The sequence below is a fragment of the Leucoraja erinacea genome, chromosome 11 (assembly GCF_028641065.1).
Source record: "Leucoraja erinacea ecotype New England chromosome 11, Leri_hhj_1, whole genome shotgun sequence".
NCBI classification, from domain to species: Eukaryota; Metazoa; Chordata; class Chondrichthyes; order Rajiformes; family Rajidae; genus Leucoraja; species Leucoraja erinaceus.
This window is the reverse complement of record NC_073387.1, coordinates 32,933,751-33,160,616: the sequence shown is the minus strand read 5'-3', so window position 1 is coordinate 33,160,616 and position 226,866 is coordinate 32,933,751. Positions and strand designations below refer to the sequence as shown.

General features: G+C 41.3%; 1 protein-coding gene across 2 annotated transcripts; it reads left to right on the top strand.

Moving 5' to 3' along the window:
• Positions 1-10,577: 10,577 nt before the first annotated feature.
• Positions 10,578-176,033, top strand: LOC129701660 (actin filament-associated protein 1-like 1). 2 transcript variants are annotated; one of them, XM_055642995.1, is made up of 20 exons: positions 10,578-11,177; positions 85,063-85,191; positions 88,819-88,902; positions 97,140-97,234; positions 99,845-99,956; positions 104,089-104,187; positions 108,289-108,500; positions 111,426-111,605; positions 115,587-115,670; positions 118,718-118,811; positions 123,216-123,365; positions 138,718-138,929; positions 140,779-140,924; positions 142,020-142,101; positions 153,729-153,840; positions 157,522-157,686; positions 160,539-160,592; positions 167,094-167,281; positions 173,134-173,247; positions 173,945-176,032. In XM_055642995.1, the coding sequence occupies exons 1-20, from the start codon at positions 11,162-11,164 to the stop codon at positions 173,969-173,971; spliced, it is 2,355 nt and encodes a 784-aa protein (XP_055498970.1). In that variant the 5' UTR covers positions 10,578-11,161; the 3' UTR covers positions 173,972-176,032. The 2 variants fall into 2 exon arrangements, with proteins under 2 accessions (XP_055498970.1, XP_055498969.1); XM_055642994.1 differs by lacking the exon at positions 10,578-11,177 and adding an exon at positions 72,589-73,262 and having other exon boundaries at positions 173,945-176,033.
• The last annotated feature ends 50,833 nt before the right edge of the window (positions 176,034-226,866 follow it).

Here is a 226,866-nt window from a genome sequence, read left to right as displayed (position 1 = left end):
AATAGAAAGCAAAAAAACAAGCTTAACACATAGCTGAGCAAAATGTTGAACTGAAACCTTTTCTATTTACTTGCCATTGATTTAATTACTAAACTGGTCATAAAAATATTTGTTTAGAATGCAATGTGCATAAAACTCAAATCAATCAACTTAATAATGACAGCATGTTTGCAAAATTCAATTGTTTAAGTGGAAGATGTATTTTTGTTGTTTTTACTTTAATCGGTGATTTATTTATTGATCAACTTAAATGGAGAATTGCTAAATTCTCCAATTTAAATGGAGCATTTGTGGTAAAAATGATTAGGCACAATGCTAATATGTGACGGGTAATAAGTAGTTACAAAATGAATGGTACCAAGAGGCAGCAGTAGAAGAATGGTTTTCATAACAAATGCAACAAAATAATTAACATCTTAGTTAACTTAGGAGCTCAATAACAGATTTTTAAATGTATCAGTCCAAAAGATAAATACAGGAAGAACTCTAAAGAAGTGCAGAGAAAGGAAAAGATATTAATGAAGTACAAAACAACTGTAATATTTTAATCAAACTGGTACTTTGAATAGGCCAGATAATTTATATATTTAGGACGAGTTCAAGGTTAGCCCGTACTAAAGAAGATGAGAGACCATAGTATTAGAGGGAAGATGCTAGCATGAATATCAGGTTAGCTGAATGGCAGAAGGCAAAGAGTGGGAATGAAGGGGGCTTTTTCTGGTTACCTGCCAGCGACTAGTGGTGTTCCGTTGGGGTCTGCATTGAGATTGATACTCTTCACATTGTATATCAATGATTTGGATGATGGAATTGAAGTCTTTGTGGCCAAGTTTGCAGATGTGATAAAGATTGATGGAGGGACGGGTAGCATGGAGAAATCAGGGACTCTGCAGAGGACTTGGACAGGATGGGGGAGTGGGCAGAGAAGTGGCCAATGAAATGCAGTGTAGCAAAGTGCGGGTTGTGCACTTTGGTAGTAGGAATAAAGGTGTAGACTATTTTCTAAATGGAGAGAGGATTCTGAAATTAGAGATGCAAAGGAATTTGAGAATGATGGTGCAAGATTCCCAAAATGTTAATTTGCAAGTTGAATCGGTAGTCAGGAAGTCAAATGCAATGTTAACATTTAATTTGAGAGCTCCAGAATATTTTTTTTAAATGGATGTAATGCTAAGGCTTTATAAAGCACTGGTCAGACCGCATTTGGAGATCTTGAGCGGTTTTGTGCCCCCTATCTGAAGAGGGATATGCTGGCATTGGAGGGGGTCCAGAGGAGGTTTACAAGAATGATCCCGGGGATGTTTGGGTAAATGTGTGTGAAAAGCGTTTGATTGCACTGGTGGGTTTGCTGTTCTGAAGTTCTCTTGTGCGTTTGTCCCCCTCCACATTCTGTCTATTAATGCATAGGGCCATGTTCAGTTGAAAGATCATACATTTAGGAAAAATATTGTCTTTTGTGTCCCTTATTTTGCCTTGTCTTATGGACATTGAGGTCACGTTAAGTTTACTTCAAAAGTTCTTTTTAAATGGAGCAATTACAGACTCCATTTCATTTCTGGAAATAATGGCTCTCGAAAGCCTTGAGGCCATGGTGGAGCAAATCCTCTGGGATGTCCATCAGCCACAGCTGAGGAAGAGCGTGGCAGCTACCATGATCGGAGAAACAAGAACATGCTGAGGAACATGGGTCACATTAGGACAGCACAGTGGCGCAGCGGTAGAGTTCCTGCCTCACATCGCCAGAGACCCAGGTTCAATTCCGACCACAGGTGCTATCTAAACAGAATTTGTACATTGTCCCTGTGGCCGTGTGGATTTTATTCAGGTGCTACGATTTCCTCCAACATTCCAAAGTCATATGGGTTCATAGGTTAATTGGCTTCGGTAAAATTGTCCCTATTGTGTTGGTGTGTGAGGGATCGCTGGCCAGAATACTCGGAGCGCCAAAGAGCCTGTTTCCAAGCTATATCTCTAAAGTTTCCAGTTATGTGGAGTGTCATTCAGCAGGGGTGAAAAACATTGTATCTGAAGGCAGCAAAGACACGCATAACAATTTAACTGACTAAAGACTTGTTTGGAAGTGCCAATTAAGTAGGATTTGAGACACGGCTCGATGCAGCAAATGATGCATTACAACTTAACTTGACCGGGCATATGAGGAAGAAGCAGAATCAACAGCTAAACGTCTAGGAGGAGCACAGAATGCCTGTCGGGAATTGAACAGAATGGATTCAACCTTGCCAATGACAAAATAACATAAAGTGCTCGATACCTTAGCCCAACTCCTTTTTAATACAGCACAGTACTACCAAAAATAAGCAACAGAATGAATAGACATTCCTCTCAGGTTCCAGAAAGTGGCTGGCTCATTTACCTGCATACCATTAGTCACTGAGTTTGAAAAATTACAGTGTCTGAGACATGTTGATTCAAAGGACATGATATCACCATTATTATCTAGGAGCAAAAAAATGTAAAACAATCCTCATGATAACATCATTGGGAAAGGTGGTTATTTGGCTACTAAAATTAAATCCACTGAACAACATCATGTCTGTAGCATGCAATCCAGCAGAACCTGTTCATTATTGTAAGGCTCCCTGGTTTTTTTCACCATTATTCCCTGGGATAAGAAATTTAATCTCCTTTCAGATGAAATGAAAGCATGCCCTCGAAAGAATGCTGGCCATTAGTATCAGGAACCCATAAACCTGGTGTTATTTGTACAGATGACATAATGGGGTGGATATTTTTTCCATGGTGTAATTGAGTGCTTGATGGATGAGCTCAACATCGAGACACAGAGGCGACATGTTGATTCTATAATGATGATATTATGTCTTTTGAATCAATATTTTCTTAATCAGGCTTCGTTACCATTGGGTGACCAGAGCAAGATGAGCAAGACAGGAACACTCAATGAGGGGGCAGGAAATCCAATCACTTCTCCATACAACTGATCCAGAAATATACAATTAAGGGGGTGGATAGGATCAACTCAACGCCGCAAGATGTTGAAGGCTCGCTTTCTTCCCACTTATAAATCAGCGATATAGATTACTTGACAGCATTTCTGGATTGCCTTCAGCAGTTCCTCCAGGAACAACTGTTTAGATGCCACTATGTCCTGTGGATAATGAATAGACAGTGTGCAGATATACTTCAACCCTAGTTTCCCACAGCTAATTTGATAGATCTCTTATCTCGGGCACATGCAATGATGCCCCTTTCAACTGTTTTCTCAGAATAACAGGATGCCCGCTCCCCAATCCTTCACTCAGCACAACAGCAACGCCAAACCAATATAGACAATAGACAATAGGTGCAGGAGTAGGCCATTCGGCCCTTAGAGCTAACACCGCAATTCATTGTGATCATGCCTTACATCCACATTCAGTGCCCCGATCCTGCCTTCTCACCGTATCCCCTGACTCCGCTATCTTTAAGAGCTCTATCTAACTCTCTCTTGAAAGCATCCAGAGAATTGGCCTCCACTGCCTTCCGAGGCAGAGAATTCCACAGAATCACAACTCTCTGGGTGACAATTCTGCTAACAATTAGACAAGAATAGACTGATTTTTGTTTTTCTGGAGTTAGAACTGGTATTTTATTTGCAGGACATAAAAACATGGATTTGAAAAGTTAATAGGGTGACGGTAGGCAGGAATGGAGACTTGGTGCAAATGCCTGGATCTGGCCTTCTATGGTTCCTTTGGGAATAACTGGTTGGATCTCCAATAGATGTCAGTAGTCAATGTCGATCTTGGCCATCATTCAATCTATGCTGCCACTCCTCAAAATACAGCAGACTCTCTGTGGCGACCTAATTGGTGAGTTTGAGGAGTTTAGGAGAGTTTGAAAAAATGTCATGTTGAAGACCTCCTTCAACCTCCTTCGACTATGTTGAAGACTAACTTCGACTAGCTTTGGGAAAATTGGACACCGATTAGTGGAGAATGAAGACGACCTCCTTCGATCTCCTTCAACCTCCCTTCGACTATGTTGAAGACTATCTACGAATCTTCTTTGGGCTGCAGACAAGGTAATAAGCTCCAGAAATGTTGATAACATACCAACTTGATTACAATTATTGATATTGCTGTTCATAGCGAACTCGGCATCCACAGCCAGGCTCTCAACATGAGTCATCAACGCTCTCTGAAGAAGCCTGCTCTTGCTACCTGTATGCAAAGCTTTAACCTTACAGCCTGTTTGAAATTAAAACACCACAGAGGACTGGCATAAGATAATTGAGTCATGACTGCCACCAGCATACTAAGTTCAGAATTGCAAGAAGCACTTTAATGTGAAGGGAGTGGAAATTATTTTTATTTAGAAAAACTCCAAGTGATAAAGCCGTCAAAGCATATTGAACTCTGGAGAAACCTGCTGAACTTGAGGCACCATGCCATCTTGTCATAAATAAACCTGTTCATAGAGAGCCTAGTCCGCCTACTGTGGAGAGTCATGATGATCTTTCAGATATGACTGCAGAGGAATGGCTGGTATCATCTCCAGAAAGCCTTGGCTATCTGAATAACACTCATAAACAGTGACCATAATCATACACAAAGGAAAGTGGAATTGTATAATATGATATGATATCATTATTAATCATTACATTTTCCATTTTCAATATTTTGGGGGAAATCTTATTTATTTAGTAAAACTAAAGAATTCTATTAAAACCATATTGACAGAATTAACAAAATTTCAAAGGCAGAAAGTAACGGTAGCCTTGCGGTGTTGCTGTCATTTACTGGTACTATGAATTTAAAATCAACCAAATGACATATTGAAAATATTTTCTTAACACATTATAGATTATAGGCATGCAAAAGTTCATAGCTTGTTTGTGCTGTACAATCGGATTGACATGTTCCCTACTTTTGGAGAATTAAGCTTTTGAAAATACCTTCCATGAAAAACTTCCAATATTTTCACAAACTGTTCTCTGGGATTGCAGACTTTGTGTAGGGATTGACAAACACATATAGTGCTAAAGTCTTAATCTGTAGGTCGAGACAGTACCTGGAGTCACATTTGATGTGTTCTGTTGCTTCTGATGTTGGACCACTCTATTCACTGAATGTACAAATAGCTCTCCATTTCCCTGCTGCCTGGATAATCAGGGTCAAACTATTCCACTGTATGTGTCCACAGACTGTAGGTGGTGCCCCGAGTTTCAAATACTGAGAGGCAAGTTTCAAAACCCTCCCGAAGTTTTCATATGGTATGCACTGTTTACAAGATGAACAGCTCTCAGTCGCATGGACAGAGGATTGTGTTGGAAGTACAATACTCAGTATTATACAATATTTAGGCTGGAGGTCTGTGACCAGTGGAATACTGAGTATTGTACTTCCAACCCAATCCTCTGTCTTCTATCACCTAGTCAGTTCTAAATCCCACAACCAAGTCATTATTAATCCATGCGTTTTAATCTTCTGGATAAGTCTGGGGGACTTTATCAAATTCTCTTCTAAATGGGAGTAAATCCTATCTCAAATAATCTTCTCCAAAAAGTCCTTAAACTTGTACATTGCATTCTACAGTAATCTGTAGAAGACAGCAACAGAATCACTTGTATTGTTCAATGCTTTCAGCATTAACTATGGATTAACAAAATCAGTTTGTATCTAATTACCTGCACTGAAAAAAACATCTTCAAATGGTTTTGAACGGTGATGCCCTCCATGCCTAAGCAGATTGTCAAGATGCAACATCATGACCCAACCAAGAAGAAAGACTGATGAGTAACAAACAATTTTGGGGTGGCACAGTGGCACAGCGGTAGAGTTGCTACCTTACAGCACCAGAGACCAAGGTTCGATCCTGACTACAGTTGCTGCCTGTATAGAGTTTGTATGTTCTCCCTGTGACCGCGTGGGTTTGCTCTGGATTCTTCCCACATTCCAAAGATGTGCAGGTTTGTAGGTTAATTGACTTCTGTAAATTGGCACTATTGTGCAAAATAAAACTAACGTACTGGTGGTTGATGTGATGGGCCGATGGGCCTGTTTCCAGGCTGTATCTCTAAAACTAGAAACTAAATTTGGCCAACACCATGCTATTTTACAGAGGCAAGGGACATTTCTTATGTGGGAACTAAAAATCTGAGATGATACGTGACCAAGAGGAGACCTCTTCACTGAGCAAAGGCCACTGAAAAAAACGATTGCCATGTATAGATTGGAGGCGATGAAAGATTTCTTCTACAAAACTAATTTAAAATTATATTGAATGATGATGGAATGCAAAACAGAGCTGACAAGAAAATCTGGTTTCCTTTTGTCAATTTCATGCAGTTTATTTTTCAATAAAAACATATTGGAAACTGACATTTTTGTAAAGCCTCAAACGTATCCGCACTTGCATGAAAAGAAAAAAAAGAACATACACATTTCACACCTGTTCCAGCCGCAAAGTGAGTAATCATGGAAAGTCACGGACACAAAATCATGGTATCTGCGCAACAATCAGTAGAACTGTGCCTGACAGCCAAGGATTAATTTAGTTTAGAGATACAGCACGGAAACAGGCCGTGCCGCACAGTGATCCCCGCACATTAACACTATCCTACACAACTAGGGACAATTTACATTTATACCAAGCCAATTAACCTAAAAATGTGTATGTCTTTGGAGTGTGGGAGGAAACCGAAGATCTCGGAGAAAACCCATGCAGTCACGGGGAGAACGTACAAACTCCATACAGACAGTACCCGTAGTCGGAATCGAACCCGGGTCTCCAGTGCTGCAAGTGCTGTAAGGCAATAACTCTACCGTTGCACCACCATGCTGCCCTTGATAGAGACTATCTTATAGTTCTTGCATATGCTCTCCAGAGGACTCATGACAATGTTTAACATTCGATTAAGGATGTTGGCTTTGTAGTTTGAACCAGTGTTTAATTATCCATCCCTTAATGACACGAGAACGCAGAGATGAGTTGCCTTGGTGAACAACTGAAGTCCTTGAGGAGTGGGTATACGCACCGTGCTGTTAGGGAGACAGTTCCAGGATTTTAAACCAGCGACAGTAAAGGAATGGTGATATGTTTCCAAGTCAGGAGGTGTGTGGCTTGGAGAACTTCCAGGTAACGGTGTTCTTATGTTTTTGTTGCCTTTGTCCTAGTTGGTAAAAGTCATAGGTTTAGAAGGTGCTGTTGAATGAGTCTTGGTGAGTGCATCCTATAGATGGTATAAAGTGCTGCTATTATTTGGCAGTGGTGCATTGGGGGAATGGGTGTGGATGGGATGACTATCAAGGTGACTGCCAAGTCCTATATGGTGTTGAGCTTCTTTAATGTTGTTGAAGCAGCACTAGTCCTGGCTTAGAGACCAACACTGAAACACAGCACCAACAAAGTGTGTAATACCGCAGTGATCGGGGGATGCCGAAGGTCTACTTCAGGACTGCCTTGAGTTGGTGAACTGCAACATATTCAAGGTCACATCATCCAGCTTTAATGATTATACCTCAGTCATTACCAGTTACATCAAGAAATGTATTGAAGGCCGTGATCAGATAAAGACAGTTAAGGGCCTGTCCCACTTACGTGATTTCTTCGGCGACTTGCCGGCACCCGTCATAGTCGCAGCAGGTTGCCGAAAATGTTCAACATGTTGAAAATCCAGTGGCGACCAGAAAAATGTATGACTCTTTGGGCGACTACTCACCACCAAACAGGCATCACCCAGCGGTAAGGATCCATCCGAACCAAAAACATTAGATGAACAGGAACATTCACTCTCTGACAATGTCCAGATCCAAGGTTTTCAAGAGGAAATATCCTGCATACAAGAAAGCCAAGTATAATCTCTGCAATGCCACCATGGATGCCAAAAGAGAATTACAAAACAAGCGTGTGTTTCAATTCTATCGTGGTTTCCAGGTAACTGTGGCTGGGCCTGAACACCATCAAAGGTGAAAATCAGAGGCATTCTTTGGCAAAGATGTAGCTATGAGATGGGCCTTTTAAGCCTGTTTTGAACAGACAAACAAAAATTCTACCTGAGTGCAACCTCCTATGGCTGGCTCTGTCCAATACATATTGGTGGCAGAAATTTGATCTGCTTTCATGAGGGTAAATTCGCAGAAAATGACAGACCCAGATGGAATCACTAGACGAGGATCTGGAAACATGTGCCAATTAACTGACTACAATCTTCACTGATATCTTCAGCCTCTTCACTTCAATAGTCTACAATTGTCCATCTGCTTCAAGTCCCAAAGAAATATAAAATGCTCTTTCTCAATGACCTCCGCCCAGTAGTTCTAACATGAACCATAATTAAGTGTTTTGAAAGAATGGTAATGGCCCAAGTTTTTGTCAGTCTTCCAAACAAACTAGACCATTTGCAATAAGCATACAGGGAAAATACAGAGAACACCTTCTCTCTTGCACTACATTCTGCCCTGGATCACCTTGACCATAAAAAACGCCTTTGTCAGGATTTTATTCATTGAATGCAGCTCGGCCTTTGACACCGTACCACAGAATAAGTTCATCCCTAAGTTCATAGACCTTGGTCTTGGTGCCTCCATCTACAACTGGCTTCTGGGCTTGCTGACTGCCAGTTAGAAATGGTCATAACATTTCCTCCACCATGACCCTCAACACTGTTGCCCTCAGGGCTGTGTCATCCCTTGCTCTACTCCCTGTAGTCCCATGACTGTGTGGCCAAGTACATTGCTAACACAATATTTAACTTTGCCAATGATACCACTGTTGTCACCAGATCTACAACAACAATGAGACAAAGTACAGGAAAGAGATTGAGAATCATGCATCATGGTGTCAGGATAACAACCTAGCCCTTAACGTCAGCAAGACAAAATAGTTGGTTGTTGATCTAAGGAAGCTAGAGAGCGAACACAACCATCAATAGAGGTGCTGTGAAGATGGTCAACAGCTTCAAGTTTCAGTTTAGTTTATTGTCACATGTACCGAGGTCAGTGAAAAACTGATAATATTACAAAAGTGCTAATGTATAGTGATACTTGTACTGAACTATATCCAAAAATGAATTTCACTGTATCTTGTTACATGGGACAAAAAAAGTACCATTGCCAGTTCAATTTATGTGCAATGGGAATCCCCAGGAAAATGATAATGGGGAATTCAGCAACGGTAATGCCATTGAATGTCAGGTGTAAAAGTTGGATTTTGTCTTTGTCTGCCACTTTTGTGGTACACCTGTTGCGTGCTACCCATCAACGCATGCCCGGATAGTGTCTATGTCCTGCTTCATTTGGATGTGATCTGCTTCATTACTGTTGAACATGTGCAATCATCAGCAAACATCCCTGCTCCTGACTTGTTGATTAAAACAAGGTCATCGATGAAGCAACTAAAGATGGTTGGGCCTGAGCCACTACCCTGAGCAATGCCTTTGGAGATGTCCTGACATCTTTGGAGATGTCCTATGCATCTCCAATACATTTTTTACACATTTAAGAATTTCTAAATTGATGTATTTTCTGCAATGCTTACTGACTATCAGAGACATTTGTATTATAGAAGTCAATGCATTCCTGACATTTGGTCATCTGAATTGCACTAACTTTAAATTAATTTCTTGATATTCTATGTTATTATATTTCTTTGTGGTGAATTATGGCTATTTTTTTAGTCCTTCACTGAAACAAAAAAAATCCCCAAATTCATCTGAAAACATGGCTTTTTTTTTGCTTTTTACACAGATAATATTGTTGGCAATATATTTAGTTTAATATGTAGGGCTTTCCACTTAAAGCTTTTTAAATGAGACAATTATATGAAGACCACTGTGATTTTTGTTGACACTGAACAAGGAAGGTTGACAGTGATTTGACAGATTAATCGAGAGGAGAGTAACCCAGAGGTGTCATTTATTGTTATCCCTTAAACTTTACATAAATTGCAGGATGAAGATCAGAAAAAAAATGCAAAAGAGCTGTGAACTTTTAATTAATGACAGCAATTTGCAATAATCATTGAGTGAATCCTTGGTGAATTCTTCTCCACGGAAACCGGCTTAAACTGCATACACATCCTATGCTTGATAAAAATCATTTTATATCTGCTAATCATGGTTTGTGGCTGTAGTTGGGAATCAGCTGCTGTCTTTCCTCAGCATTAACCATTGTTCTTCAGATAGAACCTGGGCACTGAGCTGTAATAACCTTCAGGGAATTACACAACTATCCCACCCAGTCTCAGGAAGCCTAAAGGCAAGGCACCAGCACAGTCCTATCCAACACCTGGGACATCCTCGTGCTCTCAACGGCAGGGGAAACCGACTCCTAGAAATCTTTGCAGACAGTCCACCTCATCCAAATGTTTCTCCAGTTCATTAAAAACAGTCCCTGCAGTGTTCATATGTACTGACCCCATCATAATCTCCCTCTGCATGTTGCAACTTTATTTTTTAAGGCAGAGGTTGATAGATTTTGATTAGTACAGATGTCAGGGGTTATGAGGAAAAGGCAGGAGAATTTGGTTAGGAGAGATAGATGTCATGATTTAATGGCAGATTAGACTTGATGGGCTGAATGGCCTAATTCAGCTCCTATCACTTATGACCTTGTGATCTCCACTGCTCCTCTGGCTCCCCAATCTGGGCCACAAGTCCTGAACAAACAGTTTCAGTGTATGAAGCAGTGAGCAGTCCAATAACACTTGCTGTTCAGTCCTCCCCAAAAATTACAATAAATCCTTAATTGCAGAAACTACAATTTCTGCAAATTCATAATTTAGTTAGGGTCTTAGTTATTAATAATGTTGTTCCAATTTAATAGAGATACCCAATGTTGCTCCATTTGTATGCAGATTTTTTTTAAAATAAAACGTCATAAATTTATCAAACAATGATAATAAATGAAGGGTGAATACACCTCCAAAGTGATTTGAATAATAAAATCCGAAAAATTCCAAATCTTAATCATGAACAGTAGTTGTCGGTAACTGTCTGTGTTCTTGGTAGAGGGCGCTAGGACCCTGAACTGGTGTTCCCTCCGACTGTGGCACTTGGGAGACCATAGGAACTTCAGGATGTTCACTGTCCTGGAGTCTGAGCAAGCGGGTGTCCCGACAGGACAGGATCAGAGTTGTTCTTTGTCATGTCCTTGTAGCTCTGCCGACTCCGCGCTCTCTCATTCGTTACCCCTCGCCAACCATGGAAAAAAACAGTGGTAAGTTCAACTTTTCAATACTCCTGTGTTTTGAAGCAGTTGTAAATATGTGATTTCATTCAGAGCACATGTGCGGCAGCTTGTAAATCACTATGTGCTTCAGTTTAGTGTCTTCAAATCAGAAGTTGCACTGATTTCGTGAAATAGAATTCATCCTCTTGTATAGTTCTCCAAATAACTAGACTGTGTGCACCTGGACGATTTGCGTGTGGGGAAATGTTTATCCTCAGCTGGCGGGTTTGCTGTTTTATAAATGTCATTACCGTTCTTATCAAAGGTCTGCTATAGGATCTTTGGTTCTTATTGCACCTTCGAAAATACACCGCGGAAATAGATTGATTCCAGAAGCCGACGCCGTGTATAACACCTGGGTTTTTCTCACCTTCTTTCTCTGGTTATCTCACTCCGTACTTTAATGTTTGCTGTAAAGCAATTGTTTCCAAAACAGTCCCCCTTCTGGCCTTTCGGTAAAGGAAGCTGTTTGTTTGTCTCTTTTCCTGATTCCTGCAAAGTCTAATAGAAATAACACGGGAAGCCTATTAAATGGCCAGAAAATACACGTGTTACTTTAAATGACAAACTGTGACAATTTTTATACAATTTTATTTATTTAGCAAAGAAACACTGCACTGTGTGCCTCCCATGTGCTACGATGTTTGATTAGTTCACGAAACAAAAGACCTCTCTCCCTTAACGTTGTCAGGAAACATCAGCAATAAAGTCATTCGGGGTCGATCTGTTGAACTGACACACTGAGATCTCATCACAGTGACAAATACTTAAACCCAGATTGCAAGCACTCGTGGGATATGACTGCGGTCGTGGTGCTGCTGATGAACTGACCCTGTTAGCCGCTAGCTGCGTGTAATGAGTGGGCTCATCTCCCAGTTACTGACCTGACCGACCCACTCCCAGGTGCGCCGCAGCACAACTCCTGCCAACTGGATCCGCTCCCATTTGCAGGGTGTTGCTCACCCACCCACCCAGCTGTTTATGTTCAACGTTACCGTGGCATGAGGCATCGACGCATTCTCATGAAATTAAATCATACCGTTTTTTGTGTTTTTTTTCTATCTGTAAATGTTTTAACTAGCCAAATAAAAAATCCTCAGTAGAATTTCAGAGAACAAATCAAACAATCGTAGTCATGTTTTGTGTTAATTCATTGCCGACGAGGCCAGCATTTATTGCCAATCCCAAATTGCTCTTGAACTCAACCTCCCTGTACACTATTAAAGAGTGCACTTTGTTAGAGGGTCTGAAGTCGCATATATGGAACAGACCCTTCGGCCCACAATATAGTTGCTGAACATGACGCCAAATTGAGCTAATCTCATTTACCTGTATGTAATCCCTATTCCTCCATATCCGTATGCCAATCTAAAAGCCTCCTAAACTATTGTTTCTGCCATCACCACCACACCCGGCACCATGTTTCAGGCACCCAGTAGTCCCTAGGTAAAAATAAACATGTCTTTTAAACTTTGCCTCGTAGCTTAAAGCTCTGTACTCTTTGACATTTCCACACTGGTAAAAGGTTCTGACTATCTACCCCATCTAAGCCTCTCATAACTTTCCAGGTTTCCACTCAATCTCTGACACTCCAGAGAAAACAGTCTCAATTTCTCCAACTTCCTCTTCTAACTAATACCCCTAATCCAGGCAGCATATTAATAAACCTATTCTGGCATATTAATAAACCTGTTCTGTGCTCTCTCCAAATCCCCCACACCCTGTAATGTGACACCAAGAAATGCACAAAATACTCCAAATGAGACAAATCCTATAAAGCTGCAACAATTTATTGAGTTTTATAGTCAAGGCCCCAACCAACAAAAGTAAGCATACCATACTCTCTCTTTCTTTACCATCCTATCTAGTTGCCTTGCAACTTTCAGAGAGCTATGGACTTGGACCCCGAGATCCCTCTGTACATCTATGCTGTTAATGGTCTTTGTCATTAACTGTATACTCTCCCCTTGCATTCAACCTCCCAAAGTGCAACGTTTCACACTTGCTCAAATTAAATTCCACCCTCCCTTTCTCTGCATTTTTCTGCAGTTAATCTATACCCTGCTGCACCTTTGCCTACCTGGCTGTCTGCAACTCCACTGATTTTGGTGACTCCTGCAAACCAAGCATTCTGTATTTATATCAATGTATAGGAAGGAACTGCAGATGCTGGTTTACACCAAGGATAGACACAAAACGCTGGAGTAACTCGGCAGGACTAGCAGCATCTCAGGAGAGAAGGAATGGGAGATGTTTCGGGTCAACTGAGAGTCAGGGGAGTGGGCATCTATAGATATGGATGGAGTAAGGTGTGAAAAACAGATCAAAGCAGATGATAAGGAAATGTAGAATGGTTCATTGTTAGCTGTAGGGGAAAGTACCTGGGGGGGGGGGGGGGGGTGGTTTGGGTGGGAAGGGATGAGTTATCCGTGGAGTTGCAGAGGGATCGGTCTCTGAGGCAAAAGGAAAGAGGTTAAGATGGGAAGCTGAGGCTAGTGGTGGGATCCCGTTAGAGGTGGCGAAAATGTTGGAGGATTATGTGCTGCATGCGACGGCTGATAGGGTGAAAGATGAGGACTATGGGGACTCTGTCGCTGTTACGATTGGGGGGAGGGGGAGCAAGAGAAAAGTGGCGATCACACTGAATTAGTTGTGTTAAATTAGGTTGGGAAAGACATCTGGCAAAAATAGATCCTATAATGCCTTCTGTTGAGGCTTAGCTTCAACTAACAAAGCACAATGAATGATGGGGAATTTGGCCAAGGAAAATTTGTAATTCATTGTGTTGAATTTCCATTCTGAACCTGAACCTTCTGAATTTTGTAGTCGGCAGGGCAGTACTCTGCATATCGCCAACTTGGACAATTTTACATTTTTATCAAGCCAATTAATCAAGCCTATTAACCTACAAACCTGTACATCTTTGGAGTGTGGGAGGAAACCGAAGATCTCGGAGAGAACCCATGCAGATAACAGGGAGAACGTACAAACTACATACAGACAGCACCCGTAGTCGGGATCGAACCCGGGTCTCTGGCACTGCATTTTGCTGTAAGGCAGCAACTCTACCACTGTGCCACCGTGACTGCCCTTGTGCTGGAGTAAAGCCCCCCCACCCCTTGAAATTTGCCCTTGCAAATACTCACCTAACAGTCAAACTTTGTGTTTGGTGCAGGGGAAAGCAAAAATGCAAACCTCTAAAGTTTAAATCAAGAAATAAAAAGGATTGATGATTTAGCCTTGAAAGAAGGCACATGAAAGTGGTCCCTGTAAAAGGAAAAAAGATTGGGATAGACGTATTAATTTAGAGCAAACAACAAACTCCTGGAGGAACCCAGTAGGTCAGGCAGCATCTGTGGAGGGGAATGGACAGATGATTTTGTCAGGGAAGCATCCTTCTTCTGATTCATGTCAAGAAGGATATCATATGCCCTTTCTCCTCCACAGAGGCTGTCAGATCTGTTGAGTTCCTTCAGCAGTGTTTTTTGCTCAAGATTCTAAAATATCCACGTTCATTTAAATGGCTATTTTAAACCAAGTTACAACTGAAAGGCAAATTTGAGACTATTGTTAAAAAACATATTGACATGTTTATTCCTTGCAAAAGTCTTCTGTACAGGGCACCTATGATTAAAGTATGTTGAAACTTTGAACTTGAATATTATGCTGGATATTATACATGATTATAAAAGGTGTGGGCTGGAAGTTTTCTGAGGAGCAATGCTGGCTCTGGTTTGTTCTGTACCTTTTCATACCTCTATTTTCCCTCTCCCCTGACTCTCAACCTGAAGAAGGGTCTCGACCCAAAATGTCAGTTGTTCCTTTTCTCCAGAGATGCTGCTTGACCAATTGAGTAACTAAAGCATTTTGTATCTATTTTCAGTGTAAACAAGGATCTGCAGCTCCTTCCTACATGTAATGGATTATCCGCTCATTTTGCAAGAATAATTGCACTGCAGCTCATCCTTGTTACTTTTGGCCTATTATTCGATATTTCTAGCTACCAGTTGATCTAATGAAGTGGTGAAATATGCTGTCCTTTTCTTTCGGTATAACGTCAAAGAGCATGAATCAATAGTGTAGGTGAGCATGTCGACAATTATGCTCGCTGTATACCTGACACGGATTAGAGCGAGCCTGGGTAATGAGTTTACTTGACAGCTTTGTCTGAAGTCTTTGAGCAGGAAGCAGTATAATTGGCTGGCTATGCCTCTCTGATGGACACTCCAGCAGCCAAGAGTCTCAGATTCCTCGTTTACATTGCGTTTGATGAGTAATTCAAGTGTCAGGTGTTGGAGTCTTACAGCTGGCAAGTTGCATCTGGAGTTGTCTCTCCTTGAGTGTGAAGATGATGGGGATGAGTGAGATGAGGTGGGTGAAAAGGAATTGGGGAGGGGGGGGTTGCAATTCCTCCTGTAATTTAGGCAGGAAATCTGGAGCAACAACAAAAACAGCTGTTCACATCTCTTCTCCAGGGATCCCGTAGACCTACTGCCGTGCATTCAACACGAGATTAATGCAATTGCTTCAGAGATTCTAAACATTTATCTTTATGCTTTAACATGAGAGATACAACTGCTTTAAATTTGATAAATGTTAATTGAGAAAGTCAATGGCATCCATTATTTAGTGACAGAATGATGCAGCACAGACTGGCCCTTTGGCCCACTAAGACTACCCTGATTGCCAGACACCCATTTATACTAAACCTATGCTAATCGCACTTTTATTCCTTTCACATTCAATAGACAATAGGTGCAGGAGGAAGCCATTCGGCCCTTCGAGCCAGCACTGCCATTCAATGTGATCGTGGCTGATCATCCCCAATCAGTACCCCATTCCTGCCTTCACCCCATATCCCTTGACTCCGCTATCTTTAAGAACCCTATCTAGCTCTCTCGTGAAAGAATCCAGAGAACCAGCCTCACCCACCCTCTGAGGCAGAGAATTCCACAGACTAACAACTCTCTGTGAGTAAAAGTGTTTCCTCATTGCCGTTCTAAATAGCTTGCCCTTTATTCTTAAACTGTGGTCCCTGGTTCTGGACACCCCCAGCATCGGGAACATGTTTCCTGCCTATAGCGTGTCCAAACCCTTAACAATCTTATACATTTCAATAAGATCCCCTCTCATCCTTCTAAACTCCAGAGTGTACAAGCCCAACCGCTCCATTCTCTCAGCATATGACAGTCCTGCCATCCCGGGAATTAACCTTGTAAACCTACGCTGCACTCCCTCAATAGCAAGAATGTCCTTCCTCAAATTAGGGGACCAAAACTGCACACAATACTCCAGGTGTGGTCTCACCAGGGACCTGTACAACTGCAGAAGGACCTCTTTGCTCCTATACTCGACTCCTCTTGTTATAAAGGCCAATCGCTTTCTTTCACATGCCTGCTGTACCTGCATGCTTACTTTCATAGACTGATGAACAAGGACCCTCAGATTCCATTGTACTTCCCCTTTTCCCAATTTGACGCCATTTAGATAATAATCTGCCTTCCTGTTTTTGATACCAAAGTGGATAACCTCACATTTATCCACATTAAACTTCATGTGCCAAGCATCTGCCCCCCCCCCCCCCACCCCCCCAACCTGTCCAAGTCACCCTGTATTCTAATAGCATCCTCCTCACAGTTCACACTGCCACCCAGCTTTGTGTCATCTGCAAATTTGCTAATGTTACTTTGACTCTCTTCATTCAAATCATTGATGTATATTGTAAATAGCTGCGGTCCCAGAACTGAGCCTTGCGGTACCCCACTGCCTGCCATTCTGTAAGGGACACGTTAATCCCTACTCTTTGTTTCCTGTCTGCCAACCAATTTTCTATCCATGTCAACACTCTACCCCCAATACCATGTGCCCTAAATTTGCCCACTATAATCTCCTATGTCGGACCTTATCAAATGCTTTCTGAAAGTCCAGGTACACTATATCCACTGGCTCTCCATTGTCCATTTTCCTAGTTACATCCTCAAAAAATTCCAGAAGATTTAGTCAAGCACGATTTCGTAAATCCATGCTGACTCAGACCAATCCTGTTACTGCTATCCAAATATGCCACTATTTCATCTTTTATAATTGACTCCATCTTCCCCATCACTGATGTCAGGCTAACTGGTCTATAATTCCCTGTTTTCTCTCTCCCGCCTTTCTTAAAAAGTGGGATAACATTACCCTCCAATCCACAGGAACTGATACTGAATCTATAGAACATTGGCAAATTATCACCAATGTGTCCACGATTTCTAAAGCCACTTCCTTAAAACTGGGATGCAGACTATCAGGCCCTGGGAATTTATCAGCCTTCAGTCCCATCGGTCTACCCAGCACCATTTCCTGCCTGATGTGGATTTCCTTCAGTTCCTCCGTCACCCCAGATTCTCTGGCCACTAGTATATCGGGAAGATTATTTATGTTCTCCTTCGTGAAGACGGATCCAAAGTACCTGTTCAACTCATCTGCTATTTCTTTGATCCCCACAATAAATTCACCTTTTTCAGTCTTTAAAGATCCAACTTTGGTCTTGACTATTTTTTTCCTCTTCACATACCAAAAGAAGGTTTTACTGTCCTCCTTTATATTCTTGGCTAGCTTACATTCGTACTTCATCTTTTCTCCCTGTATTGCCTTTTTAGTTATCTTCTGTTGGTCTTTAAACATTACCCAATCCTCTTGTTTCCCGTTCATCTTTGCTATGTTGTAATTCTTCTCTTTTATTTTTATACTGTCACTGATGTCCCTTGTCAGTCATGGTCACCCCTTATTCCCCTTGGAATCTTTCCTCCTCTTTGGAATGAACTGATCCTGCACATTCTGTATTATTCCCAGGAATACCTGCCATTGTTGTTCCACTGTCATCCATGCTAGGTATCTTTCACACCAACAGCACATGGGGCAGCACAGTGGCGCAGCGTTAGCATCGTTGCCTCGCAGTGCCAGAGATCCCGGCTTGATCCTGGCTACCCGTGCTGTTTGTGCAGAATTTGTATCATCTCCGTGTGAGTGGGTTTTCTCCAGGTGCTCCGGTTTCCTCCTACTTTCCAAATACCTACAGATTTGTAGATTAATTGGTTTCTGTAAATTGCACCCTGGTGTGTAGGACGCAAAGGTGAGATAACATTGAGGTAGTGTACGGGCAATCAAAGGTCGGCATGGACACGGTAGGCCAAAGAGCCTGTTTCCACGCAGTATCTCTAAAATGAAAATAACTCCTCCAGATTGCACCTACATCTACACGCTAAGGGCAATTAACAGTGGCCAATAAATCTACCAACCCACACAACCTTAGGTTGTGTAAGGAAATTAAAGAATCTGGAGGAAACCGATTTGATCACAAGGAGAATGTGCAAATTCCAAACAGACAGCACCAGAGGTCTGGATTGAAGCTGGGTCAGTGGAACTGTGAAGCAGTGGCCCAGACAGCTGCACTACTGTGCCATAATTTAATCTATTAATAGTAGGAGAAAAAATGCAGTGAATGATTTGCATTGTTTGAAAACCAGTCACCAGTGGTGTCCTGTAAGAATCAGTATTGGAATCATTCTCTATTATTATTATTATTATTATTATTATTATTAATGATAGGCCCAGCAATGTGTAGAGGAAATTGGGCTTATGACGAGCAAATAGTTTAATTTGGAAAATGCCATGTTATGTTCAGGGTGAAGTGCCAAAGAGGTGGAGAAAGGTACTTCAGTAATGCTGTGAACACACAGAGAAGTGCATGATGCGTCCATTCAACATGTTATAATAACGAATCACCTGTTTTGTCCTCATACAAAAGGTGGGTCAGGCCCCACTTGTAATGTACTTGTGTGTTTTGGCTACTTGCAGAATGGCTGAGGTTGAGCCATTGGGAAAGAAACAGAGGTTGGCCACCTGTACAAAATATTTTATATATCAACATAGGTTAAAAGTGGTTGTACACATGAGAGGTCCAGCCTTAGGGATAAGCACACTTGTGGACAGCGCTCCTTGGGAACAACAAAAATAGTGTGAGATTATGGATGAACATATTCACCTACAACATGAAAATTTGTTCTATGACTAGCATGTCCGTGTGTATCAATAGGGTCAATTAGATCGAGGTTTGTGGGATGATAAAGTGAAATAAATTATATTCAAATTGAAAAGGATCCAATTGATTAGATTAGCAGGGAGTCAGATTGATTAGTAGGACTGAATGTTACAATCCCTACGATTGTAACATTCAGTCCAGATCACTATTATAAGTTGTATTGGGCCATCTTAGAACTGAGAAAACTAAGGCACAGGAACAGCACCTTCGGCAACAATGTCTATGCTGAACATAATGCCACGATAAACTAATCTCATCTGCTAAGACCCGATCCGTACTCCTCCATTCCCAGCATATCCTAGTGCCTATCTATAAGCCTCTCAAACTCCACTATCATATTTGCTTCCACCACCTGATTTTGCAATGCATTTTGGGGGTCCACCATCCTCTGTGTTAAAAAAACGTTAATTGCGCATCTCCTTTTAAACTTTGCCCCTCTCACCTTACAAGCTCGCTCATGCTTAATGCAAGTGGGCAGGAATACCAGGGGGCCCATGGATCAGATATAAGCCACAGTATGCATTCCTGCAGTACTTTGCTTGACCCACACCATCTATTTACCCCCAGCACAATTACTCGTGTCAGATGTTCAGGTAACAGTAGCCAGGAAGGGAATTTGAGGCTAGGGATTTCTCTGGCTTGGGGTTCACTTGTACTTAGTTTAGGGTGCGTAACCCTGCAAAAGTGGAATCTAGCCCTGTCTGTTCACTTGCAAATGTGAAGGAAAAATAAGGAACTGCTGCAGACTCAGCCCCTTTAACAAGATGAAATGGTAGTACACCAATCCAAGGGCTATCTGGCCCTTGCATCAGCGGCAGTAGTTTAGTTTTGTTTAGAGTTACAGCTTGGAAACAGGCCCTTTGGCCCACTGACGTCTGCACCAACCAGCGATCCCCGCACATTTAGAGGATCAGTTAGAAATTGGCAAGTTTGATGTCATAGTAATTACAGGGACATGACTGCAAGAGGACCAGGGCTGGGAAATGAATATTTAGGGGTATACATCCTATCAAAAAGACAGACATGTGGGCAGAGGGTAGCTCTGTTGGTAAGGAATGAAATTCAGTCCCTTGCGAGGGGTGACATAGAATCCGAAGATGAAGTCAGTATGGATAGAACTGAGGAATTGTAGGGGTGAAAAGACCCTAATAGGAGATATCTACAGGCCCCCAAACAATGGCCTAGATATAGGGTGCAGGTTGAATCAAGAGATAAAATTGGCATGTAGCAAAGGTAATGTTATTGGTGGTTATGGGAGATTTCAACATGCAGGTTGACTGGGAAAATCAGGTGGGTACTGGACCCAAAGAAAGGGAGTTTGTGGAGTGCCTCCGAGATGGACTATAAGAGCAGCTTGCACTGGTGCCTACCAGGGAGTTCTGGATTTAGTGTTATGTAATGAACCGGATATGATAATGGAACTCAAGATAAAGGAGCCATTTACGGTAGTGACCATAATATGATAAGTTTTAATGTACAATTTGAGGGGGAGAAGGGAAAATTGGAAGTGTCAATATTGCCGTTGAGCAGAGGGGACTATGGAGTAGTGAGGGAGGAGCTGGCCAAAGTTGACTGGAAAGAGACCCTAGCAGGGATGACAGTGGAACAACAATGGCAGGTATTTCTGTTAATAATACAGAAGGCGCATGATCAGGAAGAAAGTTTCTAAGGAGAATAAGAGGCGACTGTGGCGCTGACAAGGGAAGTCAAGGACAGTAAAAAATAAAAGAGAAGAAGTATAATATAACACAGATGAGCGGGAAGCCAGAGGATTGGGCAACTTTTCAAGAGCAACAGAAGATAACTAAAAAGGCAATACGGGGAGAAAAGAAGAGGTACGAAGTCCTAGCCAAGAATATAAAGTAAAAGCTTCTTTAGGTATGTGAAGAAGCAAAATAAGTTAAGACAAATTTGGGTCCCTTGAAGACAGAAACAGGTGGATTTATTATGGGGAACAAGGAAATGACAGATGAGTTGAACAGGTACTTTGGATCTGTTTTCGCTAAGAAAGGCACAAACAATCTCCCAGATGTACTGGTGGCCAGATGACCTAGGGTGATGAAGGAACTGAAGGAAATTCACATGGCAGAAAATGATGTTGGGTAGACTGATGGGACTGAAGGCTGATAAATCCTCAGGGCCTGCATCGCAGGGTACTTAACAAGGTGGCTCTCTAGTGATCATTTTCCAATGTTCTATAGATTCAGGTTCAGTCCCTGTGGATTGGAGGGTAGCTAATGTTATCCCGCTGTTTAAGAAAGGAGGGAGAGAGAAAACAGGGAATTATAGACCAGTTAGCCAGACATCGGTGGTGGGGAAGATAGAGTCAATTATAAAAGATGAAATAGCGACACATTTGGATAGCAGTAACAGGATTGGTCCGAGTCAGCATGGATTTATGAAGGGGAAATCATGCTTGACTGATCTTCTAGAATTTTTTGAGGATGTGGACAAGAGAGAGCCAGTGGATGTAGTGTACCTGTACTTTCAGAAAGCCTTTGATAAGGTCCCACATAGGAGATAAGTGGGCAAAATTAGAGCACATGGTATTTGAGGTAGGGTACTGACATGGATAGATTTTTTTATTTGGCAATGACAGCGACAAGGGATTGAGCAAAGAGGTGATTCCAAAATACTGGATGTTGAGAGAGCAATGCTGATTTTTTTTTTGAAAAGTTTTGCAAGCAAATCTAATCCAAAATGTGGCTGTGATTAGCCGATTCAATTCCCAGAGAATGATGGACATCTAGAACAAACTGCTATCTTGTGTGGTGGTTCCCTATTCACTGACAATCTGGACATGTTTCTAGATGGAGCAGGCTTTGCCTTCTACAAAAAAGTGGAAATTTGGGGGTCAGAGATATTTCCCAGTTAAGTTTAGTTATTTTTAAATGTTAATTTAGTTTATTATGCCAGACTTCCCAATGCACCATCTCCCCTTCTAAGTCAACGACATTGTCTTTTTAACCTCTCCTGGGAGATCATAAAGTTTTTAGTGGGCACAAATATATTGTGTTACCTGAGATAGCTCCTCTATACCCAAAGTATAATGGTAATGTGGAACAGACTGGTTCAGCCAAGAAGAATTTGTGTTCATCAATGCTGTAAAATTATATATTATAACAGAGAATAGAATATTGCGATGTTTAGTTAGTTTATCGTAACATGTACTGGTTAACATGGAAAAGCTTTTTTATTGCGTGCTATCCAGTCAGCGGATAGACTACACAATTATAATCAAGCTGGCCACAGTGTACAGATACAAGGGAATAACTTTTAGTTTATTTTAGCAAGATAAAGTCCAGTAAAGTCTGATTAAGGATAGTCCAAGGGTCTCTATGGAGGTAGTTGGTAGGTCAGGACCACTCACTGGTTGGTGATGGGATGGTTCAGTTAAAGCTGGGAAGAAACTGTTCCTGAATCTGGAGGTATGCATTTTCACACTTCTGTACATCTTGTCTGATGGGGGAGGGGAGAAGAGGGAGAGTCCAGGGTGAGACTCATCCTTGATTATGCAGGTGGCCTTACCAAGGCAGCGGGAAGCGCAGATGGAGTAAATGGAAGGGAGGTTGGTTTGTAATGGTCTGTGCTGTTTCCACAATTCTCTGCAATTTCTTGTGGGCTTGTTCCTAAACCGTGCTGCGATGCATCTGATGGAAATGCTTACGTAAAGATATCTTTTGGCTCAAATCTCAGATGTATTTTGGTTAAAAAACATATTTTCAACCAGCTTCACGAAGAAAGGACCATCGTGTGAAATGATCTAGTAGACAGTGACTAAAGATTTATCTGTAATAGTGAGTGAAGATCTGGTTATAAGTATGGTCACGCAAATGTCCCTGGATGAAATCCATAAAAGAGAATGGAGACAAATATGGAATTATTACATGGGTACTCCAAGTTGTTATGCATGGGTTTATGAATGAGCTGATTGATCTTGAATGGGAAAAAAATGCAACGTGAAGGAATACAGTTTGTATAATTCTTATCTGTGTCTGCTGTTGCCCAAAATAATGAATAACCAATCCCAGAAAAAGTAGAAATATTTAATGCTTCTACACCATCGGTAGAGAGGGAAAAGAAGCTTGCAAATTAATGACTTTTGAACAGTTGTGATTGAAAATATTTGACGTAAAATGTTGTCAGTTTCTCCCTCTGTATGACGTGAATATTTCTTCCATTTCCACTTAATTAAACATTAGATTTCCATCAACTGCTGCATTTTCATTTGAAAACTAATTGCACGGACCCTGATAAAATGTTTATTAATTTACAGGATGAAAGAGTTGCTGCCAAGGCTAATGTTTATTACTCAGTCCGAGTTGTCCTTGAGAACATACTGGCCACCTTCAGTGTGTCCACCTTCTTGATCTTAATGGTAAAGATAAGAAACTCCAGTGAAGATGAAGGATGGCACGATATTTCCAAACGACCTTAACATTTGAATTTGGGAGCAATTTTCAGGCATTGGCATTTCCTAACAAGTGTTCTCCTTTGGATCAGATGTTAGCGGTCTTGGATTTGAGAGATGCCTTTGAGGAAGTCATTGCAATGCATTTTGTACACAGTATAGCCATGCTGCACTGTTTCCGGTAGAAGTAAACATTTGGTGTGGTAAATTAGGTGCTAAATTAGATTTGTAAATCAAATGATCTGTTTGGTTCCGGATAGTGTTAAACCTATTGAAAGTTGGGGCTGCAGCTTGTCACGAGAGTTACAAGAACGGTATTCCATTATTGTTGACATGTGCTGTCTTGTAGATAGTAAAAATGTTCTGAGGATTTGAGAGGCAAGTCACTCACTTCAAGATAACATGCTCTTCCAACATCATAGTTACATGACTGGTCCTGTCATTTCCAGTCATAATAACCTCTGAGGCACAGAAGAAAGGGGACTTGGTGTTGGCAGTGTTATGAGATACTGGTCAGATATTCTTTTATCAGAAAATGATTATTTCCAGGCACTCGTAAGGCATGAATAGACTTTCTAAGGCACAAAGACCTGAAAGTTAATTTGCTTCTGCTGCCTAAACTGCTGAGTATTTCCAGCATTTAGATGGTCATTTGTGAATTATAGCCAGCACAAGTGGTCTAGTTTGGTAAGTGTATATTATGTACGTGACCTGATGGTGCAAGTTATATCCAGTACGGCCTTGCATCACACCATTTCAGCAGGAAGCAATCGAGACAGTAGCAGACAGGAATGAGTGTTTCTATTCTGAGGCCTTCATTTATAGCATAAGAATTTGGAGTGCATGCAAAAAATCTTGGTACAACACAATTATCATACCCTAATGCAACAAAAGGAGGAATTGAAATGCAACTGATTGTGAGTTTGGAAAATATGGATTTGCTTTAGCTTAGGTTTATCAATTAATCAAGAAATTTAGATGAGTAATGTTTGCAGAAAATATAAATGAAGAACAAACAAGAAGCACTTTGACCTAAGGAGTACAAAGCTGCATTGTTTGCACAGATAACGACCCAAAACCCCAAATGTATTGTGGATTCAGACAAAGAATTCAAGCAAACTAACTTGCATGGAGCAGATTTCTTCAATTTTACTTTCATTAATAATTGCTATTTGATAACTTTGCCCTCCTGTACTGGAAGCAAAAAAATGTCAAAGTGAATGAAGCTGAGGGATGATCTGATAGAGTATTTAAAATTCTAAGAGACAGATAGGGTAGTTAGAATCTTTCATCCCCATAGTAGCAATATTAAAAACAAGGAGCATTGGGGTTACGATGAGAAAAAGTTTTTTTTTAAAAAGGATTTGAGGTGCTTACGTTTTTCTTTACAGAATGGTTGATATTTGGAATGATTGCTAGATGGAGTAGTGGAGTGGAGTTCGATGCAATCACAATGTTTGAAAGGCATTTAGATATGCACTTAAATAGCTAATGCTTTGGTAGAAACAAATCTACTGTGATCAGAAAGGTCATCATGGATGCAGTATTTCTGTGCTGTTCATCTTTATGACTACATGCAAAAAAAGACTACTTGTCTCAATTGATGTTAAAACATGATTAATTAAATTCTTGATGGTTTTTGCATGTTTGTCAAAGAATCTGGATGAAACTATTGAGGACAAAAGAAACCCAAATGAATAGAGCAGATTTTGAAGTTGAGAAGGGTTTTATTGAGCTGGAATGGATCACATGGAATTTTCTGATTATTTCTTGATGCTACCTTATTTCCACAGGAACAAGGCTGGATTATTGCCAATGTGTATAGAATGGTGATTTTTTTCCCACTCATTTTGTACACTATGGATTCACAAATGCATTAATTGTCTTATGTGTAGTGCTTATCCTGGCTAATCACTTAATTTAAAATGTTAAGTGTTATACCATGTGGTTTGTTTACACTCGACTTGGGGGTTGTGTTTGCAGGTGACGCTGAGTTAGTTAGGAGGGATGGCAACAATGCAAATGGAAATGGGGGAAGTTGCAGAGGAACATGAGCAGATTAAATGTGTGGGAAAAATCTGTGGAAGTTGCAGTTCAACAAAGGCAGGTATGAGGTCACCCATTTCCCACCTAAACTGGAGTATTTTCTAAATAATGAGAGGCCAGGGGTGTGAAGGAGTAAAGAGGTTTTGGAACTCCAACAGTATAAATCACTAAAAAGCCAATGAATTTGTACCGTAAGCATCAAAAGGCTATTCTTGTTTGTTTATTATACAAATGAAGACTAGCTTTTATCTCACAGTGTTGACGTGTAATGAGAAAAAAGTTATGCTTTAGTTATCTCTAGCCTTGTTCAAACTCTAATTGAATTCTATGTTCAGTGTTGGGTATCAGATCTTGAATGGGGTGTTGGGTGTTAAAGGTGGGGGGGAGGGGAGGGGGGCGGAGTTATATTAGTCAAGATGCAGAACAGATTGACCATCTTGGAGTTGTGTGGTCAATATCAAGTATTCCTCTAAATAAAGCCGAATAAGAGGTGATCTAATGAAAATTACTGAATATGAAAATTATTATTATGATTGACTTGGAGTGGCTATTTCCCCTGAGCAGATAATCAGAGTACTCATCTTCAAGTACTGTATAAGCTTGCTGGGCGTTGTAATTAGAAAAGAGCCCTGTGTAAATTAAGATGGAAATTTTTGTTTGTTTGTGTTAGTTTAGTTTAGGGATACAGCATGGAAAAAAGGTCCTTCATGGCCAATGAGTCTCGCCCACCATTGATCACCTGTTCACACTAGTTCTATGTTATCCCACTTTCACATCCACTCTCTATACACTTGGGCCAATTTATGTGGCCAAATAACCTACAAACCCACAAATCTTTGGGATGTGGAAGGAGACCGGAGCACCCAAGGGAAGCCCATGCAGTCACAAGGAGAACATACACAAGGAGTTTCACACAAACAGCACCCAAGTTCAGGGTCAAACTCGTGGTCTCTTGTGCTGTGAGGCATCAACCCGTTCAGCTGTGCCACTGCCCTCCCCTATAATGCTCTTATCCAAAAGGCTGAGGCTATGAGATATCAAGGCTAAAATAGATTATTGTTAGGGGAGGGCATTAAGCTGGAATATAGAGCAAAACTGGAAAACTGGATGTGAGTTTCAAATCAGCCATGGTTTCACTGGAAAGCAGACCTGGCCTTTGGGGGTGCTTGGCTTGTATCCTTCCTGTTTGTTGTCTTTGCAGTCATTGGCCTATGTGGAATATATTACCTCATCTGAGTCAGGCCATTCAGGCTCGAAGGGCTGAATGGCCTACTCCTGCACCTATTGTCTATTGTCATCTGCAGATGGTTCTTGCTGAAGCACTTTTCAGAACTTTAGTCATTAATTTCTTCCTCTTGTTTTATCTGTGAGCATTCTTGGGATAATACCACTTTAAGCATGATGTGCACAAGGACATGAAACATTCTTTAAAGTGGATCATCGGACGTGGGTGTGACCACAATACTGAATTGTTTCCTTTGCTATGACCTAAAGCACTGCAACTTCCCCGGGATTTTGTACTGAACCATCCGTGCTCTACGATTGACATCAGCTCAGTTCCTTCCTCCCAATGCACATTTGCGTAAATTTCCCCTTCTCAAAGTCTGGTTGAAGGTCAGGCCTTGCGATTGTTTTGTTATAATAAGTACTTCCCATCCTGCACACCTAGAAACAGCATAGTCACAATTACTACAGCACGATAAGAATTTGGCTTTAGGCAGAGTAATAATGGCTTCCTCACACCATCTTATCCTTCAAGGACACAATGTGTGAGTGACAAAGGAGAAAATAAGTGACTTGTCTAACATAATATGATAGGTGACGTTTTGGGTCGAGACCCTTCATCAGAGCCTTATAAATGGATTAAACAATTTAATTTGAAGAAGGGTCTCAACCCAAAACATCACCCATTCCTTCTCTCCAGAGATGTTGCCTGTCACGTTGAGTTACTCCAGCTTTTTGTGTCTATCTTCGGTTTAAACCAGCACCTACAGTTTCTCCCTACACATTATATGATAGGTGCCACTCTCTGTTTTGATTTTAGGAAACCAAGTACATATGAGTTGATGCCACATGGATGCCAAGGTTACCTAACTTACTCTGGTGTTTCTTCATCACCACATTATAAGCATTCTGGCAATACCATGATTTAAAAATATATTATTTTCCAGTTAATAATTTGTGGTTTCTTTAGGACTGGAATTGGGTGATAAAATAAATGCCTTCTCACAGTGGTATAAAGAACCACAAGCTCAAGGTTCAGACCAATTTCAGCCAGTGAATATTATGCAGCAATGAATATTTAATACATTTATTATGAGCAGGATTAAGGGATTTCATTAAACAATTTAGTCTTAATGTCATGATGTGAATCTGCATAATGTGGAAATTTTACACACTGCTGTTGCAATGCTGCATCATGCACGTCATAACATGGGCAGACAATAAATTCTCGCAAGCGTAACCTTTATCATTCCTGGCAGGATATTTCACAGTAGGAGAAAAGAAGAGTAAATATTGAATGAGTAAGACACAATTTATACTGGAAAACTATCAAATTGTGATAGTTTGTAGTTGGCTGTTGAAGAAAAAGACACATGTCACTTGCAAGGAAAACCAGAGCCATCAGTGGTTATTGTAACAAATATTGTATTTGTTCATATACTTTGGGAAACAAGCCTTAAAACAAACAGGAAGTAAGAACTGCAGTGGAAATTATATATGTATTCAAGAATTGTTTAAAACAAATTGTTTAAAGATACAGCAAGGAAACGGGCGCCAAGATATACCGAGTCCTTGCCGACCAGCGATCACCCCCGTACACTAACACTATCCTACATACTAGGGATAATTTACAATTTTTACCAAAGCTAATGAACCTACAAACCTCTGTCTCTGGTGCTGTAAGGCAGCAACTCTACCGCTACACCACCACCACCACCGTACTTCTACAGTTTTGTGCCGTAGACATTTTTTTAATATTTCGGGTACTGCCTGTATGGAATTTGTACTTTCTCCCTGTGACCTCGTGGTGCTCTGGTTTCCTCCAACACTCCAAAAACGTGCAGGTTTGTAGGTTAATTGGCTTTGGCAAAAATTGTAAATTGCCCGTAGTGTGTAGGACAGTGCTAGTGTACGGAGTGATCGCTGGCAGTGAATTTATGGAATTCCCTGCCACAGAGGGCAGTGGAGGCCAAGTCACTGGATGGATTTAAGAGAGAGTTAGATAGAGCTCTAGGGGCTAGTGGAGTCAAGGGATATGGGGAGAAGGCAGGCATGGGTTAGTGATAGGGGACGATCAGCCATGATCACAATGAATGGCTCGAAGGGCCGAATGGCCTTCTCCTGCACCTATTTTCTATGTCTATGTTTCTATGGTCAGCTTGGACTCAATGGGTCAAAGGGTCTGTTTCCACACTGTACCTCTAAAGTCTAACATCTAAAATAAATATGTGTGTTGTGACGGCAATGTTTTAAACAATGACCTTTAAAAGGAGAGACCAAGTTAGCTGATAACTCTCACAGGTGGTCCAGATTCCATTTGTATGAACAAAAAACAATTGCATAAAATTGCTTAAAATTGCATATTACAAGGATTTTTATTTGAGAGGGTTTAAGGATGCTGTTTGTCTGAAAGTTATTTTCTTTTTCTCCCTGATGGATCAGAAAGGTTATATGATTTATTCTCTTGCATAATGAAGGTTTTGGAAGGAAATGTGTATTTGATCTGAATTTCCGGACTATCCAAGCACAAATTTGAACTCAAAGAGCAACTCGCCTCTTTAACCCATCTCCCTTTGTTCCACTTAGTTCCTCTACAAGCTGATTGTCAAGTAACACTGTTGACCAAACGTTGGAAGAGTGATACTTTTGTTTTTGCAAATGAACTCCCAAAAGGGAACTAAATTTCCAAAAAAAAATCTCAGGAGGAGTTAAGATATTTCATAAGAAACGTCCAAAATTCTCTTTCTGAAAACATATTTGAATGATGGTGGTCCTGGCCCTGTTTTCTGAAGTCTGTAATTCTAATCAATTCAATAGGGTTTCTGGAACATCTTCTTCCTTGGAGAAATTTATGTAGCAGAGAAAAATATAGTAGCAGAGATACATGTATTGATATTACTTACAAATGGATTCTAACTTCAAAGACAAGGATATACATGTCTATGGGCCAAGAAATTGGCATTTGTACCGTTTACCAAAAGAAAAAAAAATTATTTCTATTATAGCGGATGGAGTTCTGAGTCATATGGATTGTATAATGAAATTATAATTATACTTGTGGGATCCGTTAAGTGATTTCCTATCATTTACGATCAAATAGCTGGATGATGTAGTCAACTTTGTAGTCAAAACTTTAAAATTACCTCACACCAAGCTTTCTATCCTAATTTGCTTTGTTTTAACCATCTCAAGCCCCACAGCCTGTTTCAAGGGTAATTGAAGGGTAATTTTTATCAAGGTTCATGACCACCATGGCTCCTTTTATAAATAAGCAGATATGCAACCACATTCACCTCAAAGCAAAACAAAGCCCCAGTTAAACTTTGGAAACTATTGAAGTAATTGCTAAAGTAGACAAATTCAATGTTCATTCTGGAATATTTCTATTACTGGAATTAAACCCAAACTATTGATTATGCACAGGTAACGTATGTATCACTAGTTGTCAGAGAGGAGACTCTTTGTAAACATTATGGAAATTCTCCAGTATAAGCCAAGTACTGTAAACCCTCATTATAACAGACCATGATGGGGGGGGGGGGGAGAATGATATCCATTATTACTGATTATCCACTACAACCGAGTAAGGTATTATCATTGTATGTAGTTGAAACAAAGAACTGCAGATGATGGTTAATTCACAAAATTTGGAGTGACTCGGCTGGTCAGGCAAGCATCTCTGGAGAACATGGATAGGTGATGTTGGGACCCTTCTTCGGGCTGAATCGGTCTGATCGGTTACTCCAGCACTTTGTGCATTTCACCATAAAACTACGTGCTGATGCCACTGATCTGCACCAGCAAACCCTTCTTCACCGGTCGACACATCTGTCGTTGCATCTCACGTTGTAACCCCCAACAGGACGCATTTGCTCAGGCCGCCGCAACTGACAGGATGCGCACATACTCGTGGAGTATGTCGGCAACTCCCGGGTTGGAGGAGAAGGGGAAAGCATCAGCAGAAGGGGGGAAATGGGCCGAGTGGACAGAGTGATAGGAGAAAGAGGAGGTTGCAGTGTAGGAAATAGTGGGGGCGTGGGCAAAGTGACGGGAAAAGAAGAAGGAGGAGGAGGAGGCAGCGGAAGGTGGGAGAAGCAGAATGGACAAAGCAATAGTCAACAGAAGAGGTGGCAGCTGGTGAGAGGAGAGGGAGCCCCACCGTGAACAAGCATGTCCTGTTGGTGGCAACAGCATGAAGAAAGCACTGTCCCCAGGGGCTACAACATGAGCCGCATCAATTGCTATGCCAACCTGACCATGCGGTGGGTGAAGAAGGGCTCGCTGATGCACCTTGCGAGCCAGGGGTGGCGTCAGAGGCAGGGGCTGGGTAGATAGTGTGAGCCGGGGTGACGTCGGTGGGTCTGAGCGCTATAACTGAAATCCATTATAAAATGGTGCGTTAAAACAAGGTTTACTCAATTTTGGTATTGATGCTTATTGTTCCAAGTAGAAATATGAATTGGCTTTGCCAAAATTCCATATATTTTTGGAAAGTTAAATGATCAGCCTTTTATGTGTACAAAAACATACAATATATATCAATTTAGCTGTTTTTGCCATTTATCATTGTTATCGGTCTATCATTACTATGTACACTGTTTATGTTATGAGCTTCATGCAAACTGAGAAATTCATTGCACCCTGGCATATATGACAGTAAACTGACCTGATCTGAGCTAATCCTCGTTTACATCTCTGTTCATTATCTGCATGTTTCTTTTCATTGTGCAACGCCTGTTATGTCATTCATTATTTCATTCATCCACAGCAATACTAAAAACCATTAATAATGTGTCTATCTTGCTTATTGTTTTGAAGCCTTTGACTACATTATAGTTTTGCTATGAATAACTCCAATACTTGTTTTGTGAATCCTGCTTATTGCATTAGACATTTATATCTGATATCTGAACATGGATGTTGTTGGTTGACCTGGGATAGAATGCCTAGCTAACAATGGGTGGCACAGTGGCGTAGTGATGGAGCTACTGCCTTGTAGGTGCTTATCTGTATGGATTTTGTACCTTTTCTCCGTGACCTTCATGGGTTTTCTCCGAGACCTTCGGTTTCCTCCCACACTCCAAAGACGTACATGTTTGTAGGTTAATTGGCTTGGTATAAAATGTTAAATGTAAAATTGTCCCTAGTGTGTGTAGGGTAGTGTTAATGTGCGGGTATCGCTGGTCGGAACGGACTTGTTGGGCCGAAGGGGCCTGTTTCCATGCAGTATCTCAAAACTAAACTAAACTAAATATCACACTATTATATCAATTAGATTTTATTGTTTCCCCCTGATTTGGTCTTGTTGTAACTGCACTATTACTTTCATGAAACTATCTAACCCCCTTCAGACAAAATTTGTCTTGCTTTACTCAAATGTATTCCTGTGCTCTTCAGCCTTGACTTTCCTCCTAAGGCTTATAAATTTACCCTTTATTGATTTTCCTCTTCACTCTGCAGCTTGAATCCCTGTGGTATGATAACATTGCAAAGGGAAGTTTTTATATATATTTACTAATAATTTTGATTGGACTTTGGGGAGGAATGATGAAAATCACCAATGCTCCTGCTTTTCCCCAGCACTGTGCTTCATCATGAGCCACTGAAAGACATGACACTTTCATTTTCCAATCATGGCTCTTTGAGGAAGAATCTCCAGTTAGTACTGAATCACATACATTTTTGTACTATGGCCTCATGCTCTGGGAACTGGGATGTGATGCTCAAGTTCATTTTATTTATAACTGTGAGCAACCATCAAAGTAAAGTAGGATTTTCAAGTAGGCCACAGGGGGATTCCAATGTAGAACTCAAGAATGAAAGAATGATACTTTAATCCATTGCAACAACTGGCCCCTCCACTATTTGAGGCTGTAGGAAATTCTCATTCATCATGACATAGTCTTTCTTTGTGACATCCCTCCCTATGTGTACTATATATTTAGTGAGAAATGATAACCAGATGATTAGGGGAGACATTTTGCTAGTTCTTATGCCATATTTCATGGTTTCTGAAGAAACCTACAATGGAAATTGGTAGAGGTTTTTGCAGACAGTGTGGACTCAAACCGTAACAACTTTGTATTGGGGAAACCTGTGCTAAATTACAATCCCTGATAGTTCCAGTCCAAAATTTGTGGCGATCAGTTTAAAATGAGTTTATGTAACCTTAAAACAGGTGGTAAATATTAATGAAAGGTGCTACATAAAATAAATTGCTTTCTTTTAAGTTTTCTTCCCCTTTATCTAGGTGAGGTGCAGACAGGCTAAAAATAATTTATTTTTATGCTGACTTGTAAAGTGAATTTCAGTTGAAATGATTTTAAGAAGTTTGTGAATATATTTAAGACAGGTCAACATATTTTCCAAATCATATGTAAGATAGAGTAATTATTTACTGTAGACTGAAGCAGAAATGTTAAAGAGATACCAAAAGGCAAAATCACATTTACAGAAATAATTTGTCATTACATTTGTTCTTGCTTATTGCAATTCTTTAAATAATCAAAATACATTAACAGATGACAGTTCTATGATTTATTTAGTTAATTGAGTTTTCATTGTTGAGTAAATAGGTTTAATTAAGGCTTATGGAATAGGTGGTATACTCACTAAATTGAATGTGATTTGGCTTTACTTAAAAAGTGAAGAGAAGGTTATAAATCGGTGCCTCAAAGAAAATGCTTATCTCTGATATTAATTTGTTTCTTCCATCTGGAACAACTCCTGCAGACTTGTAACCTTCTAACCATTGAGAAAGGCTTTCAAAAGACTATGTGAATGCTATTGAAAGTGCTAATAAAACTGATCACAGTGCATAGATGTGGTACCATGTATCTATACATTGTAAATGTCTCGATTGTAATCATGTATTGTCTTTCTGCTGACTAGTTAGCACGGAATAAAAGCTTTTCACTGTACCTCGGTACACGTGACAATAAACTAAACTGAACTGAAACTGTCTGTGGTTCACCAGATGCAAGTCCATCACTGGGCAAACTTTTATGTATGTGGCAACTCGATGGTGAAGTTCCAAGTGGCAAAGTTCATCTTTTTTATAAGAACAGAATGTTTCTGCCAGAGATGCTGCCTTCATTGTTATACCTTTTCTTAAAGAAAGACGCGGAAATGATACTAAAACCAGCAGTGTCTGCCTTACAGTGGCATTACAATTGCATCTGGGCCTTTTTGCAGTGAAATACACATTGAAATTGCATCGCACAACACCCCTCAGTTCTCAAAAGAAGACAGTTACTACTGTGTGTACAGTTTCAACTTGTATGTGTGCAATCTGCAAACACAAGCTGACTATTGTTTTACAACCACCAGTCTGAATAAATGAAGGACAGCCATAAATTTTGAGAAGGAATGTGCAGTGATCTATTATCTTTGTTCTATGAAATGGTTCACTAATGATGTCATATAGCTAAACTGGTCATTTTAGAATACTGAAGTGGATATTTGTGGAAAGTATTTCTTGGAAGACTAAGGAGGTCTTTGTTTTTTTCCACCCTTCTCAAACTTGAACAAAATTGTAAAGTCAAAATCAAAGAAACCTTGTACAAGCTGGTCAGTTGATTGCTAATGAATGATTTCACATCCTCAATCCGTCTTTACTGTCGGACAGTTAATATTGCTGGTCCAATCGAATCCATATTCGTTGTAGAGGGAATATTTTTTATTCCTGATCCAGCCTGTAAATTATCAATACTGGAGCTTGGTTAGTAAATAATAAAATGCTCCATTAGTGAAGCCCATAGAAAGCTGTAAAAAGAATGTATTTTAAATATTGTTACTGTACCTGCATCAATCGCTACCTCTGGCAGCTCGTTTCATATACCTACCATGCCCTGAGTGCACAAAAGGCTGTGGAGGCCAAGTTAATGGATATTTTTAAGGCAGAGATAGATAGATTCTTGATTAGAATTGGTATAAAAGGTTATAGGGGAAAAAGCAAGAAAATGTGGTTGAGGGGGAAAGATAGATCAGCCATGGTAGAATGGTGGAGTAGACTTGATAATGCCGAATGGCCAAAATCTGCTCCTATCAGAAATTTTGCTCCGATACATGAACTTTGAGTGGTAAAGTTCCTACTAAATCTTTCCCCCACTCTTTTTAAAATAGCCCCTCACCATAGTACATCCCTATTCACAGCATATCATAACAATAGCATTGACTTTCGTCTATGTAGTACTTTATCATTACTACGCCATTCCAAGCTGAATCACTTGAGTATTATCAAACAAAAATTATTCTGAGCCCATTAGGAGATACGCGGGGCCATGAAAAGCTTAATGAAACGGAGAGCATTTTTGGTAGAAATTGGGATTTAAAAAAAATAAAGCATAGAGTTTTATGGAGGAATTCTAGAAACTGTTTAGATGAATATGAAGCAATGAAACCTGAGAATGAACAAGAGGCATGAAAGAGACAATGAACATTAGGAAAGTCAAAAATCTTGGAAAATTGCTTTATATTCTCACTGATTACTGTAAATTCTTCTTAGGCCTTATTCTCTCCCATAACAATATGATGAAAGTAGATTTTATCTTTTTACCAGCATTTGGCATATCTGATTTACGTCAGAATTAAATGATCATCAATTATTTTACAGAAGTGCCATAAGAAGTGTTTTTTTAAATTACTTGGTGATACATATATTCTATTTTTAATATTTTCACTAAATGGCAATATCCACTTGCTCAGGTGTTGTTCTATGAGTGCCTTCCAGGTAACTTTGCAGCACCCTTGCATTCATGTATTTGTATGGTGAAATGGTATAAAGCATTGGGAGGCACTGTGGCACAGCGGTAGAGTTGCTGCCTTACTGCGCCAAAGATCTGGGTTCTCCCTGTGACCTCAAGGGTTTTCTCAGAGTGCTCCGGATTCCTCACACACTCCAAAGACGTACCAGTTTATAGGTTAATTGGCTTTGGTAAAATTGTAAATTGTCCCTAGTGTATCGGATAGTGCTAGTGTACGGGGGTGATCGCTGGTCGGCATGGACTCAGTAGGCCGAAAGGCCTGTTTCCACACTATATCTCTAAAGTCATTAATTCCCTATGGATGCAAATCAGAAAATACTCCCAATGAAATACAAGTGAGGAAAGACTGGTCCGTGACCTCGAGATAAATTTCTGTGGGTATGTGTTAACAACATTTGTCTGAAAGCAGCTCTGGAGGAGCTGTGCAGCCCCAGCAATGCAATTAGATTTGGTTATAAACCTCATGACCTTGAAATCAAACCCCAGCCTAACATCAAAGTTTAAATTCCCTTGGGCGGAAAGACAAATCTACATCAAAGTAATTAAATCACTGAGCAGGTGAATCTCAGTTTAGCCTCTAGTTTCATTAGTAATACTACTAATCCCTTGGGTCATAGCATGACGATGCTATTTCATAGTAGCATGGTTCAAATAAAACTAGGTCTTTTTTTCTGACTCGGGAGTTTTCTGAGCCCATTAAAACATCCAATTTCATGTTATTGTGGTAACTCGACACTCTTGCTGCCAAAGAACAGTGTGTCGACATTAAGATTCTCTGTGGGTGAATGTGCAGGCAGATGCCTGTCTGGAAGTTTACAAAGTGGCGTCCCAGGCTGTACCTGCTTCACGCATCATAGTTATTGCCAGAATCTCAGAGGTTTCCTTCTGGAGATACAAAACATTTGGTCTACAATTTGAAACCATTGTAGTGGCACCTGCTAGCGCACGCAGATATCGAACCCAGCATTCGGAAGTCGCGGTCTCATGACTCGGCTGGTTTCGCACGGTTTTTCCCTTGCGTGCGTTAGTTCAGCGCTGACCACCGTTGTGGGCTGACGTGGCTGAAAAGCCTGTATGCTGGTTATTGAAATTTCAAATAAAGACCTGTTGAAAACTCCAGTCGTCGTTTCTCTGACCACTAAACCGTATTTAACTGTATTTTCCAAAATAATAATAGGGACGTATTTGTATGCTTTCAGTTTTCTTTCTGACAGAAAAAAACTAATGTGTTCCCACTGTCTATATTACTTTCATTTTTGTTTCCAAATCCTTCCACCTCTCAATTATGTACAAATATCATTAATGCAGATAATGCTTGGAGATATCAATCTGTTGAGCAGGTTATCACTTTCTGATGTTGTTTCAGAATTGCAGAATCTGCATTTTCTAACTTTTCAATCTGCTGACATTGTTTACAACTACAATGTCCATTCTTCTCTGCTGTTATCAGTCTTTTATATGGATTTTGTATACGGAGGATATATCCCCAATGTTACAAGCTACCTCATTGTAGCACTCTCACTTTTTTTATCTGTGTTTTCTCTGTAGCTGAAACACTAAATTCTTCCCTCTTATTTTCTCTTTTGCACTCACTGATGTACTCGTATATGATATAATCTACATGGATAGCATGCAAAACAATGTTTTTCCCTGTACATGTGATAATAATAAATTAATACCAATACATGGTGTTGCTTATTATATCCTGAGTCCCTTGTACTTTTTTATTAATGTGGTTCTTTTTCGGGTATGAGTGTGGACCGAGGAGACAGTCTATTTAAATCTAAATGCATTACTATCAATTAAATCTCAATAAAAGTCTACATAAATGCAGTTTCTAACAATGGTGACATTTTGGTGATCAAGAATTGGAATGTTGATTACTACTACAGTCAATCTCAAGAGATTCCAGTCCATTGAAATTGCCCGAACATTGACTCAAAAAGCTGGAGTAACCCAGCGGGTCAGGCAGCATCTCTGGCGAGAAGGAATGGGTGACGTTTTGGGTCGAGACCCTTCTTCAGATGAAATTCCCCATCTACTTGGATTGAATTGGATTGATGGTGGCCGATTGGGAAAGGGGGAGATGCAGCAAGACCTGGGTGTCATGGTACACCAGTCATTGAAGGTAGGCATGCAGGTGCAGCAGGCAGTAAAGAAAGCGAATGGTATGTTGGCTTTCATAGCAAAAGGATTTGAGTATATGAGCAGGGAGGTTCTACTGCAGTTGTACAGGGTCTTGGTGAGACCACACCTGGAGTATTGCGTACAGTTTTGGTCTCCAAATCTAAGGAAGGACATTATTGCCATAGAGGGAGTGCAGAGAAGGTTCACCAGACTGATTCCTGGGATGTCAGGACTGTCTTATGAAGAAAGACTGGATAGACTTGGTTTATACTCTCTAGAATTTAGGAGATTGAGAGGGGATCTTATAGAAACTTACAAAATTCTTAAGGGGTTGGACAGGCTAGATGCAGGAAGATTGTTCCCGATGTTGGGGAAGTCCAGGACAAGGGGTCACAGCTTAAGGATAAGGGGGAAATCCTTTAAAACCGAGATGAGAAGAACTTTTTTCACACAGAGAGTGGTGAATCTCTGGAACTCTCTGCCACAGAGGGTAGTTGAGGCCAGTTCATTGGCTATATTTAAGAGGGAGTTAGATGTGGCCCTTGTGGCTAAGGGGATCAGGGGGTATGGAGAGAAGGCAGGTACGGGATACTGAGTTGGATGATCAGCCATGATCATATTGAATGGCGGTGCAGGCTCGAAGGGCCGAATGGCCTACTCCTGCACCTAATTTCTATGTTTCTATGATTCTGCAATCTTCTTGGGCGGTGCAGCGGTAGAGTGGCTGCCTTACAGCGACAGAAACTTGGGTTCGATCCTGACTATGGGTGCTCTCTGTAGAAAGTTTGAATGTTCTCCCTGTGATCGTGTGGAATTTCTTCGGGTGCTCTAGTTTCCTCCCACATTCTAAAGACGTACAGGTTTGTAGATTAATTGGCTTTTGTAAATTGCCCCATGTGTGTTGGATAGTGCTGGTGTACTGGGTGATTCCTGGTCAGCACGGACTCGGTGGGCTGAACGGCCAGTTTTCACGCTACTAAAATCGAAAGTCTAAAAGAGCTGTAAATCACATGATGTTCAATAATGGCTTTGCTTCGTAGGGCATCCCATTTCCTCTATTTAATAGAATACATTCTAGCAAATAGGCTGCTGGTTGTGCATGGAACTGTGATCATGATCAACTTTTGGATTTGTGACAACCTTACACACACGTGGATACCCTGAAGTTTTACACAGGTAATTGCTGCTGGACTTGCAGTAGTACAAACTCCCCCTGTAGTTTCCCAGATGTCGATCTGGAAAATCTGCTTGTTGAACCTGCGCCAGACTGCAAAGGAAAGAGTTTTCAGATAACTTGACAGTATTTAACTGGTTGAGTATCTGCTTTCCTCTACATTATTATTTTTTTTAATTTAATGCTAATTGTTTTCCAATGCTTTAAGATTATTCATGAGATGTAAATAGACTATTTAATATTGAGTAGGCTATGAATGTTTATGAATTCTGATAAAGTCAAAGACGTTGCACAAACCATTGAGCTATTTGGCAGCTTCTGCTCAACTTGGGCGTGTGGCTTCATCAGATGTCAAAATATTTCTTGGGAGTTCCAGAGCTGAGTGGGCCATTGTCAATATAAACAGAGACGACTTTGTATGCGGGATTTGGTACAGGTAGCAGCATGCTTGGTAAACATACGTGGCAATTTCAAATAGTGTGAGCTATTTGAAACTCTGAAGGAATTACAGGCTAAAGGCTTGGAACATGGGCCCATCAGTGGAAAGAGGGTAGTTATAGAGAGAATGGATCCCATTAGAGACCAAAGGGGTGATTTCTGTGTGAGTAATTTATGAGCCAAGCGATGTGGGTGAATACTTCTCATCTGTATTCACCGAGGAAAAGGAAAGGGAAGATAGTATGTTCAGGGAGCAGTGCATGGATAACCTGGGACAGGTCGGTATTAAGAAGGAGGCAATGTCAGAAATTCTGGAATATCTCAAGAGCTCGGTATCATCTATCCCAGGATGTCATGGAAAGCAAGGAAGGAGATAGCTGGAACTTTATGGAGATTTTTACATCTTTGTTAGCCAAAGGAGAGGTTTCAGAAGACTGGATAGACTCGGTTTGTACTCGCTAGAATTTAGAAGATTGAGGGGGGATCTTATAGAAACTTACAAAATTCTTAAGGGGTTGGACAGGCTAGATGCAGGAAGATTGTTCCCGATGTTGGGGAAGTCCAGAACAAGGGGTCACAGTTTAAGGATAATTGTATTGGGGTATTCAAAATCTTTTAGGACCGAAAAATGAGGTATCATAAAAAAAATCACAAAAATATCACAAAAAAAAACGTTTAATCACACAGAAATTGAATTTTTGGTGACTCTCTGGAATTCTCTCCCGCAGAAGGTAGTTGAGGCCAGTTCATTGGCTAGTCTATTTAAGAGGGAGAGTAGATGTGGCCCTTGTGGCTCTAAAGGGATCCAGGGGGTATGGAGAGAAGGCAGGTAGGCATCGCCAGCCCCGGATGTTAGCGCTGTCCCGCCGCTGCGAGCTCCGGTTGGATGATCTGTGGGGGGAGGGAACCATGATCATATTGTCCTCACCAGGAAGCGGCTGAAGGCGGTGCTAAGGGGGCTTTTCAAAGGGCACGAATGGACTCTCTGGAATTCTCTCCCCTGCATTGGCTATATTTCTAGATGTGGCTTCAGGGGGTATGGAGAGAACAGGTGGAGGATGATCAGCCATGATAGCTAATGCTCGAAGGGCCGAATGGCCTACTTCCTATTTTTATTTCTATATTTCTATGACTGGATAGACGTTGCAGAAATGATAAGCCAGGTAACCACAGATAGACACAAAATTCTGGAGTAACTCAACGGGATAGGAAGCATCTCTGGAGAAAAGGAATGAGTAACGTTTACCCATTCCTTCTCTCCAGAGATGTAGCCTGTCCCATTGTTACACCAGCATTTTGTGTCTATCCTCAATTTAAACCAGCATCTGCAGTTCCTTCCTACACAGCCAGGTAACCACAGCCTGGTGAGCCTTGTGTCAGTACTAGGGAAATTATTGGAGAAAATATTTTGTAGTTTGATTGTTTTTTTGAGGTAACTAAGAAAATGAAAGGCAGGACTGGAGACCGTGTCTATCTGGATGAGTAAGGTGTATACATGGATGAGTAAGATGTAGGATCCTGCATGGTAGGCTATTCCAGAGTTAAGGCACAAGGGATTCCAGGTGAGCTGGCTTTTTGGATCTAAGATTGGATTGGTGGTAATAGGTAAGGGGAAATCATGCAGGGATGTTATTTTGACTGCATTTCTATGACCAGTGGTGTACTTCATGGATTGGCATTGAGATGGAAGTAGTGCTTTAAAATTTTTAAAGGAGCAGTAGATATAATTTAAACACAAAGAACACTAATTGAGCACTCAATACAATGAAGTACATTTAAATTTATATATATTAGTAATAGGTGGTCACGAGACGCCTTAAACCTAATCTGTCATGCAGTAAGGTTATTTTACTGATAAACAAGGGGGTGTAAAGTTACTGAGGTAGACAGGAATGCAGAGTTAACATTACGATTGGATCATCCATAATCTTATTGAACAGCAGAGAAGGCTCAACAGCCTGAGTGCTCTGCACCTAAAATCAGTGAGTTAATTTAAATGTACTTAATTTTTTTGAGTGCTTTTTGTGATTTCTTGGTGTTTTGCTAACTCTTATTTTAAGTAGCTTTTAATGTTAAATCATTATTAAATCTTGTGAATATCTTTGACATTAACAAACATTCAAGCTCTATGACTGCTGATTCAGCCAGGAGGCATACTTTCAGTGAATATCAGAGCATTTCTATACGACAAGGCCCCGTACAAACAAGTTGGAGCTGATTCCTTGCAGATATCTGATCCGGCCACCTACTCAGGTTTACAGAAAGTTGACTGACTGATCACTTCTTGTGCCAAACAACTTTGCAGAAACCTCAAGCCAACTTCTGATCGCCAGTGCCTATTTATCAAGCAGCACAATGAAATCAGGACCTGTTAATCCAATTGATTGAATACAAGTACAGGAAATTCAATGTTTCAATATTCTCATATTTGTTAAAATTCAAAGAGCTATACACAAAGCAGCAGAATAAGCATATATTTTTTAAAAAAATGTCTGGCTGAAATCAGTTTTCCATTTCTCATTATTTATGTCTTTATTGTGTTGAATTGCTGGATATTTCCTCTGGCAGGAAGATCAACAAATCACACCCACTCCGCTCCTTCTCTCCCACCCCACCCCACATGCTTTTGTATCTCAATGCAATTCACTGTATGAAGTCCCATAATCCAGCATTGAAAGCCCTGGGAACTAAAACCACTTAGAGGGAAATGAATTTGCTTTTGCATAGGGTACTTTGCAACCTCAGTACATCCCTACGAGATAAGCATCTGGTGAAACTGTAGTCAGACTAGGGACCAGTTACTGAACAAACAGATATATTTTACGCCTGTTGTAATATTTTTTGGATTAGTTTTGGTCGTCAGGTATTGATTTATATTACTTCTCACATGAATGATATAATCACGTCAATCATTAACAATCCATAATTATATTTCCCACAATTGCTTAACAACTAAAATTTGATCAACACATAGCATGTACTGTATTCTTGCTTGTGAAGATGATCTGTTTTTATTACACAGTAAATGGCCAAAATCAATTCGCTCTCCTGTTGAGAACACTGTTGAAAACAAAGGAATTATTTCCACAGATGCCTTTGTCTTTGCATGATTACAATCCTTTGTGCGCTTTCAATTGTGTATTTGTTTGTTCTTGTGCACTATTTGTATTTTGCAAAAGAAATGTGGTCTTCTGTATTTCATAGAGCATAGAATAGTACAGCACAGGAACAGACCCTTCAGCCCACAATGCCTCTGCTCAACATGATGGCAAGATAAACTAATCTCATCTAACTGCACACAAACCATAAGTCCCCCATTCGCTGCATATCCACATGCCTAATTAAAAGCTTCTTAAACGCCACGGTTGTATATGCCTCCACCACTGCCCTGGCAGTGTGTTCCAGGCAACCACTGCCCTTTGTGTGAGGTGAAAAAACAGAGCCCTACACATCAGTTGGTTGATTGGGCTTGGATTACTTTAAAGACCTGGTGAAATGAAATAAACAAGCTAATTAATGAACCTGCCGCCTAAGACATTGCTACAATCTGCCAATGTTATATAATATTCCCATGGAATTTCTCATTATACTTCATTTTCCATCATCTTAATTTATAATGATTAAAAAATGCAAGACATCTATGCACTGAAAATAAGTATAAAAAACAATTATTTCTGAGACAGGCCCTTTAATTCTACACCAGCCACCAAGCACCCATCTATACTAATCCCACACTATTCAAGTTTTATTCTCATCACATTCCTATCGCATTCCCCTTCTATTCTACTGCTCACATACACATGAGGCAATTCACAGTGATAATTAAGCTACCAGCCTTTGTTTAATTTGAGAAATTGGAGTGTTTAGTTCAATTTAGTTTAGAGATACATTGCAGAAACAAGCCCATCAGCCCATTGAGTCCGTATTGACCAGCAATCCCCACACATTACCACTATCCTACAAACACTAGGGACAATTTACAATTTTACCAAAGCCAATTAACCGAAAAACCTGGATGTCTTTGGAGTGTGGGTGGAAACCGGAACACCCAGCGAATATCGACACAGATCACAGAGAGAATGTACAAACTCCGTACATTCGCATGCCACCTATGCTAAATGTAACAGATTACTGAGGCATTGTGATATCCGGGTTCCATTAAATTTATCTGCCTGACAAAATAGAATATCTTGATGCTCTGCATGAATAGAAGTGGTTTTTAATTACATCAAGGTCAGATGAAGTAGTGGATTTGCATGGGAGCATAGAAGTTCTAAGAATGGTCTACAAAGTTAACTCGCCATTTAGATGTAGAAAAATAAGTTGAATACAATGAGACTTGAAAGTTTTATTAACAAATGAAAAATCTGAAATTCCAGGAGATTTTGAAACATTCAACAGAACATTCCCAAATATGAAAACAAAATGGTCAAACTGAAGCCCCAGGCCTCTTTGAGAACAGAGGTACTTATTTGACTAATATTTTGATACAACTCCAACCTGCCTATCCCCAATGGAGCCAGTGTGGGTGTTGATCATGTGTGTGAATCACTGTTATAGCTGCCATATCTACACACTTGAAAAGAGAATCGACATTTGAGTGGGTGGGACCACACAGCTGCAGACTGCTCAGCCCACCTACATTTGCAGTTGCTTCCTCCATCCCCAAGTTACTCCAGCTTGGATTATTTCATTTTAATCACCTTTTTTTTCCAAATGGGAGTTTGCTGGTGGGTGTCTGACAATATTAACAATCCTGCTGTTAATTATACCAATTAAGATACAACTCCCTTGAGCGTTTGCCTTGTACAGATGAATGAGATATACAGAGTTAAACTTCAAGGATGCAATTTTGCAGTGTATGAGCGTTCAATGGATTATTTAAAATTGAGCAACAGAATTTAATTTTCCAACTCCTGTAGCATTGATTGACAATTGCCATGTTATTGTTTTTTTAGTCTAATAAACATCAGCACTCTTAACAGAAGAACTGATTTAAAATTGGAGCTGAATTTTACTCTAGGTGTATATTGATCAGATTCTTTACTTCCTGTGAACTTTCAGATATTGAATTCAGACCTTCTGCACATACCACTCGTACATAGTACATAGCACGTCCACTGGACAAAGACAGTGATGACAACATTGATCCCAGGTACCCCATTCACCTGCAGATACAATGGCACAGGCCTCTTGATATGAAACGGGACTCAACTAGAGAATTTGGGTTCATGTTTGCTTTATCTAAGGAGCCTTAACTATCTGAACCAACGTCACAAAATGCAAGGAGTACAGTACATTCTCCTCCACAGGGATTATACCTTTTTAACTGTTGTTAGAGATCAAACCTTTATCCTTCCTTCCTTACTGTGAAAGTCCTATCCCCATTCCTTAGTGCATAGGTGTCACAGTAGCACAGCGGTAGATTTGCTGCTTTACAGCGCCAGAGACTCGGGTTTGAATCCGACTACGGGTGTTGTCTGTACCAAGTTTATACGTTCTCCCCGTAACTTGTATGGGTTTCCTCCGGGTGCTCTGGCTTCCTCCCACACTCCAAAGACGTACAAATTTGTAGGTTAATTGGCTTCGGTAAAATTGTAAATTGTCCCTAGTGTGTGTGTAGGATAGTGTTAGTGCGTGGGGATCGCTGGTCGGCGGGGCCTCAGTGGGTCAAAGGGCCTGTTTCCACTCTGTACCTCTAAACTAAACTAGTTTAGAAACAAGGATAAGTATTAGATAATTCATTTAACTACAGTGTTTTCTTTAAGGACTACTGATTTGCCCACAATATACTTATGAACCATACTTATGATTGTCAGTGTGCAGGAACAGAGGGAAATGGCAATGAGCAGATCATTGTAGGGAATGCTGTTGTATTGTAGTTAGTGCATTGCCACTACTCTTGTACAAAGGCATCATTCCGGCCCAAAAGCAGGTTAAAAACATGGACCTTTGTTTCTGTTTATGGACAAGTGGTACATGTTGAAGATTCTCACTTGCAGATGTTGCATTGATTTTGTCGTATTAAACAGATTCCTTCCTATATTAATTTTAGCTTTAATAAATGTGTCTTAGCAATCATGTTATCAGCGGCAATATGAAGCATTGCATTGTGCCTTATTCTTCAAACACTGATTGTATTATTTTCACTTCCATTTCAAATTATGAATGTTGAAATCAACCCTCAGTTTAAACTGATTAATGGCATTTAGATGGATGAAATGGCTTCATGGCATAATAGTGCCCTGCAGATATGATATCGAATAAAATTTCATTTCTTGGAGACTCCAATTCACTTTGAGTCATCTGAATTATTTAATAGTTGCCGTTTGTTGGAAGCAGAGCACAAATTGCGGTGGATCTGTGGAGGCGACAGAGTTCTTTGTGAAATAAGTCAATAGAAGAGAGTTAGACTGCAAACTCATTGAAAACAGCATTGTTGAATTCAGCATCTAGATAGATGTGAAACTTATTTTTGAATTTGTTAATACATTGAAAATACAGGGGCACAACCTTTTATCCGAAAGCCTTGGGACCAGACACTTCTCGGATTTCGGAATTTTTCGGATTTCCGAATGGAAGATTTTTAGCGTAGATTAGGTAGGTAGCGCGGGCGGCTTGAAAAGTCTGGAGCGGCTGCCTCCTCCCCGGAGATCGGGGAATCATTGCTTAAATGTTAGTCAGTTAGTTTGGAGGGACTTTATGTGGTGGGGGGGGGGTGAAGGGGGAAACTTTAATTCTTAGTCCCTCGGAGAGGCGGGGAGCGGGCAATGCCTTACTGGGTCGCCATGCAGTAAGCTCCGGAGTGCTGTGGCCACCGACTCCCAACATTGCGGAGCTGGGGCTGTGGGCGTCCGGCCGCGGGCGGCGCTGGTTGGAGCTCCGACCCCAGCAACACTACCCCTGGCTGCGCGGCACTCCAAATCCAGCGCCGCCCGCGGCCGGACGCCCACAGCCCCAGCTCCGCGATGTTGGGAGTCGGCAGCGTCGCAGCGCTGGGATACCAGCGGGGAGCGGGCAATGCCTTACTGGGTCGCTGTGCGGTAAGCTCCGGAGCGCTGTGGCCGCCGACACACAACGTAGTACAGACCTGGGTTGACCGTGGGTCGTTTCGGGTCAAGTTTGGCGCCAAACGCGAGCTTTGGTGTGCAGACGAAATCCTGGGAAAAAATGTCCGGTTTTTGGAGCTTTTGGGTTTCCGGAACTCCGGATAAAAGATTGCGCACCTGTACAGACTTTTTTTTTAAATCCCTTTTTTTGTGCTACTAAAACACTGAAAGTCTTGTAAAATCTCACAAAATTCCCTTGTTTTCATGTGCAATGTTTCACTGAAACATTATCAGTTTCGGCATTTTGGAGAAAGCCTACAATTTCTGTTCCAGTAGGCTAACGTAGATTAAATCTTCGTTCCTTGGGTATGGAACTTGGGTGGAATCGCTAGGACAGCAGCAAACTGCAGCATGGACAGAGGTCAGAAACAGCAGCCTGGAATGATCCCGAGGCCAGGAAGCTGTGATCGACCCAGACCCCGGATTCATGAGAGAACCTGAGGCTGTATTTAAAATGCAAGGAGATTGGAGTTGTAAATAAAGACAAAGAATGCATTGGTCCCTTTAAATAGGACACTTTCGGAGAAAAAACCCAGTTGTTCTGTGATTAAATACAAACTTTCTTTGTGGGAAAGGAGGTTAAAGATCACGTAACTAGTAAATGTTGCATGTTGGACGTGTTGATATTATTTGTTGGGGTTTTACACTGGGGGAGGGGGCGGGGGGGTATTGGGGGAAAGGGAAATAAGACACTGAGAATCAAAATCCCACCAAATGGGGCTCTTGTTAAGATAACTAGAAATCAGTGAAAAATTGCTCCATTCTAGGTTAACCAATTTTCGACACTACAGCCCCTTTTATTTTAGGTATTGTGTGAACGAATTGCTAAGTTTCTTGTTTAGTTTAGTTTATTGTTACGTGTACTGAGGTACAGTGAAAAGCTTTTGTTGCATGCCAACCAGTCAGCAGAAAGAAAATACATGATTACAAAACATTATTACAAAATAAAACAGTCCACTGTGGTTTCTTCCCTTCTGATTCCTATTCCTTCCAACGTCTGATTATACTTTCTCATCAGCCCTCCCTTTTCTGGTTATATATATATATCACCCTTCAGCCGCTGTCTCAATTCCTCCCTTTACACCCACCGGCCCCATCTGCGCATTAAACCCCATCTCACTTGGTTCCATTCATCTGCCCCTGCCTCGCCCTTCCCTCTCACCCTTCACCCTTTACATTGGCTATCTTCCCTTTACACTCTCAGTCCAGATGCAAGTTCTGGACCTGAAACTTTGACCATCCTTGTGTCTCCACAGATGCTGCTTGGCCAACAAAGTTAATGAAGGAATAGTAGAATTAGACCAATATGGCCCATCAAGTCTAATCTGCCATTCAATCATGGCTGTTCTATCTCTCCTTCCTAACCCCATATTCCTCAAATAAACTTTTTTTTCTCTAGGTTTTAAGAATCTACAGTTTCTTATGTCTCCATTCTCAAGTATATATTTGATTTCCAAAGTATTTTTTCTATTTTATTTTCCTTTGTTAGCATTGAGTAACTTTTCATAACATTGTTAAGCTGCCAACTATAGTTATTTGAATGGACTTTTTTAATTGTTTGCTTAAATGTATTTAATTTTTTTTAATTTCTGAATTTGATTTTAAGCATTTTTTTATTTTTTAGTAATTTGTTGCTTAAATTGTTGCTTAAATTGATGCTGCTCAGCTAGTGCCAGTGAAGATAGCCCAATCTGGTCCCATTTCCTTGTGTTTCCTTAGAATATTCATTGCTTTCTGCTCACAATTCTTTTATGGTACCATTTTCCAACAAGAAAACAGTGGTATAATTTACACCGTGACAATGAGTGGAACAATTTCAAGTCCAAACATTTCATAAGACATTATGGTATGCTTGCTTTCATAAGCCGGGCATTGAGTGTAAGAGTCAGGAAGTTATGATGCAGCTTTATACGACTTTGGTTAGACTGCATTTGGAGTATTGTAGTCAGTGCTGGTCGCCCATTATAGGAAGGATCTGAAGGCTTTGGAAAGAGTACAGAGGAGGTTTGCCAGGATGACACCTGGATTTGGGGGTATGAGCTTCAGGGATGTTGGGCAGACTTTAATAGTTTTCTCTGGACTGCCAGAGGGTGTGGAGAGACCTGATGGAGGAACATAAAATAATGAGAGGTGTAGATGGGGTAGACAATCAAAACACTTATCTCAGAATGGAAATATTAAATAGCATGTTGGTGAGAGGGGCAAAGTTGAAAGGAGTTGCGCAGGACTAGTCTTTTTGCGCAGATGTTGGCGAGTGCCTGGAAAAAACTGCAGGGGGTAGAGGTTGAGGCAGACACAACAGTGGTAAAGGAGACTTTGGGACCTGTTTTTTGTGCTGTACTTTTATACGTTTAATGTTCGAAGTCAGCAATGTCTATGTTCTTGGAGTCCTTTACTATTTCGTACTACTATGAAGAAAATTTAGGGGGAAAAAATGACATCATGTCTAAGTGCAATCACAGCAGTGATAATGAAAGCTTTATAAAGAATGATGCATTCTGAAATGAATGTTAATTAAGTATTTCCCAGCAAAATTGTTACATGTTCATATGGCAAGTACTTTTGAAGCCATTTACATTGCAGTGGTTTATACGTTACTATTAAGTATCCCGCATAGGCTATTAAATCAACAGGTTGGAACATAGAAGCAGCAAATATTGTTCCTTAACCACTGTGATGATTGTTACTTATTTTAAGGGTTTCATTGATTACTTGTAAACAGTAAAAACTAGTCAGCAATTTTCATTTGATTCTATAGAACAATCACTAACTGTGTGAAAACTTTGGATCAAGCACTACTGAGATGCTTTATTTCTACTGGGAATGAGTAAGGGAGTTATGTGAATAACTTGGAGATGCAAAGAACTGCATATGCTGGAATCTTGAGCAATACACAAACTGTTTGAATGACTCACCAAAGCAGACACATCTCTGGAGGGAATGAATAAGCAACGTTTCGGAGTGGGACCCTTCCTCGAACTCTTGGACTGTTCAACATATCCAACATTAAGGAAGGCATAGCTGGGGCATCCATGCACGTGCTCCTGGCTGTGCCTTTTTTTAGAGATGCAGCGGGGAAACAGGCCCTTCTGCCCCCGTGTCTGCGTCGACCATTGATCACCCATACACTACATCTATTTTATCCCAGTTTCTCATCCTACACACGAGGTGCATTTTTCAGAAGCCAATTAACCTACAAACCTGCACGTCTTTCGAATGTGGAAGAAAACCGTAGTGCCTGGAGAAAACCCAGGCGGTCACAAGGAAAATGTACAAATTCCATACAGCATCATTAGTCAGGATGGAACCTGGGTCTCTTGCGCTAAAAGGCTGCAACTCTACCGCTGTACCACTGTGCCACCAAGTGAGAACTAGCTGAGGCTGAAAACAAGTTCTGCCAGGCAAAGGAGGATATTAGTTGAGGAGTCTCTGTTCAAGGAAGACCCTGAGGATCCTGAGACCTTCCTGGTACATCAATACCAACGCTTAAAATGTGGATTGCAAGTATGTTGGACACCGCTCATCTTGAGGAAATGCGATTCCTCCTAATGGATAAATCAGACCAATTCATAACGAGTTGGTCTCCATTCGTCGTTTTTTTGGAATCATATGGTGCAACACAATTGTAAAAAATAACTGTTTCAGGACTGGACGAGGGTTGGTCAAGATTATAAATAATGATCTCCTTTTCTTTTATTTTATTTTATTTTCACTATTTTCTCTCTCAACTTTCTTCATTTACTCATTTTCTTTCTTCACACACTATATATTTCACATCTTTCTATCCTTTACTATCTAACTTCTTTTTCTTATTCTCATCTTTTTTCAATGTAACAAAAAAAAAAGGAAGTTGTACATAAAATGTATTATGAAAATATATATTAGGCACTTTGGTGCCATATGACTGTACTTCTAATAAAATAAAATATTTTTTTAAAAAAAGAACTAGCTGAGGCTGAAAACAAGTTCTGCCAGTCAAAGGAGGGTATTAGTTGAGGAGTGTCTGTTCAAGGAAGACCCTGAGGGTCCTGAGACCTTCCTGGTGGGGAATGGAAATGTAAAGGGATTGGATATCCATGGTAAAGATGAGGGTATGGGGGCTTACGAATTTATGTTATTGAAGTGTTAAAGAGTGTGTGAGGTGTCGGTCGGAAGGGACTGAATAAGGGGCAACAAGCTAGAATTGAGGTATTTGGAGATGAATTTGTGGGGTATGAGCAGGCAGAAACTATGGCTCTGCCTTGGGGATTTTGGGAAAGAGATATAATTCGACAGTGCGGGGCTGGGGAACTATAAGTTTGAAGGCTGTAGAGGGGAGATTACAAGAGGCAATGAGTTGGCAACAGTCTGGGAGATGGTTGACTAGTGGTTGTCATGCGGTCATAGTCTAGGGGTAAGTACGAGGAGGTTATGGCTGGCTTCAGCGCAGTAGAGATCAGTATGGCAGAATACAACGGCATCTCTCTTGTCAGCGGGTTTGATAACAATATTGGGATTGTCATAGAGTGTTGCGTGTTCAGAAGATTGGAGTCGGTAAGGGTAGTGGAGATGTCAGGATGGTTGATGTCGTCCCAACAGTTGGAAATAAAAATGTCCAGAAAGGATAGAAGGATGGCTGGGAAGAATATTGGAGACTGGAGAAGTGGTCGTCACTGAATAGTGAGGTCCCCTAGCCAGAGAAATAGGCACAAAGGTGGAGGCAACAAAGAAGAGCTTGACATCATGGCGGGCTCAGAACTAGTTGAAGACTGGGCATAGGGGTACAAAGGTCAGGTCTCTGCTGTGGACAGACCATTCAGCATTGGAGAAGGGTACCAACTTGAAATGTCATTGAACCATTCCCTCTAAAGATGCTGGCTGACCCACTAAGTTACTCCTGCACTTTAGGTGTTTAGCTTGGTTTTGTTTAGTATTCAATGGCTGGTGCTCATTTCCTTGCTCCTATTTTGCCTCGTGACTTGGAATACATAAATTCTAATTTTTATTTATATTCTTGCACTGGTGTGCACAGCTTAAAGTTGTAGGACAACTTGGTCTATTTGATCTTATTTGATTGTGCACACCAGTTTGATTGCAGGGCGGACCACGTGAAGGTTGCAATCTCCCACCCCATTTTTATCTTTAAATATTCAAAGAGTAAAACAATGGAGCATGTAGACCTTGGAAACATAGTAACATCCATTTATTTAGTTTTACTATGAAATATTCTGCTTATATTGAATGCTAGTGAAAAATATATCCTTACATTACCACTTTAAACCTTTATTATTAAGGAATGTTTAAAGTTAAGAGGTTTAACCACTCCATCCATATATGATGGATACCATATACTGTCAAATAAGCTACATTGACCTTCCATTGATTGAAATCAAAGTTGTTTACAGATCAGTGAAATTCCTGAGCCAAAATTAATAGCACAGGTTCATTGTAATTTACATTTGGTGTGGTTTTATTTTCTTGGCTAGCATCTCAATTGGATATTTTCCAAGAAGTGTTTAAAAGAGTTGATGATGTGCATCGGTAAAATCCAGCAGACCAACTAAATGTAGTAATGGCGTTTCTGGATCATCATCTCCACATTAAACTGGCTGATTATTCAACCATGCCTGTAAATACTGCATTGTATGAATAGAGTAAGAAATTCTGACCTAAAATGATGATGGGTAATAATTGCCAGTTTTGACTGTAGACCGAATGAGTGAGCTGCCTAATGTTGAAGAATTAAATATTGAGCACAGAAGGTTCGAGATTTCAGGAGAATTCTGTCATAGTTTATGACTATTTACTTACCTGGAAGTGTAATCATAATACTTAGAATTCATTAGCTGAACAATGTTTCTCCTGCCCTCCGTTCTAAATATGTTGCATTGAATTTTGGTTCATGTTGCTTGTTCTTGAATGGACAATAATATAAACCTTCCGATTTCATATTTTTCATATTTTATTCAAATTAAATGGACAACTCCTCCTGAAGTTGACCTGTGCCTGTAAAGTTGTGGTAATTGGTTGGCTTGTGGAGAGCCATTGAACATTTTGTTTGATGGCCAATTACCAACGTCATGCATACAGTGGAAACCAGACCCAGAGTTTGGAGGAGTATTTCGACATGGGAGGGACCAAGCTATCAGTGGCAATTCTGGGGAGAGTGGGTGAGGGGGTATCTGGCAAAAGGCCTGGGGTTGTTTGAGTGTTCGAGTGTGGATATGAGTTTGATGAGAGATGGACTCACTCCACAATCAGGTAAGTTACCTTTATGATTGAAGAAGGAGTTGAGCTATATCTGTGGTTTATTCCTTAAGCAACACCCCTGTACAGTGCCCCTTTAAAAGCTACTTATGCATTAAAGGTCTTTATGCTTCACACTTTTACTTGCCAAGCAATCTCCACAACACCCTCTAAAAGGATTCATACATTTGCCATTTATGGGATTTAAAAAAAACTTCAGCATATAAACATCAAACTCCTGGTTAACTCTGTGATTTACCATTCCACTTCATGATCTACTCCTATTATTGTTGGCATGACATGTTAGATTTAAGAGCTATTGCCTTATTTGGCCGGGTCTCCATGATGCCATACCATTTAAATAAAGTACATGTCTAGAATATTTGTATCAGTGAAGAATAATTGATGTGGATCTGTTGGAGTTTATTTAGGTTTTATCAAAATTGATCAGGTGATTTGGTACAGTTGAAGAAGCAGCCAGTCACATAAAAGATGTTACTGAAAGTCCAAGAGTAATATGGAAAACATTGTACTTCATAAAGAGATGGATTCTCATGTGTGAAGTCTCCTGTAAAAGGATATAAACTGGATGAATGTTGTAATGGTTGCACCTTTATAAATGCTTACTCACAAAGTAGTTCTGTCACTGCCTCTTGCAAATAACCTCCCAGCCAACAAGGGCTATGGTGCCCTCAGCATAGGGACTACACTAAAGTCCCCCATAATTAACATCTGTGAAATAACTTATCTCCCAAGAAGAATGGGAACAATTTGATGAGAATGATCAGGAAATCCAGAAGCAAAATCATCACAAATATAAAGTATTCCTGGATTGGACCTCCGATACAATGCACTGAATATAATCCCAAATTAAACTGATGTCCTCTGCTTGCATGTGGTATGTATCCCACCATTCCCTGCATTTTCATAAACCTACCTCAAAACCTCCTAAACTCCACAATCTCACCTGCTTTCACCACCACCCCAGGTGACATACTCCAAACACCTATCATTCTCTGCACTGTACACGATAATCCAAATGCAGCCTAACCAAAGCCTTATTGAACTACAGCCTGACTTCCTGACTCTTGTACTCAATGCCTCGACTGATGAAGGTAAACACATCATGTTCCTTCTTTACCACTCCAAATGCGTGTGCTGCTACTTTCAGGGAGCTATAGACCTGGACCTCAAAATCCTCTGCACCTTAATTGTATTGAGAGAATTGCCATTAAATGGACACCTTCCCCTTACATTTGACCTTCCAACTGCAACACCTCACAATTGTTCAGATTATACTCCATCTACTTTCCCCCACCCATATCTGTAACTGATATAATCTTTGTTGACCTTCCTCACCGTATTTAACTCAATTTATTTGTTTTGTTTCATCTGTAAACTTACTAACCAACCCATCTACAACTTTGTCCAAGTCATTTATATTTATCATACACAACAGGGGTCCCACCACCAATCCTTGCAAAACCTCCATCCAGAATAACACCCACCCACCAGTACCCTCCATCTTCTATGAGTAATCCAGTTCTCAGCCCAATCCGCCAATTCACTGGAAATCCATTCACCTTAATCGTCTGGATCAGCCTTAATGGGAATACTGTTCGATTCACCTCAACCCCATTGAGGACATTGGACCTTGTCTATAGAACTGATGCGCTACAATGCACAATACTACATATTGTACCCTGCACCCTTTGCTTTGTCTATTGTACTGACGTTTAAACAGATCGTATGGTATATCTGATCATCTGCAAAACAAAGCTTTCCATGTAGACAACATCCACTCCCCTACCCTCATCGATCATCTTTGGTACTTCTTCAAAAAAATTGATTACGTTTTTAGGACATGATATGGCCCAAGCAAAGCCATGCCAACTGTCCCCAATTAACTTTTGCCTTCCAAATGTATATCCTATCTTTAAGAAACCTCCCCAATAGCTTCCCTACAATTGACATGGAGCTCACCAGCCTATAATTTCCTGGATTATCTTTATTTCTCTTAAACTAATGAACAGCATTGGCTACTCTCCAGTCCTCCAGGTCCATGTGTGTGACAAGAGAGGATGCTAAGACCCCTGCAGCCTCTTCTCTTGCCTCTCAAGAACTTTGATAACTAATAATAAATATGTAAGAAGAATTCTAAATAATCGATCTTAATCACCCATTTCTGTGGGAATAGCATCTCCACTTGGCTCAGAAAAGTTTTGATTCACAGAATTTTTTATGGAATAAAAAAGAAAGTGGAAGAAGCTTGTGCCTTCCTCCATAAAATGCAAAGGTGGAAAATAATAGAATTCAAAACTATCATAGCAATTCCAGTTGTTTTCTCAAGCAAGCAAAACACTTTAATTTTGATGCAATTTGTTATCTTATTTTTGGCACAGGAAGGGTATTGCTGAAATTGATGCACACCAACTGGAAGAGGTGTATTGTGCTTTGACATTTTGCTGTATATTGGGATTACACTTTCGGAACTTGTTGACCAGCAGAAAGCTGAACTAAGGGGAACAGATATTTGTAAAATTCCAGTTGTTGATTTCATTTAAGGCTTCAAAGTCAAAAAGTTCCTTCTTTGTTTATGCATGTGGAAAAAAATGAGGCTTGTACAGCATAGAAACTGGCCTTTTGAAGCCATCCATTGTGCCTATCTATACTAATCCCACTTGTCTGCATTAATTCCATAAACATTTAGATCTCATCCATTGAAGTCCTGTCCAGATGCCTGTTAAATAATGTTACTGGTCCTGCCTTCACCACGTCCTCTGGTAACTAATTCCACATACCAACTATTCTTTTTGCATGAAAAAATTACCCCTTGTATCCATTTTAAACTTTCTCCCTCTCACTTTAAACCTATACCTTCTAGTTTTAGACAACTCCAGCCTGCTCCAGGAAACCAGACCTAGTTTATTCAATCTCTCCTCATAACCTGAGCCTGGCAACATCTTTGTGAATATTTTATGATGGTGAATGGTATTAAATGGCATTAAAGCTGGAACAACGTTCAGAGGCTGAGTACGTTGTGGGAAAAGATACATTCATTTGAAATGATTTCTAAAAGTAAAATGTCAAGCAAAAGCTCTTGTTCCTTTTTAGTGAATATTAATATTAAGATATATATTGGAATTGCTTTATACATTATTTTCTTTTGGTTTATGCAATGGCTGAGATGTAATATTATTAATCGGGTCAAAGACTCGAGACATCATAAAGATTCTTATCCTATCACCACAATATCAGTCCACTATTTAAGCATACTAGTTGAAGTACAGGTTTTTTTGAAGAGAAAGCTGATCATGCCTCTTAAATATTGGTCACTATCCCAATTTGGCCCATTGAAAGATGTATTTCTTTCTCCTGAAATGTTTTTCTTCTTCCCATTTTGTTTCTTGAAAGTATTAGTCCTTTGCTTTTGTGCATTTTTTCCAGTAACCAAGATGTCACTCTTTTTGCATGTGAAGTATTGTCAGCAGATTATTCATGTGGAGATAGACAGCATTATCTGACTCCATTGTTCACATAGAGATCAAGAGAAGGAATTTCACTTGGTTGTAAATTCATTAACCAAGTACCCATATACTTAAGGGCCTGTCCCACGATGCGAGTTCACCCAAAAGCTCTCCCGAGTTTAAAAAAAATCAAACTCGTGCTAAGTACGTAGAATGTACGTCGGAGCTCGTGGATGTCTCGTAGCGGCTCGTAATGCTAATGGCAGGTACTCGGGGAAACTCGTGACGTTTTTTCAACAGTGTTAAAAATTTCTAAGAGTAAAACATTCCCGTGATGAGGTACCACGAGTTTGATTTTTTTTTTAACTCGGGAGGGCTCTTGGGTGAACGCGCATCGTGGGATGGGCCCTTTAACTTCATTTGAGACTAGGGAGTAAGCCTGGAATATTCCCATTCAATGCTACTGTGTGAAAGGAAGCAAAAAGCTGTCCAACATCTGTTTCTGATCACTTTCCAACCACAGCTACTAATAACATGGATATTTATATATGGGTGCCTGAGTGCTTATAGAGAATGGGTCATAGTTACCGACAATACCAGGTGGAGTTAAATAGTCTCACAATACTTGCTTCCAATTTTGCATGAAAAAATGAATACATTGAGCAGATAAAGGTTGCCTTGTACACAGGGTTCAAATCCCAGAGCATTAAACACATTTAGAGGAGGAAGGTAGTCTATTGGTGGAAGTGTGTTAATTTTAAACACACGTTTAAAACACAACAGTTCCCCCACTGTCATTCCAACTGGCTCGGATGCAAGGAGTGTCGAGGACTCTGCCCATTGAACCCACACCTGTCACAGGTTCAGGAATTACAGTCTTTACAATGAAGAAGAATGGTTGCAAGTGAAATATGAAAGTTATTGGTATATATCTTATGATGGTCATAGATGATTTGGGGCATAGGCCCTATTTCTATGCTGTAGAACCTGATGACTATGATAAGAGTTTGGATTTTTTTAAATATGCTTTTTTGATTTAATTGTTAATTTAAACACTTGTTTTTTGTTTTTAAGTCACAAAGTGCTGAGTAACTCAACGGGTGAGTTACCCATATCTGGACAATATAGAATATCTGAAGAAAGGTCACAATCCGAAACGTTGCCTATCCATATTCTCCAGAGATGTCATCTGACCCGCTGAATTATTCCAGCACTTTGCCTTTTTTTTCTTACCCAGCATCTGCAGTTCCTTGTGCCTAATTGAGGGGTTTTTAAGTGTTGTCTAATGGGTCGCGATTTGTAATTTTATTATTTAAATTTTCAATCATCATTTAAAATTCATTGTAAGTTTAATTGTAATTGTTTTGTATATTTTCAAGTGTCTGTGACCGTAAAGGAAGTTCACAACATTGAAGCTCCTTGACAGCTTGGCGGTGCCGTGATGTGGTTTGGGGTCATGGTTTTTCCAGCTGTCAAAGCGTTCTGTGGGACTGATTGCCAGCGAGGGCCTGCATTGACCTCGCTGATCAAGCCACAGCCAGATTGTTTGAGTCAAATATATGCCAAGACAAAGTAGCAGGTTAAGCAGGAAATCGAATGGTGAATATGGACAGTGAACAGCAATGTGGATGTTTAAGACTTAACGAAGAAAAGGCAAAACTTAGATTTCAGACATTTTATTCGGAGACTTTAATTCAGTAATCTGATGTTTAATTATGTTCATTCAAATTGATTCAAATTTATTTAGCTGGAACAACAGATAGCGAGAAAGCCCCTGACTAGGCCGTTAGTTGATGCACTTTTTTTTTCTCTGCAGCCAAGCTATTTACATATTTGTGACACTAATGGGTAGGGTGAAATTTCCTATAGGGGGGTTGCACGTAAGGTCACTGAGTCATAGGGCTTGACGCATGGAGCCGCTAAATCCATCTGGAGGACATCCGTCACTTCCGGTATATGTTATTAATGCTAAAAACGCGTACTTTCCTACCTGTTAAAAACCGCCAAAATGTTGAAGTTTTGCGCTGAAATAAATTGTGGGAGTCGGGGTAAGTGTGCAAGACATGTACCCAACTTTAGAATTCCAAACGTGAAGCGAAATGAAGGTGTAGAGAAGCGAGAACTGAAGGGGCTACAGCAGCTAAAGTGCTTGGTAAACATTGGCCGTGCAGATATCGGAATTGAAAATATGGGGAATTATCGCGTTTGCTCACTGCATTTCATCAAGCAAGGCATTATTTGTGTGTTTTCTTGATTCCTTTGGTATCTAAAAATTCTCAGAAGTGATAAATCTGGCTGTAAATTTTTCTTCAGATCCGTTTTCATTTTGTATGTAAAAACCCACTTGGGAACCATGGGCGATTTAAAAAAATTATAGCCAGATTTATCACTTTTGAAACTTTTTAGATGCCAAAAGAATCAAGAAAAAACACCTTAGTTGATGAAATGCAGTGATCAAACGGCCAATGTTCGCCAAGCACTCTCTGTTGTTGTCCCTTCAGCTCTCGCTTCCATTTACCATAATTTCTCCTCACTTTTGGAATTCTGAAGTAGGCTAAATGTCTCACACGCTTATCCCGATTTCCATAATTATTTACAGCGCAAAAATTGACAATTTCAGCGGGTTTTAACGGGCCCGCTACACTGGAAACAATGGTAAGTGCCTACCTGCAGTACATCACGTGTAGTCCATTTGGAGTAGCGTAGCAACAGTACGGGTCATGGGTCGTGACCCAACTGCCGTGAAACCTCCCTATTGAAAATCCCCAGCGAAAAACAAAAAATAATGTCAGCAGGTTTGGTTGATATTTATGCCAAAATAAGAGACTATTCAATACTTGGATTCAAATGTATATATCAGATACAATTAGAAGCAAGAGCAGGTTATCCGACCCTTTGATTTTGTTCGACTGTTCGTAAAGATTATGACTGACCTATCACCACACCATTTTACTCCACTAACCCCATATTGCTAATATCACTAGTATCTATCTCTGTTTTGAATGAACACTGAGCATCCATAGCCCTCCAGGCTGAAGAATTCCAAAGACTCCCCATCCTCTTAGTATTGGCTGCTGATAAATATCAGAGGATGAAGTATTTTATCAAATGCATAGCAGTTGTATAGAGCTCAAAGTCACACGGGTTGAAACACAAGCATCTTTATTGTTCAGGTCATCAACTACACAGCCGGTCATCACACGTTCACACTGCTACTCAGACTGGCAGGCAGTGGGCAGGATCTTACACTATGAATGTTACAATTAGGCAGGGTTATAATTACTAAGCATTCTAATTGGCTAACAAGCTATAGTCAATGCTACAGCAGTAATGGATGGCATAGACCATCCTTGGAGATGGAGAGGAAATCTGAGCTACTTCATCTTCCAGGACAAGGGGTCACAGCTTAAGGATAAGGGGGAAATCCTTTAAAACCGAGATGAGAAGAACTTTTTCACACAGAGAGTGGTGAATCTCTGGAACTCTCTGCCACAGAGGGTAGTCAAGGCCAGTTCATTGGCTATATTTAAGAGGGAGTTAGATGTGGCCCTTGTGGCTAAAGGGATCAGGGGGTATGGAGAGCAGGCAGGTACAGGATACTGAGTTGGATGATCAGCCATGATCATATTGAATGGCGGTGCAGGCTCGAAGGGCCGAATGGCCTACTCCTGCACCTTGTTTCTATGTTTCATCGAGCATCATTGAAAGCGAGTTGGTAGATTAATTTAATATTAAATTCCATTCCACAAACTAAGAGTTTTAAAATCCACAAACAAAAATAAGCTCTGAACAGGAGCCTTCTGTTTCTTAAAATTTATGGTCTTTTCCCATCACTGTTGGTGCAAAGTAGGATCCTCAGAAAGATAGAGAGCACTGCTAACTATAATCTATATTGCATCTACCTCCAGCACAGTGCAAGAATAATCATTCACTTTGATTAGCTTTGGAATATTTTGCAGGCCCCCACAGTGACATCCAGTTGGCTTGAATAATTTTCCAAAAGGAAGTCTTCCTTCCTATGCTACGTCAATGGTTACTGCAAATGTTGTAAAGGGATTAGAAAATGAGTACAGGAAAATTAATATTCTGCAATGACCGATATAAATAGATGTGGATTTATAAGGTTCTGTGCTTGGTAATAGTTCTCACAATGTTATGGTTTAAAAGAAATTTATATGATCTTTCTCACTTCAAGATAAACTGGGAGCAATTGTTCGGCACGGACTTGTAGGGCCGAGATGGCCTGTTTCCGTGCTGTAATTGTTATATGGTTATATGGTTATAATTAAACTTCAATAGATAGATTGTAATTTATTCTGTTATCATGACATTGATATCCTTTTGAAGGAGCATGGCTAATAAGATGTCATTGTTTATAAAGACACATTCATAGTACTTTCTGGACCTATTCAAAAAAAAGAACCAGTCTGTTTTCAAATGAGTGGGTAGCTTGCAAAGTCAATTGTTAATAATAATCCATCTCACTCACAGAGAACAATTCGCTTCCTTCATTGAACACAAAGATCTTGAATGGTTCACCCAGGTAAAACCAGCCTCTGGCAGTTTGAGTACTTTTTTACATATTTTGGGGGAGGGCAGTGAATGATTAACTGCCAAGTTAAACATGGTATTTAAAAAAAAAACTTTCATTTTGTTGCATTAATTGAACCGTGAGAAATTGTTAAGATAATCAACAGTGTAGAACTTAGGCTTGATTAGCACTGTTAAATACAACCTTGGCTAAGTTAGTGTTGTGAAAGATCTGCTTTCCTGTGTACAAATCAACTTTCAGAATTTAAAACTCTTAATTCCCTAAAAGTGCAGGTTTTGTCTACAAAGCACACTTGTACTTTAACTGTGTGTGGGGAAGGGGCATTGAAGGGGAGTGGGCAAAAGGAGGCATAACAGCAAGCATGAAACCCTCAGTAACCTTTGACAATGTTTATTCCATGAATGGAACAGAGTAAAGAGAAAGATAGACACAAAAATGTGGAGTAACTCAGCAGGTCAGACAGCATCTCTGGAGAAAAGGAAAAGGTGATGTTTCGGGGCGAGACCCTTCTTCAGACAGGTAGCTCATAATTCTTGTGAGTTGGCTTAGAATAAATACCTACAGTATTTGTTGGTAGATATTTTACACACAAATAGCCTAGAAATTTACCTAGGCTATTTGTAGGTAAAATAATCCAATACAGGACAATATGTTAATAATATAATACATGAGTCCATTAAACTATTGAAATATTAGTTCTTTCTCTAATTAAAACTTTGAGCTTACCCATATTTATCCCACACAATGAATAGAGAAGGTCCTGATGGGGTCAGGTGATAGGGATCCTCAATTTATTTTATAACGGGTTTAGCTCCAGTGGTTCTGAAATATATCCTGAATTTGCTTCCTATATTTTGCCTTCAGGGGACAAGCAGAAAGCAGGGGAGTATAGACTCCATCACTCAATTGAAATTGTAATGTTATCTAATATACTTTCCACAAACTCATCCTGACACAACACTTTAGCTGAGTGCCAGTGAAAAATTTGGGTATGTCAGATCCTGTCAAATCTTCCCACTCTTCCAAAACCAAGACCCAGTCCCAAACACAATGCCCCAGTTTGCTCAAAGAATTTTCCACAAGGAGATTATATCAATTTTCTTGTGCAAAAGGAGAAACTGCATATGCTGGTTTACACTAGAGATAGACACCTAATGCTGGAGTATCTTAGTGGGTCGGGCAAGATCTCTGGAGGAAAAGAATGGGTGACGTTTCGCATCTGATGAAGGGTCCTGATCTGAAACATCACCTATTCCTTTTCTCCAGAGATGCTATCTAACTCACTGAGTTACTCCAGCAATTTGTGTCTATCAATTTTCTTCTTTGGTATTGTCCATCATTCATTCTCTGTCCATTCTACTGTGAAATATGTCTATTCACCAAATTCGTAGATAAACATGAAAGAAAACATTTCCAGGGTGTGGGTATGTCGGTCAAATCAGAGACTCTTTTCAAAGAATCAGCAGCAGATGGCCTCCTAAAGAGACAGGTTCTGTTTTCTCTCTAGCCAAATCCTGATAGGGTTCAATTCGATTGTCACAAACCTCCAATTCCCAATCACAGCCTACCCCAGATTAGACCCCACTATCAGCTCTTCACTAAAAGGAACTTTACCAGTGATTATTCATGAAAATCCCTCCTCTGCCATGCCAGTGCTCATTCATGCTGCTTCAGTCAAAAATTTCCATGTGTTTTTATTCATGTATGTTATTTTCCACACTCGATTGTTTATGTAATCAAATCACTTAATGAACTTGGAGATATAACTATATTTGAACATTGTGAAATCTTCTTAAAAGTTTTCTCCTCATTTGAACCCAATTTAGAAGCAATACCATGCTCTCCATATCCTTTGAGTTATACTAGCTTATTGTAGAATTCATCTTTATTAATCTGCAGCCAGCTCAAAAAAAAATTAATAAAAAGGTTTGCTATGAATGAGCCTTGATGTTTCAGATCAAGGCCAAGACCCTGGGATACAGTTCCTTTAAAATGGCTATTTAGGTGCTGTGCTGCCAAATGACTGTGAGTACAGCATGAAAAGGAAACAGAAGGCAGTAAAGATATAACAACACCCAAGGTTTACAGGAAAAGCCATCTGTGAGCTGTATCCTGACTAGCAATGCAATGTTAAACATTTTGAAACTGTCGACAAATCCTATCCATTCACAGAATAGGGGAGAGTGCAGACTATATTATGTGATTTTTATTTAACTTCTGAAGCACTGGTTGCATTTTGATTTTAACTAAGCAGATACATTGAAATAATAAACATTGTAAGTAAACCTTGCTAGAAATGTATTTGAATTATTTAACGTTCTCAATTTGCTGTGAATTTGTATTTGGGACATACATTTCACTTTGACCTCATGCTGTTTGTGAAGGGAAATAAATCTCTGATGCAAGACATGCAACTTAATAATTCAGTAAAATATGACAATTACCCCCTTCTTCTTCCAAAGAATGAAATTAAAATATTAGAATATCCCAAACTAAAGAAGTTTCCCATAACATTTAACTCTCCCAATCCTTTATTAAATCTAAGGATTAGTATTTGGCCAAGAATTTCCATTGTTATAGAATAGACATACAGAGCAACAATACATCATACAATATTGTGGGCCATTTTGGGCACCATATCTGTGGAAGGATATGCTGGCTCTGGAGAGGGTCCAGAGGAGGTTTACAAAAATGACCCCAAGAATGAGGTTAACCGATGATGAGCGTTTGTCGGCACTGGGCCTGGACTAGCTGGATTTTAGAAGAATGAGGGGGAACCTCATTGAAACATACAGAATAGTGAAAGGCTTGAATAGAGTAGAGAGGATGTTTCCACTAGTGGGAGAGTCTAGGACTAGAGGTCATAGCCTCAGAATTAAGGACGTTCTTTTAGGAAGGAGATGAGAATATTTTTTTTTACTCAGAGGGTGGTGAATCTGTGAATTATTTGCCACAGAAGGCTGTGGAGGCCGTCAGTGGATATTTTTAAGGCAGAGCAAGAAAGATTCTTGATTAGTACAGGTGTCAGAGGTTATGGGGAGAAGGTAGGAGAATGGGGTTAGGAGGGAGAGGTAGATCAGCCATGATTGAATGGCGGAGTAGACATGATGGGCCGAATGGCCTAATTTTAGTCCTATTCCTTCTGACGTTATGATCACTTCAGGTAAAAAAAATACCCAAAACAGTCTTTTGAAGCTTCTCTAATAAGATGCTTTTCTCCACTTTACCAAGCTACTGAAACGTCCTGACTCATGATACTTGGCACCATAGTCCCTTAATTCACAAGTTGACAAGTGATGGATAGGAAAAGTTTACAGGGATATGGACCAAACACAGACAGGTGGTACTAGTGCAGAAGCTCATTCCACAATTGAGAACTGGATGACCCAGACCAGTGCTATTTTTGTCCCACATCCATGTATATGCTCTTTTGAAATGGGAGGATAGTAATTGGATTCAAGAATTCTGGTTGTTTTTTGTATCCATTAGTTCAAGGCTATGGTAAATTGTAGCACCATAACATGCGGTGTCTAAGAGAGTGACTTTGGTGTATTATTCCTTCATCACTGCCTGCATCTCTTATCTTATTTGATGCAACCTCCTCCTCTGCCACTTTTCGCCATTTTCTCTGGTTAGTGGGACCCCCATAGGTCTATCCTTGGCAAAAACCTCACAACCCCACCATGAACAACATTGGCCCAATTATACTGTCCAACTCAATACAGAATTCACAACCCTGGTCACACTCTTTCCACTCCTGAGCAGAGTTGCCAACCCTACTTTTTTCCTTATAAAGAGTACTTTCTCTACTTCGAAATATAGTCATTGTAATAAAATCCTTTATCCAGCTCATGTTCTTGTCATAATAACATTAACTGGAGGGGAATAAACACATATTTTTCCACAGCACACACTTCAACAATGGATCAGTGCACATTTATCCTCTTCAGTATAGATTTGTCTGAACATTTACTTACAGGGCACTGTTTCTTTTTGTAAGTTCTGTGATCAAATGTTAACAAACATAAATTGTGAACTACAATTGGGTTTGTGAACTACACTGATTTGTGAAGCCCATGATTTTTTGTTTTAAATTTCTTTCTGCATCTGATGCATAAAACACGCAGAGCCTTGAATATGTGCAACAACATACAATCTGCTTTTGGATGTCACTTCAAACTTTCATTCACATTGAAGAGTCCAATGATCTCCAGGCTTCCAATTCCACCTCTAACCTGTGATTCACCCCACCAACCTCACTCAGATCACTCAACCGTGTCAGAAGTAACTGCAGGCTGCTATATTTCTACCCCAGTATGTTTGGAAGCTTGCATATTAATTAAAATAACCTTTCATGCATGAACATTGCAAACTATTTTGAGATGGGATCTTGGAGCCTAAAATGTCACACGTTGGTTTTTCAAAATTCTAGCACATGGATTGTTAATGAATTACTTTTATGAAGGATTTATTCATTATCAGATTCAAGTAATTGCTTTGTGATGAATATACAGGTCCACCACCGATTTTTTGGCAATTGATGGAATCCTGCGTCTCCTTTAATCCAGACAAAATTACGAGAGTGCACTTGAAATCATTCCTGGAAGTCCCCCCCGAAAATGTGGCGCCTGGCTTGGCAAGGCGGCCGATCTCAACCATATTGGGACCTCCGTGGCTGGACAATCAGCGAGTCAAATTTGCTCCCTGCAGCCGGGACTCTGGCCTAGCCGGAGTCAGCAGATCCGTTCCCATTGTCGACTTCCAAGGCTGACTTTGGGGGCCGGTATCTCGGCCCCCCACTGGCCTAGGCTTACCGTTCCAGTACCGTTCAACCCCTCTCAGAGGTCGTGATCTCTGTTGTTCCATCAAATCAGATAATCCATGAAGGCTGTGAAACAAAAGGATGCCAGAAATTCGGTGGTGAACTATGCTTGAATAAACTCCACTTCTCGCCCTAGACTTTTTCCATCATCGTTTCTTCCTCACTTCTGTTTGCTATACCTTGTATTTTGTTACTAAAATAGAAACTATTAATTGAGAATCTGCAATCAACGATTGTTTACCTTAGAAGCTTATGCCATAGTATTACCTATCTGTAATGATAAGACTATAACATGTCCTTGTACATGTAAGAAGCTGATGTGGTCTTATCTTGGGTCGCATCTATTAACGGAGATGTTGCTGGGAAAAGGAGATGCTGGGAAGCTTTGTTTAAAGAAGTGCCATGATTGCTGACAATTGTCCTTGACTATACTTGCAACAAATGGGTAACGTACGTACTGACTAGACTTTGGGCCACTCTATTCCTGACGTCCTTTGGCAGAAGCGTACAAACTGTTCAGCATCATAATCATCTGCAGATCTCTTCAGCACCCAATTCAGTCATTCCACTTTTATAATTGATCGTGAAGGTTTAATTTAACATTTAACCAAATTGACTTAATTGGGCTAAGTGACAAGATTGGAAAGCATAGAGAATTCAACCAGTCTTACAGAGCATCACTTTGCTCAGTATTCTGTTAACCACCAAGGACGTTGGACGAAGTATCTTAAATTCTTTAATTTTGTCATGAGCTTTTTACGCTGGCTTTGAAAGGGAGAACATTGATGTACCTTCTCGGGCCCTCGTGCTCCCCGGCAACAGTCACCGAGGCCGAAGGCAGAAGGTCTATTGAATGGTGTCAGAACAACAGTTTTCCTCTCAAAGTCATATATTCTCTGAATATTTCTTGTCTTTATGGTTCTGTAAGCTGCAGCAAGTAGAAATTTCATTGTTCTGCTGACAAATGCTTCCATTTCATTTTGATAGATCTGGGAGCCACATCTCTCTTCGCTGCAACCTCATCTATTTGGTAAAGGATTTGAATATAGTTGATGTCAGTAATTAGAAGGCAGCCAGGCAGATTGCAGGAGCTACCAGTAAGGGGGTTTAGAAACAGGTGGGAAGTATCATGCTGTTGTATTGTCCTTCTTGAAACCTGTCAGATGTGGGTTACACTGCATCAAATCCTTAATGACCTGAAATTCAGCCTAAAGGGTGATGCACGATAAAATATGTTCTGTTTTTTAATTAGAGTTAAAATAAAATGGACTTAATATAATTTCCAGAATACTGTAATCACGTTTAAGATTTACCACGTAATTAATTCAACAAAACAATTAAGGAGTGACAGCCATTAAGGAGGCACAGCCAACAATGGGACTCCACCCTTGTCGACTCAACCCTTCCTGAGGTCATTTGTTGCCGGTCCTGTTTTGTTCTGGACTTCTCTGATTTTCAGTCTGAAGAAGGGTTCTGACCTAAAACATCTCTTTTCCTTTTCTCCAGAGATTCTGCCTGACCTGCTGGGTTACTCAGCATTTTGCGATTATCTTCAGTATAACCCCGCATCTGCAGTTCCTTCCTATATATAACTAAAGGAGTGAGTTTGCTGAAGCAGATTTCACCCCTGGTATATTGTTGATGATTGCTTAATAGTTAGCACATGTTCTATTATCTACCCTGCAGGGAAATAAACTGTCCTTGGGTGTGAAGGGGAGGACACCAAGGCAAATGTGTTTATCTTCAAAGCAGATTTAAGATGACATTAAACAGGGCGCAGTTCTTTCCAGCAAAGCTGAGTGCTTAGTAACTGAAAATCTGCTGAAGCCAGTCCAGGTAGTTCTTTCTTTGGATGGATTACATAAACACCGTATGAAGATGAAGCATTAGGGAGAAATTAAGAACAGTATTTGTGCCGCTTAAACTAAAACTTACAATTATAATTCATAAACCTAATTTATCTTGATGTCAATGTCAACAAATAATCAGAACTTCAGAAAAATGACCTTCTAAAGAACAACATGATTGCTCTTGGAGTAAGATTTGTTTACAATTACTTTATAATTGTCAATGAACGTTATACTGAAGCTGTAATCAGAAATATATTGAGGTGATCTATGATTTTTTTTTAAAAGGAACAATAATGTGTTTTATGGAGGTGTGTAATTGCTCAGTGTTGGCCTGTTCAGTAGAACTATCATCAGTGGTACTTTGAAAAGCCCCATGGTTTTTTCAATGGCCACTTGAATAAAAGGGTGGAATTAGTTAGCGATAAAACCTAAATAGAGTGCAACTGCAGAGTTTTGTGATGCAAGTTAAACATATAGTCAATCATGGGAAATTAATGTTTAGTGTACTGCACAAGTTAGAAATGGATACCAAGTAAATAGAGGAAAACAATGCAATAGGTTAGAAAGGCCACACACTTAATCACTCACTGTCAATCCAACTGTTAACACTGAACCAGTGTACGATTTAATTCTCAAAGACCTTGGAATTGGAAGAATGGGTCCCAAGAAGGCAGGCCCGCATAAAGGCGGCAATACTTCTAGGGTGGTTCTTGGGAACTGAAAAGTATCAGAAGTCTGGAGGTGTCAAAACCACAGGGTAAGTTTGAAATAAAAAGGTTATTTCTGATCCACACCGTTGGCACAGAAGTACTTGCATTTTCATGAATGTATCACTTGAAGCTCAATATTTGCCCTGCATGCCAATAATTGCTTTCCTTCTCATCTTATTCAATTAAAAATTTTATTCAACATTAAAATTCCACAGACAATTCATTCTCAGAGAATGTTCAAGTATATTTAATAGAGGCTCTTTGAAGTGCAGATGAAGATAGTTTCAGCTGTGATGTTTCTGTAAGATTATCTACACTGATGATGTGACTGACATAGAAGATAGAACAGTGCAGCATAGGAACGGGCCCTTCGACCCACGATGTCTGTGCTGTTCATGATGGTAAATCAAACTTAGACCTGTATGTGGTCGATATCCTATCATTCCCTCCATTTTCAAATGCCTATCAAAAAAACTCTTAAATGCCATTGTCTTATTTCCTTCTTCCCCTTGCAGCTCTTTCCAAGCACATATTACAGTCTGCATAAAAATAAACTTGGCCTGCACATCTATTTTAAACTTTCCCAGTCTCACCCTAAAGCTATGCTCTCTAATATTTGACATTTCCACCCATGGAAAATGATTCTGACAGACTACACACCATCTATGCCTTGCATAATTTTATAAACTTCCATGCATGGCCCTCTCGGCCTCTGACACTCCAGAAAATGATCCAAGCGTGTCCAACGTCTCCTTATACCTAGCACCTTCTAATCCAGACAGCATCCTGGTAAACCCCTTCTACACCATCTCCCAAGCCTCCGCATCCTTCCTGTAATGGGATAACCAGAATTTCACTCAATACTCCAAATGTGGCTTAACTAAAGTTTTATAAAACTGCAACACGATTTTATGATTCTTACGCCCAATGCCCCGATCAGTGAAGGCAAGCAAACCTTCATTACCATGCTATCTACTCGTGTTATAACTTTCAGGGAGCTCTGAATTTGGAGCCCAAAATATCTCTGTAAATCATTGCTGTTAAGGGTCCTGCCATTAACTATATACCCTTGCCTTGTATTCTATCTCAAAAAGGAACACACACTTGCACAAATTAATATCCACAAGTCATTTTTCTGCCCCTATCTGTAACTGATATATATTCCTCTGTATTTTTTGACAGGCTTCTGTCAAACTTATTAACCAGCTCATTTACATGTTTGGTCAAGTCGTATAATAGTAGAGGTCCTAGCATTGATCTCTGCAGAGCACCACATGGCCATAGTCCTCCCGCCAGAATAACACCCTTCCCCCTCTACTCTCTGTCTTCTATGGGTAAAACAGCTTGGATTGGATCTTCTGGATTAGCCTACTATGAGGGACCTTGTCAAGTGCCTTATTAAGGTCCACGGGGGAAAAAGATTCATTCCCCTACCCTCATCAATCACCTTCTGCTAGCCAGTCAGTGGAAAGACAATACATGATTACAAACAAGCCATCTACAGTGTACAGATACATGATGAAGGGCATAATGTGAATAACGTTTAGTGCAAGTTAAAGTGCAGTAAAGTCCGATCAAAAATAGTCTGAGGGTCACCAAAGAGGTAGATAGTAGCTCAGGGCTGCTCTCTAGTTGTTGGTAGGATGGTTCAGTTGCCTAATGATCTGGGAAGAAACTGTCCCTGAATCTGGAGTTGTGTGTTTACACACTTCTATACCATATGCCGGGTGGAAGAGGGAGTGGCCAGGGTGCGACTCGTCCTTGATTTTGATGGTGGCCTTGCCGAAGCAGTGTGAGCTGTAAATCAATGGAAGGGAGGTCGGTTTGTGTGATGGTCTCCGCAATTTCTTGTAGTCTTGGATGGAGCTGTTCCTAAGCCATGCATATATTTTCTATAATATATCTATAATGCATCCTGACAAACTCTCTCATCATTAAGATTTCCATACCCTGCCATTATAATTCCACCTATTTACTGGAACATGCCAGTCCTAAACACTGATCAGCTGACCTTTAAACAACTCCCACAGGTCAGATGTGGACTTACCCAATTATAGTTACTCCCTATTTACTCTCCCTAGTTCCTGCCTAATCATGTTGTAATTTGCCCTCCCCCAATTTAGTACCTACTCCCAAGTCCAAACATATCCTGACTGCAGTCTCAATCTGATATGCTGACTGTCCATTTCCCTCCACAGATGCTGCTTGACTCACTGAGTTCCCAGCTGCTCTCTGTATATATATGTGGTGTTTGTGGTATGTGGCGTTTACAGAGTACTGTGTTTACATGCCTGTTGCGCTACTGCAAGTATGTATTTATTGTATAGATTTTGAGACACACAACAATTAAACACTCTTGACTGTTGACTTGACTCATTGAAACTGAACCACGCAGTGCACAAAGATTACTGATTCAAATTTGTGAAGTTGAAATGATCGAAGGAAAATGATCTGAAGTATTGAGAGAATGTAGGAATGCAAACCTGCACTGCTAGCCTCCCCTCCTGCAATCTCCTGCTGTCAGAAGGTGTGTGTTCTCAGGAAGGGAGCAGTCTAAAGCAGACTGATGTTTTCCATGTGCCAGGTCCACCTCGTTTCTTCCTGCCGCTGCTCCTTCAAGGCCAGAGACTCTTAATTCTCACTACTAAAGTTGTAACTTATAACATATAAAAAGAGGATCAGTAGAAGGCCAGATTTCCCCTTTGAGTCTAGTCTGCTGTTCATGTGATCATAGCAGGTCCTCTTTCTGCTCATACCCCTTGATGACTACTGTCTTTAAAAGTCTACGTATCCACATCTTAAATATATCCTGTGATTTAGCCTTCCTATCTTTCTGTGGTAGAGTGTTCCCCAAGTTCAATGTGCTCTGAGTGAAGAAAATTCTCTTGATCTCCCCCCTTGAACACCTTGCCCTGTATTATGAGAGAATGATCCTTCATTCTAGACCCCTGGAGCCTGAGGAACTGTCCTCCCTGCATCCAGCCTTGACAGAATTGTGTACAGAAACCTGGTCCTAGGCTTTTGGTTTTATTGCAGACACAACATTTGCTCTAATGTCTATGAAATTGGTCCCTGGTGTGACTGGATCAGCGTGTTTGATTATTTAGATTAAAGAGTGGATAGAGAGCATTAAAATAATCCCACAGTCACCGTGTTCCGAAACTACCAAGTAGATAAACATAGAGCATAGAACAATATAATACAGGAACAGACCCTTCTGCCCACAATTTCTATACCAAACATAAATCCAAGACCAAACCTTATCTGCCTGCACATAATCATATCCCACCATTCTCTGCATTAGCCGTGTGCTTTTCCAAAAGTCTGTTAAATGCCACTGTCTTGTCTGCCTCCACCACCTCCCCGGCAACGTGTTCCACGTACTCACCAACCGCTATGTAAAAATATTTGTTCCACACCTCCTTTAAACTTTGCCCCTCTCACTTTAAAGCTACGACCTCTAGTATTTGATATTTCAATTCTGGGAAATTAGGGTTTGACTGTCTATCCAATCTCTGCCTCTCATAATTTTATCTACTTCTAGTAGGTCTTCCAGCCTCTGGTGTTCCGGAGAAAACAATCCAAGTCTGTCTAAATATCCCCTCATGCAGGCATCATTCTGGTAAACCTCCTCTGCATCCTTTCGAAAGCCTCCAAATCCTTCCTGTAATGGGATGATCAGATTTACATGCAATGCCCCAATTTACGGCCTAACCAAAATCCTGCAAAGCCGCAGTGTGATTTCCTACTCAATGGGCTGACCAACAAAGGCAAGTATACCATATGCCTTCTTTACCACAAGCAACTGTGTTACTTAAATAATAAAATTCACCAACTGCAAAATAAGCGGTGGTGCTGCTACCTAACACATCCATTCCAATAAGAGTCGCTGGTTAGCTGACAAGACCAGAAACATTGAATGATTTTTTTACCCCCTCCTGCTGGCAGGACTGTGGAGGGTAATAACTCTGCTATTGCTCCATAAATGAACACGATGGTTGAAAATATTCAGCAGGTTTGATGGAAATTGTGAAGTCAGAAACCAAGAGTTAGTGCCCAAGAGTGTGTGTGTGTGCACATGTGTGTAAATAGATCCCCCTCCAAAATCCTACGACACTGGGTTATAGTCCAGGAATAGATGTCTTAAGTGGTTATTGGGGCTGGGTGGGGGTTGTAAAAGTGGTAATGTGGCGATTGGGAGGTCAGAAACAGGGAGGAGAGGTACTGGATTTTGGCAGAGAGCAGCTATTGGAACTTTTTCAAGAAGCTGCGTGTCTCTTTTATTACAATTTGTATTTTTATTTCAGAGAATATCATGTTCCTAGTCAGTGCTAAACCAGCTGATCTAAGTTGGAGCGATGAGTAAGTTATTGCAGAGCCTTGGGATGGGAGGAACCAACTCACTTTGTCTTTTAAAAACAAATATAAATCCCATCTGAATGTTCGAGGGAAAAATTGAAAAAAGGTGGGGGGAAAAATAACGCCCGGCACAAACCTCCTCTCAGTTTTGTCCTCTGAACATTCATTGTATTGGTATCAACACTAACAGGCAGTTCGTTTTGATAGAGTTAAGTGCCCCACAACAAGCAGAGTGGCTAGTTTCATGCTGGAGTCCATTAAGGAGGCATTTTGACAGAAAGCCACAGAATGTAATGTTCAACTACTTTAGAAATTCATCCATCCGTAATTGCATATTCTTCAGTATCAGTAAATGGTAGGAATCAAGTAGGATTGTATATTAATAGCAATCAAATGCTCTGGTGCCAGTGAAGAGGAGTAACCCTTGTGATTAGCTGAGGTTGTGGTAACAATCATAAAACAGAGGAGGGCTGAAGCAGTGAAACCAATGCAGCAGGTTACTGGTGGAATATTTGTGGAAGGGCACATCCCTGAGGGAGGGATCAAGGAGAGCTGCTCAAAGACTAACTGCAGAAATCATTAGACCATTGCAACTGCTGGGCTCAGGCTGAAGAGGAAAATTCAGCCATTGGATATAAAACATTTGCTGCAACTGTTTGGTAGATTTGGAGTTAAAGATGTTGTCTGATCCGTACAAAGTTGCTGAAAGTGGTAAGTTCTAAGAACTATTATCAGTTATTAATTTAAACCACTCGTTTTGCAGAGTGTAAATAAAGTTGATAACTTTTTAAAAAGCAAAATAGATATAGAAAAAAACTTAAATCTGGGGTTTGCCAGAATTTACCTTGCATTGCATTTTGTGTAAATGGAAATGACAAAGTTGGAATAATATTTAGATGTGGCTTATCATAATGATATACTTTAAAAACAGTAAAGTAATAGTTATCCTACCATGCACTATATTTATAGAGTAAGCTTCCAAGTCACGAAGTCTCCGAATTTCAGCAGTTAACAAGTTCATGCATTGCTATCAATATATTAAGGGTATCTGCTGACTTATTAGAAGTTAAGGCAGTCTGAAATAAATTCATTTTAATCCAAAATTGTATTTACAAAGAACGTGGCTTGAATCTGACATTGGTGATCTAACACCAGAATGAAAAGGATTGAAACCACCTGTAGAAAGGGGAATAATTCCACCTTGCTTCAAAGTTCAGTTTGGTTTTGAAGCCTGATTTATATTTTGTGAGTTGGGTATTTCCTTTTTGTTTTTTTTTGCTGCTAGCACATGCAATTGAGGCGTACTTCAATGTGGCTTAAAAGACTGCAGAATTTTACATGCAAGCAACTTAACTCAAACATAACGTGCCACAGTATCCTCCATCAGGTACAGCTGTTGGATCGGTCCTGTTGCTCATTTCCTACCATGATATCTTGCCACCCATTTAGAGAGCTTCACATGCGAGCTTCCTGCAGCTGCACTTACAAGGAGCTTATCCTCAAATTGCAGACCGATCAAAACAAAATAATTGTCTTAGCTCCCTTTGCAATTTTGAAGCAGTCTTATTAGTTTATCCTCACTGTTATCTGACCTGGGCTTTTTGTTGCTTTTAATTACTCTAGTATAGACTGCATTAAACATTTTTAATCTTGCCCAATTTCAAATTCTTTAGATCGCCGATTAGAATTCTGATGGGTGAATGTGTTGAAACTTGAAAATTACAAAATTAGATTTTTATTTTGTGAGCTTGCTCTGAACCCAATAATTTACTCCAATATTTTATGTTCATGTGCTGTAATGATGGTCACAATAACATTCTGCAGGTGTGTGACTATTTTAGTTTTTTTCATCCTATCCTAACAGTGTAAAATAAAGTAATCCTCAAACCCATTTGGAGGATGGAGTCAAAAGAGCTTTTCTGTAAGAAAAAAGCAAATTACTTACATTTATACAGAATTTGTTGGGTAGAAGCTCAACTAAATTTGTTGTGTAGATGCTCAACTAATGTTTTAAAGGATAGGAGCTTTATCTAGGTTTACAACAGGATTGCTCCCATCAGTCAATTTCTGAATGGCAACACAAGTTAAAAAAAACTCCTCAACAGATTTTAACACTCATTCTAACTTGCTATCAAATAGAACACCCAAGCTGTGCAATGTTACTCCACATAAATAGAAAAAACTGAAATTTTGCTTGAAGCATTTTCAAAACTTGGGAATAAATCCATTATCCTTTAAAAAATACCAGCCCCCGGAAGCATTTATCTTAATAATAAACATTTGAGTGTGCCAGTTCACACTCGCTGTTTAACTGTATATTGTAGGTATGTTACAAAACTTACTTTCAGCGGTGCTGCAATTCTGTCGCTGGCCGTGTGCGCGACTTTGGCACCTTTGAGAAGGGGGGCGGGATTACAATACGTTTTCTCCTATCTGTCCAAGATATATTTTCTCGGGCTGCTACCTAATGATGAAAATTCCGACTGTCGTTCTCGGAATATATATTTTTAAACCGCGGGACAATTTCAGCGCTGGAGTAAAATAAAAATCGACTTCTAATGCCGTCAACACCGATAATGGTACGGATCTCACGTACGGGACAAAGCCAGGTAAGTCGTATATTTTACATATAAACTTGCTTCTTAGGATGCCTTTAATCAAAATTTCACGTTGCGAAAATGTGATTTGGGCCCCATACGAACCGGCAGTGTTTTTCCTGCCGATATGAGGTTCAAATTCACCGCAAATGCAACGTTCCAATCGATCGCGTTCCACAAAAACCCACTCCCAAGATGATTAAAATGGCCATTCATTTACGGGAATTAAACACTAAATTCCTTCCTTTTGACCTATAAATTCATGACAATGAGATTTAAAAATCATGTTATATTGTGAATTCTTATGTGAATGTTATTTGGACACTTAGGCTATTAAAAAATGTTAACCTTGTCTTAAGAAATGGATAGATGTTTAGATCTAGTAATTGAATTTTGTAATTAGCTACAATTAGGTAACTAACTAATTATATGCTTTAATTTCAGGTCATCCAAGTAAGATTGTTTCATATTTGTTTCAGAATGCTTCAAACTATAATAACTGAAATTTCATTCAGTTCTCTTAATTTTTAAGAAAGTTATGGGCTTGTGTTACAGTTTTATTGTGGTTGTCTGTTCTTAATTATTGTACTGCTGTCTGGTGGAATAGTTCCTCCCTTCCCTTTTTCCCCCTGCATTAACTGAGGCTAAAACATTCCATCTTTGTGCTGTCTCTTTCCAATCTGCAGCAGCTGGAATTAGCAAGTTGGTGTCCCTCAACTTTATTTTTCACACTTAAACATTTTTCTAACTTTCTTCTTTGATCCTCTGCATTTTCTTTCAGCTCTGTAAGAGCAGGGATTTTTTGCAAATGCCATTTGTTTTCTGTTCTTTCCACTCATCAAGTTCTATGGGATGTTTACACACTGGATCGATAGGTCCCAGAAGTACTGACGTCCAACAACACCTCCGTGTGAGATGTTCATCAGAGATTATCCTGTTATAAATGGGGGGGGCAGGCAATGTACCACCGGTGTACTACCAACAACTCCTCACGTATTTGACGGAGGAGACTAGTCCGGTGAATGTCAAAGTGGCAATATCCACTTTATTAGCACGCAGCCAAATCTTTTCACTGTACCTCGGTACACGTGAGAATACACTAAACTGAACTGAACTGATGAAATCATTTTGTTTTTTTTTGTTTATTTAGTTATGTAAAAGTGTGTTTTTTGTGTGTTTTTTGGTGTTTTTTTGGTGTTTTTATGTGGGGGAAGAGGGCACGGTGCGGGGGATACCGTCCTTCAGCCGCTTCCTGGTGAGGACGCGACTATTATTCGAGTCGCGTCCTCTCCCCCCCCCCCCCCCCCCCCCCACAGCGGGAACCTACCTGGATTGGCGCGGCCTTTCCTGACGGGATCGACCGGAGCTCCAGCAGCGGCGGGACAGCGCTGGAACATCGCGGGGCTGGTGATGCCTTACCGGGGGTCGCCGTTTGGAGCCCGGAGTGCTGGACCTGCTGCACCAACATCACGGAGCTGCGGTTTGCAGAGCTCCCAACGCGGGCGGCGCTGACTAATCAACGCGGGGTCCTGTGACTCTGCCCGGCTCGACCTGCGGACTCGGCAAGCTTTTCCAGCAGCGTTCTTTCCACTCATCAGGTCCGGGAGGCTGATGAGGAGGAGGCTGCTCACCGTCGGGGTTCGGCGTCGGCGTTCCACCAGCCCGGCGTGAGGGCCTGAACATCGGGCCACCCGGGGCGGCGACTGCGGGTGCTTGGAAGGCCCCGTCCACGGATGAACACGGAGGGGAGGCTGGCTGGACTATGGTGCCGTCCTCACCTGGGTGCCATTTATGTTATGTTGTGTCGTGGACTTCTGTATTTGTGCTTTTTTTTAATTTTAATTCAATTTCAATTTTATTTTTAATATGTTTTATTATTTATTTATTATTTATTTTTATAATTTATTTGTGATTTTTTTTTTTTAATGATACTGCCTGTAGGAAAATTCATTTTGTTGTCTCAAATTGAGACAATGACAATAAATTGAATACAATACAATACAATACAATACAATACAATACAATACGAAAGATGAGTGTTTTGATTGTTATATTTTGTTTATAAAAATAGAGGAAGAGGGGGAAAAAACAATGGCATGTCCAATTACCATGTCCCCCTACCATTGTCCATCCTTCAGCCACCGACAGAGAGCACAAATGATCTGCCTCAGCATTATCTATCTTTCAACCACGGAAAGCACTTGTTGTGGGGGTGGGCCTGCATTTGTACACTGGGATGGTGGTGGTCACAGCTCCCATTAGGGCTGTAAAATAGATGGTCATTCAGGGGAGGTGGTGGAAAGCATAGATGTCATTAAGCCTGACACCAATGTACGGCTAGGGGTTGAACGGAGACTTTAGATGAGGAGGTAGGGACTGAATGTGAGTGTATGTGATACATGGTAAAGGTGTAATGGGTCTGCATTTTTGGATACGCAGGTAGAGGGGAAGAGAGCAATCAGGGGCTTGACATATGTGGTTGGGGAAGTCATTGGGGTCTGTGGCGTTTGTCGATCAGCAGATTATGAAAGCAGAGCAGGGTAGATCACGATCGTAATTGAGCTTGAGGAGGGAGCTGTAAGGATAATGGATTTTAAAAAGAACCTGCTTAAAGGGGAACCTTAGATAGACTCTAAAATGCTGGAGTAGCTCTGCTGGACAGGCAGCATCTCTGGAGAGAAGGAATGTGTGATGTCTCAGGTCAGAATCTTAAGCAAAACACAAAGTGTTGAAGAACTCAGTGGATCAGACAACATGGGTGGATGGAATGGACAGATAACATTTCAGGGCAGGAACTTTCTTCAAACCTAGGAACGTGTACTATTGCCTTGGACCAATTCTCTACACAAACTTCATATGGGGATAAACTTCGTCAGAGGCACAAAAGTAACACTTGCCAAACAATGTCTGGTCAAATTTCTACAGCATCATCAAGATCACAAGTAGTAAGAGTTGTGATTTTTTTTTAAAGAAAATAAGTTTTCAATTGCATCACCCCACAAAAAACAGCTATGTGCAATTGAATTGTTGGGCAACAGCACTTTTCTAACTGAGATATCTTCCAAAATGTTTCTGAATAAAGAAACGTTGACTGATGCAGTGCAAAACAAAATGCAGCATGTTAGTCTTAAGCTATCCACAGCCTCAAACATTTGGTGTTCAGCTCTCGGGAAGAAAGTAGCAGTGCCCGGCACAGCCACCTGGGTTGCCTTGAGTTAAGGCAGTGTATCTTTTAAATGTCAGCACTGATTACTGAAAATCTCTGATAAGTCATGACAGCCAAGATAAAGAAAGAAGCTTGTTAACTTAAATTGCCTTAAATCCACTGTGACCTAATTCCTTCAACAGGTTTGAATTCCAGTGTAACAAGTAACCTATTACCCTACTCCCATGAATCATCCAACACTCTTCTTTGGATTGACTTTTGCTGCTTTAAATTCATGAGCTCAATTTGTACTCAAATAATGTAAGCCATAAAGTACCCAGTTTGTAATTACAGTTTATGGTTAATAGCCTATTTCTAAATCAATGTAATCCAAAGCATGCTTGACATGTGGCTGTGTCACAACCTTAGTTGTCAGCAGCTAAGAATCTATTGAGTACTTACAGCACATGTCAACAGAAGCCTTTATACGTGCACATGCTCAAGAACTAATGTAAAGCAAAAAGGACCAAATCTTGAAGGAATTCTAATACTGCAAAGAAAAATCTTGTGAATTGGAAGTTGGAACCATCCATTTTGCCTCTCACGTCTGCTCCGCTATACAGATAACAGTACAGAACTGCATCAGCAGTTCCTTCTTGAACCCACTGTACAGATAATTGGCTTCAGGGCCGTTTTCCTGCTCTAACCCTATGTCCCTTTATTTCTTTAATGTCCAAAAGTCCGTTGATTTTTGTCTCAGATATATTTAGCAACTGTTGAATTCCAAGCACTCACTGACCCACTGGGTGAAGAAATGTAATCTAATTTCAGCCCTGAATAGCCAACCCTTTATTTTTAGACCGACCCATGGATACATGAGCCTCAGACAGGGACAGTGCCATCCCTGCTTTCGCTTTATCAAGCTTTGCAAGAACATTGCATATTTTAATGAACTCGACTATCATTTTCCTATGTTCAAAAGACCTGCTAAATTTCTTCTCATAGAGTAAACCCTCCCAACCCAGGAAGCAATTTGGTGAACCATTGTCGCATTTCCTCTTTTGCAAGTACAGTATATTCTTTTTTTCTGTAGGAAGAACTGACCTGTGCACAGTATTCCAGGTGTGGTTTCACAAGGCCCTACATAATTTCTGTATTGCATGATGAGAGTAACATTATAATTTCCTTCATAAAAATAGCATTGTTTTGATTTCTTAGCCATTGTAATCTACAATGTCTTCCTGATAATTTTCCATTTGATCGTGACAACGTAAATGAACTTTCCATTCATTATGTAGAAGTAATAATATCAAAATATCGATGGAACCTTCTAAATAAAGGGAATTTAATGAGAACAAGAAGTTGCAATAAAAGGAAACTGGGCTTAGTTTTCAATATCCTAGATAAGAATATGTGGGCACATTAAAATATTATCTGTTCCACTTAGCCACAATGTGATAGATTCAAATCTGATTAGGACAAATTAGTAAAAAGTGCTCATAGAAACATAGAAAATAGGTGCACGAGTAGGTGATTCGGCTCTTTGAACCAGCAGCACCACCATTCAATATGATCGTGGCTGATCATCCCAAATCACTTCCTGCTTTTTCCCTATATCCATTAACTCCCTTAGCCCTAAGAACTATATATAACTCCCTCTTGAATGTTAAGATACTGCAGCTATCTGAAATGGTTCTTCAGTTTTTGTTCTTAGCGTCTTGCATGCTAATCAGATGTTGTGTAACAAATATTCTGGACAGTTTAGAAAAGAGTTGTGTGTATCTTTGTATGCAAGTGTGTGTGTGTGTGTGTTTTTTAAACTTTTAGCCAGTCGGTTGTCAATGGAGATGGTGGAATCAACAAATTTTGAGATGGTTTGAAGTTCAGTGTGATTAAAACCATGTTTGTCTTCGCATTGTTATAGCTTGAGTGTTTCTATTTCAACACCGTTTATTTACCAGAAACCAGCAGCTCATGAATGTAGCAACACTTACAATTAAACCTGTTACTGTCCTTATCCTTGTTATTTGGTTTTCTGGTCAGTAGGCCCCAGGAATTTAGTATGGGTTCTTATAGTTTAAATTCCTAAATAAAACTAATGATATGTTGTGTGATATTGGTGCTAATGAGTTTAATTGTGATTTGCTTTGTGTAATTCAGTGAGTTTTGTGCTGTTCCAGTTCAGAGGAAGCTGTGGTTATAAAGAATGTGATTGCTTTCTGTGGGAGCAGTGTTATTTATTGACAAAGAAAATATCCCCTGTTGATAGTTTTGATTTATTTATCTTAAGTTTGCTTTGGTCTCTGATCTAGCCATGAGGTATGATAAGCCCACGAGGGAGAGGGGGAGAGGGGGAGGGGAGAAGGAAAGGGACACCGTGTTTTTGGGAGCTGGAAGTTGTGTGCGTTTGAACACTGCAATAAAAATGTCATTGAAACATTTAATCATTTGCTGAGTCGCAAAATCTAGACAAACTGGTAGCCGCTAACTTTAGACATTATTACATAAACCCCACCATCAAAAAATGTGACGAATCATTTGTGGCAGGCACCAAAAAAAAGGTCAATTTTAATCCAATGAACATTGGATTAAAATGGCAAACAGGAAAGCATTGCTTGGTTTATTGTGATAATGTCAGTGTTGGTACTAATGTTAGACCAGTTTAATAGTGGATGTTAAACTTAAGGCTAAGCAACTGTATAACCAAAGAAATCAGATTAAAACAGTCCTGTCTCATTACTTTGAGGTCAAGAATCACAAGAGTTAAATTGATCAAATGCACTGGAACCGAAGCAATGGTCCAGCGGGCATGAACATTGAATTCTCCCAATTTTGCTAGCCCTTGCTGTCTTCTCCCCTTCCTTAACCCTCGAGCTGTCTCCTCCCACCCCCCCCCCCCCCCCCCGCCCTCCTCCTCCTCCTCCTCCCTTTTTCCCCCCTTCTCCCCCCCCCCCCCCCCCCCCCCCCACCCCTATCAGTCTGAGGAAGGGTTTTTGGTCCGAAACGTCACCTATTTCCTTTGCTCCATAGATGCTGCTGCACCCGCTGAGTTTCTCCAGCATTTTTGTGTACCTTTAAGTTCTTACTTACTGCAGCTTTACTGGCTCATTAAAGCAATAATGTAACAAACAAATGTAACAATAAATTAAAAAATTAACAGGAGAAGGTAAACCCATCTCTAAGAGTGGTAATATGCACATGCAAAATTCATTTAGACCATCTTTGGATGGATGAGCCAAGTGGATGTACATTGTCTGCTTTGATCTGTCATTTTCACACCTTACCCATCCATATCTCTAGTCACCCTCTCCCCTGGCTCTCAGTCTGAAGAAAGCTTGGTATCTGACAGGAAATGGCTTTCCTCCTGATTTTCTAAACTTTGATACTGTTTACAATATTTATTTTGGATTGTGATGAAATGTCCCCCATTTGGTTGAACAGATGCAGCTTCAACAAACTAATCACAGAACAATACAATCTGCTTTATCAGTCCCTCAATCATTCACTTCTAACCAGGTTTTCATTGGGAAATATACTACAAACCCAATAGTCGGTCAAAAATCCAGGAATTCTGTACCTTATAGTATTTTGGAAGCATTTACACGAAAACCAGAAGTGGTTTGTGGCCACAATTTCTAGGGCCATTAAAATGTAAAAACATAAGACATAGGAGGAAGAGTCGGCCTTAACTCAAACTTAAGATAGGCACAAAAAGCTGGAGTAACAACAGAACAGGTAGCATCTCTGAAGAGAAGGAATGGGTGATGTTTCAGAAGGGTCAAGACCCAAAACGTCACCTGTTCCTTATCTCCAGAGATGCTGCCTGTCCCGCTGAGTTACTCCATCTTTTTGTATCTATCTTCAGTTTAAACCAGCATCTGCAGTTCCTTCTTACACCTTACCTCAAACTTGCTCTGTTCGTTCATGGCTGGTTTGATTACTGGGCTCAACTTCACTTTTTTTGCTGAACTTGTTGTAATGTCCCCATGTTCTAAATGGATTCAAATAATCTGTCATATCATTTTGTATATATCTTTAATTCTTCAAAATGAGTTGAGAGTTCAATGTTAAATTTGTCCTCCCAAATTTGTTGTGTGTTGAGAGTTCATTTATTGCAAATGTTATTCTATTCCTTTTGTAATAGTCACAAATCTGTCATTGAGTTAGTGGTAGAAGTAATTAAAGGTTATGAAGTACGAGTACTGCACAAGAAGCTTATCAGTGCAGCATTTAAGTAGTTATTCCTTCAGTGAATGTGCATCAATTAATTAAATACAGTAAACTCTTGTTTTAATGGATCTCTTTATAACAGATTTTGGTTACAGTGCATCGAATCTGTTATGGACCGAGTTCATTGTGAAACGGAATGACCACTAGGATGATGGAGCGAATTATGTTTTTGAATCATTTTAGCTTAGTTTAGTTTAGAGATATCGCATGGAAACATCGAGTCCATGCCAACCAGTGATCTCCTGTACATTAGTCCTGCACATTAGGCACAACTCGGAGTGTATCGGATAGAACCAATACATAGGGGCAACCCAAGGAAACCCATGCTGCTACAGGGGGTATCCAAGGTCAGGATCAAATTCTGGTCTCTGGCACTGTAAGATAGCAACACCAACACACCACACGCATTGTGCCATCCCAAGATATTTTGTGTTTTTACTGTTTATCGTGTAGTGTATGTTTATTGGCTGTTTTTACAATAATAATGTATATATTAACCCCCTTATTTGGTTACAGCGGACAATCAGTAATAGCAGACACCATCTCCTCCTGTGTGGTCCATTATAGTGAAGTTTTACTGTAGTTTAAAAAAAAACCTCAATGTTCTTCTGTTGATTTCTTCAAACCATGTGTGGACTGTTATCTCCTGATCAGTTCATCCCTCTTTGTTATTTCAACTGCTTCTTCAGGGACAACATCAACATGTTTTTTACTCCACTTTAAAAATTATTTCATAAATTCATAAGTGATAGGAGCAAATTAGGCCATTCGGCCCATCAAATCTATTCCACCATTCAATCATGGCTGATCTATCTTTCCCTCTTAACCCCATTCTCCTGCCTTCTCCCCATAACCCCTGACACCCGTACTAATCAAGAATCTATCTATCTCTGCCTTTAAAATATCCATTGACTTGGCTTCCACAGCCTGCTGTCGCATAGAATTTTACAGATTCACCACCCTCATGTCCTTCCTAAAGGAACGCCCTTTAATTCTGAGGCTATGACCTGTTGTCCTAGACTCACCCACAAGTGGAAACATCCTCTCCACATCCACTCTGTCCTTTGGCAATTCTCAGTTCCAGGATCTCCTGTCTCTTTTCCTTTCCCCAAGATTTAAATCTATCATAGTCTCTGGTGCACCTTTCATAGAAAATTAGAAACATAAAAAATAGATGCAGGAGTTTGACCATTTGGCCCTTCAAGCCAGCACCGCCATTTAATATGATCATAGCTGATCATCCAAAATCAGTATCCCGTTCCTGCCTTTTCCCCATATCCCTTGATTCCCTGAGCCCTAAGAGCTAGATCGGGTAGCACCACCAGCAGTCGCTACCTTGCCAACAGTCTTTTTGTCCTTTCTTCATTTTTTTAATGTTTAGTATGCTTTAAATATATGTTTTAGTGTACCTTGGTTTGTTTTATGTGGGGGTTGGGGGAAACTGTTTTTCAATCTCTTACTTCGACGGAGATGCAATTTTTTCCATATCATATCTCCGACCCCACTGCGACCTAACATTGTGGAGTTGGCGGCCTTTCCTGGAGACCGACCTGGCACTCCAAGCTGCGGGACTCTGCAGGACTTTAACATTGCGGAGCTTGCGATCCCTTTGCCGGGGATCGAAGCTCCAACCGCGGTGCCTGTGGACTTTAACATCGTGAAGCCCATGGTCTCTGGTAAGAAGAGGCCGATTCGGGAGCTCCATGCCATGGAGAGAGTTTCAATCGCCCCAACGCGGGAGTTTCGATCACCCCGATGGGGGCTTCGATCCCCTGAATGTGAGAGAACAAAGAGGAAGAAGATTGATTTTTATTGTCTTCCATCACAGTGAGGAATGTGGAATCCAGTGTAGGGGATGTGTATGTTAACTTTTATGTGGTTGTGTTTCTTGGTGCTTTTCACTCAGTCTGGCTGAGTGGTAACTCAAATTTCATTGTACCTTACCTGGTACATGTGACAATATACTGACCTTGAAACCTCAAAACCTTAACTCTTTCTTGAAAAATCCAGTGTATTGGCCTCCACTGTCTTCTGGGGCAGAGAATTCCACAGATTCAGAACTCTCTGGGTGAAAAAGTTTATACTCATCTCAGTCCTAAATGGCCTACCCCTTATTCTTAAACTGTGACCCCTGGTTCTGGACTCGCCTAATATGGGGAACATTTTTCCTGCATCTATCCTGTCCAATCCCTTAAGAATTTTATGTTTCTATAAGATCCACAAAACGCTGGAGTAACTCAGTGGGACAGGCAGCATTTCTGGAGAGAAGGAATGGGTGACGTTTCGGGTCAAAACCTTTCTTCAGACCCTTCTTCTCAACCTGAAACATCACCAATTTCTTCTCTCAAGAGATGCTGCCTGTCCCACTGAGTTACTCCAGCATTTTGTGTCCACCTTCGATTTAAACCAGCATCTGTAGTTCTTTCCTACATAAATCTTATTGGTTTAGTCTCAGTTGTAACGCTCGCTGCAGTTGTTTAGGCGTGGTCATACAATGTCTGCTATGGGATAATTGAACATATTGCTTTTTTTTCTTTAGTGGTGGAGCAGCTGATCCCAGAACTGAATCTCTTACTGAAGCTACTGGACCACGAATATCTGAGTGCCACCACCAGAGAAAAGACAATGACAGTGAGCAACATGCTACAACGGCTCCAGCCAGCCTCTGGTCAGTAACATAAACAAAGAGCCTTTACTCCCACTCCTATTCACTGAATCCCAACCAATCACAGAATATTCACAAACTTAGTAGCTCCAACCTGATCTACATCGGTGAGACTAACAGAATCATCGTTTCGCCGAAGTCTGTTTTGTGAAATATTGACTGACCTGCCTATGGCTATTTCCCCCTCCCATTCCCAATCCAGCCTCTCTGTCCTGGGTCTCTCCATGCCAGAGTGAGCAACACCGGAGGTTGGAGGAACAGCACCTCGTATTCCGTTTGGGGAGTCTGCATCCGGCGGGCATGAACATTGAATTCTCCCAATTTTGTTAGCCCTTGATGTCTCCTCCCCTTCCTTAGCCCTCGAGCTGTCTCCTCCCATCCCCCAGCCCTCGGGCTCCTCCTCCTCCCTTTTTCCTTCCTACTCCCCGCCACCCCCTCAGTCTGAAGAAGGGTTTTGGCCCGAAATGTTACCTATCTCCATCGCTCCATAGATGCTGCTGCACCCGCTGAGTTTCTCCAGTATTTTTGTGTACCCTCTCAACTTACCATTTTGTTTCCTCCTCTCCCTGGTAAATAGCAGATGGGGTGGGGGGGGACATGATCTACAACTAACCACAGTCACCATCCATGTCCCTGCATCATTGGCTAACTACAAGCAGGCTTGATGGGAGATTGGTGAAAATCTCAGCTTCTTTATATATGGAGATTTTACAAGATAAAACTCTTAATTCATATTGTTAAACTACTTCAGATGCATTGATCTTGTAAAAGGTGTAATACTAGTATAGTTAGGGATGCTTTACTGAGGTTGGGAATGAGGGATGCTTGTGGTACAAGGAAGTTCTGATACAACAGCAACTAGTCTCCTGCAATTCTACCCCCAAACTCCAAATCCTCAGATGGGAATTGAACCTTCAAGGGGGAATGCCTCACTTCTTTAGAAGCATTACAAGGGAAATTAGATCCCCTACCCAGAGCACAGACATGATTGATCATAATTAGGACATCTATTTACTCTGGGCTGGGACTCCATTACTTGTCTTCTTTTGCATGTGGCTGACCCACCACTGCCCACCAAACCACACTCCTTCTCAATTGTCGTTAGCCTGCAAGCCCTACCTGGTTCTCCACTGGCCAAGTTTGTACCATCAGTCTCCATGCCATCACCACAGTCTCTAGTCCGCGAAAGGACACAAAATGCTGGAATAGCTCAGCAGGTCAGGCAGCATCTCTGGAGAACATGGATCAGTGGTATTTCAGGTCAGGATGCTGAATACGTAAAGTTATGTATCCATGTTCTCCAGAGATGCTGCTTGACCTGCCGAGTTATTCCAGCACTTTGTGCGAATCTAAGGAAGAGTCTTGACCCAAAACGTCACCTATCCCATGTTCTCCAGACACTAGTCCTCATTTGGAAGAGCCACATCTCCCCAGATCTATAAAACTGAATGGCTCTTCCATAGGTAAGAATCTCACCACCAGCACTCCACCCTTGCTCCGAACACCATATTTTCCTTTGGTCAGCTACTACGCATGAAGGAAAAATGATGGCATCTTCTACAGCCCTGGACTCTAGAGTCACTGCTATAGTTTGCAATGGAAGACCCACAAATAAGATGGTGCACTTCGTGAGTGATGGTGCCACCACTTAAAATATTTGGCCCAGATATTTTCAGACATAATGTGCATGAAAGAGCTGCGAAGGCTGGTTTACACTGAATGTAGACCCTACTTTGAAGATTCTCAAGGTATGCCTACTTTAAAGAAGTTCTCCACCTCCTCCACGATAGGAGTCCTGCAACACCATCTCTTGCTGCTCCCCCTTTGTGATTCCTCCTGCTCCCTGGCTCTGTCATCCTTGATTTGTTCTTTTCATACCTATCATTCTTTTGTTTTTTGTACCGCCTCATATCTCCAGTTTCCCTCTCCCTTGACTCTCAATCTATAGAAGGATCTCAACCCAACCTATTCCTTTTCTGCAGAGATGCTGCCTGACCCAGAGTTACTCTGGCATTTTGTGTCTATTTTCAGGCATATCCCTTTTACAAAAGGGAATGCTATTTAAATGTGAATATCTTTAATTTATATTTATCTATTTGTTGCCAAACCTGTTAACAAGTTCTGTGGTCAATCAAGATTGCCTGATGGTAAGTAACAATGATAAGGTCACTCAGCAATGCTACTAATTCTGGCCTTACCTATTCCCACACGATAAAACATAGCAATCAGCAATTTTCCTTCCATCATATGCAGATAGGCAAAAAGTGCAAACAGTTGCTTCAATTCTTTAAAGTGATTAGAGTAGATTCTTGCTGCCTAACAATTTCCAGTAACGGAGCCAAATGGTTTAGTGGCTTTGAAGTTTCACAGCCCAGCTGTGATTTGATAACATGGGTGCTCCTTTAGGGCTATTGGGAATCCTGACAGTGTGCTGCATTTAACTCGTCACTCTGTGAAGTGTTTTGGGGTATGTTTCATCACTCTGGTGTTTTGCAATAAACGCATTGGCACGTGGAATTTAATAACACACAACAAAAAGCACATAAAAATTCCACAGTGGTTCGACTTAACTGTAAAGTGAGCAGAGTAGTTCTTTTTGATTTTAGCTTGTCAATCTGCGTAGTTATTTGCAAAGAACAGTTTGATCTTCGTGGCAATACAGTAATGCATGTCACTTTGCATATAAGCAACTGGTCTTCTCTTGCGTTTGAGGCAGCAGAGGTTATGTTAATGCCCAATGTGCTGTTGTTGAGGGTCTACCCCTCCACCAGGGGGGCGGAGGACAGCGCGATCGAAAATGACGTGCTGCGCTGTTTGCTGGTCTGCTCCACACTTGCAGGCTGCTGTTGAACGCAGCCCCCAGCGATGCATGTTGCCATTGAACCGGCCGACCCCTGTACAGAGCCGGTTAAGAGCAACCCAGCAATGGTGATAAATTCATTACGGTTAGGAACCATATAGGAACATCAAATGTGATTTAATTTTTGCATGTTGCTATAAGTACACTAAAAATGTCACAATGCAACATTAAATCTGAGATCGCAACAATTTCTGACTTCCAAATCCTCATAAGGAGGAATTTTCAAAGCATTGGGTTTTTAAAAGTTACAAGAAACAAAAGTTACATTTTCCATTAACTATAACACACCTGAGCCTGGTGTTGCTTGTCACTGGCTAGAACCTGGATTCCATGGAGTTTCTGTTGATGCTAATTTAATCAAAAGCAGTAAAAACATTGAAGAGATATTAGTTATTGAAGAGCTGCTATTTCACAGAGGAAAAGTCATATGGGCTGAGAGTAAAAGGGGTGAAGATTAAGAAAAAATATACAAGTAGGAACACAACATTGAATCACAACTTAAATGCTTCAATCCTTTTCTGTCCTGATGTTTCACCAGTTTTAATTATTTTCACTAGGAATTTAGGGCATTTTACGTGGCAGATGCTTCAATGACAAATGTCTCTCTAAAAGAGGAAGTGTGGTGATTATTCTTAAACAGTATTGTTTTAACTCTGAGACTATCACAGTTCAACCCATTCTTAATCAGTGCAAAAGCACAAGTGTTTGAGAGTAAAGTATCCAAATGTGCGCACCTTTTGTTATAATTTGATTTTGCTTTGTCTCTACAGTTTCTGAGAAGAGCTACCTGTACATGAATACTTCAGACTGTCGGAATGGCACAAGTTTTGTGGAATCCTTGTTTGAGGAGTTTGGTACGTAATGAAATAATTTTGCTTTAATGTTAAACCAATATAATTTAAAGGGTAGTTGTAATTTTTTTGGAACCACGAGGGCCCAGATATTTTCAATAGCAGCACACCTGCCAGTACTCACTGTAATTGTAAAATTGACATTAACATGCGCGGTGAAAAGTGTTAGGAAGGAAGATGTTGCTAATAAATATCCTGTGGGTGTAGCGTTGATTTACTGCAACTTTTGAAGAACCTCACATTAATTTACACTGCTTATTACAACTGTTAACATATTGAAAATGTTAAATATTGATGAATGGGGTATAATTGTGTTCCTAGAATCCTCAAGCCCCAGAATGAGGCAATTTGTCCAGTGTGTACCTGCTAATCCTTGTACAGTAATCTATACAGTCCCATTGCCTGCTCTCCCTGTACACCTACAAATTATTTTCCTGCAGGTGGCTAACCTGGCTTGTATACAGGGGTACAATGTAGTTGCTGCTGAACTGCTGCTTTGGCCCTTAAAAATGCAATGATTTGTGTATTTTGGGCACTTTATTGATGATCTTTAATGTGCTGTTCTTCTAAAGCCAAAACAAAGATGCCAGAGCTGGACACTGCAACTAAAAATTAAAATGCTGGGGGGACTCAGTGTGCCAAGCAGCAACTGTGGAGGCAAAAAGGTTTTAGTCGACATTTTTGGTCAAGACCCTACATTAAAACTGCGAGGAAAGATTGCCAGCGTCTAATAGTATAGGAAGGTAAACATACAGATTGGAAGGTGTGAATGGAACCAAATGGGGAGGGGATGATGGGCAGATGGAGTCAAGTGGGCGAAAAAGATGGGAAGGGTGAACAAAGGGAGAAGAAAATTAAGTGGACCAATGAATGTATGTGGGTTACCTGAATTAGAAAACTCAGTGTTAGTACCACTGAGTTCTGTGCCACCCAAGTGAAATTCTTCCAATTTCCACTTGGCTTCTCCATAACAATGGGGAAAGCCGGGGACAGACAGGTCAGTGCGGGAGTGGGAAATAGAGTTAAAATGATAAACAACTGGCGGCTATTGTGGACAGAGCGCAGATATTCTACAGAAGGCCCCCTGGTCTATGCTTGGTTTGGACCAATGTAGAGGAGGCCACATTGTGAGCATTAAAAGACCAGGTCAGAAGACATGCAGGTGAACCTCTGCCTCACTTGAAAGAGCGAGTTATGACACCACTGAATGTGCTTGACTTTAATCAGTATAAAGTCATACAGCACAGAAACAGGCCTTTCAGCCCAGCTTGTCCATGCTGCCCCATCTGCACAAGACCCACCTGTCCATGTTTGGCCCATACGCCTCTAAAACTTTTGTTATCCAAATTCCTTTTACATGTTGTTATAGCGCCTGCATCAACTACTTCCTCTGACGGCTCATTCCATATGCCCACCATGTCCGTATGAAAAAGGTGCCTCTCTGATTTCTATTAAACCTTTCCCCTTTCACCTTTAAACTATGTCCTCTGGTTCTTGATTCCTCTGGGTAAAAGACTGTGCATCTACGCTTTATATTTCCCTCATGATCTTATACATCTCTATACGATCACCTATGATTCTCCTACGCTCCAAGCAATGCAGTCCTAACATGTCCAACCTCTCCTGATAGCTCAGGCCCTCAAGTCCTGATAACATCCTTGTGAATCTTCTCTGCATTCTTTCCAGCTTAACAACATTGTTCCTACAGTATTTCAGCACACTGGTTCTGAAATAAGCAACCATCTAAGCATGAGATGGAAAAAGGTCACATCTACTACCAAGTATGCTTTGATTATCTGGAAGGCAATTAATGGACTAAGGAACATAGAACATAAAAATATTACAGCCCAGGACCAGGCACATTGCCCCTCTCACCTGAGAGCAATACCCTCTAGTATTTGACATTTCCATCCTGAGAAAAAGGTGCTGACTGTCCATCCTACTAATGCCTCTCATCATTTTATAAACTTCTATCAGGTCTCCCCACAGCTTCTGACAGTCCAGAGAAAATGATTCAAGTTTGTCCATTGCCAGACTGAGGTCACACACAAACTGGTGAAATAGCACTTCACTTTCCTCTTGGGCTTATAACCCAACGATATGAACATTAAATTCTCAAATGACACTCCCCCAACCCTCCATCCCTCCCTCCCTTTCCCCTATCCCTCCCCCACCATGGGGTGCACACATATCCCCTATATCTCTAAGCACCCCAGTCACCCTGCCATTTTTCCTCGCCTCCGTATGCTCATCTCCCATCCCTGAGTCCCATTTTTCTCTTTTAGCCACCATGTTCTCCTCCCCCCCCCCCCCCCCCAATCCTCTTTCACCCACATCCCTCGTTTTCGTCCTCATCCTCTTTCCTAACCTAACACCTTGTTAACCCATTTCACCTCTAACTTTACCACTTACTCCACTCATTCTTCTAATCCCCATCCTCCACATTCTTTCTGAAATGGGTGATGAGAACAGTAATAACCAAGGAATCCATTACCTAGCAAATATAATTCCTAATAAACAGCTGAATGAATGTAACTCGAGGCAAAATTCTAACCCAACCTCATTTTAGCAGTGCATTGAATATAAAATCCATGATGGCCATCATAATTGATGAAAAACAAAAGCAGGTTCCCAGTGATTTGCTCAGAGAGACAATCTCAGATCACTGTGACAACAGAGTTAAATCTTTTTGTCTACTGTTTATTTAATGGTGGAATTGTCCATTGCAGAGCAGACTCAATGGGCTGAATTGCCGAACTCTGCTCCTGTAACTTGTGGTCTTCTGATTATTTACATTTCAGAAAAATAGCTTTTTGGTATTGAATAGCCATTAACTTTGTTGAAACAAGTGCGTGTTTCAATACCCTGCTTTGCTTGCAATGTATTGCAGCCCTGAAGACTATAAAGAGACCTCTGAGTATCATTCATTGCTTTATAGGTTTTAGTTGACATTGTACATGTTTGCAGTTATTTCAAATTGAACGTATATTTTCCATTTGTGTCCCATTAAGAATACTTCAGCTAATGTGGACTAGGGGGAATGATAAGATCTTATGTGAACAAATTTCATTTATCAACTGGAAAAACGTAAGACAAATTCTATTTAACTCGAGGCATTGACTGAAAGACATTAACACTGTGAAAACAATCTCAGAACAGCTCCCGTCTTGAAATGGGGGGGAAAAATGGTTGATAACTAGAGACTCCAGTAAAAATATAAATATAATTGAGGACATCTTAGAATTGGAGATTCCACAGATTACTAAGAAAATAAGGTTCATACAAAACAAAATAGATTGCAGCTCATGATAATGAAATCAGAACAAAAAGGGCAGATTATGAATTAGTATGCTATAATGATATTTTTTAAACTCCTCGACAGATTGCAATCTAGACATTAAATGTTTACTGCTAGCCGAGCCTCAAAATCTTGCTATCATTCATTAACAAACTATTCACTTTCTGGTCACTGTTGTTAATCCCTGAAAAGCCAAATTTGAAACAGATTTATGAATTGTGATGCAGGATTAACCAGCAGCTATTGGTTCCAATATGGTTAGCGTGCTAATTAATACAATGTAGATTGTAACCAGCACTAAATGCACTGTTAACTCATTGTACGCTTCAGCATGCTGCAGATGTTTCCTTGTTAATGGCTTGAACCACATACATCTGGTTTGCTCTGCATAAAGGAAAGATCGGAAGGCTGGGATAGGTTCTGCAGTTCACTCTAACACTCACTCTGATATGACAAAGGGCATAAAGACATAACGCTATTAGAGATTAAGGTCCACAATATTCCATTCTGAGGTAGAACATTTTATATCAGTGATGTAGGGAGTGAGTATGTCATTTATCCAGAATAGTTTCTGGGAACTACAAGTAAGATTCCTCTTTATCACTCATTATTCCCTTTATCCTTTATCTGTGCACTGTAGATGGCTTGCTTACATAGAAACATAGAAAAATAGATGCAGGAGTAGGTCATTCAGCCCTTCGTGCCAGCACTGTCATTCAATACGATCATGGCTTTTTCGCCATGTCCCTTGATTCCTTTAGCCCCAAATCACTTATCTTTGACTGGATAGCACTCAAACAAAAGCTTTTCACAGTACCTCGATACACATGACAATAATAAACTAAACTAAACGATTCACTAATGGGATGCTCACCTTACTGACAATCCCAGCATTTAATGTCCATCGGTACTTCCCTCTGAATCAGAAGGATCAACCACACTGATAGATCTGGCACCAAGTGGAATGGGGATGGAAGGATCTAGGAAGGATGGCTGGTTTACTTCTCTGAAGGAACCTAATGAGGTTTTCCAGCAATCCTTAATCTGTACAGTTGTCATTACTGAGATTTGATTCTGTAACTTCCAGATTTATCTATCTACTTGAAATTTCCCAGAGGCGGTGCTGGGGAATTCAAGTTCCTGCCTCAGAATCAATGAGCCACAAATCTGAATGCAAGTCAAATAGCTCGACCATTACATACCATGAACACAGCTTCACAAAGCAAATGACAAGTGGCAGGGAATGCAGTAAACTTTGCTTGCTCTTCCTTCTTGACCTAGCAGCAGTCTTTGACATGGTAACCCATTCATACTCTCCAATGCCTTTCCATCATAGTCTTGTTGAGAAGGACTACATTCCATTGTTATCTGTAGATCTGAAGATGGGGAGGTACCAGCAATAATTTATCTTCTCAATCCTGCTTCTCAAGTATGCACATGGAGTCACTCTTATCTCCCGTCCTATTTCTCGGTCACATCAACCATGACATATCAGGTTGCAGATGTACGCTATTTGCATTCAGCTCTATCTCACAACACCTCACTTGCCCCTTCTGCTTTACCTGATCTTTACATAGCATAATCAACACCCAGTATTGGATGAACAGTGAATTCACCAACTAAATATTGAGAAGCCCAATGCCATTGGGTCCATAACATCTGTTCCCAAGCACCTGATACCCTGTCCCAGACTTTCTCCAAGGCTGAAACAGCTTGTTCCAATCTTTTCTATCATGTTTGGTCTTGAACAAGACATTCTGACCACAAATCCACACCCAGCTGGGCTGCTGATGTCAATTGCTATAATAATCCCCAATCCTACTCCAGCCTGCTGCTCTTGTCATTTTCCTTGCCATTGTTGGCCTTATGCTTAACTAGCCCAATGCCAGTTCAACTAGTCCAATGTGTAATCTTTCTTAAATAAGATTATCTAAAATGGTGCGGTTCTTGTGCTCTCTCACACAAAGTTCTGCATGCCAATCTTGTGTTTGCTGACTTCCTTTGGTTTCTGGTCTGCTCGCATGTTGATTGTAAAATTCTTATTGAGTTCAGATGTCTCCACACCCTCACCCCTCATTTGCACTGTAACATCACAGGCTGTAAAATAAAAGCCTTGAGATACTCAGGCTTTTTTCAGTTCTGGCCCTTTGTATGACTTTCCTAAGCACATTGAGCAACAGAAATGTTTCACTTCATCAACATCGCACTATTTGTGGAAATTATCCTGCTGCACATCTTTTGCAGGAGCCTAATGATGAAGGCCAAGGAAATGTGATGCTACAAGACTCCAGCAGAATGCCAGATAAATCTGCATCAGTTTAAAACTACTGCAATGTTCCTTAACCATGCCAGCAGCATAAATCTCACTGGTCAGAAAAACAATGACATAAATTTGATATTTGATAGGCTAAAAAAGAAAGAGAAATGGCAGTGTAAAATTATCCATGGGAGAAGCAAACATTTGTTCTTTTCTTGACCTTTAATCCAGAACTAAATTAATTTAAAGAAAAATGTTACAGTAGCACACAGTTGGTTTAAATCTACCTGTCAGAATTTTCTTTCCAACTCTGTTTACTTTAAAGAAGTTCAAGTTTCCACAGTAGGGATCAATTTCAGGATTTCGTGCTTTGCCTCCGATGTCTGCTCTTTGTCCTTAGCTTCCTTGAACTTCACATGAAGTGAACATCACTTCAAAGAAGCTGGTTTGTGCTAGCGCTGATTACTGTAATGCCAGTACTATTGTCTCGGCCACGTTCAAACATCTGGCTTCTGGGAGTCCATGTGATGAGGATTGTTGGGAGTGTTGTCATTTCAAATATCATTATTCATTAGTTCATATTATTAATGAGACTTTTGCATGTAACTCACAACATTGTCCATGTTGAGCTGGAAAGTAGGCATGTTCAGTGGACTACTCGGAGCTCATGAAAGAAGATGTTATTCAAGGTGAAGTATTTGCAATAGGTATTTTAATGGCTTCAAATTCCTTGGGAATATTCTTTAAAAAAATGCTATCTAGTTTTGAGCATAGACTGAAATGTCTCCAGAAACCAATTTAAAAGTGATTGGAGGTTTAGTGTGTATGTGTGTGTGTGTGTGTGTGTGTCTGCCATATCCCTTTATTCCTCTAAGATCCAGAAATATATATCAACCTCATTTTTTAATGCAGTGACTAAGAATTCACAGCTATTTGGAATAGGGAATTTCAAATATTCAATACCATTGAGCGGTGATTTCGCTGCATTTCAAAACTAAATGGTCTATCCATTATTTAAGATGGTGATCCTCTAGGACTGCTCAGTCAGGAAAACACTCTTCACATATCTACCCTGTCGAGCCCTTGACAGGGCAGAATAATTGAGCTTGGCTAAGTGAGGTCACAGATCAGTCTTCAAAACTGTAAAGAATAACAGAGTCTGCTCAATCTCTCCTCATACGATAGAACATCCAGAACGTAGAGCAAGTGAAGAGCTCTTCGACCCACAATGTCTATGCTGAGCGTGATGCTAAGTTAAACTAAACCTTTCTGCTGCATATGATCCATATCCATCCTTTCCCTGCAAATCCATGTGCCTATCTAAAAGTCTCTGAAACACCATTATTATGTTTGCTTCCACCATCACCCCTGACAGAACATTAGAGACAACTGCCACGCTCTGTGTAAAAGATAATACTTGACCTGCACATCTCCTGTGAAGTTTGCTCTTCTCATCTTAAAAGCTATACCCTCTAGCATTTTACTTTTCTGCCCCGGCAAAAAAATGTCCCGACAGCCTACCCTATCAATGTCTCGCAATTGTGTACATTTATATCAAGTCTGCCCTCAGCCTCCGGCGCTCAAATGAACATAGCATCCAAGGAACCATTCTGGTGAGTCTTCATTGCACTCCTTTAATAATAAATGTTTTTTTGGGGGGAAGGAGACAGCAGGTGTTGGCTTGCTAAGCGCCTGTATAATGGTAGTATATTCAGCTTTATTCCTTGGTATTACAATACTGCACCCATTGTTATGCACAGTAAGAGACCAGGGTCAATATCTTGATTGGGCTTCTTCATACAATCATTACGGCCGATCATTAAGACAATATCGGGTCACTGTTCCAGAAACACATTTCACCTTCTTGATGAGAATATTAAATTACAGTACTCCAAGGAAACCAGTCTTTCACCTACTCTCTTGCATCATGGAGTCCAGTCAACAAACTGCATAGACGAATCTCCCAGATATCTGTACCAAAATTACCGTGATTAATGCCATGGTTTGGCCTGTGTCGATCTTTCCCTCTGGTGTACTATTAAGACAAACTGCACATTACTCCGAGTAATATCCCATAGATAGTGCACGGGACCACATACAGAGAAGAAAATGTAGGCAAGGAAGTCATAAAGTACTACAGAAAAGGATGCTTGTCACCATCAGTGAATGAGTGTTCCAAGGGGAACAGAAAATTCAAAAATATTGGAGGAAGTGAAATTTATTACAACTTTTCAGCAGCACCAATGCTGGGGAATCATCAGCCCGGCTAATTTTTGGCAATTGCCTCCTATGGTAACACGTGCTTTTATCAAGTATATTCAAATAACACTGCTAAATAAAATAATTTCATACAAGGACATAGGTTTCAGATGAGTGGGATTAGATTTCATAGGAGTCTGATGGTAATATTTTTGCATAAAGGTTGGCGGGTGTATGCTAATGAGCTGCCAGAGGATGGATTTAAGGCAGGTATTATCGTAACGTTTAAGATACATTTATCCATCCTAACCTATGGATAGGATAGGTTTAGAGGGATATGGGCCAAATGCAGGTAGGTAGAACTAATGTAGATGGGTCATGTTAGTCAGTGGGTGTTGAGCCAAAGGGCCCGTTTCCATGCTCTATGGCACTATATATAGTGTAATTTAAAATATTGATGTATGAATCTTGTTCTTATGATTGTAGATTGTGAACTACATGACCTTAAGGACATGCAGGAGGAGTGCAAGGAAGTGAATCGTATCGAGTTGCCACTACCAGAAACACCCCGTTCCAAATCAGTGAGTCATGGGCACCCGAGCATTTCATTTCTTTTGCAGAAATCCTTCTTGCACTGTCCCTCGGTATTGGGGATGATTTAAGGGGCTGTCCCACTGCGGAAACCTAATTGACGAGTTTAGGAGAGTTTGCCCTCGACTCATACTCGCAGCATGGTCGACACGAGGTCCTAGGAGGTCTTTGTAACTCTCCTTCATGCTTGACCATAGTCCCAGTGTACTCGAAGCCTCAGCTAGGTCGCTGCGTATTTTTCAACCTTCTGAAAAATGCCCGCGAGTTAAAAAAGGTCGCCATGGAAAAAATCGATATTTTTTACTTGTAAATTTAGTCAAGGTCGAGCATAATAGGTCGGCATGTTATTCGTAGGTAACCGAGGGTAGTCGAAGGTAGTCGTAGACAGTCTTAAACATAGTCGAAGGAGATCCAAGGAGGTCATCTTCACTCTCCACTATCCGGTGTCCAATTTTCCTGAAGCTAGTCGAAGCTGGACTTCAAGGTAGTCGAAGCTAGTCTTCTACATAGTCGAAGGAGGTCTTCAAAGTCTCCTAAACTCTTCTAAACTCGCCAATTAGGTCGCCGCAGTGGGACAGCCCCTTTACACTCCAGTTTTATGGGTACAGATAAGGCAAACATGGGAACCACAGACTCATTTCCACAGTTGGGGCAGAGGATGACTGAGATGACAAGCAAAGGGGGTATTTATTTGTGAGATGTTGTGCTCCCTTCGTAAACTGTGCATATACTATTATTTTAATGATGTCATATCATACCAGTTAATATTTCCAGTTCAACTATGGGAATTTAAGTTTTATCAACGATGTTTTTTGTTCGTTAAAATGTGTAAAATATCTGCTGATAATAGTTCCTTTCTTTAAGCAGCAAAAAGTTAGGCACCAGATGGTTGAATGTTGAAGAACTTACAATCTGATTTGACCCCCCCGCTACCAGTTAGCTCTCTTTCCTAACAATCCTGTCAACCACAAAACACACCCTTAAACAGCTGAGAACTCAAAAATAAATGTAAATCTGTAAAACAGTACTGACTATTTGTCCAATGGGTGATGTAATAAGATGAATAACTTTTGTGTTACATGTTATTTATTTGGTTTAGCTTTAGGTTTATTATTATCACGTGTAGCGAGGTACAATGAAAATGTGTGTTGCTTGCCATCTAAGTAGAGCAGCTAATACAATACATAAATGTAACCCCACGTCAAACTCAAGTACAATAGGTAGAGCAAAGGGGAAGATTAAAAGCGCAGAATATGGTTCTCGGCATTGTAGCACATCAGTTTCATAGACAGTCTATTGCCCACAATGGGGTGGAGGTGAATTGGGCAGCACCCTAGCTTATGGAAGGACTCTTTAGAAGCCTGATAACAGAGGGGAAGATGCTGTTCCTGAGTCTGGTTGTGTGTGCTTTCAAACTTCTGTACCTTCTGCCTGACAGGTGCAAGAAGAAGGAATGATCAGAGTGGGACAAGTCTATGATTATGTTGACTGATTTATTGAGGAAGTATGAAGTGTAGATAGAGTCAATGGTAGGAGGTTTAATACATGTGATGGACTGGGCTACATCTACAACTGCAATTTCCTGCAGTCTTGGGTAGAGCTATACCCAAAACAAGTTGCAATGCAATCTGACAGTATGCTTTCTTTGGTGCATCTGTAGTTTGCAAGAATCATTGGAGACATGCAGAATTTCCTCAATCTCCAAAGGAAGTAGAGGTGTTGGCATGCCTTCTTAGCACTCGCATTAATGCGGTTGGTCCACGACAGATTGTTGGTAATATTAATGCCAAGCAACTTGAAGCTCTCAATCATTTTGACTTCTGCACCATTGATAGGGACATGTACTCCACCATGCTTCTTGAAGTCGACAACTTTCTTCTACATCCTGCTGACATCGAGAGAAAGTTTATTGACTTGATACCATGTTACAACATTTTCTTCTTCCTGCTTCTCATCATTGTTTCTGATCTGGCCTACCACAGTGGCATCAAATGCAAACTTGTAAATGGCCTTATATGGGTGAGTGCATAGGGATTAAAGGACTGAGAACATATCCATGTGTTGAGAATTATTGTGGATAAAATGTTGTCACCTTTCCTCACTGATTATGGTCTGTGGTTTAGAAAGTTGATGATCCAATTGCAGAGGGATTGCTGATTCCTAGGTCCAGGATGAGTTGTCGATGAGTTTGGATGGGACTTGGTGAATGACATGGGCTAGGTTTGACCAAGGATCAATGGGCTTTTGGACATGTTAAATCAAAGCCCCATCTACCACCTTAGATACAAAATGCCCCACCTTTGAATTTCTTAGTGCCTTGGACAATCTTTATTCTTCAACTGACATAATTGTAACAAACAAGATGAAAAAAAACCTGCCATTGGTCAAAATGTGTATGAAGAGTCTTTAATCTGTATCATTATCTCTATTTCACCTTCCAGTTAAGCTAGCCAATCTGCTGAGTGTTTCCAGCAATTTCTGTTCTGTTTCATTTCAACAATTAAACTGGTTTTTATCTCATTTTTGCTTTTGGGAACTTGGTGTATTGAAATTCAATTATTGAAATCCTAATGTCTAATGCAAGTTTCTTTCATATTCAGGGAGTACCTGATACACCACCCCCTCTCCCCACAACACCCCCTCCTGAGGGGTATTACGAAGAAGCTGTACCTTTGAGCCCAGGAAAAGCCCCAGAGTACATTACCTCTCGCAGTACGTATCTTGGCTTTGTGAGGAGAACATGTTTTACCATTTAAAATTTGAGTAATTAAGCTATTTGCTGTTTTACTAGGTAACTTAGATGGTAAGCTAGTGATAGAAGTCTGATGAACCAGACAGGGTGGGATTAAAATTGCAAGATATATATAAAATTGTAAACCTGTTTTTATTTTCTTGGATTTTATATTTGCTTGATAATGCAGTCACACTGATACATGGGCAGGTTTGAGATAAGCACATTCCACACAGTGGTCTAATATTTTGTGATTTATTACCCATGCCACAATCAGTGTATATAACCAAAAACCAAACAATTGCAGGTGCTGGAAATCAGAAAGAAAAACAAATGGTGGAAATAGTAAGTTAGCCAGGCAGCATCTGAAAGTAACAGAGCAAAGTGTACAGTTTTGGTCTCCTAATTTGAGGTAGGACATCCTTGTGATTGAGGCAGAGCAGCGTAGGTTCACAAGATTGATCCCTGGGATGGCGGGACTGTCATATGAGGAAAGATTGAAAAGACTAGGCTTGTATTCACTGGAGTTTAGAAGGATGAGGGGTTATCTTATAGAAACATACAAAATTATAAAAGGACTGGACAAGCTAGATGCAGGAAAAATGTTCCCAATGTTGGGCGAGTCCAGAACCAGGGACCACAGTCTTAGAATAAAGGGGAGGTCATTTAAGACTGAGGTGAGAAAAAACATTTTCACTCAGCGAGTTGGGAATTTATGGAATTCCCTGCCACAGAGGGCTGTGGAGGCCAAGTCACTGGATGGATTTAAGAGAGAGTTAGATAGAGCTCTAGGGGCTAGTGGAATCAAGGGATTTGGGGAGAAGACAGGCACGGGTTATTGATAGGGGACGATCAGCCATAATCACAATGAATGGCGGTGCTGGCTCAAAGGGCCGAATGGCCTCCTCCTGCACCTATTTTCTATGTTTTCTAAATGATTCAAGTGAATGATCCTTCATCATAAGTCCTAAATCTAAGGGGAATGATTCAAACAAATGTACATAACCAAAAGTCACGAGGAGTGAATTTACCTTTAAAATTAATCAATATTAACTGGTCTTAAGATCACCCAATCTGTTCTGTAGTCTGGCCAGATGTTATTTTGTAAAGTCAGTTTTGAATTTGCCCCACTTCAGTTGTATATTGTATTATTTATTTTTTGATGAAATAGCTTGTAATGTCCTATATCAACTTCATTGATATCATATCATGTCATATTTTGTTTTGAACAAAAGTAGGCCATGCAGCCCATTAAATCAATGCCAGCTTATCAAAAACATCCCCCCCCCCCCCCCCCCCAACTTCCATGGAACTTATTTGCTATGACTCCTGATTCTTCTATCGCACCTCAGCACCTTGGATGCTTAACAGTAGATATTTAACCCAAACACCCACTAACCCATTGGGATGTGAGAGGAAACAGGAATACCTTGGATAAAGCCAGGTATTCACGGAGAATGTGCAGCCTCTTCACAGGCAGCACCAGACATAGGTAGCTGAAGTTGAGCAGCACCAGCTGCTGTGCCACAAGCAGTGAAAATGGACTGTGTCAGATTAATCTAAAAATCCAATTTTAAGGTTCAGATTTTTTGTAGAATGAGCATTGTAGTCCCTGCGTTTGTGCTACTACCCACAAAGAGAAGATCTTAAAAACCTACAAGTTTATGGATTGCAGTGCCTTTTGATTGGTGTGATTTCACACATGTGCAACTGCTACACTGCCATGAAGCTGATGATTTCAAGATTCCAGTGGAGAAAATGTGAGTTAATTGTAGAGCTCAGTAATATGATCAGGCTACCTTGATTTATTCTTACCGCTGCATCAAATCTGACTATGGAAAATTGAGTCTGGCTCCACTTTGCTGTCACTTTCTGAAATTTGACAGAATCTCTCTGCACAGCTGGTAAACCACTAACCAGTGATATGGGTGTCTGCTCAAAATGGCCATTTGACCAGTGGAAAATGAACACATTGAAAAAAAAAACGGTGTATTGATATAGCCTGCAAAGAAGTTTATTCCAGAAAGCTTTAATATGATATTTGAGGTATTTGGGCCAATTAATTGAATAATTTTAAAGGTGATGGCTTAAAAATGTATGTCCTTCAACATATTGTTAAATGATACAGCTTATTTTAACCAGTTTTCCATTATGTTAAAGAGTAAATATAATACTGCGTCAAGCTGTTTTGGAAAATAACTATCTGCATCATAGTATTTGTTAAGGACAGTTAACTATATAATGACACCCTTCCCATATATGTTGAGGCTTAGTGTTTTGTTGTTTCTTGACAATATTGGACTGAACAGCAAACTCAGGCTCGAATTAAGAGATATTGAATTTAGATAATTTATGTGCCCTTCATCTCAAATACCATATCTTCAAGCTTGCTAGCTTAATGACTAAGAACATACCTGGCTGGATACACTTGTTATAAAGAAACCAGAGCAAATGAGTGACTAGGTCATGGTTTAATTTATTTATTATTGTGATCACGGTTTATGTTTGAAATGCTTCATCTGTTTTTTTTTAAAGGAATGGGTCTGGAAATATCACAAAAGCAGCATGGTATTGTGTTATTTGACTGAGTTCAAGTCAGAGAACAAAGCATTAGAATTTTAATTCATGTAGCTCATAGACAGTAGGATTAGAAATTGCAGCCTCTTACCTTGCTTTAGAAATGCCTTGCTTATTCTCAACAGAATTATCTTGCTATGTCGGCATAAACATCTATTCCATCTGCAAATTCTCACATCTTTCTAATACTATTATTTTGGGGAACTGCTTATACTGTGTTTGTTTAATCAATAGGAATCCAAGAAATATTTACATTATTTTACAAATATTATGCAGGTAACATTAAATCTTAAAAGGGATGATGTGCAGGAACCAAATGAGATCCAAGATGAGAGTTTAATAGCAAGTTACTATGGTAACACTAACACATGCTGTTTTTAGACATTGTACGACATAGTGTTTGCAGTGGCAAAATGTGCCCAGCTGGAAAAGGGAATATTTAACTTAGATTTGTTTAAAAAGGTATAACAAGTCATTCAGAAATACAGTGGGTACACTGAGCTTCATAGCATAGAATTCTTCACAAAAAGTGAGTGTTGTGAATTAACCTTGTTTAAGACAAGAGATTTGCTTTGTTCCATTGTTTGCTAAGCAGATTTTTGCAGAATAAATCTATTGTGAATTTACACACACACAAGATTCCCTGTAATTTTTGTTTCTCAATACCTCATAACTCATAGTTCTTTAGGAGCTACATTTAGATGAGGCAACTGTTAGATAGCCATATCAAACTGAACATTTACTGTATGAGAGAAACATAAATTAGGATTATCAATGGCACCTGCATTTAAGGCATAATGTTCATTAAGGTATATATTGCCTAGAAATATTAACAGAGGAATTGGCCTGATAACTTAAATTGTTTCTGTGACTGAGCCACAACAGCTTGATGAAAATTTGATCGTCAGTCTGTGCTAATTAGTTAATCTCACATGAAGAAAAACAACTGGTCTCTAGTTAAGAAAGGGAGACAACTGAATCCTGCTCTTGATTATTAACCAGTGATTTAGTAATTATAAGCATGTGAATGTAGATACCAGTCCAGGATATGAATTAGCTCTCCAGTGATTTCCTCTCACCCTCAATGGTATAGAATAGCCTGTCAAGAAGAAGCAATCTAATGCAGGATGGCTGTTTGCCACGTAAGGGAATATGACTCGTACCTGCAGAAGTGCACTCCAGCAAAACGTCTGCTTCATCTGAGGAGGCGGTGGGAGAAAATGAGGACTGATGAAGAAATTATGAATTCATACCTTTGTAAACATTATTTGAACCACCATTCAGAAATAATGATAGTAGGCAGATTTTAAACCAATTGAATTTGGAATGGGAATTGAAAATTGCAGTTTGTGGGAATTTGCTATGCACAATTGTTCCTAACATTGCAAGAAAAGTTATAGTTATTACAAAATGGCTTATTCTCTTTCATTCATTTAAGCCACTGTCATTTTGGATATCGCAAGCAGTGTGTTAAGTTCACCAAAAAAAATGTAAAATCCTTTTTTCTAATTTGGTGTGCTTTCATTTTATTTCTAGACAGTTCCAGTCCACCAAATTCTATAGAGGATGGCTACTATGAAGATGCTGACAGTAATTACCCCATCACCAGGATTATGGGAGAACTCAAGCATTCATGTAATTAAATACTAATTCCTTCTTTAGAGGAAACCAAATAAAACTGCAGATGCTGTAATCTGAAACAAAAACAGAAAGAGTGGAAATGTGGAAAGGGAAATCAGTTAACGCTTCAGGTCAGGGACCCTTCCTTTTCTCTGCAAACGTTGATGACTGGTTGAGCTCTTCAAACATTTTTCTTTTCCCCATTCATTATTATTCAATTGCATGTTAAAGCCCCAGTATAAGTAATACTGTGTGTCAGGCTTTTTACTTTTCTGCTTTTTTATGACTCATTTCTTCTGTTTTAGAAGGAATGGAGGTTGACTTAGTGGCCTGAATGGCCTAATTCTGCTCTTATGACATGAATCGGGTGGGCCGAAAGGCCTGCTTCCTCGCTATAGCTCTTTAAAAATATGTTTTTAAACAAAAAATCTCAGCCAGACTGACCAATTTAGATTTTGGATAGTTCAGGAGAGTATTGAAAGAGGCACAGGGACTGATAAGGAACCTGTGGAGGAGGTTTGAGTTCAATCCCAACCCCAGAAAAAAAAGTGTATGGAGCTCCTGGTCATGACTGTTCCGTTAACTGGCCATGAGATCCAGTAGCAGGATAGGGCATCTCCTGGGAAGAAAGTTGCTTAATTGGCTGGAGAAAGATCTCTGCCCTCCTAACCATTAACTGTGCTGTAGAGAGGCATAATTCTTCTTGAAGCAGTACTTACATATTTGAATTGTTGGATTTCTGAAGACAGACTGGGCCTGCATAGGCAAAGGTTTAGGTTTTAGTCTCTTTTCCAAGTTTGGTGGTGTTAAGAACCTGCTGCTTTTTTCAAGATAACAATGGAATTTTGTATCTGATTATTTGAAAGTATTTCTATATTTATGAAGGCCATCTACCAGCACACTGAATTTATTCAGAAAACTGTTTGAGCTAATTGTTTTGTGTCGTGTTTAATAATCATTAACTGGAGATGAGTTCTGTGAGTTTAGAAGCTTTTTCTAAATAATATTTACTTTAATTTTTATTTAATTGATAAAATAATAGCTCTAAAGTAATTTCAGGATTCACCTTACTGCAATCAGAGAGTCAAAATATATCTCCCAGGACCTTCATTTCTTCTAATGTCAAACAAATTTCCAATTATTCTTAATTATTTTATAAAATCAAAGAAGCAATATTTTACTGCATGAAAATGATTCATGCCCATATGTCAAATAGTAAGTTTATAAAATCATGTAAAAAAAGTACATTATGTAGGAGGTTTATTGCTCTTGGTCATGGTAACTACTCTCAACCATGCAAATAATCTGCTTTCAATCCCGGATTCAAGTAGCATTCAACTTTAGGAGCCATCACCAGCTTTCCCAGCCCTCTATTAGGTTAATAAACATCTCCTTTAATTATAGCTGAGTACAGATCCTTTCTGAGCTGCGGACTCAACTTATAGAGTGCTTGTACATATAAACGAGTGGCAGCATTAACAGCCGCTCTTGCATGCCTGCTCATTCTCCTGACACAGCAGTTTCTGTGAACCTCTCCCAGGCACTGTTTTTGTTCATTTCTGACTTACGAACAGTTCGAGTTATGAACAGTCCTCAGAAACAGAACCCTGATGTAACCTGGTGACTTCCTGTATTCAACAGGTAAATCCAAAAGTTCACCAAGGTATCAGCATTGTCTGCATAATCGGATAATCTATTGATAATAGAATGGAGAAGTCCGCAGCAGAGGCAATCAATGAAAAGGCCGCATAGCTTCCATCCAAATTCACATCACACTTGCCACCTCTTTCTTCACGCAAATGATTTAGCAACACGTTAGAATATAATTTATTTTCCCCTCAGGTACTTAGCCAACTCCCTTTTGAAAATGCTGACACTGTTTTTATCTCCTTCAGATGGTCTGCCCCTGCAGCTAAAATCCCTTGCCTCTTGAACTACTTCCAGTAAACCTGTTCTGCATTCTCGTCACATCTTTCTAAAAGTGTGTTATCCAGACTTGGATGAATCGCTCTAGAAGCACCTAAACATTTTTTACATTGATAGATTATCAGAGTGGGTGGCATTGGAGCATAGTAAAATGTATTTGGAAATGCTATTCAGTGTTAATATTTATCAAATTAAATATTTTGAACTAACTAATTTTTTTCAAAATAAGTAGATATTTCTAGAGTCATAGAGCACGAAAACAGGTCCATCAACCCAATTTGCCAAGATGCCTCATCTACACTGGACCCACATGCTCACATATGACCTATATCCCTCTAGATCTTTCCTATCCATGTACCTGCCCAAATGTCTTTTAAATGTTGTTAAAGTACATGCCTTAATTACCTCCTCTGGCAGCTCTTTCCATAATGTCACCCCTCGGCCTCCTGCATTCCAAGGAATAAGTCCTACTCTGCTTAACATCTCCATACAGTTTAGGCCCTCACGTCCTGGCAACATTCTCCTAAATCTTCACCTCATTCTTTCCTGAAAATATGCACCACAATATCACCATCTGAAATAAAAATAAATGTGGCATGAACTCTGTGGACAGTTTTGTTTCTTTAGAAACGGCATTTCGTTTGGACCTCAAGGGGTTCAAATGACAATTAAATTGACTCTCTTGATTCAATCCCGTTCTGTCCAGGACATCTATTGTTGCAGTTCGTGGCATACAAGCACACAACGGGGCATTCTATACCAGCAAGAATTTGTTTCACATTCTTGCTCATTTTTTCCGCCCTCTTCTATAAGCTCTATTCTGAGATATACTTCTTCTTGTGTATTCCCAGTATATTGCCGCTGTATTTACTTTAGCAGTTGAGCTTGATGCTATCAGCAAATGCCATTCCCAGACATACATCTCTATTCAGTTGTAGCCTTGACAATTCAAAGCCACCTTTTCGAGTGCCAAAAAGATCCCTCTCAAAATTTTTATTGACTGATATTATTTAGTCTAGTTTAGAGATACAGTGTGGGAACAGGCCCTTCGGCCCAGCAATGAATTCAAGAGAGAGTTAGATATAGCTCTTAGGGCTAACGGAATCAAAGGATGTGGGGAGAAAGCAGGAATGGGGTACTTTTGCATGATCAGCCAATATCATATTGAATGGCAGTGCTGGCTTGAAGGGCCAAATAGCCTAATCCTGCACCTATTTTCTACGTTTCTATGATTCCGCGCCGACCAGCATTCACCCCGTACATCAACACTATCCTACGCACTAGGGACAATTTGTCATTTTACCAAAGCCAATTAAGTTTTAAAATCTGTATGTCTTTGGAGTGTGGGAGGAAACGGGAGCACCTGGAGAAAACCCATGCATGTCATGGGGAGAACGTGCAAACTCAGTGCACACGGCACCCATGATGTGGATCAAACCCAGGTCTCTGGTGCTATAAGGCAACAACTCTACTGCTGTGCCACTGTGCCAACATAATATTGTTAGAGCATATTTAATTTGTTTAAGCAAAGAGAATAAACAAAGTTACAAAGGCAACTAAATGTAATTAGTGTAAGAATATCTCTCAATTCAGATTGAAGCAAGATTGATATTCTATTTGATGGTAATAGAACAGAATGAATACAGAATATATTGTGGTGACCCACAGTACAGTGCATTATCGGTCGGTTTAGATGGCTTATTCTGGTAAATCAATAAGAGTCCCAATTATAAGAGAAGAGAAAAATAGAACATTGGAACAGCAGTGACATAGACTGCTCCTTCCTCTAAATCAGTTTTTATTAGTTTCTTTAGCCTTGACTGCTCCTGTTTTCCTTGTGGTTGTTGATAAGTTATCAATGTTTATCAATCATTCTCTCTTGGTCTCCAGCCTATCAAATACCTTTTGTTTGGTTCTCTCTGCCCCAATGCCTTTCTGTGTCACTTCAAACTTATTTCAAATCTAACTCTTCCCAGTACTTCAGAAGAGTTATCCTCCAGAAGTTGTCAACTGTTTCTCCACAAGTGGTGCCTGACCTGCTGGATATTTGAAAGGAACAGGATATATATTGTGGTTAATAAAAATGCAGAATGTGATCTGAACATGAACTACTACCTGTCACATCAGAATTACTGAGCTCCCAATAGCCAATATAGTTTCATTGATAAATGTACCAATCACTTCACACAGACAATGACTCAGATGTAATGAGCAGTTCATATGAATCTTACGATGATGAGGAGGAAGACGGGAAAGGTCAACAGTTGACTCACCAGTGGCCATCAGAGGAAGCTTCCATGGACTTGGTGAAAGATTGCAGGATCTGTGCCTTCCTGCTGAAGAAGAAGCGTTTTGGGCAGTGGGCCAAGCAGCTCTGTGTCATTAAGGAAAACCGACTACTGGTAAGCTGATTGTCAAGTTTACGTTTGGGAGGCCTTAAAATGGAAGCCTATTTTTATGTTAACAACTGAACTGCTAGGCCTTAATTAAATGTTGCTTTAAAAAGTTATTACAGCCAAATTCCTTTACCGGGGGGGGGGGGGGGGGGGGGGGGGGGGGGGGGGGGGGGTGGTAGAGGAGAGGTGGGAGGAGGAGAGAGAGAGAGAAACATCTAAATGTGGTTTGTAGTCTCAATGCCTCAGGCATAGGCTTTTAACATCAGAAACATTAGTAAAGGTTTTATAGTCCATGTTTGCCTTTAAATTCCATTTTCCAATAAGACATTTTTTTTAAAGTGCATTAATTAACAAGTTTTGAACAAGTATCAAGGATCACATAACTGTAAAATCATGCATTTCCTGAACATATGATTTTATTTGGGGTAGTGATCTAGCAGTCAATTAGGGTCAAGTTGGAATCATGAAACAGCCCACAATTGGACCTGTCATCAGTGCCACAGGATAACGACATGGTTGCACTCAGGAGGTAACGGCACAAGCATTATATGCCGATGGTGCTGAATACTGTCCCCACATTATACACTAATCCAGGCCTTGAGATTTTACATTAAACTCAAGTTCTTTTAACAAGATTGCCTAAATCCACTTTCAGCAAGCCAACATATTATGAAAATGAGAAACACCTCTTTACTAATAACATTAATTAATGAGATAATAAGAAGCAGCAAGCAACTCATGACTTCAAAAGAGTAGTTTTGTGAACATAATTTTATTTGTGAATAGCTTTATAAATAACTAGACCAAGTGCAGACCTGTTGGGTCTGCTCCCCCAATGGTGTGATTCCCCCAACCCAATATTCCACCATGCACCCGTCTCCTCCAACGGAACTGAACCCGTTCCCAAATGTAAGATTCCAGCACTCCCCTGCCTCCCTCAGCAGTGGATTGAAAAATTCCAATTGCACCTGCCCTGCCTACTGCAGCAGTTCCAATTGCAATACCAATTGGCCCTCCCCCTCCTGTTGAAGCACTTGCTGTGCTATCCCATTGAGGTGAAAAGTTCAGAGTGTTCCTGTCTTGCAACTTTGTTTTGAAGTGTGTTGGAAGCTGATAGGAAGGAGTGTATCGGGCATTGTGACATCACACGATGGAACGAATCAAAAGGCAGAAAGGCAGCCGGACGCCGGACGGCAGGCGGCAGCCACACAGTTTTAATATATAACTAGACCAAGTGCAGACCCGTTGGGTCAGCTCCCCCAATGGTGTGATTCCCCCAACCCAATATTCCACCATGCACCCGTCTCCTCCAATGGAACTGAAACCGTTGCCAAATGTAAGTTTCCAGCACTCCCCTGCCTCCCTCAATTGCACCTCCCCTGCCTGCTGCAGCAGTGAAAAGTTCAGTGTTCCTGTCTTGCAACTTTGTTTCGAAGTGTGTTGGAAGCTGACAGGAAGGAGCAGCTAATCAAAAGGAAGAAAGGCAGCTGGCAGCCGGACGGCAGGCGGCAGCCACAGACTTTTATATATATACTAGACCAAGTGCAGACCCGTTGGGTCAGCTCCCCCAATGGTGTGATTCCCCCAACCCAATATTCCACCAAGCACCCGTCTCCTCCAATGGAACTGAGCCCGTTCCCAAATGTAAGTTTCCAGCACTCCCCTGCCTCCCTCAATGGCACCTCCCCTGCCTGCTGCAGCAGTGAAAAGTTCAGTGTTCCTGTCTTGCAACTTTGTTTCGAAGTGTGTTGGAAGCTGATAGGAAGGAGCAGCCATCAACGAATCAAAAGGCAGGAAGGGATCCGTACTGCAGGCGGACGTCGGATGGATTTGAGTTTTATATATTAATAGATAGATAGATGACAATGTTTAGCAGAATTATTTTGGTTTGCAATATCAATTGCAACTATACAACAGGTTTTGAGGCACAGGCCAGGACTGGATTTTTGAGTATCCCAGTTAACAGACTTTTAATGACCTGTGTCAATACCATTTGCTCATTCAAAACCATTCTACCATCACTAAATCAATAGAGATATAAAATAAACACTTGTTTATTGGCCAGGATTGTGTAATGCTCCAAGGCAAATTTATGTCTAACCTCATCGGGTAGTGACACTATAAGCAATAAGACAAAGGAAACTAATGAGAAAACAAAGTTAACATCATACATATTATGTCAAAGAAGTTTACTTTGTTTTAGGTTAAAAGTAGAGACAACAAGAATTAACATTTAATTCTAATTGGAAACCTAAGGGAAGTTGAATTTTCAGTCCGCAATTTTCACTGGTGTATACTCCATTCTAACAGTGCAATATCATTTATATTTGTGAACCATGCCTTATTTAGACTGCAGTTTGACTTCAGTTAAAAATAAATGGCAAAGTCAGGATTATTTGTTATTTGTTCTGTTCTGCTCACAGTTATAAGCTTCTGTAAGTTTAAGTTCATTGTGATTAAACCAAACAGCAAAACACCAGTTTCCTTTTGAATACATCTACAAAGTAATATTACTTCTGTCCCAAGCATTGTTAATTACAAGACTTTAAATATTCAGACTAATCTTAAAATCACATTGATAGTCACACAGGGCACTATATGTTTGAAATAAATAGTTTTGCTACAAATTCAGTCCAGAGGATATAAATTGGGCTATGAAGATAATATGCTGCAGGAAATTCTGTTCAATGAAAGTGGCTTGATGGGAAACTTCCTACAGCTTTTTCCAGACATCCTGTTGGGAAAACAGATGGAATGCAAGGATATGTTAGGTATACTTGATAATTATCACTGTATTACATAACCATCAAGCTACACTGTTAAGGCATATTCTTCATTAACAGTTAATGTACTACATGTGTTGAGAAAAGGTATTGCCTTTGTATTGGATTTCTCTAAAGAAAAAACGAATGTACATTTCCCTTTTCTTAGTGTTACAAAAGCTCCAAAGACCATCAGCCTCACATGGAGCTGTCACTGAACATGTGCAATGTTATTTATGTGCCTAAAGACGGTCGACGCAAAAAGCATGAATTAAGATTCTCCCAGCCGGGAACTGAAGCGCTAGTACTAGCTGTACAAAGCAAAGAACAAGCAGAGGAATGGTTTAAGGTAATGCCAACAACTTATATCACACTCAGTACAAATCACTTCTACCAAATCTTTGGCTGCACAGGGTGCTCTCACATAGTCTATTAATTTTAAATTGTAGTAATATTAACGTGATGTGCAGGGATTTCTACATCAGGTTTGCTTCCAACTGTGAACGTTTGGGATGTTTAAGAGCTGCATATGTTTGGTTTGGAAATTAATAACTGAAATAGTTTCTTGCTCTGAAGACAGCGATTGAAGCATTTTTTTCTTTATCTCCTTTACTACCTAATGACCACAGACTAAAAGAACCCTCAATGGACAACAGCGTCTCTTGCACTACTGTTGTTTCAGCTCATTTCTAAAGTTCAAAATGCCAATTTAGTCAGATGATCATTTTTGAGCACAAAATGAAGCTGAGTACAGTAATAGTCAGTCCCATGGATAAATAAAATGTATAACACTTTATTGAGCATTAATTACTGCACCAACATATTTTGAGCAGTCGCATGATATTCTGCCGTCAGCTAATTTTACAGTGAAATTAACTCTAACCTTTTAAAATAAATGTATTTGTAGCTTTTTAAAAGAGATGAAGGGAGATTAACCAAAAGGTTAAGTGTGCATCCATTCACAGCAGCAACAGAAAGCTCACCTGATGCAAAGGAGTAGTTTTAGCTTAGTTTAGAGATACAGCACGGAAACCGGCCCTTTGGCCCACTGAGTCCGCACCAACCAACGATCCCCGCACATTAGCACTATCCTACACACTAGGAACAATTTACGCATACACCACTCCAATTAACCTACATACCTGTACGACTTTGGTGTATGGGAGGAAACCGAAGATCTTGGAGAAAACCCACAGGGAGAACGTACATACTCCATACAGACAGCACCCGAGGTCAGGATCAAACCCGGGTCCCTGGCGCTGTAAGCGCTGTAAGGCATCAACTCTACTGCTGTGCCACCGTGCCACATATGGTTATTATATTCTATTGCCCCTAACCCATGACATATTTGCCCCTTAAAATTTCTGGGTCATTTAGATATATAGAAAAGTCTAGAACAAAAGAGACAACTGTATTTAATATTTGGAAAAGATGCCACGAGGTTTAATTCTTTTATATTACAATTTTAAGATGTCACCATTAAAAGGTGTGATCATTGATTGTCTACTTGGAATGTTTAAATACTGTAACATAGTAGATGAAAACCTAAATGTGAATTTATACAGGTTAAATGGGTCAAGATAAAATATCAGCTTTCACAGTTTTTCATTAGGAAATTAGGACATCTTTCACCAAAACATAAAGCAATGGACAACCATTGAGATAGGTTTGATGTACAGACACTGTTCTGATGTGAGTATATAAAAATCCTTTTTACACAGTTCACTCTCAAAAACAACAGTGTGATTATGGGCAAACAATCAGTTTCAAAAATGTTGATTGCAGAATCATTGACCTGGCAATTATTGGCAATTATTTCTGGCAATACCTGGCAATTATTTCTGTTCTCTTTGTCAAAATAGTGCCCATCCATCTGTACTACCCAAACACCAATCAGTCCAACCGCTCTACATCTTCTTTGAAAGGTGTCTTTGTGCCTCTGTTAGTGTAGCATTCTTTCAGATACACACTGTGGTGACAGTCTCTTTGTTACACAAAATAACAAGAGATTGCTTGTGCCATCCAAGTCCACAACTTACAAACTAAGTTACTGCAGTTTTGCCAACATGAGCAAAGGATTGATTTTATGAGCCTGTCACTGCAGTATTTAACGTTGAATATCAATTGTTTCTTTATTGTCACGTGTAGCAGGTACAGTGAAATACATTTTTTGCATGCAGCTCAGCAAGACTATCCCTGCACATAAGCACAATCCCCCAGTCAGTACAGCCCATTGAGTCCATATTCAATGTATGAATATAAAAATATATATTCCTTTTACTTGAATTACATTGAATTTAATCAATTTCACTGAAGGTTCTTCTTTGACAATAAAATATTGTTACTAATGGCCTGAAAAACGACTGAAAAGAATTATAACTATTATATTTGCATGCCTGTTATGTGTGCGCTTTTATATTCTGACTAAATCTGTTGGTATTTCCATGGGATGTTTAAATTAGAAGCTTTTGTCATGGAGATTTGGTTTCTGTTCGTCTGAACCATCGCTTGGGGAAATTGAGAAAGAAAATAAACACCCTTTCTGGAGTGAATCATGTTTTTATTGGTGCGGATCATAACTGATTATTTTTGTCTGATACCTGATCTCTTTGAAATTTCCACTCTGGTTTTCCTCTGATTGTTCACAGCTTCTCTGAGGGAATCAGAGTAATGGGCTGTTTTATTTAGGAAAAGCTTACCTCCCAGTTGGCTTTTCAGATGGTGTGATCGCCGCAGCAGGACTGTGTGCTGCTGTGAAAACCTTCTACGATTTCCTTCCATTGTTTCACACATGGATTTCTGGATTAAATCTTTTTGTGACATGAATGAAGCGGAACGTTAGATACAGACGTAACCTCAGACAACACAGAGGCCCTGGGTTCCAAAAAAAGTGAAAGCCCAACTTGGGGAACTCTTATATAGACATGTAACTTATGGACAAACATCATTACAACAATTCAAATCTGCTCAAGTTTAAACTCACCATATTGATGTTCCAACCCCTTTCCCACATTCAAAAGGATCATCATTCTTTGCTGGTCAGGCAGCTTCTCTGGAGAATGTGGATAGATGAGGGTCCCGACACGCAACATCACCTATCCACGTTCTACAGAGATGTTGCCTGACCGGCTGAGTTACTCCAGCACTTTGTGCCTTTTTCTGTATGCGAGCATCTGCACTTCCTTGTTTATCTCTGTCATCATTCTTTGCTGTCCCTACTCCTGATTATTATTACATACAACTATTATCACTAAAACTATTATCTCACTCCATGGTCTTTGCTCGTTTCTCAACTGCATCGTTCATTGCACTAGTCAGATAATGTGTTTTTTATTCCATATTGTTCCTCCTCTGTGACATCAGGCCATATGCAGTCCTAATATTGGGTGGGCGGCGCGACTCGCGTCGCAGCGGCCTCTGCAGTCCGTCTGTCGTTTTTTTTATTTTTTGGCTCGTTTGTATGTAGTTTTTATTTTTTTTTAAACTGGGTATGTGTGTGGGGGGGCGGGGGTGTGAGGGGGGGGGGGGGTGGGGAAACTTTTAAAATCTTTGTCCTGCACGGAGAACCCGACCTTTTCTCTGTCGGGTCTCCGTTGTTGTTGTGGCCGAGCACCGTGGAGCGGCCTCCAACCGGAACGACCTGGGGCTCCAGTCGCGGAGCTGCGGACTTACCCACCATCGTGGAGCTGGCCGAGTTCGGAGTGGGAGGAGCGGTGGTGGTGCGCTGCTGCGGCCCGACCCCAGAGATTCAGTGGCTTACCGCAGGTCTGGTAGACAGTAACACCAGGAGCCCGCGGGTCCCTGCTGGTAGACCGCTTTTCGGGGTTTCCGCAACGGCGACTTCTCCCGCCCGAGTTGCGGGGTTGAGGATGACCTGGAGCGGGGGCTTACATCATCGCCCGGCGCGGCTTTATAATTGCCGCGGGATTATTTACCATCGCCCGCCGGGGGCTTTGACTCTGACATCGGGAGGAGAACGAGGAGTGCAGGGGAGAGATAAGGCTTTGCCTTCCATCTCAGTGAGGAGGAGATTCACTGTGATGGATGTTCATGTAAATTGTTTTGTGTCTTGGTTCTTCTTGTTTGTATGACTGCAGAAACCAAATTTTGTTTGAACCTCTGGGTTCAAATGACAACAAATAAATTGTATTGTAATATAAACTACAGAAGAGGTTTTTTTTCCCTGTATTTTCCATTTGGTGTTAGTGCTTGTGAAATCCTCTACTCTTTCAACAGTAGTTACCGGTAAAGATTTATTGGGCTCAACAGCCGAGATGTGAAATGGGCTGCCTATATGCTGATGCTCATGTGTTGCATTTTATTCACTTAGGTAATTAGGGAGGTATGCGTCCACTGCAATGGAATTGATGGATCAACGTCACCACTTTTTCTACCAAAGTTAGAACTGGAAAAGGTAAACTTTAAGATGCCTTTACTTTTGAACAAATAAATATTAGGCTTAAATATACAAATAACCCGATGTTCAAACCACTTCTTTTCATAAACATGTTAAAAGGAGAGTGTGAATACAATGTTATTTTAGTTAACCATCCTTTCTCCCTCCACACGTGGCTGACCCTTCTGTTTCTGTTTTTTTTTTTTGTTTTTTTTCAACATCGCTGACTGCCTTTTGTTAAATTATTGTCACCATGCCCACTTTGGCCAGCACCCTATCACAGACATTCCCTCTGCTCTCTGCAACTTAAACACTTTTTTTCTAATAATTCCACCAGATTTTGGGTCCTCAACCCAAAACTCCAACCCTGTTTCTTTCTCCACTGATACTGCCTGGCTGATGAGTGCTTCCCATGTTTCTGTTTCTATTTAGAATAAAATGATAATGTTGAAAATGGTAAATCATTTACCGACATCCAGATGAATTACCTTTGCAAGTAGATTTCAATGATTTTACATTTTCACAACTTTCTTTCTAAAAATCATAGAAATGCCCAAAGGGGCAAATGTGAAAATGAAGAACAGCTTGTTATGCACATCAAGAAGTCCCATGCTCTACTATTAGTAAGGCTCAATACAAAGCATCCTACTGGGATGCATCACAGCTTGGTTTGGCAACTTCTCTGCTCCAGCCTCATAGAGATTATGGGCGCAGCCCAGTACTTAATGCAAACCAGCCTCCCCAAGCACCACCACACATTGACTCCATCTACACTTCACACTGCCCACGAAAAAACAGCCAATATAATCAAGGACCACCCATGCCCCTGTCATTCCCTCCTCTCATATCTTAATTCTGAAAGAAGATTTGAAAGCATGTGCCACAGTTTCAGGAACAATTATTCCCGGTTGTTATCGCACGTTGAAACGGATCTCACATACGCTAAGAATGTATTTCAGATCTCCTAATCTACCTTGTTGTGGCTCTGTATGTTTTCTTTAACACGAACATTATATTTTGCACTCTGCTTCCTTTCTCTCTTTGAATTACCTATTTGTGCTTATGTATGGTAAAGTTTTATCCTGCATTTCAGTACGAGTGATAATAATAATAAACCAAAACCCATACAGGAAGCTCATCATCTAATAAAATGTTGATTATTAACACAGTGGTGCAGCGGTAGTTTGCTGCCTCACATCACCAGATACCCGGGTTTGATCATGACAATGTGTGCTGTCTGTGCTGAGTTTGTACATTCTCCCTCTGACCACGCGAGTTTTCTCCCTGTGCTCCAGTTTCCTCCCATGTTCCAAAGACTTGCAGGTATCTCGGTTAATTGGCTTCTGTAAATTGCTCCTCATGTGTAGGATGGAAAAATGGGATAAAATAAAACTAGTTTAGAGGTGATCAATGGTTGGCGTGGACTTGGTAGTCCGAAGGCCCTGCTGTATCTCTAAACTAAACTAACCCTTGATAAACCCGTCTGAAGAAGGGTTTCGGCCCGAAAAGTTGCCTATTTCCTTCGCTCCATAGATGCTGCTGCACCCGCTGAGTTTCTCCAGCATTTTTGTGTACCTTCGATTTTCCAGCATCTACAGTTCCTTCTTAAACACTTAACCCTTGATTTTGTTCAGATTGAGTACCATTTTACTGTTAGAATGATTGAAACAGGAGATAAAGAAAACTCTTGAGTGAGTCCCTTGCTTTTCATTTCACAGCTGATTGAAAGATAATATCAAGAGATCACATTGTGTTCTTCACTTCCTATTCGGAATCTAGTATGTGCGCTAAACTGAGCAGACTTTCATTTCTTTAGTAAAAATACATTTATCAATAAAAAAATAATTTAATTTATAGAACACCAAAATTGTAAAAGAATTGTAAAAGAATATAACCAGTTGTATATAGTCAAAATTTATTTTATCCAGATACATGATGAATAGACAGCCTACATATAATCTTAGAAAACATTGTGTCTATTAAAGGCACACTATATGGTCAATGTGCAGCACACCATTCACTATTGTGGTGATGGTTTCACCAACTGTGAGCTATATTAGGACCAAGGCCTACTATCCAAGGGATTAAAGTCCAGTAGAGGAGATAACAGCATTGAAGAAACCAAACGCAGGCTGGCTTATGGTTTTGTGGAGCACCTGCATTCAGTCTTTATGGTCACCTTCATTCAGTTTGTTGGGGCAACAGTGAACTTTCTGTGGCCTGAGGCATCTTGTACTGTCACAAAGTGGTGCCACGCTAGCTTGGGGAACAGCACCCCATCTTCCACCTGGGTATATTGCAGTAACTGAACTCAGTATTGAATTCTGCACCTTAAGGCAAATTGAGCTGATTCTGTATCATTTGCCTGTCTGTGATATTGGCTCAGGTTGTTTGTATTTTTTTTCTTGTTTCGCTCTGGGAGTTGAAAATGTGCCCAGCCTGATCCACTAGTCATGCCTCCCTGCTCTGTAGTTTGCAACTCCTACATTCTTTTGTCTTTGTTCTCATTCTCTAACTGCTCCCATATGTTGATTGACTGGATAATTTTGTATACAGATTATCTCCTTTGTCAGCCCAGTTTTACCTTATCAGACATACCCCTCCCCCATCCTTCCTGCAGCTCAATGTTTTTTTTGTTGTATCCTTCCCAGTTCTGAAGATGGGTCCTCAACCTGAAACATTAACTCTGTTTCTCTTCCCACAGTTTTTATTTTAGATTTCCAGCATCTACAGTTATGTTTGACAAGTATTGCATCAATGCTCAAGTCTTTGGGAAATTCAGTATCAACAGATAATAAACGGATGTAATTTTAAGCTATTTAATGCAGAAGGTGGCTGTGGTAGTGAAAAAGCAAGCAAGGCTTAAAGCTTAAAATATATATTTTGCTTATTTCTCAAAGTAAATTTAAAAAAATATATTTCAGCACTATTGTATAAATTTGTATTTTTGCTGGTAACCTATTCACATTAAAAATCATTGTGGCAAATGCCTGAGAAAATAAGAGTACAGCTTTCTGGTATTGTAAAATAAAAATATTAATATTTGTTTTCATGCTTTTCTGCAGAGATTGTCGAATGAAAAGCAGGCTTCAGATGTTGACAGTATAGTAACAGGAGAGAATGGATCTCTAGTTAATGGCAGAGAGAATAGAGAACACGGTAAGCCATTACATTGATATGTAAACAATGATCTTAAACTACATATTGGACATTTCTTCAAGCAAGCTTTGAAAGGTACAATATACACTGATACATTCTGGCAACAATTCAAGTGGCATATGTCAAACACAAGATTTAAATATTGCCTTCACGAGTTCTAGTTTTTCCCTAATTTGGCCTGTTTTTTTGTTTTTCCCTACATCTACTTTCTATGTCGGAAGGACAGTGGAACCTGAGGATAGCACTATACAAACATAACATCACACCAGTTCATGTTAGCCCAGATGATTACTTGAGTAAAAAGCAAACTGCTGGAGGAACTCAGCAGGTCAGGCAATATCTGTGGAGGGAAAAGGAAAGACGTTTTGGGTTCGGACTGAAGGTTCCTGATCCAAAATCGCGTGTCCATTTCCCTCTGAAGAGGCTGCTGGACCTACTGATTTCCTCCAACTGCTCCTTTCGCATACAAGATTCAAGCATTTGCAGTCCCTTGTGGCCCCAGCTCTTATAGTAACAGTTACTATGCAATCTCTGTGGATAATCCTATAGTTAAACCAACAACGTACCTTCCCTATCCCTTTTGGGTCATTTGTTTTGTTCATACTGACAGCGGTGTTTTTAAAAAAGCATGCTCTTTACTAATAATCAAAATGTACTGAAAGACAAGGGAAAATCAGGAGAAAAAGCTTATTTTTACTTAAACACAAAAACGTTAAGAGAGAGAGAAAATGAATGTATATATTCTGAGTGATTTTTAAAGATTAATGCAATATTGTATGCAAACTCTGAGGTGCTTTCTTCACTTGGCTATTATATGTTGATTACATCCAAATCTGATCTCCATTTATTCACATAATTGGAAATTATACGCATCGGCCAAGACCAGTTTCAAGAGAAGGCCACCTCAGGGATTAGTTTTTCATGAAAGCAAAACACTGCATACCATTAAAATTTGCAGACTAAAGCATTACAAAATCAATGCCATCATCGGGTTTCTCTGCTGCATTAATAATGTTACCAGCTTAACATTCAAATATCATTTGCATTGGAATCCATTGACATGCTGACATCAGGTGTGCTTTACTGATGAGCTTCATTGGAGAAACTGACTGCCTTTGCTATCGCAACCTAGACATTCAGCAAGCTTTGTAATCACTGATACTGATTTTAAGTGTAAAATGGATTGTGAAATGGGACTGGGTGCTTTTAGTAGTCAGCAGATTGTGCCTTCTATTTGGATGGTACCATGCGCATGACATGTCTATATCTGAAACATGTGGAGCATGTGTGACTAACGCCAAACTACCTTTAACAACCAATTATTGATTTCACCCCAAAGTTAAATCACAGATACGTAACTCCCAGTATGCGCCATACCCAGGAAAGTGAAGCAAATGGTGCAGTCAAACTCTGCACCTGCTCCAGATTATTTGTGGATGTGTAAGTCATTTTTAGTGGATCTCATTACTTCTCGAAGGACAGAAGATTTTGTGCAGCAAGCTTGGGTAATTGCTGCCCCTCAGAGCTGCTTATAGCGAGATCATTAGTCATGATCCTTTTGAGACTGCAGCATGATCTGGAGCTGGAGAAGATGTCCCAAAGGAAATGAATGATTTGCCATAAGGATAGAAAGCACAGGCCAAGTTTGGATATCCCCCCCCCCCCCCCCCCCCCCCCCCCCCCCCCCCCCCCCCCCCCCCCCCCCCCCCCCCCCCCCCCCCCCCAGAGTTTTGCAGAGTATTCTCCTACTTCCAATTGTAGAAACAAGGAACTGCAGAAGCTGGTTCACACAAAAGGGACACAAAGTGCTGAACAAAAATGCTGGAGAAACTCGGTGGGTGTGGCAGCATCTATGGAGCGAAGGAAATGGGCAACGTTTCGGGCAGAAACTCTTCTTCAGACTGGGTTTCGGCCCGAAACATTGACTATTTCCTTCGCTCCATAGATGCTGCCACACCTGCTCAGTTTCTCCAGCATTGTTGTCTACCTTCGATTTTCCAGCATCCACAATTCTTTCTTGAACAAAGTGCTGGAGTAACTTAGCGGGTCAGGCAGCATTTCTGGCGAAAGTGGATAGGTGAAGTTTTGGGTCGGGACCCTTCCTCTGATAATCTTCTGAACCAATCCAAAACATCATCAATCCATGTTCTCCAGTGATGCTGCCTGACCCGTTGAGTTATTCCAGCACTTTGTGTTCTCCTCCCTCCAATTGTCTGGATATCAAAACATCCACCATTTTACAGGCCATTGCTTCAGAGATCTGCTTCCTCCTGCACACAGGGTTCCAACCACAACACCCAATGCCGTGACTGCAACAATCAGAAGTCTTGAAGTTAACCTCGGGAATGCTACAGGTGTTGGTTGCACTTTTTACAGTTCACCCATGGTATAGACGAGATGGTTCGTGTCCACTTAAGGAGTCCATGGTTGTAAGGATTTTCCAGCTATGAGGGCTTCCCTGAAGGATCAGTATGTGATAGTTCACATATATGGAACTCCAGGCTTTATGTCCGAACACTATATTTTGTGTCTATCTTCTGTCTTTTGGAACACATAAGCTTTCACCTGCTTAGCATTGTTTCTCTTTCCAATTATACTTTCCAAATGTGCTGAGCATTTCCAGCATTTTCTGCTTTCCTCCAGCCTGAATTCTATTTGTTCTTGCGTCCATCTAACCATTGATATATTACTGTACCCCAGTATTTGCCATGTAGCCATGAACTTTTTGCATCCTCCCTGTCGATCACAAGCTAATTTTCTTATCATCAACAAACTATTTCATTGGTATCCTATAAAAAGCAAGATACCTGGTACTGGTCCCTGCAGAACCCTACTGTATACAATAGGTACAAGTCATTAGCATTTCTGTTGATCGTTACTCTGCTTTCTACAACTAACATTTTTTTTTTCAATTTAAATGCCCTGTTAAAGTCCAGACGGACTCTGTCAAGCAAACTGCACTCATCACAAACCTTGTTACAAGATCTATTTAAAAACTCCCTTTAGTCAGACACAATCTGCCCTTCATAAATCCTTGTTCACTGTCCTTAATTAACCGGAGTGATCCAGGGAGAGCCTCGCATTGTTCTGTCCTCTGCTGTATGCTGCATACTCTGCGCATCATAAAGGCAGAGCCCTTACACGTGGGAGGAGGAACAAAGTGACAGCAGGAAGAAAAATTATTAGAAAACAAGAGCACCCTGAAATTTCCTCTGCACACAGCAAAGCACAGCCATGATGATTGTACAACAACACTGAAACATTAGGTGGCAGTAACTCCTCCAAAGCAATGAGCTTGATGATGGGTAAGTGACAGTGAGTGGGTGAATCTGCATGGGCTGTCTTGGCATTTGAAGATGCACCCACATGAATGAGATCAATGAACCTCTTAGAAATTTGTATCCAGGTGCTTTAAGACACAAATCCTGGTATTAATTCCAGGTATTATCTCTTCCCACTGATTTGTGAGAGAACTGCATGGCTGGCAAAATGTAGAGGACTGGCCACTTATTCCCCTCCATTTTCTCCATCAAGACTTCCAGTGCCATCTAATTTCTCTAATGCAGCAACAATCTTCAATGTTCCCAAGATCAACTTCACCTGCTTTCGCCTGTGTGTACTTCCCATTGAAGATATGTAGGCTGGCTATAAACTAGCACATGGTAACTTTAACCAGTACTGGCTATTCAATTAGCCTCCTTGTGAGCCGTACAGCCACTGAGCAGTAAGATTGCTTTGGGCTGGATGCGTATTTGGAACAGATACTGATAAGAGTTCTGGACATCAAGGGAATCAAAACACCAGGAAGGTGGGGCTGAGTTCAAAGATTTGGCATGAACTTTATGAATGGCAACATTATTTATTATAACTCCAACTTCTATATTATTAGCATTGTGGTAATTATCATTGGCCAGCAGCATGAAGTTGCCTGTGTTACACCAACCAGCATGAATTAATTACCCACCTTGATCTCTGCATCCATTTTAGGGGCCAATCAAATTTATGTCTAAAGATGTCCTCCTCATCCTTTTTACTCCGTAATGTTCATTAATCTCCTTTACAGCGTTGTCACCTCCCTGTTTGTGGATGATATATTATGAATGTTCTGTTGAAAACTACAGACTCTTCATTATTTATGTGAAAAATATCAATGCATTAACCAGATAAAATATTTTTTTACTTTAAAAGGAATAACATTTGTTTGACATAATCCAGACTCTGCCACATGTTCTTTAAATGTGTGTCATGCTCTGTGAGATGGAACTGCACTAATGAATAATTGTGATCCTCAACTTGCAAATAACAATCTCTTAGCATTTCACAAAGAGTTGTATCATATCCCCTTTTTCATTTTGGAAGCATATCAGTGTGGCCTAATCTTTTCTATTGTTTATGATCAAATAGTGAAAGGGAAGAAAAGTGGTTTGGCTGAACTGAAAGGCACAGTTAGCAAGGCTGCAGGGAGGAAGATTACCCGCATCATGAGTTTGGCAAAGAAGAAACAGTCTACAGAAGAGCAAACGTCTTCAACTGAAGAGGACATCCCATGTTGTGGTTAGTGTTGATCTGCTGTTCACTATTTTGATTGTTAAATCTTTCTGGTATTTTATCATTTGTTTTTGGACCTTACGCTGATTTAAACACGGGTTTTGGATTTGAAGCAAATCCACAATGATGCTTGCCAGATAAAACAAATTTGAAAATAAAAGTTAAAATAATGCCTCTGTTAAAATGCATCATTTTGCATCCCTACCACGTCACCGGCGCCCTTTTCAATTGTGACGTGGCTGACGGGCCTCCCCCAACTGCGCAGGTGCAGATGGTTGTAAACATACTTTTTTCCCCCCAAATCATTCCGTGGGCGGGATGCGGAAATTTCCCGAAATTATTTAATTTCCCTAAAATTACCCAAAGACAATCAGAATTTCCTGAATTTCAGATAATTTCCTTCAAAGTGGAAACACAGTTTGGTGGGGACTTCTGTGCTTGTCTGTATGGCAGAGCCTGGCTGCCAATTGTCCCCTTACCTCATATTAGGACTGTAGGAACTACAGACGCTGGAATCTTGCTTAGAACAAGATGTGCCGGAGCAACTTAACGGGTGAGGCAGCATATCTGCAGGTCATGGATAGGTAGCATTTAGGGTTGCAACCATCATTCAGACTACTATGGCAAGTGGTATGCAGCAGCCACCCCATGTTAAAACAATTCAGGTACCAGCATCTTCATCTCATCACAGCTTGAGGAAGCAAGTTACCCTCTATCCCAAGAGATTGCTTAGGATGATTTGATGAGGTTTGGCTATCTGGTCATTCTCATGCAAAAGTTTAGAATGAACTGACATGCACACCAAAGCCAGCCAGTGCCTCTGCACATGAAAGACATCCAGCCTCAAGCAGGAGCTGGCCCATTATATGAAATATTAGTACTCCTTGCAGCACCTAACATTAACTCTGTTTCTCTTCCCACATACACATGCCTGACCAGCTGAGTGTTACCAGCATTTTTAGTTTTTGTTTCAGATTTCCAGCATCTACAGATTTCGATGTCAGCCATTTTAGTGAGATGAGACCAGGTAGGAATCATGACTCCTACCATTGGGGAACCAATGGTCACTGAATGTCACTGCTCTAGCCCAGTTTTGTTGGCTTGTATCCATTTGGCCTGTGAGAACGGAGAGTTTACGTAGCCCAAGGCAGACAACTTCCTATCCTCAGAGTTATCTTGCTCAATGTCTCAAATAATTACTGTATAGCCTTGGCATTGGTAACCTAGTTGAAAAATTGCATACTAGCAACCTTCAGGACTGGAGTGGGTATTATCCAGTGAATGGTAGACTTGGCTACAATAATTTAAAATAATTTAACATCTTTCCGATAATTATCATTCCATTTATAAAGTAACCAATGGAGGCCAGAATTTATTTTCTGCTTTACTTGATGCCCACATGGATATTTTGTTTCTATTTTAATTTCCTAGAAATCAGAAATGATTTTTGGGATCCTTTTCCAGACTCCAGCAATTTCCAGTGTAGAGATTGTGTAGGTTACTAACTGGTCACTAGAAATATTCTATGTATCCTTTGATTACCTCTACGTCAGTGGGTTTCCAATGTTGGTGTGTTTTAGAGTTTGATGATGCACTAATACACCAAAGGTATGATCACATGAGAAATAATGTTTCCTTTGAAAACCAATCGCACTTTTTCACACTTCTATAACTTAAAATGAAATTTTGCCTAAGTGTTCAAATTTATTTTATCACTTAACCAAATGTCCATCCTACACCTTTAAGTCACATTTTGCAGTAAAGCTTACTTGATTTTTAAAAAAAGGTCCTGATATCCATGAAAATCATTGAGATCTCTATCAAACCCTTCTTTGTTCACTTCTCTAAAGAATCAGGACAGACTCAACAATCTTTTTGCAGCTCTGAGCAATCAGTTCAAGAATCAGCTTCTTAGTTCTCCTTGACTTCCGACAATAATTCTGCAATTTGCTGCTTGTATTGTTACCAAACAAGTACTCCAGATGTGACCCTGTGTCACTCCCTTTGATTTAAGCCACACCCTTTTTTAATATCCTTGTGTTGTTTATGATATCAAATCAAAATCCCCATGTTGCATGCCAGTTCACGGACAAAGTGTTCAAAGTTCAGAAGTCTGTGTTTACTAGTAACTATCTAATAATGCATTAATATCATTTTGGGAGCAGGAAAATAGCACACACCTTGTGCCCGAGATTCTTCCTTTTCTGCATGTTTTCTCACATGCTTTTCCAAACATTTGGTGGATAAACCGGAAATTATTTCAGGCAGGCCTGGCACCTTAATGTTCAAGGGTACAGGTCCTCTCCCTTGTAGGGACCTCTATATATTATATGAGGTGGCTTTTAACACAATTCAGCCCCGACTGCTAGGGGAGAAGATGGAGAAGATGAAGGTGGATCCATTAATGGTACTGTGGTGTTTGGATTACCTTTTCCTCAGACCACAGTATGTGCGCCTACAGAACAGTGTCTCAAGCACCATCATGAGCAGCACAGGGGCTCCACAAGGAACTGTGCTGGCTCCATTCCTGTTTACCATCTACACAGCGGATTGTCAATATAACACCAACAGCTGCTTTTTGCAGAAATTTTCAGATGACACAGCTGTTGTAGGCCTCATCAAAGGGGGCAATGAGGAGGAGTATAGAGACACAATTAACAACTTTGTGGAGTGGAGTGCACACAATCTCCATCTCAACACCAAAAAAAACGAAGGAGATAGTTGTGGATTTCAGGAGGGGGAGGGGGAGGAGGAGGACTCAACCAACACCAATCACCATCAGGGGCACTGAGGTGGAGGTGGTCGCCAACCACAGGTACCTTGGTGTGCAGCTTGACAGTGAGCTGGACTGGAAGAGTCATATGGAGGCGGTGTACAGGAAGGGACAAAGTAGACTGTATTTTTTAAGGAGGCTAAAGTCATTTAATATCTGTCAACCCCTACTGTGCAGTGTCTACCATTCAGTGGTGGCCAGTGCTCTGTTTTTTGCTGTGGCCTGTTGGGGAGAAGGCGCCCGAATAGCGGACAAAAACAGACTGGATAAGCTGATCAGGAAGGCCGGCTCAGTGGTTGGGGCAGAGCAACTAACGGTCAAGCAGGTGGCAGAGGCCAGAACTCTGAAAAAACTAGGCTCAATAATGACCAACCCCACTCACCCACTCCACGCCCTGAAGGTGATCAAGTGCAGCATCTTCAGTCAGAGACTGATTGCACCAATGTGCAAAACGGAGAGACATAGGAAGTCTTGTATACCAGCTGCTATAAGGTTTTATAATGCACAAAAATTTTAACTTATTATGTATTGAAGATATCTGTTGAAATGTGTGGTGTTATGTCTGTCTTGAAGCTGTTGTGGCACTGTAATTTCCTGTAAAGGATTATTAAAGGTTATTCTTCTTCTTTCCTAAACACACTTGACATATTCCACCCCATCTAAAGCCTTGACACTATAGTAATCCCAGAGTATATTAGGAAAGTTAATCTCCTATGCCAATCCTATTAGTTTTGCAGCTATCTGTAATTTTCCAGCATATTTGTTCCTCTAAGTCCTATTCACTATTCCAGTTGACACTAGTACAATCTCAACAAGGTGATCATACTCAGCCAGACCCTGTGATCTTTCAGGCAACAAGCTGAGGGCACATGCACCATCTTGTCACTGGTCACTTGCAGTCATGACATCAGCTGCATGTGTGCAGCTCAGCCGTTAATGGATGTAGGAGGCCTGACGGCAGTCAGTGAACCCAGGTTCACTCGAAAGCCATTAACGCTTGCTGGGTAAGTCAAGTCCAGAGAATTCCCAGAAATGTGCCTGGAGCATCAAAACTAAGTTGGCATTTTCCCAACTCATTCCTGCAAATATTACATTTTCCAGGGAAAGCCAAATCACATGGGGAAATACAGCCAACGGAATCACACACGATTCTAGAAAATGCCTCTCCATCCACTTAGGGCAAACAAAAACAAAAAAAAACGCTACTATTGTGGGTTTTTTATTTCCTTTCAAGGAAATGCTTGATGCAAAACTATCCTTGTGCAGTTCAGTTTCAAATCAAGATTGAATTTATTCTTGCCTTATCTGTTTAAAAACTGATTGCAAATATATTTTATTTGAGTCCCTGTCCATGCATCACACTGGTGCAGCTGTTGCCATGTAGCTCCAGCAACCCGGGTTCTATCCTGACCTCCGGTGCTTTGTGTGTGATGTTTGCGCGTGGTCTCTGTGACCACCTGGGTTTCCTCTGTGTGCTCCATTTTGCCCCCACATCCTATCGGTAGATTAATTGACCACTAAATTGCCCCTAATGTGCAAGTCTATTTTGGGGAAAGTTAATAAGAATGTGGAGAATAGAATAGAATAGAATAGAATACCTTTATTGTCATTCAGAACTTACGGTCTGAACGAAATTTCGTGCCTGCAGTCATACATACAATCATACAATAATAAACAACACTAAACACAAATTAACATCCACCACAGTGAGTCCTCCAAGCACCTCCTCACTGTGGTGGAGGCAAAAATCTTAGGGCTGCAGTCTCTTCCCTCCTCTTCTCCCCCTGCGCTGAGGCGATACTCCACCGGGCGATGGCACAAACAGTCCCGCGGCTCACCGAGCCCCGCAAACGGGCCGGCTCAAACACCGCGGCCCGGGGTGGTTGAAGCTGCCGCCCTCCAGTCCAACGGACGCAGCCGCTGGCCCGCGGCTAAACCCCGGACTCAGGTCACCGCCGCCCCAGCCACCCGAGCACCGTTCCAGCCCCGAGCCGGATCGCCCTCACGTGAAGATAAAAATGGGATTAGTGTAAAGAATATTCTATCCACTGTCATCGTGCAAGTCAATGCCTTTACAAGTGGCAATATTCCACATAGATTTAAGATTTTCATTGCCTCATCTAGGGTTTGAAATATGATTTTTTTTGCCAGTGTTGCTTATAGTTTTTTATAAACTATGGAATATTATTTTGTGTGTTGAGTCTATTTCATGAATAACACACAATTGAATGCTGTAGTGTGCTTAATGGAGTTTTAATTTTTTACTTTATTAAGAGGATTTGGGATTAGGGAATCTTTAAGCATTGTGTAAACATTTACAATTCACAGGCTGCTGAAATTGAGACCAAGTGTTTATTTTCAAATAAATCAGGGACTGAAAGATGTATTCAAACTACATGAGGCAATTTGTGGATTGTCACAGCTTCACAATTTTACTTCCATCTCAGACAATAAGGGTAAACTGACTTATCTGAGGAGCAAATAAACAATTCTCATTCATTATTTTTTTTTATTTATTTTTTTTTAATTTCAAAATAGACTTTATTCAATTGATAAATATATACAATTCATGAACCATTCGAACAAAAAATTCATCCGACATTTTCGGAGACTATACAATTTTTTTTTTTTCCAGTACAATATTTTTACATTTGTCAAATTCCACCAAAACTGTCCCCCACCCGTGCCACTCTGTGGCCCCTGTCCAAGTAATAAATATATACAATGTGTGCACAGTTCGAAAATTCCATCCGACATTTTTGTAGGCTATAGAGATTGTTCAATACAGTTTATGTCTTTTAAATACCACAAAAATGTCCCCCACCCATGCCACTCATGTGGCCCCCTGGTGTGGGATACCTTCCCTTAATTTAATTTGAGGGGCATCTCCACCATACCGTGCCCCCCATGTCCAGCAGCGGAAGGACCCTAGACTGTGGCCCTCCCCCACCGAGCCTTGGCGTTGGCTGCACCAAGCTTCAGCGAGTCCCTTAGCACGTACTCCTGCAGTCTGCAGTGGGCCAGTCGGCAACATTCCCTGATGGACATCTCGCTCTGCTGGGTGGTGAGCAACGCTCGGGCAGACCAAAGAGCGTCTTTCACCGAGTTGATGACCCTCCAGCAGCACTCGATGTCAGCCTCTGAATGTGTCCCTGGGAACAGTCCGTAAATCACAGAGTCCTCTGTGACGGAGCTGTTCGGGATAAATCGTTCCAGGGACCCTTGCATACTTCTCCAGACTCTTTTTGCAAATCCACACTCTGCAAAGAGGTGGGCAACCGTCTCCTCTCCACCGCAGCCGTCCCGGGGGCAGCGTGCGCTGGTAGTGAGGTTCCGACGGTGCAGGAAGGATCTAACTGGGAGGGCTCCCCTCACCGCCAGCCAAGCCATTATGGGAATAGCAGTAAAAATAAATACGTGCATATGTATACAGGAGCTTTTACATTCATGCACTTTACAGCCAGTACTGCCTTTTAAGTGATACTGGAATTCTAATGAAGGAATACGGGAGGCAATTTGCATAGGGCAAGCTTTCACAGCATGACATTGACAAATAATCTTTATTTTTAGGAATGTAGATTGAGGGACAATTATTGACCACAAAACCAGGGTTCACTGCCCAGTTTGTTTCAGTTTGAAATCTCATCCAAAAGATAGCATCTTTGAGAGTGCCGTACTGACATAGTTCGGAGACACAAGGAACTGCAGATGCTGGAATCTTGAGCAAAACACAAAGTGCTGGAGAAACTCCGCGCCTCAGGCAGCATCGGTGGAGGAAATGGACTGGTGATGTTTGGAGTCGGGATCCTTCTTCAGACGCAAGAAGAATTCTGAAGAGGGATCCTGACCCAAAATGCCACCTGTCCATTCCCTCCACCGATGCTTGCTGACTCCACCACTTTGTATCAGACATAGTGTGGCTTGCACTATTATGGTCTAGTTACATAGTATAACAGATATTTTATTGTATATTTTTCTGCAATATTGTGTTAATGTGCCTGTAAAGCTCAAGCAAGTAGGAGTTTCACTGTTCCGTTCCGAGTGCATGCAATTAAACAATCTTGACACTCTTACACTGATGCATCAACCTAAATTTTGCCCTCATGCCTCTGGAGAGGAACTTAAACCCAGGACCTTCCAATGCAGAGGCATAAGTGCTACATGGCCGTCCGAAGAGGAGGGCACGTTGGGTGCGACCACACCCCACTTTTTTTCCCCTTAAGAAAAAATCACCAATAAATAAATAAATAAGAAAAAGAAAAAGAAAAAAAATTCGGGGGAAAAAAATCAACGTTTCCACTTTCGAAACGGCCAGTTCTCTGTTCTACCATCGCCGGGCAAGAATGGCTGAATCTGAACCCAACGGCTGTAACCCCAACACCAGACGCCGCTGCAGCGGAGCATGCTCCCCTCGTCTCCCCCCGCCCAAGCCATCTCCCCCCCCCACCACCCCTGCTGACTCCCGCTGGGCCCACACCACCCCCGCTGGGCCCACGCCACCCTTGCTGGGCCCACGACCCCCACTGGGCCCACGCCACCCCCGCTGGGCCTACGCCACCCCTGCTAACCCCCGCTGTGCCCACGCCAGCCCTGCTGACCCCCGCTGGGCCCACGCCACCCCCGCTGACCCCCACTGGGCCCACGCCACCCCCACTGACTCCTGCTGGGTCCCCCCACCCCCGCTGGGCTCAGCCACCTTCATGCCCCCCCCCCCCCCGCGCCCGCTGGGCCCGCGCCCACCTTCATCTTCGCCCCCCCCCCCCCCCGCAAGAGAGAGGGTGGTAAGTGAGAGGGGGGAGGGGAGAAAGGAATGGGGAGGCGAGAGGGAAAGGGGGATTATCTTCAGTGAGATTGCAAAATTAAGGTAGGTTTTAGAGCTATTATATTCTCTCCTCCATATGAATAATATTAAACAATATCAAATATTAAGAATCAATTGGAACTGCTTTCTTTTCCTTGATAACAATACTGAAACAAACACAACCAGACCCCAGTCTGCTAAGAATGGACCCTGCACCCTCTCCTTCCCATTCACCACTTCACACCTACTTAAGGCAAGACTCCAGTATGAAAAGAGTGGACCCTTTCCCACCCCACCCCACCCAACACATTCCACCTACTCACAGCCTGACCTCAGTCTGCAAACACTGGGCCCTTCTACACCCATCCCACTCCAATCACCACTTCACACCCAATTACTAATTTTTAACCAGCCCCTGCCTGCTTCAAAGTCTACACTATTGTCCCTGTACCCAAAAAGGTAAGGATTACTGGTCCTAAGGACTACAGGCCTGTCACACTGACCTCTGTAGTCATTAAGACCGTTGAAAGGCTTGTGCTGGCCAAGCTGAAAAATATCACAATCCCTCTGCTGGACCATCTTCATTTTGCATATTGGGCCAATAGATCTGTGGATGATGCAGTCAATCTGGGCCTGCACTTCATCCTCCAGCACCTAGACCGCCAGGGAACCTATGCGAGGATTTTGTTTTATTGATTTTAGCTCTGCATTCAACACCATTGTGCCAGAGCTACTACGCTCCAAACTTTCTGAGTTGACTGTGCCTGAACCCCTCTGTCGGTGGATCACCAGCTTTCTGACAGACAGGAAGAAGCATGTGAGGCGGGAAAGCATATCTCGGACCCGCAAATGCTCAGCATAGGAGCACCGCAAGATGCGTACTCTCCCCTCTACTCTACTCTCGCCACACCAATGACTGCACCTCCATAGACACCTCTGTCAAGCTTCTCAAATTTGTGGATGACACAACCCTGATTGGACTGATCCAGGATGGGATCTCTGTACTCTTTTCAGTTTGACATCTTTCCTATAACATGGTGCCCAGAACTGAACACAATATTCTAAATGCGGTCTCACCAACGTCTTATACAACTGCAAAATGACCTCCCAACTTCTATACTCAATACTCTGACTGATGAAGGCCAAAGTGCCAAAATACTTTTTGACCACCTGATATACCTGCGACACGACCTTCAAGGAACCATGCAACCATCAACCATTTCTCTGCCCACCTGGCTAATTGATCCCGATCCTGCTGCAATCTTTCACAACCATCTTCACTATCTGCAAAACCACTCACTTCTGTATCATCAGCAAACTTGCTAATCTTGCCCTGTTCTGTGACGTTTCACAGAGTGCTGGAGTAACTCAGCGGGCCAGGCGGAGTATAGAAGTTGGGAGGTCATGTTGCAGTTGCATAACAAGTTGGTGAGGCCGCATTCAGAGTATTGTGTTCAGTTCTGGCACCATGTTATAGGAAATATGTCATCAAACTGGAAAGGGCACAGTGAAGATTTACGAGGATGTTGCCAGGACTAGAGAGGCAGAGATAATGGGAGAGTTTGAGTAGGCTGGGACTATTTCATGGAGCACAGGAGGATGAGGGATGATCTAATAGAGGTGTATAAAATCATGATTTGAATAGATATGGTTGAGTCTTTTGCCCAGAGTAAGCGAATCGAGGAGCAGAGGACATAAGTTTAAGGTGAAGGGCAAAAGATTTAATAGGAATCTGTGAGGTATGTTTTTCACACAAAGGGTGGTAGGTGTATGGAACAAGCTGCCAAAGGAGGTAGTTGAGGCAGGGACTATCGCAACATTTAAAAAAACAGACAGGTACATGGATCGGACAGGTTCGGAGGGATATGGATCAAACGTGGGCAGGTGGGACTAGTGCAGATGGGGCATGCTGGGCCGAAAGGCCTGTTTCCACACTGTATCATTCTATGACTCTATCTTTTCCTCTCAAACCCATTCTCCTGCTTTCTCCCCATTACCTCTGACACCCTTATCAATCGAGAATCTATCAATCTCCTCCTGAAAAATGTCAATTGACTTGACCTCCACAGCTGTCTGTGGCAATGAATTCCACAGTTCACCACCCTCTGACTTAAGAAATTCCTGCTCATCTCCTTCCTAAAGGAATGTATTTTAATTCTGAGGCTGTGGCCACTGGTCCTAGACTCTCCCACTAGTGGAAACATCCTCTCCAAATCCACTCCATCCAGGTTTTTACCAGGCTGGGACAGACGGCAACAGCTTCACACTGTGTCCCAAAGCTTGTGTCCTGTCCTGCATCACCCAAGGCAGCAGAGATGTTATAGGAGAGGGCAAGCACCATAACAAAGTAGTTCATGATGGTTTGGGTAACATTGAGGAATGTCTATGCATGTCACATCATGAATATTACTGAAGAACGGTCTTGACCCAAAATATAATCTATACCATTTCTCCAGAGATGCTGCCTGACCCACTGAGCTACTCCAGCACTCGCATGGATAGGTGACATAGACGTGTCACCTATCCATGTTCTCCACAGATGCTGCCTGACCCGCTGAGTTACTCCAGCACTCTGTGAAACGTTGCGATTCATATTCTCCACGGATGCTGCCTGACCCACTGATTTACTCCAGCACTTTGTGACTATTTTCCCTTCACCCATCTGCCCAAGCCCACTCTCCCCCCTCCTTTTCTATGTTCCTTTCCACCCATAAACCTCTCTCTGCCTTTACATTTCACTCCTCTTTCAAATTTGCTCTACTTATCAACATGCATTTTTCATCTTCACTTTTTAGTCATAGAATGATGCAGTGTGGAAACAGGCCCTTCAGCCCAACTTGCCCACAACGACCGACATGTCCCATCTAAACTAGTCCCACTCACACGCATCTGGCCCATATCGATCTAAATCTGTCCTATCCATGTACGTGTCCAAATGTCTCTTAAACAGTAGGATGGTCCCAGCCTTAACTACCTCTTCTGGCAGCTCGTTACATACACCCAGCACCCTTTGTGTGAAAAAGCTACCTCTCAGGTTCCTGTTAATTTCTGAAATATTGGTCATAGATTTGGTGCAAAAATGCTCCAAATTAAGGCTCAGAATGCATCAGAGAGCATCTAAAAACCCTGGCATCGAGGGACTTCACGCTTCGCGCACATTATTTCACATTACATTTTTTGTAATCCTGACATGCCACCCCCCTTTTTGCAAAGCTTTGTACGGGCCTGTGCTACCAGTCAATTCACAGTTGTGGGCCTGGAGATGGTATTAAGGGACCTACTCTTTGTGCAAAGAAAATAACTACAGGTGCACAACCTTTTATCCGGAGTTCCGGAAACCGAAAAGCTCCGAAAACCGGACATTTTTTCCAGGATGTCGTCAGCACACCAAAGCTCGCGTTTGGTGCCAAACTTGACCCGAAACGACCCACGGTCAACCCAGGTCTGTACTACTGTAGCGGCTGCCTCCTTCCCGGAGACCGGGGAGACACTTAAACATCTGTAAATCATTGCTTAAATGTTAGTCAGTAAGTTTGGAGGGCTTTTATGTGAAGGGGGGGGGGAATGGGGAAACTTTAATTCTTAGTCCCCTACCTGGTCGGAGAGGCGGGGAGCGGGCAATGCCTTACCGGGTCGCCGTGCAGTAAGCTCCGGAGCGCTGTGGCCGCCGACTCCCAACATCGCGGAGCTTGGGCTGCGGGCGTCCGGCCGCGGGCAGCGCCGGTGTAGCTCCGACCCCTGGCAAATCGACCCCTGGCTGCGCGGCGCTCCAAATCCAGCGCCGCCCGTGACCAGACGCCCGCAGCCCCAGCTCCGCGATGTTGGGAGTCGGCGGCGCAGCTTTCTGCACGGCGACCCGGTAAGACATTGCCCGCTCCCTGCCTCTCCAACCAGGTAGGGGACTAAGAATTAAAGTTTCCCACTTCCCCCCCCCCCCCCCCCCCCTTCACATAAAAGCCCTCCTAACTGACTAACATTTAAGCAATGATTTACAATAATTCCCCGGTCTCCGGGGAGGAGGCAGCCGCTCCAGACTTTTCAAGCCGCCCGCGCTACCTACCTAATCTACGCTAAAAATCTTCCATTTCGAAATCCGAAAAATTCCGAAATCCGAGAAGTGTCTGGTCCCAAGGCTTTCGGATAAAAGGTTGTGCACCTGTACCAAGCTTTGACCATTTTTGTACAGATTAACTACTCTCTAGGAATGTAGTCATCCAGCACTGAAACAGACCTTTCAGTCTTCAAAACTTGCACAATGATGACTCGCATGGGAAGTGGAACTGTCACATTTATAACGTTTTTGAAAAGGGGGGAATTTAATGTTCTAATTAAACCATGCGTGCATGTATTATGGATGAATTGGCCAATCAATTCATTAATTGAGTATTTGCCATTGCTTACCTGCTGTTTTAATCTAGAGCCTACTTTTACCCAGTGCTTTTTTTGTGATGGTACATGCTGGTACAATAAACTGGCACTTCTGAAAGTTAAAAGCTACATTTTCAAATGTTTTGATTTTTTAATATAACAAAGACATTACAAAAGACATAAAAAAGTAAAATGTATTCACTAAATTAGGTGGTTTAATTAGCAGTTTATATGTGATAGGAGCAGAATTAGGCCATTCAGCCCATCAAGTCTACTAAGCCATTCAATCATGGCTGATCTATCTCTCCCTCCTAACCCCATTCTCCTGCCTTCTCACCATAACCCCGACACCCGTGCTAATGAAGAATCTATCTATCTCTGCCTTAAAAATATCCATTCTCTTGGTCTATAGGACAATGACCGAGCAATGTAAAAATAAAGGTGCCAGTGCACACAAAAAATATATACTGCTCAAAATTAATGTAGTATGTTTGTTCAGATTTAAGATCCAAGTTTCTGACTTAACCAAACTATATTTGGTATCAAGTGCTGGAATATAAAACTTCACCATTCAAAGTTTTGCTGTGTAAATTCATCTACATACATGTCATTAATAAGATGCCACTATGGGGCATTGCCCACAGAGAACATATTTTATTGGGACTTAGTGGCTTACGAATAATGAAGTGTGGGCTACTGTAAATTGTCACCAGTGTGCAGGGGAGATGTGGAGTCCAGAGGCAATGGTGAATATGCGAGGAGAATGTGAGAGATTAGTGTAGTCAGCAAGGACCCAGTGGGTTGAAGGGCCTGTTTCTATTCTCTCTCTCTCTCTCTCGCTATGATTCTAACTCTCAAAGAATTTACATAAACAATTTTGAGAGAAATATTAACTTGTCAGAATAAAGAGATAGTGACCTTTGTGTGATCTGGAAAAATGTGTCAGAGTTGCATTAATTTCATACCACTCCCAAAAGGGACATATGAATTTCTGGCAATGGTAATTCCACTGATACAATTGCAATTAGATCCATCACCACCCATCGGGGAAAGAATCACACCCATGTTGCATATCAACAAACACTCGATCACAGGCCAGTACAGTTCCAATTCTAAGTTCCAGCAAAGGTTAGAATTTGTGTCTGCTTGCCACATGTCTGGTCTGTTTCATGTATCCCCATCAGCCCGACACTTATCAAGGACATCTGCACCATATGGTCAGATTGTCTTTCTCCTTTGTTTTTGCAATGTGTATAAAAGTTAAATGGATGTGTGAATGATTAAGACAAATAACGTTCTCATCGTGTTATGTAAAAAGGTTTACTGGCAGTCAGGACTGATTTAACGCATAAATCCTACAAAACCCATGAACAAGTGACCCTCTATAAACTTTACCAATGTGTAGACTTGCTCCTTAACAGAAATGGAGTGATAGGTTTGGTATAGAGGAGTAGAATTAATTGTTATCAGATGTCGGAGCACCTCAGATTCTGCCAAAATAAACACTAGTGTGGAATATTATTTTAAATTATTTATTTCTTCTTCCAGCTACCACACACATATAGTTCCCTTTTAGTTTACCATGAGATCAGTCCCATGCGTGTGACCTCCTTGGGAGTATTTCCTTTAATTTGCCATAACGTGTGATCTTATCGATGTTATTGATCGTCTGAGTATTCACATTTAGACTTATTCTCTCTCGCACTCATATATCCACACTCTCTGACCAGGTCATTCGATGAAAGATATCCATTGGCGTTTCCATTTTATGGGTATTCTATAAAACATACATCCCAAATAAAACTAAGTATTTGTGCTCCAAGCAGAGATAGTTTTATGAAATATGGAATGAAAACCTAGAAAAGGATTGGTACATCCTTTTGCAGTTAAATTCTGAAGTTGAGTGTTTGTACATTTTTAGTCATAAATTGCATAAATATGTTGCACAGTTATTAGAGTGTTTACACCAATTTCCCCATGGAATTCCTATCCGCCAGGACATTGTTCCAGCTGTCACTATCCACCTTACCGCTGAATATATTTCTATCGTATTTTCCATGCATTATTTCATTGAGATATGTGGTGCTCTGTTTTAAGTTGCTGACAAAGATTAGATCAAGTTGTCACCACCAATGAACTCTGTTTTTCACTCATAGTAAAACCAGGAGAGCTTCATATTGCCATTATGTGAATTAATAGTTGATGCTGAGGCATCATTTTTATCTCTGATTCCTAGACATCAATTTCTACAGGTTTTATCATGTTATTTTGTTCACTTTTGCTGTTATTCAGATGTGAATATTTTGATTTCTAATGTAACAAGGCAGATTCTTGCTACAAGTGTATTTAGGTCCATCTTGAATCTAGAAATGTGGCATATTCACCATGGTGGCTGATGAGATTAAGTTTATACAATTTAGTGTAGAGTATGGTTGCACACAACACATGTCAATAGCAATACAATACAATTTATTTGTCATTTGAACCCCATTGAGGTTCAAACGAAATGTTGTTTCTGCAGTCATACACACAAAAAAGAACCAAGACACAACACAATTTACACAAACATCCATCACAGCGCATCTCTTCCTCGCTGTGATGGAAGGCAAAGACTTATCTCTCCCCTGCACTTCCCATTCCCCTCCCGATGTCAGAGTCAAAGTCAAAGCCCCCGGCGGGCGATGGTAATTGTCCCGCGGCCATTTATGCCGCGCCGGGTGCTGCAAGGCCACGCTCCGGGTCTTGTTGTTGGAGCTCCCGGCGGGCGCTAGCAAAGTCCCGCAGCCATTCCAAGCCGCGCCGGGCGATGATGTAAGGCCCCGCTCCAGGTACTCTTCAACCCCGCAACTCGGGCGGGTGAAGTCGCCGTTGCAGAAGCCCCGAAAAGCGGTCTCCCAGCAGGGACCCGCGGGCTCCCGGTGTCACTGTCCACCAGACCTGCGGTAAGCCTCCGAATCCCCGGGGTCGGGTCGCAGCAGCGCACCACCACCGCTCCTCCCTCTCCAAACTCGGCCAGCTCCGCGATGGTGAGTAGGTCCGCAGCTCCGTGACTGGAGCCCCAGGTCGTTCCTGCTGGAGGCCGCTCCACGGTGCTAGGCCCCAACGACAACGGAGACCCGACAGAGAAAAGGTTGGGTTCTCCGTGCAGGGGGTAGATTTTAAAAAGTTTCCCCCACCCCCCACCCCCCACACACATACACAAAAAAAAATTAATAAAAACTACATTCAACGAGACAAAAAATATTAAAAACGACGGACGGACTGCAGAGGCCGCTGCGACGCGAGTCACGCCGCCCACCGGATATGTGCCTCTCTCTTTCTCTCCATAATTATATCCCCCTATGCTCAGACTGATGTTATATGTAAAACATTTACAGCAGCCTAACTCATGCCTTCTGACTTTAACCCTTTTCCAGGTTACCTCAATGTAATGGTTAATAACTACTGGAGAGAACGCTGGTGCCGACTGAAAGTCAACACACTGTACTTCCACAAGGACAGAACAGATCTACGCACACATGTAAAGTCCGTTGTGCTGCAGGATTGTGAGGTAGTTCCAGGATTTGGACCAAAGCATCCCTTCGCTTTCCGGATCCTTCGAAATGGACAGGACATTTGTGTTCTAGAGGTGCAGTATTTATTAGGAATTACAATTTATTATTTAATTCAGAAACAGTGTGTGTGTGGGAGGTGTGCAGGTCACTGGAAAACAGAAACTTCACATGAATTAGTATACTGAGCATGAGGCAGACACACTGACAGATGACCTGCACTGACCAGGTAGGTTTTAGATTTGATGAGAAGACAAAAGAGACTGTAGAGGCTGGAAACTGGAACTAAATACAATGCTAGAAGAACCAAAGACCCCACCCTATCTCTACCAGAATGCAATCCTTAGCTATTCCACCATGACTTCAGATCCTGATTTCTAGATTCCTATGCAGATTTCCAATTGAAATATCATTCCCTTCAGGACTCAATTGTGAACAACAATGCCACCATCAAGTCAGCTATGCTTCCTATGCACTGAAGGCCCATTGCCTACTCCCACCCCTCCTCAATCAGCCATCTCTGGGCACCACCCAGTCCAAATCCAGATCTCTGTGGACCCCCCACCTCTTTAGACTTTAAACACCAACTCCTGATATCCAACCTTGCCTTAAGCCCTAATCAAGCACCAATATCCAGGTGTTACTTCCTGGGCTCTGATCTTCAGCCACCATAAGCCCTTAAATAACCATCCTTCTAGTTCCTCCAGATCCCCAATCACTGAACCCACTTCGTACTTGCCCCCCATATGCCACGGATTTGGCATGTGCATGGCCAAGACCATCATTATCACACCACACAATGTTGTGCTCTTTAAAGGTGTTCATCAATTTCATGATCCTTTTATATTTGATCCTCTTCATAACTTCAAGGACCTCAGAGAATGCCTCTCAGTATTAGTTTTCCATGCCAAACAAAAGGAAAAATGAGAAAATGCAAACTGACAGACCCACGATGTACAACACAGTGTCTATTATTGGACTTTGAAGGGACATTTGTGATTGAAAAGGCCTCTGATGCTGACTATCAAGGTCCATGCTTAAACAATGCCCATCAAGATGAAATATCTCATCAAACAGGCAATAGGTTCAGGAAGAAAGCATTAAATAGCCATAAGAAAACCCCCAAATAATGCATAAACCTTAATGTCAAAGATTACATAATCAAAAGCTATGTTACAACACAGCAATGGTCAAATAGGTTTCCACTTTTGATGCTATGTGTTTTATATAAATGATTATAAAAGGGTGTAGAAAATGTGAAATTATTTGTGGTAAATCAATTTTAAATCTTTATAAATGTATCTAGCATGCAACAAAAGCTTTTCACTGACTGTACCTTGTCACATGTGACAATAAACCAAATTAATATTTAATTGCCCTGTCCCACGGTACGTGTTCATTCCAAGAGCTCTCCCGATTATTAAAAAAAATCAAACTCGGGGTAAGCACGGAGAATGAATGAGGCGGGTATGTCGGAGCTCGGGGACGTCTCTTAGCAACTTGTAACGCTAATGGCAGGTACTCAGGAAGGCTCGCTAACAGCAGGTAAGCACAGGAAGACTTGTGAAGATTTTTCAACATGTTGAAAAATGTCCACGAGAGCCCCGAATACCGACGAGTGGTCATTACCGTAAATCTCCGAATTCGAATCAGGGCAAACTCGGGAGAGCTCTTGGAATGAACTCGTACCGTGGGACGGGGGTTTAAAGCTCCATCAAGATAGGACCATTATGTAAAATAATTTCCAATGTGAAATTAAAGATAAAATCAATTTGAAATCATTTGCATCAACTACTGGTATTTCAGCTGATAAATATGAATTACGTTTCCAAATGATATTCTAGAATAAGATTCATTTTGTTTTATCAAGTTTGTAACTTATGCTGGAGTGTTGTTCACATTTTTCATCTCTTCTGGCTTGTACAGGCCAGCTCTTCTGAGGAGATGGGTAGGTGGCTGGGACTGCTACTTGCTGAGACAGGCTCTACCACAAAGCCAGAGGCTCTGCATTATGATTATGTTGATGTGGAAACAATAGCCAACATTGTGGATGCCGTCAGACATTCCTTCTGGTGAGAACTCAATCCATTATGCAGAAATTTGAAAATAAACTTCTGCCTGTTCTGTTGCTGTTATTAGCAGGTTTTGCGGCGATTGGCAACAATTGACAAACATTTTTTATTGAGGGCAGTAATTCTCAACACTTAGCGATAGCTTTTTATGACTATCAAAATAATACCACATTGGGAAATCAGTTCGTAAATGTGCCCTTTTATACACTACAATATGTGGATTTAAACTGTGAGTGTTAGTAAACTATATTTTAGTTTAGTTTAGAGATACAGCATGGAAATAGGCCCTTCAGCCCACCGAGTCCATGCCGACCAGCAATCACCCATCTGCTAGTTCTATCCTACAGACTAGGGACAATTTAGAGAGGCCATTCATCATTCATCATCTTTTGAAAACGTTTGCGACGCAGTAGTGTTGGTTTCCAACGGGAACGGTGATGGACGCACCACACATCTGTCCTTCAGTTCCTGCGGACTTCTGCCGCAGGAAGTATAGGATTTTGGTGTGTGTGCTTTATCATCATTCCTTACAATGCTATGTACAACAGTGATCGCAATTTCTACTGAAGTGTGGATGGCCGTTGGCTTGCTAGAAGTTCATCCGCCCTTTGACAGGTTTTGTTTTTAGCCCTGCCGGTGGTCCACAGCCCAGGTGGTGGAGACGGTTTAGTCGCTGACTATCCGACCTTGAAGCAGGTAGCACGGGATTACATGGTACCCGTGGCAGGGAGATCTCCCCCGACCTGACCTGAGGTCAGGGGAGAACTCCCTCCTTCTTGACCTAGAGAGGCCAGTTAACCTACAAACCTGCACATCTACAAAACCCACTCGGTCACAGGGTGAACATACAAACTCTGTACAGGCAACACCCTCAGTCAGGATCAAGCGCAGGAGCGCAGGTTTCTGATGCACCATGCCGCCTTATTTACATAAACTGGCTATTCTAAGCCAATGCAATTCCAGATAATAATAAGAAGCAGAAATGTTCTCATCATTCTTATCCTTTGGATATCAAAATTAACTGTTATGCCTTTGTTCCTCTGAGTGAATCTTGATTATGTTTCATAAATTTACTTGTTTTGTTACACTATATAGGTGGGCTACTTCTTCATATAATTCAGCACTTTATCGGCATGATTCCAGAACATATGATGACGTACCATATGAAAAAGTACAGGTAAGGTATTTAGTGGTAAACAATACTCTAAGGAAGTATTTGAATATAAATCAGCTGTATGATGCAGAGTGTCATTTTTAGCAGATTATTTTTAAATATTACACTGAACTTTTGAGCTGGGAGCTAACTGATTACACTATTATAATGAGATAAATCAGACTACAACTTTTGAAGAACTGCAACTTCTGTCAATGCAAAAATCTAGAAGTTGCTGTCAAAGATATCCTGCTCGTCCACAGGATACAATGTTGCTGCTAATATGTCACATAGAACTGAATATAATGATATGATATTGAGGCCTAACTAGCCCTCCACTAAAAGTGGCTGTAAAGGATGTATTCAAAAGTTAATGTTTCAAAAGATCTGATAAATGAACAAATATCCTCTGCCCTTGAAATTTAATTTTACAGTAAAGTGAAATAAGTTATCATTTGCTGAGAAGCAAGTCAGAGTGGGGATTTTCAAAAGACCCAGAGTTGTTTATTCTGTGTGTCTCTTTTGTCTGTGTGCCTCAGTCACATCTTTATTTCCTAATCCATGTATTTCACATAATGCATTATTTTCTACTTCATATTTGATTTTGTTTTAAAGTGCTACAAGATTGTATTGTAATGTAATATCTGTTGTGAAATGTTTAAGACCTTTCAGGCATGTTTGGCATGTTGAAATGTTCAATCACTCAGATCTATGCACAGAGATGCATATGTTGAAACATGCTGGCCACACAGCAGTTACTGCACAGACATCGGTTGGCTTCACATGAGCTGCAACAGATTTCCGTTCAATATTTCCACTCCTGTGATTGCTAAACCATTCTTGCCAGCAGTTGACCCAAGCTGAGCAATTTTATGGCAACTGTTGCACCTGAGCATTGCGCATTAATCGGTCCAGCCACTATCTCCTGGCTTTATTTGCTAGCAGACACGTGACTTATGAATGTATATTAGTGAACAAAAAAATATACAACTCATGATGGCTTGTGAAAGGACATGCACTGCAAATTACATTGTTTATGCACACAAGGACCTGCGTGATTTCTACTGAGGAAACCCATTCTACAGCATAACCAGAGCCAACTATGCAGTGACATTTCAACACGTTTTCAGACATGAATGATTTTCTATCTTTCTGTTTCTTAATTTGGTTACTCATGTCTTGCAGGTGCCTGCAGTGGGCAGCCCACTTAATCAAACACCTGAGTTGATTATGATTAGTATCAGATGAATAGAAAGGGTTGTTGCTTAGTTACCTACAAACATCAGGCTCTTTATCTATTTGTATCTCATACAGCCACTTTGCTGAAGTACACTCAAATCTTAACCTTGAGCACCTACCTTAATAATATATACCATCTATCCTTCAATTTCGGATTCCGAAAAGCAAATTTTAGTCTCCATTTCAACAACACTTGCATCCACCCCACAGTTTCCTTCTTTCTCTGTTGTAAGAAAGCTTCCCTCCATATAAACAAACTATCTTAAGTTTGCCCACTCTCTCATAATCTTGCTCACTGGCATGTCTAATCTCAATGATTTTTTTGTAAACTAAGCTATTTCTGTTTGAATCGCCAGCTCCCTTCAATTTTGTCCTCCTTTGAGGCACTGCAAATCCCTCCTTTCCAAATTGGCAAGCACAAATGAATTGCAGAAACTATCAAAATCGGGTCAAGCCATCAAAATGATGCAGGTATCTCACTGACCACATCTGGCAAGCATAGTGATGGCTTCACCCTATTCTATAATATAACACTAATATAATATTAGTGCCCCAGACAGGATTGCAGTTAAACACTTGTTTTGTGCTGTTTTGTAAATTCACGATCACAGCTTAAGGGCCTGTCCCACTTGGCGATTTTTTTCGGTGACTGCCGGCGTCATATCAGTGTCGCCAAAAGATTTTGAACATTTCAAAATCCAGCGGGAACGAAAAAAATGTTGTGACACTTGAAAAGACACCGGGCGTCAATACATCATCACACCGCGTCACGCTGCAAATTTTTCAGTAACCTAATACATCAGTTAATTATGCCGGCAGTCGCCGAAAATAGTCACCAAGTGGGACAGGCCCTAGTTACAAAATAACAAGTGCTCAATGATGTATTGAGGTACATCTGCTTTCCATGAGAGTTTGTCAAGTTTTGGGGATTTTTTACCTTAAACCATTTAACAAGGGGTACATTCATAGTGAGTTGATCCAGGACAAATAACTAATTTTGTTGGCATAAGTTTTGAAAACTTCTAATTGAGTCTCGTGCAATGTTCAGTAATTCTAGTTCAGAACAGGATATTTAATTTTTCATTTAAGTCTCCACATCAAAAGAGCATTGTTCCAGATGGCAAAACTGTACAGGCAACAGGAAGTTACTGAACTGAGTGCGGCTTTTTTTTAATTGACGCGGAATATTGGAGCTGCAGGTGCATCAGGTCTTATGTTCTTAGAGGAAGTTGCTGGCAACATATGTAGTACTGTTCCCAGAAATGAATGCAGGGAACTCTGCACCAGCAGTTGACTCTAATGGCAAAGGTAAACTTTATCTATGAAATAAGTTTCTGCCATGCATTGCCTTGATCTACACAGCCTTATCTTCCATTAAATCCTGAATTAAAGGAGTATTGCCTGTGAAATACTTCATAATTGACAGATTAACAATGATCAGTTACTGATATTATATGGAGCTGAATTTTTAATCCTTTTTAAAGACTAATTTCATTGATATAAATGACACACCATTCAATCACAACTGGCCGTTAAAAAACCATAGGAAGTGCATTGAAGTTAGCTTGTCTCTCTGTCTCTGAGGTTTGATAGTTATATTAGGTCGAGGCTGCTCATTTCATTGATCACAAGATAATTACTAAAATAGTCATCAGCCAAAGCAATATACACATTTCTCGTGAGTTGGCTCCATTTACAAATGGACGTAAATGTGCGAAAAATTTGAAATTATGCTTTTAGCAAGCAAAGTCTTTATCTAAATGGTTGGTGCTCAATCCAGGGCTGATGACATAACTATTACTCTTTCCAATGACTCCTGTGTTGCTGCATGTAATTGAAAAATACCAGTGCTATTATGTTGGAAATGCAAATTCTGGTTTAACACTGAAGCAAAACACACGTTTCTGAATAAAAAGAGTGATGTAAAAATTTCACTCTGTTGAACTTGATACTGCCTTCCTGCCGAAGTTAGTCCAGATTTTTATGTCTATTATAGACAATACTGCAGGATTATTCCGTAATGGGCCGTTTATATATTCTCAACACCTACTTCAAACAACACCTATTTCATCCATCTCTTTGTAACACACTAAAACCTTAACCTATAAAATAGGAGCCAGAAATAATTTGGAGCATGCGGAGGTATCAATCAATGAAATTATTTAAAGCAGATTTAAACTAATATCTAGACTAAATTGTTCATTTGGGAAGCCATAATGAAAGATTTTATAGCAGGGTGCAAAAGAAAAAAATCAAGGTAGCAAAGTCATCAGAGTTTTGTGAAAGGGAATAAAAATCTCACCTTTGACAAATTAATTTTTCCGTCAGCCCTCTGGATAAAAGAGAGTCAGTTGATGCATTGTACACATTTCTAGAAAGAGCTTGATAAAGTGTCTCAAAGGTTATTACAGAAAATGGGAGAAAATGTAAAAGGCAACATTTGGTATGGATAGGCTGGCTAAAAGGCATTACTTGGATTTTGTTTCTCATTGGCAAGATACAAGAAGTGAAATCAGTGCTGAGGCCTTTTTTTTTTACAATTGATATAAGATAATTTATATGACGGTACCAAAAGCAAGGCTGCTCATTTCATTGATGATGCCTAGATAAGTAGGTAACTAAATCATGAAGAGGTCATAAAAACCTCGAAAGCAATATAAAATAATTACGCGAGTTGGCAAAGATTTAGCAAATGGACTATAAATGTGCGAAAATTTGAAATTATTCAGTTTAGCAAGAAAAACATCTTATCTAAATGGTGAGAATTTATAATGCTCAGATCCAAAAAGATTGGATATCCTATTACATGATACGCAATGAGTCCGTGTGTTGCTACAGCATGTAATTAGAAAAACTAACAGTGCTATTATGTAGGAAGAAACTGCAGATGCTGGTTTACACTGAAGCAAGACACAAATTTCTGGAGTAAATCAGCAGGATGTAAAAATTCAGTCCTTCTCTCCAGTGATACTGCCTGTCCTGCTGAGTTAGTCCAGATTTTTATGTCTATTATAGACAATAGGAGCAGGCCATTCAGCCGTTTGAGCCAGCACTGCCATTCAATGTGATCATGGCTGATCATCCCCAATCAGTACCCCGTCCCTGCCTTCTCCCCATATCCCCTGACTCTGCTATCTTTAAGAGCCCTATCTAGCTCTCTCTTGACAATTAACAATGCTATTGTTTATTGCTAGTAAAATTGAACACAAAAGAGAGGAGTTATATGTCATTGTATAAACTAATGGTTTAGCCTCTTCTAGAGCGGAGGAAACAACATTAGTCATCTTATTCAAAGAAGGATATTACTGCATTGGGAGCAGATCAGAGAAGATTTACCAAACTAATATCTAGACTGGGCAGTTGTCTTATGATGAAAGATAGGATAGGATAGATTTGTGAAGGAGTTTAATAAAGGGACAGGGAACCTGATCGAAACATAAGATTGAGAGAGGATAAGAACATAAGTAGAAGCAGGGGCAGTCCATTTGACCCTTCATCCTTGATCTACCATCATTCGCTATATTTAAGTGGGAGTTAGATGTGGCCCTTGTGGCTAAAGGTATCAGGGGGTATGGAGAGAAGGCAGGTACAGGATACTGAGTTGGATGATCAGCCATGATCATATTGAATGGCGGTGTAGGCTCAACGGGCCGAATGGCCTACTCCTGCACCTATTTTCTATGTTTCTATGTTAAGATCATGGCTAATCTTCTACCTCAATGCCATGTCAATCAATTACATAAATCTCACAAAATACAGAAATCCCTTGTTGAAACAGACCAAAGGGGGATGATTGACCGCTATAACAGAGTAAGAGATCACCGAGTAATAGAGTATCATTGTGCAATTTGGAGAAACAAAGAAGTGCAGATACTGGTTAATGCACAAAAGAGCACAAAGTGCTGGAGTAACTCAGCAGTTTAGGCAGCATCTCTGGAGAACATGGTAAGGTGACCTTTAGGGTCGAGACTCTTCTTCAGATTCTCGGTCTGGAACTGGGCCGCCAGTTGAGCCACTGGGCTAAGTCATTGGTTGTGGCCCCTGGGCGGCCAGATTGCAAGTAAAGTGTGAGGATGGCAGCAGCGCCAGGCTCTGCCTAGAAGCAGCCGAGGAGAAGGTGTGGCCGGGGATGGCGTTGGCATCCTAGCCTGGAAGCGGCCAAGGGTGCTGTGGGTTGGCGATGGCGGAAGTAGGCCTGGCCTGAAATGGCCAGGGAGGCTTTGTGAAACTGGGGTGGTTTTGGCAGCCCAGCCTAGAAGCGACCTGGGAGGCGGTGTGGGCTGGTGGTTGTGTTGGTATCCCAGCCTGGCTGTGAAGGTCTCTAGCTCCATCCGATACAACCAAATTCCATTATAAAAAGGTCCATAATAACGGGGGTTCACTGTATATCTGTTTATACTCAATGACAGTCTCCACTACTCACTGGAATATAAAAATCCAAAGATTCATCACCCTCTGAGTGGTGAAATTTCACAATATCTTATTCATAAACTACCTACCCCTTAAGGTGCCTGGTTCTATACTTTCCAATCAGGAGTAAGATCTTTGCTGCATCCAGTTTGTTGAACCTTGTGAGAATTTTGCAAGTTTCAATAAGATTTCCTTTTATTCTTCTGAACTCTTGAGGGACCAGAGCTAGTCTGCTCAATCACTCCTTTGATATCATTAGTCTAGCAACTTCCTCTATTCAAATACATCCTTTAAGTAAAGAGACCAAAACTAGACACAATCTCACAAACGTTCGATAAAAGATATCTGTTATCCTGAACTCAAACCTTCTCATAATATAAAGGTCCACCGCCTATCCATTCCCGCCACATTCCTGCCTGACCCACTGAGTTACTCCACCGGTTTGTGTTTTGCTCAAAATTCCAGCATCTGCAATTCCTTGTGTCTCCGTGCAACATATCATCTGATTTTCTAATCATTTGCTGCATCGGAATGTTTGTTTCAGTGACGTGTGCGCAATGATACCTACTTCTCTTTCAGCATCAACATTACTCAGTCTCCCATACTTAAAAAAAAATCTTCTTTTCTGTTCTATGCACTAAGATGGCCAAATGCTTCTGGTTGTGCAGGAATCAAGATCAGGGAGGGGATCACTGTTTAAAAGTAAAGGTTTCCCATATCCAAAGAAACTAGGCTAACCAGCATCACACGGGAGGGCTGGTTCCCCAACGCAATATTCTACCTCTCCACCAATTCCAATATTGGTGGCCAGTGGAGGGGTGGGGCTTTCCAGAGGGCTAGTATGGACATTGTGGGCCGAATGGATACTTGGGCTGGCAGCTCAGTCACTCAAGCCTGTTGTGCTGGCAGCTCACTCACTCAAGGCTAGTGGGCTGGCAGTTGACTCACGGCTATTCCTTGAAATTCTATTTCAAGCAGGGTGCAAGGCCACCAAATTCAAGTGCAGTTTCTTACCACTTCAAGCAGGGTGCAAGGCCACTAAAGACAGCGAGTCGAGACCTCTCCCTCCTCCATCTTGCAGAGACTGAGCCACGCCCACACTTCTGGGTTTTATTGTCCCTCCCCCCCCCTCCCACCAGAAGGGGCGTGGCCTTCGTGGCATGATTGACAGGTGAGAGAATCTCAACATTTTTTAAACACTAATAACTCTTTTACTTTTCAACAATGGGAAAAGTTTTCAGCACCTGATGAGCGGAGGGGGACTGAGTAAGATGGCCAAAAATCACAGCTATATGTGGTAGCGTTTTTTCTAAAAGTCAAGATTAGCCTTAATTATATAGAAGGCAAGGCAGATTTAATTAGGCAAGGCAACTTTAATTAGGCAAGGCAACTTTAATTAGGACAGGCAACTTTAATTAGGCAAGACAGCTTTAGCATTTCCAAACCAAAGGCAACACAGCTTTAGTATTTCCAAACAATATTTTCAAACCACATTAAGGGCACTGACAGGTCAGTAAAACCACTCACAGTTTAGTAGACATGTGCTCAGTGTTATTCACAGCTCAGACTGAGAGACGTGACCCTCTTGCTCCCCATCTTGCAGAGACTGACTGAGGCACTCAACATTTTCCGGGTTTTATAGTCCCTCCGGAAGGGGCGTGGCCTTCAGGAGAGAGAATCGCAACATTTTTTAAACAATAACGACTCTTTTATTTTTCATCAATGGGAAAAATCCTCTTGTCCTGCGCAGCGAAGGGGGACTCGAAGTAAGATGGCCAAAAATCACAGCCGTAAGTGGCAACGTTTTTTCTAAAATCAATATATAGAACCACAGGAAGTAGTCAAGATCAGACTTTTAGTAATATATAGATGAGGCAAAATATTTTCTTTCAAAAGAGAATTGTTAAGATTTGCAACTCTCTTCCTTAAAGGATAGTGGAAGTAAAGTCTGTAAATAAGATTATGGTAGATAGATTGTTAAGCTATCTACTCAAGCAGAATGGTGGGCTGAAGGGCCTGTTTCTATGCTATATCTCGAAACTCTACATTGGAGTTTAAGTATCAGTCAGATGAGCTATGATCTTATCAAATAGTGGTGTAGGCTCAAGGGGGCAGATTGGCCTACAGCTGCTCCTATATATTGTCTTATAACCAATATAACAATTGGATTAGTTTGTGTTTCTTTCTAGCGTCGCATTGGCATCTCAAGGATTCTTATGCACACGCACAAATGTCTCTGTGGAGCTACTGCAAGCTAACTATAATTGTATAAGATATCAACAAGCTATATCACCTAATATGACCCAATATGACCTAATCCAAATTCCCACTGAATTTAGCTTACAAAGCCATTTAAGAAATGTAAACGTGAGCCTCAGTCATCCCCACACCCATTGCGGTAAGTACAGTTTCCCTTTAGTTTGAAATAGTTTCACTTTAGTTTGCTGGTGAGTGAGAAAGTGATCTGTTGTTGATAACTTTCACAGATGTTTCCTCCACTATCCACTGACAAATTCTATCCTGCACCTCAACACAATGGCCATTAAAAACTGGCAGTCTATTGTTTTCCATACTGCTTTTGCCCATGCGGGGGGTGAATAAAGGAATACCTTGGCCGACTCTTGCATTTTAACACGTTTCTATTGGAATAAAGAACTTTGAAAGAAAGCCAAGCATATTTATTTCTTTAGTTTCTATATTTTACAGCGAGGGTTTTCCATTGCATCACTTGATTCCATCATTCTCATGCAGCTCTCTTTCTGAATGAATTTGTGTGTTACATTTTCAAATGTTGCCCTGAATAGAAACAGAAACATAGAAAATAGGTGCAGAAGTAGGCCATGTCGCCCTTCAAGCCAGCACCACCATTCAATATGATCATGGCTGATCATCCAGTATTAGTACCCCGTTCCTGCCTTCTCCCTATACCCCTTGATTCCTTTAGCCCTAAGAGCTATATCCAACTCATTCTTGAATACATCCAGTGAATTGGCCTCCACTGCCTTCTGTAGCAGAGAATTCCACAGATTCACAACTCTCTGGGTGTAAAGGTTTTTCCTCATCTCAGTCCTAAATGACCTGCCCCTTATTCTTAAACTGTGACCCCTGGTTCTGGACTCCCCCAAAATGGGAAACCTGTCCAATCCCTTAGTAATTCTATATGTTTCTATTATCCCCTTTCATCCTTCTAAATTCCAGTGAATATAAGCCCAGTTGATCCATTATTTCCCACCATCCCAGGATATAACATGGTGAACCTACGCTGCACCCCTCAATATCAAGAATATCCTTCCTCAAACTAGGAGACCAAAACTGCACACAATAGTCCAGGTGTGGTCCCACCAGGGCCACACTGGTATGGCAATGGGGGAAACAAAGGGGACAACAATCTCATCAGGCCACAACATTTATATCAGGCGAATGGACTAACTTCAAAGATTGAGAAGGAAAAATGTTATGGAGCAAAGAGGTTAAGATTTGTTCCGATATTGGACAGAAATTATTTTTAATCTCCAGCACGCTATTTTCATTGGGTGGGGACGATACTGGGGTGAGTAAAATTATTTCCCTTAACTCTCTCCCCCCCACCCACAACAGACTAAGAATAAAAAACGTTGTCATCATTTCACAATTAGAATTTAAACAGTTTTGACAGTGACAAGAAATCATCACACTACATGGTGATAAACTCTATATTCTCAATCAGTCTTTGATTCTATTTCCGGTCTGATATTGGCAGTTTTCACTACTTATCCGTTTCCCCATTAATTATACAGCGCTCTTTAACGGTTGTGTTTTTCTAACAAATTTAAAGTGTGAGCATGGAAGTTATCGGCAGGTGTGACATAAAGCCAGACCATTTAACCTCTGCAGGCCTCCAGTCCCCTATGAGTCACATATAATTTATGACCACCACAGGTCTACCTCTGATCTGAGAAGCCTCTCCTATAAACTTTCACAGGAACAAAGTTTTTTCCCACTTTTGTCTCGAGAGAGCATTTCCTAGACTGTGGGAGGGGTTCGGGGGAGGGAAGGGGGGAATTGTTGGTGGACAATGTAGTGGGAATTAAGCCTTGCTACAAAGTAAACAGCTGCTTTCAATGCCTTCCCCCCTATAATCTGAAACCCCTGTTGCAGTGCACCGGCACAAAAACTTGCTTTGCCTTTGTTTTTCTTAATTGTGTGTGATGACTTGATTCTCATGGGATCGACAGTTCCCACCCCCAGCCTACATGTATTCAGTGAGTTCCTGAATTTGCAATGTCCCAAAGGCCTAACAGGCACTGTAATATACAATAGGTTCATAATAATTACTTAAAACTTTGTCCAAAATAGCCATTTTCTTGTCAATGTGACTATATCTTAAATGAAAAAACAGAAGTCAAACCTATGTCTCTATATTGCTGTACCCTACAGTGAGTTTTCTTTATCTGAGTTGAAAAGCATCATGTTTTGCGTTATTTTAGCTTTTGAATCCTAGTGTATGCGGACATAAATATTCAACCAGATGGGAAGTATTTTGAAGACTGTTAATATACAACAAATGGATATTTACTCGGCTCGCCCACACAGACATTTCCCAACAGAAAGAAATGAAAACTGGTTTTTATATTGCATTTCATTACACTCCAAAATGCTTTCCAACCAAAGCAGCATTTTAGAAGCGTAGCCAATATTATAATTGCAGGAAATATGGCAGCCAATTTGTGCATGGCAAGCTCCCACAGGTGCATCGGAACATATTGTACTTGTGTTTTCTTTCTCTTCTTGTATACGGTGACTCGTGGCAGGGTATTTTTGTTTAGTTTAGTTTAGAGATACAGCGCGGAAACAGGCCCTTCAGCACAATTTACAATGTTACCAAGCCAATTCTACAAACCTGTACGTCTTTGGAGTGTGGGAGGAAACTGGAGCACCCGTCGAAATCCCACGCAGGGCACGGGGAGAATATACAAACTCCATACGGACAGTACCAATATTCAGGATCGAACCTGGGTCTCTGGTGTGCTGTAAGGCATCAACTCTACTACTGCACCACATTATTTAGATATTTGACTGACCAATTTCTGCATCTGTTCTTGAAACTGATGATTAGCATTTAGATACTGTACTGATAACTCTAACCTCTCTTTTTTGAGGCTTTACAGATGCTTGAACAGCCATGAAAGTAGCCAGATGGCAAAATTCTTTTGAAAATTAAAAACCTGCAGATGTAGGAAATCTAAACCAAAAGAAAATAAAATGCTGGAAACACTTAGCAGGTTAGGCAACACCTGTGAAAAGAGAAACAGTGTTCAACTTGAAATATTAACTGTTTCTATTTCCACAGATGCTACCTGACTTGCTGAGCGTATGTGGCAATTTCCTTTTGATCACATGAGCATCAAGGTACAAAGTGCCCTCCCCTCCCTCTCCTCAAATAACTTGGCTTCCTTACCATGATTTGCCTCTAATTTCAGTTAATGTCAGAAGCAAACAAAATTTAAAGGAAGAGCAGTTCGCACTGGGACACCACATGGACAAAACCATCTCCAATTACCTTTTTTGATTTCTTACAATGTCCTGGGAAGTCATTCAGCCCATCCAATTTATGCTGGCTCACAGCAATCCCATTCCACCACTTACTTCCCTATAGCCCGTGCACTTTTCCATATTCATCAATCCTAACCCAATTTGTACAATAGACATTTTACTATAGTCAATTAGCCTACTGACTAGTACATTTTTGAGATGTTGAAGGACACTGGAGCACCTAGGCAAACCCACATGGTCACAGGAAGAATGTGCAAGCTCCACACAGATCTCACTGGCAGTCAGGCTGCACCAAGGAGTTAATTTGGAACGTCACCTTCTGATGCTTCTTGGTGGTACATTGCTCGAATCCTGATCAAAACATGAAGAAAATTTGTAATGATCTCACTAATGCCTCCGTGCTCACCAAATGTTAAAATCTGCAGCCTCAAGGGGATTGGTACTTCACAGTTGTGTCTTGTCTTATTCAGATTGAAGAACAGAAGCAACCTGCCATCTCACAAATAATTCCCCAAGCTTCCACATCAAACGATGCCTTGGATAGAGCTAATTCGCAAAACAAAATTAAACGTCAAGCTTCAAGTAAGCACACAATTTTATTCTCTGTTTATTCTCTTGAAATCTTATTGGATCTTGACTTCATTAAAATATGGAAAAGTAATTCTGTATATTGACCAACTCTTTACTTAAATGTTTGAATAGGCGAGTTAATTCATTTTGATTGTTGTTTCATTATGCAAGTTGTTCCTAATAGAAGGAATTCCTATTGGATGCCCAGGAGTGCCACATTATATATGGTTCAGCAGGAAAAGGCTCTATCACCAAGACTGAGATGAGAAAGTCATTGTAATGGGCTAAACAACTTTATTTGAGATTGTTTCTGCCCAAGAGGTGGCACGGTGGCGCAGCAGTAGCCTTGCTGCCTTACAGAGCTTTCAGCACCAGAGACCCGGGTTCGATCCTGAGTACAGGTGCTGTGTGTACGGAGTTTGAATGTTCTCCCCATGACCGTGTAGGTTTTCTCCGAGATCTTCGATTTCCTCCCCCACTCCAAAGACGTACAGGCTTGTAGGTTAATTGGCTTTGTATAAATGTAAATTGTTCATAGTGTGTAGGATAGTGTTAATATTTGGGGATCGCTGGTCGGTGCAGACTCGGTGGGCCGAAGGGCTTGTTTCCGTACTGTATCTCTAAACTAAACTAACCTAGGAGAGAGAGTAAACTATGGTGTATCAAAGTAAATGTTCATAAGACATAGGAGAATAATTAGGCTCTTCAGCCCATCGAGTCTACTCCGCCATTCAATCATGACTGATCTATCTTTTCCTCTCAACCCCATTCTCCTGACTTCTCCCCGTAACCCTTGACACCCTTACTAATCAACAACCTATCGGTCTCTGCTTTATTATTATCCATATGTTAGCTTGAGTCAAGGCAGAAGTTTAAGTTTGCTCTGTCCCTTTAATAGAGACTTTTTAATATAATGGGCCTGCATCAGCAGAGTTCAAAATATAAAATTAAAAGTAAATTAAATTTCTATCAATTAGCAGAATCAACATTACCAACAGTAGAATTGTAAATAGCAACACAAGTGCATTGACACTGATTCGAGAGGCACTGAGCTTAGCTTCCAATTCAAAGAATGTTGATGTTCTCAGGGTAGTGGTAAAGCTACACTTTGCTTGCTGGTTGTGGCTAGATTTCAGGGCAGTGCCTTAACACTGCAGTTAAATATCATCATTACAGATACATTCAGGAAAAGATAAGGCTGTTCGCATGGATCCTCGATTGATTACCATGACGAGTCCTTTGGGACCAGGAAATACAATTTATTACAAGAGAATAGTGTTAATTAGGATAGTTTATTTGTTTACTCAGACTGAGCTGCAATATGTAGTGGGCCAATAGGATTTTGTGTCATTTCTAGATTTATATAACTAATTATTTAGCTACACTTGAAAATAAACTTCTATTGGGTATAGCCTTGAAGAATTACTCATTACTGAGTTCCATTCACTCTATTGTGCCTGTGCCAGGTCTTTGGAAAAGCTGCCTTTCTATTTCTTGTTTTGATTCCTGCTTCCACTGATGACCACGGCAGGCCTGGAAAGAGTGAATGAGGAAAGGATGTTTCCACTAGTTGGAGGGGCTAAGACCAGAGGCCATAGTCTCAGAATAAAAATACCTAACTTTAGAAAAGAGATGAGAAGAAATGTTGATACTCAGAGGGAGGTGAATCTGCGGAATTATTTGCCACAGATGGCTATGGAGGCCAAATCAGTGGATATTATTAAGGAGAATGACAGATTTGTGATTAGTAAGGATATCACGGGTTATGGGGCGAACGCAGAAGAATAGGGTTGAGAGGGAAAGATAGATCATACATGATTGAATGACAGAGTAGACTTGATGGGCCGAATAGCCTAATTCGGCTCCTAGCACATATGAACATGAACTATGAACTGTGCAAGTCTCCTGCCTTCTCTCTACGCATAAAAGATATATAGTACTCATTTTATACGCCTTGGATGTACCAGAGGGTATTGTGGTAATCCAATCTCACAGCTGAATCAACTGAGCTACCAGATAGTCAAGAAAGCAAATCCTTATAGAAATAGGAGAAAATGTTTTGGTATAAATAAAACCATTTGTGAAAACATGAAAGGGTAGCTCAGAATAGGAGTTGCACTCATCACTCAGTCCCAACTGTCACTGAGCCAAAGTCAGTGTTTACTGCAGGATTCAAACATTTGAGCCCACAGATGTGCTCAAGCCACTTTCATTTCCTGTGGCCACACTGCCGTCATCACATGGTGACAAGGTGCTGAGATTAAAAGGTAGTTTGACACCAGGACCTGTGTTAACACCAGTGGCACAGTGGCAGCTCCACGTACAGCTGGTGAGCTCGCTCGCCATAGAGGAGTTCTATTCCAAACCTATTCGCTGTACTCAGAAATTCAAGGGCAACCATACAATGCAGGGGTAAATCCTCTTCCAAAATCTCTGGGACACATTTTCTCCCTTGACAGAGAAAGTATCAAAATGGATACAAAGGGCCAATACAAGTGCACAAAAGATAATTTCACTTTTGTAAGCTTGTTAATAACTATTTAAAGCAAAACATGAGTAAACAAACAGCTCAATTAATGTTGTATTTATAGCCTCTGAAAGCTGTGATATGTCAAATGAGATATTATGATTACTCTAATAGAGAGCTGGTATAATTTGTTGCTTTCCACAACAATAGCAATGGTAAAGTCATTTAATTTGAAGCTGAGTCAATGGAAATGCTTGATTATTAATCTGCACAACTGCTCATCAATAATTCATTAATTTGCATGTTTGATTTCCCTTAAACTTAGCAATATAAATAATAATAGCCTCAAACCGTTCTCTCACTTTCCTAGATCATTTTAATTCAGATTCGTAGATGAATGGAACTATTATTAATTGAAGAAAAATATTTCACTGTACATAAAATGCTTGCATGTAATTTGCAACATGACTTGGGATAAATTAGCATCATAAACATTTGTTTTGCATGTGAATGATAAGAATCTTGTTGAATTGATGGGTCTCTAGTTAATACTAAAGACAAAATTATTTTATGTTGGTCATTTCTTTTAAGTTTTTAAAGCAAAACACATTGGAGAATTCAACTGATTAATATTGAATGCCACCCATTCTTCAATGTATGCATCTTACCTATTACTTACTAACCATTTTGCTAATAATTCACTAAACACAGGAATTAATTTGCTTATATGATGCTTTGTAGAATGTAAAATATTCCAGTGACTAACTGAAATTGTGGCTCTATCAGATTGCTCACTTACTGTATTTGTTAGCTACTATTTGTTAGATGATCAGCCATGATCACATTGAATGACGGTGCTGGCTCGAAGGGCTGAATGGCCTACATCTGCGCCCATTGCCTATTTTCTATTGCCTATTTTTCTATTTTGTTAATGTATCTCTGCTAAATTAAGTATGCTCGATTCATGGCTTTCAAGGTTTCTCTTTCTATATTTGTCTAAAATCTTTTCCTGTTGATGTACACCCTCTCCTCTCACCTATCTAAAATTCCCAAAAAGTTAGCCAGTTAGTTAGACCATGATCAGACTATAAGTATGTGCACCGTCCTTGGCAAATAAGAGGCGTATTGCACATCACAATCAAAATCAGTTCACAATCAGTCCACAATCAATCAAAATCAATGGTCAGATGGCCCATCTGTAGCGTAATTCCATTCTTATTTCTCAGATGCGAATCAGTCTAAATATGGGAAGACTCGGGCCGAAGAAGATGCAAAGAAATGGTTGTCTGAACAGGAATCACTTGAGAGTCAGAAGGATTCAATACGTAAAGAACTGACGCAACTCCGAAAAGAGAAGAAAGAGTTCCGTAGAGCTCTGAAAGAATGTATAGGTATATCTTCAAATCTACTTTATTAAATGTGGAATTATGCAGCCTACACAACGTTACATGGATGGTGGAATAATTCACTTAGAAAATTACAGTTTTAGTTTTGTACTATTTCTCTCATAAGAGAAGGGGGTCATTGGCCCATTGTGTCTACAAGCAATCCCTTCAATCTCATTTCCCAACACGTATATCCAGGTAGCCTATGCTCTCCAACAAACCCATCAATCACGCTTTGGTTGTTCTACCACTTATGTACACTAAGGGCAATTTACAGTCACCACTTCACATAGGAATTAGTTTATCTTTTAGGAGATGGGAAGATATCTGTACATCTTGGCGAAACCCACACAGTCGCAGGGAGAACTTGTCAACTCCACCCCGACCGTACCCAAGGTCGGGATTAACCCTGGGCTGTTGGTGCCTTGAGGCAGCGGCAATACCACCTACATCATTATGCCACCTTAAATAGATATTCGTATAAGGATATTGCATTTTTTTTAAAGTGAGTATTTATAGGCTCACTATGTTGCAATTGAATCAAACATTTGGGTATAAATTAGCTTCAATTAAACTTAATTATACGCCAAAGTTATGATGAATACATTAGGGCACTGTGTAATTAATGTATACAGCATATTTGACCTTGAGAGAATATTTGCATACAATTTCAGTTTTTCTTCTTGTTTTCATTTTGTTCCAAGAGTGTAGCAGCTTGATACAAAAGAAAGGAAAAATATGAATCAGTATGTCTCCAATAACTTAATAAATTGACCTGTGGTGAAGGGGATAAAAAGTAGAAGAGAAGCAAGAAGGACCCATGTTCAATCTCTGGTTTGTTTTAAGATACCTGATTTTATGTAATCCAGCTCCATCTTTCCCAGATTAGTAAATGGAAATATCATTGTCTCCACTACTGAAATAGTTAATATACTCAAACGTGACATTGACTTTAGAGTTCAGTTTAGTTTATTATCACATGTACCGAGGTACAGTGAAAAGCTTTGGTTGCGTGCAGTCCAGTCAGCGGAAAGACAATTCATGATAACAATTGAGCCATGTATAGATACATGATAAGGGACTAACGTTTAGTGCAAGGTAAAGCCAGTAAAGTCTGATCAAAGATAGACCGAAGGTCACCAATGAAGGAGATAGTTGTTCAGGACTGCTCTCTAATTGTGGTAGAATGATTCAGTTGCCTGATAACAGCTGGGAAGAAACTGTCCCTGAATCTGGAGGTATGCATTTTCAAAAAGTTGGAAACAGGCCTTTCAGCCCACCGAATCCACGCCAACCATCGATCACTCATTCACACTAGTTCTATGTCTTCCCACATGTTCATCCATTCCCTACATACTTGGGACAATTTTACAGAGACCCATTAATCTACGAACTTTGCACATAGTTAGGATATGTTCTTACAACATGCACTGGACAGATGTTTAAATTTGCCTGCGGATTTGCATTCAAAATTTAAACATAAACATTAACCAAAGATGTCGAACAGTTCTTGACCTTTGAGTTTTGAGAAGTGGAAAGTTTACACAGAGTGTGGTAAGGGCCTGAATCAGGCTACCAGAGATGGTGATAGAAGTAGATATGATAGTGGCATTTAAGAGGATTTTGGATAGTTACATGAATATGCAGGTAATTGGGGGGGTGGGGGGGGGGGGTTAACGATTGTGTGCAGAGAGAAGGGATTAGTTTAATTTGACATCAAGTTCGTCACTGACAATTCGGGCTGAAGGACCTGTTCCTGTGCTGTACTGTTCTGCGTTGTGTGTTTGAGATGCTTTTTCCTAAAGCTTCTATTGCCATCTGGTGGTTAACAACAGCAGGCACTGTACATCTCACAAAGAGAACTGTATCTCAGATGAAATACAAAACAGTGGTTCCATTTATCAGTTTAGGTTGATGCAATGGATACTGAGACAATTTGACAGATAGCTATCCGATTACTTAAGATTTAAGAAGGAGGATAATTGGTTCTGGACCAATTAAAGAGTAGTCAGCTTAATGTCAGTGGTAGGAAAAATAATAAACTCTACATAATAAGACAATAGACATTTACATTTTTTGGCTAGAAATGTAAAAATATAATAAAATAACCATGAATTTCCAGGAGAAAATCTTGTTTGCCTAATCTTACTGAATTCTCAAGTTATTATAGAGAGTTGATCTATAGGATGTCTATGGTAGTACCGGCCAAAGTTGTCAGGTTAACAGTTACTTATTAAAATAACCAGGATTTTTTCCAGAATAGGCAAAAATAAATAAATTGAAGCAGAATGGTGCAACCAGATCTGTGGAGAGAATGATCAAAATGAGAGGTTACCAGAAAATTTTAAATTTAATATTGATTACTGATGGCTGCAGAGTAGCCATTTATAAAAGGTAGGTGCTGTGCCTTGAGATTATATTAGATATCCTTGGGGAAATGCAGTGGTCACATTGGGAGGACTCGAAGAATTAAAGCGATTGATAACTGGAAGCTTTGTGGACTGGCTGGACATTGTTTTACTTTATCGTTTTGCTTTTCCAATAAACTTCACACAATAGGACACAAAGTGCTGGAGTAAATCATCGAGCCAGGCAGCATCCCTGGATAACATGGGTAGGTGATGTTTCAGTTTGTTTCAGTTCAGTGATTAAGGGCCTCAACACGAAATATCATCTATCCATGTTCTCCAGAGGTGCTGGCTACCTAACCCGCTGAGTTACTCCAGCACTTTGTGCCCTTTTGTGTAAACCAGTATCAGTGGTTCCTTGTTTTGGCATTTTGACAAACTCCATACAATGTCCATTGTTCACTATGCCAATTTCATTTAAGCACAAAATAGTTTTTTTGTATATTTCAGCTAATGAAGATGCAGCACTATCAACATGTACAACATTGGAAAAAACAAAAAAAGGTAAACAAAAGTTTAATTTAAAACAAATAAGAGTCATAAGTTCATAGTTGAACAGAATAGAAAGAGGCCTTTCAGCCCACCTGGTCTATGCAGACCATCTATACTAATAGTACTTGCCTCCACCAAATTCCATATCCCTCTTTACCTTGCTCATTTGAGTACTTGCCCAGATGCCTCTTAAATATTGCTACTGTTCATGCGTCTGCCATCTCTACTGGAAGATTATTCCAGACTTGTGTGAAAGATTTACTCCTCAGATCCCTTTTAAACCCTTCCCCTCTCACCTTAAACCTACCTCCTCCAGTTTCAGACATGGGAACATTTTATATTTCTGTCATGTCACCTCTTTGGCTCAATAAATAAATTCTAGTAATAAATCCTCAATAAAAACATAAATATATTTATGAGAGTCATACAGAGTGGCCCAAGTTGCCCACGCCTATCAACAGGCCCCATTTACACTAGTTCCACCTGCCAGAGCTTGGCCCATAACCTTAAAACCTACCTCCTCCAGTTTCATTAACATGGGAACATTTTATATTTCTGTCATGTCACCTCTTTGGCTCAATAAATAAATTCTAGTAATAAATCCTCAATAAGGAAATAAATATATTTAGTGTTCATTGCCATGAGTCATGAGAGTGGAAAATGCATCCTATCCATTTCCCCAAGATTTTTGTCTCCGTCACTGAGAAGAAGATCCCGTTTTCTTTTGTTCATTATCAACAAGGCATCTTTCCCATCTTATACTATGCCTTGCCAGCTCTTTGCCTGAGCAGAGATGGCCCATAACAAAGAACCTGTTTATTATAATTAATTTCAACAACCAGAATGCAGAAACCATCTGCCTGTTTACCTATCCCCATACTAAACCCATTCTCTTAAACGTCAAATTAACCATATAACATTGTGAAAACATCTATTCAGTGAACACAAATTCCCCTAAACCTGCGAAGTAATCCAAAAGAATCCAATTTATTTTAAATGGCTGCCTCCACCACCTTCATGGAAAATACACAGCTACCACTCTCTGAGTAAAGATAAGGACCCCTAAACTTCAGTCCCTTATTCCAGTGTCCCCTTGCTGCACCAGTGGGAAAAGCTTTTCCACGTCAACTCTGTCTATCCCTCTCATCATTTAAAAAACCTCTATCAAGTCATTGCCATGAAATGAAGGGAGGGACAAATGCATTTCTATCCATTTCCACAAGCACAACCATCTTTACCAATTTTTGTCTCCGTCACTGAAAAGAAGATCCCAGTTTTCTTTTGTTCGGAATGGAAAATAATTATCACATCAATGTTGCATCTTTCCTGACAATCTGCTGAAAGATGACATTGTAATCAAGAAATGCCTCTGCCAGCTCTTTCAGCTGCAGCCAGAGATGGACCCAAACAGATCCCTCACTTAATCTGACAAACAACCATCCACCAAAGGCTGGAGGTGAACACCAGAACCAACCATTGAAGAAGAGATGTCAAAGGCCTTACTGAAGTCCATATTGGCATCCACTGCGTTACCCTCATAATAACATCTTCATTAGTTAAACAAGACCTTCCAGGCACAAAACTAATCAGACCCTGTTTAATGCAGAAACTTTTCCATTAATGTGCCCACCACTGCCTGTTTACACTAGGTTTACTATCCCCATTTTTTAAACAATGGAACAACATGCGCAGTTCCCAATTCCTCCCGTTTCTAATGACATTTGCAGATTCTACCACTTCCCTCAATGCCTAGGGAATATCCACTCGAGGAATCACTTTTTAGCCAACCAGCTTCGCTTCTTTGTCATAGGGTTACAGGAGGAACCCTGGAGAAACCCATGTGATGACAGGGAGAATGTGAAACCTCCACACAGATAGCACCCATAAGTTGGCCTTTACTTGCCAAAGATCTTCTTTTAGCTTTTCTAATTTCTTTCTTAAGATTATGTTTACATTCTTTATACTCCTCCAGCACCTCATTTACTCCATGCTGCCTATAATTATTGTAAATCTCCCTCTTTTTCCGAACCCCTGTGTCCCCCGGAACCTGCAGAAAGGGTTTGGCCTAGATGGAGTCCCCAGCTGCATCATTATGGCCTTGCCTGACCAACTGGCAGGAGTATTCACAGACATCTTTAATCTCTCCCTACTTCATTCTGAGGGCCACACCTGCTGCTCAAAGACCACCACTATCATCCCGGTGCCAAAGTAAAGTAGGGTTGTGTCCCTGTTATAGGGTTACAGGAGGAACCCTGGAGAAACCCGTCCAGAATGTGCTCTCCACACACCCACCCATAAGTTGGCCTTATGAGAGGGAACTTCGACAGGGACAGTGCATGGAGTCCCCAGGTACATCATTAACTCCTGCAACTCAGGGTATTCACAGACTTTATCCACTTCATTCTGAGGGCAGTTACCACCACTATCAGTCCAGTGGTGCTAAAGCATGCCATCAGTTGGCTCCTCACCCCTATTATGAAACTTCGACAGACAGTGCATGGTGCTCATTAACTCCTGCCTCTGGGACAGACTTTATCCACTGCAGTTACAACAAGTCCATGGGCAGCATCATCTTGGCCCTCCCTCCTGAAACGTATGTATAAGAAGGACCCTGTACATTAGACTCTTGTTTATTGACTATAGCTCTGCCTTCAATACCAAATCCCAACCAAATTCATCCCCCAAACTTCTGGACCTAGGACACAGCAGATGACATTACCATAGTGGACCAGATCTCAAACAATGACAAAACAGAGATAGAGACAACATTGGTCATGAAAGCACATCAATGCCTCTACTTCCTCAGATAACTAAGGAAGTTTGGCATATCCCTAATAACTCTTACCAATCTCTACAGGTGCACTGTAGAAAGCATCCTGTCAAGATACATCACAGCTTGGTTTGGCAAAGCTCTGTCCAATACCGCACAAAATTGCAGAGATTTATGGATGAACCCCAGTTCATCACACAAACCAGCCTCTCCCCATCAACAAATTAGACACCGCCTATACTTCACACTCCCTCGGGAGAGCAGCCAACATCATCAAGGACCATTTACACCCTAGTCAGTTGCTCTTTTCCTCTGTAGGGCAGAAAATACATAAGCTTGAAGCATGTATCACCAGATTCAGGAACAGCTGCTGTTTGATCAGACTATTGAATGGACCTCCCATAAACTGAAGGTGTAGTCCTGATCTCCTAACCTACCTCATTGCGGCCCTTGTACTTTTTTTAAATCTGCACTTTCTCTGTAAATTATACATGTACAATTAAATATTACAATACTGTAACAATATATTGTGCCTGGCATTTCTGACAAATGCTCTGGCATTTTTCTCCTTCAATGGTTCAATGGTACTTTATTGTCACCTATGCCTAAGTACAGTGAAATTCCTATTTTGCCTACAGTTCAGTGACAATCCTACTATACATTGAGCAGACATATTAAGTACAAGAGTACACAACAGTAAACCATACTGAGTCAGTACATAAGAGTTACCAGGTTTCAGGCAATATCTTGGACCCTCCAGGTTCAAATTTATTTTTAAATGTAGGAGCCTTGACTTGGCCATAAAGTCACAATGTGCTGTAGTAACTCAACAGGTCAGGCCATCTCTGCCCAACATGGATAGGTGACATTTTAGGTGTCCCTTTTTCAAACTGCAACCATAGGGTCCCCTGTCCTGGCAACAGCACTTGATCAGAGTTGCAGGAGTCATCCTGGCTTGGCAAAGTGTCGATATCCTCTACAGCCACAGGACACGTACCTCCGATACGTCCGCTACTTGGAGCGACGCCTGATCTAACAGAGCTTCAGGCTAGTTCAGGGCCCCCTGCAGCCCACTCTGCCAACTCGACCACTCCGATGCTTCAAAATCAGCCCGTGAACATGCCGTCTCTAGCCTCCAGGCATTGCTCAGCCTTGTGTCGTGGAGCACCTCCCAATGCTGACACAGGGCACCTCCGTCAACCTCCAAGGGCGCAGGAGATGAGCACCAAGCCCAGTCACCGGCATTGGTCTTTTCTTCACTCTACCTCCGCTGCCATCTAGAGGTAGTTTTGCACTTCTTGTGTATGACTTGATTGTAATCATGTACAATATGATTTGACTGGATAGCATGCAGCCAATACGTTTTTCACTGTATCTCGGTACACATAATAATAAATCAATACCAATACTCACCGAGCAACAGTTTGCCTGTAGAGGCAGGTGGTAATGCACAGTGACTAGCATCATTAACACTTGCTCTCAATTAAGATTTTTTTGTGGAAGAAGGAAGAATATCAACAAGAATATAGAAAACTATTCATTAAATTTGGACTGGCATAATAGTTAAAGTCAGGCACACCCACTCTTAATTGTTGTAACCAAGCCAAACTAAAATATTTTGTGTAAACTACATCCATTCCTCTTTGGGACATTTCAATTTTCACTAAATCTTAGCACTAAAATAATTTGTTATCAGATAGATTGGAAATCCTCTTGGTTGGACATCTGATTCACTCATTAGTCTGGATTCGGAGAAGTTTACTCGTTCCCCCAACCCTAGCTTGTACCTCCGATAACAATACAGTAAATATATTATTTTTTGGTATACTACACAGTAGAGCTTTAGTAGAACATTTGTCAAGGTGATTAGGTACTTTATGTATTTAGTGCATTTCCCGAATTTCCCCGAAATTCTGTCATAATCCTCCATGCTAATGACCCACTTAGGTGATATAATTTACATGACTGACATTGTTCCCTTAATTTTCTTCTGCAAATATGTAGTGTAGTGACAGCACAGGCCATGACTGTAGGAGCGAATCTTTAGTGGTACAACGGTAGAGTTGCTACTTTACAACGCCAGAGACCCGTGTTCGATCCTCACCAGTGCTGTCTGTATGGAGTTTGTACGTTCTCCTTGTGGGCGTGTGGGTTTCCTCCATGTGCTCCAGTTTTCTCGCAAAGTCCAGAGGTCTGCATGTTTGTAGTTGGCTTCTGCAAATTGCCCCTGGTGTGTTGGATAGAACTAGTGTATGGGTGATTGCTGGTCGGCATGGAGTCTGTGGGGCGAAGGGTCTATTTCCACACTGTAGCTCTAAACTAAACTAAAGGACAAAAACCTCTCACTGCAAGGATCTACCTGGGCCACTACCAAAGCATCCAACAGGGAAGAATCCAATAAAATGGAGTGTTTCCCAATACATTCCTTTCTGGGATTCTAAAGACCCAAACGTTTACATTCGAAGTTCAGACGGCCACTTCTAAGGGTGGAAAAATGTGCCTTGCATCTTATAATGATTTAGAAAGAGGCCATTCAGCCTACCATGTCCAAAAAGCACTTCTGATTCCCATTTTACTCCTTATTTCTCTTGACTCTTACAACCTATTGTCTCTCATACCTGGCTGGCTACTGCCTTGATCACACCCCGCCTCCCCAATTCCCCCCACCCATCCCCCTTACCGATAGGTAAGATCTGCTTCAAAGAAAAGCCCAGTAGATTAAGCACTGGTTCTTTAGAGTTTCATGTGCAGGGTGAGCAGAAGCAACGGTTATGCTTCATGGTGGACCAAGGTTTCAAGGTCAGTTTATTGTCACATGTACCAGTTAAGGTACAGTGAAATTTGAGTTACCATACAGCCATACTAAGTGAAGAGCAACAAGACACAGAACCACATACAAGTTAACATAAACAACCACCACATTGGATTCCACATTCCTCACTGTGATGGAAGACAATAGTTCAATCCTCTTCTTCTTTGTTCTCCCACCGTCGGGGCAGTCAAACCATCCACAGTCGGGGCGATCAAAGCCCCCGCAGCTGGCGATCGTAGCCCCCGTCAGGCTGGTCGAAACTCCCACGTTGGGGTGGTCGAAATTCACTCCGTGGCATGGATCTCCCGAGTTGGCCTCTTCTTACCAGAGACCGTGGACTTCATGATGTTAAAGTCCACAGGCACCGCGGTTGGAGCTTTGATCCCCGGCAAAGGGATCGCATGCTCCATGGTTAAAGTCCCGCAGACTTCTGCGGTTTGGAGCGCCCTGTCGGTCTCTAGGAAAGGCCAGCAACACCACGATGTTAGGCAACAGTAGGGACGGAGATAGAATATATTGAAAACATTTTCATCTCCGTCGAGGTAAGAGATTGAAAAAAAGCTTCCCACCCTCACATACAACAAACCAAGGAACACTAAAACATACTTTTTAACACATACTAAAAATAATAAAAATAAGAAAGGACAGATAGACTGTTGGTGAGGGCCACTGCTGGTGGCGCCACCAGCCACTTTGGTCCAATGTACAATGTGTAATTACATCATAAATAATCAATACGAACATAGATGATCTGTTGAACCTTGTACACTTTGGCACCCCACATCTAACAGGTGTGGGCCACCATGTAGCATTGCCTCAGTGTGTATAGTGGGTCATAAAGTTACTAGGCCCCAAGTGTTTGCTAATCTTTAGTGAACATATTTAAACATCAAATGGATAATGCATGGCATAATGTATACATTTTTCATAGGTAAAAAATCTCAAGTTTACCTGGAGGAAAAAATACGAACACTGGAAGAAAAATGTAAAATTAAAGAGACGGAGCGGGTGGACTTGGAACTCAAGTTAACACAAGTAAAGGAGAATCTGAAGAAAGCCATTGCAAGAGGAGCAGAAGTTAGTTTATCTCTCGACTCTAAAGCAGAACCTGCTGCACAGGTACTTGAAAACAATTTACAGTACATACGGAAATAAGTTGCGAAAAGTACAACCATCAAACTTTCTGAATATAACATCTGTAGTCTTTAACATGTTCAGTTTAGGTTAGCGTCTTCTTTTGTCGATAGGAAGCCCATTCCAATGCCCAAGTTCAGACCTAAGTATTCTTAGTTTAGTTAAGAGGTACAGAGCAGAAACAGGCCCTGCAGCCCACCGGGTCCACGCCTACCAGCGATCTCCACAAATTAACACTATCCTACACACATTAGGGACAATTTTTACATTCACCAAGCCAATTTACCTACAAACCTGTACGTCTTTGGAGTTCAAGCACCAGTTTATGTTGCAACCTGAATTTTTGGTAAAGGGTTCTTTCAGATGGCAAGTGAATCTAATGTCCCAAATGCCACTTCAGCTGGCTATCTAAATTTCCATGATCCAATTGGTAATACAGCAGGAGGTTCTGGTCACAATGTATCTGCGTTTATTTACTCTAGTGGCGTGCAGTGCCAGGAATTAACTAAACCACTAGGTCATATGGCGGGCTGCAAAAACATGTGCATCTTGTTTATTTTACTCTCTTCAATTACTATGTGCACATCCATCATGCATTTACATCACACATCTACAAACATTACACTACTCTGCTGGACAACTGTCTTCATTCAGCATCAACAGAAACAGATGGTTCAGCCAACCATTCGTTCACCTCGGCATGTGAACAAATGACTTCCCCAAATTATTTTGTATAACAACTGTCTTTAAACGTTTATTTGTAATTCATCATATGAAGTGCTTTGAGATACAAGAAATGTAATAATGTATCATTTTAAAATCCATGTCCTTTGCTATGCAACAATGGTTCCAGTAAAATTGCACCATAAATTTGTGTTTGGCTTGTATACCATCATCAAACCAAGAACAAAATGATGCGATGCTTTTTCTTGGCAAATCAATGCCTGGCCACTTCCACAGTCAAACTGCATATCCCTTGCTTCCCTTAAATGCAAAAATATATTAATCTTGCTCTTGAAACCCAAACACAGCTCTCTGGGCTGCAGAGTTCCAATGATGTCCTATTAGTTTCACTGTCATTCTGCTTAGTTTCATTATTCTTACCCCCACATTATTACCTTTTCCACAGCCAACAATGGACTGTCATGGGCTTCACCTTTCCGTGATCCTTCTCGCTGTCCTTGATTTGTTCTTTTCATACCTTTCTTTTTTTTTGTTTTTTGTACCTTTTCATACCCCTCAATTCCCCCTCCCCTGACTCTCAGTCTGAGGAGGGGCTCGATCCGAAACGTCATCTATTCCTTTTCTCCAGAGATGCTGCCTGACCCGCTGATTTACTCCAACATTTTGTTTTTATCTCTGGTGTAAACCAGCATCTGCAGTTCCTTCCTTCACATTCAAAACCTTTTACAGGTCCTCTCCAGCTTATGAATGCCTGACTTGTACAGCCCATACATACAAACAAGCGTTTGGAAAGCAGGTTTGAATGCTTTGCTTCGAAGATGGATATGTACTTTATTTGAAATCAATACTGGAACATATTCACTGCCTGTGATATGGTCTGCTTTACATTGAGGGAAACATTCCAATCTGGGTGATCACTTTACAGGACCTCTTCATTTAGTGCCTTTCGACCACTTAATAATAGCTTCCAACATTTTATCACGCTCTGATATCAGGCCAACTACCGTAGTTCTGTTTTCTTATCACCTTTCACTTAAAATTCCAGATTGTGAGCCTGTCAAGTTGAGGAAATGTTTCTGCCGTCGGTCTCACACATTTTTCCAGTGTTTTTTTTCACTAAATTGGTTACGTATTTTAAGCACGTGATTACTTGAACTGCCTCACTCTTGTTGGACTTTTGTTTCAGTACGTTTTCAATGTTTTGTGTCTTGTCTAGTGAAGGCAAATGCAAATATTTGTTTAATGTCAGATGTTTCCTTAATTATATATAGAGCCCCATGTAGTACAGAAACAGGCCCTTTAGCCCATATAATCATCAAGTGTACATTTGCACTAATACTACACTAATCCCAATTGATTCTTCCCACATTCCCATCAATTCTCTCTCCAGATTCGCACCAACACTCTAGGAATAATTGCAGTGCCCATTTAACCTATTAACATGTATAGCTTTGGAAAATGGTTGAATCCCCTGGGGGGAAAAGCACATGGTTATAGGAAAAATGAACAAACTTCACACAGACAACACAGGACTGAACCCAGGTAACTAGAGTTGTGAGACAACCGCCATACCTGTGCCACCATACAATTTCCCCTGTCTCAACTTCTGAGGACTCCTGGCTTACTTTTGCCTCCTTCTTTCATATAAAATCTTTGTGGGTCTTTAAAATCTATTCTACATATTTCCTGCTTGTTTGCACTCATATTGTATTTTCAATCTCCTGCCCCTCATCATTTCTAGTTATTCTCTGCCAATTTTTGAAATCTTTTTCCTTAGACTCAATCACTGTTTTGACAACAAATAAGATATTTTCTTTTAAACTCATTATCCTTAATTCAGTTAACCATTCTTTTTATTTCCTTTTCCCCTGTCGCTCAGTCTTAAGAAGGTTCTCAACCCAAAACGTCACCTATTCCTTTTCTCCTGAGATGCTCTCTGACCCGCTGAGTTACTCCATCTTTTTGTGTCTATCTTCGATTTAAACCAGCATTTGCAGTTCCTTCCTACACAACAAAATTCCCAAAACAATCCCAAAAGATTTTATGACAATCCCAAAAGATATAATAAATACATAAGGGGGAAAAAGGTAATTCGAGAGAGAGTGGGACCTCTCAAAAATCAAAGCGGTCACCTCTGTGGAGATGGGCAAGGTCCTCAATGAGTATTTCCCCTCTATTTACCGAGGAGAAAGACAGTAGGACGGAGGAACTTGGGGCAGTCAATGGAAGTGTCCTTCGGCAGTCAGTTTTACTGTCAAAGAAGTACTGAAGGTACTATCGTGTATGAAGGTAGACAAATCTCCAGGGCCTGATCAGATATATCCAAGGATGTCGTGGGAAAGTAGAGAGGAAATTGCAGGAGCCCTAGTTCAAATTTATGAGTCGTCCTTAATTGCAGGAGAGGTGCAGAAGACTGGAGGGTGGCAAATGTTGTTCAAGAAGGGCGGCAGGGGAAATGCTGGGAACTTTTGGCCGGTGGGTTTAACATCTGTAGTTGGAAAGTTACTAGAGAGTATTCTGAGGGATAGGTTATGCAGGCATTTGGATGGGCAAGGGCTGATTAGGGATAGACAGCATGGTTTTGTACGTGGGAGGTCGTGTCTCGCAAATCTGCTTGCGTTTTTTGAAGATGTGACCAAAAAGGTCGATGAGGCCAGAGCTGTAGATGTTGTATACATGGATTTCAGTAAGGCATTCGACAAGGTTCCGCATGGTAGGCTGCTCTGGAAGATTAGATCGCATGGGATCCAAGGAGAGATAGCTGAATGGGTAGCAAATTAGCATCATGGAAGGAAGCAGACGGTGATGGTGGAAGGTTGCTTCTCGGACGGGAAACCTGTGATTAGTGGTGAGCCTCAGGGTTCGGTGCTGAGCCCGTTAGGGCAAGATTAGCAAGTTTGCTGATGATACAAAAGTGGGTGGTTTTGTAGATGGTGAAGTTAGTTGTGAAAGATTGCAGCAGGATTGGGATCGATTGGCCAGGTGGGCTGAGGAATAGTTGATGGAATTTAATACAGAGAAGTGTGAGGTGTTGCATTTTGCGACGTCTAACAAGGGCAGGAACTACATTTTAAATGATAGGTCTCTGGGGAGTGTTGTAGAGCAGAGGAATCTAGGTGTGCAGGTGCATGGTTCCTTGAAGGTCGAGTTGCAGGTGGATAAGGTGGTCAGAAAGGCTTTTGGCACATTGGTCTTCATCAGTCAGAGTATTGAGTATAAAAGTTGTGAGGTCATGTTGTAGTTGTATAAGACGTCGGTGAGACCGCATTTAAAGTATTGTGTTCAGTTCTGGGCACCATGTTATACAAAAGATATCGTCAAGCTTGAAAAGGTTCATAGAAGATTTACGAGGATGTTGCCAGGACAAGAGGGTCTGAGCTATAGGGAGAGGTTGAGTAGGCTGGGTCTCCTCTATTCCTTGGACCGCAGGAGGATGAGGGGTAATCCTATACAGGTGTATAAGATCATGAGTGGAATAGATCTGGCAGATGCACAGAGTCCCTTGCCCAGAGTAGGGGAATCGAGGACCAGAGGACATAGGTTCAAGGTGAAGGGGAAAAGATCAAATAGGAATCTGAGGGGTAACGTTTTCACAGAAAGGATGGTGGGTGTATGGAACAAGCTGCCAGAGGAGGTAGTTGAGACTGGGACTATCCCAACATTTAAGAAACAGTTAGACGGGTACATTGATAGGACAGGTTTGGAGGGATATGGACCAAGCGCAGGCAGGTGGGACTAGTGTAGCTGGGACATGTCGGCAAGTTGGCCCGAAGGGCCTGTTTTCACACTGCATCACTCATTATTCTTATAGCTCTCAAAGATCTTTAAAAAATGGGAAAAATCGGCAAAAATTCATAACTTGAATGGCCTGCCAAAAACATAGGTGGATGTTGATTGTGAAAATGCTTCTGTATCCTATTGAATGACTATGCTACTTTAAATCAGTGGATCTTTTACCAGAATAAAAGATCAAATAATTTCCCTGAGAAAATACAAGATGTTATGTCTCCAGTAGCATGGTTGCTAAAATGTGTTGTGCAAATGAGTCCCATGACAATCTTAGGCCTCACGTTTGACCTCCATGGTACCAATTTGCATGATCTTAACTGGAAGCAAGCTGAGGCAATGCAGTTAGTTAAAGCAGCTGGACTAAAGCTGGAAACGTTCAATTACCGGTCGGTCATTTGGGCTGGAAAATGTCCTTGTCAGAATTTTAGATAAGGATTGTTTCATATTTGACTACAATGCCTCTGAACTTTTTTTTGTAGACCACAGACACATTACCCGGTCTCACACCTGGCCTCGTGCAAGGTCCCTGAGGACTTTCATGGCCATACAGAACATACAGAAATGAAACTCAGCACTTGCAGGAGAAAATAGAAAAAATATTACAGTTTCGTGCTGCAGCCAACATCAGGTGCCGTAGAGTCACTGATTGGGAATCGTACAACCCAGAAACATGCTCTTCAACCCACCATATCCATGTCATCAGCACAAATCCCATTTACCAGCCTTCTACACATTGACAATTCAAGTGTTCCCTAGATACTACTTAAATGTTGTGGCAGACCCCATTTCTATCACCCATTCCAGGCAGTGTTTTCCGATTCTAACCACCCACTGGATGAAATACCTTCCTCCGATTCCTCACCCTGAACCTCGTCCTCCTTGCAATAAAATTATGTCCTCTAGTATTTGACACCTCTGTTGAGGGAAACTTTCTTATCATCTACCCCATGCATGTCCCTCATAATTTATCTCAAATTAGGTTCCCTTCTCAACTTCCTCCACTCCACGTTAGACATGCGCAGGCTCCCCAGTCTTCCCTCATAAATGAAACACTAAATCCTAGCCGGAAACCTGGTGAATCTCCTCTGCACCCTCTAAAGTATAAATATGTCCTTTATATGTGGTGACCAGAAATGCGTACAGGTTGCGGATTTTGTAAAATGGGAGTGTTTCAGTGCAGAAATGCATTTGGGACTCTGTGTGAAAGCAAATAAGTATTTAAGTCATCCCAGCAAACATGCAAGATAGAATTTTAGCCGCATTGGAGATGTTTTAAAGATAGCGTTTGAAACTAAGGAACTCTGACCTGAGATTGTGTAAATGAATGGTTTCATTAATGAAATACTGTCCTGTGTTTGCCATAGACTGAGAACAGTTACACAGAGCATCATTTCATACCAGTGAACAGTGCTTCGGAAAAGAGGAGAATTCCCTCCACAATACCCTCCAGTAAAGTGTGCGTTTTACAGAAAGCTAAGGTACCCACTTTGATTTCACAACATGTTCTTCGGTGAAAACAGATATGAACGTTTGAAAGTATATTAGTGAGATTTTTATTTTAAGCACAAGTTTTCAGTTAACAATTTCATGCTTTACCATTGCTCCAAGATTAGTGGAAAATAATGCACGCACAAGCTGATATATGACATATGTGATTGTGCATAATTTCATAAATCCACTATTAGTTTAAACCTACAGCACATTTTTCTGTAATGGAAAAGACTTCAGTGTGAGGATGAGATATGTTTTTATTATTTCCAAGAGTTAATACTGATGTTTCTCTGAGGACAAACTTATGTTGGTGAGTCAAATGTCTTGGAAAGATTTACATTCCCCACAGAAAACAGGAATAGTGAACTTCAAAACATTCCCCCATTGTTTAGCACTATTGTGAACCTTTTCTGCTGCAGCACTCCCCATTGCTTTAATCAATTTTAAATGATTCTTGTAGTGCATATATACGCGTAGCTTGTTAATATATTGCATACAGGATGAAAGAGAGAGATGTTTCCTGAATTGATACCATAATTAATTCAAAGTGGAACCCTAGTGTGAGAACAAGTGGCAGAATTACTCTGATTAAAACTGCATAAAACAATCAGCTATAAAGACAGATAAAATAAATGAACCTGTTACAAATCTAATATCACATTTCCTTTGTGTTTATGCCCATAGGAATGGGAGAAAAAGACAGGAACATGAAATGACCCAAGGAAGATGGAACATGAAATTATTTATTGTTGGAAAATGTAATAATTTCAGGATTTTATCAAAGCATGTTCATTTTCAAAAAGGGGGAATTGTTGGGTCCCTTCAGTTCAAGTAGATGTTGCAAGTCAGAGGGACATGTTAAGAAAGTAAAATGCTACAGGATGTGTGGTGATAACGGATTGGCATAATGTCTTGGATATAATACTTTAAATTCACCATGTGTCGCCAAATTGGATTGCTATAGCTTCTCATGACTATTATAAAGATAACTAGACTTTAATATTATTGCCCAGCAATAATATTGTGAGATTCAACTTTAAACTAGATTGCAGAAACACTGACTTTCTATTATACAAGCTGTGACTTAAATTACTTTTGCATTCTCAGGAGCAGCACTACTCAACTGATGGTCAAATCCAGTCCACTTGGACCAAGTAAAAGTCACTTGCCATACCATAGAACAACTATGCATGACACTCATATCGTAGTATTACACCATGACCCTGCACTGCAAGATCAATTACCATCTTTTCAACTCTGCCTTGACAGCTACAGGATGAGAAATATTCCTGATGGCCTGTACACAGTTCTGTGAAAGAAACTTCCTGCAGCCAATTTTGTCCCAGGCTAATGAATATGTTACATCATATTCTGCACTTACTGACCAAGTTGTACCTGCTTACTTTCACTATATTAATATCACGTTTTATCTGCATTTCCTTCACCCCAATGAGAATAGAATAATTTGCTTAAGTCCAATTATGTAACAAAATTGCATCAATATAGAACAGGCAACCCAGGTCACATTAAAAAAAAAAAAACTGAATCAAGAGAATTCTGATTTTTTTTTGATATTGAGTTCACCTGTAAAATAATATTGGTGGTGGGTGTAAGATGTACGGTTAAGGCTAGATAATAGAAATGTTTCCGAGACTTCAAGTTTCATGCTACATTATGTGATGGCCATATTTCTGCCATGTTTTGACCATTTTCCAATACTGCTTGGCAACAGTTTGCACTTTGTACAAAGATGGATGGTAAGATAATACTTTTACTTAAAATCCATAATTCAACAGAAGTCAGAATGTGAGAAATCATTTTCAGAATTATGACAACTTACAAATTCGAAAATGTCAATGTGAGAATGGATTTTCAACAAGATCTAGCTGTTAATACTCCATGCCAAACTATTTAGCTTTAATCTTGTTGAACAGATAAATGTTGAATATGTTTAAGATGCCACTGCACACAGATTAAATTGCAGCCTTCAAATATGACAGAATAATTTCTGACAACTGTAATTAGTTGTAATAAATGATAAATGACACAAATACATTTTCACAAAATATATTTAAACAAACTTTAAAACATGTTCATTAAAGATGCTGATTAAAGAGTCAAAATTTTCTTTAAAAAAATACACATTCCAAAAACAGCTCTCAAACAAGTGGAATTAATCTACAATTTCAATGTTAATATTTCAAAGAATGGCTGTAATTCTCCTCCTGGCTCTCAGCTCAGTTTTTCTAGTTACCTACGGGAAGCGTATAGCTTTCTGATAGTTTATTCATTTTATTCAATCATGTTGTTGTTATTTCTTTATTGTGCACATGTATATAATGAGAAGACAATGCTGCAGGATTTTGTTTGTCCCAATCTAAGACAATTTAATCAAGTATAATTAGATGGCCAGCAATTTTTATCTTGCAACAAAATACTGTTTAATTTGTAAGCACTTTATAAGGTTCTGCATGTATTTAAGGACTAATGAACATTTTGTTTTCTCATAATAACTTGATCTATGACCCAACGTTAATTATGTACACTCCCTACCCAATCCATAAAAATAAAAGTTTTGTATTAAGGAAATGTCAAAGCTGACTGTAAGTCTTTACTGCGCCCATTCCTCCTTTGAGGTGTGACTAGTTAACATAATTAGTCTTGCTAATTTGATTGGAGTCAGATTTGACATTTGGGGTGTTACATTTTTTACACCTCTGGATGGGTTAATGGTGCATAGAATGCTTTCCCATAAAGGGTGGATGAGCCAGAGCATATAAAAATAAACTGGAAATCTAGATTACTATTAACAAGAAAAAGTGCAGTGAATGGATGGAGTATTAGTTGCACAGAAATTGGGTTTGCCTTAGTTTAGCAGACTGCTCTTTATAGCACTAATGCACACGCAGCTCTCCAGGCGTAGAGGTGGCACAGTGGTGCAGCAGTAGAGTTGCATCCTCACAGTGCCAGAGGCCTGAGGGAAATCCTGCCTATGGGTGCTGTCTGTATGGAGTTTGTACGTTTTACCTGTGACCACGTGGGTTTTCTCCAGGTGCTCTGGTTTCCTCCCATATTCCAAGGACGTGCAGGTTTGTAGGTTAATTGGCTTCCGTAAAATTGTTCATGGGATAGAACTAGTGTATGAGTGATCGCTGGCCGGCATACACTCATTGGGCTGAAGGGCCTGTTTCCCCGCTAAAATGCTAAAAACAAAAACTAAACATGAAAAATTGGGCAAAATGTTAAAATAACTACAATGTTTTGCATAGAGACAAAATCTTTGCAGTCCTGCAGGAGCATGTAAAGACGTTGCAGTTGTCACATCATTTTGAAAATGAAGCGAGTCTGTTCTTTAAAGAATTCTCCATTGCAGCTGCAGAATAGGCTATTGTGAAGGTGAGAGAAATTGCAGGGGAGGGTAGACATAACACTTTCCTGTGTGTCAGGGCAAGCACTCTCCCATCCCACACCATGGTCTGCTGTAAAAAAATTCCATCATGGATGATTCATGCAATCAGTATCTCAGAATGGACTTGCACAAAGTGACTGCAGTTAGTGAAGGGAACACCACTGAATCATTTCTTGTAACATTGACCACTGTATACTGAGACAATGTGATGTATGTCAGACATCACTGTCCCAGTTAAAATCTCTTACATGCAGGAGTTGATGGATATGATCAATTTCCCTCCTGGAATAAATAAAGTTCTATCGTATCGTATTGTATACATGATAATCAAGGGGTGAAGGTTCGGACGTACAGTCAGGTTAACTATGTTTATTAAACGGCAGGGCAGATTTGAGGGGCTGAATGCCCCACTCTTGCACTTAATTCATATGTTTGTGTTGCTGCTCCCTGTACAAAGTTCTTCTAGATTTTTGGTGACCTAAGGTCAGAGGTTGACTCCAGAAGTTCCATCTTCCACTGACAATAGAAGAAACCCACATCACATGACCTATGACTTTAATGGATGCTTGACTGACACTGGGCAAACTTTAGCTGCACTATGGAGATTGCACACATTAGTGCCCAGGCCAATTCTCTAGTGGGTGTGATTCAGCCAGAAATTCTCATCGGCACAGTCTAACTCAGGAAAAATCATTATACATAAGAATGCAAGTTCAACTTCTACATGATAGTATAATATCTAATAATATTAACCTGAAGTTCAGGCATTGAGAAATGAAAACAGAATTTTTTGAAATTAAAAATGTCAGTGTCTTGGGTTGTCAGCACATGTAAATGAGCATGTATGTGCACGACCTGTTAAACTTATTATCTTAACCTTCCAGTTTAAAATTTGTACATTTTGCTAAAAATATTTGTCTTGTGCTATTGATTCAAGGTTTTGAGTTTAAATACATCTGTAGAGATGGGATCCAAGAATCTCAGTGCTAAGAAATGGTTGTAGGTATAGTCATTCTGTAAATTTTGCAGAAAAAGAATATGCATTTCATTAACAACTGTGAATGCTAGCATAAAGTTTTTACCAAAACAGGCATAGTTTCAGTAAGAGGCCGAGTTTATCAAGTGTGATCCAAATGGCTTCAGTTTACACCTGCTCGATTTGATTACGCTGAGATTAGTTAATCAACGCAACAATCCAAAGATAGCAGCCACAGCAGAAATTAAATCAAGAGCTGGAAAGACCAAGAAATAGTTTATTTAAGTAAGCATTTGTACAACATATAACCCGTTGATACATAATCACCAGACCATTAATTACTCCTTGGAGACTCCAGTTTAAATTATTTAATTCACTGGTGTTAACAACCCAAGATTTTATAAATTTGGCTTGTGTGCATGTTAACATATTGTACAATGGTGTTCTAAATTTAATAGGATTCTTCAAAATTATGGTAGGTTTCCTACAGGTACCTATTCACTAGTAAGATGGCAAACAGAAACAAGGAAAAGAGCCAGGTTATTATCATATGAAGTGCATTGTCCCAAAAGATAGTGGCAATGGATTCAATTGTAATCAAAACCTTTCACAGTTGTACACTTGAGTATCTTAGCTACATATTTGATTTCTAAGTAATATTGCATAAAATAATTGCTGGTCTTTGTGGAATTAGAATTCCCAAACAACTCTTTACCAATGGATCATTACCAGGACAGCAAACAGCTGCTTCTATCTTCCCCTGACTCATATACAGTATCTTCAAAACAGGGTGTGCCTGGCAAATCAAATCAGGGCTTCATCATGTCACAGCATATAAATTATGTTTTGCTCTAAAAGGTGAAGAAGTGTTGCTGTTTTTATAACAAGCAATAGAAACATAGAAAAATAGGTGCAGGAGTAGGCACTTCGAGCCAGCACCGCCATTCAATATGATCATGGCTGATCATCTAAAATCAGTATCCCATTTCCTGCTTTTTCCCCATATCCTTTGATACCTTTAGACCTAAGAGCTAAATCTAACTCTCTTTTGAAAACACCCAGTGAATTGGTCTCCACTGCCTTCTGTGGCTGAGAATACCATGGGATACCATAACTCTCTGGGTGAAAAAGTTTTACCTCATCTCAGTCCTAAATGGCCCACCCCTTATTCTTAAACTGTGACACCTGGTTCTGGACTCCCCCAACATCGGGAACATTGTAAAATAATTGTATATGTTTCTATATAAGAAACCTCTCATCCTGCTAAATTCCAGTGAATACAAGCCCAGTCGACCTATTCTTTCATCATATGTCAATCCCACCATCCCAGGAATTAACATGGTGAACGTACGCTGCACTCCCTCAATAGCAATAATAACCATATAACAATTACAAACTAGGAGATAACAATTACAGCACGGAAAGAGGCCATCTCGGCCCTACAAGTCCGTGCCGAACAACTTTTTTCCCTTAGTCCCACCTGCCTGCAATCATACCATAACCCTCCATTCCCTTCTCATCCATATGCGTATCCAATTTATTTTTGAATGATGTACAATGCCTACTGACACCACTTGCACTCCCCTCATTCCTACATCTGACTACCATTCAGATAATAAGTTCCCCCTCATGTTACCCCCTGGATAACTTCTGTCCACATTATTCTGAAGTCATGTCCTCATGTTTGAATCACCCAACCTTCTCAAAGGGAAAAGCTTGTCCACATCAACGCAGCTCACACTGCCACCCTGCTTTGTGTCACCTGCAAACTCTATCAAGTCCCCCTTACCTTCTGCGCTCCAAATCGTTAAATGTCCTTGCAAATAACTAGGAGTCCCAGCTACGGCAACACAATACTTCACTGCCTGCCATTCTCAAAAGGACCCTGTATTCATACTTTGCTGTGGGACATCCTTTATCTAATTCAAACCCTCTCGCAATACTAAGGCCATTAATTTCTTCACTGCTCTTGTGTGAGACCTCACATGCTTTTTGCTTCCAGTGACTGATGTACAAGCATACCCAGGTCTTGTTGCACCCCCCCTTTTCCTAATCTGACACCATTCAGATATGCCTTCCTGTTCTTGCCACCAAAGTGGATAAACTCACATTTATCCACATTATACTGCATCTGCCATGCATCTGCCCACTCACCCAACCTATCCAAGACACCCTGCAGCCTTATAGCATACTGGTCGCAGCTCCCACTGCCACCCTCTTGTGTCACCTGCTTAAAACTTGGAGATGCCATTTAAAAAAGTCAATTACATTGGTACCCAATGATTGCATTTAACTTGTCGGTCCCAGCTACGCCACCCCACTAGCTCACTGATCATGAATATTTTCAAAAGGACTCTGTAATCAAAATACTCTTTGCTTCCTGTCATTGTCGACCAGTTGCCTCTATGTCAACATCAGCCCTACCCCCAATACATTTATAGTGCTCTATTATTTTGCACACTAACCTCTTGTGTGGGACCTTGTCAAAGGCTTTTTGAAAGTCCAGATACACTACATCCGCTGGCTTTTCGTTATCCATTCTACTTGTTACATCCTAAAAATAATTCTGAAGATTGGTCAAGCATAATTTCCCCTTCATAAATCCATGCTGACTTTGACCGATCCTGTCACTGCTTCCCAAATGCGCTGCTATAACATCTTTAATAATCAACTCAAGCATCTTCACCTCTACCGATGTAAGGCTAACTGGTCTATAACTGGTCTATAATTCCCCGTTTCCTCTCTCCCTCCTTTCTTAAAAAGTTGGCTGCCTTAAAAAGTGGAATTACATTGGCTCCCAATGACGATATTTTGCTTGTCGATTTAATACAATGCCAGCCCATAAGATGCTATATGATCATGAATATTTTCAGGAATGACTTCTGGCTAATCAAAAATTAAATTTCTACCTTACATTAAAAGGCAACATTTTCTGTGCCTGTTTATGGCAACATCAGCATTCAGTCCTATGTTAAATTTATAGAATGGTTAATATTGTTTGCCTTGTATTCTTGATTCAATGTTGTGAGTAAATACATCTGTAGGGATAAGATCAAAGAATCTCAGTGTTGTGAAATTTCTGCAGGTATCGTCATTTACTTGATAAATCTGCATGCTGTCAATCTTTTCAAATGAAGACCAAAAATGCCATGGCCCCTCCATAATAGTCATAAAGCACAGACCAGGCCCTTTGTGGAAGTATTTGTTTCATCCATAGGGTGGTTGCAACTATCAAGTACCTCTCTAAACTAATCTCATATCTCATCACATGATCCATATACAATTATACCTTGGCAATCAAAGTGCTCGTCCGATTCTGCTTAAATGTGGGATAACCTGCCTTTCTATCTCCTAAGTTTACATACCTCTATCAAGTCCTGCTGCGGCCTGACTCCGGAGCTCAGAGGCTCCAGCTGCTGGCCGGTGGACTGGGACATCGGGAGCTCGCGGGTCTGGGTGGAGACCGCTTTTCAGAGCTCCCGCAACACAACTTCTCCAGCCTGTGTCGCGGGGCTGGAACGACCCGGAGTGGGGCCTTACATCGCCCGGCGCAGCTTTAAAGGCCGCGGGATATTCCAGGGCCAGACGGGGGCTCCAACATTGTGATTTTTGTGCCTGGAGCGGGGCCGTACATTGCCCAGCGTGGCTTTAAATGGCCGTGGGACTTGCCATCGCCTGCCTGGGGCTTCGACATCGGGAGAGAAATGGTGCACAGGGGAGAGAAAAGACTTTGCCTTCCATCACAGTGAGGAGGAGATTCACTGTGATGAATGTTTGTGTAAATTGAATTATTTGTGTGTCTTGTAGGTATTGTTTCGTTTGTATGGCTGTGGAAACAGTTTCGTTTGAGCCTCACTGAGGTTCAAATTGAATGAATATTGTATTGTATTGTATCTCTGGAGAACATGGATAGGTGACATTTTGAGTCGGGATCCTTCTTCAGATTCAAAAACTACAGACTTTAAACTTGAGTCTGAAGAAGGCCTCCCGACCTGAAATGTCACCTATCCTTGTTCTCCAGAGATCCTGCCTGACCCGCTGAGTTACTCCAGCATTTTGTGTCCCAACATATCCAATCTCTCGTCATACATAAAATGTTGCATTACAGTCAACATTTTGGCAAATTTCCTTCTTTGAGTAAGAGAATCCTATCAGACAGGTACTCTGCGTGTGTGTGTGTGCTCTGTGTGAAAATTGGCACATTCTTTCAGCCAAGCCAGGATTTAGGTGCTCTTTTTGTTGTGCCAATTCATTTGCAATGCAAACAGATATTTTACAGCAAGTAATCTCTCCACTTTAAATGCATGTGTAAAAGTTCTGAATTAGAGAGAAAAATGAAAGGAGCTCTTGAGATTAAAATATATCGCACAAACCAAACAGAAAACATTATCCTTCCATTATTTCTGCATTGCTGCTGTTTAATTGCATGATCCATTAAGATTACACTCCAATAACCATTGCTCAGTAATTTACAGATCATTTACACCACATGGACTACAATTATTGAAGGGTCCGGAACCGAAATGTCAACTATGCACTTCACTACACAGATGCTGCCTGTTCCACTGAGTTACTCCAGCAGTTTTTTTAACTCAATGTTTCAGCGTATGCAGCCTCATGTCTCCATAATAATTTCTATGTTCATTAACATATTTAGTGTTTATTTGTTTCAGCCTATCAATTATTTCCTCCATTAGTGCAGAAACAATTCTCAGAGTGGTCCTTTAACAGCAATGTTCATTAACCAATGTTATGTGTCAATTACAACTCAAAATATAAAACTAGAACCCAAGAATTTTGCAGTTGAATGTTGTTAATCTGCAATAGACAATAGACAATAGATGCAGCAGTAGGCCATTTGGCCCTTCGAGCCAGCACCGCCATTCAATGTGATCATGGCTGATCATCGCCAATCAGTACCCCGTTCCTGCCTTCTCCCCTTATTCCCTGACTCCGCTATTTTTAAGAGCCCTATCTAGCTCTCTCATGAAAGCATCCAGAAAACCTGCCTCCACAGCCCTCTGAGGCAGAGAGACTCACCACTCTATTTGAAAAAAAGTGTTTCCTCGTCTCCTTTCTAAATGACTTACTCCTTATTCTTATACTGTAGCCCCTGGTTGTGGACTCCCCCAACATCGGGAACATGTTTCCTGCCTCTTGCGTGTCCAAGCACAATCTTATCTGTTTCAATGAGATTCCCACTCATCCTTCTAAACTCCAGAGTGTACAAGCCCAGCTGCTCCATTCTCTCAGCATATGACAGTCCCCGCCATCCCGGGAATTAACCTTGTAAACCTACGCTGCACTCCCTCAATAGCAAGAATGTCCTTCCTCAAATTAGGGGACCAAAACTGCACACAATACTCCAGGTGTGGTCTCACTAGGGTTCTGTACAACTGCAGAAGGACCTCTTTGCTCTTATATTCGATTCCTCTTGCTATAAAGGCCAACATGCCATTCGCTTTCTTCACTGCCTGCTGTACCTGCATGCTTACTTTCAGTGACTAATGTACAAGGACCCCTGTTGTACTTCCCCTTTTCCCAATTTGACACCATTAAGATAGTAATCTGCCTTCCTGTTTTTGCTACCAAGGTGGATAACCTCACATTTATCCGCATTAAACTTAATCTGCTATGCATCTGCCCAATCCCCCAACCTGTCCAAGTCACCGTGCATTCTCATAGCATCCTTCTCACAGTTCACACTGCCATCCAGCTATGTGTCATCTGCAAATTTGCTAATGTTACTTTGAATCCCTTCATCCAAATCATTGATGTATATTGTAAATAGCTGCGGTCCCAGCACCGAGCCTTGTGGTACCCCACTAGTCACTGCCTGCCATTCTGAAAGGGACCTGTTAATCCCTACTCTTTGTTTCCTGTCTGCCAACCACTTCTCTATCCATGTCAGCACTCTACCCCCAATACCATGTGCTCTAATTTTAGTCACCCGTGCGGGACCTTATCAAATGCTTTCTGAAAGTCCAGGTACACTACATCCATTGGCTCTGCCTTGTCCATTTTCCTAGTTACATCTTCAAAAAATTCCAGAAGTTTAGTCAAGCATGATTTCCCCATCGTAAATCCATGCTGACTCGGACCGATCCTGTTACTGCTATCCAAATTTGCGGCTATCTCATCTTTTATAATTGACTCCAGCATCTTCCCCACCACCGACGTCAGGCTAACTGGTCTATAATTCCCCATTTTCTCTCTCCCGCCTTTCTTAAAAAGTGAGGTAACATTAGCTCCAATCCACATGAACTGATCCTGAGTCTATAGAACATTGGAAAATTATCACCAATGCATCCACGATTTCCAGAGCCACTTCCTTAAGTACCCTGGGAGGCAGACCATCAGGCCCTGGGGATTTATCAGCCTTCAGTCCCATCTGTCTATCCAACACCATTTCCTGCCTAATGTGGATTTTCTTCAGTTCAACTGTCACCCCAGATCCTCTGGCCACTACTATATCAGGAAGATTGTTTGTGTCCTCCTTAGTGAAGACAGATCCAAAGTACCTGTTCAAGTCATTTGCCATTTCCCATAATAAATTTTTCGGTCTTCAAGGGTCCAACTTTGGTCTTAAATAATGTTTTCCTCTTCACATACCTAAAGAAGCTTTTACTATCCTGCTTTATATTCTTGGCTAGCTTACCTTCGTACCTCATCTTTTCTCCCCGTATTGTCTTTTTGGTTATCTTCTGTTGTTCTTTAAACATTACCCAATCCTCTTGCTTCCCGCACATCTTTGCTGAGTTGTACTTCTTCGCTTTAATTTTTATACTGTCCCTGATGTCCCATCAGCCATGGTTGTCCCTTTCTCCCCTTGGAATCTTTCTTCCTCCTAGGAATGAACTGAATTTGCACCTTCTGTATTATTCCTAGAAACACCTGCCATTTTTGTTCCACTGTCATCCCTGCTAGTGTATCTTTCCAGTCAACTTTGGCCAGCTCCTCCCTCATGGCTCCATAATCCCCTTTATTCAACTGCAACACTGACACCTCCGATCTGCTCTTCTCCCTCTCCAATTGTAGATTAAACCTGACCATGTTATGGTCACTGCCTCCTGATGGCTCATTAACCTCGAGGTCCTTTATCAAATCCGGTTCATTACATAACACTAAATCCAGAATTGCTTTCTCCCTGGTAGGCTCCAATACAAGCTGTTCAAAGAATCCAGGTGCAGGAGTAGGCCATTCGGCCCTTAGAGCCAGCACCGCCATTCAATGGGATCATGGCTGATCATCACCAATCAGTATCCCGTTCCTGCGTTCTCCCCATATCCCCTGACTCCGCTATTTTTTAAGAGTCCTATCTAGCTCTCTCTTGAAAGCATCCAGAGAACCTACCTTCACCGCCCTCTGAGGCAGAGAATTCTACAGACTCACCTCTCTCTGTGAGAAAAAGTGTTTCCTTCTCCGTTCTAAACGGCTTACTCCTTATTCTTAAACTGTGGCCCCTGGTTCTGGACTGCCCCTACATCGGGAACATGTTTCCTGCCTTTAGCGTGTCCAAACCCTTAACAATCTTAACAATCTGCAAGAAAAATATCAAGTTTGGTCTCGTATCTGGGCTGAGTTATGTTATGAAAAGCAAAGAAACCCATCAAAGGCTATAAATCTGAAATGTAAAGAAAAAATGCTGGAAACACTCAGCAGGCCATGCAGCATCTGTGGAAAGGAAAACAGTTAACATTTCAGATCAAAGATGAAAGGTCTTCAAACTGATGCATTAACTGTTTCTTCACAGATGCTCATATATTGAGCATATTCATCATCATTATCAGCATATATTATTTTATATTTCCTGAGACAATAGAAACATAGAAACATAGAAAATAAGTGCAGGAGTAGGCAATTCGGCCCTTCGAGCCTGCACCGCCATTCAATATGATCATGGCTGATCACCCAACTCAGTATCCTGTACCTGCCTTCTCTCCATACCCCCTGATCCTTTTAGCCACAAGGGCCACATCTAACTCCCTCTTAAACATAGCCAATGAACTGGCCTCAACTACCTTCTGTGGCAGAGAATTCCAGAGATTCACCACTCTCTGTGTGAAAAATTTTCCTCATCTCGGTCCTAAAAGATTTCCCCCTTATCCTTAAACTGTGACCCCTTGTTCTGGACTTCCCTGACATTGGGAACAATCTTCCTGCATCTAGCCTGTCCAACCCCTTAAGAATTTTGTAAGTTTCTATAAGATCTCCCCTCAATCTTCTAAATTCTAGCGAGTACAAGCCAAGTCTATCCAGTCTTTCTTCATATGAAAGTCCTGACATCCCACAAATCATTCTGGTGAACCTTCTCTGTACTCCCTCTATGGCAAGAATGTCTTTCCTCAGATTAGGAGACCAAAACTGTACGCAATACTCCAGGCGTGGTCTCACCAAGACCCTATACAACTGCAGTAGAACCTCCCTGCTCCTATACTCAAATCCTTTTGCTATGAATGCTAACATACCATTCACTTTCTTCACTGCCTGCTGCACCTGCATGCCTACTTTCAATGACTGGTATACCATGACACCCAGGCCTTGTTGCATCTCCCCCTTTCCTAATCGGCCACCATTCAGATAATAGTCTACTTTCCTGTTTTTGCCACCAAAGTGGATAACCTCACATTTATCCACATTATACTGCATCTGCCATGCATTTGCCCACTCACCCAGCCTATCCAAGTCACCTTGCAGCCTCCTAGCATCCTCCTCACAGCTAACACTGCCCCCCAGCTTTGTGTCATCCGCAATCTTGGAGATGTTGCATTCAATTCCCTCGTCCAAATCATTAATATATATTGTAAATAGCTGGGGTCCCAGCACTAAGGCTTGCGGTACCCCACTAGTCACTGCCTGCCATTGTGAAAAGGACCCGTTTACTCCTACTCTTTGCTTCCTGTCTGCCAGCCAGTTCTCTATCCACATCAATACTGAACCCCCAATACTGTGCTTTAAGTTTGTATACTAAAGCATGATAACCAGTTTGGAATGTAGCCTAATTAGCCTTTACAGTGGAGGAGAAAGATCATCAGTTTTACCTTCCAGAGGTCACGATGAACCTGTGTAGAGAACTGGGCTTGGCTGTCAGACATCCTGCGAGTAATACCATCCACATTTACATGTAGAAATCATCACTCAGCATTGATAAACCATTCTACATGCAACAATACCCTGGTGTCATATAATGTATGCTCTTCAGAAAATGCACAGCAATGGAATGTAAACTTTATCCATCTTTCTGCAGATAATCTACCTAAGCGCTCACAATACTTGTTATCATTCATGGCCTCCTTAATATGTGACATTTGTCATACTAAAGTCCTGGTGCTGCAAAAGATTAAGCTTATTTCTAACCCCGCACCCCTATCTCCACCCATCAACCCACACACATGGTATGTGTATTCTGATATAAAAACTGGACACATTCAGGAAATGAAAAAATAATCAGGTAATCAATAATCAAATAATATTCATTACTATGTCAACAAAACTACATAATTGCTTCAGCAAAACAGTATTCTGGTGCTTTACAAGTTTCCATTTTTTATTGATGCAAGACAGCTGTTTTGGTGCTTAAGCACAATGATTGGTTCAGCATTCAAAGATTTGGGTTGGGTTTTTATAAAGACAGTGATCTAATCACAACCCTCTTTATAGAGTTCAAATCCAGTTCAGGAAGGGTGATTAAAGTTTCCTGCCATGGAAATCTGTTACAGTTCAGGAATTTGTCAGAGCTTCAGCCAACCACAGATCCACTGCTTATTTCAGCAACTCTACTGTACGAGGTCAAAGAGAAACCTGGCAAAGTGCTGACTCTTGCAATGCAGTTTGCAGAACTATTAGAAGTAATTCTATCTGTGTAATTCTAGCTAAGCTAAGGTTTTAATTCAAACTACAAGCCTAGGTTTTTCAATCGGGTATAAACTTGAAGTAGGAAGTGGTCCATCTTAAGTGCCAATTTTTAGTGTGCCAATATCACAGTATAGATGAGCTCTTCCAATACACCATGAAAACTACCAGTAACAGGTTATCTTTTGGCTTTGCATGACAGTCACTACAGTTTGCATATTGTAGCATTTGCTAACTAGTTCTTCAAAACATCCAATCTGTGCCGATCAGAAGATATTTGCACAAATCCCATTTTATTCTCTTCCAACGCTTCCACGTTGTTGACTCCATGTAACACTAGCAAACCTGCCTGCCAGAATGTCAGTCCCCCTCCAATTAAGACACAACCTGTCCCTTTTCTACAGGTTACCCCTGCCCCAGAAGAGATCCCAGTGATCTAGAAATTTAAATCCCTGCCCCCTGCACCAACTTCTCAGCAACACTGAATATAGCCACGTTGGAGTAGAATTAGGCCATTTGGCTCATCAAGTCTGCTCTGTCATTCGATCATGGCTGATCTTCTTTTCCCTCTTAACCCCATTGTGCTGCCTTTTCATATTAACCGTTGATGTGTTTATGCGTGCTATTTTCGTGATATTTATTTTAGTTGTTTATCTTTTAATATTTTATCTTGTATGTATCGTTAGCTTTTAGAAATGTTTGAATGGTGCACTGACTGGCTGACATTTTTAAATTTCATTGTACATGGTTCATGTTACAATGACAATAAAGAAACTATTCTATTCTATTCTATTCTAATCAATGATCAATCAATCTCTGCCTTAAACATACCAAATGACAGTCTCCGCAAACATATGTGGCAATGAGTTCCAAAGATTCGCCACCCTCTAGCTGAAGAAATTCCTCCTCATCTCCATTTCACAAGGTATGTCCTTTTATTTCTAGTTTGAGACTCTCCCAATAATGGAGACTCTCCCCGCCAACTCTATCCGGTACGTTTCAATGATATCTCCCCCTCATCCTGCGAAACTCCAGCAAGTACAGGGCCATCAAACACTCCTCAGACATTAATCCTTCTTGATTTTCCAACTTCACCAATTCTCCATCAGCCAGCTATTTGATCTTTCCAAATCAGGAAAATAAAAAGAGCCCGCATGAGCTTCCGTGGAGGATGAAGACCTTGTGGGCTTAAGGCCATTATATGCATGGAATAAAAGAGAAATGAACACAGCCAAGTGAAAGGCGCTCCCTCCCACGGGATAAATCCCCCTCCATCGGTAAGACATGCAGGGACCAACCAATCCACCCACAGAGCAGTAAGAGAAATAATGACAGTATTATTTTATATGTAGCTAATATTTCCGCTGCCTGTATTATATGCCACTTTATATGTGCATTATTTTGCCGAAGGAGCCATAGGTTCAGCCAGTGTTCTTGAATTGTACAGCTATGTCATAAGTGAGGGACACAGAGGATAGCCGAAATCGCTCACCTTGAGTTAAATATCAATAGGGTGAATTAAATTGGCATCATTACCGCTACTTAGGCAACAAGAATTGGCTCACATCTTTGGAATGCTAATACTTGCAAATGAAATGATCTGGAGAATGGAATCTTTGTGCACTGTGCGTGGTGCATGTTGGAAGATACACAGTGGTCACATTTTTAAATGACTGAACTTTCAAGAATACTGCCTCTCAGTGGAATTGCACAACTGCTAGCTGTTGACTAAAAAGGCAGAGAATAAATGTACACTAGTTTCTCAGATAGGGCATGGGTCATTTATTTCGTGCATTTGCAAAAATCTTTTGGTTTTTGTTACTGCATTTGGGCTCAAATTGAACCACCACATTAAAAAGTTAATATAGTTGATGTTGGTTGATAAGAGCAATGTCATTCTTGTGGATGGAGATTTGGCTGTTTATCAGCATGAAGCATGCTGATTCTATTCTCCATTTAAAATCAAATACTTCAGGTCTTGTCCTGGGACAAGTTTAGATAGAGTCATACAGTGTAGAAACGGGCCCTTCAGCCCAACTCGCCCACAATGTCCCAGCTACACTAGTCCCACCAAACCTGTACATGTACATGTCTAACTGTTTCTTAAATGTTGGCATAGTCCCAGCCTCAACTACTTCCTCTGGCAACTTGTTCCATACACCCACCACCCTTTGTGTGAAAAAGTTGCCCCTCGGATTCCTATTAAATCTTTCCCCCTTCACCTTGAACCTATGTCCTCTGGTCCTCGATTCCCCTACTCTGGGCAAGAGACGGTGCATCTACCCGATCTACTCCTCTAATGATTTTGTACACCTCTATAAGATCACCCCTCATCCTCCTGCGCTCCATGGAATAGAGACCCAACCTACTCAACCTCTCCCTATAGCTCACACCCTCTAGTCCTGGCAAGATCCTCGTTAATCTTTTCTGAACCCTTTTAAGCTTGACAATATCTTTCCTATAACATGGTGCCCAGAATTCAGAATTGAACACAATATTCTAAATGTAGTCCCATCACCGTCTAATACAACTGCAACATGACCCCCAGCTTCTATACTCAATACACCGACTCATGAAGACCAAAGTGCCAAAAGCCTTTTTGACTACCTGCAACTCAACCTTCAATGAACCATGCATCTGTACTCCTAGATCCTTCTGCTCTACAACACTACCCAGAGGCTTACCATTTACAGTTGTTCGCCCTTGTTCCACGCCCCATAATGCAACACCTCACACCTCTGCAGGGGCGGAAAACCCGGGGGAGGCCAGAGGAGACACGCCCCCCCCCCCCATGTTTTGAGAGGTGGGGGACACCCACCCCAAGTTTTTGTGATCCGTATTTTAACATCTCCGCTTTTCGCGAGACAGTGGGGGTGGGACTGATGATCGCGGGCACGATGATTGGAGGAGGGAGGAGTGGGGGGTGGGACTGAGGATAGAGTGCGGCGATTGGAGGAGGGAGACGTGGCACAGGCAGGCAGGATCGATCCCGGCCGGGTCACCGGCGCTGTCTTGAGTGCGCCCCCCCACGGGTGGCCAGAGAGGTCGAGAGTCAGATGCGAGCTGTGCCCCCAGGCCTACAACCAGCACAGAGAAACAGCACTAAACCCAGCTCAACTCTGCCTGCCCCTGCGGGAAATATGGCCAGCGTGGAGAAGCACGCTGGTGTCCCGTCAGGCCAGACAGGGCTGTTGGTTAACCCGGTAAGATAGGCAGTTGAGTTGAGCTTCATTTAGCGCTGGATTGAGCCTCCGAAGCCTCGCGCGTGTGTGTGTGACTGTGCGCATGCGCGCGCGGCCGCCAAAAAATTGTGTCCCCCATCCCCTCCATGTTTTTAATAGCGAGTTCCGCTCTTGCTTCTCTGTATTAAATTCCATCAACTATTCCTCCGCCCACCTGGCCATTCGATCCAGATCCTGCTGCAATCTTTCACAACCATCTTCACTATCTGCAAAACCACTAACTTTTATATCATCAGCAAACTTGCTAATCTTGCCCTGTATGTTCTTATCCTACATTGATGTAGATGACAAACAGTAACGGGCCCAGTACTGAACCCTGAGGCACACCACTAGTCACAGGCCTCCAGTCCAAGAAGCAACCTTCCACCATCACCCTCTGCTTCCTTCCATGGAGCCAATTTGCTATCCATTCAGCTATCTCTCCTTGGATCCCATGCAATCTTAACCATCTCTCTTTCGATCCCATGCTGGATTGTTGCATGAATAGGAACATCTATGGAGTCGGAGGCAGACAAAAATGCTGGAGAAACTCAGCGGGTGAGGCAGCATCTATGGAGCTAAGTCAATGTTGAAGAAGAATTTTGACCCGAAACATTGCCTATTTCCTTCGCTCCATAGATGCTGCCTCACCCGCTGAGTTTCTCCAGCATTTTTGTCTATCTTCGATTTTTCAGCATCTGCAGTTCCTTCTTAAACATCTATAGTCGGTGTCATTTCATATGGGACCTATACACTGAATGCTAACACATCAGCAATTTCTGAAGGAATTCTCCAGCTAGCTTTTGCCAGAATCCCAGGAATTCTGCGTTTGCCAGAATTCCAGAGAAATGTGGCGTACTAAAAGCAGCTGTGTGTGCCATTCCTCTCGCAATTCTGCATAACGGCCACTAGGTGGAGCCTGTTTGCTATCATGTTTTTTCTCTTAAACAACAACATTTCCGTTTGAGAGCATTGAATTAAAACAGGAAAGCTAAGTTCTTTTACAAGATAATAATGAAGATGTATCAAGATTAAATCCATCAGCAATGCTTTACCAAACTGCAACTAATTTAAGCTAGCCGATCATACCAAACATAACTTCGCTAGATGCATGCTAAAAAGCATCCTATTATGGTGCATCACAAGTGCTCTGGGTAGGACCGCAAGAAATTGCACAGTTGTGAACATAAATCAGTCCATCATGCAAACCAACTTTCCCCGTACAACATTAACTTCATGATCTGTACCCATTACAATTTGCCTCCTGCCACACTAGACCAATAGGGGATGCAACCTTGCTGGCTCTCCATTCCACACTAGACCACATGAGCAATAAGAATACGTACATCACGCTGTTGTACATTGACCACAGGTTGGTGTACAATACCATCATTCCCTCCAAACTTATCAAACTCAGAGAATTGGGACTTCTCTCTTCCCTATGTGACTAGATACTCTACTTACTTACCGGCAATCAATACGAATTGGCAATAGCACTTCCCTCTCGACAACCATCATCACAGGGCCATTCAAGGCAGTGTGTTCAGTCCCCTGCTCGACTGTCTCTATATCCATGATTGTGTTTCCAGACATAGTTGCAAAGCCAGCCTTAAGTTCACCAATGAAACCACTGTTGTTTGATGAATAACAGTAATGATGAGTTTTAGCAGAGGTTCCCTGTGTTTTTTGAGCTCATGCCCCCTTGGGATCTTTTCGTTTTTTCATTTAAAAATAAATTGACATTATTGGATGGGAAGGGAAAAACAGTATGGTCTGAGCGCAGGTATATAATACCTAGGGGAGATTATGTGTTATCAGTGACTAGAAATTGCACATATATTCTCTTTTGCTTCTATTGTTAAACATCAAAAATATATTTCAACTACATAGATTTTAAATTTATTAGAACTGAAATTTAGGAGGCAACAGGGTGGTAGCTCTGTGGCCCCCTTCATTGAACCTGTGGCCCCCTAAATACCAAAATGTTTCCGTGGCCCCCCTGAAATTTGCCATGGCCCCAGGTTGGGAATCACTGAGTTAGAGTTCAGGAGGGATATCAAAAATTTGATTGAATGGTGCCAGAAAAGCAATCTTGTTTTCAACATTAGCAAGACCAAGGAGCTGATTGGTGACTTCAGGGGAAGAAAGCCAAAGATCCATGAATTGATATTCATTGGTGGGACAGTGATGCGGAGAGGAATTTAGGAATTGAAAGTTATTGAAGTGTTGAAGGGTGTGCGATCCATGAATTGATATTCATTGGTGGGACAGTGATGTGGAGAGGAATTTAGGAATTGAAAGTTATTGAAGTGTTGAAGGGTGTGCGAGATGTATCACATGTAGGTTGGAAGGGACTGTTCAAGAGGGGACAAGATGGAATTGAGGTATTTGGAGATGTGTTCAGTGGAACAGTAGCAGGCAGAAACAGTGGGTCTGCCTGGGTAGTACTGCTTGTGAATTTTGGAAAAATGAGAATGGGCAGTACAGGGTTGAGAAATTATAAAGTTGGAAGCAATGGAGGGGTGATTGTTAAAGGCGACGATATTTGTAATGGTCTGGGAGATGGTGACTTGGTGTTGGCATCATGGTCAAAGGGTGGTCGAGAGCTGAAGACTGGCCTCAGCATGTGGGAGGTCAGCCCACCAGATACAATGACAGTATTGGGCTTGCCGTTGAGTGGGTGGAGGGCTGCGCGTACAGAGGGGGTGAGATTGGAATGGGTAAGGAGAGTGGAGAATTGAAGACGATTTATGTTGCGCCAGCAGTTCCACCACCAATCCCCACCTGGCAGGTCTCAGGCCCCTCTGTTTCTTCCTTGACACCTCAATTCCACACCATGAAGGTCTCAAGGCCCTCTGGTTCTTCCATGAACAGACACCCAATCAGTTTCCCTCCACTAACACTCTCCTCTGCCTTGCTGAACTTGGCCTCACCATCAACAACATCTCTTCTTACTCCTCTCACTATCTTCAAGTCAAAGGTGTAGTCGTGGTACTTGCTTGGGCTCCAGCTATGCCCATTCTTTTCTTGATTACATGAAACAGTCGTTTTTTCAAACATTCCCTGACACCATTCCCCAAATCTTTCTCCACTAAATCAACAACTGCATCAGGGCTGCCTCCTGCATCCTTGCAGAACTTATTGATTTCATTCATGTTCATTAACTTTACTATTTAACTGTACTATTAACTTCCACTCTACTCTCAATTCACTTGGACTATCTCTGACACCTCTCTCCTCTTTCTCGATCCCTCTGTCACCATTACAGAAGACAGACTGTGGACTGAAGAAGGGTCTCGACCCGAAGCGTCACCCATTCCTACTCTCCAGAGATGCTGCTGTCCCGCTGAGTTACTACAGCTTTTTGTGTCTATCTTCAGACTATCGACTGATGTCTACTGCAAACCCACTGACTCCCAAGGTATCTCTGACTGGACCTCCTCCCACCTTGCCTAGCGCAAGGATGCCAGCACTTACTTTCAATCTCCCGGTGGCTCAGCACTTCAACTACCCCTCCCATTCCGAATCCGACCTTTCTGTCCTGAGCCTCCTCCATGGCCAGAGTGAGTCCCACCGCAAATTGGAGGAGCAGCACCTCATATTTCACTTGGGCAGTTTACACCCCAGCAGTATGAACATAGACTTCTCCAATTTCAGGTAGACCTTGCTTTCTCCCTCCTTCCCCTCCCCTCCACAGCTCTCCCACAGCCTACTGTCTCTGCCTCTTCCTTTCTTCTTTCAGCGCCCCCCAACCCACCCCCACATCAGTCTGAAGAAAGGTCTTGAGCCAAAACGTCACGTATTCCTTTGCTCCCTCACCCGCTGAGTTTATCCAGAATTTTTGTCTACTTACTTTCATTCTCTCTGTTGCCAAATCTGCTCCCAAGATAAACTTTCTACTCTTGGACATCCAAGATGTCCTCTTTCTTTAGTAAGTGGGATTTTCCCCATGCTGTTATGAATGGATTCCTCCCCCTGTCTCCTCTGTGTCCTGCAGGTCTGCTCTCATCCCCCCTCCCCCAGCCAAAACAAGGGTAGAGTTCCACTGGTCCTCACCTTTCACCCCATCAGCCTCCGCATCTAACACATCATTCTCAGGGGTTTCTGCTATCTTCAATGTGATCCAACCACCACGCACATCCCCGCACCTTCCCGCAGAGACCATTCCCTCCTTAGTTCACTCATCCCTTCATACACAACTCACCCCCTCCCCAGGTAATTTCCCCTGCAACTACAATAGATTTAACGCTTGTCCCTATATCTCCTCCCTCAAACCCACCCAGGGACCTCAGCAGCCCTTCCGGGTAAGACAGAGGTTCACATGCACCTCTTCAAATCTTGTCCACTGCATTTGGTGCACCCGATGTGGCCTTTTCACATCAGTGAGACCAAATGTAGACAAGGCAACAGTTTTGCCTACCACCCGTGCTCTGTCCGCCAAAGCCTGCTGAATCTTCTGGTTGCTAACCATTTTAACTCCCCGTCCCATACTGACCTTTCTGTCTTGTGCCTTCTCCATTGCCAGAGTGGAGCAATACACAAACTGGAGGAAGAGCACCTCATATTCCACCTAGGTAGCTTAATACCTAATGGCGTGAACATTGAATTCTCCAATTTGAAGGAACAACTCCCCCATCCTCCTCTCTCTATCCCATGCCCCCACTTCCATGCTCATCCATTTCTCTCACTCTCCTGCCTCTCTTTCTCCATCTCCCTGTCCCCTTCCATATACGTCCCACGCTCTAGTTTACATCTCACTCCACTTCTCTCCTTATCTGACACCTTTTGTCTCCTTTTCATCTCTGGCTTTTGTCATTTACACCACCTATATGCCAATCAACACAGGAGCACCACAAGGCTATGTGCTCAGTCCCCTGCTCTACTCTCTCTACACACAGGACTGTGTATCCACACACAGCTGCATTGCAATCTTAAAATTCACCTAAGAAACAACCGTTGTTGGCCGAATAACTGCAATGATTAATCAGAGTACAGGAGGGAGTTTGAAAATCTGATTGAATGGTGCAGTAAAAATGATGTAGACACAAGGAACTGCATATACTGGCTTACAAAAACCCTCCACAAAATGCTGGAGTTAAGCAGCGGGTCAGGCAGCATATTTGTTGAAGTAACCTGATCAGATGCATCACATATCCATAAAAAAGGCCAACTCCAAAACATGAAGCGCTGTGCATTGGGATCCAGACATCACGGACAACTCGCTCCTCTCTGTCCTCCTCTCTCTGCACTCCTCTCTGACCTCCTCTCTCTCTGCACTCCTCTCTCCCCCCTCCTCTCTCTCCCTCCCCCTCCCCCTCTCCCTCCCCCTCTCTCTCCCCCCTCTCCTCCTCCTCCCCTCTCTCTCTCCCCCTCCCCCTATGTCTCTCCCTCTCTCTCCTCTCACCCCATCTCTCTCCCCTGTCTCCCCCCTCTCTCCCCTTCCCTCTCACTTGTCTCAGCCCCGTCTCTCCCCCTCTCTCTCCCCCTCTCACATCTCCCTCCCCTCTCACCTCACTCCCTCTCTCTCTCTCACCCCCTCTCCTCTCTTTCCCCCCTCCCCTCTCCTCCTCTCTCTTTCCCCTAACCCTCTCTCCCCTAACTCTCTCTCTCCCTCCCTTTCCCTTTCTCTCTCCCCCTTTCTTCTCTCTCTCCCCCCCTCTCTCTCTCTCTCTCTCTCCTCCTCTCTGTCCCCCTCTCTGTCTCTCTCTCTCTTTCTCTCTATCTCCCTCTCTCTCTCTCTCTCTCTCACCCCGTTTCTCTCTCTCTCCTCTCTCCCTCTCTTTTACCACCCTCTCTCTGCCCTCTCTCCTCCTCCCTCTCCCTTTCTCTCCTCCCTCTCCACCCCCTCTCTCTTCCTTCCCTCTCTCTCCCTTCCCCCTCTCACTCCTCTCTCCTCCCTCCCCTCTCTCCACTCTTCTCTTCTCTTCTCTTCTCTCTTCCCCCGCTCCCTCCTCTCCTCCCCCCCCTCTCTCTCTCTCCCTTCTCTCTATCTCTCCCTCTCTCTCCCCTCTCCCCCCCTCTCTTCTCTCTTCCCCCTTCCCCCCCCCCTCTCTCCTTCCCCTCTCTCCTTCCCCTCTCTCCCTCCCCCTCCCTATGATAGTCTCTGTGCCGAATCGGCACAGAGACTCTCACAGCAGCGGCGCAATGCTTCCGACGTCCCGGGACTCTTGCACTGAAGCTGCTCCATGGCCGGAGCTGCAGCGAACGACTCGTCAGCCCAGTAAACACTCGCCAGCCCGGCAAACACTCGCCAGCCCCACAAACACTCGCTAGCCCCAGCTCCTCGCATCTGTCCCCACCACTGGTTCTGCTTCCATCCTTCCCTCAGCCCTGGCTCTCCAACACCCGCAGCCCATACAGAGCGTGGGAGATTTGTGATCAGTGTGAGAGCATGAGAATTTGTTCAAATGCGTGATTCTCATGCTCAAAGCGTGAGAGTTGGCAGCCCTGAAAATATTTTGTTGTTTGGAATGTGGCTCAACTCCTGAAGGGAAACTTCTCTGAGGCTGTAAAGTGTGGTCCAATCTGTAATGGGTGGAGAAGGGAGTGCAGTTAATAGCAATGGTAAGATTGCTGAAAAATAACATGTTTTCTGTTCATAGAATTACAAGGATTTATAGCTCACGACATCACTGAGCCCATCCCATCCAAGTTGGTTAAAAATAAACCTATTTACATTACACCAATTTAACAACTGCAACCGGTGGGTCAGGGATGATCAAGTGCTCACCATGTAGCCATATGATGATGATGATGAAGATTTCGACCTCCACTACCTTTCAAACAATGGGTTGCAAATCCCTACTTGATTTTGATTGGACTAATTTTTTTTTAAATGCACCTCGACGATTCTATGGCTGTCTGCCAACTCAAAGGGAGTGGGAAGGGGAAGCACTGGAGAGACCAAAAGGAGTAAAGGAAGCCACGCTCACAACAATGAATCACATATTCCCAAAATACAATGTGTGGATGAAGAAGGGACTGGGAATATACTTAAGGAATTCCAAGGATGCTGTTTTGCGTTATTTATTTATTTTGTTTTGGTAGTAGTTTTGCTATGTAATACATACAATTAATGTTCATTTAAATTTTGTTTTCCATAATCTCTGATAACGTTAACATACAACGATTTTATTGGTGCGCTGGCAGTTCATTTAAATAGTTAAATTCAAACAAAGTTGCTTCCCTTTCTAGGAAAAAAAATCTGTGTGGTATTGTCACGTAGCACACGCAATGCACGCTGTTATCTCTGACGATTTGGCAACATAAAACAGTTTCTCAATGTGTGAAATTCTTTGGCTTCGGCCAGTGATGGGTCAACTGCTGGAAGGGTGACAATCCCAGCGCAGACCCATTGCTTTTCTCTTTCCTCGGCGTTTATCACCTCACCAACACCTCTTTTGACCACTTATCTCTCACAACAATGCCACTATTAGCATTTTCATTAACTCTCATTGAAATCCAATTCTCGTTTAACTGTACTAACTGCGCTGATTAATTAACAATAACAAAGTTTAGGTAACCCGCACTGGATAAAGTACAGGACGAACTTTGAGATATGTTGATTGGAATGTAGATGTTGAATTATTTATAAAACAAGTGCGTTTTAATGGAAACATTTTCTGATTGTCACAATGTTTCGTTATTGGTGGAAATGAGTCACTAATCAAAATTAAAAATTTATGGAGCAAGAGTGAAAGTTTGTGTTGGATTTAAGCGCGTATGATTGGTTACCTGGGAGATATTGTAGGGTGCTGGTACCAGACATAACTCTCCAAAAGAAAACCAGAGGAATGCGTGGAAGGAATTTTACGATCTGGGAGAGAAAGTTGGGAATAAGTAGATAAGTAATTCTATACGCAGCTGAACAATGTATAATGGATAAATTAATTATTTTGTTCTGCTCCGATTGCATCATTGTTTGTGACTATGAACCCCATCTCCTGTGCCTTCTTTGTTAAGCTAAAAGGAATTTAAGAATTCATTAGGTTTCACCTAGACCATCTGGTAATGTAATAGCCGCTTCCAGGCACACCCACTCTGATTAGTCTACTAGGAATGCACACCTGAACTCAGACCCAGCCCTCATTTACTTCCCATGAGCAATTTTATTAGATTTTTTTTTGTGCAATCAGTGACAGATTAAAAAAACGCAAAACCCTTCGTAACAAAACAATATTGAAGATGAAGACGAGAAGTAAACAGCTGCCTTTATTTTTAATTTTAAGGTCTGCACAATGGAGTGGCAATAGAGTTGCTGCCTCACAGCAACAGAGACTTGGGTTTAATCCTGATCTCTGGTGCTGTCTGTGTGGAGTCAGCGTGTTCTCTCTGTGACCGCATGGGTTTCCTTTGGGTGTTTCAGTTTCCTCCCACATCCAAAAAACAGTTAATTCGCCTCTCTCAATTGCCCCAAATGAGTAAGGATTGTGTAGAACTAGTTTGTGAATGGTCAGCGTGGACTCAATGAATTGAAGAGCCTGTATCTCTAAACCAAACATCAAATATTGCTTCACAATCATAATTTCAACTGTCAAATCAATCACAAAACACTGACAATTCATATATATGATGTCGGTGCCAGAAATGTGCCGACACTTGTGTTCTGCCGAGGAGAGGTCTGCAATATGATTTTACCAGGTTGTATCCCTCTGTTGAGGACAGACCGTTTGGTATCAGAGAGGGGGAGGTCAGGTGGGATGGTGAACACGCGGCAATGATGGGGGTTGGGGCCGGAGGAAGGCAGTTGAATGGACGGAGGCTGAGGCGATGTCTGGTAGGTAGGTGGTGGGTGGTCAGGAAGGAGAGGGGTATGAGGATTATAGTGTGGGTGGGGAGGAGCTGGTGTCACATGGTTTAAGGGGAAAGGGGAAGACCCAGTGGAACAACCACTGAAGTTCCCTGTGTTAGGGTGGGGGGGGTGCACTAGGACCTAGCGCAGTCAGACCCCGTGGTGTGAGAGTCTGCAGCGTGGAGACTTCAGGCCCGGGGCTGAGCCTGGGACTCAGGTTAGGCGACGGCTGCGGCCTGCTGGTGGGCGGTAGAGTGGCGAGAGTCGGTAGAGTCAATGGGGGAGGCCCGCGTGGAGTGGAGTCCAGGTCAGTGGGCGAAGCGTTGGAAGACCTGGTCAGCGGATGGCCGGTAAGACGGCGAGGGTCGGCGGTCCCAATGAGGCGGCGATAGTTGGAGGTATCGGTGAGGCAGCGAGGTTCGGCAGTCCCGGTGAGGTGGCAAGGGTCGGAGGTCCCGGTGAGGCAGCGAGATTCAGTGTCATCAGTGGGCAGGCGAAGGTCGGCAGCAGTGGCCACGTGGACGTCGGCATACTCGGTGGTCAGGGCCTGAGATCAGTCAGGGATGCGGTGAGTGCTGGTGCTAGTCCTCGTGAGAAAGATGGCGTCGCGGGGCTGGGCCTGGTGGAGTTCGGGCAGGTGGCACGGACCAGCGTTGGGGCCTGGGGCCTGCAGGCGGTCCAGTCGAGGAGTGTCGGTGGCAGGAGCGGTCTGGAGGCAGGCAAGTTTACGATCCTTGGTGGAGTCCAAGTGTGCAAGGAATCATTTGTTGAAGGCATGGATCTGCTGTTGGATGAATTAGAGTTGGGATCCGTTGCATGTCTGGGTGAGTGAGGCCTGTAGTTTCTGAAGAGTCAAAGCTGGTGCTGGTGCCGGCGCATCGCGGCCAGAGTAGATCACAGGGCACAGAAGGAGAACTGCCGTGCAAGGCAGCAGATAGCCTGCTGGTATCTATTGTCCGGGTTGGGTCCAAACTGGGAGGTCGGGAACTGGACTGGAAACCATGAGGTATAAGATGGAGGCGCAGGCACGTCCCGTGAAAGCAAACGTAGTTGAGGTAACGGGTCTGGGTTAAGATGTGGTCCCAGAGTTGGAGGGAAGGGGGAACCACAGAGGAGGGGGGTGGCAGTGAGAGGAGGTTGCTAAACTGTCTTCGGAGAGAGGAGGAGAACCTCTTCAAGGTAGGCATACCTTGAGGAGATTTCACAGTGGAGTAGACAAAATGTTTAAGAAATAACAATTCTTTCTTAAACATTAGCATTTTGTTGCTCCTTGGACCATTCCCATTTTTGATCCTTTTTCAACAACTTGTGAAGAGGAGCTAGCTTTGTTGCTAACACAGGTAAGAAGCGTGAGTAATACTGTAGCATCCATATCTAGGAAGGAGCGGAGTTGAGACACATTCTGTGATGCTGGTGCGTTTACTATAGCTTCAATCTTTTCCTTCACTGATTGTAGACCATGTTGATCCACTTACAAAGCAAGATACACTACTTTGCTCTGTAAGACTGCAAATTAGCTTCTTTTCAACTTTATATTGTGATCATGAAGCCATTTCAACACTTCAATATCTCCAGATTCTCCACCTCAGTAACAGTCATCTTGATTGCTCAAACAATGTGATGCTCCTTGCAGAATCTTATCCATTGTAGCTTGGAAGATTTTTGATGCTGACTTCACACCATAGGGTAGTTTTTTATAGGGAATACAGCCCCATGTGTGTGTTTATTGTAAGGTACTGCTGGATCTTATGATCAACATTTAGCTGAGCATATGCATGTGACAGATCTAACTTAAAGAATACCTTGGAACCAGCAAGTTCAGCGTATAAATCTTGTGAGGTTGGTAGTGGGTATTGTTCATCATCTACTGCATGATTGATGGTCATTTTGTAGTCTCCACACAATCTCACTGTGTTGTCTGCTTTCGGAAACACTACTATTGGAGTAGCCAAATTACTGCGATCTGTTCTAACCAGTACACCGTTTTGTTCCAACTTTTTGATTTCAGCACTGGTCGCGGTCCACAGTAGACAGGTTTCACATCGGGTTGAATCCTGACGTGTGCTTGCTCACTCTTTATGCCATCGTAGCTGTCATTGAACATAGCATGATATTTCTGCAACATCTGATCCAGTTGTGTTTGCACTTTGACTTGGAACACAGATTTCTAGTCCAGTTTCACTAAGCGGAGCCAATTTTTACCCTTCAACGTTGGCCTATTGACATAACTTGCGACAACTATTGGCAACTTCAAAATCTTGCCTTTGTGTTGTACATCATAAACTATCTCTCCACATGCCTCCAATACTTCTCCAGAGTACGTTTGTTTCTGTGATTGCTGAACTTGGATTCATAGGTGTCTTTGCTTATAATTGTGGAATCAGCAGCGGTATCAATACACAGAAATATATTAATTGTTCACTTTGATTTTTGTCCAAAAGTCTTTGTTTCCAGGCCCACCGTTCATAGTATAGATGCTGTACAGTCCAAGTTCATTACTCTCTGACTGTTCGAGGTTGTGAATCCTACACATTTGATTTTGTCAAGCCTTTTGTTTTGCTTTGTCCTGTGATGGCACTCTACATGTTGGTGCAACATGGCCTTTCTTTTGACAATTGTAGCACTTAGTCCTTGAACTTATTTGCTTTGTGTTGACTATTGCATCGATGGAACATATCTGCGCTTTTCCCATAACTTTGCAGTGAAGGCCATTTCCCTGTCTTGTCATGCTTGTGTTTTGGAACTGCCTTTTGACTTTTGACTGTGCCAGCATGTGTTGGTCGAAACTGATGTGCACTTTGACATGCCATCTCCATGGCTAAAACAGTTTTACATGCCAAATCAAAGGTAAGGGCTGTTGTGTTCAGTAATTTTGATTGGATTTGCAAATCCAGCATTCCACATATAAATCTATCACGCAAAGTTCGGTTCAGAAATGTCGCAAAATTGCAGTGTAGAGACAACTTCTTCAATGAGATAATGTACTCGCCCACATTCTCACCAGACCTGTTTTTTTGTGTGAAATTTTTAACTTTCTGCAATCTCAATGGGTTTATGGTTGAAGTGAGCATCAAGATTTGAAAGAAAGATTTGAAAGAACAGTCTCAAATGAAACATTCCTTGCTTTCTCTGGGGCTAGGATGTTGGTGAGAGTTTTATAAACTTCAGGACCAATTTTAGTTAATAGAATGGTTTTCTTCCAGTCCTGGATGGCCTTGTTTTGTGCTCTTACCTGCACTTGATCATCATCCTCTGTTTCTTCAGCTTCAATAATGTAATTTGCAATAAAACACATTTCCATTCGCTCACAGTACGAGGTAAAGGTTTCACAGTTCTTCTCGAAAGTTCCTAGTCGGCCATGCATCCCAAGGACACCATCTTGTCCTGTAGACACAACACAAAGATAACCTGACAAACTCTAGACATTTCAAACTACAGTCCCATGCATAAAAGGATCTGCAGCCTATCGTGTCTAGTTGGCAAACAATTGCGACACAGCTACATATTTGCTGCTTAAAATGTTAAACAATACTGCATATTGCAAAACAGTCCTGCACTGTACTTAAAGGTTGAGTTCACAAACTTTATCCAATCCTTGTTGCCATTGTAAGATATTATGGCTTCAGCATTTAGATAGAAACAAGCACAGTTTATCTGTACACACTGTTGCCAGTGTGGGTCTTTATTTTACAAAAGTACATGTGCATACTCGCACATCACGAGACTGCTAAGATAAAGAATATATCACATGACACAAACCATACCATTATAGTACTCTGTTCTTAAAGTTACAGTTATCATTATATACACTACAATCATCAACACGGTGAAATACAATCTTGCGTCTGCCTGAAATTTGTTGGCCTACAAGCACACCGAGATGTCCGTCAGGGAATGTTGCTGAGTGGCCCATTCCAAACTGCAAGAGTACGTGCTGAGGGACACACTGAAGCTTGATGTAGATAACACAATGCTCTGTGGGGGAGGACCACAGTCTGGGATCCTTATGCCCCTGTCCCATTTAGGAAACCTGAACGGAAACCTCTGGAGACTTTGCGCCCCACCCAAGGTTCCCGGAGGTTTTTGTCAGTCTCCCTACTTGCTTCCACTACCTGCAACCACCTGCAACCTCCGGGAACTGCACAGAAACCTTGGGTGGGGCCCAAAGTCTCCAGAGGTTTCCGTTCAGGTTTCCTAAGTGGGACAGGGGCATAACACTGCTGAACATTGAGGTGCTGAATCCAGTGATATCCCTTCAAACAAGGGAAGGGATATCACCCCAGAATAACATAGAATAACCTTTAATAATCCTTTACAGGAAATTACAGTGCCACAACAGCTTCAAGACAGACATAACACCACACATTTCAACAGATATCTTCAATACATAATAAGTTAAAATTTTTGTGCATTATAAAACCTTATAGCAGCTGGTATACAAGACTTCCTATGTCTCTCCGTTTTGCACATTTGTGCAATCAGTCTCTGACTGAAGATGCTGCACTTGATCACCTTCAGGGCGTGGAGTGGGTGAGTGGGGTTGGTCATTATTGAGCCTAGTTTTTTCAGAGTTCTGGCCTCTGCCACCTGCTTGACCGTTAGTTGCTCTGCCCCAACCACTGAGCCGGCCTTCCTGATCAGCTTATCCAGTCTGTTTTTGTCCGCTATTCGGGCGCCTTCTCCCCAACAGGCCACAGCAAAAAACAGAGCACTGGCCACCACTGAATGGTAGACACTGCACAGTAGGGGTTGACAGATATTAAATGACTTTAGCCTCCTTAAATACAGTCTACTTTGTCCCTCCTGTACACCACCTCCATATGACTCTTCCAGTCCAGCTCACTGTCAAGCTGACCTGTGGTTGGGACCACCTCCACCTCAGTGCCCCTGACACAACTATCTCCTTCGTTTTTTTTTGGTGTTGAGATGGAGATTATTGTGTGCACTCCACTCCACAAAGTTGTTAATTGTGTCTCTATACTCCTCCTCATTGCCCCCTTTGATGAGGCCTACAACAGCTGTGTCATCTGAAAATTTCTGCAAAAAGCAGCTGTTGGTGTTATATTGACAATCCGCTGTGTAGATGGTAAACAGGAATGGAGCCAGCACAGTTCCTTGTGGAGCCCCTGTGCTGCTCATGATGGTGCTTGAGACATTGTTCTGTAGGCGCACATACTGTGGTCTGAGGAAAAGGTAATCCAAACACCACAGTACCATTAATGGATCCACCTTCATCTTCTCCATCTTCTCCCCTAGCAGTCGAGGCTGAATTGTGTTAAAAGCGCTAGAGATGTCAAAGAATGTAATTCTTACAGATGCATCAGGGAGGGCCATATGAATCGTGTTTTGTTTAACATGGGTGTGAACACTACTGAGTATGACACTATTGAATGAGACAATGAGAATGTATAAAAAGTTTTTTTCACAATTTTTATTTTGTATATATTTTTTATTCTCAATAAAATGTACTTTTGGGGAAAATAAAAACTACGGCTCAGCATTCAACACCATCATCCCTTTTTATCATCAAACTCCGAGACCTGGGTCTCTACTCATCCCTGTGCAACGATTGACTCATGTTAACTTTGGGAGCAAGGTTGTTGTTTTAACAAGTCCGAGGAGCAAGGCAGAGGTGACCTGTATAAGAGGGTTTGGTTGCATCGGAACTAAAGGGGAGCCAATATCCTGACCAGCAGGTTTCTAATGCTACATGGGTAGGTTTAAAGTGGCAAAGGGGAGAAATCTAATGCAGGACTAATGAGCCTGTCCCACTCAGGTGATTTTTCAGTGGACTTCCGGTGACTGTCAGAGTGGAACACACACACAAACACATCACTTCCTACATCAGCCCGTTATGCAGGCGGGGGACAGGGAAAGTGGGGGGAGGGCTGTCTGAGTGAAATTCACATGGTGCAAAGCCAAGGTGAAACAGACACACACCACGGGGAACAGGAAGGTTGGCTCTGTAAAAAGACGACTAAAGCACAGTGTACGGTAAGTCCTTGAGGGGGGGGGGGGAGAGAATGGGGGAGAAGGAGTGGAGCCAACTTTTAAGAAACCAGAGATACACGGCTGTGAAGCTCGGCGGACATTTAAAGTTACCAATCGGTTATCCTTGGTTCTGAAAACTACTGCTTACCTTTTTCCCCCCCAATGAGCCAATGAAATTCACCGGCTACAACCTACGAGAACCTCCGAGAACCTTCGACCTCCTGGCAACCCACTAGGACCTCCTGGCAACCCACCTACGGCTCGAGAATTCTCGCTACTCTCCATGGCAGCTTCATTCTAGTCGCCACTAATTTTTCAACATGTTAAAAAATTCACGGCCACCATAATGAAGCCACGACTAGTTCCCAGAATGGAGGAACTTCTCACGACCATGAAGGCAACTCCCCGGCAACCACCCGCGAACAAGTGGCGACCATGAGCAGTCGCCTAAGTGGGACAGGCCCATAAGGCAGGGGAAAGGCTGGAGGTCGGTATAGAAGGTGATGAAAAACATTTCACTGGACAGAATAGGCAAGAGTACGGCAGGAATTTAGGAAGGACTATTGGATTGAATAGCATTTATTTTATTGCAAGAGGCCTGATGGGCAAGGTGGATGAACTTGGGGCCTGTGACTGGGACGTTGTAGTCGTTATGGAAACCTGGCTAAGAGAGGGACAGGACTGGCAGCTTAATGTTCTAGGATACAGATACGACAGGAGAGATAGCGGAGGGGGTGTTGCTTTTTGATTAAGGAGAATGTCATTGGCAATAGTCTGAGATGACATTACTAGTGGTTCATCCTGTGAGGCCATGTGGGTGTAGCTGAGAATTAAAAAATGGAATGATCACGTTGTTGGGAGTGTACTATAGGCCCCCAAATAGTCAACGGGGTTTAGAAGGGCAAATATGCCAGGTGAGTGATTGTAGGCAACTGAAAAACTAATAATGTTGTCCTAGTGGGGAATTTTAACCTGCCCAATATAGACTTGGACTGTCATAGTGCCATGCGCTTAGGCGGTGTTAAATTTGTCATATGTGTTCAGGAAAGTTTCCTCAGGCAATATGTACAGAGCCCTACACGAGAGACGGCAAAGACATCTTAGGAAATTACTCTTAGGAAATTGAGAAGGGCAAGTGACTGAGTGTCTGTGAGCGAGCTTTCTGGGACCAACAACCATTGTGCCATTAGCTTTAAAATATTTGTGGATAAAGTCAAGACAGACCCATTAGTTAAAGTTCCGAATTGGGGCAAGGCCAAATTTGACGGTATTAGACAGAAACTGATGAATCTGTGTAAGGAGGAACTACAGATGGTTTAATCCGAAGATAGACACAAAAAGCTGGAGTAACTCAGTGGGACAGGCAGCATCTCTGGAGAGAAGGAATGGGTGACCTTTCGGTTGAGACCCTTCTTCAGACTGAAACGTCATCCATTCTTTCTCTCCAGAAATGCTGCCTGTCCTGCTGAGTTACTCCAGCCTTTTGTGTCTATCCTGATGAATCTCTAGTGCAATTGTGTCCTTCCTGTGGTGTGATAATCAGAATTGCACACAGTGCTCCAGCTGTTACTGAACCAATGTTTTGTTATGTTGCAACATGACATCCCTGCTCTTACATTCTGTACCCTAGTTAATGAAAGCAAATATACAATATGCTGTCTTCACCAGAGACACAAGGAACTGCAGATGCGGGTTTACAAAAAAAACCCAACGTGTTGGAGTAACTCAGTGGATCAGGCAGCATCTCTGGAGGAAATGGATGGGCAACGTTTCAGGTTGAGACTCAGACTCAGCAGAGGCTGCTGATCCATAGAGTAAATCCAGCACTTTGTGTTTTGCAAGATGGTGCCAATGATCCAAAATGGCGCCAACAGCCATGCGACTCTTTGTGTGCTTGTCACAGAGGTGGATCTACAATCACGCATTGCAATCGCTCCACTCTTTTAAATCTCTAATACACTGTGCATGGCTCAATTATAATCATTTATTGTCTTTCCGCTGATTGGCTAGCAAGTATCAAAAGCTTTTCACTGTACCTTAGTACACCTGCCAAAAACCTAAAGATTCCAGCATCTGCAGTCGCCTGTGTCAAGAGTCAAGAGAGTTTTATTGTCATGTGTCCCAGATAGAAAAATGAAATTCTTGCTTGCTGCAGCACAACAGAATATGTAAACATAATACAGAACAGGAGATAAAAGTTCAGTGTGTCTATATACCATAGACCATATATATACACAATAAATAAACAGATAAAGTGCAATAGGCTGTTATTGTTCAGAGTTTGTTTGATGGCGTGTTTAATAGCCTGATGGCTGTGGGGAAGTGGCTGTTCCTGAACCTGGATGTTCCATATTTCAAGCTCCTGTACCTGCTTCCCGATGGCAACGGAGAGATAAGTGTGTGGCCAGTATGGTGTAGGTATTTGATGATGTTTTACAGCCTTTTTGAGGCAGCGACTGCGATAGATCCCTTTGATGGTGGGGAGGTCAGAGCCGATGAGGGACTGGGCAATGGTCACAATTTTCTGCAATCTTTTCCGCTCCTGGACTTTCAAGTTACCAAACCAAGCCACGATGCAACCGGTCAGCATGCTCTCTACTGTGCACCTGTAGAAGTTCGAGAGGGTCCTCCTTGACATACCAACACTCCGTAATCTTCTAAGGAAGTAGAGGGATTGATGTGCCTTCTTTATGATTGCATCAGTTTGCTAAAACCAGGAAAGATCTTCAGAAATACGCACGCCCAGGAATTTGAAGTTCTTGACCCTTTCCACCATCGTCCCGTTGATATAGGCGGGATTGTGGGTCCCTGTCCTACCGTTTTCAAAGTCCACAATCAGTTCCTTGGTTTTGCTGGTGTTGAGAGCCAGGTTGTTGTGCTGGCACCATTTGGTCAATTGGTCGATCTCACTTCTGTACTCTGACTCATCACCATCAGTGATTCATCCCACAACAGTGGTGTCATTGGCGAACTTGATGATGGAGTTCTCACTATGTCCGGCTATGCAGTCATGAGTACAGCAAGGGGCTGAACACGCAGCCTTGAGGTGCTCCCGTGCTGATTGTTAACGGGGATTACACATTTCCACCAAAACGGACATACTGTGGTCTATGGATGAGGAAGTCAAGGATCCAATTGCAGAGATATGCGCAGAGACCCAGATCTGAGAGCTTGGTAACCAGCTTGTAGGGGATGATGATATTAAACGCCGAGCTGTAGTCTAAGAATAACAGCCTGAGTTTTTGTTGTCCAAGTGGTCCAGAGCGGAGTAGAGAGCCAATGAGATTGTATCCACCGTTGACCTGTTGTGGCGGTAAGCGAACTGCAGTGGGTCGAGGTTCTTATCGAGGTAGGAGTTGATATGCGCATAATCAACCTCTCAAAGCACTTCATCACCACATCGTTAGTGCCACTGGTCGATAGTCATTGAGGCGCATCACCTTGCTCTTCTTGAGCACTTGTATATTGAACATAGAAACATAGAAATTAGGTGCAGGAGTAGAAAATCGGCCCTTAAAAACTACCGCCAGTTGGTCTGCACAGGTTTTTCATCACCAAGGGTATACCCGTACCAGCCTCCAGGTGCTTACCCGACTGATCACCTGGCCTGAAGGATCATCTAACGTCGGCCTCTAAATTAGTGACTGAATGGCGAAACTACCCTCTGGGAAGAGAGTTCAGTGTTCTCCCTATTCTGCATGTAGAAATTGACCTTGTCCCTCATCTCGGTTTGCTGAAAGGATTTCCCCTGATTTTGCCTTGACCCCTTGTGGCATTCACTTCCCCCACATCGGGAACATCTTCCTCTCATCATTCAGCTGTCCAAGCCCTTAAGAACTTTTGGCCTTTTTGATGGCCTTACCAAGGTCGTATCATTTTCATAATGTCGTACTTAAGGTCGTACTTTTCATAAGGTACCACTTTAAAAGTTTAGCAAAGCTGCCTATTATGGGACTGGCAGACAGATACAAATATTAAGCTGAATCGCAAAATAGCAATATTGGATCCACATGGATCCAAATAAAAAAATGAAAGCTGAAAGGACAGCAAGCCAGGCAGCTTTGAAAGTGATCTCTCAAAAGAACCGAGGAAAGATAAATCCATTTTAAGCCTGTTGTTGATTGTCATTATCAAAGATCTGAGTTGAGCCAACAGGAGAATGCTTTGGCTTGTTTATGTGATACAACATTCAATATTGACAAATGTAACAAGCTGCAATTTGGACTGACGTGATTCCAGGCACGTATACAACAAGCAAAGTTAGTAGGAACAAAAATTGAGGGCTGAAATTCTCGGATCAATGAAGGTCCATCATCAATATCCTGAGACAGTTGTGAAGTTAAATAAAGGAACATCATTTAAATCTTTATAATTAAAATAGGATTAAAATCAGGCAGAGGAAGATTTGCTATTTAAGTAAGATAGAAGGGTGGGAGTTATCAATACAGGCTATGAGAGCATAAAGTTAGAAAGATTCAGGAAGCACTCTCTTCAGAACAGATCAGCATACGAAATAGAAGCAAAAGGCCATGGCCAATTTCAACTGACAGCTTGCATTGTCTCTGCCTTTTCCTGTCCTCCTTTTGAAATGTTTCTATGTAACCACCATGTGCAAACAAAACCAGGCATTGTTAGGCTGGACTGTTTACTAGTGACATTTTGTAACAATGGAAATTCCTACTTACTGAAGCAAATTCCTGCTGTGTCCACAAAGCATGTGAAGCCGCAAACCTAGTTCTGAAATGTCAGTTCCACTTAAAATGTAATGCTGATATTATGGTACCACTGGACAGATACACAATAAAGTCACAAAATAGCAATATTTGTTCCAAATTGCATTTGCATATTAAAAAATGATAGTCGAAAGGACAGCCGGCCAGTCTCACTTTTGAAAGTGCTCTCTCAAAACATCAGAGGTGCGAATGAGCCATTTTAAGAGGGTTAAAATTCATTGGCAAGATCTAAAATCAGCCAAATATGGCTATTGCTTTCCTACAAGAATCGCATTTGAAACAACAAACTCAGATCAGATTAGGTAGGCGGCGCGACTCTCGTCAGCAGCGGCCTCTGCAGCCCGTCCGCGTTGTTATTATTTTTTGTCTATGTTTCTATGTAGTTTTTTGTTATTTTTTGTTGTTGGGGTGTGTGTGTGAGGGTGGGGGTGGGTGGGGGAGGGAGGGGGTAACTTTTAAATCTCTCCCTGCATGGGAGACCCGACCTTTTCTGTCGGGTCTCCATTGTCGTTGGGGCTGCAAAGAAGGGAGGAGCGGCCTCCAACATAAAGTTAGAAGACCGGGGCACTCTCTGCCGACAGATCACTCACCTCACCGTCGCGGAGCTGGCCGATTTCAACTGACAGCGGTGCATTGTCTCTGCTGCTTTGCGGTCCGACCTTTTGAGATTTGGAGGCTGCAACTGCCATGTGGCAAACGGCAGGCATTGTTAGCCCGACTGTTTCCCTAGTGACATTTTTTCAGGGCTCCTGCAACGGCGACTTCTCCCGCCCGAGTTGCGGGGCGAAAGCTCCTGGAGCGGGGCCTGACACAAAGCCCCGCGCCGCAAATGGCCGCGGGACTGTGCGAGCGCAGCCGGGGGCTCCAACATCAAGACCCGGTGTGCGACCTTGCATCACCCGGAGTGGCTTTAATGGCCGCGGGACAATCGCCATCGCCAGTCGGGGGCTTTGACTTTGGGCCTGACATCGGGGGAGGGAGAGTGCAGTGGAGAGATAAGTTTTTTTGGCCTTCCATCACAGCGATGTGATGGATGTTTATGTAAATTATGTTGTGCCTTGAGTCTATTTGTTTGTAATGTATGGCTGCAGAAACGGCATTTCGTTTGGACCTCAAGGGGTCCAAATGACAATTAAATTGAATCTTGAATCTTGAATCTTGATTAAGGGCAAACTGGATAGGTCAAACCTACTACTCCGCATTCACCTCTAGGCAAGAGGCACGGCCATTATAATTCGGAAAGGTATACCTTTTAAATTAAAGAAATCCATATCTGATAAAGAGGGAAAATACGTTATAGTCACGGGAGAAATTTATAATACACCATAACTATGATAAATATCTACGCGCCTAATTTTGATAACCCACAATTTTTTAAGAAAATAGTAGATATAATTGCAGAACATAATTATCAAAATATAATAATGGGGGAGATTTTAATTGTGTTATAGAACCATATTTAGATAAATCAATAAAGGTAAGGAAGCGTCTTGTTAAAACTAAGACCTGTGAATTTTTAAATACTTATATAAAATATAATAACATAACTGATGTTTGGAGAATAGCAAACCCAAGTGGAAGGGAATATTCATTTTACTCATCGGTTCATAAAAGTTATTCACGAATTGACTATTTCTTATTGGATACAAAATTAATCCCGTATACGAATAAACCATCATACCATAATAGTATAATTTCCGATCATTCACCATTGACTTTTATACTTAAAATTGAGGGAATGCCGGATATAAAATCTTTTTGGATTCAACGCACAAATATTAAATAACCCTCAGGGTTATGAGTATATAAAAGAACAAACAAATTTTTTTTTCGAAATAAATGAGACGCCGGGTATTTCTGTATCGCTATTATGGGAAACCTTTAAGGCATACATTCGCGGCGCTATAATCTCTTATCAAAGTTTTCAAAATAAAGAAAATAAAAGAGAACTTCAGCGGATAGAACAGGAAATAAAATTACTAGAATTGGACAATGCAACGGACCCAACCATAGATAAACATAATAAGATAACCTTATTGAAATATAAACTCAATAGAATATTATCGGCAAGAGTAATAAGACTATTCCAAATTACAAAACAGGCACACTTCGAATTTGGGGATAAGCCACATAAATTACTTGCGAGGCAACTGAAGCAACAAGAAAAGGAAATACTATCACTAAAATTAAATCGGATAAGGGTGAGCTTCTAACACTACCAAAGGATATTAATAAGAGGTTTGCCCAATTTTATCATAATTTATATACAGGTACACAACCATTTATCCGAAAGCCTTGGGACCAGACACTTCTCGGATTTCGGAATTTTTCGGATTTCGGAATGGAAGATTTTTAGCGTAGATTAGTGCAGGCGTAGGTAGGTAGTGCAGGCGGCTTGAAAAGTCTGAAGCGGCTGCCTCCTCCCCGGAGACCGGGGAATCATTGTAAATCATTGCTTAAATGTTAGTCAGTTAGTTTGGAGAGATTTTATGTGGGGGGGGGGGGGGGTGAAGGGGGAAACTTTAATTCTTAGTCCCCTACCTGGTCGGAGAGGCAGGGAGCAGGCAATGCCTTATCGGGTTGCCGTGCAGTAAGCTCCGGAGCGCTGTGGCCGCCGATTCCCAACATCACGGAGCTGGGGCTGCGGGCGTCCGGCCGCGGGCGGCGCCGGTTGTAGCTCCGACCCCGGCAACTCTACCCCTGGCTGCGCGGCCCTCCAAATCCAAATCCAGCGCCGCCCGCGACCGGACGCCCACAGCCCCAGCTCCGCGATGTTGGGAGTCGGCGGCGGCGCAGTGCAGGGATACCAGCGGGGAGCGGGCAATACCTTACCGGGTTGCCGTGCGGTAAGCTGTGGCGCTGTGGCCACCGACTCCCAACATCGCGGAGCTGGGGCTGAGGGCGTCCGGCCGCGGGGGGCGCTGGATTTGGAGCGCCGCGCAGCCAGGGGTAGAGTTGCCGGGGTCGGAGCTACAACCGGCGCCGCCCGCGGCCGGACGGCCCGCAGCCCCAGCTCCGCGATGTTGGGAGTCGGCGGCCACAGCGCTCCGGAGCTTACTGCACGGCGACCCGGTAAGGCATTGACCGCTCCCCGCCTCTCAGACCAGGTAGGGGACTAAGAATTAAAGTTTCCCCCTTCACCCCCCCCCCCCCCCCCCCCCCTCACATAAAGCCCTCCAAACTAACTGACTAACATTAAGCAATGATTTACAGATGTTTAAGTGTCTCCCCGGTCTCCGGGGAGGAGGCAGCCACTACAGTAGTACAGACCTGGGTTGACCGTGGGTCGTTTCGTGTCAAGTTTGGCGCCAAACGCGAGCTTTGGTGTGCAGACGACATCCTGGAAAAATTGTCCGGTTTTCAGAGCTTTTCGGTTTCCGGAATTTCGGATAAAAGGTTGTGCACCTGTACAATTAAAATAAATACAGATGTTAGTAAAATTACAAATTTTTTAGATAATTGCAATCTCCCTAAATTGGATAGTTTAGAACAAGAGGAATTAGAAGCACGGATTACTAGTGAAGAAATAAAACAAATAATAAACTCACTGAAAAATGGGAAAACCCCAGGACCAGATGGTTTTAGCAATTAATTTTATAAACGATTTCAGGATTCAATTGTACCAAGATTACTCAACTTATACACGCAGGCTTATACCGAAAATAAACTACCAGAAACTTTAGCAGAAGCAACAATAACGCTTATACCAAAAAAAGATAAAGATTTAGATGAACCGGGTTCTTACAGAGCTATATCACTTTTAAATACGGATCAGAAAATTTTAGCAAAGATTCTAGCTAGAAGACTGAATAATTATATTAACAAATTGGTGAACATAGATCAAACGGGATTTATACCCAAAAGACAATCCTTTAATCATTTGAGAAGGCTTTTCAATATAATGTACTCTCACAATGAGGACATTGAAGATATTTCAGTTGTTACGCTGGATGCAGAGAAGGCATCTGATCAGGTAGAATGGCAGTATTTATATAAGGTACTCCAAAAATTTAACACGGGAGAGAATTTTATTAGATGGGTTAAACTATACGATAAACCTACGGCAAGAATATTAACTAATAATATGTTATCTCCAAAATTTTATTTATCAAGGGGTAATAGGCAGGGTTGTGCCTTATCACCATTGCTATTTGCCCTTATGATAGAACCGCTGGCTGAAAAGATTAGAAATCATCCGAATATTCACGGATATAACACTAAGGACTCAAAGAATAAAATTTCATTATATGCTGATGATATTCTTTTATATATTACTAATACACAAACGAGTATACCCACATTAACACTAATTGAGGAATTCGGCTCTTTTTTAGGATATAGAATAAATTGGAATAAAAGCGAAATTATGTCTCTAAAACCACAGGATGTGAGACACTTACTAAAATTCCTTTTCAAAATTGCAACAGAAAAATTCAAATTACGAGAAGACACAAATCATTATTTAGCGCCAATTTTATGCCACTATTAAATAAACTGAATTTAAATTTTGGAAAAGCTCCCGCTCTCATTGATAGGTAAATTAACGCTATAAATGACTTTCTTACCAAATTGGGTGTTTCAAGTGATCCCATATATACAAAATATATATTTTTTTAAACTAGTACTATCACTAATTTTATATGGGATTACAGAGCACACAGAATTCAACAAAAGCATTTGTGTATCTAAAGAAATTGGGGGCTTATCATTACCTAACTTTACGTATTACTACTGGGCAGTGCATATTAAGAACATATTGTACTGATTGGATAGTTCCACTCACCAGTCGGAGTGGATAAGAATGGAGAAAGAGGAGTGCTCCCCCTATGATATAGGAACGATCTTGTTCTCACCAATAAAATTGAAAAGTATAATATATAAGAAGAACCCAATTATTCACAATACAATAAGAATTTGGAAACAAATAAAATTATCCTTGAAATTAAATAATCTATCAGTACTAACCCCACTATTGAACAACCCTGCATTCAAACCATCTCTTATTGACAAAACATATAAACAATGGGATAGACTGGGGATTAGGAAAGTAGGAGATATTAATGAATTGGGCAAATTGTTATCATTTTAACAATTAAAATTAAAATTTAAACTGAAGGATAATCAATATTTCAAATATATACAGATATGTGACTTTATGAAGAAATATACACATAGATTTCTAATTATATTTTTAGACCCTTTAGAAGAAACAATGAATATTAAGGCTGATTCACAAAATCTAATATCATACCTTTATAATAATATATTAAATAGAGAATTACCCTCAACAGAGGCACTATGAGAAGATTGGGAACATGAACTAATGAGAAAGATCCCGAAGGATAGATGGGAAAAATATCTGATGAACACACATAATTGTTCCATTAATGAAAGACATAATTTAATTCAATTTAAATTATTATATAGACTATATTATTCAAAAACGAGGTTGAATAAATTTTACCCAAACGTCTCTCCCAGATGCGATAAATGTTTGTTTCAAAATGCTAATATAACACATTCATTTATAGGATGTATAAAGTTGAATAAATTTTGGAGCGATATATTTGATATATTTACAAAGCTTTTCAAGTCAAGTATAGAACCTAATACGGAATGGATTATATTTGGAATAATAGTAGAAGATATCAATTTAAATAAGGGCCAAAACTTTTTTTTAATTATGGGTTAATAGTTGGAAAGAAATTGATACTTAAATTTTGGAAAAATACAGCTATTCCAACTGTTAAAATGTGGATTAGGAATATGATGGACATAGCACGCCTTGAAGAAATGAGACTCCGACTAATAGATAAATATGACCAATTCTTAAGGAGTTGGTCCCCTTTTATCGACTTTTTGGAATCATGTGATGCAGCGGTACTGTAAAGATTACTGATTTCAGGTTAGGCCGTGGATAGATTTACATCTCCAAATAAAGATTTGAAATTTTCTCTTTTAAGGGTCTTTTTCTCCTATTTCTACTTTCCACTTTTTCTTTTCTTATACACACACACTTCACGTTTTTCTATTTTCTACTATCTATTTTACCTTTTTCTATTCTCCAATTTTTTTTTTTTTTTTCCTTCTTCCCGTCTTTCTTATTTCCTTTTCAAAAAAATAAAACTAGAGGTTGTACATAGAATATATAATTACGTTATGACATGGTTGGTCCTTTTCAAAACTAGTCTTAAAACCCTTTTCTATTCCTTGGCTTTCGCCCCTGCATGAGACTTTGCTCTTGTTTTAGTGTTTCTATTATTGTTTTTTTATTGTTTTTACTGTCTTTTAATGTTTTTATTGTTTTGTTTTATGTTTATGATTAGTCATGTACAGCACTTTGTTGCAACAGTGGTTGTTTTTAAAGTGCTCTATAAATAAAGTTTAGTTCAGTTCAGTTCAGTTCCACTGTATTGTTTTGTATTGTACTAACTTCTAGTAAAATAAACAAACAAAAAAAAATTTGCATTTTGCCACTGTTGCTGTCAGATCATCAACAAAACAAAGTACAGACACCAACTGCTGCAGCAACTCAGCGGGTTAAGCAACATCTCTGGAGAAAAGGAGGCAAGGGACAGGTGTAGGGAAGTATAAACTATTTGCAATTAATGATTTTTGATTGAATTTGCACATCATTGATATCTCCTTTCCTTTTCCATAAGTCACTTTCTCTATCATTCATTATATGACCTGTAGTTCCTTCCTACACAAAACAAAGTACAGGAAATAAATCAAGATCCTTATATCATGCGGTCAGGACAATAACGCAGCTCTTGACGTCAACAAAATGAAAGAGTTGGTTATGTTCCTAAGGAAGTGAGGGGTTGAACACTACCCTGACCTCATTAATGGAGCTGCTGTAGAGATGGTCAATAGCTTTAAGTTTCTAGGTATCCTCTTCAACATCAACCTAACATAATGCCTTCAAATTTCCTCTGCATCTGAGAAAATTCTAAGGATTTTCTCGAACTTCTACAAATGCACGGTAGAGTGTTCTGACGGGATGCAAGTCAGCCTGGTATGGTATCTGCTTTGCTCTTGACTACCTGAACCACAGAGAATGGTGAAACATGCTTGTCATTTCATTCCATTCAATTCATCTTCTCAGTGCATTGCAGCATGAAGGTGAGAAGTATCATCATCGACACAGATGCCTGCCACCTTGGCTACTCCATTTTCTCGCTTCTAGTTTCTGAGATGCAGGAACTTGAAAGCTTGGACATCCAGATTTCAGAACAGCTTCTTCCACACAGCTATCAAACTCCTCAACAAATCATCTCTTTCACAGAGGTGCTGCCATGTGCTCTTACTCTTAACTCTACCACTTTGATTATCCCGTTATTATACTTTTATGCACTATTTTGGAACGCACTACAATCTTGCACTATTCTGTTGTTTTACAACGGTTGTAGTATTTATTGTTATATCTATCATGCTTCTTCTTATTGTGCCTTCAATGTTAGCTGAGATGACTGTCAGTGCCGGTCCTAACTATGACTCTTGCTTGCGGCATCGTAGCTTGCCAACATCTTGGGCCGGGTTGTACATTTTCATGTTATAGTTGGTTAGTTAGTGTAGCGTGGTAGAAGGATTCGCAGGTGTAAAACCTGACAGGGACCGCAACATGAACGCTCCTTCTTTGGCCCCCATCTATCGTGCACTGTTTACTCTGAGTTTCATATGAATAAGGAATTTTATTGCAACTTGTTGTTAAACTACTCTGAATCTGATCTATTTATTTTACAGATTAACTCTGATGACACAAGCTAGAAGAAATAAATAAAACAATGTAGAGTCCACCAACATGTTTACATATCATTGATTTTAAAATGCATTTCCTCCTGAAGGATTTTGAACAGTTTTTCAGGAACTTTAAGTTCTGGAATGCAAATGCAGTACATCCAGTTCTTTCTCTGCCCATTTTGTTCAGTAAACATTTACATCTATCATCTTTATTGGTTTGATGGTTGGTGAATTGATTGCCTTCTAACTACCTATGTAGTTAATCAGTCTATGCTCCTCCAAACTTTCAGCCAAATTAAAATGCCTTTAGAAACAAGGAACTACAGATGCTGATTTACAAAAGACACAAAGTACTGGAGTAGTCAGCGGGTCAAGCAACATCTCTGGAAAACATAGATAGGTGACGTTTCGGGTTCGGACCCTTCTTTACATGGTCTATTTCTCCCATATTATGTCATAGTCAAAGAGTTTAACAGGAGTGGGTAGAGAACCTATTTTCTGTTCCCACTCCTGCACGCTGTGCTCTGAGCACACGGCTCTGACGCAGTGCTCCCCATGCCCCCCCCCCCCCCAGGTTAACCCAAGGTCCTCTCCCAGTACATATCTACTTGGCCTTCCTCATCTTCTGTTTTCAACCTTCTCCTCCTTCGTGATGTCAATGCAAATATGACATCAAGTTTCACATGAACATTCATGACACCAAAATTTATCTCACCAGCACCACTCTTGCCTCCTCTACTAGCTCAGGTTTATCACTTTGTGTGTTTGACATCAAAAAATGAATGAACACTGACATTGGTTTACTTGCCTTTGCAGAGAAACTGGAGGATTTCGCAGATAGTGTTGGTAGTATCTTTACTGTGCTTTGAGGTACCTGCAGGAGATAGTTCAGGTCTCAGGAGTATAGAGGACGGAAAGTATCTCCACTACCTGGTAAGTCCATGAATGTATCAGTTCAGAAGTCTTGATACTCTCAACTTTTTTTCCTTAATTAACAAAAAAAGGTGTGATGTAGCATTAAAGTCAGTGGTGAATATTATCTCTTAGGTCTTGCTTCTCTGAAAGTGGATCATACGATATTGAAAATGGTTCATATCTTACCTGGGTATTGCTGTAAACATTTTATCGTTGGAGGTTCAATGAGAACAAGTGGGTAGAGAACTTCTATTTGCGGATGTGTGTAAGATCCATCCTCTCATGTGCTTCTGAGAATGTCGGCTCTGACTCAGTGCTCGGCCCATGCATCATATGAATATTGCTGAGTTCAGGTTAACATCCCAAGGTCCATATCCCCAGTAAAGAGGCCCTACTGAGGCAGCCTCGCCAGCAGCTGTCTGTCCTTTCACCCTTTTTGTTATTTTTAGTCTGTCTAAAAGTATGTTTCTGGAGGTCTTTTAGTCTTTTTTATGTGGGGGATGAGGCGGGGGGAAGGGGGAAACCATTTTCTCAGTCACTACCTGGTCGAGGATGCATCTATTCTCCGAGCCACGTCTTCTCCGCAATTTCTTGTGGTTTTGGATGGAGCAGTTCCCAAACCATGCTGTGAAGCATCACGATAAAATGTTTTCTACGACGCATCTGTAGAAGTTGGTAAGAGTTTTTGGGGACATGCCGAATTTCCTAAGCCTTGTAAGGAAGTAGCGGCATTGGGTGTGCTTTCTTGGCCATTGCTTCAATATGGCTGGCCCAGGACAAGGTACGGGGGATATTTACACCTAGGAACTTAAAGCTTTCAAACATCTCTATTTCAGCACTGTCAATGTATACCGGAGTATGTGTATTGCTTCGCTTCCTGAAGTTGATATCTATCTCGTTTGTCTTGCTGACATTGAGGGATAGGTTGTTGGCTTGACACCATGTTACGAGGTCCTTGGTGGAATGCCTTAGAAGATTGCATGAACAGAAATTTTCTCAAGCAAAATAGTAGGAAGACTAAGAAAATTGCTTTCTATACCAATTACTAGCCATCAATTGCATCTGACTTTAGTATGAGGTTGAACAAATTGTTTTTAACCTTGCTGACACCAAGTTGACCTTGCAGCTACATAACATACCATCACCCACGTCACTCACTTCCATCAGTGTATTTTGCTCTCTTACTCCCTGCCGCAGCTCATCTACTGTTGAAACTTCCATCTAGAAATCTATTACACCGTCAATTGTGTGAAACACCTTCGGATAATTTACTGTGAAAAAGAATATCAATGCATGTTGTTATTGAGCTTTTCTATATTTTTCATCCTCTGGTAAACAAAATGTTTATGTATAAAGACATATTTTATTCTCCTTAATTTCTTTCCTCAACCATCCCAGGCCAACATGACTGATCAATAACTCAGATGGGGAACCTGCAACGTAAACATTTTTTTAAGGCAACATATTAAAGTATCTAATAGGAGTGTCAATGTAGCCAAATTTGAATGACAGATGCATTGAATTCACTCACAAATGCCAACCATGGCTCAAAGGCACATTATCAGCGCAATTTGCAAGCCAGAAATTGATGATGATGGCATAATCGAATTGAGTGGTAGGAAGTTCCACTACAAGGTAAATGAGCAAGATCTGTTCTTCAGAGCTGCACCATGGTAAAAAAAATACATGTTAAATGAAGAACTATTAGTAAAGGATTCCAATTTAAACTGATCGATCCTTTCTCCTAAATCCAAAATTAATTTTTCTGAACAAGTACAAATTTCATTGTTCCGTTTCAGGACATATGACAATAAAACACTCTTGACTGCTGATAATATTCTCCAACCTGCATTTCATTCGAACTTCATTTTGTGTTCTGAAAACGAGTAAGATTTCTTTCAATGTGATGTAGAAGTCATATTGTATTGTCGAAAAAGTGTATGATTTATTTCAAAATGTTGGAGGTTGAAAATCAGCTACCATCTGGATACTTCTTGTTTCCTTTGATAGGATGCAGGATCAACAGAGGCTCCTCCTTTGGGACCACAATGCACATTATCCTTTGAATTAAGCCAATTTTTCTGCAATAAAATTAATTTATTTCAGTTTTGTAACTTTATTTCTGTATCTGGCAGATTTTTTTTGTGAATAGTATCATCTTTCATAGGTTCTGGAAATATCTCCACTACTTATAGGGGTTGTTCTGCATCCAGACAGAAAATATATTTTCCAACCACATTATGATCCCTCTGGGATCATGAGATAATTTTTCTGTCTGAGGTACATTTTCCAATTCCCTGTGTTGTACAAGTTATGCATGTGGATACTCCTCTACATCACGTGCAATCTGAATAGTTTCATCACTGGGTTTGCCAATTCCTCTTTGTGAGAATTTTTTGATTTCAGATCCAGTCTTCAGATGGAAATATTGTTCAGTCATGACAGCCTTATATGTTCAAGGAATGTATGTGGAAGGAATTATATGTGGAAGGAAACTTGTAGGAGGGCACAAGCTTATTACAGGTTTTATAGTCATGGAGAGATAAAGAACATAAACAGACTATTTGGTCCACCAAATCCACACCAACCTTGGATTACACTAGTGCTACATTAATCCCATTTTTATTCTCCCACATTCCCATCAATGCCACCCTTCCAAATTCCACCACTCACTTACTTGGGTTACTATGGAGCAGCCAATTAACCAACCAACCCACATGTCTTTGGATTTATTCCTGTTTGCGTTTACTATTTCTATCTATCATTTACTTTGAAGGAATGAGAGTTCCTGTTTTTGTAGTTTTTATTCCTTATCAATTTTCCTTTTTTTACTCTCCATCAACCTGATATCATCCAAAATGCTGTTGCCCTTCTGTAAACACCAAGTTCTGTTTACCAATGGCTCTCATTTTTAAAATTCCCAACCTTGACTTCAAATCCCTAATGCTTTAACTCTCTGCAGTGTAATCCCTCCAGCACTACGACGCATTGTGCTCCTCCATTTCTGGCCTCTTGATCAAGTCTGAATTTAATAATTGAACCATTGGTGGCAATTGTTTTTAACCTCCAAGGCACCAAGCCCTGGTTTTCCTTCCTAAATGTGTTTTACTCTTCGTCCTATCTTTCCTGCTTTAGGAAGATCGTCTCTGATCAGACTTTTGGTTACCATCCCTCATAGTTTACAATATGGTTTGGTGCCAAATTTTGGTTGTCAACACTTGTGTATTTATTTAGAACACTTTACATTTAGACATGTTACTTGGATACTGTTGTCCTGATAATAAACAATTATAAGGACAAACCGTACAGTACAGGAACAATCCCTTCACCCCACAATGTCTGTGCCGAACATGATGCCATGACCAATTTTTATATGCCTGTACATAATCCATATACCTTCATTCCCTGCATAACCATATGTGTATCCAGAATTCTCTTGAATGCCACCATCTTATCTGCCACCACCACTACCTGTTAAGGCACCCACCGTCCTGTGTGTAAAAAACTTACCATGCACAGCTCCTTTAAACTTTGCCCCTCCAACCTTAACTATGCCCACTAGTATTTCATAGTTCCATCCTTAGAAAAAGCTTCTGATTGTCCACTCTATCTGTCCACCCTATCTATGCCTCTCCTAGTTTTATACACCTCTATTAGGTTTTGAAATGAGTAGGTATTGCAGAGTAGGTATGAACAGGTCCATTTTTGAGTGGGTACTGCAGGATTTTTTATTGCTTGGATCCCAGTTTATTTTGTTAATGATTTAGTTGATGGGGTTAAATGTGGAGGGATGGGGGCCGCGGAGGGATGGATGGGAGGAGGGATGGGAGGAGGGAGGGCAGGAGATGGGGTAGGGGAGAGAGGGGGAAGAGTGTGGAGGGAGGGGGAGGGAGAGGGGTTTTCCTTCCTAAATGTTTTATCACTAAATCACTCCCTATCACCCCTACTCTCCCTCTATTCCCACACTCTTCCTCCTCACCTCCCCCATTCCCCCCTCCCCCTCCCTACTCCCTCCTCTCCCTCAATTTCCCCACTCCCCTCTTCACCTCCCCAGGATCTCGCCTGTCCTCCGGATCTGGAGAACTTGCTCGTTCACAGAGAGGAACGCAGAACAGGGAGGAGTCAGAGGAGCCAAATGCCAGCGCACGTCGGGGGGGGGGGGGGGGGGGGGGGGGGGGGGGGGCGGGGGTGTTGACGTAACTCGGCCTCGCGATGCCCGCAGCCATTGATAACTGCCAGCTGACAACAGCCCTTTAAAGCCGCAAAGGCAAGACGCGTTCACCCAGGAGCGAGCGTTGACAGCAAACAATCACCGGCTTCTGACTCTCTGGAAACCCCACAGCTGGAATGAGCGCGCAGGGGATGGGAGGGGCGCAAAGGCAGGCGGGGCTTCGCGAGCTAAGCCGGCTGTGAGGAGAAAGGTCAGCGGTAGCGGAACAGAGCTGCAGAACTTATGAGGAGAGTTCAGCGCGTGAGGAGTCGCTGCCCCGAGATCTGTAGAACAAAGAAGCTACAGCGGAATGCAGCTGTAGAATCTTTGTTCTGCAGAACTTTCTCATATTTCTGGGCCTTTAATCCACAGCAGCGGGGGAGCGGGGCCAGGATGCAGATGGGCCTGGATTGGTCGGCATGTGGGCATTGTGACGTCAGCAGCTGGTGAGCGCCGTTTATATTTTAAAAATTGAGTTTTGTGATTAATTTTATTCAAAATCTGGGGAAATAATTGACCAAGGAGTGGATTTCTGAACTCATAAGATAAATCCATACCGAAATTGTAAAAATCTCAGCGTTTTGGCGTTTGGTTTTCAAGGAGATACGTAGCAAAGGCAAAATTCTGTACACCTACACACACACACACACACACACACACAGTTTTAAAAGTACAGGGTATATAGATAATCAGGTTCCCAGAAACTTAAAAATAGACACTTACTAAAGAATCCCCCTAAAAACAAAACCAAGCTGGGCTCATTAAATGACAAAAGGTCTATTCTGAAATGCAACAGTTGGACAAGAAACGGAGGATACATCTTGAGCTTCTGACAAAGGTAAAGGAGTCAAAACATGAAACGTGTACAAAGGAATAGCAGATGCTGTCGTACACTCAGTATTGATGTGGATAGAGAACTGGCTGGCAAACAGGAAGCAAAGATTAGGAGTAAACGGGTCCTTTTCACAATGGCAGGCAGTGACTAGTGGGGTACCGCAAGCCTCAGTGCTGGGACCCCAGCTATTTGCAATATATATTAATGATTTGGACGAGGGAATTGAATGCAACATCTCCAAGTTTGCGGATGACACAAAGCTGGGGGGCAGTGGTAGCTGTGAGGAGGATGCTAGGAGGCTGCAAGGTGACTTGGATAGGCTGGGTGAGTGGGCAAATGCATGGCAGATGCAGCATAAGGTGGATAAATGTGAGGTTATCCACTATGGTGGCAAAAACAGGAAAGTAGACTATTATCTGAATGGTGGCCGATTAGGAAAAGGGGAGATGCAACGAGACCTGGGTGTCATGGTGCACCAGTCATTGAAAGTAGGCATGCAGGTGCAGCAGGCAGTGAAGAAAGCGAATGGTATGTTGGCATTCATGGCAAAGGGATTTGAGTATAGGAGCAGGGGCATTCTACTGCAGTTGTACAGAGTCTTGGTGAGACCACACCTGGAGTATTGCGTACAGTTTTGGTCTCCAAATCTGAGGAAAGACATTCTTGCCATAGAGGGAGTTCAGAGAAGGTTCACCAGACTGATTCCTGGGATGTCAGGACTTTCATATGAAGAAAGACTGGATAGACTCGGCTTGTACTTGCTAGAATTTAGAAGATTGAGGGGGGATCTTATAGAAACTTACAAAATTATTAAGGGGTTGGACAGGCTAGATGCAGGAAGATTGTTCCCGATGTTGGGGAAGTCCAGGAAAAGGGATCACAGTTTAAGCATAAAGGGCATAAAGCATAAAGCATAATCTTTTAGGACCGAGATGAGAAAAACATTTTTCACACTGAGTGGTGAATCTCTGGAATTCTCTAGGAGGCTGCAAGGTGACTTTGATGCCAGGTGATTGGCTATGCATGGCAGAGGGAGCATAATGTGGCCCTTGTGGCTAAAGGGATCATGGGGTAAAAAAGAGGAATGCACGTACAGGATCTGAATGGTGGCCGATCAGGATAAAGGGGAGATGCAAGAGTCAAGAGAGTCATGAGTCACCAGTCATTGAAAGTAGGTGCATTTGGCCCCAGCAGTGAAGAAAGCGAAATGCCGTTTCTGTTGGCATACATGGCAAACAAATTGAGTATAGGACAGGGGCATAATTACTGCAGTTTTACAAAAAACATCCATCACCATTGCTGGAGTATTGCCAAAAAAAACTTATGGTCTCCAAATCTGAGGAAAGACATGTCAGAGTCCAGTCAAAGGGCTGTTCATGGCGATTGTTCACCAGCCATTGATTCCACGCCGGGTGGTCAGGGCACACGGGTCTTGGTGTTAGAGCCCCCTGTGTGCGCTCGCTTGTACCCGCGGCCATTTAGAAGATTGGGGGGGCTCTTATAGTGACTTACAAAATTATTCCAGGAGCTCTTCGCCCCCGCAGGAAGATTGGCGATGGGGAATTCGCAGGTTGCAGGAGCCCCGAAAAGGGGAAATCTCTTAGGACCAGGGATCCGCGGGCTCCCGGCGCCGCTGTCCGCAGAATCCTGGAATTCTCAGCCACCGAAGGTAGTTGATGCAGTTCATCGGCTATATTTAAGAGCAGCAGTTAGATGTGGTTCCTCCACCGCTAAACCGATCAGGGGGTATGGGAGAAGCTCCGCGACGGCAATGGTTGGATGCACCCAGCCATGATCATCCTGTTGAATGGCGCTCCTCGTTGCGGCCTCAACGACTACGGAACCTGCACCTAAAGGTCTATGTTTCTAGTACAGGGAGATAGACACAAAATGTAGGTAGGTATGTTACAATACTTACCTATTCTGCCACTGGCATTGTGCGCGATTTTGGCGCCTTTGAGGGGGGGGGGGGCGGAGTTAAAACACTTTTTTTTCCTATCCTGGATTATATTTGGTTGGAGTGCAAGCTTTTGCTGAAGAATCGTTCTGACGATCGTTCTGTGTATTTTTTTTTTAATCACCCGACTAGTTCAGCGCTGGAGTCATTTTAAAATCAGCTTCTAAATCCGTCAACGCCGACAACGGGGACAGATTTCAAGGTGACAGGTAAAAGAAAGCCGTTTATTTTTATGTATAAATGTGGTCCTTAAGATGTCTTTAGTTCACATTTTAACTTGCGAAACGGTGATTTAGTCCTCATACGAACCGGCATGCTGATATGGGGAGTCTAAATCACCACAACGTTCCAAATGATCGCGTTCCAGAAAAACCCACTCGCAAGATTATTTAAATGGCCATTAATTTACAGGTATTAAACATTAAATTCCTTCCATTTGGCCTATAAATCCATGACAATGAGATTTAAAAATTATTTTATATTGTGAATTCTTGTGTGAATGTTATTTGGACACTTAGGCTATTTAAAAATGTTAATCTATTCTTAAGAAATTGATAGATGTTTGGATCTAGTAATTGAATTTTGTAATTAGCTACAATTAGGTAACTAATAATGTTTTAATTTCAAGTCATCTAAGTAAGATTGCTTGATATTTGTTTCAGAATGCTTCAATCTATAATAACTGAAATTTTATTTTAGTGCTCTTAATTTTTAAGAAAGTTATGGCCATTTGACTGTCCTCGATCACAGCTTTTGTGTTAAGTCAATGGAAAAGCAATAGGGAACAAGATGCTAATTTCCGAGTATGAAAATGGCCATAACATTTTTTAATACTGAAGATATGAAAGTGAATTAGGTGTCAAATTAAACTTCTTTTTATGCTTTATCTGATGGGATAAATTAAAGACTTGATTTTTAAAATCTCAAAATTTTGTAATATTGCTAAAAGGTCTATTCTGAAATGCAACAGTTG

Bases quoted from the DNA above. Each gene is read 5' to 3' on its own strand.
- LOC129701660 (XM_055642994.1), top strand. From the start codon at position 73,229: ATGTTGTCTGATCCGTACAAAGTTGCTGAAAGTG. The intron at 142,102-153,728 runs GTAAGGTATTTA...TGTCTTATTCAG, and splicing joins TACCATATGAAAAAGTACAG to ATTGAAGAACAGAAGCAACC. The intron at 167,282-173,133 runs GTACTTGAAAAC...TGTTTGCCATAG, and splicing joins AAGCAGAACCTGCTGCACAG to ACTGAGAACAGTTACACAGA.